Source organism: Indicator indicator, chromosome 19 (genome assembly GCF_027791375.1).
Source record: "Indicator indicator isolate 239-I01 chromosome 19, UM_Iind_1.1, whole genome shotgun sequence".
Lineage (NCBI taxonomy): Eukaryota > Metazoa > Chordata > Aves > Piciformes > Indicatoridae > Indicator > Indicator indicator.
Genome location: NC_072028.1, coordinates 8,967,019 through 9,255,376, shown reverse-complemented (window position 1 = coordinate 9,255,376; position 288,358 = coordinate 8,967,019). Strand labels below are relative to the sequence as shown.

At 42.6% G+C, this 288,358-nt stretch overlaps 1 protein-coding gene across 8 annotated transcripts; it reads right to left on the bottom strand.

Annotated features, from left to right (window-relative positions):
• Positions 1-123,888: 123,888 nt before the first annotated feature.
• Positions 123,889-267,485, bottom strand: BANP (BTG3 associated nuclear protein). 8 transcript variants are annotated; one of them, XM_054389510.1, is made up of 16 exons: positions 267,416-267,485; positions 265,934-266,028; positions 263,743-263,942; positions 247,307-247,429; positions 246,399-246,574; positions 233,199-233,438; positions 215,479-215,646; positions 206,555-206,601; positions 204,072-204,158; positions 198,548-198,610; positions 196,465-196,503; positions 190,699-190,718; positions 145,697-145,732; positions 140,639-140,648; positions 128,288-128,431; positions 123,889-124,214 (listed from the first exon to the last, which is right to left on the bottom strand). In XM_054389510.1, exons 1-16 carry the CDS (start codon positions 267,483-267,485, stop codon positions 124,143-124,145), a joined length of 1,590 nt encoding a protein of 529 aa, XP_054245485.1. In that variant the 3' UTR covers positions 123,889-124,142. The 8 variants fall into 8 exon arrangements, with proteins under 8 accessions (XP_054245485.1, XP_054245487.1, XP_054245490.1 ...); XM_054389512.1 differs by having other exon boundaries at positions 198,548-198,620; positions 204,073-204,158; XM_054389515.1 differs by having other exon boundaries at positions 263,743-263,918.
• Positions 267,486-288,358: the final 20,873 nt, after the last annotated feature.

Below are 288,358 nucleotides of genomic sequence, written 5' to 3'. Positions count from 1 at the left end.
ACTCAGGAATTACTTCCCCATGTCCCTTTGCTGGTTGATTCTTGGTGCTCTTAACCATGGAACAATAAAGCATGCATGCAAGGAAAAGAGATCCGAAGAAGGCAGCAGCAGCTTGCTTGAGTTTCTGCTGGACTGCAGCTGGATGTTGCTCAGAGGCAAAGATGATGGGACTTGATTTATTTCTTGGATGATGCACACAATTCAAAAATATGGCACTGAACCTAGAGCTCTGCAGAGCCTCTTTAAAGGTGAACATAAATCAAAACACATGGCAGAAAACCCAAAGTCCATGTGAGCTCTTACTGCTCCACCTCCACCTGACACTTTTTCATTCTGCCCAAACCCAAAAGATGCAGCTGCCCCACTTCACAAACTACTTCTGCCTTGAGCTGCTTGCTGGGGCTCAGTCCTATGTGTCCATTGCCACACACTGGTGGACTCCACCTCCTGCAGCACTTCTCAACACCATCTTCACACAACCCTGTGTGTGGAACTCAGCCTGACTCATTCCCCACAGCAATAGCAAACGTCAAGGAATCAGAGAATCCCAGCATGGTGAGGGTTGGAAGAGACCTCTGGAGATCATCTAGTCCAACTCCCCTGCTAGTACTGGATCTAGTACTTCAGATGTGGCTTCAGTAGGGCAGAGGTGGGGAGGGGGAGAAGAACTCTCTCAACCTGCTATCCACACTTTTCTTAACACACCCATTACGCTAGGGGAAATGGAGGCAATACTCTTAGTCTTTCAATTATTTTCTTTTCCCTATGGATAATTTCTCACACTGGCTTTTGGCTCCTGCAGATGGTGCAGGAGTAGTGAGATCTGCTTAGGCTCATCCTATCAGGTACATTAGACCAGGGGAAGGAAAAGCCACTTCAGAGGCTTTACTGCTGGCATCTATTTGTACTTTACATCAACAAATCTCTTCATTTTTAATAACATTGTCATCTCACCTATGTAAAATATGTATTAAAATTAAAAGCCATAAAGTTTGGACCTGTCTCTGTAGGTTAAGTAAACATCACTTCAATTTGCCATCAGTCATATAGCAACTGCTTGAATTGTTCCCATTATTCAGCCAACTCATTTTTTATTAAAGAAAAAAACCAAAACAAAACAAAAAACAAACAAACAAAAAAAAACCCAAACAAAAAAAACCCAAAAAGACAACCTACAGCAGAATAATACAATTCATACTCAGAATATGTTTCCTCACTCACAAGGGATGATGCAGAAATTCCATGGCTCTTCCAGCAAATCTGTGCCACAGAATTAAAAGCAACCTGGATACAGCTAACTTGCTGCCACAGGTCTTTGACCCAGAGAGGGGTGTCTTGGTTCTTGATATCTGCTGTTCCCAAGATACAAAAGCTATCCAGAGCCCAAAATGAAGTTTGTGCTAGCTGGTCATAAGACAGATGGCATTGTTCAGCCTCGAGAAAGTGAGGCTGAAGGGAGACCTTCTGTCTCTCTACAAGTCCCTGAAAGGAAGTTGGACCCAGGTGGGGGTCAGCCTCTATCTCAAGAACAAGCCATAGGACAAGAGGAAATGGCCTCAGGTTGCACCAGGGGAGGTTCAGGTTGGACACAAGGCAAAATTTCTTCACTGAAATGGTTGTCAAGGCCAGGACCAGGCCACCCAGGGCACTGGTGGAGTACATTTTCAGCCTAAACAATTCTATGCTTTTGTGAGTGGATCAGGGTCTGAAGCAGGTGAAGGATGTCCTAGAAGATACAGCTCGTTTTTTCTCTGGTCTGTGCAAACAGATCACCCCCTGATGTTTTTATTGGCCTCACAAGGTCATTAAGAAGAGGCCCATAAGAGCACCCTGCCACGTCACCACATCATTCCACCTGCACCATTTAGACTCAGCTGTCTCTGCATTCTGAAGCCATCATGACATTAGAGATGAGGGTCTGGGGGCATGATTATGGCAGCATTATGTGGAAAGGGCAGTAGGAAGATTATAGGATTAAACACCTTTGAAATGCAACATGAACATACAAGCAGGAGCCTTTCCAAGGCAAAGCACTTCCAACTTCTTATCTACAATGGAGGAAAGAGTCCCTCTCCTCTTGCCAAGACTGAAATTTAAGACTAATCATGGATTAAGCAACAGAAGGAAATTCTTTGTCCCTGCAATGTTTAAATTTGTGTGAACCTAAAGTGGTTCCACAACAGTATCAAAACAAGCCTCGTCCATCACCTCCTTCCAGAGAAAACCCAAAGCAGCAAGTCAAGTCTTGCTCCCCATAAATGTGCTGGAAACATAATAAATATTATTAAATTCCATTGGACGCTACAAACTTGGAAGTTTTGTCTGGGGGAGGGAGTAATTTCTGACACAAGCATGATTGATTTCCAGCAGAGTTAGGAATGTGATGCTTAAGAGAAGTAAAATTTATGTATTTAAGTCTTCCTCCTCACTAGGAAACCGTGACACACATGGCTGTATCTCAGTGTGATACCTGTGGTGACGGTGAGATACTGAACAAGGGCTCTTCAGTGGTAGGATAATGAGTAGGTCCCCACCTGCACTGCCTACACTGTTAAGTCCACATCATCACAACATGGTAGAGAAGCCCTGGCAACGGGACTTCTCCAACAGGTAGAGAAAAACGTACACAAAAACACACCACCTATAATAGAATCATGGAATGCTTTAGGTTGAAAGGGACCTTGCAAGGTCATCTAGTCCAACCTCCCTGCAGTCGGCAGGGACATCTGCAACTGGAGCAGGTTGCTCAGAGCCCCAGACGATCTGACCTGCAGTGGTTCGTGGGATGGGACATCTCCGTCACCTCTCTGGCTACCGGGGCTAGTGTCTCACCACCCTCAGCTTATAAAATTTCTTCATTATTTCCAGTCTGATCTCCTTCATTTTGTTCAAACTTGTCCTGTCACAACAGGCTCTGCTCAAAACTCTGTCCCTAGCTTTCTTATTGTCCCCTTAAATACTGAAAGGCCACAAGAAGATCTCCCTGAAGTCTTCTCTTTTCCAGGCTCAACAGCTGCAGCTCTCTCAACCTGTCTTCACAGAAGGCCATGCCAAAGGACCTTGTTTTGTATCATTCTCATGTTTGACTGTGCTGAAAAACATATCTGTGTGCATGCACAGAGGCAAGTTTTAATACCTGCTTGGATATCCTCCATTACTTCAGCACACTTGCCTGGATCCTCAGGCAGAGATCACTGGAAAAGCTCCACGGACAGCAAGAGATAATGTCAAGAGTGGAATGCCAAGTTATGCCTGAGGAGGAGGTGCTGGGGGATTGTGATCCCCCCTGTTCCTAGTGCCACGTACGCAGCTTGTTCTGTGTTCTCTGCTACGTGTTGTTCTTATCTCGCTCCTTATGGGCCTGTTCTCCCTAACAGCAGTGCCGAAAGCACAAATCCCTCCCTGAGGATGAAGCTGGTGAAGTTCCATAACTGAACATGACACCAGGACTCCCACACACTCTCCGGAGGCCAGTGGAGCCCAGCCCTTCCAGTCCAGCCACTTCCATGCACTGCTTCCACAAGTCTAAGGTTTCTGAGAACTAGCCCCAGATGCTCAGAAGCTCAGGATGCAGCTAAAACAGCTCATGTGGCCTTTAGTCTGAAAGGACTGAGAAGGGCAGGAGAAACCAAGCTGGGTCATTTAACATCAAGCCCACAAGCCTCCCACTTCAGATGAGCTTGGGGAACACAGCTGTGGGGAAGCAGGATGGGGGTTAACGCCCTGCTCTGCAACGAAGCTCTGGGAAGGGAGATGGAAACGTGGAAAGTCTAGTGGTGTGGGCTTCAAAAGCCAACCCCTGCAGCCAGAAGATAGAGCCAGGGACAAAGTTGCTAACTAAGGTGCTGTGTTCTGCTTGGCCAAGGATTTGCTGTGCATCCTTGATCAACAAAGTGCTCCATCTCATCTGAGGAACAGAAATAACAGAGATGAAAGATACTGCGTGCATGCAAAGAACTTATTTTTGGCTCAGTTCACAAGCTGGCAAGAAGAAATGCAGGTCCTACCCTGGGTAGGGCAGAGGGTAGGCACATAAAGTCTGCTCTGTGTATTTTTTTTCCGGTCTGTAATCATACTGTGCTGTCATTACCACTGTATATCCAATCTGAGGCTTTCCTGATGTTTGGAGCCCAGCCATAGCCTCCTTGTTGTGTACAGGAGGCTGTCCCTGCCTTTCTCCGTGGCTCAGCAAACCGAGCTGCCTCTGCTGGCAGCTTGTTATTGTCTGGGGAAAGAGATTCATCTGGTATTCAACTGCTAGCCAAAAACCTAGTCCTGTTTGCAGGTTTGCTTGTTGGGATGCTAAATAGAGACTGCTACAAGGACTTCTGGAGAGATGTCTATGAAGAAATGGAGAAAGGATGGGGCACTGAGGCAAGCAAGAGCCAGCTGGAGATGAGGTGCAACCCACATGCTCGTGACTTGGCTTTATAGCAGCTGGAAGCATCAGGTCTCAGAGAACACAGCAGGCATTATCTAAGTTAACATTAGGAGCTTTATATATTTCCTGGACTAAAAATGGCCAAACATGAGTGGCTACCATTGCTCCTGCCTTAAAGGTGGGCAACACATTTCACCATTTCAGAGCTCACTCACAGGAGCTCTTCACCAACACAGGAAACACCCACACCCATCAACACCATCTCTGCCTACATAAAAACGTCCACAAGTACCTGAGGAGAAAGGGCAAAACACTGTTGCAACTAGAAGAACTCTTAAAACACACACACAAAAGGTCCTTGCTGCAGCACATCCCTGGCAGCTCCATCATATGGACCTCTGGAGCAATTTTTCCCTTGGTTCAGCAGGATAAGCTTCTCCAAGAGCCTTGTTGCCCTTCACAGTTAGGTGATAGTTAGGGATGAAGCTTCCCCAAACACACATCAGCCAAGCTATTGATATTATTTTAATGGGCACCAGAAAAATCAGTTGGGTGAAGCTACCCAAGAGACAAACGCCTCTCATGTATCCTAAGCTGGGGGACATTTTCTTCACAGACAAAAAACACACCAAGGTTAAAGGCATCTTGAAAGCAACACAGAGCTTTGTGGAAGATCTGAGCATCTGTGGAGGAGGAGGTAGAGATGGAGAAAGAAAATAACCCAGAAAAAGAGGTTTTTCTGGGTTTTCTTCCAGGAACAAGGCTACATACATTTTATTATTGTTACTTCCCTCAGAAATGAATATATCTAGACTTTGATTTAACTAATCCCAAGTAATCACTGAATTTCAGCCATCCTCTCTCTCTCAGAAAGTGCAGCAATCTTTCTTCCTAGCTTTCTTCCACTGGCCCAGAAGCAGGTTGCTGTAAGCTTGTCCTGGACTACATCAGCAGAGGCTAAAAATAATTATCCATAAAGGAAATCCAAACACTGCAATCTCCTCTTTCACTCACTACCTAATTAATAGCTTCCAGGTCACTTTGGCTCTCTGAGAACATCTGTTTGTTTTCACTGTGTTGAGGGAAAGTCAAAGCTGGCCTGAGAGGGGACTATGAAAGTGAGTTTAATGTTTGCACAGTCTCCCTTCAACCAACCTATCCAGATGTTGGGGCCTTGGAGTAAAAAACATGCATCCAAAAAGGCAGATTCATGACTAAAAATCTGCAGCACGTGCATCTGGACTTCAGAGACACCTCTTGGTGTCTCTGTCACAGTCCCTCTGAACACAAGAGTCACAGAATGATAGGTGTTGGAAGGGACCTCTAGAGATCAGCTGGTCCAATTTCCCTTCCACAGCAGGTTGCCCAGGACAGCATCCAGGTGGGGCTGGAATGACTCATGACACAACAGAGAGATTATCCACAGGGGTTTTTTGGACTATCCTTGCAAAAAATAGAGAAATAGATGCAATCACATAAGAAGACACCAGTTAGCTCAGAGAATCGTGTAATGTTTTGGATGGGACCTTTAAAGGTCATCTAGCCCACCCCTCTTGCAGTCAGCAGGGACATCTGCAACCAGAGCAGGTTGCTCAGAGCCCCCAATAACCTGACCTGGAATGGCTTCAGGGAGCTACCACCTCTCTGGACAACTTGGGTCAATGTTTCTTCACCCTCAGAATAAACAATTTCTTCCTTCTATCTAGTCTGAAAGATGGTTTCAAACCATCACCCCTTGTCCTATCATAACAGGACCTGCTAAAAGGATTGTCTCCTGCTTTCTTAATTGTCCCTTTAAGTACTGAAAGTGATGAGTTACCTTAAAGTCTTTGGTGGCATCAGATGAGGAAGTTACACTCAGGCATGTTTTTAGCATTTGGTTTCTACACGTGGGTGAGACTTGAGTCAGCACAGACAGACACAGGAAAGGACCTTCCGCTTTAAGAGAGGTTTGCACATATCCAGCCTTCACATGGACAAGGTAGGTAGGACAAGGCATGTTCATCTTTGACCTTGACATAAGGCACAAAAGCAAGTAGCACAAAACAACAGGCAAAGCAAGGAGACACAACTGCAGCAAAAGCACTGGATTTACATGGCAAGAAAGACACTGGAACAGGACCATGCAGACAGCAAAGGCTGGAGAAGCAAGATAGAGTCAGCAGTGTGAGGATGAGCAGAAGGAAGCACATGGAGATACAGCACCCAAAGGGAGTTTCTAAATGAAGAGTAATGGGTAATAAAATGAATGGTGGCAGGGAAAGAGTTGGAAGATGGAGGAATAGGAATGTTCTGTCTTTCCATGTATCCATGGACAGAACCCGGACCAGGAACTCTCCTGGAGCCTGTCAGCACCTTCAACCCAGTCATCACTTCACAGCACATCCCTGATGCAACTCCCAAGCTGTAACACAAACAACACAGCTCCACGGCTCAGATCCCAGCTCATCCCCAAGCACAGCCAGGGATGTGCATTCCTGTGCACTGCCTGGGCTGGGAGGTGCTGACAGAAATGAAGCAATCACTCATTCTTCCTTGTCAGAGCACTGTTCCACCCAAGAACACCAAGTCCTTGGGCAACAGGCACTGGAAGGACCTTTAGCAGCTTCTCAGCTATGCAGACAAGCAGAAATGGCAGAGCTGTGCATGTCCAATGGCACCTTGCACATCCCATGGAGAATGGGTTTGCCCACATTCTTTCTGCATCAGGGTAAAGCCAGCACGACATTTCCTGGCACCCACTTGAGTTACATCATTCCTCCCTGCAGTAACTTCTTCAGCAAATAGGAGCAAACAGACAAAACTGACTGTGCAGCTTTGCCGTCTCACCAGAACTGTTGACCTCGGCTTGTAAGTCAACACGAGACATCCCATCTCTCCCCAACCCAAAGCTCTCCCTGCACTAGGATTGTAAGGGAGCTGCATGAACAGACCTGAGTTTGTAAAATAATCCTACTTAAGCTCCAAGGTCTTGAGATGTGATGCTATTACACAGAATCAGAGAATGATAAGGTTTGGAAGGGACTTCTGGAGATCATCTAGTCTAACCCCCCAGCTGGAGCAGTTTCACTTAGAGCAGGTTGCACAGGATGGCATCTAGGTGGTCTTTGAATGCCTCCAGAGATGGAAACTCTACCACCTCTCTGGGCAGCTTGTTCCAATGCTCTACCTCTCTCAAAGTAAAGAAGTTTCTCCCCATGTTCAGATGGAACTTCTTATGTTCAAATTTGTGCCTGTTACTTCTTGTCCAAGGAGTAGGTGCAGCTCAGGAGTAATTTAGCAGAGTACCCTCCACAGGGCTCAACATTATCTTCAATGTAATTCTTTTTACTTTATTAAGTAGGCAACACAACAAAGTCTGCTATTTAACCTCTTTTCTACTCCATCTTATGCTTTCACATATCCCCACAAACACCCAGTGCCTGGCTCTGCTCACTGCTCAAGACATAGAACAAGCTCAGTGTTACAGGTATTTGCTGCAGTTCAAGAGAAGCCAGAATCAAAAGCCAAACTCAGCTGTCATCCAGGCAGATGGAATAACACAAGGTGCCAGGAGCTGCCAAGGCTGAGGGACAGCATGAATGGTGGACACATTAAGGTTGGAAAAGACCTCTAAGATCATCAAGTCCAACTGGGAACCCAACACCACCATGCCCACTAAACCATGTCTACATGGATGCTGTGAGCTTGGACAGTAATTAGCTATGGAACCATGGACTTAGCTAGACTAGTTTTCCATAGATCTGTTCAACTATTGGATAACAACATTAATCAACAAGGCAGCAACCCACCAAAATCATGGAACCTTCATTTAACATTTTTCCCCAGCACTGGTGAAACCACAGCTGAGCCCTGTGTTTTCAATTCCAGAGCAGCACATACTGTAAGGATGAGTATCATGGAGCAAGAGCTCTTCCATCCTCACCACACTGTCCAACCCACAGAAGGGATCCTCTTCAAGCACCAGCACTACTTCATCTTGGAAAACAAGGCAATCTTGTGGACACACTCAGCCAGCTTAAACTGTTGTCTTAAAGTGCAATGAGTTGCATGATTCACAAAAACACATCCTGACCTTAATACACTCAACTGCTGACTTGAACTGCAGTTCACAGAATCACAGAATTTCAGGGGCTGGAAGGGACCCTGAAAGATCATCTAGTCCAACCCCCCTGCCGGAGCAGGATTACCTACACCAGGATTACACAGGAATGCATCCAGGCAAGTTTTGACTATCTCCAGAGAGGGAGACTCCACCACCTCCCTGGGCAGCCTGTTCCAGTGCTCCATCATCCTTACAGCAAAATATTTTTTCCTCATATTTACGTGAAACTTCCTATGCCTCAACTTCCACCCAGTGCCCCTTGTCCTGTCATTGGGCACCACAGAGAAGAGCCTGGCTCCATCCTCCTGGCACTCACCCTATACATATTTATAAACATTGATGAGGTCACCTCTCAATCTCCTCTTCTCTAAGCTAAAGAGCCCCAGCTCCCTCAGTCTCTCCTCAATTAACTGCAGTTAATTGAGGTCTGAATCTGCCCTTCTTCCATTTTAAGAGCATCTAACCAGTGTGGACTCAAGTCAAGAGCCAAGTGACCACGGACCTCAGCTTGGAAATGATAAAGTTTTGTCTGGGGGCGAACTGCTCTTGAGAACAGGCACAAGGGAACAAGCATCCAGGAAGTGCCACTTCCCAAGATCAAAGGATTAATTAAATACTAATTTATTCCCACAATGACAAACTATGGTTGAGAAAAGCACCCTTGATGTGGAGATTGTCACTGTGGCTCACCATCAGGCAAACAGTACACTGAGATTCACCGGCCTCCTCCAAGGATGAAAGAAGGTTGTGGCCTCATTAGGAGTAAACACCTTTCAATTTGTTTTCCCCCTTCCTCAGCAAAAGAAAAAAAGAACAAAAAGAAACCTTTAAGTTCAGGTTATTGCTTACCAAAATGCATGACCAATCTCTTTGCTTTGGTTTGGCAATTTGGATAATTTTTCCCCTCTTGCAGGAAGGATTACAACAGAGGCAGGTCACAAATCGAAACATTACTCCAAAATGGAAGAACAAGAATAGTTTGTTCCCAAAAGGCAGAAACAAAACATAGCTGCTCTTTAGAAAAAGATCAGCCCCTGGTGCCAGCTCAGTAAATAGTTTCAGTCAACCCCAAAATTGCATTTCTCAGCAAATAAATTATTCATCCTGGAAAAGGTTGCCCAGATCTACACAGACTCCAAAACCCAAGTGCTCCACTATATGAACTCACAGCAAGTCTTCATCACCACAACCATCCAAAGACTTGGATCCTCTCCGAATGTTCCCAAGCCATTACATGGAAACCTATTTCTAAGCACTTTCATCAAAGTGATTTCTTGGAGCTAAGTTTTGTTCTCAAGAGGAAAACAAGAGAAGAAAGGGTGAGTTTGCTTCTTTATTCAGGAAAAAAGGGAGGTGGGAGATGGGAATTTTCCACACCAGGCACTTTAGGTTTTCCTGCTCTGTGTGCAAGAATCATGCTGATGACTTAGCATCATAGAATGGTTTGGGTTGGAAGGGACCTCCAAAGGTCATCTAGTCCAGTGCCCCTCAGTGAGCAGGGATTTCCTCCACCAGATCAGGTTGCTCAGAGCCTTGTTGAGCCTGACCTCAAACATCTCCAGGGATGGAGCTTCAGCTATCTCCCTGGGCAACCTGTTGCAGCGTTCCACCACCCTCATAGTAAAGAGCATTTCCACACATGCCACACAAGAGACTGAGTGATCCATGTAAGCAGAGGTATCGGTGCTGAACATTCATGACTCCATTACTCAGTTTTCAATGGTTCTATGTTGTCTTCTGCTCTGCCAGTATGCTTTGTGGGCTTTCATAGTGGAAAAAAAAATGAGGGATTTTTATAGTTGTGGCTCCACAGAAACAAGCCCCAATAGATGTTAGTGGTAGAACAATAGTCCCACTTGGGTTTGCTTTGTTTTGGGCTTTTTAATAGTACTGAGAGCAAAATCCTTTCATCTTCTGGGAAAAGAGCAAACCCATGACCTTGCCAATTAAAGTCCTCCAGACCAGACATGTCAGCTCCCTGTAAGTCGAGACTTTCCCTCTGTTCCCAGACCTGCTTCTGCTCCAAGCAGAGTCAAGAAGAGAGGAAGCAGCATCCAAAATTCACTCACTAGGGAAATGATTGTCCCTCTGCCCTGGGCACTGGTGAGGCCATACCTCAACTGCTGGGTTCAGTTTTGGGCCCTTCAGAACAAGAAGGACATTGAGGGGCTGAAGTGAGTCCAGAGAAGGGCAAGAAATCTGCTGAAGGGTCTGGTGAACAAGTCTGGTAAGAAGCAGCTGAGGGAACTGGGATTGTTTGGTGTAAAGAAAAGAAGGCTGAGGTGAGACCTTCTGGCTGTCTACAACTCCTTGAAAGGAGGTTGAAGCCAGGTGGGGGTTGGTCTCTTCTCCCAAGGAACGAGCCATAGGACAAAAAGAAATGGCCTCAAGTTGCACCAGGGGAAGTTTAGGTTGGACACTATGAAAAGCTTCTTCACTGAAATAGTTGTTAAGCTCTGGAACAGGCTGCACAGGGAAGCAGTGGAACCACCATCCCTGGAAGTGTTCAAAAAATGTGCAGATATGGTACTTGGGGCCATGGTTTAGTGGTGAACTTGGTAGTGTTAGGTTTACATTTGGACTTCAGCTTCGAGGTCTTTTCCAGCCTGAACGATATGATGATTCTAGTCTATGAGTCTATGAAAATAAGCACACACATCCATACCTGGCAAAATCCTGCTTCTACACAAAGGTAAGTCTCAAGAGATAACACAGAGAGGCATCAGGAATAACAGGAACTAAATTTAAACCTTCAGGAGGAACAACATCCAAAAATAAAAGCCAGCAGAGGAAGCACAAGTTTAAGTTTATGGCACCTAAAGATAGACTTCACCTGTAGAGATTCAGCAAGATTTAAGAAAATATTGCCCAGAAGAAACATAAGGAACCAAATCCTGACCCCAAATCCCTAAGGTTTGAATAAAATAAAATAAAATAAAATAAAATAAAAAAAATTAAACAGAAGCCTAAGTTTATACCTGAGGCTTGGGTCTTCTGTCAAGGAAACCAGACTAAATATTGCTGTTCCAAATGACAATATCTGCAGAGTGAAACTTCAATCCCATGGACAGCCAGTTCTCAAGGGTCTGATACTGTTCTTGGCATTACAGAAAAGATCTTGTTGTGAAGGACATATCTCTACATGGCACTGCCCAAGCTGCCCAACCTTTCTATACATTCCTTTCTATACATTTTCCCCCCTCTTTTTCCCTTTCCTGAGGGTGGTGGTGCTGAGGGACATCTTTAATGGTGACTTGGCAGTGCTGGGTTAACAGTTGGATGTGCTGGGTTAACAGTTGGATGTGATGATCTTAAAGGTCTCTTCCAGCCAAAATGATTCCATGATTCTATTCTTCATCACTATTATCAGCTTTCCCAAGAAACTCAGGAGGGCTGAGGTTGGAACAAAAATAGCCATCACTGGACATCACATTCCCCAACAATGTGTCCTGGTAATCAGAACAGATTCAGTCTCAGCTTCTGGCAAAGCTCCTTCTGGAAGAAGATGACCTCTCAGAATAGGTCAGCATGAGATGGGAGTTTGCTTGTTCCTCAAAACAGAAATATAAAGAAAATTAAAGATACCTAGGGTCTCACTCTGCTCACATTTACAACTGGCTCCACGCTGGGGAAATCCAGCTGATCTTGGAGCTGCTCACAGTTTACATCACCATGAGCATGAGAAGAGTCAGGCCATTCACTGTGCGTGCTTCACAGTGCTGGCTCCAGACCATAATGATCTGATCTCAATCTCCATTTTCATTAAGCTTGTGGGTGGTTCAGAGAGGGTTTTATTGGGCTCCAGGACAATAGGGTGCAGCTGTGAAGTTTGCATCCGGATTTGAACTTGCAAAGAGTTCAAATCCAGGGTTTTTGGGTCAGATCCATCTCACGCATTAATTTTCTAGATATCAAAATACCACCCTTGGGACTTGCAAAAGCAAGGCCAGTTCTGGCTTACAATGGTGTGACAGCATTGCCCTCCATGGAGGCTGTCTTGATTTACGCTAGAGAGAGATCAAAATTCATGCCAGGGCAGCAGGGAGGTTGTGCTTTATGTTCATTGCCACGATTCCAGTGGACACAGTAACATCTGCTTGCTCCAAACCAGGAAAATATCCTAATGCTCTTCCCATCCATTGGTTATTATTGCCAGCAGAAGTCTTTAAGTGCCTCATGAGCTACTATTTTTGTTTTGGGAAGACATGCACAACTCTCTCTCTGCTTTCACATCCAAATGGTCTGGGTTTTTTTCACCCTCCTCCCTCCTTGCTGGCAGCTGCTCGTGCTGCATCTGCGCCGGTTGTGTGAACCGTGCAAGCGGTGTGTTTTTATAGCTGGGAACTGGCAGCCGGGCTCTGGGTACCTGCTGAGCTCTGGCTGCTGCTTCACCTTGGCTCCTTGTGGGTTTAACCAAAGTCTCACAGGGCTCCAACTCATTTCATGAAGGTTTGGGCTTCAGGGACTGTATTACAAAAGCTTCAGAGTCAGGGGTTGAAAATCGCTTACAAGGATTTTGGTTGGAAGAGACTAAGATCATCGAGCCCAACTCTACCCAGACTGGTGCTTAACCATGTTTCTCAGCACCACATCTCTGCATCTTTTCAACACTTCCAGAGCTGGGGATTCAACCACCTCCCTGAGCAGCCTGTTTCAGTGTTTGAGAACCCTTTCAGTGAAGAATTTCTCCTAATGTCCAACCTAAATCTTCCCTGTTACAGCTTGAAGCCATTTCCTCTTGTCCTATCACTTGTTACTAGGGAGAAGAGGTCAACCACCGTCTCATAAAGAAATGAAACCTAGACCTTAGAAACAACCTGCCAGTGAGCATGTCCTGGCCAAACAAAAGGGTGTAGGAGGTGGGGACTGCTTTCCAGCAACACCCCGTGGTGAAGCCACAGGGCCAATCAAAGGCCAGGGAAACTCATAAGGATCAGAGGAGCTTTGATCCAACTCTCAAGGTGATTGAGATTCAGTGTCATGAGCCTTTGGATTCAAAGGAGAGGGAGTGCATCCTCAGCCAGGTGGCAGATGACAGCCAAGCTGAGCCATGAGGCTGACACACCTGAAGGACAGGATAGAAAAGTGCACCTGTGTGAACCTCATGAGATTCAACAAGGCCAAGTATGAATCCCCACACCTCAGTCATGGCAATCCTCAGTATCAATCCAGGCTGGGGATGAAGGGCTGGAGAGCAGTCCTGTGAAGGAAGACTTGGGAGTTCTGGGGAGTAAAAAAGCTGGTCATAAGCTGGAAATGCACGCTCATAGCTCAGACTCAACCATACCCTGGGGGCTGATCCCCAGTAGCAAGGACAGCAGGGAAAGAGAGGGGATTCTGCCCCTTTGCTCTGCTCTGCTGGGTCCAGCTCTGGAGCCCTCAGCACTGGAGAGACATGGACCTGTTGGAGCAGGTCTGGACATGGCCACCAAAATCATCAGAAGTTTGGAAGCCCTCTGATGTAAACAGAGGCTGAGAGAGCTGGGGTTTGTCAGCCTGGAGAAGCGATGGCTCCAGGGACACCACCTTTCCAGCAATGATGTGTCTTAGGTGGAGTCAGGGAATCACCAGTGGGGCCATCAGCTGCTTTGGGAAAGGATTCCCCAGGTCATGCATCTGTGCCAGCAAGGAAAACTTTAGTATTTGCTGAGAAGTTTATTTCTAAATGAAAAACAGCTGCCACCTCCTCTTAATATAACGCCTCAAAAAATTGTCTGCTTCAGATTCAGACCCTTTGAGAACCTGACACCCTTACAACTAGGAGCATTCAGGTTTGGATTTCTGAAAAGCTGAAAAGTTAAAAGAACAATCTGAGATCAGAAGCTTGCCAGTTGGTCAATATTTGAGACAAAGCTATGAAAAGCAGCTGCAAAAGCTCCACTGAGATAAGTGAAACTGGTCTGATCTCAGGAATTTAAAAGTAAAACAAAAGTTTCTTTCCTTGAAGTCTACCAGCTTTAGAGGAGAGAGTCTCACTTAGCAGCAGAGGTAATGGATTCAGGCGTTTCCAAAGAAGAGCTGTGTTTGACCATGATTACACCAGGATTTTCACTTCCAGATACACCAGAGAATACCTAGAGAATACACAAGCCACTCTCATGAGCAAAATGGTGAGATTTTGGGAGAGAGGCTTAACAGCCTGTTTGGTTTTTTTCCCCAGACCTCTGTAGAGGCTGATGAATGCTACATGTGAACCTTTCCCCACGCAGCAGAAAAGGGAGCTTCAGCACACTGCCCCATGGACAACCAGACTTGAAAACTCCATTTTATTGAGTCCCAGAGGCGAGCAGAGGCTTCCAAGTGGTGCAGCCAGTTTGCCTCTTATCCTGAGAATGAAGAATCAAGAAGCATCAGTCATCAGCATCCTCATGTGGCTGGGATGCTGGAGCTTAAGAAACACTTAAAGAGAACAACTGCTTGTGCAAAGCTATTGTTTCATATTTCACAGAATCAGAGAATGGTGGTGGTTGGAAGGCAGCTCTGGAGATCATCTAGTCCAACTACCCTTGCCAGAGCAGGCTGCACAGGATGATGTCCAGGTGGGTTTTGAATGACTCCGGAGATGGAGTCTCCAGCACTTCCCTGGGCAGCCTGACCCAGTGCTCCATCACCTGTGGCAAAGCCTAACCCAGGGTTGACTGTTCCCAGGATGTCAAACTTAGCCCAACCTTGCTCTCCTCACTGCCTACTGCAAATTCAAGGGCTGTGCTTGCAAATCGGTACCTTGGGGTCAGCACCCACTGTCTCCTCCTCAGTTTGCAGCCCTGTAAACTCAGAGGACCTGCTGAAGCATTTGGAGCTTAGACTATAGTAGAACACAATTGATAGGGCATTCAACTTTCCTGTGTATGTTAGGGAACTGATCAGGTTAAACCTTGTTTAGTTCAGCTTGAATCTGTGATGGTGAAATTGAGTAGAAGAGAAAAGTACATGAGAGAAGGGCTGCACTGAAAACAGCATCCTTCCAGCTAACAGCTCTGGCCATAGATAAGGAACAATCAGCTGCCATGGTGACAGGGCTTGGAATATGAATCCCTGCTCTTGAAATATGAAAGAATCCAGCTCTGCTAGGAAAAAGATCAGTCCAGGCAGCTGAATCCTGGGCAGAGCATTGGTACCTGTGTTATAAGGACTGAGGGAGATGTGCAAGAGACTCTACCTGCCCAGCCAAACGCCAGTGTGAGAGCAGCCAGAGGACTGCATGGATCAAAGAGGAGAGCACATCTGAAATCTGGGCTTGCTTACTTGACTACTTGCAACTTTCAGGAGCACCCATTGTTGGGGTTTGTTGTCTTCTATTTGAATTCTGCTTCATGTAATTTTAATTAAAAATGAAGCAATCTTTCATTTATTTGATAACTACAGAACAGGTAAACAATGAGTAACCCAAACTTGCACTGACACCGGCAATTCCTCCCCAGGTGTAGGAGCCTACACTTTGCCCTCATTGAATATCATAAGGTTACTCTCTGCCCAACTCTCCAGCCTGTCTCCAGGTCATACTGAATGGCAGTGCAGCCTGAGGGAGTGTCAGCCACTCCTCCCAGTTTTGTCGTCAGCAAACTTGCTGAGGATCCACTCTATTCCTTCACCCAAGTCATTGCTGAATATATTGAACAGAACAGGACCCAATACTGAGCCCCAGGGAACACCACTTGTTATGGACCTCCAGCTAGACTGTGCCACTGACCACAAGCTGCTGAGCTCTGTCTTTCAGCCAGTTTGCAAGCAATTCAGCACCCTAGTGCTTCCATCTATTAAGTGCCTCTTAACAGTGCTGTGGTGAATAATGATGCTACCTGGGAAACTATTCAGTATACACTGAACAGCAAATCAGTAAATGAAATGCATTGTTTTGCTAAGCTAAACAGAAATACAAGCAAGGAACAGATTTTCTGTCTACTGTCAAAGCTGGTTAAGAGCAGCTCAGAAAAGACTGCACACATCATTTTGGGCTATATCCTGTGTCCTTCTTTGCTGTCACTGCTGTCAACTGCCTCTATTTAGCATCGAAGCATGTGCTATCTTTGAAAGGCATTCCCTAGAAGAAGCACAGAATGATTGCTGATGTTAACTGGGACAGAGTGACTGAAAAGCTGCATGACAGCCAGCTGAAGATGAGCCATTGTTTGTCCAGGTAGCAAAGGAGGCCAACAGCATCCTGGTTGGGATCAGCAATTGTGTGACCAGTGTGTAAAGAACGGATTGCTCCCCTTTAGTTGGCGCTGGCAAGCCCACACCTTGAAGCAATGAAGCTGATGAAGGGTCTAGAGCACAAGTCTTGTGAGGAGCAGCTGAAGGAACTGGGGTTGTTCAGCCTGGAGAAAAGGAGGGTGAGGGGAGACCTTCTGGCTGTCTACAACTTGCTGAAAGGAGATTGGAGCCAGGCAAAGTTGGTCTCTTCTCCCAAGGAGCAAGCAACAATACAAGAGGAAAGGGAAGTTGCTCAAGGGAAGGTGTGGGTTGGATATGAGGAACAATTTCTTCCTCCTGAGGGTTGTCAATACCTGGCTCAGGCTGCCCAGGGCAGTCGTAGAGTCCTCAATCCCTGGAGGTGTTTCGAAGCTATAGAGATGTGGTGCTAAGGGACTTGGCAGTGGTGACTTGGCAGTGCTGGGTTAATGGTTCGACTCAAAGGTCTGAATGGTCTCTTCCAGCCAAAATGATTCTATGATTCCAAGTTATCTTCTAGCCTGGTGCAATTAGCAACACTAACAACCACCTCTCAGCACATGTTGACTCTCACTGCATCCCAGCAGTGCCTTCTGGCTCAGGAAGACTCAGTGACACCCCAGGTGCTGGCAGGGAGCTCCAGCACCGTGGCTGTTAGGGGAATTCAGCCCAGCATGTTCAAGTACGTTCAGTTTAAAAGGTCAGGTTGAGAACTGCCTGCACGCTCTTTAAGTCTGGAAACAGGAGGTAAGCACAGCCACTAAGCAAGGCTAATATGCAAGAGATTCTTGGAAAGTCTCATAGTCTCAAGTGTCTTCACCTCTGGCCAAGAGCAAAGAAAGACTCACTCCCACTTAGTCCATCTCACTCGCAAACACAGGGCCTTCTACAGCTGCACAAAACTGACACTGGTGGGAACGAATGCACACAAAAAAAATCCTACAGAAAGCCAGTCCATCCCCTCCTTACTGCAGGGAAAACAGGGATTTTTAACCTTTTTTTAATTGCCAAGTACAGGTTCAAGAGTTGAGGAAGCAGTAGCATGGCCATTCCACCGAACAGGTAGTAGGGAACCAGAGACAGATCCTTTCCTACACCTCCAAATCCTCTCTCAGTCTGAGAAGTATGATCAGCTGGAACCAGCTCTTCCTCCCCATGATATGCTGCTGAGAACAGTGGCACAACAGCTGCCATAGGCATTTCTCTTGCTCCCTGATTAATCAGGTATCAGAAAAGTATAAACCTATGCCAGGTGTGATGATACACCTTGTCTACACCACACAATACCCCTGGGATTTCTAATCAAATTATTTGGGAACTCCAGATCTATGATCTATAGAAAATTGTTTGTTGGTTGTCCTGACAACTTAAAAGACCAAAAAAAGAGAAAAAGTACATTCACCAAAGAGATGATATCATTACAGCATATTTGGTTGCTAGCAAGGATAGCAAGGGGACACCTCAAATCAAAAAAACCTCCACAGAGCTCAGAGTAGGAGAATTCAAAGTATTCTCCACACATCTAACCATGAAAAAAAAAAAAAAAAAAAAGCAAACAAACACCTACAGCCCTCACTGCCACAGGACCTCATAGAGGCCAAGAGATAAGGTGGTTTGGTTAAAAAAGATTGTATATAAATACGTAAAGAGACAACACCAGCTGATCTAATATGAAATATTGAGGAAATAGTGAGAAAAACCCCAGAGTCTGAAAGAGCTGCACAACCCCTCTTGCTCCAGAACATGAGCCAACCCTAAATTCCTCTTGTAGCAGGTTAATTCACCACTGCTTTCCTTGGAGGAGATGGTTCCAGAGACAGAAGTGGTGTGGTGGGTTGATGGTCAGGAGTAAGATTAGGGCTCTGAAGGTTTTGATTGGAAAACCTTAGCTCCACCAATCCTGTAGGTTTGTCTTAAAGAAGAAAAACATGACAGAAATAAAAAGAGAAAAGTCACACAGATAGAAAAAGTGGAACTAAACCGGGCAGGAATTCCTTCTTGTCCATTCATCTTTAAGGAAGATCAATGGCAAGCCCAGCTGGCCCAAAGTTGCCCACTTCCACCCAGGTGACCATGACAAGCTCCCTTTCCAGCCGCAGACCCTAGATCTCATCGTGGTCATGCCAGCTTTAAGACTTGGAACAAGAAGGCTACAGAACAGCAGCATCTCCAGCAGACTTCCAGGTTGGTAGAAAGTTAAGAGCACACATCTGGAGCCCAGCCAGCCCAGCCAACATCTGGCTTTACTTTAAACTTTCTGTTGACACTACGCACAAGGACACAGAGCACCCACATCTTCCTTGGCATCTATCTCTTCCCAGGATCCTGACTGCAGCCCCTGGCTTTCAGCTGCTGGGTTTTATTTGTTTGCACTAAAAATTGTTCTTTAATTAAACAGACATTTTCCTAGGCATGTTTCTGATTGTATCATATTTAAACCAGACCCTCAGTCCAAAACACCATTTCTGACACAAACCAGAAAGCTCTCACTAGAACAGTTCCCCAAACCTTAATTACTTTTCTTTATGTTATTGCTTTTCTGCTTTAGAGGCCTATAGAGGGTCTTAGGACAGAGGGCTTGGAGCTTCAGTATTGAAATTGCCCACAAAGTGAGAACAATGTTAATACCAACTTCCTGCTCCACAATTTGGGCAGGTGCTAAGAAACCACAGGTATCTCATATTTATTTTGTTCCCTGACTCCTGAGCTAAGGTAACAGATAAGGCTGCTCAGATTTATTCATACTGTGGAGAAACACTTCAATCCTGGGATGTAACTTTCCAGAAAATCCTCTGTTCTTTCTCCCATGGAATCCCAGCATGGTGGGGGTTGGAAGGAATCTCTGAGAAATACCTAGTCCAACCTCCCTGCTAAAGCAGGGTCACCCACAGCAGGTTGCCCAGGATCACAATGTCCAGCTGGGTTTGAAATGTCTCCAGGCTCCTGCACCCTCACAGCAAAGAATTTTCTCCTTATCTTCAGATGGAACCTTCTTGATTCCAGTTTGTGTCTGTTGCCCCTTGCCCTGTCACCAGGCACCACTGAAAAGAGCCTGAGCCCATCCCTTGACACCTGCCCGGTGGCTCTTGCTGAGCATTGAGCAGATCCCCTCTCAGGCTGCTCTTCTCCAGGCTAAACAGCCCCTGGTCTCTCAGCCTTTCCTCCTCACAGAGATGGTCCACCAGTCTCCTCAGCCTCTGCTAGACTCCAGTAGCTCCTTGTCTGTCTTGACCATACACTTGCCTTTGAATTTCATGAGGCTCCTCTCCACTCTTCTTCAACAATCGTTCTGTGTTTTTATTGTCAGGTCACCACCTCCTCCCCTTGACTACCACAGAACTTTTCCAGGACAGGGAGCAGGTGCAGAGTTAGGGGATTTTACAGTCTGCTGTTTGGAAATCTCAGCTGCAAAACGCATCAGACCAGAGCACACTGGCCAGCTTGCTCAAGGTGTTTCCAGAATAAACCAGTCAGCAAAAGGTAAGGAGGCACCATGGGCTCCTTACAGCAGCTAGCAGCAGAAGCCAGCCCTACAGTGCAATTAAATAGCTGACCTTCCAAAGCCATCACTAATTGTCTGCAGGCAAAAGGAAGCACTGTCTGGTGAAGGAAGTTGGAAGGCTCAGTGAGAAGCTCAGGGAGTTCAGCAGGCTGCTGAGGAGCAGATTGTGTTACTGTTAGTTCTTAGACTTCCTTCCACAGGGACACTTACATATATTGAAGCCTGCAGGAAAAAGCCACGTGCTCTTCAGGCCAGCCAGCAGTGAAACCATAGATCTAAACTGGAGGATAATGGGCAGATATAAAGCCCCACTCAGCATCACCAAATATGGGCTAATAAATCCTTCCTGCAGCTTCCAGGAACCCAGTGCGTCTCAGTAACTGGGCAGAGAGAAACCTCAAGAAGTTCAACAAGGTCAAGTGTAGGGTCCTGCACCTGGGGAGAAATAACCCTCTGTACCAGTACAGGTGAGGGGCTGACCTCCTGGAAAGCAGCTCCACAGAGAAGGATCTGGGAGTGCTGGTGAGCAAGTTCTTCACAAGCCAGTAATGTGCCCTTGTGGCCAAGAACGCAAATGGTCTCCTGGGGTGCATGAAGAAGAGTGTGGCCAGCAGGTCAAGAGAGATTCTCCTCCCCCTCCATTCTGCCCTGGTGAGGTCACACCTGGAGTAGTGTGTCCAGTTGTGGACTTTCCAGTTCAAGAGGGACAGAGACCTACTGGAGAAGGTTCAGTGGAGGGCCACAAGGATGATTAGGGCACTGGAGCATCTCTGTGAGGAGGAAAGACTGAGAGATCTGAGGCTCTTTAGACTAGAAAAGAGCAGTCTGAGAGGGGAAACTTAAGGTTAACTAAAGGTTAGAGGTCATGAGGGATAGGGCTGGGGTATTTTCAGTGATGCCTAGTGATAGAATGAGGGGCAGTGAGCACAAACTGGAACCCAGGAGGTTTCACTTGAACTTGAGGGAAAATGTCATTACTTTGAGGGTGCTAGAGCCCTCAGGCAGGCTGCCCGGGGAGCTTATGAAGTTATCTTTTCTGGAGACTTTGAAAACCTGCCAGAAGTGTTCCTGTGCAACCTGACCTAAGTGTACTTGCTTTAGCAGGAGGGTTGGACTAGTTGATCTCCAGAGGTCCCTTTCCACCCCCCACCATGCTGGGATTCTGTGATTGCATACCTGTGCCGTTTCCAACACACTTTGTCAACACCACAACACAAGTTCGCACATGCATCCTGCTGCGTGCACCTCTTGTCCAAGCTCTTCACTTAACTCACCATAAACATGCAACTCCCTCTCTTTCAGCTGCCACTGTCATTAATCTTTGTTCCTGGGAATGTTTCAGTGATCAGTAAACCTACAGCAATGAGGTCATGCTCGTGGAGCTGTCAGGGGAACTGACTCAGAGGGGTAGTGACTCACTCATCTGAGATATCCATACGCTCATTTCTGGATCAAGCTGGTCCAGGGGGCAGTTTTAAGACACTGGCCACTAAAAGGTTTCAGAGATTTTAGCACAGATGCATCAGGAACACTGGAGAAATGAGTGTTGAAAGACCATGAATGTGGTGCATGTGAACCTGAAAGCACACATAGCTGAACACCCATCTCTACACTTGCAGCTCTCTGCCAAAGGGCCTCAAGGTGAGAGGTGGAGACATGAGTTGTGTCTTCACAGCAATGTGGGAAGACTTTGCTTTTGCTCCTATTCTGTGCTTCTAGCAAAAGTTAGGAGGAAACCTCAGCTACTGGAGGGAAGCTTCCAAAACTGCTGTTTGGCAGAGCTACCTGGGAGCAGAAGCATTGCAAGGACAGTTTTGTTTGGCAGCTTGTTGTAGGAAAAAAAATATATATACATATATATATACATATATATATAAACCTTTGGCAATTAAAGGATTGGAAAAAGTAAAGTTGGTTGGCCTGCCTGGCTATGCAAAGAACATACATTAGGTTAAAAAACAGACTCTGAGTTGAACAGGATGAAGAGGAAAGCCACATTTTATCTGCTTCTGAACCTGCCTTAAGTATTGCTGATGCTACAAATCAGCGTCAGGGTGATAGTACAGTACTCATGGAAAGCAACTGATCAGCAACACACAGGTGTGCCACACCTTTAGGGAAACATGTTAGAGACTAATATCTTTCCAATCAGTTCCAAAAAAAGCCGTATTTTTTAATTGGCTCTCATGATCTGGAATGAGTTTCACCCAGCGTAAATCACAAGGCTGACAATGCAAAGGAGGCAAAAGAGCAACCACATGTTTCACTGTGGAGTTGTTCTTCCCCTTTCCCTTTTAATTGCCTGACATTAATCCCAAATCCTGCAGACTTTCCTTTGTCTCCCAGATTCTCATTAGCCTTGAGATCATGTCAACGCCCTGACAGTGAATGTGAATTTCTTTCATATGGAGAAGGAGACTGCTCAATGCAGGTCTGCTCTGAAGCACTAAGACAACTCCTACCTTGCCTTAAAATGTTCGTGTTTTATGTGCATGTCTAAAAAGCCTGCTTCAGCACGATAGATGCATAAAATAAGTTACAGTCTGTTAAAATGGTGGCCCTTCTGTGTAAAATGCCCATAAAGGTAATTGGCCTGTCCCTTACATCATGTAAATCGCTTCAAAAGTGCTCCAGGAGGCCAGTGTTTGGCCAAAGCAAAATAGTCCAAGAAAGAAAAGCAACTTGGATGTGTAAAGGACGTTTATGAACAAGATCCTAACAGAAAAAAGACTCCAAGCACATGGTTATCTATGGGAACTGGGTGACACAAGTCATTGCATTATTTTTGTATGTGACTCTTGGACCCAACACTGCAAGTGGTCATTAAACTTCTGTGAGAAGAGGACTGGTGCTGCAGACCTGGTCCAAAGCATGCTGAGTTACTGGCAATGTATCCATTGATGACCCTGGGCACTACACCAGACACCATGTCGGATCTGGAAAGATACTTAGGGGAGTCCTATTCTTAGACATCCATGTGCTCCTTGGCATCTTTTGAGGGTCTACCTGTGGCTCTTCTCAGCTACAATACTTCAGAAATCTAGTTCTAAATACATAAATTACTAATGAAGGTATTAACTGGGAGAATTATGTCCTAATGATATTTTGCAGAGATCCCCCCAGAAGTTGCTAGAGTGTTATCATCAGTACTGACACTTATCTTACAAAATCATGCAGTGCTCCAGACTGGAAACTGCCCAGTGGAAAACAACCTGGGGATGTTGGTCAACAGCCAGCTGAAGATAAGCCAGCATGCCCAGGTGGCCAAGAAGGCCACCAGCATCCTGGCTTGGATCAGCAATAGTGTGGCCAGCAGGACCAGGGAAGGATTGTTCCCTTTTATTGGTGAGGCCATACTTCAAATACTGGGCTCAGTTTTGAGCTCCTTGCTCCAAGAAGAACATTGAGGTGCTGCAACATGTCCAGAGAAGAGCAATGAAGCTGGTGAAGGGTCTAGAGCACAAGTTTTGTTGTGAATCTTATTTGCAAGTCGTCAAATAGCCGTATTAAAATGATCAACATGAAGCATTTTTGCTTCCCCATCCTAACTACCAGCAGTACCACGATAAATAAATAACTGAATAAAGAAAATAATCCAAACCAGCAGAACTGTTTCCAGTGAACTACAAAAAATTTGCCAATTGCTTTCCTAATCTTTTTCCCAAGGTTGGGAAACCTACTGTATGAAACAGCATTGCCTTCTTCAGGTATGGTGAAGTACCTGCAGACCTTTTTTGGATTCCTGCATTGTGTGATGGTTTAGGGTTAGACGGTTTACACCTTGGGTTTGGTTTTCATGTTTTAATGGTCATAGGTGGGAGAGCTCTGTGTAGGCTACTCCCAGCTTTTCCCTGTCCCATCGTGCATCTTTGGACGCAGATCCAGTCCATGGGGAAATTTTGAGTGCTCACAACACCATCCCTGGAGCTACAAAAGCCTTGGTGTGGTGGGGTACAGTATGTGCTAAAGAGGCTTCTCAAGCCAGTTGTAATGCTTTCATGCATTAATACCTCTCGATCCAAGCCTCAAAACTACCACAAAAATGAGAAACAATGTCAAAAACCATGAGAAACCAAGCAGAAATCACAGCTGACCTTCTCCTCCAGGCATGCACACAAATGGCCAGTCTGCCACAGTGCTGTGTCAGTGCAAAACCTTTTGCTCTCCATTAGCTGACTCACAGGTTGGAATTCCACAAGCCATCACAAGAGCTGCTGGTCAGAACGTTACAGTCTGATAAACACAAAGCTAAGGGTTTCTAAATTATGCTTGAAAATGGCCACTGTCTTGGTCTTCCTTGTTTAAAGGAAAGCTCTACCATGAATCCAAGACCTCAAGATGCTTTTCAGGCCTGTCGATGACTCTTGCTTCCAGCACACAGCAAGAGCAGTGGGGTATTTTCACATCCTGCAGTGCCCTGATGGGAAGAGAGGTTTGAGCTACCTCTGGAACAGAATAAAACATCTAACTGGGCTTTTAACATTCAGTCCAGCATCTACACATACTCCACAACAGCTACCATGCAATAAGACGCTGCTCCAAGTGCCTCAGGAACACTGGCTTGATGCCCACACAGGGCAGGCATGTCCCTTCCAGCTAAATTCCAGATTCATAGAATGTTTTGAGTTGGAGGGAGCTGGTAAAGGTCATCTGCTCAGTCAGCAGGGACATCTTCAACTATATCAGGCTGATCAGAGCCACATCCACCTTGTCCTGGAACAGCTCCAGGGATGGGGCATCTTCCACCTCTCTGGGCAACCTGGACCAGGATCTCACCACCCTCAGGGTAAACAATCTTCTATCTAGTCTGAATCTCCCTCTTTTAGTTTCAAACCATCACCCCTTGCCCTATCACAACTGGCACAGCTTTCTTCTCATCCCCTTCAAGAAAGGCCACAAGAAGGTCTTCTGGATCCTTCTCTTCTCCAGTCTGAACCCCAGCTCTCTCAGCATCTCATAGAAGAGGGATTCCAGCCCTTGGATCATTGTTATGGCCTCCTCTGACCTTTCTCCAACAGGTCCATGTCTCACCTGTGCTGAGGACTCCAGAACTGGATACAGCACTGCAGGTGGGATCTGAACAGAGCAGAGAAGCAGAATCTACTTCCTACACATGCTGCCCACACTGCCAGAGGTCAGCCCAGGGCATGGTTGGTTGTGGGCTCCAAGCACACGTTACTGGCTTATATCCATCTTCTCATCTCTTTAGTCCTCTGTATACTTTTTGTGTGTGTGCATGTGCGTGTTAGGTAACGTGATAGAAAACCCAACTGAGAAGTTAGAGAAGGAAATCTGCTCTCAAATCAGGGTGTTGCCAAACTGGTTTCCACCTACAGCTGAACTTTCCCTGTTTTTAAGGTTGTCTGGTTCTCCTTTCAAGCACTGCCTTGAGCATTTGGAAGCCCAAATCTTACCAAAGCACCAAATCCAAACCCTATATATAGCTTTGCAAACTGGCTCCATAAACGTCATAAAGATACTCCTGGGAACTGGTTCTACCCGAAGACAAAGGCACATCCAGCAAGCAGAACCCAGCCCAAGCCATGGTGCTATAAAATAACATAAATTCTAAAAAGTAAAATCTCTTTCCTAGTCAACAGCTTTTCAAAACCAATTAAAATCCTCATAGGCTTGTGGATGTGACCTGAACTGGCAAGCCTGGCAATGCTCCAGTTGTCAGAATGAAACACCATGAGGACTGCTGTTGTTGGGAGTTTTGCCATGGAAAAACTCAGCCCTAAACCCCACCACTGAGAGCTTTGTCATCTCCCTGTCTGACAGAACTGTGATACTGGTTGTTTGCATATGCTCCTGACCCAGCTCTCCACAGTGTAAATACAGCCACAGAACATCAGGTCTTTCAGAAGCTGGTTGTTCTGAGTGTGTTAATGTGGCTTTTCAGGTGGTGGGAGAAGGAGAAAGACTATCTTCCAGCACCTAACAGCAGCCAAGTTGTCTCAGTTTCTGACTGAAATGTTTACCAATCTCATTGGAAACTCATCTCCTGATATTCTGACAACAGGGGTTGAAATTAGAGATGCTCAGGGTTTTCTGAGGAGGTTAGCAGAGATAGATTCTTAAAGCTAACTTCGTGGTGGTCCTCCAGAGGTTTGCCTGGCTGCTCTCCCGAACACCACATGCCTCTGAGCTATCACCAAACTGCAGTAACATTTCCAAGGAAGATGGGTCTAAACCAGAGGATCAGATCCAAACGTCCTCAAAGTGGATATAGAATCCAAACCAAATAATTCAGTGCAAACTTCAGACTTGCCCATCTTTTCACTTACAGGAAGCTCCACCTTCCACCACCTTCTGAACTGGAAGTACTTTAACATCTAGGTCTGTCTGCTGCAGGCATCCAAGCCAGTATGTTAGAGATTTAACATCTGAAGAGAATCAAACCTGCTGCTAAGGATCTGAAGTAGGACTCAGGAGGCTTGGAGTCAGTTCCATACAGCTCTCGCTCAACTTGCAAAAAATATTTGCCCACATCAAGCACAATTTTAGAACAAAGATATTCTTCTATCGCAAACAGCCCAATTCCAAACACCACCAAGTGGGTAAACAGAGAGTCCTATTCTTCAGCTGCAGTTGAGACAGGCTTGGAAACCTGACAGCTTTTTGTCATGTGTCAACAACTTTGGCTGATGTGTAAATCCTACCCAAAATTTGCAAGTGTGAGAGGCTGTTGTTGATCTCAGCTCTATTCAATCAAAGTGGCAGACTCTCACCCAACACAAGCGATCTCTCATGACTTGTCCATCAGTCCTTTTTAATGCTTCATAATAAGCAAGCTTAGCAGTTTTGAAGCCATTAGGCTTGCAGTGAAGGAATTTATCCCATTAAACCTGCCAAATGTTTCAGTCTGCAGAACAGGAGAAGCAGCCAGGTTACACCTGCAAACCTCTAACCAAAGAGCAAGCTCTAATCCTCCTGCAGCAGCACACTCGTGTCTGCCTGGGGACTGCCTGAGGAGCACAAGATGATTCTTGTGGTCCCTTCCAACCCTGACTAATTCTATGATTCTATAAGAGACAGGGGATGGTGATGCAGTTGTTGATGAAGGATGAAGCTGCCAGAAGAAAAACATGGCCACAGCAAAAAGTCCTGAAAGCGAGGGACAGATTCCTCCTTAAAATCAGTTTATAACTGCACACAAGTGTAGCTGGGCAAGAAAAAGCGTAGAAAAGGAATCCATGCAAAAGAAAACCCCAGGAATGCCAATGAACAGCATCTTCAGTGAGCTTGGAGGTGCAGAAACGGTGAGACTCCATATGGAAATTCAGGGAAGGCTTAAGGGTGGCAAATAAAGCATTTACTATGAAACAGGATAATGTGTGTTCTGGGGAGAGCGCCAGGGGGGAGTGAGGAGACCAAAGGAACAGGGAAGAAAAAGAGTTAGTGTTTTATGAGTTTTCCCTTGGAAAAAGCTCATGCAGAAAGGGCAGTGTGGGCTGGAAAGGGAGAGCATGGGGAGCCAGAGCAGCAGGATCTCAAAGCCCTGCCAGAAGCATTGTCATAGCCATGCTCAAAAGCATCCTGCAAACACTATGTAAAACACTCACCTCTGAGTTCACCTTTCTTGGGAAGAAAATCAAGAACCTTCACATGCTTCAAGCCCTGAAGCATCAAGGTCAATGTTAAACAACGGATTTTTCTTCCAACCATGTGGAGTCAGTATGGAAAAGCAGGTGGAGAGCAGTTTAAGATTGCAAGTTAGAAGAATTCTCATCTTGCCAGCTCTACAAAGGACATCATTTCTCAGCTGGCTGGCTGAATGCACAGACATGCCAGCTTGAGTCGTTCTGTATTTTGCAGTGTGTTCCAATTCAGATATAGGTGATGCTTCCAGCAACAGACACCACCAGGCTTCTCAGGAGGTCTAGCCTGCAGCAGGATCTCTCCCTAAAGTAAATTCTATTAATTCAATAAATCCATGATTCAGAGGGAGCTTGACAAGGTTCAAAAGCACAGGATTCAGCAAGAACTAACACAAAACCCCCTCTTAAATGTTAAGTTTTATGTTAAGCTTTTTCCATAAATATGTAAGACATTCACAAACTCTCAGAGCTTTCTGCTCTCCCTCCCTGGTATGGCAGGGATGAGCAAACTTCAGCCAGACAATAACTGCCTCTAAGTACCCAAGACCTAGTCACAAAGCTCCCTTCAAATTGAGATTGGCTGAGCCTCAGGCAAAACCAGGAAGTCACCAGAGACCTTGATACATTAAGGTTGTGTCACTGTGCTGGTCTCCAAACATGGGTCTCAAAAAGCCTGGAAAGGCTAATATATTTAGCCTGGAGAAAAGGAAGCTCAGAAGAGACCTTACCACTCTCTGCAACTACCTGAAAGAAGGTTGAAGCCAGAAGGGTTTGGTCTCTCTTCCAAGGAACAAGTGACAGGATAAGAGGAAACGGCCTCAAGTTGTGCTAGGGGACATGTAAGTTGGACATGAGGAATGCTTTCCTTCCCAGAAGGGTTGTCAAGGCCTGGAACAGGCTGCCCAGGACAGTGTGTGACAACAGAAAACACCCTGAGAAGAGCTTGTCCATCACACATGCTGCCATCAGGCTTCCCACACAACACAGTCCTGTGTCCACCCTGCTTTGCTCCAGGTGCTGCTGAGCTCTTCTCCAGACCTAGTCTGCAGCTAAGCCTTCACAGAATCCCAGGATCCCAGCATTGTGGAGGTTGGAAGGGACCTCTGGAGATCATGTAGTCCAACCCTACTGCCAAAGCAAGCTCACCTAGATAAGGTTGCCCACACAAAGTCCCACACCCCCCAGAATTTCTTGCTATTCCTCTTCTTTCCTAGGGAGCACATGAAGGCACCACCAAGAAAGCTGTGAGAAGCCCTGGCTGGAGTTGTGTTGGTTTATGGACCTGGTGGAATGACCCAGGCATCACTAAAACAAACTAAAAAATGAGTAGCCTTGTTTGAAAGAGCAAGAAACTCAAATAACTGCCTACAAATAATCCTGCTACTTTTATGGCACAGAAAAAAAAAAAACCATGTTTAAAGGTGCAGAGTCCTTCCATTTATGTGTCTACAGCAGAGATCAGATTTATGTTTCACTCACAACTATTAATACAAGCAACTAACTCAGCAGAAGCATCCAGGATCCTCACAGCATTTTAGAAACCCATAGTATTTATGATCAGGCCCTGAGCCTCTTAATATCCAAAAGGAGTATGGAGGGAACGACTGGAGAATGCACTTCAAAAGATTTACTACCCTCCCACTGGGAATTGAATGTCTGAATCAGGAACAGGTTCTCAAATGACATAATATTCCATAAAAGAAAAATATTGCACAAATATTTCGTTTGCACATAAAAATCATAGTTTTAATTAAAAGAAAGAAAACATATAGAGGTCTTATCAGGGGTTTTGGCAAGAAATAAGAGATACATCCAGTGTTATACAACCAAAAACTACCTGAATTTACTTCATTTTTATCTATCCAGAGACACATTTCACAAGCAGAGTCATTGGGAGGAACTTACTTAGGTTTGGCTTAAAGAATAAAATGGGTAATTGTATGCACTAATTTTAATCATGTCACCACAGATCAGTCCCCTCAAGGTCACTGTCCCCTGTCCCTTTTTGGAGGCAATTTACCCCACAGAAGAAATTCAAGCCCAGACTCCTCACAGCTTGGCTCATTCTTCAGTTTTTGGCATTTGCCTAGGACCTTCATCCAGTTTTGGTTTGCATTGATTGCAATTCCAACTAATTTCTCCTGGAACCAAACCAAATGACTCAAGCATATTGTGGTCCAAGGCATCAACTTCTGCCTGGTTTTTGGTGGAAATCATATGACATTTTCCCTTCTCTGGCCTTTCACATGATTCCCTCCCTGAGTGTGAAATGACCTGAGCTCCTTTAAAGCAACAGCTCACAGCAAGGGTCATGCTCCATTTAGATCCATGTTTGTTTGGGTGAAATCCTTTCTCAAGCTAAAGCAGCGCACACTCTGGGCACCACTGAACAAATGACCTAAGCTCTCAGAGGTGCCTCTTTGTGCCTCACTGAAAGCCATTGCAGCTCACAGAGAATACTGCATCCAACAAGTACAAGCATCCCTACCTTGTCCCATCACCGAATATTCTCATTATCGCCCAGTGGAGTTCAAGCCTCACTGGCCCATTGCACAATTCCCTCAAAACCATCATACTTCTGTTGTCCCACCCTGCTTTGACCATCCCAGTGGCCATCGTCACCACCAGCATCTCCTGAAAAAGTGGGAGGCTACACATGCTGTCCATGGCTACACAAGGCAGCTGCAAGAACCAACACTTAAAATCACCATGAGATGGGCAAGTCCTCTGAATTCTGTGCCAACATCTTGATAATACACTCCAATGCCCCAGCCAGCAAGTCAAAGCACATTCAACCAAGGCTGAGTTATTTTGGAGAAGTTATTTTGGAGCAGGATTTTCCATGCTCTACTGTGCCCCTTGCAGCAAAGCTCAGCAGGGATCTGCTGTCTGATCTCACAGAGCAGGACAGAGCTACAGAAGTCTGAAGATGACTCATGTCACACATCATTCTGTGCTTCTTGATTATATTTTTACTTCAGCAAAATATTCAGCTTGCCCTGGAGCAAACCTATTAGTTACACTCGCTTCTGGGAACAGTCAGAGTCCAAAAGGGATCAAGAGTTAAATGTGGTTTCCTCCTTTTTGGTTTGATTATTATTCATCAGCAGTGATATTTGTTCCTCTGCAGAGGCTCTATCTATCATGCAGCCCTCAGATGGAATAGAGGTCAGCTAATTTCACCCTGAACAAACAAACATTTACTGAGAAACTCTTTGGAGCAGAAGGAGCAGGGAGGTGGTGGAGTCACCATCCCTGGAGGTGTTAAAAAAATGTGTAGATGTGGCACTTTGGGACATGGTTTGACAGTCATGGTGGTGTTGGGTTGATGGTTGGACTCAATGACCTTAGAGGTCTTCTCCAACCAAACCAACCCTATGAACACTTGCTCCTCAGCTCCAAAATCTGACTCAGTCTCATTTTAAGTCAGAAATGCTTGAATAAAAGCCTGCAGCCTCCATCCCTTCAGAGGGAATATATCCAGGGAACACAAATTCTCCAAAACAGCAAGTCATATTAGCACAGAGGTAGAACAAGACCCAGACAATGATTAAGGGCTTTAGTAGCACCCTTGGGACGTTCCACATGCATGAATTATTTGTTGTGTTTATTACAATAGCTCTCTATGATTCACCAAAGATAAATCCATCTGCTATAACTTATAGCTATAACATGAATCTCAAAGCAAACACGTGCAGTCCTTGCATGTGGTGACTAATCACTCCAAGAGCAGACACTCCACAGCATCTCCCTGAGCAAGGGGTCTCCAAGTTTCCTCCCAAGCACAGAGAAGACCTCTACTCCTCCACACACACACACAACAGGCATTAAAACACTAGATGTAGTAAAAACTAGATGCTTTTCTTATCCTTTCATAGAACAACACAGCCTAGGGGAGAGGGGTGGGGTATTTTGGTTAATAAACAAAGTTAAAAGAAGATTAATCCAGCTCCAACCCACTTCCAGCCATGGGTGCTTATAGGGATCCGTTGTCCAAACTGCGTGCTGTGCTCATCCCTCTAAAGACCCTTCCCACTTCCTCTCCATCCAGGTGGGCAGTAAATCACTTGCCAGCAGAAGGTCAGCAGCGCCCACTTAACCATTTCCCAGCAGAGGCTGTGACTACAAACAGGACAGGATATGTCACACAAACACTGACAGCTTTTCAAGGTACTTGCCGGTGGAAAAATTGCCATTCAAGGGAAAGCCCTGTTAAACCCAGCAGTGTTTTACATGAATTGCTTTCCCTGGAATGTAAAGAATGTGAAAAGTTTTCACAGTTTTAGTTGGACTGCAAGTACCTTTGCATTAGAGATAGAAATAGCAACTTAATCCAAGCCAGACTTTTCCCAAAGAGACAGAATCCCTCAGACTTAGTCCAACCCATCCAGATTCTGACTTGTGATAATCCAGCTTCTCAGCTACCAGCAACCATGAGACACACAGAGAACCAAACCAAAACAACCCACAACCCACCAAGTCCTCCCCCCCCCCCAAAATATATCACTGTGGGAACAACAATTTGGTTTAAAGCCTCTCAACTCAGAGTCACTGTCATCAGACACAACATCCATTACCAAGACACATGGCATGGATCATTTCCAATGGACCTCCTCTTCAGGGGTAGCAGGGAAACACACCTTGTGAAATTGGAATTCACAGAACCCCAGCATAGGGTAGGAAAGGGACCTTTTGAGATTATTTAGTCCAAGCCCTGTGCTAAAGCAAGGTCACCCACAGCAGGTTGACCAGGATCATGATGTCCAGGTAGGTTTGGAATTTTTCTCTCAAAACTCTCTGGGCAGCCTGATATAGTGCTTCACCACCCTCACAGCAAAGAAGTTTTTCCTCCTGTTCAGATGGAAGCTCCTGGGTTCCAGTTTGTGCCCATTGGCCATTTGGCCAATGGTCTGTTGCTGGGCACCACTGAGAAGAGTCTGACGCCCATCCTCTTGCCCCCCACCCTTTAGCTCTGGCTGAGCATTGAGCAGATCCCCTCTCAGGCTGCTCTTCTCCAGGCTAAAAAGTCCCAGGTCTCTCAGCATTTCCACCTCATTAGGGCAGAGCAGAGTGGGGAGGACAACTTCCCTCTATCTGCTTAGTGACACTCTTCTTCATGCACTCCAAGATACTATTTGCCTTCTTGGTCACAAGGACACATTGCTGGCTCTTGGGCAACTTGTTTTCCACCAACACTTCCAGGTTCTTTGCAAAGTTGCTTTCCAGCAGGTCAGCCCCTGACCTGTACTGGTGCAGAGAGTTATTCCTCCCCACGTGCAGGAGCACACACTTGCCCCTGCTGAACTTCATGAGGTTTCTCTCCACCAGCAATGTGAATGTGCCTCTATGGGATTAAGCAGAGTCACATCTTTGCTGCATCTGCTTCTCAGAATCCCACAAGTTCCACTCAGAACAGGACATGCAGCTGGGCTTCCCATGGCTCACCTCAGGTTAAATCTGTTCCCTACTATTTTGCTTTGGGGTTTGAAACTCCCAGTTTCCCATTTCCAGCCAGTAAAGACCACATTTGTCTCCAATTTCAAGGCAATGTCTGAGCATACAAAGGCAAAGTAACTTCATAGAATCATAAGGGTTGGAGAAGACCTGTAAGATCAAGTCCAATGGACTTGCACAGATGCAGCATCTTGCAGGCTGATCACTTGATGAATTTGAGTTCCTGCCCTTACAATCATCTTATAGTCACACTGGGCTGCAATCATCATGGCTACAAAAGCAACTGGACTAGAGTATTCCCACCAGATTTACAGGTTTTATTGAGGCTCTGCTACTATAATGTTTTAAAACCTAGACAGGTGCAATAATATATCAATAGGCAAAATCCAGTTTATTTTCCCTAAACCAGAATGGACCTTAAAGCTCACTACAAAATACAGATCTTGGACTTGTGTTAGACTCTCCTACAGACACCTTTGAAGGAAGGAGCAATATGATACCAGTCAATAGAAAGGACATAAAAATGTAATTTGTCCACATCCAGAGAAGGACAATGGAGCTGGTGAAGGGTCTAGAGCACAAATCTTGTGAGGAGCAGCTGAAGGAACTGGGGTTGTTGTACCTGGGGAAAAGGAGGCTGAGGGGCCACTTTCCAGCTTTCTGTAACTCCCTGAAAGGTTGGAGCCAGGTGGGGGTTGGTCTTTTCTGCCAAGGAACAACCAACAAGACAAGAAATTATCTCAAGTTGTGCCAGGGAAGGTTTAGGTTGGACATTAGAAGATACTTCTTTGCCCAGGAGGTTGGCCAGCCCTAGAACAGTCTCCCCAGGAAGGTGGAAGGGTCACCATCCCTGGAAACATTCAAAGAATGCGTAGAAATGGGACCTAAGGACATGGTTTAGTGGACACGGTGGTATTAGATCAAATCAATGATCTTAGAGGTCTTTTCCAACTGAAATTAATCTATGGAAACAAGCCTATGATTCTATGAAAGAAAACAACCAAACAAAAAAACACCTCAACCAAGGAGTTTGAGTAGACTCAATGCTGAACACCTTATTACCAAAGCAGACATTCTGTAGTAAATGCAAAATTCCACAGCTTTCATCTTCAAAGACTCAGAGATTGCCATTCTCTGAGTGGCAATCAGTGTGGGACACAGGAAGAAACTAAGAAGGAAAACTCTAATGAATTCTGAGAGGAAAAGACTCATGTAACTTAGTGTCTTGATCCATTTTAAAGCACTTCCAGAAGTCTGCCTTTTCTTTTCCCATGTTGAACAATAAACATCTAATCAGAATGCACTTCCTAACAGCAGCAAATGACTAAAATAAAATAGCAAATCAGGCTTAAAATCCCCTAAAAGCCCCAGCTAGACTTGCAAAGCTTGCACACGTTTGCATTTCACAGCGAGGGTGATGAGCACAAACGTCCTTTGATTCCACAACTCCCCCAAAACACAAACACCCCTCCCTCCAGACCTCAGGGCAAGGCTCCAGCTGGAAGCAGAGAAAAACCATTAAGACCAAACAAACAAACAAAACCCCCAAACAACAGCAACAAAAAAAATCCAGAAAACTGCCCAAACCATTCCAACTCCCCCTCACTGCTGTTCCCTTCAGGAGCAAGCTTGCAGATCCTGCTGGCTGATAGGAAGAGGTTCAAGTCCCAGAGAGCTCTCCCTTCATCCATTTGGGAGGAATAGGTGTGATGTCAAGAGCACAGGACAGGGTAGACAGGCAGCCCAGGTGGCCCCATGGTGCACCATCCCAAAAGCATGGAGCTGATTCCAACCTTCCTCCTCAGGCTGTGGTCCTCTGACCATGGAGGCTTCCAGCTGCCATGTGGGTGGCAGAGCTTGGTGGTCTGCAGCAAAGCTGTGGAATACCCTCACCTTGAAGGTCAGTGCCTCAAGTTTCCCTGCATTTGCCTCTGGGTGATAGGATGCTATGGGATTCTCCTGGGTTATCTTTCCCAGATTCCTCTCCAGGAACTCAGCAGTGGTGCACCCTTGCTTTCAGCTGAAGTTCTCACATCTGGGTCCAAACTACATTCAGTATTCATTGCAGCATCTCTGCTGCTGGTTGCTCACTATTCACCAAGCAATGTCTACGCAGCCAGTTGACGCAAGTGGTGGGTGATCCGGAAGCCAGCTCCGGCCCCTGGGATCTCTCTGCCCTGCCTACTCATCCTTGCTTGCTGAGAAGTGGCCGTGGCCATTGGCAAGAGCTGGGACCTCCAGCTACATCTGCCAGTAGATACATCATTTCTGTGTGGTCCTCAGAGGGAGCCCAGTGCTGCTGACAACATCTCCACTCCCCCACTTTCCACCTCGGCCCAGCCTGCTCCAGTGTAGACCAGCGCTCCCTGGCAATTAAGAACTTCACTGTTAGGTACATTCCCAAAGTCTGTAAAGGAAGACCACAGCATGAAAAGATGCTGTCCACAGCCCCTTCTACTCCAGGAGAAAAAAGGAGAAGGAAAAGCAACCCAGGCTAACACAGCTTGCTGCTTCTCTTCTGGGCTCTTGTAGCACTGAGCTGCCGGAATGCTCAATGCCATTCTGGCAGCAACACCAGCCAGCAACACCTTAACACCAAATCAGAAGGTAGGTCAATAAATAGACACCAATAGGAACTTTAAAACAATGCCTTATACTGATCATACCATGAGACAGATTCTCTGGTTAGAGTTTGGAAGCCTACACACCACCACTCAAGTTATCCTGCCCCCTCCCACCCTAAAAAAAGCACCAGGTCCAATACCATCAGGAGAGGACGGGACATTGCCAGCCCTAGGGAACTGTACAAGGAAGGTCAAGGAGAGCAATTCCTGCCTGTGAAAGAAGATGATTAGAAGACAAGCCTCAGTTTCTTTATGACATCAGCCCCAGCCCCATCTCCATAAGTTGGCATTATTTCCAAAGTCCTCCTTGCTTGCTCAGATCCCACACCTGCATGCTCAGGGATGTAGTCTACATACTTACTGACAATGACCTGGCAGCGCCATGCTAACAGTTGGATTCAACAACCTTAAAGGTCTTTTCCAACCTAAATTATTCCATGATTCTCTGATTCCACCCTCTCATCCAGCTCTAGCCATCTGCCTCTCCTGCCTGGGGCTCCTAGAGAGCATGAGGACCTGCTACAGCTCCTCTGCTTCCACCTTACAAACTGGACAAGGTAAGGTGAGCCTGTGCCCCATGCCAACCTCCACCCAAGCATCTGGTTCTGTATGATGGGAGCTCACATCTCACTGCAGCCCTGCATGGGTTGTGAAGCCTTTGGTGGACACACAAGATGAACAGACAAGAGTGATTACACCCACTAAAGCTAAAAAAAGAAAGGTTGGGGATTTTTTCTTTTTTTCCCTCCCCTCTCTAAATTACTCCACAGATCAGTAACCACAAAGCAAACAATTGCCATCTGCAAAGGCAGTGTTCTCCTTGCAGGAAGGAGAGGGGGTGTGGAAGGTGTTCCCAGAGGAGAGGGCCTCAGCTGCTGAGCAGGATGTTCTGAGGAAAGACAATGAAATCAGAGTTGCTGGAAAGAAGGCAGGTGGTTTGTATCTCTTCCCCCCCCCCCCTTTTTTTTTTTCATTGCACACACCAGGATTTGTTACTGGGGACAGTCCCAGGTGCCTGTACATCTCACACTCCATCCTGCTGGCAAGAAGCTTCCACCTTGGGCTCTTCCTCTCCACTAGCAGCAGGGAAGTGCTTTGCTTTCAAAGCCAAGAGGTATTACCTGCATTTTGTGGGAGGCAGAACAGCTGATCTAGTGGAAGAGATCCATGGTAGAAAGGGTGGAACTAGATGATCTTTAAGGTCCCTTCTAACCCAAACCACTCTGTGACTCTAAGGGTGAAGAACATGCCCAGATCCACAGAGCAGGACTGAAAATAGAGTCCATAGGTCCACTTTCCACCTTCTGGCTATCAACACAAAAGGATGGATTCCTTCGGATGCAGCTTCCCCTTCCACTCTTCCCTTTATAGGATGAAGGCAAGGGAAACCTGTACAGCAGAGGAAGGATCCCCTGGTTTCTCTCCCAGCTCATTCTGCATTGCTCAGCTACTAAAAATCTGATGACAGCCCAGAACACACCAGGAAATACCTCATTTTCACAAGCATGTAGAAGACTCATCTGCTCACAGACAACCTGTAATCTTAGCTACTACATCATCATTATCTTAACTCTACCTTTCCCCCTACCAATTCAAATTAGCCTTAATGTTCTCCTACCAATAAAGAGCAGGAAATTGGAGGTTTCAGTGCGATTCTCAGACACATCCAATGCCCCAGGTCAAAAACTTACTTGCCCCTTGAGTGAGTTGAAGTTTGAAAACCTAACTAAAAGGATTTTTCTTTTTCACTTTAGCCAAATAACTGAAATCCTACGAGGCATTTAGCAGAAATTCACTTTAATTTCACATGTCCACGCCCCAGCAGAAATGCATTAAAGACATTAACATCACAATGAATTTAATCCAAATCTATATTATAATAGGGCCAGATGTTTACTCTGACAATGAGCTCAGAGGAACTTACACACTTATTTACACCAGCTGGAAATTTGGCAGAGAGCAGAAGGGGAACATCTGAGTTTCACAGAGTACTGTAAAGATGTGCATAGAAAGAGATCTGCAGTAGGGCAATGCTCTCGTTTCAGGTGTCACCTCCAACCCAGATGAAGAAAGTAATTTGCTCAGGGATTGCTGCCAAGGGACTGACTTGGTAACTTGCTCAATGGACAGCTGTCAGCTGTGCCTCTGAGATGTGATGGCGATCGTAAGATCCTCTGCTGCAATACCTAATGTGGGAGTGAGCCTAGTACCAGCAGACTGATTTCTTAGGCTATAAAGATGCTGGGGGGACAGCACATCTGTAAGATGTAAAGGCTGAGAGACCTGGGTCCATTTAGTTGAAGAGCAGCAGCCTGAGAGGGGAATCTTTTCAATGCTCAGCAAGACCTAATGGTAGGGACTGGGACAAAAAGATGGGGCCAGACTCTTTACACTGATGCCCAGCACCAGAACAAGGGACCGCCGGGCACAAACTGCAACCCAGGGAGTTCCATCTGACCACGAGGAGAAACCTTACCTGCTGTGAGTGTGCTGGAGCCCTGGAGCAGGCTGCCCAGAGAGGTTATAGAGTCTCCTTCTCTGGAAAGATTCCAAACACCTAGACAACCTGGCTCTGGGTGCCCCTGGTTTAGCTGGAGCCCTGGAGCAGACTGCCCAGAGAGGTTCTAGAGTCTCCTTCTCTGGAAAGATTCCAGACCCACCTAGACAACCTGGCTCTGGGTGACCCTGGTTTAGCTGGAGCCCTGGAGCAGACTGCCCAGAGAGGTTATAGAGTCTCCTTCTCTGGAAAGATTCCAGACCCACCTAGACAACCTGGCTCTGGGTGACCCTGGTTTAGCTGGAGCCCTGGAGCAGACTGCCCAGAGAGGTTATAGAGTCTCCTTCTCTGGAAAGATTCCAAACACCTAGACAACCTGGCTCTGGGTGACCCTGGTTTAGCAGGGCAGTCAGACTAGATGATCTCCAGAGGCCCCTTCCAGCCTCTATCGTTACCACCAGCATTTGCACCAACAGCCAAGGACCACTATGAAGAAATTACTAACCTACATTTTGTTTTCAGTTTCAAGCAAAGACAAATATAAAGATGAAAACCCAGACACATTTTTACTCCCCCACCTGCATACCATTCATTCTCCACTCAAAGGACTACACAATGTTTTCAAGAAATACTGAATTCTCCTGAAAAAAAGGGGACACCCTTGCACAAAGGAGATGACTGGCACCTGTGGAAACATATTTTTCAACTAATTCCAGTGGAGGGAAAAAAATAAAAACAACAACAAAAAGAAAAACAACCCTCATCCAAAGCAAATCTGGAGGTATCCCTAGAAGTGACAAATGAGAAGGATTTACTTTAGTCAGTGATTGGTAACTGTGTCCTGTTATTTGGTACCCAGTGTATTTCTATTATGCAAGATATCTAATAACACTCACACAGTCGGGTTCAGAGGTTCCTGCTTTGCTTGCAAGAGATCCCTACAGAGACAAAAACATATCATGTGAGGTGCAGGCTTTGTTTACCATATATTCACTCTCTATACCTCCCTGAAAGGAGGCTAGAGCCAGGTGAAAGTCTGTCTTCTCCTCAGGAACAAGCAACAGGACAAGACAAAATGGCCTCAGGTTGTACCAGGAGAGGTTTAGGTTGGACATTAGAAGAAAATTCTTCACTGAAAGGGTTCTCAAACACTGGAAGAGGCTCCCTGGGGAGGTGGTTGAATCCCCATTCCTGGAGGGGTTTAAAAGCCACAGATACATGGTGCTGAGGCACATAACTTAGCACCAGACTGGGCAGAGTTAGAGAATGGTTGAACTCATTGATGTTACAGGTCTCTTCCAACTGAAATGATCCTATCAATCTATGATGAAACCAAACTTGAGCATGAAGGACAGATTAATTTTTCTTCCCATTCTCATCCTACTCTCAATAACCCACCCTTGGACTCTGTTTGTAGGGAGTCTGTCCATAACAGGAGAAAGAAGAGTGATTTCAAACTATATTTAGGTACTGTGCCTCATGGTTTGGTCCACCAAGCTCCATCCTGCAGCTGAAACACCACACTGGGCACTATCACAGATCTTCTCAATGGCATCTGTCTGTGATTTTGAGCAACTTGGAAAACAAAATAAATTACATTTCTGTGCCCACAAATTGATCTCTGAGATAGCACTGAACAAATCAGTAAGAATAGGCAGAGCAAAACTTCATTTGTTCAAGTGCTCAGTTGTCACGAGACCTTCTGTGTTGTTATTCTTTAGGCATCCTTAGGAACTCAGCACAAACATTGGCTGGAAGAAGAGAGCAGCAACTCATCTCCCTGTTTGGTTCTCCACAAGATACTTTTCTCTCATTATTATTGCTCAAAACTACACAATTTTATTTGGACACAGCTCATTAGGATGAGCAGACAATGCATGAAAAGAAGTAGTCCACGCCCTGAAAAAAATCTTTTATCGCCTACATTTCAAACTGAAGACAGACAGACATTTTTTTGAGGTTAGAAAACCTATTTTACTTTGGATTTTGTAAATTTCTACTCCTCTCTGGGAATCCAGGAAATTAGAAAATACTCTCAGAAAGAGGCTTTCTGGGGAGCATTATCCAGTCTGGAAATAAAGAAGCTCCCACATCGCACAGATTTGGGACGCAGGTATTCCGTGGGCTTAGGATGTTCAAACATATTGACATCGACTCCAGCTCAAATCATCTCTAGCCCCTTTCTTGCTGATGGGATGCAGGGTTTGAAATCCCAGTCCCCTGGCACTCTGGCTCCAGGTTTATTTTAGTGTGTGCACACACATGCACATAAAACCAAGGGGGGGTCCAATGCAAGAAGCAAGAGGTGCCATCCAAAAGCACCTCAGAGACATGGTGTCCACATTTCAGTGCAGTGTAAATGTCTATACCAAGCAGTACCTATGTCAGCTTTTAGATTGAAGCTTTATGAGGACGTGCAAGTAAACACCAGCAAAGCATGGGAGGTCTGCATGGAGAGTATGAGCTCTCACTCAGCTGCTATCTGAGAGGTCTCGTGCTCAATAGCTTTATTTTCTGAAGGACTGGCCCAGCACTCCCTTTGAATTCATCTTTGAGTCGTTAGTACACACATGGTTGTAACCACAGAAGGTTGAGCAGCATAAAGCTTTACAAGAAGTCTTGAGAAAAGACAGAGCCCTGCCTGTGCAGAGGATTAAGCCAAAGCAGAGGAAAGTTTACAATTTACCATCAGTACCCTTTTTACCTTCAAATAACAGTTCATGTGTCCTATGGGCAAAAACCACTGTGACCACAAGACTTCTAAGTTTGAGTTATTGTAGGAAAAGGTCCTGTTACAAGCCATGGAGGTCTATCAGGGGGTTACAGTAGCAGACATTTTATAGCCTTGCCGTTGTTCAGGCAGTTGACTTCAGAGCAGAAAAGAGATCTCAGGGAAGTCTGCAAGAAAAAGATATTCTTATGTAGCCTATAAATACCATTGACCCAAACTGGGAGGTGCTTACCCTGGCATGTTTTCAAGATGCTCTGTAAAGAAACCAGATTCCTCTACCTACAATTGAATCCACTCTTGGTGGGGAACTTGCTAAACAAGACAAAACACGAGCCTGCTTCCAACTTTAGGCAGCCCAACCTAAAAGATGAATTATTAGGTCATTAGTCATGAGAAGACAAAGTATTAAATGAAAAAAGTCCACATGGGTGACAGCATCCAGGTCATAGACCAGACGAAGCAAAGGGTGAAGAAATGAAGTATCAGTAGCAGGAAGAAGAAGTTTTCCTACACCATAAAGCGACTTGATAACATTTTCCTGGAAAGGTTTATGGACAGCCTTAGAAGAAGCAAACTGGACACTCTTAAAGAATATTCCCATTGAAAAGCTATAGGTTTTGTGGAAACACCTCAATATTAATCACAAGTTCATTGGAGGAAGTTCATAGCAGCTAGAAGTTTTGTTGCACCCTTTCTTCACTGTTATTATACAGTAAAATTCAGTATTTAATATTCTAGATGAACACCACTCCACATAAATTTACTTTAATTCACTGCTATTCACCCCAGACAAGAGCTTTTTCAGTAAGTTATAGGAACTTTCCAAGGAGAATTTTGGTTTTCAGCTCTTTGCAGTCACTATCCCATCATCACAGAGCATCTGGCTCACAAGAACCACAAACTCACCTAGAATCGTTTTCACAAGGCTTTTCTTTTTATGCTCAGAGGATGCATACAGCATTATTAAAAGCGACAAATACGATTTGAAAAAGGTCCTGCTTCTAATCAAAGATAGAGAGGAAAAAGGATGCAATTCTGAGAGGATGCAGCTGAACCAAGAGGGGGGAAAAAAGCTGAAGAAAAAAAAATAAATCAGTGGCAGTGACCTTCTTCTTTTATCACTTTCCAATCTGTTTTCACACTTTGCTCATTCTGAAAAATGGACAAAGATCCTGTGCAAAGAGGAGAAGGTTTCTTTCTGTAAAGTCAGATTGAATTTCTGCAGTGGGAAGGCAGGGTGGGATGATGTCATCCCACCTCCTGCTTTCCATCAATTAGATGCATTGAATGCGTATCACTAGTTAGAGGGGAAAACCCAGAGTAGCCATGGATCAGAGCTAGGTTAAAGGAAAGGAAATAAGCTAATTTCCTCTTCAAATACAAAGCATTACTATGGTCTTTCATTCAGCTACCAGGTTGCTAGTCCTCACCACCCTCATGAAAATGGTGATGCATCATCAAATCAGTATTTTCCAGGCAAGGAACGTTAAGTCAAATCGAAAGTCAAAGCTTAAATTAATCCTCAAAGCTTCCTTGATGCCTCATCCCACAGAATGTATTCTCCCAGACCTGGATCTGTGCTCAAATACACTCTGGATCTGAGAGTTAACTTCCTTAAGGAAACATGGTTTTTTTTCTGGTTGCAGTTGGGCTGGGTGGATTGAGAGGCTGGAGCACAATGAAGTAGTCTTTGAAGACATCAAGTATACGACGACATTTGTTGCTAGCGGTTAATATCCTGGAGCATCTGTCGGAAGCATCCTCAGATTAATTTCAGGAAACAAATACAGGAGTATTAAAATGATTTTTCCTGCATAAACACAGGGCAAGCCCTGGACTCAAGGTAGCACCACTCTGCAAGGTGACTCACCATAGAAAGAATTTGGTGTTTTTCCAGGCTCTGGAAACATTTAATGGTATATGGAGCTAAAAGCCCATTCAAACCCAGCCCACATCAATACAGCCTAAAGAGGCTATATTTTGAGGGGTTACCAGAAACTAGCTAGAGAGATTTCGGGCAGTGTGTTTGGCAAGTGCCCATCCCAAGAAAAGGCCACCAACACTGGCATCCCTTCTCAGCCCTTTTTAGAAGCCAGGAGGAATGATCTCTCTAGCTGCAAGACCACCCAAGAGAATGGGAAGCGTTTCAGCAAACGTGACATCTGCACTGCAGTCATTTTGGTGGACACCTGTGCTCAGGAGAAAGATGCCACCAAACGCCAACCACAGAGCCACCAGTGGTCCTGGATCCAGCTGCTCCCACACTGCTGAGCACATCTGGGAGGCAAGCCACTAGGAATAAAACAACTAAAACCATCTGGATCAGGAAATTAAAAGGGGAGTGAGGATCAAAATGCCACACTGGAGCAGGCTCCGTCAGGCTCGGTTCTCAGAATGAAAATAAAACACAAAATCATTCTGTTTGCTGCAATCCAGAGACAAAACACAGCTAACCTTATCTGCAAGGATCGTGACAAACACAAAGCAAGAGGCTGTGCCTTCCCAAGCAGACACAGACTAGACCAAGAAAACAGAACCAGAGACAGTTCATCTTGGTGTTAGCTCCTCACAATTAAATCCGCGTGTGTTTGCGCAGAGAAGCTTGCCGAAACTTAAGCAAATAGAAGCAAACCTCAAAAGAAGAGAGAAATCTCACTGCATCCTCAAAGTATGCAGCCGTGGAGATGTTGCAAAGATGCCAACTGGCAGGAAATGAGGAGGGAACACAACATTCTGAAGAAACCTCCTCATTTTTCCCATTGAGAAGCTGAGCCAATCCAAAGGAGCAAGGGGGGAGCTCAAACCTTCCCCCTAAATCAGGGGAAGAGGGAAAGAAAACACTGTAATTTCAAAATGAGGAGACCACACAGTAAAAGGAGAAATAAAAATAGCAACAGTGAAAGTAAGCTACTTCTCTTTCTGCCCTTCCTTATTTAACCATTTCTTCAGGACCAACCATACAAGATATATTGCATTTGAAGCCTTTATCAGTTTTCTGCCCGTGGTCCATCTGTGAGGGCTGTGGTCATCAGGGTACACTCCAAGTTAGCTCACACAAAAGCTTTCACAGAAGATATGAGGCCCTCGAAGCCTTTGAAGTCAAAACCAAGCAACAGTAGGAAGTTGAGATGTATAGGGATGCAAAGGACATCAATGAAACTGCAATGACAGACTGCAATGAAACCTCACCTTTTAAAGAACAGCTTTGAGGAGAATCTGAAAATGCAAGAGGGTGTTCTGCTTCTTGGTGCAGAGAGAGTAGCCACCATGGTGTATCATAAATCTATAACACCTATAAAGTATGGAAAATACCTTTAAGATGATCAAGTCCAATCATTAACCCAGCTCTGCCAGGTCACCACTAAACCATGTCCCTCTCTTTTTCCACCTCAACCGGTGTCTTTACTGTAAGGGTAAAGGAACACTGGACCAGGCTGCACAGAGAGGTTTTGGAGTCTCTCTAAAGATTTTTTTCAAGACCTGGCTGGATATGCTCCTGTATGACCAGCCCTAGGCGATCCTGCTTTGGCAAGTAGGGTTGGACTTGATTTCCAGAGGTCCTTTCCAAACCCTACCATCCTGTGATTGTAAGGATATGTCCTTCGACAGCTCCAGTAGTTGTGGGACACCCAAGCTATAAGAAAAGTCCTGCAGACTGAAGAAACATGGTGTTGGATACCTTGAACCATTGAGCCATGCAGTGCTGTCTTCTGTGATTTCACCTGCTCTTCCCCTGCCCTTGTCTCCCTTCCCATCCCATGGCTTTCCTTCACCTCGTTTGCACTTTGCTTACATTCTGTTTCTTGTTCTGCCTGGACACCACACTCAGCATGACAGATCCCAGCCATATCCTCCAGGCACTTCCGTGATAACACTAAATAACGCTTCTAATAACGTCGAGATCCTCCAAAGACCCTTCACAGGAAGTTTTAGCACTCCATCTCCTCAGCAGTTTTTCCTTCCAGTATCTAACTCATACAGTGCTGAAGTTCCATGAAATTGTCTTACCAAGATTCAGAGTTAAAGATGAAAGACAGTTTTCTTCTTAAGCTTCTAATGTTCACATGGAAAGCCCTTTTTTGGCTAAAAAAACATTGAGCTTATTCTTAGGTCATAAGGATTTGTGGAAAGTCTGGAGAAAGTTGGACAAGCTTGCCTCAGGAGCAGATCAAAACCAGAACCATCTTCCCAGAGACCCTGGGGCACAGTGCTGTGTGTCACCCTTGCACACGGGACAGCAGAGCTGTCAAACTGGACACAGGAATGGACACAACTCTGGTGCTTATTCAATAAGCACAGGGACTTCATGGTGAAAAATGAACCCTCAGCAATTCCCCACTGTGAGAAATTCAGCTGGACACTGAGACCTTTCTCTGACACAAAATACTCTGCAAGCCCAACACTCAGCACTCCCACAGACAAGGTGCAATACCTTTTTCCTCTCTCCTCCTGAGGATCTGGCTGTTTATTCTGGCTTTCATTGCAACACCTTTATTGTCCCAACATCCTTTCCCAGACAGCAGCACTTCACCATGTCACAGCTCAGATCACAGGATGTTAACGTGATGGAATGGTTTGCAAAGGTCAACATGATTATTTGAAGCTCTCTGAACGTCTGGATTCCTTCAGGATTTCCCTGGACTTTTAACATACACACACATCAAAAAAAAAAAAAGTATGGAATGAATGAAGGGGGGCAGCCAGCCCCAGCTCCAGGTGCAGCCCACCCTAAAACCTTCCCAGCCAGCTGAGCTCCCCTATGGGCATCTGCTCAAACCCCTAACATAAGCAGGAGTGATCAGGTGGTCATGAGACATCCAACTGCTGTCAGGAAATTTCTCCACCGTGGTTTGAGGTTATGTCTTTCAATATTATTTGCCTCAATCTCCCTTTTCTTCTCCTGAAAATAATCAGGTTGCTCAGATTCTTGTGGTGAAAAGCTTCCAGTAAGTTCCAGTGTGGAATCTAGGCAGGACGACAGATTATCTGCTTGCAGTAGGACACCTCACTTAGAGCAGGCCTAATAACATTAAAATGATATATTTTAAGTCCTGCTCCCTCAATAATACCTTTTAATGTACTCAACTTATTTTAACATTACAAATAAAAGTGCTGGCACAGACAGAAGTTTCTTTTGGAAGGGGGGAGCGGTGTGCTCTCCAGCTCCTTAGCCTCTCTGAGGTTTGGTTGCCAACCTCAGAGCTGGAATTCCAAGTTACTTTAATAAGCAAAATATTCCATTTTCCATGTATTGTTGCTCTTCAGAATGGATCCAGTTCTTGGGAGCAATGATGAAAAGCTGCAGATTCCTTCAGAGCAAAAGGCAAACCTCATCAAAACCATTTTACAGATCATCATGCTGGGGCTCCAACTGTCACCTGGACACTTGGCTTCATTCTTCTCCAGAAGAGGACCAGCTGCCATTTGCTATGCTGGTGTCTCATCTCCATCAGCTCCCAGGTCTCCCCTACTGCTGATGGTTTGGTTGCTCTTACCATGCTCGTCTGTTCAACAGAAGGCAAAAAGATCAAGCCCACACCCCTCTGTTACTCCCAAAAATATGGAAAACTGCAAACCCAGACCCAAAACTTGGTACTTTTAAGACCATCCTGTGGGAGGTTGGAAATAGCCCTGAAAAGATCTTATCAGAGGTGATTTCCATAGCTGCATGAACAAAACTTTCTCTCCTTTTTGTTTTCAATAATTCCAGTGTAAATTGGAAGCACCAGGGGATTTTTCCACATGTGCTAACACATTGCCTACATCCCCTTGGATGCGGGTCTGTTCCTGCAGGGATGGTTCATGTGCTGCTGACAGCACTAAGCATCTCATTCTCCAAGAAAGAAGAGCTGAAAGCTTTTAGCTGAGGGGAAAAAAAAAAATAAAGAAAAAAAGAAAAAAAGAGAGAGAAAAGAAACTTGGCAACGAGGCAGTATCACCAGCACCCGTCTTCACAGATGGCCAAAGATACAAATACCTACTTATATCATGGCCCCAGAGGTACTAGAAACTCAGTGTTGCCTTCAGACCTTCTGGAGACAGGTTGCCTTCCTGGATAAATGACTGTGTTGCTTCTGACGACTTCACGGTGAAGAAGGGTAGCCACTAAGCTTGTGGGGGATTGCTGGCAGCCGCGCAGAGCTGGCTCTATCAGCTCCCCAGCACCATTCTCTCCGGTTGTGCACGGAGCTCATCTCGCGGCTCAGCGGAGATTCCCCAGGCACCGGCTTCCATACGATAGGCTTCTCTTGTGCCAGAAAACACTGCGCAGCATTGACCTCCACCTTCTGGCATCGCCGCCTCTCGTGGAACACGCATCTGCTTTCGCATCCAACTAGGATAACTGAGGTTGTTTTCCTTGTAATTCTGATACAGCTGCATGACTGAAGAGTTATAGATGGAGCTGTTATGGAGTAATTGACCTGGTCTGCTGAGCCCCAGAACGATGATCGCAAGCAGACCGGTTGAAGAGTGGGTGTGGAACTGGCGCAGCTAAACCAAGGGTCCCCACCCCATCAACTTCTCTTTTCCCCAAAGGTCTCATAATTAATAAAAAAGGGTGTGTCGACATCACGCCAAGAAACCAGAGAGGGATTTCACTTGCATAAAGCGGGCGAGCTGCTCTCAGCCTTGCAAAGGCTCAGGGTCTGATCCCAGTGAGAACAATGGAAACATGCCCTAGGATGAGTTCTTCCAGTATCTGTCCAGCAACACCATTTTAAACAAGCCTGTTCAGGTATGCCCACTCACACTACACATTATCAAACTCATACCTTTGCTTTCTCCAACTAGGATCCAAAAGGGTCTCACAGTGTTTGGACTCAGGCCCAAACATCACAGAATGGTTTGGGTTGGAAGGGACCTTAAAGGTCATCTAGTTCCCTATCTCCCCATCAAGGGAAGGGTTGCTCCTCCTACCTGGCCAGGTTGCTCAAGGTCCCATCCAACCCGGCTAGTCTCTAATGTAAATCCAGCTTCTTCCAGTCTGAAGCCATCACCCCTCATCCTCTCACTCCATGCCTTTGTAAGAAGTCACTCTCCAGCTCTCCTGTAGCCCTCTCGAAATACTGGAAGGCTGCAATAAGGTCTCTCCAGGTCCTTCTCTTTTTCCAGGCTGAACAATCCCATCTCTCTCAGCCTGTCTTCATAGGAGAGGTGCTACAGCCCTCTGGTCATCTTCAAGGCCTCCTCTCGTTCTGCTCTAGCAGTTCTTTCTTGTCTTTCTTGAGTTGGGAGCTTCAGAGTTGGAGTTCTCAGATGCTGAGATACATACAGCAACCCCATCATGGAAGGAGCTGAGCTCACAATCAACATTCCTTGGTGTAACCATAATACAAAAGCTACTCATCATTGTAGTGTCCATCCCTGGAGTTAAAACCAAAGACTTTTGGAACAGACTCAGTGCAGCCATCTGCATAGGTGCAGCTGCAAACTCTCCTCAGCTTCCCATCAGCACCAGTGACAGCCAACTGTGGGCTGGTCTGCTGGAGCTGGATCCAAGCAGAAGATCAGCATTGCATAGAAGATAAGGCCTGTCTCAGAAGACACTGAGATTTTGAACTATGTTTTTTCCTGGTCTGGAATAAAAACAATCAACCCACCAAACAAACAAACAAGAGCAAAACAAACAAACAAATAAAAAAACGCAACAAAACCCACAAGTGAAAACCTTGAGCTTTCTGAAAAGGAGGAGCAAAGTCCAGGAGGTCAAAAATAAATAAATAGATCTTCAGGTCAAATTAAATGTTCCATTTCACTTTACATATATAAGTTTGATATGGTCTTCTAATTAAGGCTAAAATAAGGTAGCATACTATCACAGAATCCCAGAATGCTGGGGGGGAGGTTGGAAGGGACTTCTGAAGGTCATCTAGTCCAACCCCCTTGCTAAAGCAGGGTCACATAGATTACAAAGGATCACAATGTCCAGGCAGGCTTAGAATACCTCCAGAGATGGAGACTCTACAACCTCTCTAGGCAGCCTCCTCCAGGGCTCTGCCATGCTCAAAGAGAAGAATTTTTTCCTTTTATTTACACAGAACCTGTGTTCCAGTTTGTGTCCATTGTCCCTTATCATGTCCACCATCTGGCCCCATCTTCTTGCCCCACACCCTTTAGTTATTGCTGAGCATTGAAAAGATCTCCTCTTAGGCTGCTCTTTAAGCTAAACAGCCCCAGGTCTCTCAGTTTTCCCTCATAAGGTAGATTAGTGCATCCCAAATCTGTGACCCAAAACCCATCACTCTGAAAATATATCTCAAACCAAAAAGTCTCACCTCATTTTTCAGTTCTTCTTCCCTCACAGAAAGAATTAGGTTCAATTTCCCACTTCACATGGAGGGCAAGTTACAACAGCTCAATCTCAGCCAGCCCTCCCTGCTAACAAATACATCCTGATCCTATCAATCCTCCCAACACTTCTGGAATAGCTTTTATTTATAAAGGCAAGACCTACAGCAGGACATTCAAAATATTTCACATTATGCTATGCTACAGTGCCTTCTTGACTGGCATGTCCAAAAAACACTTGGAATAGATAAGGTTGGGATCAGAGCTCCCAAGCCTTTTCCTGTTAGCCCGGAATTCATACGCAAAGCCAATAGTGCTAAGAAAAAGGGAGGCAGGATGGTGAAAAGAAGATAATGTCATGAAAGGCATTGGAATTGTCCAGAAACATGATGAGCTCCCTGTGGGAGCCATATCCTGTTTCATACACACATCTGCATTTAACACTTCACTGAAATCTCTTTGCAGAAGCTCTATGGTAGAATAACCATAAACATCAAAGGCCAACCCCAAGTGTCCTGGAAAAAACAACAGCATCAGGCTTTCTCTCAAATTCTGCTCTTGATTCATCCCCACAGGAAAAACCAAATATCCTTTGATGGCACAAGTGCCTTGCCTGACAACAGAAATCTGGAAAAAAGGAGGGTGAGGGCAGGCTTTCTGGCTCTCTGCAACTCCCTGAAAGGAGGTTGGAGGCAGGTGGTGGTCAGTCTCTTCTCCTAAGGAACAAGTGACAGGACAAGAGAAGTGGCCTCTGGTTGTGCTAGGGGAGGTTTAGGATGGACATGACAAACACCTTCTTTACTGAAAGAGTGGTCACGTATTGAAACAGGTTGCCCAGGTACGTGGAGTCACCATCACTGGAGGTGTTCAAAAAATGGCAGATGTGGCACTCCAGGACATGGTTTATTGGGAACGGTGGTGTTGAGCTGACAGTTGGACTTGCTGGTGATCTTAGAGGTCTTTTCCAACCTTAATGATTCTATGAGAAAACCAAGGAGGGAAATATTAATGGTTGTCCTATGAAAGCCCTTCACGGTACTTACAGCAGGTCCAAGACTCAAAAATAAAGGCAACAGTGCCCAAATCTACCGAGCAGAGGAGGTGTGGGGCTTGCTGGCTACCTACCAGCCAACTGTGTTGCAATGAAACATAAGAAAAGCAACCTTGGAGATACCCATCTCACAAGCATGCTACTGTTGATTTGATAGAATATCCTGCACTACATGTACTAAGAAACAACTTTATTCAAACTACTAATGCACATCGCAAACTTCTAATCTGTAGAAGAATCCAGAGTAATTTTGAGAGTCAAGCTTGTGTCAGTCCATTTAGCAGAAAATGCCAAAGCAGCACTGTCCCCATCTCCACTTGTCCTCTTCAACAACTTCCCCAAGCCTTTCAATTCCAGATCAGGCTCAGAGGATAAAAATCTTGCTCAACTTCAGGATCCTAAAACACAGCTTCAGTCTTTGAGCAGCTGCTGAACCTTAGTTTTTCATAAAGCAAAGATTCTGTGGAAATAAAACCCCAGATATTTAACAAAGATATGGAATAATCTTCCATATAGAAGCATTTTTGTTTGCCGTGAATCTTAGTTCCTGAAAAGCTCCAAGTTGCAGGTGAACTGAAAAAAGCAATGCAGAACTTCCTCATTTAGCACATCTTAGAGAACCATAGAATGGTTTGGAAGGGACCTTTAAAAGTCATTCAGTCCAACCCCACTGCAGTCAGCAGGAGGATCTGCAACTACAGCAAGTTGCTCAGAGCCCCTAACAACCTGACCTGGAATGGTTCCAGGCATGGAGCATCTCCCACCTCTCTGGGTAAATGGCCATAGTGGTGGATAAATAGTCTACACTAGCTTCCTCCCTTCTTCTTTAGGGTGGGAAAATGCCCAATTTCAGGGCTGGATGATGTGGCCCTGGCTCCAGTTTTAATCTAACAAGCTTCCAGGCTGGCAGGAAGAATGGCATAAATGAACTAGACAAAACTCAATTACAGAAGTGATGGAAAAAGCATATAAAGTAAAACTCAAGAACTATAATTCAACAGCCTGTGTTACAAGGGAGCCATAAAAAAAAAAAATATATTGGTAGTCTCTGAGCCCAAAATTTGATGAATTTATGAACCATCAACAGTGCAGCAGGTTGGAAGCCCTGACTTCACAAGTGATCAGCACCAGACTTTTAAGGGAAATGAAACCCTCCCCAGAATGTGCCCCGGCTTGGAGATCAGCACCACCAGGGACTTCTTCCTTGGCTGAGCAGAAGAGTACGATAAGGAAAGACTTGCTCACGTGCACGTTTTTGAGAGATCTCAGCATGTTCAAACTTGGCTACCCTTCGGCACTTAAATACACTCCAGACCTGGATGGCTCCGAGGGACAGCCTTGTCTGCAATCTCCAGACCTCCAGGAAATCAATGGAAAACTTTTATAGTTAGCATGAAACCGGGGTCAAGGGCAGAGTATGTGTACAGTGCGTGAGTGTCGAGATGTGCGTTAAGGAAAACAGATTTGTGCATTGAAGTTGGAAGGGTCATGGACCATCTAATCACTGGGGGACCGTCTCCTCCACCCCCATCACATCACAGGGAGGGAAATGGAGAGGCTGTTATCTTCCATGTGTGGGCCAGGAAAACCAAAGTCATACATCCACCCTTTCCAATGCAAGATGATGGATGTGAGGCGATGCCTAAAGCCAACACAGGAGACATTACTCCTCACAAGGATGGGGAAAGGGGGAAGTTGAGTGACTCACAAATGTGCAGCCTGCTCTGCCATGTGCTCCTGGAACAGTCAGATTCTACACTGGCCATTCCACAAGGCTTGTGGAAAAGTCACAATCTTGTGCCAATCCTCACTGGTTGGAGCTTCTCAGGACTATATTTAGTTCTTTTGGGGGAGGAAAGGAGTGTTATTGGTTGTTACTAGCACAAAAACATGTGATTCAATCAGCAATAACATTTGATTCCACTGGACCACAGTATCATGTGAGTCCTTCTAACAGCCATGGTTCCCTGTTCCCAACTTCCCAAGCATTTTGGAGCATGATTTTCCTTGTTTATTACATGCTACACAACACACTGAACAAAAAGAGAGACTTATTGCATGCTGAAATTTAGACCCACTGTGTCCCATCCAGATCACAGCAAAACAGCTTGGGACTGGGAAACATAATCTGCTGCACAATATGATTTAACCCATAAATCTGTGATTTAACCCATAAATCTCTGGTTTCACTGGCACAGCTGCTCTTCTCTAACATCAGACCAGACATCAATGAGGAAAGAGTTTGCTGGCACAGTGAATGCCTATCATGCAGCTTAGCTAATTAAAAACTGCCCTGATCCATGATCAGCAAATGTTGTAATCTCATGCCTGCAAGTGATTAGGTGAAGAAACAGACACTCCTCTCCTCATTCCCATGGATCAGCAGTACAATAAAAGTCTAACTAAGAGCCTTGATGCTCAATCCTTTTTACAGACACAAGGGCTTCGCTTTTGTCAGAAATCATAGAATCATATAGAATAGTTTTGGTTGGAAAAGACCTTTAAGATCATCACATCCAGCCATCAACCCAACACCACCATGGTCATTAAAGCATGCCCCAAAGTGCTATGTCTAAACATTTTTTTAACACCTGCAGGGATCATCATTCACCTCCCTGGGCAGCCTATTCCAATGTCTGGCTTCTCTCGTGGATGGGGACTGCAGAGTTCTGACTATTCATTGGTACTTCCACAACCATCTGGTTTAGGTTGGATATTAGCAACAATTTCCTTCCCAAAAGTGTTGTCAAGACCTGGAAAAGGTTGTCAAAGGAAGTGGGTGAGCCACCACCACTGGAAGGGTTTCAAAGCTATGGAGGTGTGGTGCTGAGGGACATGGTTTAGTGGTGACCTGGCAGTGTTGAGTTAACCGTTGAACTTGATGATCCCAAAAGTCCTTTCCAACCTTAACAATTCTATGTTGTTACATTTTTGCCAGACATGGAGGAGACAACATCTGCTTCAGCCCCTTTGCTCTCATAGACAGACACCACTCCCCTATTCCACCATACACTCTGTACTTGAACTGCATTGCTTCCAGGGTGCTAAGGCTAATACATCTTAAGCAGTACTAGGAAGGTGATTTAGGTGGAGGTGATACCATCAGCTATGGGAGGACAAATTCCAGCCTGGGCACTCAATCCTTGACAGGTGCATGAAGACAGAGAAATTGATTTTCAATTCTCTTGAAACTCTGCACTCCCTCCCATGTTAATCTCAGGAGTATGTACACTCAGCAGAATAGGAAAAGTTAATTAAGGGCAGATGAAAGATGATGGAAGGAGAAGAACGGATAAGAGGGGACAGATAAGAGCAGCATGTTCCTTGGAGGATGGAGAGGACATTGTATCAAGAGCCCATGTCTTATGGGGTTCTTCACCCCAAAAGCCCTAAGTCTGCCCTGCACTCAAAACTCTGGTTCACAGAAGATATTGCAAAGGTAAAAAAACCATCTTTTCCTGAAAAAAAAAAATGAGAATCATAGACTGGTTTGGGTTGAAATGGAGAGATGCAACCCTCCTTCAGTGAGCAGGAACATCTTCAACATCTTCTCTCTGGGTAACCTGGACTAGTATGCCACCACCCTCTGTCAAAAATGTCTTCCTTAAATCTAGTCTGTATCTCCTATCTAAACTGCTGTAATATGTCAGAGTTCCCACCAGCTCTCTTGTAGTGGCTTCACCTACACACAAGAGGCATCTCAGCCTCTGTTACACCACATGAAGAGGAAGAAACTCCTCCAAATGGTGACAGCAAACAAACCCAAGCCATACGCGTTAATTTATAACACCCCATTTGTCTTGACTCTTTAGATTCCAATCACCTTAATGTTTTAACTCCTGGATATCTGGGTATGGGTTTAGTTGTGGGGGTTTGGTTTTGTCTGGGTTTTGGGGTGGGGTTTTTTGAGTCTTAACTCATCTCAGTAGCAACCTACGGAGCTCGTGGTCACAGTGCGATTCTGTGAGGTACACAACATCTAACAATCCACGTTGCTGATTTCTCCATTTAAGCAACTCTTTTGTTACACATTCTTAGAAAGAAGGCTTAAATCAGTTTCTCTCTTTGCTTTCTACTCCTTCCAATGACTTGAAATCTACTATGGGAAACCAAATCATCAAAAGTCAATCCTTTCGTTTCTCCTGCCCCTAAATTCCTTCTTATTTTGCTACCTCCTTCATGAGATTAATGGACTAGAATGGAAGACAATACTTGAGGCACAGGCATTCAGCCTATTTATATAATGGCAAGATTTTTCCATGTGTTTTCTATGCCTCTTAACGCTTCTGTTTGCTTTTTTTGACCACTGCTGTGTACTTTGCCAAAGGCTACATTGAGCAACCACAAAGAAGTTTAAGTACTTCTTCCTGATTAATATAATAAACTTAGAACAGAAAAAAAAAAAAAAAAATCGAGAAGCAGCTCCAATTTCTTCTACTGTGCCTTACTTGGTGTTTGTCAGTAAAGAATTCATCTGATTAGCTTTGTTCAGCTTCCTCCTAGAACCCAAGCAGTGATCACTTCCAGTGCCATGTCTAAGACGACAATAAGCCAACACTGAAACCAGATGGCCAAAAGACTTCTACATTCTCCAGTCCTGCTGGTCTACTGGTTGGAGGCAGAACCAAGAAGGAAATCAACAGCCCAGTGTATTTCCATCATAAAACAGTATCCTAGTGCACTTCCCTGGGATTTGCTGGGTGTGAAAGGGAGAGGGAGTAAACATGGCAGGAAGGAGACTCTGTGCACTCAGTACTTCTGCATCAGTGTTCTGCAAGTGGGGCTTTGAACTACACATCAGCACATTCACCAGCAAGATGTTATGAATGGAGATATACAGGAACCATTTGACATTGTCCCTTCCTTATAAGAAGGAACTCAATATCTATCAAGTATTTAATGAAATCAAAGATCTGAACTCTCTGGACCAGCTCATAAGGAGGTCATTAATCAGCTAATAGAAAGCCCAGTATGGTGAGGGGTTGGAAGGGACCTCTAGAGATCATCTAGTTTAGTCTCCCTGATAAAGCAGGGTCACCTACAGCAGGTTACCCAGGATCACAATGTCTACATGGGTTAGGAATCTCTCCAGAGAAGGAGACTCCACAACCTGTCTGGGCAGCCTGCTCTAGGGCTCCAGCACTCTCACAGAAAAGAAGTTTTTCCAGGTTCAGATCACATACAAGAAGGCCAACCCTTACAAAATTACAGCACAACAGGAAAATAGGTAGTGTTCAATCATTTATACAAAAAGGAGCATCAAGAAAGGCAGCAGCTGGCTATTTGCATGTGTTGTGTAACAAAGTCTGCTACAAATACAAAGAGGTTTGCCTTAACAAAGCCGTATCTTCCATTCCATGAACTGTGTTACTGCAACGTTTCCCACCGAAATTGTGCCAGGGAAGGTTTAGGTTTGACATGAGGAACAATTTCACTCCCAAAAGGGTTGTCAAACTCTGGCCCAGGCTGACCAGGGCAGTGGTGGAGTCCCCATTCTGCAGAGGTTTCAAAGCTGTGAAGATGTGGTGCTGAGGGACATAGTTTAGTGGTAGCCTGGCAGTGCTGTGTTAACAGTTGGACTTGGTGATCTTGAAGGTCTCTTCCAACCCAAACAACTCCATGATTCTACAATTCTTAGATATACAGTTTAACATCACACTTGTGTTTTTCTCTGGAGAGCCTGTTAAAGGCTGCAGCTCTCAGTGCCAACCTGAATGACTTTCTTGGAAGGCCTCACACACAGACTGCCATGAAGTCAATCATTAGCCTAGATCACAAGCACTCTGTGTCAAGTTTTCAATGTGTCACTCAAAAGCAGTTCACAAAACTCCCAAAACTTCTACTGAAAGACCTGTCATCTTCATGCCAAGACGCTGCTTTCTGCCCTACTGTGTGCCAATCACAGCTGAGAAACAGGGGTTGGAGGGTCATGTTTCCTACCCAACTCTTGGATTATTTCCCTTCCAGTCTCTCTGGACCATTCTGTCATTACTGTCTTGGCCATCTTCCCCTCTTTTTGCCCTTTATCCAGCTGACAGTGCTTCCCTTTTTCTTTTTTTTCAACCCCTTGCAATGCTCTCTCCTGGAAAGTGCTTCACCTCTACTCCTCTTCCACATCAAAAAGAATTTCGGGTTCCTTCACCTGACTGGTTAGTCACAGGTCTTCAAAGCTTGCTAGAATGCCTCTCTCAAATCTCACCCAAACAGAGCCTTTTAAGTTGCTCTTTTGTGACATTTCCTTGCACCAGAATAGACCTTCATTATCATTGAGTCTAACTGTTAACCAAACACTGCCAATCCCAATGCTATGCCACGTCCCTCAGCACCACACAAAATATAAGATACCTTATAGTTCCTGTACACTTCTTTTTGCTCTGAACTGCAGTTCTTCCATCATTCATAAAGCAGAAAATTCCAGCTCCCAAGAGGCTGTTGGATTTACTGAGCACTGACAGGGCCTTTGGTACTTTGCTAACACAGAAAAGGATGAGGAGCTCCCTCTCTGATCTAAACTAGAGATGACAGGATTATGGCTGTGTTAAGCAGTGATCTGGCTCTGTACAACCTCCAGAAGATGACATGCTCCCAACCCTTATGACACTTAGAGGCCAAAGAGCTGCACAGATTCAAACAAGCTCTGGAAGAAAGGTTTCTTGGAGAATATTTTTCCCTTCAGTATTTAGGCTGCAGTTCAGCATGAGACTAGTTTCACTGGACACAGCAAGGTTAGTCCCATGCCTTAACCAAGGAATGTGCTTAGCTATACTGCTCAACTGTGACCTTTTGGATTGACACTGGGGACAAAACCGTAGGTCAAAACCAGTGAATCAGAGATACAGGATGAACCAAAATCCAATATCCTAGCTGTGCTGGGATTCTGTCATCATTTTACAGTCTAGCATCTCATCACTGTGTGATGTCATACAAGAGCTGCGTGCATATATTAAGCAGGCTCAATTCAGCTTGGAAGCATTAAAAGGTCCAAGGTTGATGTTACTTGATTATGGAGAGATTCTCCTGTGTGCAATCCCACCTCACTGCAATGGTCAGTGCTCCATAGACTGTGCATTAGATACTGACCCCACTAGCATTTCATCGAAGAGTAAAGGTTGCGTTAGAAAAGATTCAGCCCATCTAAACCAAGACACAGAGTCAAGAAGAAAGATTTATGCAGCCTTTTCATACTCACTTAGCCTCTAATACCAGCAGCTGTACACCAGCCCAGTGACACTTCTTAAGGCTTTTAACTCCAGATCCAGAACTATGACATAGCTCAGGTGTTCCCTAGTGAAATAATCTAGACCATGCCCTGCATGCTCCAAAGGCAGAGTAACTTCCTGAGGACATGGCAATACATAATAGAATGGTTTTGGCTGGAAAAGACCTTTAGGATCATCAAGTCCAAATGCTAACCCAGCACTGCCAGGTCACCACTAAACCATGTCCCTCAGCACCACAGCTTTGAAATCCCTCCAGGGATGGGGATTCCACCACTGACCTGGGCAGCCTGGGCCAGGTCTTGACAAACCCTCAAGGGGAAGAACTTGTTCTTCATGTGCAGCTGAAACCTCTCCTGGTACGACTTGAGGCCACTTCCTCTCATCCTGTTGCTTGTTCCTTGGGAGAAGAGACCAACCCTCACCTGGCTCCAGCCTTCTTTCTGGGAGTTGTAGAGAGCCAGGTGGCCTCCCCTCAGCCTTTTTTTCTCCAGGCTGAACAACCCCAGTTCCCTCAGATGCTTCTCACAAAAGTTGTGCTCTGAACCCTTCATCAGCTCCCCTGCCCTTTTCTGAGCATTATACAGGTCTAGCAATGGGTCCAGTCCTTCAGCATCCTTGATAACCAGGCTGTGAATGAGGTTTTCCAAGTTTAACACAGCCTCTACATTAAGATTTGCAAGAGTTTGGTCCCTTGGGACTCCAACTAAGCTGCACTAAAACTTTCCCTGTTGAAAGAGCAGAATCCTCCATTCCGGTCCATTTCCAGTAGTTCCTGGCACAAGTCAGAGTTTCTGATTTAAGAACCAACCCTTGTTTGTGATATTTCAATCAATTATGTACCCACACAAGGCTAATGGAAACACACCCAGAATCCATACTGCTTCTGGGATCAAGAGACTAGGAAGAGGCATCCAGCAATCCTTGCAGAGGATAACTTTCCCCAGTTAAGTTCTTCTCATGTTCTTCTAGCTCAGCAAACAGCAATGCTGCTACACAACACACAAAATAAAGGGTGCTTAGAGACTTTTATCCTCAAAAGGAATAAATGCTTTGCTTCGTGATAACATCAGAAATCTACAGAATGGGAAAACTTGAGGAAAAAAAAAACCACACAAAACTAAATACTATAAAATCTTGGAAAAATAATTAATAGATTTTTCTGTGTTTTTATAATAGCATTCACTCAGGTAACCATAAAAACTGATTATTATGGTAATAAAAGAGGATGAATAATTTATGATAAATCACAGACAAACTGTTCTCTTCCAGAATTCTAAGATGACTGCATGCACAAGAGAATAACCTCAGACCTGTATCCTTGCTGTAGCCATTGGCTACAACCTTCTTTAAAAGGTGATCTTTTAAGAGAGAGTCTTTTCTTTCAGGCCATATCAAGGCCCCAAGAGATGTTTGCATAAGAAATTGTCGCCTTCTGTTAAGTATCAAGTAGTCTCCACTGCTTTCACCAGAGGAGATGGATCCCATCTACCTTCTCAGCTAAGCAATGCTGTCACATCTCATCCCAAGCACACTGGCAAAAGGCAATTTTCACCTTGGAAGTTCTTCAGGGACTTCCAATATAAAAACAAACAGCAAAGAGTAGGAAAAAAACTCTGGGCTTAAAAATTGGCTTTTTGTGGGTTACTCAATAGACTTGTGATCTCCAGGACAAGGCATAAGCTATACAGAGGAAGATAATAGAGTTGCTGCTCATCAAGAGAACATGACAAGGACCATTAATAAGCTAAGCCCTGAAGGGAAAGTGCAATAACTCAGTGGTTCCTAGTTTAGGGTGGATGTTCATCATGACCAAAGCCATCCTCTTGCCATACCTACCTGTGGCAGCAGGCTCCACAGAAGCCCTGAGTGATCATAACACCAAAACTTCCAATAGGTACAGTCCAGAAAAAAAAAAAAAAAGCAAGCTTCTTCCAAACCCTAACACCATAATTGAATATCTGAGACTTGACAAATTACCTGCTGAAAACAGGAGAAGCTAGATCTTAACAAAGCATAACTGCTTGGTTTGGATTTCACAGATGTTAAAAAAAAAAAAAAAAAGTGGTCACAACTTGGAATTAAGCTATTCTAATCTAAACCATAAATATGAACCATCATTTGGACCGTGCCTGTAACCCTCTGGTTCAATTCACAGATCACTCTTCCAGACAAATAAACCTTAGAGAAGGAAAGAGAATTTTGTTACTGTCTTGTGTAATTTACCATTTACTATTAAATAATTCCTCACACAAACCATAATAAAATTCAATTTATTGTAGTTTGTAAAATGTGAGTCCCCATCTTGATAATTAAAAAGATATCGTAATAAAAGTCCTCAGCCCTCGTGTGTACACATTTGTTAAGATCTGATTTTTATCTGGGCAGAAGGATTACAAGAACATGGAATTGCTGTTATAGCCTCTGCATGCAAACATAGCATCAGAGGAGACAACTCTGGTGTTACGTCAGGCAGTTTAGAGCTCCAGGCCCTCAGCAACTACCTGCATGTTGCTGGACCAGCCCAGACCACCAGTCCTGCTCTCAGTGGCATGAGCATGGCATCCCAGCAAGGACAATGGGACATCTCAACTACATGGTTTCTATCTGAAGATCTAGGATCACAGATTTCTATGCATCCCTGCACTGCTTCCAGCATATGCATACTCTTGGTCTGAACAGTGGTCTTCTGCTCTTCTGCTTTGGATTTCGTGGCAAGCTTAGAGCAAAGGCTCTGATAGTCAAGGAAAAGACAGAAGACTCAGAGGTACAGCCTGCATGGTTGCTAATACCCAGGGTCTTCCTGTCTGGTTGCAAGAGGAAGAGTCAAGTAGTTTCCCAGTTAACTGAGCAGCGCACCCACAAAGTAGTATTTCCTAGATGGAGTAGAAACAAAGGAATAATTCTTTCGCATATATTTTCAAGCTTACCTTCATAGTCAATACTGCCAGAGAAACCTCTTGTTCTCTTGACATCTTCTTGGCCACAGCACCATCACTTCCATGGATTTTTCCTGATCCGTTTGCCACATCTAACATATACGGACTCACACACTCACAAGCCAGTCAGGGTTCCCAGCTCTGTTCCAGATGTACTCTGGGAAAACCCTTCAAATTACCCCATGTCAGTTTGGATTCAGGCTTTCTACTTCCTATTGTTCCAATTTTCTTGTCCAAAAAGAATAAAGTCATAGAATTGCCTCAGCTGGAAAAGACCTTAAAGGTCATTGAGTACAACCGTCAACCCAACACCACCATGGCTACTAAACCATGTCCCACAGTGCCATGTCTACATATTTTTTGAACACTTCCAGGGATGGTGATTCCACCACCTCTCTGGGAAGCCTGTTCCAATGCCTGACCACATTTTCAGTAATTTTTTTTCCTAATACCCAATCTAAATCTGCCCTGGCACAACTTCAACTTGGACTGCTTCTCACACCAAGCTAATAGTAGAAATGGAGGAGCTACCAACCACTGATCAAGAGATCCATGCTCTGAAAGCTGCACTTCATACACAGTGCCTGATGCAAGAAGTCTGCTGGAAGCAAAAATGAAACCAAGCATAGAGAAACACCATCAACTACAACTCACAGCTCAGCAATGAGATCCTAAAGGGCAGATGCTGCTCTTCACATACAGCCCTGCTCAACAGGACCCTGTGCTCCAGAGACTCATCCATGTGGCCAACATCTCTGGCTTATGCAATTCCACTCCCCTGATGACTTCCCTTGGCTGAATGCAGCATCCTGGATCCACACATCAAAGCTCAGCCATTGGAGTTAGCGCAAAGGAAACCCGACTGCAGAATATAAATCTTTTGTCCAAAGACATTCCCCTTCCTAAAAGTCAGGCAAACACAGCCAGTAAACCTAATGTTTATTTAACATGCATTCCTTCAGCTCACAAGAGATTACATACATCTCATTAGACAAACACTCCCATAACTCAGTCATAAAAGGACACTCAACTCCCTTCTAGAGCAGCAGTCTAGAGGCACCAGAAAAGCAGGGTTGCAATCCTCATGGAAGGTTTAAATCATACCCCTGAATTAATTAGCTCTTAATATGTTCAGATAGCATCACCCTAAGCTTAACCCCACCACAAGTCTTTTCCCACCTTATTGATTCTATGATTCCATGAGTCTATAGGTTGTCCCATGACAGCATTCTGCCCATTGCAGCATGATGTAGCCAAAAGACAAGTCACACACAGAGCCATCTCTGATCCATTGGGTCCAAAGGAAATTAGTTCTTAGGTGTCTATCACAGCACTAGTCAAAAAGCACTACAGCATTTCTAACCCACATGCCAGTACCATGTACACTGGTCTGTAATTAAGTTTATTTCTTCATATATATATATATATATTTCTTCATATATAGTCTATCTCTTTCTACAACTTCCTGAAAGATGGTTTGAGCCAGGTGGGGTGGGTCAGTTTCTCCTACCAAGAGACGAGCCATAGGACAAAAGGAAATGGCCTCAAGTTGTACCAGGGGAGGTTTAGTTTGGACATTAGAAGAAAGCTGTGGAGATGTGATGCTGAGGGACATGGTTTAGTGGTGACCTGGCAGTGCTGGGTTAATGGTTGGACTAAAAGATCTTAAAGGTCTTTTCCAACCTTAGTGATTTTATATAGAAATAAAGTATTTAGGCTGGATAACTTCACTCAGATGTGTCACTGTAGAAAGCAATAGCAAGACTTAGCTAATTTGAAGAGTAGCTAAGGGTATAACACAACAATAGTTGGAGACAGAAGAACCCAAGGACCATTGCCATCATATGGAGACCAGGATTTATTATACAGAGCCCAGCCAGAAAAATTATTGGGGGTTTTGCATAGCAGCAGGTCAGTACTGGAAGGAAGATCCTGATAGAAGAGCAGCATGAGGGAGGGCACACAGGTTTCCTTAATTCATGGCATCTGTATCAAACAAGGACTCCAACCTCACACTACACTGTTGATGATGGAAAAGCACCTAGCAGGTAATACAGGTATCAATGTTGAATCTTCTATTTTGGGACTGTTTAAAATTGCATTCTACACCTTAATCTCTGATTTCTGGCAGGTGACCCCAGTTGTGGCCATCTCCAAGCAAACCACTAGAAGCTACAGTGGTTACAGCAGGAGGGTCAGGAAGACAGGCAAAACCTAGTAGGAGAAAAAAAAAAGCCTAAAGAATAAAGAAATTAATTCAGTGCATTGAGCTATGAAGTCTAAAAAGTGCTCACTATTCACATGTCGTGAAATACCTATGCTCAAGCTTCTGCAGCCATCACAGCACACAGAACGTAGGGAGGAAAAGAAGAGCACAGCAACCTATGGTTACAGCTCAGTCCCAGTTTCTTACTGACACTCCCAAACCCGTGTCCTGTTTGGGAAAGGGTTGATCCTGCCCAGCTCATCTCAGGGCTGCACACGAGAGGGCACTGTTCTGTAGGCTCCGGGGATAGAGCAGCACAAATCCATCATGAGCCGCAGATGAACATCGTTGTACTAGGGCCAAGCAATTAGACCTTCTCTGGAGAATTAACTGTGTAGCCAGAAGCAAACCTGCCAATTAAATCAGCATCTTCAAACACCTTCGGTAACTCCCTGCTTCAGTGACTGTTTCTTCGCAGAAAACACAGGAAATCACCCCATTTATCTTACCACAATTATCAGTATTATTATTCTTCAGGCATTATGAGATCACAGCTGACTCCACAAAGCACAACAGCTTTTAGCTGTGGGCATCTCCACCGTGGAAACTGGGGGTGACAGAGGCTACACATGGCATAGAGACCTTCAAAGATTCACACGTCTAAGCCAGGCTGGACTGGCAATTCAAACTGAGCTGAGTATTTCAGGCTTAAACAAAAAGATCAAAAAACTTTGATTAAATCTGATGGTGAAGTACCTGGTTAGGAATTGAAGTGACACTATAGTCCTTCCAAGTTGTACATCAGGCAGAAAAACGGCGCCAGATATCTTGGAATAATTGGATGCAGAAGAAGCAGAAGCAGGGTTGTAGCCAAAAAAGCAAACCAGCAGACAGGTGTAATGAAGGTCAGAAAGCACCCAAAGTTGTGCTTGCTCCATATTAAACACTCCTGAATTTTAGTAATATCACTCCAGATTTACCTTGCTGTGGGCATTTTGCTCTTCTCCCTGGACTAACACCCTTTCATTCCCTGCTGTGTTTCAGATGTGTTCTCTGCCCTCCCAGCACAAAAGCAGGACATTCACCCAGTCTTCCTCCTCTCCTCCTGTAACCCACCCAAAAAAAAATTAATAGCAAAGGGTATTTCAGTCTTCAAAATACAATCAGCCACCTCCAGTTAAGTCCTGGTTTTCGGCTTCTGTATTTCTCTCGCAGCATGTGTTGACAGATGCTGCATTCCTCAAGCTACCGTGAATTTCTGCAACAGGAGAAGACAGAGGAAGGCAGACTGTGGCCTTGAAACATAAGTGAGGCAGGAAATTGCTATCTGTTTGTTTGGTATAAAAGGAAACGTATGCACAGGCAATAACGTTCCTACTGAGGAGCTGGGACCGGGACTTCTGTATTGGATTACCTGCACCCCAGAGCATTTTATTTCCCTCCCTTTCACATTGCAGCTTTCAAAATCTTATAGTTAAGTCGCCAAAAAACATCAGTCTAGTCATCTTGTCTGGTTCTTGTGTGCTTTTCCTCTCTTCCTGTGCTGAAAGCTCAAGCAAGCACCACATCATGCAAACAGTCACTTGGAACCAGGTATTCTCAACACCACAGCTGCCCACAGGACACAGCCTGGCACTGTCAGCTCTCTGGTGATCACAGCTCTGCCAGCCACTCCTCTTTGCTATCCTGGTGGTCATAGCCAGCTCAGCACATCCCTTCAACCGCCTTACCACCTAAGGGACTTCCCAGCAGAATGAGTTGTATAAAGCCTTTGGCTGAGAGGCATCCTGCGAGTGCCAAGTTTGATTGTCCAGTGGAGTCTTCTCTTAAAATTAAATAACCTGAAGATGTCCTTGGTCCAGCAGTGCTGTGCGTTACCAAGGACAGAGTGCACGCCTGGAACAACAATCCTTTGTCCTTAGGTAGCCTGTGAACTTCATGAACTCATACAGGCCTATGAGCAAGGAGCTCATCTCTACATGCCACACTGAGGGATATTCATCTCTCCCTTGCCAATGCTCTCTCTTACTATGGAGTCATTATATCATCATCTGTATCTCAGAAAGACGTTTCAAACATCTGGTTAGCTTTAAAAATGCACAAAACCACATGCCTGCACCAGTATTTTCCACGTTAATCTGCTTCTCCTGTGGTTATGAGCAAATGCAAGAGGAGATGAACCTCAATGACTCCTGCTTGATGATGGACATTCTGTTTACATTTCAGATGACAACACCAAGGCATTTCCTCTCCAGCTGCAGCCACACAACAGAAAAAAAAAACAAACCAAAACAAAGCAAAAAAAAAAAACCAAAAACACCAAAACCCCTAATCAAGACTCAAGGACTCTGAGCCTGCTGTCTGCAGGCCTGCAGGAGCTACATAGGTAGTAACATCATAGCAACACACATAGCATCCTTCATCTGAATCCCAAAGGGATGCAGATGGATAACATTTTATCTACTGCTTAGAGACACCTCCAATCTGAAAATCATTTAACACTGTAGAGATAATTAAACTTGCTCAATTCTAGTGTAATAGAAGCAAAATGGACTTTGGCTGAAAGGCACGATGGGCACAGTGCAGCCTGTAAGAGAAGATCCTCTGCTCTTTCCAGAGACTTCAAAGAGCATCACTGGGATCCATCCCCAACTTCATTGCAACACAACATAGCACTGGATTAGAACAAAAAATCATCAAAAAATATATAAAGAAATATATCTGACCTGAAATATTTTTTCCCCCTGGTTTTGCTACAAAAAGACCAATAATACTTGTTTTCTCCAAAATAAAATATTGAAGTGACTAAATGGGTTTGGTGGGTGATTTATTATCACCCTGTGCTTCATCAGACCTCTCCCTTCTGATGGAACACTGGAAATGTGGCAAACAGTTCTAAAAAGCATGGAAACCGTACCTACAAATATGAAAGGAAGGAAAAATTGCTCCGAGTTACCTCTGCCTTGGCAAAACCAGTTTGCCTGCTCAGAACTCCTGGAACAAAGCATAAAACCGTCCTCAATTCCCAAAATGCATTCTGTCAAGACACCTCAAGGTATCTAATAACTGACTCTTTCACTTGGCCAGTCTTTCATCTGAATATTACTGTGATCTCCAATGAGAGAAAACTCCAACACTGCAGAGCTGGTTATGAGCATAAGCCCCAAGCGCTTCAGCTCTTTTGATGACCTTACTGGGAGGAGGAGACAAGGTAGGCTGAGCCACCACTGCCAGCTGCACCAAACCAGCCAACAAGCACTTGGTTGCAAGTCTCAATCTCTCCTTTCAAGGAACGCCAGTGCTTTCCACCGGGATATAACAGGATTTTCAAATGCATTTATTCATAAAGATATGAGTCCTGAAGGGACCATGTTATCATCTGTTCTGACCTCCTGCATCACCCCAACCATTACATTTCACCCACTCACAGGGCTGTGTAAAGCCCAACAGCTAAAGCCTTACAATTAAAGCTTCATTTGGGTCCTGGCAGAAGCACCCCTCCCGTGCAGGCAGCCTTACTTTGAGAAGCACCAAGAGACAGTAAATCCTCTGTGGCATTCCTCCTCAGAAACACATGCTTTGGATCTATAGCTGAATGCGTTGGGGTTTAGCTTCCAGCTAGGATTCTCACCATATCTTTTTCTTTTGCTTCCAAACTTTTCTCAAAATGATCCCAGTGCATAAATACCAACTTTTTTTTTTCTTTTTTTTTTTTTTTTTTTTAAGATCTTGCTGTACCCCCAGCTCTCAAATCTTTTCTAGCCCTTTTCCACTTTGACTTTTATTTACTGACATCCTTTGGAAAACAAAGGCGGAAACCCACACAGTTTGGCAGGGGAAGACAAGGTTGTCTTGTACACACATCCCAGCATCACCCTGGTGGTTATTGTGGTTTGTTGTTGGTTTTTGTTTTGTTGTTTTACCAGCTTGGTGGACTGGCCTTCGTGGTCATTTTTTCATGTGGCAGTGCCATCAGTACTGGTCATCTGCCTTGATCCTGGATGTAGAATCATAAAAATCACAGAATTGCTTTGGTTGAAAAAGACCTTTAAGATCAAGTCCAACCATCAAACCAGCACTGCCAGGTCACCACAAAACCATGGCCATCAGCACCACACAGCCATGGCTTTGAACCTCTCCAGGGATGGGGACTTCACCACTGCCCCAGGTAGCCATGACAACCCTTTTAGTGAAGAAACTATTCCTTACGTCCAAACTAAATCTCCGCTGGGGTAACTTGAGGCTATTTCCTCTCACCCTATCACTTGTTCCTTAGGAGAACAGACTGACCCCTACCTGGCTCTAACCTCCTTTCAAGGAGTTGTAGAGAGCCAGGTCTCCCCTAAGCCTCCTTTTCTCCAGGCTGAACAAACACAGGTCCCTCAGCTGCTCGTCACAAGATTTGTTCTCCAAACCCTTCACCAGTTTTGCTGCCCTTCTCTAGACCTGCTCCAGCACAAAAACGCCTTTCTTGTAGTGAGAAGACCAAAAAGGAACCCAGATGTGGCCTCAACAAGCCTTCCAAGGCTACACAGTATCACTTCTTCAGTCACCACTATGTGCTTCCAAGCCAAAGTGTGAACTGTACAAAAACTTTGTCGGCAGGAATTTTATCATGACTTTAGGTCACTGATGAGATGATGGAATAACAGAGTGCCAAGCTCCATGGAACCCAACAAGCAACCTCTCTTATTTCAGGAGGGCTTCCCAGTGGTGACTACTCTTTCTGATGCAGCAGCCAAATCATAATCCACTTGGTGGATGTGCTTTGTGCTGCAAAACGCTAATTGCTTTCTTCAGACGTACATCCAGCACTTCAGAAGAACATCCAATTTTTTTCAGCTACCTTGGTCAACCAAATCCTTAAAGAATGAGAAAACTATTGTTTGACAGCTGACCTCCATTTAAAACGTGTCCACCAAAACTCACAACTGTATACAGAACCACAACTGGAACAGTTTATTAGTGACTTCTCCTCTGCTACAGGGAAACAGAGTGAGCAATCAGGCAGTGATATTTACTTAGATTGGGCTTCACAAAAGGACTATCAAAGGCAACAAACAGCTGCTTTTCCCAGCAGTTTGCAAAGAGATAAGCAGAAAACCTGTATCCATTAGTGAAGGGCACTAAGAACAGAGAAAGTGGGACTCCCATGAGATTATCATCATTCAGCAACAGCTCTCCAAAAGCACAGGCATTAACTGTAATTGCTTCAAGAATACTCAAAACCAAGAGGTAAATAGAATCTTCCCATTTCCCTAATGCTGGTCAAATAATGCTCTGCTCATTTATCCACTAAATCCAGCTCTTAGTTTAAGTCATATCAATCCATAAACAGACCATGACTCTTCCACAGATTTCTCCAGCCTTTAGCTCTGATGAATAGCCTGAGCAGATACACTGGAGTTACTACAAAGAGAAACCAGTCGCTATGAGTCTGGGCTACCAGTGCCACTCAATTAGTCAACCCAAGCCAGATGCTTTCATTTCTATCCCAGACTTGGTGACCAAAGGCTTAGGCAAACCACAAACCATCCCTATCTTGATTGCCCACCAAACAGCTATAAGGATTCAAGAAGCCTCTTTGGTGAGTAATGGGAAGGGAACTCACAAGCGGCCGCGCGAGCGCTCTCGACGTGGATTCTCTTGTGAATATTTACTCGCACGAGTATGCAACGTGATGCTGCTTTCCCACAAATGTTCCTGCCAGTGCAATTTTTGCTCATCCAAAGTGGTTGGGGAATAAACAAAGAAGTGTGGTCAAAAAAAAAAAACACATTAAAAAAAAATTAGAAAAAAAAACCAGCAAAGCGGATCAGTGAATTCTAGATGGAAAAAAAATATTCATGGAGGATGATCCCAACCGCGTGACAAGGAATGGCTCCGTGCCTGTGCACTACATCATCTTCCCTGTGTGGGGAAAGAGGGCAAGTTGGACTCGCTTTCTCCTCCCCTCTCTTACTTTTGCAGCCACATGCTCGTTTTTAAGTGGAAATAGAGGTAATGTAGTAAACACCAAGAAGGAAACATATGAAAACTATCACGCAATGGGCAAAGTGCTTCACACAGTTTAACGCTACAGCCAGGACTGAGTCTTGCCTCGGGCTCTGTGGTCAGAGCGTGCCATAACTTCAACGCGATGAAAAGATGATGGAGATCAGTTTGACAAAGAGTATTAAAGTATTTCAGACACTTCAGAAATGCAGGATGTCTCAGGTCACACATGGGGCTCTTCCTCCTGACAGGCTCCATCTGTGATAAGAAACAGCTGGGAAGGCAATTGCTTTTCGCTGGCACAGGACTGATGGTTGTGAGTGCAACCAAAAATCAGCAGGGACACCAAGGTCCTTCATCCAGCCCTAACCACATGCTCCTCAAGTAACTAGAAATAAAGATTCCAGTTTTGCAAGGCCTCCATGTACCATTCCGTTACTCTGAACAACAAAATCCAGTCTGTATTTCCCCATCAACACCCCAGTTTCCATGATCAAAAGCATCTTCTTGCAATTAGAAAAATACTTGGGATGCCAGCAGGAAGGGGGCAAAATATGGAGGCCCAGTTTCTTAAAAGCAAGATTAAACTCCAAACCCAATATTCATAGAGCATAAAGTCCTCTCTGAAGTGGGCTGAAATGGAAAGACAACACAAGCATGCCATGAAAGAAAGGAAGTACCTGGTCCAGATGTTCAGGAGTTGAATTCACATGGGACAGGATCAGTGTGTTGAATCAATAGCCCTGCCTGGAAGGAGAGAGGAAAAAAAATTACTACTTTTTCAGAATTTATAAGGATCTTCCATAACTGAACAAAATAACGATCAACTCATTAAAAGTTTCTTTCCACACATAAAGAAGTAGACACCTTAGGTTTGTTCACCATGAACTTTTTCCTGTCCTATAAAGGAACAGCTCCTAAGGTTTAAAATAATAATATTCAGCCACCTTTTATATTCTCCAAAAATATTTTGTTCTAATAAATAAAATGTTTGGAAGAAAAACATGAAATAATTTTTTAAAGTTCTATCGTGTTAAAGTGTCAAGGATAGGCTTTTTCAGCAGATAGTTTCTTCCTGTCAGTATGAAGACTATTGAGGCATTTCTTGGTAGTACAAGCATTAGCAATGACCACACAACCCATTCACCCCATAGAACTTTGCAAAAATCTCCATGAAAGACCATTGCTATTTTGTTTTAATCATTAAAAAGCATCCCTCCAACCCAAAAAGAAAAAAAAAGAAATCAACAGAACAACGACAAAAAAAAAAACCACACAACCAACCCCAAACTTTTAAACCGTTTAAACATCTACAACTTCAAGGACATAATTAGGATTGCCATTAATGGTGTCCTCCATAAGTATTAAAGTGGCTTAAAAACAAGGTTCAAAAATTCAAATTCCACTAAAAAAAAAAAAAAAAAGTCTTTATCCATTAGAGATTCTTGCCTGTGAAGTGAGCACATGCAAGACAGTTACCAGTCTCTGGGAATCCCCCAGCATGGTAATGGTTGGAAGGGACTTCTGGAGATCACCCAGTCCAACCCCCCTGCTAAAGCAGGGTCACCCACAGCAGCTTGCTCAGGATCACAATGTGCAGGTGGGTTTGGAATTTCTCCAGAGAAGGAGATTCCACAGCCTCTCTGGGCAGCCTGCTCCAGGGCTCCAGCACCCTCACAGCAAAGAAGTTTCTCTTCAGGTTCAGATGGAACCTCCTGGTTCCAGTTTGTACCTGTTGCCCCTTGTCCTGTCACTGGGCAGCACTGAAGAGAGTTTTATCCACAAATATTTGATTCATCTTTGAAAAGTCTCAACACCCAAAGTCTCCTGTGTCAGTGAATATTCCCACTGCCATCACAGAACAAATCCTGACTGACTGCAGAGAAATCCAGTATCAACTTCACCCAGAACCAGAGCCACCAGCAAGCAAACTGAAAATTCCCTCCACTTTTTTATTTCTTAGAGATCTCACACGTTTTAGCAACCCACTGATGATTTCTAAGCACTCAGGGTTGGCAGAGCTGCAAATTCTCTTGACTCAGAGCACTGGAGGGGGAATCCCCAGCTGGATTCCACTCCCCACCCATTTGGGGAGTGCTGATGCAAAGGCAGCTTTTAGCAGGTTCATAAACACATGGAGAAGGGAACATGCTGCCCTACTCATTATGGCCAACATAGATTTCTTTGTCAGTGTATCTATGGCAAAGCCAACAGACAATAAACAAGATGAAGCATCCCATTAAAACATGGCCAGTGTCTTGAAATCTTACAAAGAATGCTGAAAAGAAATATTTATGAGGGTTGATGAACTGCAGCACTGAGGTAATGCAGTCAAGACTTCAACAACGTTCTTAGATTGTCCTTTGCCCAAAATTAGTAAGGCTTCCTTATGTGTATGGTGATTCAGAGAAGCAATTTCTACTGTCTCAGAGAGATTACCCATTGCAGATCAAAAGTGGAGCATGGCATCTACTAACTGAGCTGCAGTGAGAAACACTAAATAAACCATGGCAACCATCTCCTCCTCCTGAGCATCACCTGGCCAGCAGCAACATAGTGTGTTGCTATCATCAGCATAGATGAATACTTGAACTGTGGCTAATCCCAATGAGCAAAGCTTTCATTCCAACTCTGTTTCCACTGTTTTGGATATTGCCCAAGATGTAGATACAGAGGAGAAGCCTTTTGAGAAAGTGTGACAATGGCCATGAGATTCCATGACCTGACCTCAAAAAATCATCCTTCATTCAGCAGTCAGGGATCATAGAATACTAGGGGTTGGAAGGGACCTCCAGAAACCATCTAGTCTAACCAGGATCACCTAGGGCAGGCCACACAGGAACGCATCCAGGAGGGTTTTGAAAGTCACCAGATAAGGAGACTCCAACTCTGTTCAAATCCACAAGACCACAATAACTTGCATGCCAGATTTTTAATCTCAGTGTAAGGATGGAGAGGCCAAGACTTTTAGAGAGCTAGCTCCTCTAATGCTCTGACAGCACTTGGAAAGGACAAGCAGTGAGGGTTTTAAATTGGAAGAGGGATGATTTAGGTGTTCTTCACTGTGAGGGTGTTAAGGCACAGGAACAAGTTGCTCAGTGAAGTTGCAGATGCGCTATTCCTGGAAACACTCCAGGTGAGGTTGTTTGGGGCTCTGAGCAACCTGATCTAGCTGAAGATGCCCCTGCTGACTACAGAACGGGTTGGACTAGATGACCTTGAATGGTCCCTTCCAAGCCAAACCAGCCTGTGATTCTGCAGTGCAAGAGTTACAGCTGTGTGCAGCACCAAGCCTCAGCTCCTTCCCAGTGAGCCCCCTCTGCGAATTCACAGGCTGAACTCCTTTGCAGACATCCTGTTTTTCCCACCCTGAAAAACTGTATTCCAGAAATTCCATATAAACGCCTTTCACATTACATTACATTCCCCCAGCAGAAAAGCAGCCAGATAAGCAATGCCTGCCTACAAGTGTTATGATCACACTTCTACCAGAGATGAACTTCAAAGAGAAAATCTGCTCATCCCAGCAAATACTCACTCCAGCCCCTACCTCTTCTGGCTTTCAGGTGTCTGATAATCAAGTTAAGCCATGAAACGTGCAAATTAATGGATTCCCCAACCATTTTTAGGTGGCTGATAAGTTTAACACCACTGACCCTCTAAACCCCAAAAGGATCAGCGATCAAAAAAACCAAACCAAACACATATGGTAGCAGGTTGGAACATGATGGTTTTAAAAGGAAATCAAAGCTCTCTGCAGACTCCACATTGTCTAAATCTGTTCTGCCAAGAGATAAAAGCCACATTGTCAACGAGTCTCCACCTAAACAGCTACAGCAAAATCTAGGTCAGAGTGCTCTCAGAGGAACTGATGTATTAATCAGAGGCGCTTTCAAAGGGGAAGGTTGACTAATGCAGTGCTTTTATATAGGAACTGGCAGCCACCACCTTCAGTCCCCTCATCAACTTCATGGCCCTCCATTGGGCTCTCTCTAATAGTTCCTTGTCTCTCTTGAACTGGGGAGTCCAGAACTGGACCCAGTACTGCAGATGTGGCCTCACCAGGGCAAAGCAGACGGGAAGGAGAACCTCCCTTGACCTGCTAGCCACACTCTTCTTAATGCACCCCAGAATATCGTTGTCCTTCTTGGCCATGAGGGCACATTGCTTGCTCTCACCATAAGTAGCTGCAGATCCAGAAGTGCAGCCAGCAAACCAGGACTCCCATCTCTGCTGTAAGCTGCAGGCATCCTGAGTTCACACCACAGCTATTTAAAATGGCAACCAGTCACAAGAGTTTTCTGTGGCACTTGATTTAAAGCAAGACCATCTTTCCTGGCTGGAAGTGATGTTTCTCATCACAATTCTTTGAGATGAGGACTTGGGACATGGTTCCTCTTGGCTGCATTGAAGGAACTGAACATTTTCTACTCCAAACAGTCCTCAGATGTGTATTAGTTCTGACAATATTTGGTGGAAAAGAATCCAAGGTCCAGCATGAGCCATTTGCTGTCTCCAGAGAGGAAGGGAGGCAAAGTGGTGGGAGGGGGAGCCTTTTCTATCCAAAACCAAATGTTTTGTCTCCGTTCCATTCAGAAGATTAAAAAAAAAAAAAAAAGGCACAAAAAGAAACTCCCCTTATACCCAAAGGTCTTGTTTTCATTCCTTTGTGGAACTCAACTACATTTTAAACTTCTCTGTTTGTACAAAGCAGATATTTATTTTCTGGTCATTTTTGACTTTCACTCTACCACCAGCTCCCAGTGCTGAGGAGCAGGTGATACCACAGGATAGGACACCACGGGGAAGCCACTGCAAAGGAGCTCAGAGCCAGGAAGGCTTTTAATCTCTGGACCTCCAGCCAAAGGGATGAGTTACCCAATTTCCACAAGGACATAAAAAGCTCTGACTATAAAGACAACTCCCAAATTTTGTTTAGCCTCTATAAAAAGAAAACAAAAAAAAAGGTAAGGCTAACCTTTGTTCTCTCCCCACAGCCTCACCTTACAAAACTAGGATCCAGCTCCATCCCATGTGAGCTTTCCACCCCTTTCCCTCTCCCTTAAATCCAGTTTCAAAACCTTATGGCCCTGCAAGACCCAGGTTTTGATCCAAGCTGAGCTCCTGCATAGCACAGCAGATCCAAGACCTAGGTCATAGAAGGCCTTGAGGAGGAACAAGAATGAACAATCATTATCCAGTTTCACCAATTCTACAGCAGTTGGGTGTGTAGATGTGGGTGCCAGTTCTGCATTCCCAGGACTGGAAGGGACCATCCTTCCACACCATCCTTCACATGGGCATTTTGATTCTGATTAGGCAATGCCAACATCTTTCTTCACAGAAAAGAACTATTTCTTTCCCTTGAGGGTTGTCAAGGCCTGGACCAGGCTGCCCAGGGCAGTGGTAGGATCCCCACACCTGGAGAGGTTTCAAAGCCATAGGGATGTGGTGCTGAGGGACATGGTTTAGTGGTGACCTGAAAGTGCTGGGTTAATGGTTGAACTGGATGGTCTTAAAGGTCTGCTCCAACCAAAATGATTGTATCATTCTAATTTCAGGGGTTTCCTTGGTCACCACTTGCTTTGTCAGATGTCAAGAGACAGCTAAAATATGCTTTTTGTGCACTGAAGGAAACCTCAGCTCAGTTGTGCTTTTCTGATTATAGCCAATTAAGATAACATTTTAGAATCTGCCTGATATTCTTTCAGCTCCTGCTGAAGGATACAGGTGCTCTGCTACCCTCAGAAGGGGGTGGAAAGTCACAACTACTCATGATCTGCTACCTCATGAGGAAGAAAAATAGTCCTAGAGTTACATCCTCCAGCCAGCCAGTCTGCCTACCAAAAGCAATGATGGACTGGTTGCATCCAACTTCCCATTTGAGTTTAACAAAAGGTTTGCCCCTTTTTCCCATTTGCACCAGCTATATGCCCATGTTTCTGGTTTTACTATGTACATCCCCCTCATTCCTCTGACTTGCTATCCTCTCCAGAGTCTGTAATCCCCCTGTATGAGCCATTTATCTCCAAACACAAACAAAGAACATTTTTTTGGGTGTGCCATTGCATGGGAAAGATGCACTTTATGTTAACAGCTTGAATTAACAAGCCAGTAAAACTTCAAATGACCTTCTTTATATTTGTTGGCATTAGGGGAAGCATCAGGACTTCCCTTTTTCTTTTCTTTGTTAGCATGGCAAAAGCTGGGTGAATCGAGCAGTGCTTATGGTATCAAATGTTCCTTTTCATTTTTGCTCCCTTAAACAGGTGGAAAGAAATAATAATCCTCATTTCCTAAAAGGTCTCCTCTCAGAGATAGGCTTTTCCTGAATGATAAAATAGTATAATTATATTTTAACTAAAGAAGCAGCATTCAAACTATCGACCACATCCTCCACAGCTGAAAAGGCTTTGCAGGCAGATCATGGGGGAAAATGAAGAAACTATTAAAATCACATTTCAACACAATCCTAATGTTTCTCAGTGCAAGTCCATTACAGAGATATACTGATACCTCCATCTCCCCTCGAGATTGTGTTCCTCTACTTACAGAAAATGGGATGCTAATTGACTGGGACTGTGCTGCAATCTAATTCCAAACCAGACAGCACATTTCCTCCACCCCAAGAACTTAAACCAAGGCCCCTCATGACTACGAGGTGCTGAGATGGCAGATGTGCTGCAGATACATGCTGTTCCCATATTCCTGTGGTGGGAAGCCAGGCAAGTGTCTACCCTCCCATCACAGAACCACTAAGGTCAGAAAAGACCTCTAAGATCATAGAGTCCAACCACCAACCCAACACCACCATGCCCACTAAACCATGTCCACAGAGTTTTTGAACACCTCTAGGGACAGAGACTCCACCACTTCCCTAGGTGGCTTGTTTAAATGCCTGACCAGCTTCCCCAAAGGGGCAGTCTGGATGTTTTGGTGAATGCTCCTGCACATCCTATGGACAATTTGATCACAGCATGAAGACAGAGATCTCAACATCCATTTTTAGAGGCTGCCAGGACTTAGCACCACACAGGGTTGGGCACACAGTTACAGCCTGGTTCCTGATCCATCCCCACTTCCTTTCCTGCTGTCAATACAGAGTTTCTGGTTTTCACTCAAAGGTCTCCAAGAAGTTCAAGTGTTAACATATCAAGTTCTCAGGTGCCAGACCATGATTTTTCACACAGCTAAAAAGAACATTAAAGCCTGGACCCACAATGATGTTTCACTAACTCTGAATCAAGTGATTCTGGCTGCCCAGAGAGGTTGAGGAGTTTCCCTCTCTGGAAGCATTCAAAAACCTGCCTGGATATGTTCCTGGGTGATTTATTCTAGGTTGATACCAATATTGTATAGAAAAAGCACAAAGAATTCTTGAAGAAATACCTAACTAAGGAGGTTTCTAGGGATGCTTGCTAGGCTGAACAGATAAGGACTGCTAGCTTGACAAGATAAAAGCAACTTGTGCAATCAAGTATGCAGAGAAGGAAGATAAAGGGGGCCCAAAAGGGAGCCTGTGCTACCAAGAATGTAAGGACAGAAAGATAAGGGGAAGCAAATTGGTCAAGGCTGGCCTTGGGGCTGATGAGGCATTATGAGAATCATGCCAAACAACCTAAGGAATATGTGCAAGGTGTCAGTTGCATACATTAATGAGTCCTAGGAAAATGCATGAACGTGTTAATTAGTTCTCAGAAAATTAGCAAATAAGCATAGAATGTCAACATAAATCCTCTGTAGAATGCACTGGAGCGGAGTGATCCCTTAGTGTGTCTGGCTGTCAGTAAAGGAATGCCTGCTGCCTAACACCATCATTGGTCCTAAGGAAATTTCTGTTGTATTTGGTAACAATTTTGGCAACCCAGATGGGATGATGCTTTTGAGCCTCAACAGATCCTGCAGTCATGGACTAAGACTGGCCAGCACCAAGGATTCCCAATAAGGACCCCAGTCCCCAGACTGAAGAGGCCTGGAGCAAAGCCCGCTGGCTTGTGAGTACAAGGCACTCCGTTTTGGATACTCGCTCCTCAGTTGCAGGGAAAGCTGCTCAGGGTTGGGTTAATTCCTGGGTATGAGGGGTTAGAGTCCCCGTTTTGTTTTGGAACATATATTGAATGTTACCATGGTATTGGTAGTTGTTGGTGTCTTTGTTGTAGTTCTTGTTGCCTTCTTTTGCTGTTGTGCTAAGTCTGCACCTATTTGTACCGATACTTTGCTGCAGTTAATTTCCCCCCACCCTGGGATGGACTAAGTTAAAATCCTTTAGTGGGGGAAGACACTGCAGCTGCTGTCAGTCAAGTGTTTAGAAGAACTTGAGGAAAAAAACCCCTAATGCCTATGAATATGCACACATAATACTATTAAAATGGTAACGATTTACAGTCCTAACTGAGAAGATCTACAAACTCTGTCGGAATTTGTTTGTGAGATAAGGTAGCAGAGAGAGGCTCAGGAGTGTTAAAACTATATCTCCCCAGGGAGGATATGAATTAAAAGCTTGACAAAGTCCACAAACTGGAGAATCTAACTAAAATATCAAATCTCACCTTTATATGAAATTTCAATTGGCTAGAAAATAAAATAAAAAAGGCTGCCTTCAAATTAGTAAAAGAGGCTATTCAAAGGGCTTTAGATTCATGCCCCAGGTAAAAAGGAGAAAGCAACCATGCTGACACATCTGCCCATGGAGGGCCAGCCTCCATCCCATTCCAGTTTGCTTGGGGTGGAGGGAGAGGGATTTAAAGTTTCACCCACAGTAAGATTGGGACACAGATAAGGTTGTCCAATAGGTGAGTATTATTAAAAGAAATTAGAAATATAAAAGGAGGAGCAATAAGAAAGACATGGAAATATCAAAAGAGAAAGAGATCTATGACCATGGATCAGTTCCACTAGCCTGTTGATCCAGTGGGGTAGGGTTCCTCTCCCATCAATGAATCCCATCTCTCCATCATGTCATCTTGTCCTCATGCCTCCTGTCCCATCTCTCTCCACTCCATTTGGTTCTCTGTCTCTCTGTTCCTTACAGCATAGTCTGTTAAACCTGGCAGGCTGTCACTGGGCTCTGCTGCTCAGGTGCCAACACTCCAGAGCCTTCACCCCTGCCTGAAACAGTCTGGCCAGGCTGTACCACAGCTGGTCCTCACCAGCTGCCTGGCCTCAGGGTCCTACAATCCACCTCTCCTCTGAAGGTAAACTTTGTTCATCATCTTTCCCCATGGTGATGATACGAATAACAGAGAGAGTCAAGAGGTTTTAACCACAGATAAACAATAACTGGGCAACCACAATGGTTTTAAACTATTAACAGTGTCCAACTAATATAATGAACAACAAATACAACTGTTGCAATCTATTAACAATATCTAACTAGTATAACTACAACACCCATCTTGAACTATTAAGAATCATCTTAATTGATAATTAGTTAATAAACTATAATGGTTCTGGGGGATCAGGAGAAGCAGCAGCAGCTGGGAGGGTCAGAAGAGGATCAATTACAGGGACAACTATAATTACAAGGGTGACAAGCAGCTGTTACAGAAAGGGTTGCCACCAGAACTAATGCAGTTGAAGCCCCAGCATAAGCCATCACAATCAAATATATTAGCTCCATCACTTGGTTGGGGTTTTTTTGTGATACCCACAGCAATGATGCAAAGCTGGCTGCAGCTGTTGATGGTGGCCCTCACAATTGGTTCTGGAACTGGCAGCTGCATGATCTGTGGTTTGACCAGCAAGAAAATCAGCTTCCTTGCCCCCACCCCACATCTCTCACCTTAAAGAACCTGGATGAATACCAGATTCAACAGTGGGGCATAAATATAGGCCAAACAACTCATTGGCCTTCCCAAACTGGCTGAAGTGATAGCCATGGGAAAAGATAGTAGGCCTGGGCAAGAAAAGTGGGAAAACATCCCTGCCACTAAATGATACTTATGAAAATAACTAGAGGGTATCAAATTTTGTTTTATAGGTCCCTGCATGACTAGATTTACCTGTCTACCACAAATGCCTATTTGGAAAAGGTATTCTCATCTTTGCATAAGTTTGTCTTTTTAGCTTCTCCAGCAACCTCAGACATTCCTACACATGCCTATCATCGAAAAGACTCAGACCTGGAGCAACAAACCTTTCAAAGAAAAGTAGAAAGAACCATACACCCACCTCCCTGGAAGGACACCAGTATGGAAATTACATACTAAAGAAAACCAGTGTTTAAACAGCTTAATCCAAAATTTAGCCAGATACGAATATTAAACGTATTCAGTAAAAATACTGCTCTAGCAGAGGGTTTGGACTAGATCTTCAGAAGTCCCTTCCAACCCTACCATGCTGGGATTCTGTCAAGTAATAAAACTAGCACTAGTGACGTTACTACAAGTCCTCCCGTTCCGTCAGAGACAGGATGGGTACCAAGATGCTTCTGCATCCAGCCACACTCATTAACCAAGCCTATCCACTCCCCAGAGCCAGCATCAATGATTTTGACCAAACATGCAGTATTTATTCTGCCAATTGTTTTATTTTTACCTAGAGGTGTGAAGAAAACACAAAAAGTAGAATAGGCTCAGCAGTATCTTCCAGTTAAACAGACAAAAACCCCAACACAATCAGGCACACCTGTCTTCAAAAAGCCCTTTCAGAAGACAACCACAGCACAGAGAGCTCAAATGGGTTGCAACAGAGTTCACGCTTCTCTTTCCCATGGCTCCCATGAAAACCAGCAACTCCCTACCACAGATTTCTGCTGTTTCAGTGCTGTCCAACTGCTAACCCTCAAAGGAATCACACCCACCTGCTTCCTGCTTCTCGAAACAATGCCTGAAGGAACAGGAAACAACTTCTACAGGAAATAGCTTCTTTCTAGCAAAACGTACCCAAATATGGATACAAGCACTTGCTGCTGAGGTTCAAGAGTGCAACCCTAAATATCAGGAACCCTAATCATGCTTTCAAAGCTCCTCAATACCTAACAGCAAGCCCTACAAGCTAAATCTCCAGAGGGGCTCTCAAAACTCACAGCTCAGCTGCATTCAGGCCTTACAGACCCAGAAAGTAACTCTGAAGATTTCCAAGTATCCAGCATTCTGCTTCTAACCAGGCAGGATGAATTATGCTTGGGAGAACTCTGCAATTCAACACTTATTTCCAGGCTTAATTAAGTCATAATGATCAATGCTTTATAGCAGATATCCAGTGAATGAGGACTGGGGTATCACACATCTGCAAAACCCTATGTCCTCTTTCCATGGATTAAACATAGACAAACATTCTTCCCTGTCTGGGTGGTGAGACACTGGCCAAGGATGCCCAGAGAAGTGGGAGATGCCCCATCCCTGGAACCATTCAACAGGTGGGTTGGGGCTCTGAACAACCTGCTCTAGTTGCACATGTCCCTACTGACTGCCAGGGGGTTGGATTAGATGACTTGGAAAGGTCCCTTGCAGCCCAAATAATTTGATGATAAAACATGGTTTGACGCTTTCTGTCCCTGCTTCCTTGTCCTCTTCTTTTTATAAAGCACTGGAAATACTCATTTTGCAACAGAAAGTCAAGATTCAGGACATTCTGATAACAGCCCATGTGAAAAGGCATGTGGCAATTTTTGCTTTAATTAGCCCCAAAAAAATAAGTGAAGGCATCTGGTTAGCACACACCCAAGGGAGTTAATCACTCCGTTGGCTATGAGGTGTTTGGAGGTGATGCTCTCAAGTGATTGCAGCTGCAACAAGAAAACAGCTGAGTAGGGAAGGCAAGAAAGACTTTGAAACAAAGTGAAGCAAACATCACAACATCTAGTCCAAAGACCATTAAATCCATGGAAGTCTCTCAGACATCTTCCAAAGATTTTGGATCAGACCCAGTAGCTGTGTTTTATCCACCATTCACAATAATTTCACTAGAGAGAGAACAAAAAGCCTTTTTATTCCCATTTTGCAGATGTGGAGACTGAGGAACAGTCAGAGCAGATCATGGAGGCAGAGCCTGGGACAGGGTCACTCCAGCTCCCCACAAAATACACAGCATCAAACAAAACTCACCCATCAGAAAGGGCAGAAAGGGTTTCCCCTTGTTGTCTTATTGCAGCACACAAAAGACAATTTCTAGTGCTGTCCAAGTCAGAGCAGAGAAGCAGAAGGTAACATGGTGCATATCAAAGACATCACATAACTAAAGATTACAGGAGGATGGTTGCCTCCAGTTCACATGTCCACCAGGAGAGGAACAACATCAACATCTAGCACAATAAAAGCAGGCTGCCAACATTTAAAAAGCTATAAAGAAAGGGGTTGGTGAGAAACAACACACAGACATACCTTTGGATGACAGAGAAGAGCACAGGACCAAGAGGGATGCAGCTTTGGGAGAAATAAAGAAAACTGAGAGCTGTTTTGCTACTAGAGAATATCCCTCCGAAACCAGAACAGTTTCTATATTCTGAGACTCCACAGCTCCAGGGCTGAAAGACTGGCACCAATTATTGCTTCAAACAAGAGGGGGAAGGAACAAGTTGAGCTCTGCATCAGAGACAGCCATAATCTCTCCTAACTCAGAGCAGGCAGCACAGTAGCATGATTGAACCATGAGGCAGCTAAACCAAACCACAGCTCATATCCTCCACACACACATACCAGTAAATCACAAACCATTAAAATCAAACAAAGGCAATTCAGGGACACAGAGGAGACACCTCACTAACCTGCTGAGCTCAGAGGCTGCTGATCAGGAAGGAAAGGAGAGTCATGGAAGATGTCCAGGGCTCCAGCCAGGTTACAGAAGAGGTTGCAAAATTTCTAAGGTCAGCATGAGCCCAAACATAGCATCTTGCAACCCAAAATCTGGAAGATCTGGGCGGCCTCCCAGGAAGAGGAGATTCACCACCTGTCCTTCAACCCCTTACTGTCCCTAGCAATCTATTAAATTAGAAAGAAAACTTCATCTCCATGCCTATGAAGACAGAGTCTTACCTGTCATTTAGAATCACAGACTGGTTTGGGTTGGAAAGGACTTTTAAAGGTCACCTAGTCCAACCACCCTGCAGACAGCAGGGACACCTGCAACTAGAGCAGGTTATTCAGCACCCCAAACAACCTGACCTATAGTAGTTCCCAGGATGAGGCATCTACCACCTCTCTGGCCAACCCCAGCCAGCGTCTCACTACTTTCAGCATAAAAACTTCTTTCTTAGGTCTAGTCTGAGCCTCCCTCTTTAATCCCATCAGCCCCTGTCCTGTTACAACAGGCCCTGCTAAAATGTTTGTCCCCAGCTTTCTTTGACTCCACCCCTAATTACAGCAACAAGCAGCACCTTGGGAGGGTGGAAGAGGTTGTCCAACAGAGAAAGAAAACTCTGCTCCTACTCCCACCACCACCCCCATTAATCTGCCATCTGACCAGGGGCTGGTTTGGGGGATGGAGAGGGTAAGGAGAGTGCAGACTTTCAAGAACGTGGCAGTGTCTCAACACTGAAAAAGCCTGCAGAGCTGAGAAGGTGAAGGTTAACTTTCCACTGGAAAAGGAAGAGAAAAGCTCAAGACATGGGAATGTAAGAAAGGCAGCACTGGCAGCTCTTGCTGTATATCCTGTGTTATCAGTGCTGCTCCCTAAATCCAAGTGCTTCGAATCACAGGGATACACAGTATACACAGTAATTAACATCTAGTAATTACTGCTGACAATCCAGGACTTCAGTTTAAGATGTATAGGCTTGGAGACAGAACTTCAAAACGACAGCAAAGTGCTCAAAAAAAAAAAAAAACAAACCAAAACCCAGGAAGAGGTGGGGGGAACGAATCCCAAATTTATTAGCCATATGAGACCTCATAATCCTGAAACCAGCCTTGTAAGGTTGGAAGCCAGGACACAACTTTTTAAAAGCTGTGAGCATGAGCAAATGAGAGGTGGTACAGAAACACAGAATTTAGTGGTTGGAATGCACCTCTTGAGATCATCTATCCAACCCCTCTGCTAACGCAGGGTCACTCACAGCAGGTTGCCTGGGATCACGGTGTCCAGCTGGGTTTGGAATCTCACCAGAGAAGGAAACTGCACAACCTCTCTGGGTAGCCTGCTCCAGGACTCCAGCACCTTCACAACAATTAAGATTCTCCTTAAGTTCAAATGGAACCTCATGGGTTCCAGTTTGTGCTCACTGCCCCTTGTCCTATCCTTGGCCAGCACTGCAAGGAGCCCAGCGGCATCCTCCTGTAGCTCCTATGGAGAAACCTTCCACCACACAGTAACAGCGTCGACTTGACTCTTGGAAGAGCAACAGAAGGCAGAATTGCCAAGATTCCAGGTTCCCCAGCAAAATATGGCTGAGGGAAAGCCAGCTGTGACACCCCTACAAGTATGCTGTAGATGAGTGCTGGAGGGCAGTATGGAAACTGGAGAGCTCACCTCTGGTATTTGCAGTGCATGCACTTTTTTCCGAGACCGAAGCCCATTTTCATAGGGTTATAAATTAGCTAGAATAAAATTTAATTCCCAGCACAAAATACTGCCCAATAGTACATTTGAAAAACTATTTAATGCACATATTCTTTTGAGGTCATGTTTCTACAGGTTCTAGTCATGAAATGTTGTCTGACACCTATCTGATCACACAGAGCCAGACTGTACTCTGAATTTCCTTTGAAATTGTGCAAAAAAAATGGCCTCAGATTCAACTGCCTGGACTCATTCTATAGGAAAAGAGCAAAGGGAAGGACTGCCCTTGGCAGGTCAGCTGGAATCAGACTGCTAAACCCTACAGAGTGTTTACATACCACTGAGATAGGTGCAGTGTGTAAATGCTTAGCAAGAGCTATCTGTGCCAGTGTTAACTGAATTTCCCAACCCTTTCAGGCTCAGTCCTTGTGGAGAGCAGGTTTCCAAACTCCTCTGGGGAACTGGGAGGATAAATTCCTGCAGGTTGGTAGAATCCACGTTCCTCACCCTTCAGACAGGTTAAAATGACAGGTTTGGGAATCAGCATGACATCCCATTTTCCTTTTCTCTGCCCAAAGAAGGCCAAAAGGGTCCCAGACATTTTTTCTTGTGAAAGATGATGGGTTTGCATCCATACAGGAGAGCTTGTAACACAGTGACCCCCTCTACTCTGCAGGACATGAATCATTTAATGTCACCCCAGCCTAAGCAAGTTGTTCTGTTCCTGTGGAGGGGCAGATCTTTCATGCTGCACTTCTCTTCTGAAGACTGTGCCTTTCGTGAGGATAAACTTCAGTGGTGACATCTGACCCAACGTACAGAATCCCAGCATGGTAGGTGTTGAAAGGGACCTCTGGAAATCATCCAGTCCAAATCCTCTGCTAAAGCAGGGTCACCCACAACAGGGTGCCCAGGATCGTGTCCAGGAATATCTGGAATCTCTCCAGCGGAAACTCCACATGCCAGGCAAATCCCCAGGCATAGCATGCTGAAGATGATAAGTCAACCCATGGCAAAGATCAGCCATGGGCAACTTTCAACCCTGAAGATCTATGAATATACCTACTGACAAATGACAGGCAACCTCAAATTCCTGCTTTTCATCTGTCAAATCACCTTTTTGGTTTCCACCACAGGTGCTATCCTTTGCTTGCAGACAATGACTTTCTCCTCAGCTTTGTTGTGTCCTTGCCACCTTTCCAAACACAGTCAGATTTTTTCCATTTCAGATTTATTTTTAGCTATCACATTCCTCTCATCAAAGCAGGCAGCAAACATTTTTAAAGATATTTATCTGCTTTTATTGGCCTGACTCTGACCTCATATACCATAGAATAAAGTGGGAGTAAACTCCCTTCAGTCCAAGAATTATTTGAATGGGTGTAGAAGCATTCTCTCAACAGGAAACATTGCTAGAAATTGCCCCAGTTTCAGTATTAACCTTACAAAGAACCTAAGCTCATTTAACATCTGCCGAAACTGAAGGAAACATCATTTACAGTCAGCCATAGAATCATGCAATCATAGAATAGTTTCAGTTGTAAAAGATCTTTCAAGATCATCAAGCCCAAGCATTAACCCGGCACTACCAGGTCACCAATAAACCATGTCACTCAGCACTACATCTCCATGGCTTTGAAACCTTTCCAGGGATGGAGGCTCCACCACTGCCCTGGACAACCTCTTCTAGGCCTTGACAACCCACAAGAGGAAGAAATTGTTCTTTATGTCTAGTTTAAACCTCCCCTGACACAACTTGAAGCCATTTCCTCTTGTCCTATTTCACTTGTTCCTTGGGAAAAAAGCCTGATTCCCACCTGGCTCCAACCTCCTTCTAGAGAGTTATGAGATCCAGAAGGTCTACCCTGAGCTTCCTTTTCTCCAGGCTGAAACAACCCCAGTTTCCTCAGTTGCTCTGCACACAACCTGTGCTCTAGACACTTCACCGGCTTCATCGCCCTTCTTTGGACACACTCCAGCAAAGTCTGACTGTCATTTAGAATCAGCAAGGTCTGATTTTACCTTAAGAAAATTGCTGGATATAGTTTAAAATGCAGCTTATTCTAGAGCTGTAGATTGGAGAAAATGCTTCAGACACAGGAAACAGAACATTTTTGTCTCTGGTCGGAGAACAGCTTCATCTTGCATGGAGAGTGCCACAGTTTTGTGCAATGGCGTGACAAGAATCCAAGGTGAATTCCACACAAAAAAACAAAGGAAGGTTTGCAGCATCCAAAACTGCTCTGAAAGGGTGAGATGCTGCTCTCTGCAAGACCCTCATCTGCAACAGGATCAGGAACAGATGTGAAAGCAGCAGCTCCTGTTCAGTTCAACAGCAGCAGCGAGCACCTGAGGTGGGGTGGATTTCCATGGAGAGCAAATATCCATCAGCTTGCTGAGAAGTGAGCCAAGAAACAGTGGGGGAAAGGTTGAAATTCAAATAAAACTCAATACCCAGAAAATGGGAAAGGTCAAACAGTGCCACTGCAGTGTTGTATTTCATTTAGGTTTGGACACGGTGCAAGCCAGCCTTTATGGCACAAACATAATGCTGGTGTCATCAGATTTTTCTTACACCACAGTTTTGCAACTAGCAATGGAAAACAGGTCGGCCCAGCTGCAGGGACCCTCCACCAAAGCCCAGCAATTCTAAGCTCTCAAGGCCAGGGACTTTGGAGCTCTCACAACTTAAGCAGTGCCATGAGTTTCCCAGCTCCAGCTGTCTCCCCTGGACATTTCTTCTCCCAGAAGAAGCAATCCCAGCACCTGTCTGACATGTCTCACACACTAGTAAGAGTCTTTCTTATGGTTAAGCTGTGGCAAAATTGAAAGAACAAGAAGAGAAAGTCAAGCAGGAAGATGAGAAAAGCCTTTTTCAGTCACCTGCCCAGGGCAGTTTCACAGCCTCATGTCTGTGCCTGCACTGATGCTCTGCCCATCTACAACCCAGCATCTTACTGCAGGCAGATTGGACTAAACAAACTTCAAAGATCCCTTCCAAACCAGTGCATTCTATGACCTTCCACTCACCCACCCCACTACCAGTTTAAATGGCCCGGAAGATGCCCTGGATGTTCTGCCTCTTTTGCCTCTGCTTTCCAGCTGAGATTGGCTTTGTGGCATTAGAAAAACACTGGCACCGGTCCACCTCTCTCTCCCTGGTCCATGACAGAGCCTGTAGCCTTGGGGACAGCCTCCAGAGCTGGCAGCAGTGGCAGCCAGGAGATAAAGCTACATCACTTGAGATGCGGGAGGTTTGCTGAGGTGGAGAAGGGTTTGGAGGGGGTCAGTAATTGATGTGGATTTCTTCTAACTCTGGTGCCTGCAAAGGTGAGGGAATGGACCAGACAAACAAGCAGCACAGAAAGGATCTCTGTGATCTAAGAATAAAATTAAGCTGGAGAAGATTTTGAATTTCAGGGTTTGAATCATCCCTCTCTCATCTGCCCTTGAACAAAGACAGATAGTGAAATACCTTTGAAATAAGACCAAAATATTTAAAACTTGATCTAAACGCTGCTAGAATGGGGCAGCAGCACAAGATCCTCTATCTCACTCACCAGGACAAAAAGGTTCATTAATCATCTTGCACTATTTTATGCCCCGTATCTTATCTTCCGATTGCTCCCTAGACTCTGCTGCAGGACATCTGTGAGCAAAAGTGACAGCAGGAAAATATCGATTAATATTATTTTATACCAATACTCTTCACTTCATTGCTGAGGAAGATGTGAACACAGGCATTGCTTAGCCCCAAAACACAGCCATCTCCTAGGCTGGATCTGGGATCTGCCCACCAGCAGAGCATTTTGGACAAAAAATAAGAGAATCTTCTAACAATAAGGAAAAAAATCTAAGGCTTTAAGGAAGGTGGAATGTAAGAGAAGAAGCAGGAATTAAGACAGATAGAACTGATTTTCAAGAGTCATAAGAGGGGAAAACCCCAATTTCTACTTCTCACAAAATGACCAGCAGCAGCAGGGCTCGATCTAGCAGCAGAAGCCCAGGTGACACCAGCTGAGTGCTACACAAAGCCTGAAATTGAAGGAGGAGACACTGGACTCAGCTTTAATCTCTGTAACACCATCCTGTTAACAACGCTTTAAACAACTTCCCGACTGGAAAGCCGATCCCACAACATGTGGGAATCGTTGCTTCCCGAGGAGCTTAACTGTATTCTCCAGCTGATGAGCACCACTGCATGTGGCCCTTCCTGGGGAAGCAGGACCACGTGGCAGGGTCACCTCCATGCGAAGCTTGTGAACAGCAGCTGTGGGTTGCAGTGGAGTTGTACTGATGGAGGAACATGCCCCAGCAGGGCAGGCACATGCTGCAGGGAAATGATGGAAAACACCCACGGGATAAAGAGAATAAGAAAAACCCTTTGCAGTGCTCAGGCTAAGGTTTCACAGAAAAAGACAATGGTGTGGGTTGGAAGGGACATCTGGAGATCATCTAGTTCGTTCCCAGGGTCACCCAGAGCAGGTTGTCAGGATCCAGGTTGTCCAGCCAGGTTTGGAATCTCTCCAGAGGAGGAGACTCCACAACCTCTCTGGGGAGTCTGCTCCAAGGCTCCAGCACACTCACAGTTAAGAAGTTTCTACTTATGTCCAGATGGAACCTCCCAGCTTCCAGTTTGTGCCCATTTTCCCTTGTCCCATTCACTGGGCACCACTGGAAAGAGTCTAACCCCATCCTCTTGCCTTTAGCTCTTGCAGAGCATTGAGAAGATCCCCTCTCAAGCTGCTCTTCTCCAGGCTAAACAGCCCCAGGTCTCTCAGCCTTTCCTTCTCACAGAGATGCTCCAGGCCCCTCAGCATCCTTGTAGTCTCCACTGAACTCTGTCTTGAACTGGGGAGCCCAGTACTAGATACAGTACCTCAGATGTGGCCTCACCAGGGCAGAGTAGAGGGGAAGGAGAACTTCACCCACTGGACACACTCTTCTTCATGCACCCCAGGAGCCCACTGACCTTCTTGGCCTTGAAAGCACATTGCTGGCTCAGGGGCAATTTGTTGTTCATGAGCATTCCCAGCTCCTCCTCCACAGAGCTGCTTTCTAGCAGGTCACCCTCTCACCTGTACTGGGGCAAGGGCTTATTCCTCCCTGGGGGCAGGACTTCATTAAAGCCTACTGAACTTCATTAGAGTTAATTAATGTTTCATTAAGATTTCATTTTGGCTTTATTAAGGTTTAATTAATTACTCTTGGCAACACAAGCAAATGGATGAGAATGAGCTGAACAGGGCCATGGGTGAGCAGGTAGCAGGGCTGGGAGATGACGATCAGAGCTGTCAGGTGTCAGGAGGTGTCCAAAGCATTGCTTTGAAGCACTGGGGAGAAGCAGGGGAGAGCAGTGGTGGACTGGCTGGGCACTGCACCCACGAGAGGGCAGTGGCACCATGCACACGTCACAGGTCTGATGGGAACAGGGCAGAGCTGTCTGTGGATGACAGGAACCATTTGAATAATGCAAAATAGGAGCTTGCTGGAAGGAGAAACAGCTTGGTCATGAAGTAATGACCTTCACAGAGGTGGAGACTTGAGTTATGAACCCATTGCTGCACACACACTCCCCTCCACTCTCCTAGCTTATGCATAAACTTCAGCAGTGATTTATTTGCATCCTGCATGAAAACAAATGGATGTTTTACATATTTATATCATAAGATAAAGTGATATTTAAGCTGATCAAAGACAGCAGCAGATCTGGAGGCGATTATTGCCAGTGTTTTGTTAACTGAGGTCACCCTGCACTTTGTGCGGGTGAGGCCAGGGATCTGCTCCACACATGTCAGTGCACAAAGAAGGGCAGCAGATAGAGGAGCACACTTGGAAGCCCTGGCTTGCCAAGAGCACTGACAGCTCAAGCACAACTGAACCTGCTCCCTGCATCAGGCCTAGCTAATTACAAATATTGATCAAGGGCAGAAACTTGGTACTGTTCACAAAATAAAACAATTGAGTCCTTCTGGAGTCTGCAGCCTTGTGTCTCTGATGGAAAGGGGGTGACAGGGTGGTCCAGCCACTTCTGAAACCTGTCTCAGGAGGTGCAAGGATTACCAATGTCCTAACTGACCCAAACTGACTGCATCATTCTCATCCATCATGGTCAAGAGAGGAGAATCTGCACCTCTACTACACTCTGGTAAAACCCCACCTCCAGTGCTGGGTCCAGCTCTAGAGCACAGAAAAGACATGGACCTGTTGGAGTGGGGCCAGACAAGGTCACAGCAACGATCCGAGGGCTGGAACCCCTCTGGGGTAAGATGCTGAGAGAATTGCGATTGTTCAGCCTGGAGAAGTCTTCAGAGAGGCCTCCTTGTGGCTCTTCAGTACTTAAAGGGCCAAGAAGAAAGCTAGGGACACATTTTTTAGCAGGGCCAGTTGTGACAGGACAAGGGGTGATGGGTTTGAACTAAAAGGAGAAGATTTAAACTGGATAGAAAGGGAGAAGTTTTCTACACTGAGGGTGGTGAGATATTGGCCCAGATCAGCAAATGGAGGAGATCAGAGAAGTGGAAGGCACCCCATCCCTAGAACCATCCCACGTCAGGTTGGGGCTCTGGGGCTCTGGTCAACCTGCTCTAGTTGTAGATATCCCTGCTGACTGCAGGGGGTGTTGAACTAGGCGACCTTGAAAGGTCCCTTCCAACCCAAACCAGCCTAGGATTTTATCAGCCGAGCTGTGGTAACAGGCTACACATCCTCCAGTGCCACTGCAAGCCAAAAAAGCACTGTGCACCATCACAGCAGTGGTCTACAACCCACTACTTGCTGACCTGTTGGGCTTTGGTTGCTCACAATCAGCTAGCAAGCCTGAGAGATCTGAAGGGTGGAAAAAGGAATTGCCCAGTTCAGAAATTACTTCTTCTGGTACGGGATAATGCTTCTGCAGTTTTTCCAGATGCATGTTCAAAGACCTCTGCAGCCAGGGCTCTGATTTGAAAAGCTGCAAGCTGTCTGCAGCAGAGACAGATGCTCAGCCCTGCAGAGCAGACCTGGCACATCAAGAACTGGCCTTGCAGGGATTTTCCTCTTCAGCATCTGAGGTTACTCACTTAACCACAGTGTTGGTCAGGTGCCCCCGTGGAAACAGGCAAAGAATGAAATGGATGCAAAGTTCTGCAGAGACTGTGACTGGGCAGAAGCTACAAGATCTAGGGATGACCAGCTCACTCCAGCCTGGCAATGTGGAAATACCATTCCCCCACCCCACAAGCTGTGTGTTTCCCGAGGGGATACAGGCAAGAAGACTTTTGCAACAGCCACCTCCATGAGAAACTCAGAGCAACGCCAACACAGAGATGTCAGTGCTGCATTCCTTGCCACTTAACTAAATGTCATCACTGAGTGTTTTATTTCTGTCTACTCCCTTTGAAAGAGCAACTTCCCACTCTCACACTGGAGCCTGTGGGCCAGCAAACCCACAGCTTCTCAGAGTCCAAGGGTGGAGGAGCCAAGCTGTCCCTGTAACAAGCAGTCAGGAATCACAGATTAGTAGAATGCATTGGGTTGGAAGGGACCTTTAAAGGCCACCTAGTCCAACCTTCCTGCAGTCAGCAGGGACATCCCCAACTAGATCAGGTTGCTCAGAGCCCCATCAAGCCTCACCTTGAATGTCTCCAGGGATGTGGCCTCCACGACCTCCGTGGACAACCTGCCCCAGTGTTCTGCCTCCCTCACAGTAAAGAACTTCTTCCTAATGTCCGATCTAAACCTACCCTTCTCTAGTTTGATCCTTGCTCTACTGCTACATGAACTTACCTTCTCCTGATTTCCCAGCTTTCCATGTTGTGACTTGTCACTTTTTCTGCCCAGCATAAATGACCATGCAGGCCCAGGAGACGAAGCCAGCTGGGATTTGAAGTCCCTCAAAGTGGCAGAACTGCTCTGGGATTTCACATTCTGGAGACATCTGGCTTCCTGCTGGCCTCTGCACAACCTCACGGCAACGGCACGATGCAGAACTGTGAACAAGCCGCCGGGATGGGAACATTTCTCCTTCCGTTTAAAGTGATGTTGAAATTAAAAGCTTATTGCTATCTTCCACCCCTTGTCATCCCCTTTCCCTGGAAATAATTCCCTTTGCCCTTGCTCCTTTTGGCACCTTGGCAGCTGCAGGGAGGACAGGATCAGCAGCCTGTGGCTGTCTGCTTGGGGCATGCCACATTCCCCAAGCTGCAGCATCCCACCAAGCACATCCCTAATCAAGCCCGCGTGTCCCGCACCAAGGACATGGAGCTCACCCTCCCTCCAGCAGCCTGAGCATTCATCGCTCCCATGTCAGCGAGCGATGATAAGACACTGAGCTGGTTATCAGCCTGTCTTGGGTGGGATGGGAAAATCAGCAGCTGCTGGCTCTGAAGGGTTTAACCACTGCTGATGTGAGGTCTGGTGGTAAGCATGAAGCAGACAGACTCGCTGCAGGTGGAAAACTCCCAGAGAGGAGGTCAGAAACCACAGGAATTTTCATAGAATCATAAAGGTTGGAAAGGACCTCTGAGATCATCATGTCAAATTTTCTGCAAGTCTTTTCCTTTACTGCCAACAAAGGTGACTACAGGGACAGGGTCTAGGTGTCTGACTGCTGGACACCTCGGTGGTGCTCTGGGTTGGATGAAGCCAGTGTGCGAGGCAGCAAGCTGAGAGCTTTGCTAAGAGCTGTCTCCTCTCCTCTAGAAAACATCCCTGAAAAATGGAAGAAGCCTGAAAATTTAACAGAGAAACTATAGCCTTGTCTTTTCAGCAGCATGAACAGGTTGGAGCAATTTGTCTCAGTGTATGGCTCAGAGTCTCTCTACCAAGGAAAAGTGATTATTTGGTCTACAAAGGGATCTTGATACAAAATACGTGAAAGAACAAAGACTTCCTGTACCAAATTCCTGCATAATACATAAAAAGGCAGAGACTTCAAACAGCATCCTCCAGACCTTTCCAGCAGATAAATGAAGAGCTCTGCTTTTAAAGGAACCAAGGAACTGTGGTGCCACTTGGCATTTTGTGGCTTTTTGGTGGGGGGAGAAATTCATGTTTCATACAAAATAGAGTGAAACACTTTGGCTCCTGAAGAGTTTCGAGCAAATTTATTGCTGGTGAACCTTCCAGGCTGGGTGCAGTCAGGATTGAGGTACTGAGTTGTCACAGCCTCCACCCTACTTGACACTGAGCATGTTTTCAATGTGGGGCAGCAAAGAAGGGAGCTACAGCCTCACAGGGCAGCATAATGCTTTTCCCCCTGCATCCTAACAGTGCAGGAAATAAAGGTCTGTGTCTTCAGAGAAGATACGGCACTGGAAAAAGCAAGGCACCTTCCTCTACTTGTAGCACAATCCCAGTGTGGACTCTGCTATGTCCATCTGTCCATCCTGACCCTAAACCTTGTTTCTGGGGGGAAATCTCACTCTTGGGAAGTCCACAGGTCAGATGTCATCACTTGGATATACCTTGACCTCTTTTCTGTGTCTTTCAGTGAGGCTGTGCTGGCGCTGACAGTTTTGGTGGCATTTCCTGAGACGGACACTAATCCTAACTGTACTGGATGGGGGCCAGCACATGCAGCTTGCTGTTAGCCAGGGAAAAAGACCTTTGCAGGATCTGCACTTGCATCTCAAAGACCTGATCACCTGAATAGATCAGCACAGGCTGCATTTAAGTGATGACACAGAAACACTGTTCGACCACAATCAAACTGGGATGGAAATAAACAAATGACCTAGAAATAAAGGGTTCCAAACCCATTTTCCCCAATCAATATGACCCCCTTTAATGTGAACTTGATCAGTCTTGGAAAGTCTACGTCCTGCCTTTCCATCTGCATCCCCCAGACCTCTGCAAAGCCCTTGGAAAAGGACAGATTTCATCATTCCTATCTGAGCTTTGTCAACCACATTTGTCTTCTCTGACAGAAATCAACTTGGTTTGTGAGCAAGAAGGCAAATTAAAAGGCCACGAGACCCAGGAGGGCCTGGATTGTTAGGGCTGATGCATTCGGGGAGGGTGATTTTGTCCCTTTTGCTTGTGGTTGCACTGGGACTGGACTGCACATCAGTGCTTGCAGGAGACAAAGTAGGACCAAGCCATAGACGTGGACAGCAGAACACAGGGGCTGCAACCATGAGGTTTGTGAGACAGGAGCTGCAAACTTGCCCATCCCAGCAGAACCTCAGCCCTCACCACTCTGCTGTGCCTGTCCCACAGCCACATTTCTGTTGGCTCTGTGCTGGCTGGGCTGTGGTACAGTGATGAAATAATGTTTGGCCAGGCTAATCACTATCAGCAAGGGTCTGCTTGCAGTAGCGTTGTGTGCTGGCAGGTCTCACAGGGGCTTAGGAAGGAGATGAAAGGCCAGCTGACCTGCTTCATGGGTGGAGAAATGCTTCCCAAGCCAATATTTGACCTGGTGAATCAGATTGTTCTGGATAGGATCCTTTTCCACAGAATGCCCTACTCAAGATGAGGAAATGCCACCAGAATGGTGCAGCATGTCAGAATCACAGAATCTCAGCATGGTGGGCTTTGGAACAGACCTCTGGAGTTAAAATCCCCAGCTAAGGCAGGGCCATCCAGAGCAACATCCAGGTGGGTTTGGAGTCTCTCCAGAGCATGAGACTCCACAACCTCTCTGGGCAGCCTGATCCAGGGCTCCAGCACCCTCAGAGCAAAGAAGTTTCTCCTTAAAGAAGTTTCTCCTTAAATTCAGGTGAAACCTCTTGTGCTCTCATTTGTACCCATTGACATTTGTCCTATCACTGGCTACTACTGAAAAGAGCACAGCCCCATCCTCATGGCATTGACCCTTTAGATACTTACATGCACTGAGAAGATCCCATCTCAGTCTTCCCTTTTCCAGGCTAAACAGAGCCAAGTCTCTCAGCCCCTCCCTGTAAGACAGATGCTCCAGTCTCCTCAACATCCTCATAGCCCTCCATCCTCCCATGTCCTGGGTTCTGAGCAAAGAGGGAGGAAACACTGGTCTAGAAAGATGAGAGACTTCTGATGCATTGGTTAACAGCTGTGTTAGAATGAATCAAACACCTCTTCTTGGTTTGCCCAGAGTCCAAGCTGCTTCCTGCAGAGCGAACAAACTCACAACCCAGCTCAACGAAGGAGTCCACTGCAAACTTTGTGATGTGCCAGAGATCTCCAGCCAGGCAAAGCAGCCCAGTCTCAAAAAACACAGTGTCCTGCCATGGAGAGGGTGTCTCCACTGACCTTACTCTATCAAAGCCTCCAGTTTTGTTTGCCTGAACTCTTAAGGTCCTTCTTTATGGTTCCCCTGAGCTGACATACTCATCACTACGCTCCAGCATTGACCCACTGCACTGAGATCAAACAGCCAGACAGACTCTGCGAAGCCAAGACATGGAGCAGCCCAGCCAGCATTCTACAAAACAGGTCCTAGGAGATGGTTAAACCAATTCGCAAGAAAAGAACTGAGAAGGCTGCTCTGGTTGTAAAAAGCCCCTCAGGAGAAGTTTCCAAGCACATAATTTCATGTTGAACAGAGCCAGCTGAGCAGTAGAGGAGCCTGGAGCTGGGTTTATCCCAATGGCAGGTGCAGCGACATGGATCACAAGTCCCACCAGCCAGATCTGCCTGCATCAAGCATGGAGAGGCACCTGGAGATTTGGCACGTGTAGCCCAGCAGCACCAATGTGTTTCTGCTTTTGGCTGAGTTCAGGCTCCAAATCCAGTCATCCATGGGGCCTTCCAGCAAGACGGCTGCTCCCTGCCTAGCAAAGAAAGCTTTTATTTTAATCTGCAATTAAAGGAACATGTGTAGAACTGATCCAAGAGATGAATTCACCCCGTGGGGTTGTTCTTAGCACACTCATCACCATGGTACACCAGCTGTACTTCAAGTGGCACATGGATTTTGAAAATTTTGAAAATTCAGTTGGTGGCTTTTGGCAGCAGTTTTGCAAAGATGTGACAAGGAGCAGGCACCAAGTGCTCTTCAGTCACGAGAGTTAAGTGCACAAACAACTCAAGCTCCATGGAAAATCTCAGCTGTTATTAGGAAGAGATTGCTGGGAGATGCTGTTCCTCCCTGGTGAGAGTTCCTACACAGCTTCCACCGAGCTCAAGTCCAGTAATGCTCCAAAGAGTCCAGTCTCCGAGGAGAAGCAATCAGGGTGTTGTATCAGCATAGCCTGTCCTTTCCTAACCATTTTCTCCCCATGGATCACCTCTTGGTTCCAATCTCACTGCCTGTGATTTCCTATGCTTCCTAAGCTTGGTACTGAATCAAGATATCAGCTTCTAACTACTTGTTGAAGGATTAATTCCTCTAACTGCCTTGCTTTAGAAACGTTTTTGCCCCTCGGTCATGGTTAGACTGAGTCACTTTCTGGCCAGAGACAAGCAAAACACTGCTGCATGGACAAGCAAAGCCAAAAGGACCAGCTTGGTGCTTGGTTTGACTACAAACAAATCATTCACCCACTGGGAATGAAGCAGAGTGAGGGGAAGAGGTTCAGGGTAGAGCCTTCACCCACTGAAAAGTGTGCTTCCCACCAGTGTGACCACTGATGGTTGTTCCTTCTGTGATGATGGTGGAACTGAAACTCTCCTTTAGCATCTTTAGTATCATTTTCCCAAGGATGGAGGGAAAGAGGATGGAGGAGGTTGCATCAGCTCTTTGTGCCTTTGTTCAGAGTCAGTGAACCACTTGCACAACTCCCTCCATCAACAGATTTCTGGGTTCTGGGCAAAGTGGGTGAAAGCTGTACACCTCAAAACCAAGGGCATACTCACAAGGGTGAAAGCACATATAAAAGCACTGCAGCCACAGAACCGGAGTGACTCTTCACGCGCAGTCCAGTGAAAGAATACTAACCTGGCTTCATTTTAACCACCACTTCTGGAGAAACAGAGCATCTGGGTACACCAGAGTTATCACAGGAAGAGAGTTCAGTCATAAATAGCAGCAGAAGCAGAAAGAAACTGAAAAGTGCAGGTGAAGAAGAACAGGCATGCCTTCAACAGAGGTCTATAAGTAGACACAGATAACGGCAGATGCTGCACCAGATGGCAAGAACAGCAAAGAAGAAACACTGGCACATGTTGTCACCTGATATCTACCTCTTCCTGGGGCTGGGTTTCCTTTTGCAAGAAATTAACAGGACAAAAGTAGAACCCACGTGATCAGACCAGTGTAGTGGCACTTTGTACCCAAAGTAGAAAGATGACAGAGCTGAGGCACCTTCCTGCAGCCCTAAAGCAAAAAACCCCACAGGGCTGTAAAGCAGCCCCATCTTGTCCCAGCCCTCCTGTACTCAACACCACTGTCACAACACACCCCATGTATCACTCAGGCTGATCAGCAGCGAGGTAATTCATGGTTAATGCTCTGTTTGAGAGCAGGGTTGGATTATGGTAAGGTATGGTGTGACTGGCAGCTGTCATCACTGTGGCCAAGCTCCTCTCTGACCCTGCAGCTCCTGACTAAAGAGATGAATGATTGATCCATCCCAAACTCATGCAATGCCTGCTCAGCAAGCCCTGGGTGTTTGGGGTTTTTTCCCTCCAAGAAGTTCCTGGCAGAATGTCGGCAAACACTTAGAGGCAATAGCAGTGGGTGGAAGCCAGGCTGGGCTCTAGGTGTTTCTGAGACCATTTTTCATGAGTTTCCCAGGGTGTTGAAAGAAACCCTTCATTCTCCATGGCTCTAGGAACTCAAGAAATACAACAGGGTGCTGCTGGATCTCTGGAGCTAATTAAATCCAAGAACTGAGCCTCAGCAGTGGGAGGAAGCTTGCTGAGCTTTCCTGATGATGTCAGCGTTGCATAAGTGTCTGCTCAGCAGTCTTTCCTGGGTTCACACCAAGTGCTGCAACACCTCCAGAAGGTCTGGCTTTGATATGGAAAAGTCCAGGGCAGAAATGCAATGGTATTTCCACACCACCAATACCTCAATGCTGTGCCCAGGCTCCAATCCCCACTGTGCTGTCACTGTAAGGGTGGTGAGTGAGATACTGGGCTGGCAATTGAGTAGTGTGCTTGCATCAGGGGAACAGAGCCATGTGCATCATGGGCATGGCCCAGAGCTTGCAAGAGGCAGAAAGACCTATGAGAGGTTAGCACCGGCCAAAACTGTAGAATCATTAAGGTTGGAAAAGACCTCTAAGATCATGAAGTCCAACCATTAACTCAACTAAACCCATGTCCCATGCCCCCTAAACCATGCCCCAAAGTGCCATGAGGTTTTCATCAGAGCCTGGGTTCAACCCTTTGTCTTCTGAGCCCCAGTTCTTTCCCAGGCAACTGTCCTGGCTCACACACAAGAGGAGCATGTGTGAAGCACAAAGCTGTTTGGCAAACTCAACCCATCTGTCCCAGCACACCCCGTTTTGTCAGACAAACCCTACCCACATTTCCACTCACATGGAGCAAATGGTTTTCCAGACAGCACCAAAGAAGGAGGAAGGAACACTGGCTGGATGCAGTGAAGGAGCTGTGGGCTTCCAATACCTTAAGGGTGAAGGTCGTGAGGATGGGCCTGAGCTCTTTTCAGTGGTGCCCAGTGGCAGGGCACAAGGAAATGGGCACAAACGAACCCATGAAATTCCATCTGAACAGGAAAAGAAAAATCTTTGCTGTGAGGATGCTGGAGCCCTAGAGCAGGCTGCCCAGAGACATTGTGAAGTCTCCTTCTTTGGAGAGATTCCAAACCTGGACAGGTTCCTGTGCAACCTGATCTAGGCAAACCTGCTTTAGTGGGGGAACTGGACCCCCATCATTCTGTGACTCTCTTGACTTGCTCCTCTAACTTCCTGGCCTGCCAAACAGTTGAGCGCTTTTGGACATCAATGGGGACAACCATACCAGGACCTCTGAGCTTGTGTAACCAAGAGCAAGTGAGTTAAAGAGGGGAAAATAAAACTAATAACCCCCTATTTTGTTCTGCTTAGATCACTTAGGAGAGTGAGATTGATACAAAAAGCATGGAAAGCTGAAAGCAGAGAAGGCTGACTCTCCTGCCAGTTGTGTTGTTCAAATCCAGCTCACTCGTCGTAAGAAAACAAAGTCCAAAGCCAAGACCATCCCTGTGCAGAGTTCCATGCTCCCATTTCCATTTTTCCCTAGGAGTGCTTGCTTCATGATTTTAGATTACAGCACTTGAAAGCTGCAAGATCCACATGTGCTCACATCCACCCACAGGAATCATTCTGACTTGATGCTAGCTGTCACTTGCCTGCCCTGGCCACCACCAAGAGCTTGTGCCCACCTCAGCCTTTGGTGAGCAAGGCAGCAGCTCACCAGCAGCCTCCATGGCTTCTTGTTGATTGATATTAATGATTTTTAATGTGATGCTGAAGAAATGAGGCTGACAGTGTTGTGGGTAGCAGCTGTCTCCCATTAACTCTCCACCACAGAGCCCTTTTCATTTTGAAGCCCACAGCCAACTCTAAACTCCTTTTGGAAGGCCTTGGTACCACTGTGTGAAAGGAAATAAAACAACAAAGAAAGGGGGAAAACTAAAGGAAAAGTCTTAGAGGATGATTAATTTATCACCTGCTTCTTGTTAACGTCTGTACAGAGGATGAAACCCTGTCACAAAATGGGAAAAAACAGCCTCTGTAAAAGCCAGTGTGGAGACTTCCTCAATCCTTAAGGACAATAACTATCTCAGCTAATCTCAGCTAATCTCATAGTCTCTGGGCCAAAGCTGAATATCCATTAAACTGGGGTCAAAGTCAAAAGTCCTGCTCCAGTCCCCTGCTTTCACTTTTTGTGTTGGTTCTTTGTTTTTTAGCAAACAGGTGAACATGGCGACTCTGCAGGACCAAGTGTGAGTCTCACCAGCGTTCCCAGGCAGGCAAGCCAGCTCTCCACCATAGCAACATGGCATGGGCTTCTCTGTGGCACCACAGAGGAGGTGTGGCAATTAATGATGATGGTCTCTGCTGGTTCCTCTGCAGGAGGACCTCTGCCCATGAGAAGATGCACATCTGCTGCTGCATAGTATGGTAATCCCTGTGCGTATAACACAGGACAACATGGACGAGGAGGACTCAACACAGAGCTGCACGTGCTTAGGGGCTTGACTCACAAGCTCTGCTGGTGCTCAGACATGGCACTTGCATCGTGAAAATTCTGTGCTCATCCTGATGCTCCAAATCTGACCCCACAAAGCAAGGTGGAGCTGGCCAAGCTCAACCTTCCCCCTGTCCTGGGCTCCTGAGCTGCACCTCTACATGGACAGAGACACATCAAAAAGTCATGGGGCTTGGTCTGAATTTTAACAAAGGTCTTCAGAAGAGAGCAGCTGGTAATTAACCCCTCCAACACATCCTCCTCAGACTTCTGAGAGATGTGGAGATCTTCCAAACCAATAATTTCCCAGTGGAGCAGACCACACAGATATAATCAGCTGGAAGAGAGGACTTTAAGTTTGGAGTTGTATTTTTATGGTGTTGTTTTAACCTGTAGGGCAGTAATTCTAGGAGGGACAGCTCATCCCCATACATTTCCTTCTGCCCATTCTTAAATGACATTCACAGATATAAAGAAAATATTACAGCAAGGACATCACCAGGAGTAAATCCCAAATCTTCAAGCCTACCTCCCAGGTATGAAGAAAAAAAAAAACAAACCAAACAAACTAGAGATTTACTTCTCCAAAGCCACAGTTTGGAGAGGAAACCCTCAGGCATGGGAATCATACAAAACTCCTGGAATTTAAAAAATCCATAAGGAAACAGCAAAGGATGACATAATGAGCAAGACCCCTCTTCTCTTCTGATGTCCATTACACAGGAGCCAGATCCACATCACCTTCTTCAGACCAAATTTGCCACCAATTTGACATCACTTTGCTAAAACCCCAGAAGAGTTTCCTCTAACTCGGTAAGGGAAGGTGGGCAACCACAATGGGGGCTGCTGCTCCCTCATGCCACCATCATGAACCATGGAATCAAAGGTGTGAAAAACACAAACATATCAGCTCCAGCATCCTCATCAGGAGACCACTCTGATAACCTCATCTGCTCATCACACGTGTCACAAAACTGTCCTCTACATGTTGTTAGTTGTAAAATCTGGCCCAAGGTTTCCTTCAACATGGCTGAAGTGTTATTTTAGGGGGGAAGAAAGGGTGTGTGCACTGGAAAACACCTACACAAACCACAAATGAGTCTTTTTTTTAGTCCTGCAGACTACAATTATTGGAGTTTAAATCACTGGTGGGTTTTGGAATTGCATCTGGGAGGAACTTTCACCCCCTGAACAAGCATTAATTTAGAAAGAAATTTATTAGTTCTGTTCTCCAGAGGATTGTAACTCCTGTACCATTAACAGCATCAGTGATTATTTAAAAATGATGTGAAAGCAAATTAAAATCTAATTCTGTCCTCACCATTTCCTGACCTTTTTCCTATACTGGAAGGTGAGATGTTGCAACAGACTGGAAGGATGGATGAGGTGTATGATGGGAAAGGATCTCCACACAGGGTGGGGAACATGCCATCAAGGAATCTGGACAAGGGACTCATCTTCCATTTCTGCTTTGTTTCCCTCCTTGTATACACAGACTGGGGAGGGAAACAATGGGAGTTCCCAGAGCCACAGCAAAATGGTTTGGATTTTTAACCCCTTCACCTCCTAAGTTGCAAATGAATTAACTACAGTTCTCCTGTTTTTGTACTGCATTTTATAAAATAGTTTCCATAAAATAGAAAATGAAAACTCAAACTCTTATCGGAATATAGCCCTTTCCTTATGGAAAACCAAACATGGTGAGGAGACTCAGCAAATTAATTCATTCCTGTTGGAGCAGAAACCTTCCTTATTAGATGCAGGATCATTAACCACAGGAAGCCTAATGTCGACTTTAGCAGGAGAATAATTAACACTCAGCTCCTTCACTGTTGCTTCTGTTTCACTCTTTCCTTTATAATAAAGCAAACTCATGCAAATTTCAACAACCATTTGTAAAGCACCCATCTATGATGCAAAGCATCATAGAACCAGAGACCTGTTTAGGCTGTAAAAGACCTTTCAGATCAACAAGTCCAACTGTTAACCCACCACTGCCAGGTCACCACTAAACCATGTCCCTCAGCACCACATCTACATATCTTTAAAACCCCTCCAGGGATGGGGACTCCATCATTGCCTTAGACAACCTCTTCCAGGGCTTGACAAGCCTTTCAGGGAAGAAATTGTTTTTCATATCCAACCTAAACTTTCCCTGGGCCAACTTGAGGCCATTTCCTCTCATTTTGTCACTTGTTACTTGGGAGAAGAAACCAACCCACGCCTGGCTCAAATCTCATTTCAGGGAGTTGCAGAGAGCCAGAAGTTCTCCCCTCAGCCTCCTTTTCTCCAGGCTGAACAACCCCAGTTCCCTCAGCTGCTCAGCACAGGATTTGTTCTCCAGACCCTTCACCAGCTTTTTTGCCCCGTAAGTAGCAAGATGCAAACAAATACTCATCATCTTCCATCCAGAATGGTGGAAAGGCAGGAAAGAAATCATCTGCTCACCTTGTGTTTTTTTTAAACACCTCTGTGAACACAAATTTGCAAGCAATATTTATTCTCCTGGTGGTGATTTCATCTGAAGTTGCAGTTCCAAAGGATGTGACATAAAATCAACTAACCTTGAACTATGACGGGCTGAGAGCACAGGTCACTCTGCAGATCTCTCATTCATGAAGGAATCCTTTCTTTTTTTCCAGGGAAAGAACAAGACTGCCTGGTGAGAAGGATCAGAATCAGTTTATGTGTTAGCATGTTGTTTTTTCTGGGATAACTCCACCTCAGACATGAAAACTAAACAAATAATGGGGGTTAAGAAACAATTTGGAACAGCTGATTTCTATTAAACTCTACAGGATTTTTCCTCTGCTGTTGTTTTCAAGATGTGCCCAAAGTTATGAGATTGAACATGCAGGTGCTTCAAGTTTGGTGAGCTCACAAAGCTCCTCTAATAAATGAGACATGCAAACCCTCTCTCATCTACACATGCTAGTTTGCCATGTCTTTGCGTTTCTCAAAACAAGAAGGTTTTCCAGGGAAGACACCGTTCCTTTGAGAAACATCCCACCTTTGAATTGCTGCAGAGCACACGAGAGGTTGCTTTTCTCAGGTACTTTCACAGACCTCGTGACAGCAACCCATAAACACCCAAAAGTCTGCTGCTGGCAGGTGGATCTACAGCTAGGTAGAGAAAACCTACACAAGTGTCAGGTATCTCCAGAATATAGAGCACGAGGAGATGCAAACCTCATGCTCTAATGGATGTGTCTGAGCAGCCTTTGGGTCATCCAGGGAGTGACAGGGAGGACTCTGTCTAGGTGTCTATGAAGGTATTTGGCATTTCTTTGGACTCTCAGGTTAGATTCCTAAGGAAATCACTCTGTATAAGACAGAAAAGTTCTCCTGTCCTGGAATATTTGCAGACCAAGATGCCACAGATAAAGAATTGGAGCTTATGGCTCAGTTAACCCTACAGAAAACCATAAAACCTGGTGGAAATTAATCTGTACCCTAAGTTACAGATGAAATTTTAAAGTACAAATAATCTTTATAAAGAAAAAGGAATATTTTCCAAACAGTCCTTTTTCTAATCTACCACTGATGTCTCACCTAGGTGAAGAGCCACTTCCTATCCTAAATTATTCCCAGTCTCACACCTTCTGTTTTATTTATAAAATCCAGGCATTCTCTGATGAGCAAAAATGATTGCAGGCACTTTGCTGCTGTCTGGAATAGGATGCTGTGTGGCTTTCCCTTTTTCCTGTTGGGAAGAAAGGGAAGGATTTGCTTTGTGTCCAGCCAACAGCTAAGCAGAAGGCCCCTGTGTCATCTGGAAATGTTGATTAACAAAGAAACCTTTTGAGGCAGGGCATAAGGAGAGCAAACCTCATGTTTGTCATGTGTTGTCACCACAGAGACAGGATGAAATGCCAAACCAGAGTGACTCTCCCAGCCTTGCTTTCTGGCCTGGGCTCTTTCCACTGGTGCCCAGTGAGAGGAAAAGGGGCAACAGACACAAAATGGAACCCAGAAGGTTCCATCTAGGCAGGAGGAGAAACTTGTGTGCTGCAAGGATGTTGGAGCCCTGGAGCAGGCTGCCCAGAGATGTTGCAGAGTCTCCTTCTCCGGAGAATTTTTGGAAACCCATATGGACATTGCTGTCCTAGGCAAGCTGCTATGGGTGACTCTGCTTTAACAGGAGAGGTGACTAGATGATCATAAGAGGTCCCTTCCAACCTCCACCATTCTGGGGTTCTGTGAAGGTGTTTATTTACCAGGATGATTCTGCCTCTGGGAAAGGTAAAAAGGGACAAGGCAAGAAGCCCAGCCTGCAGCAAAGCCCTAAGCTGTCACAGGACCGCAATACAGGGAGCTGGCAGCTGCCACAAGGAGGATCTCCTGCCAAAGCAGCCCCCACAACAAAAGCTATACAAAGCAAAACATACAGTGCAATGAAGGTGCACTGTGGGAAAACAGAAAGCTCTGCTGGGGGGCACTGAGAGCAGCCAGAAAAAGCCAGAGCTGGAGCTGCAGGGGACTGATAGGACAAAAATAAGCATTAGTTAGTAGCCAAGAGGTATTTTCCTTTCTTTTCTATGAAAAGCAGAGCCTGCAGAATGCTGTGGAGATTAAAGAGTTAATCCAGGTCTTCCTCTTATACAACACAACTTTTTGTATGAAGTATGGTGAAGCTCCCTTGCCGTGTCCCTCGGGGCAGATGAGGAGCAGTGTCACAACACCCCACGTTTTGAGGGTATGGACAGAAGGGCAAGAAACCACCATGTCCATAGCCCCTGTTGTTCAACCAAGTCAAGGTACTAGAATCACAAAATGATTTGAATTGCAAGGGACCTTAAAGATCATCTAGTTCCAACACCTGTGTCACTGGGATCTGAAGCTGAGGGCTCATTCTGAAGTACACCAGTGTGAGTTAAAAATTAACTGGTTTCCATCTTACTATGAGCCCCAGAAACCTGGAGAAGAGCTTGACAAAAGGTACCCCTCGACTCTGGTAATTGCAAGCAGTTACTCTTAACTCTTCCTGAAAGAAATGTTACTCAGAAAGAGGTGTGACTATTACCAGGGACAAACTGGGGGAATAAAATGGCAAAACTGGTGTGGAGCCTCTATCTCCTGACTCTCCCACCCATTTTCCTTCTCTTTCAGCACCCACATCACTGTGTGGTATCTGCTTTGATAAATTTATTTTACTGTGTAATCATCAATAATAATTTCTGTGCACTAGGACTATTAAAAGCATGCTTGTAAAGTGATTTCCTACCCCCAAGAGAGTGTGCAATTGGATACCTCATGTGCTAACCCATGAATTTTATCTACTTCAACATATACAGGGACCTAAGCCTTGAGGAAATTAACAATCCAAACAAATTCTGCTGAGGTTTAAAAGATGAATTATTTTAATAACACTGAACTTAGAGTGGATTCTGGTTTGGAGACAGCTCTCTGAAAAATCAGGCAAAAGGTCTCAAACAAAGAGGGATTTGACCAAACTTCAGCTCAGTCGTCACATAGTTTTCTGTCTCTTTTCCTTGCATTGCTGATTAACCAGATTATTTATGTCTAAGCACAAGTTCAGTGTCTTTTCCTTATCCAGAAGCTTGTTCTTTCCATGAGTTCCAGAGAAAAATGAAAGTTAGTGGATTAAAAATAGAAGGGGGAAAAAAAAAATCAAAACGCTATCTCAAATGACTTTTGCTTCTGGCACTTCAAGAGCTGTTCCTTGTTTTGTTTGCTTTGCTTTACTTCTTGCCTTTTTGTCTCCTTCTTCTCAACAGCAAACTGCAAAGGTCAGACACTACCACGCCACATTTGCCTTCTGCAGCAAGAGCTGCTCTGCAGTACTTGGCAGACAGCAAAACCAGACAGTTCCTTAAGCGAGGTCACAATCCAGCCTGGGGAAGATCATGCTGAGCACCGCAGCGTAAACAAGGCATGGGAACCCTGAGTCATAGTCTGAGTGCAAGAGAGCAGATGTCTGTCCCATACGGGTATCAAATGCAGAGCAGCAACAAAAGGTGCACAAAAAAGAAAGTGAAAAAGAAAAGAAATAAACAAACAACAAAACACCAGGTAATTGAGAAAAAAAGAATGGATTTTATACCTGGCTTCTGTGCAGAAGGAAGTCATCAAAGCATCTGGGTGAAGAAGACCCCAGCTGTTTCACAGAGTTTCAGAAAGGAAGCCAAATAATCTTGCTCCCAGGCAAGAAAGAAGTTTCTGAACTAAGAATAACCTGCCCCAAGTCATTCTGTGGAAGGTGAGGTTCAGCCATCATTGCTGGAGTCCTTTATAGTTTCCTGTGTGCTTTATTCTAAATCATTACAGTTGGAAAAGACCATCAAAAAAAATTTTTTTAAATCCTCAAGTCCAATGAATAGATCACAACTATTGTCCAGATGATGCTGCAGCTATAGAATACAGTGGCAGAGGACAACAACCAGCTGATCCAGAAGACAACACACTGTGGAACAGCAAAGAGTGTTTTTAGAGGTAATGATTTTACCCTCCATAAGCTTTACCAGATCCACTATGAAACAAGAAGTCCTTCAGAACTATGTGGCAAACATCATGGGTACAAACATGGTTTGATCTGGAAGATGCTGCAAGACATTTGGTGGCCAGTATAGCAGTATCCCTTTGTACAAAGGGCCTGCTGTGCTGTGAACCTGCAGCTTCTCAGATGGCTAAAAGCACTGAAGACCTGCTGCTTACCATGCCTGCTAATTCACTCCCATCTAACATCACATTTTTTGCCAGGTATAGCTATGGTGCAGTTGTTAAGAGACTCAGCAGCTCTCCCATGTTCATCCCAAAGACTGTGCAATATAGACAGAAATGTGTTATTTTCTTCTGTTCTTCTCTGCTACAGGTTCCACAGCTGACAGCCTCCCCTGCAAGACCTCCCAGATGACTTCTCCTTTTGAGATGCCTACCCACCGTGCGCTCAGGCTTGCAGGCAAGCTGCTGTGAGTCCTGCAACCAAATCTATGGAGCAACAGACCTGAAGTTGTAACACAAACAGGAGAGAAAGCTTCTCTCTGTTGCTGTTGGCCAGACTTGGTGACCTCCATAATTTCTGTGATCTCAGAGAAGTCAGGATATGGTGAAAGCCAGTGTTCATGCAGGAACAACCCATCAGTTAAAGCTCAGCTACAGCAGCAGCAGAAAATCCCCTGGCTCAGAATTGCTTTAATAGCTTCCAAAGGTAAATACACCAGAAAGCAACACTGGGGATGAGAGGGCAAGACTCCAGCATGGAGGAAGAAAGGCAGTACCATGGACTTAAATGGCTGTGGGGCAATGAGTCTTTCATAGCAGAAGTTGATTTTAATTCTAGCAATTCACCAGGGCCAGAGAGTTACTTAATAATTCAAACCTTGGGACACAGTGTATAACTTTCAATCAGTGTCACAATCCCACAGCTTGAGCCCCTTTCCCTGACCACTTGCTCAACCAGTACAGGTTTGGTTCCAGTCAGCTGCAGTGGAATGAGGGAAGCACAGCTCCAACCTGGTCCCTAAAATGGAAGCAGATGGACACTCCAGGCTGCCAGGCCACCCTGCTTCTCTGCTGAAGGCTACTGAAGGTTTTACCCAAAAGCACTTCCCTCCTCTGCAGGGCTCCCAAACAAAGCTCCAAAATCTAAAAGAAACCAGCTCCCCCTGCCCTGGGCATTCTGCTTTGATCTCAGCCTGGCATGGTTGCTGCAGTAGCAGTTAGGCTTCTTCTAGGAAAAGAAAAAGCTATCCCTGGCAGAGACAGCTCCTTCCAAGTTCTATTGTGGTGAAGTGGTACACGCCTACACATCTGAGCTCCTCACTATTGCGCCCTGCAGTCTATCCCCAAGCTGCTACTCTGCCCACCAGTCTTTTCAGGTGTGAATGAGATAGCCTTGGCACAGTCCCATCTGGCTTGCCTGAATTTCAGCTTTTCTGGGTAGGGGAAAAAAAAAAAAAAAAAAGGAAGCTTGTTTCAAAGCCCCCACACTGAAAAGTACAACTGGGACGGACTAGCATGAGACTGGACTCTGAGCTGTGGCCAGTCTGCAGAGGACAGGAATGGGATCTTTTACATCGCAAGGTTCCAGGTCTGAATCTGCACAGCAGTTCAGGATCTTAGCTGTCCACATCTGTCATTCAGTTCTCCTACCTACCAGCCAAGGTAAGTGCTACCCTCATGGCACAGAGGCCAAATTTGGTGCCTCCATCATTGTTTTTTCTAGGATGACAGCCAAGCCTCAACTGGAACTGATGACAGATGACTTACCCTTGAGGATGCCAATATTCGTGTCTGTGAACACCACATCTTCATATGGCCAAGTGTCTTACTGGGTACATCACACATGTTGAAGAGAAGAAAGAAGACAGAAGCTCTGGAAACCACAAGGGACAACACTTTCAGTGGATCTTGGGCCCCGGCATGCAACAGGGCAGACCTGGGGGAAATTCTGTGCTTTGTGAAGGTGATGAATGCAGACATGAGCTTTGTGAGCTCTGGAAGGACATATCTCCACAGGACAGCTCTCTGTGTGTGATGTCCTGCCAAAGGCGGCTTGGCCCTCGTGATGGAAAAGAATCTTCAGCAGAAGCTGAGATCCAAACTGTGGCGTTGATGAATTGCAACAACATATATCTGAAATATTCTCTATTTTATTAATGAATAAACCAGGATCATGGGATGAAGATAAAAAGGGGATTCAGATGAATTTCAGCTAGATTGTTAATTGAGTGGAAGCCTTCACAGCTTGAAGTGAAAGACTCATTTCTGGGAAATACATGAAACTAAACCAAAAAGGAAAAAAAGAAATTGGAAGTGGAATTTCCAATTGGAAATGGGAGAAAATGGACTAGATTTGACCTAGAAGGGCTTAGGTATATATTAACAAAGAGAAGAGACAAGCAAAGAAGCTGCTAGACACTAAATTAGGAGACCTGCACTTAGTCCCTTGTCCTGTTGAAGAGTGTACATGGTGAGACATTGCTTTCAGTAGCTAAAGGATTAAGCTTAAAGTACTGGGAGGAGTTGAGTGAGTGTAGCTGGTCTTGGCTTCATCTCCCTGCCATAAAAACAAGTGAATTTAAGACACAGAATAAAAAGAGGCAGCAACAAGTGCAAAAGAAATAGAAAGTTTATGTACATTAGCTGTTTATAGCAGGAGAATGAGTCAGTCTGTCCCAGCAGCTTTCATTACAACCCAGATCAGCAAATCCCCACCTTGAAACTGGAAAAAGCCTCTGTAGGTTATATATAAATAGACATTTTCCAGACACATGAGGACAAGAGCTCAGACTAACTGGACAGACATCACCCCACAATATAAAACTACCATCAGGTTTTATTATTATTACTTAGAAACTGACCTTATTTACGGCAAACGTTAAGAAGTAAAATAATAGGAAGAAAAGGAAAACCCAGGCATGGTCAGATGCTACAGGATTCTTTATTCCACATGCTATGAGGGGGTGCTGGTTACCAAAGACTGCCTGTTCCCTTTCCCAGGAAGCACGTAGCTGTATAAATTGAGAGTTCATCCATCACAGGGGCAGAGTCTGCTTGCTGTAGAGCCCAACAGAATTAATAACCCAGGCAAGGATAAAAGCCAGGACAGGTTGACTGGCTGCCCAGTGACAGTGATCACACTTACTCTGAGTCCAGACTTCTCCCACACGAGCTTTCTTGGGCACTGCCATCTACCACTGCCTTTTATTCCAAGACTTGTGTCCCTTCCACAGCCAATACTGTGACAATCTGCTACTTCCAGTTTCCTCTAGTCCATATGGGACTATGGCTGACTTACCTAGAGGATTAATTCTTCCCTGGATCCAAGAAAACATCAGTCATAACAAGAAAAGACAGCTGCTATTGCACACCAAAAATGAGCCAAGCATGGAGATACTTCTCAAACTCACAAGGAACCCCTTGGCTACAGCCTGCTTGCAAAGGGACTCATTATCCATAAAACTAAACCTTATAAAAGGCAGCTAAGGGAGCTCTGGGCTTTCCCTACAAAACATCCATGGGATTCCTGGGGTGTTTGCGATCTCAAGCAAAGCCCAGCAGCTGTCTACAGCTGCTCCCTGTGTAAGCCGTGCTTTAAGAAGTTCATGTACGGACTATTTGGAACAAGCTGGTGTGCTAGAAGGAGGCCTTATGCTAAACAACTCCAAAGAGCTGGAAGCAGAGTTACAGGAGCACTAACTACAAGTGCAACAAATGCAAGACTGCGTGGCCTGGGTGGCTACTTGACCAAGAGTAAAAGGCTATCCTGAGGAAAGCCAAGAAGCCAAAAGCCTCTCCAGAGCTGGAATCCACTAGAAATGAACCAAATCCAAAGCAGATGAGCATTAGTTCAGGAAAGGCTTCATAGAAACAAGGGAAGGTGCTGCAGGAGAAGCAGATGTTGAAGCAGAGGTGCACATAGCAGAACAGAGCCAGCAACAGGAGCACTGACCATGAAGTTAACAAGGCACAACTCAAGGTTTGGTGCAGAGAGCTTGGTCTTATGAATGACACTTAGAGCTGGAAATGATGCAATTATTATGAACCACAGAATGAAGAAAGAATCAACACATCTGTCATACGCAGGTCACTGCAAGAAAAGAAAACGTGCATAGACAAAATAATTGTAAGAATACAGTGAAAAGAAACAAGTTCCATTACCTACAAAAAGAGACGTTTTTAGTGAGATGTCTAGTGCTGAATGTATTTCTGTGCTTGATGCATCAGCAGTGTTCTGGCAGGTGCCATTAGAAAAATAAAATGCATATTTGTGGGCATTCAACCCTCTTCGAGACACCTTCCTCAGCCTGTCACTTGGGCTGGGTTCAGCACCAGAGGTGTTTCACTGGAAAACACAACATATTTTTATTGGTGTATCCAGGAGGGTTCCAAAGTCTACAAAGCTGATGCTTACATCTGGGGAAAATCTGCAGAAAAGGCAGGGCTGAAAGCTTCAAGCTCACTCTGGAAAGAGCTGGAGCTGCTAAGTTAAAGCTGAATTCCACAAACTGGAAAGAAAGGAAAGATATCAGGCAGAGAAGGGTTTGGCAAGAGGTACCCAGTTCCCAGAGCAGATGAGGAGATTCAAGGATTTCCTGGAATGATGATGTGCAAATAAAGCTGCCCTACTTCAGCTCCTCAAATTAGCATCCCCAGAGAGCTGCCGTACAAAAAGCTGCCGCAGGGCACAAAGGATGCAGCAAGGCTTGGGACACTGTAACAGACGCCTAGAGAGGATATTTGGACAGTCTTCATCACCAGCATGGTCAAAATCAAGACCTGTGCCATGCATATCAACTAATATACTCAAATATGATGGAAGTTTTGGCTATAGTTAGTGGTAATGTGTTTAAAAACAGAAGTCTCTCCTTGAAGACAGACAGGTGTTATCTGCAATCAACCACAAACCATGGAGATGGATTTGGATCCATGAACATGACCTTCTCTGCTGCCAAAATGCTGCTGGCAAGACACTGCTTGAGAACACAGCTCTGCTTGAGCTACAAACATACGATCTGCAAAGCAGATAAAGATGTCTGGTCGTTGCAGACACACTCTACACTCCCTCATTTGTTGGTCTGGTGATGCCAACAACAGCTTTGCATATTGTGTTAGCAGCACCACCACACCCTGTGCTCTGAGACCTGCTGATTGAAGAGATGGATTCTTATCTCATCTTGCCCCAGGTAGGAGCCTTCAGCAACACTCTGTCTCAGCTCACCCCAGGAGAACCTGCCCAGCCAGCACCCACATTATACCAGGAACAGACCTGCCACATTTGAGGATCTCCTGCTCTACAAAATTTGTCAAAATTAAGTGGATAAGCCTCATAACCCAAATATTTACAAAATACAAACCAAGCTGTGTATATTCTTAGAAAAAAAAAAAAAAAACAGATTGTGGATGCCAGGTCTACAGAGAAGACAAGATCTCAGAGGTAGACACTGGATCAAGCTAGTACACTCCTAACATCTTTCATCTCAATAGGATCTCTTGGTGTCATGATAGGATTTTGTTTGAAAGCAGGAAGATAACAGGGAGAAATGTTTTACCCCAGCAGAAATAAAGTTCCATGGAGATGGAAGCTCAGGACTGTCACATATGGCAAAACCAAACAGGAGGACAAAAATCAGAGGTCTAAAAAAAATTCTCACCAGAACGATGCAGGATATTTTCAGTAAGGAAAGAGAAGGTGATCTGGATTACTAAATCTCTGCTACTGAATGCAGCAACTAACAGAATCAAGTTGATTTTTGCTAAATATGGCACCTGAAATAATAGTCCTTGTCATGGAATCATGGAATCATTTTGGTTGGAGGATAACTTTAAGACCATCAAGTCCAACTGTTAACCCAGCACTGGCAGGTCACCACTAAACCATGGTCCCTCAGCACCACAGCTTTGAAACCCATCCAGGGATGGGGACCCCACCACTGCCCTGGGCAGCCTGTTCCAGGCCTTGACAACCCTCAAGAGGAATAAATTGTTCCTCATGTCCACCCTAAACCTTTCCTGGTGCAACTTGCTGATGGGCTTAGCCACCTGGAGTTTCCTTCCAGATGTGCTTCTATTGTCACCAGTGCAATGGGTTGGTGTAAAATGCCAAAACAGTGAAGAACCTACTAAGAAAAGCTCCAGAGTCAGCCTCCAATCTACGTGTTTCTGTTTTGTTACTACTATTGTTGTGCTTGGCAAGTGAAGGAGAATGTGAGCAGGGACACCTTGCTGAGGCAGTTTGAAGAAACAGTTGAACATGCCCACAGTGCTGCCCAGATGCTCCTGTTACAACCACACAGAATGAAGAATTGAATAGAGCAGGTCTCTGCTAAAAGTTGTGGATCCAAGCCATTACTGAACGGCTCAGCTCCTGATTCTGCTGAAGCCTCTTAAAGTCACAGGCTAGATAACAGCAGCCCTAGGAAAGATCAGTTAGGAACAGGTTTTGGAAGATTCAACCCAACGCCAATATGTTGTGTGTGGTGTCACAGACAAACACCCATGCCAGAAAATCTGCAGGGAAATAATTACAGTGATGATTCTGTGTGACATTCCAAATATTTCATTGATAAGGAATCAGCAGACTGAAGGTGCAAGAAAGTCTTTTTCCAGTGCTGCCTACTAACGGGACAGGGGCAATAGGAACAAACCAGAACCCAGGAGGTTCCAGCTAAACAGGAGAAGATAATTCTTTGGTGTGAGGGTGCTGGAGCCCTGGAGCAGGCTGCCCATAGAGGCTCTGGAGTCTTCTTCTCTGGAGAGATTCCAAACCCACCTTGACATTGTGATCCTGGGCAACCTGCTGTGTGACCCCGCTTTAGTAGGGGGTTTGGACTAGATGATCTTCAGAGGTCCCTTCCAAGCTCCACCATGCTGGGGTTCTGCAATAGATTTTAATCCAACAGTTCAGAGGTGTTGAGCTGCTCTTCAGGGCACAGTAAAGATTTTAGAGCAGACTAAAATCCAGACCAAGATTTCTGATGTGCAACCTCGAGTCTTGGTTTTACTAATGACCTAAGCCACTGGACTGGTGAGAAGCAAAACTCATGAACGGATCACTATTAGTATCCTACAGGTAAGTGATAGGTGCTACAGAAGGTCCAAGCCTCAATGAGACAAAAAGCCCATAAAGACAGGGAATACAGAGCAGGAAAATAACATAATGTTTAAGAATAATATTAGCATGAAGACCTAATACAAAGTAGTTTTAGCATCACAGAATCATAAAGATTGTAAAAGACCCCTAAGATCATCAAGTCCAACCATCAAACCAACACCACCATTCCCACTGAACCATGACCTGAAGTGCGATGTCTACACATTTTTTGAACACTTCCAGGGATGGTGACTCTACCAGGGAGGTCCCTGGGCAGCCTCTTCCAATGCCTGCCCACTCTTTCAGAAACTTCTCCTAATATCCAATCTAAACTTCCCCATATTTTCCATGCCAGCAATTGAAACAGTCAAGATTTTTATGGCAGGCACAGAAAACACTACAGCAGAGGGGAAGGGACTTAAGGGCAAAAGGTAATGGCTGTTTACATGTGGAATTTTGTTCCTGTCAAGTGCAAGGGGCAGCACAGGGGAAGGAATGGATCTTAAATGAAAAGCAGGATATAAGATGAGGACTGGCCAAGAAGGACCAGAAAAGTACAGACAAGTATTTGATGTGATAGAGAAGAAAAAGGCAAACAAGAGGAAGTTTCAGAGTGGATATGATTTGGGCAGAAGTTAGTGTTGATGAAGGCCAAGAGAAAAGGATGTTGCACTAATCGAGGCATGATAACAACTTGGACAAGAGCTTTAGCTGTGAGGACAAGAAGGTTGAATCCTTATGGCTGAAAACACATAGTGCAGGAAGAAGAACACAGGGAGATGTTTATTGGCCAGAAATAGAAGGAAAATCTCTATCCACCACTTGAATTGTATCATCTGAGACAAGTCCTCCCAGGAGACTTCCCTTCTCCTCCCACATTGTACAGCTTCCTCCTCTAACTCTGCTTCCCGTCCCAGCTTTCTGTTATCATCTGGATGTCTATCTTTGCTTCTGCAAAGGACTTGACCAAGGAAAACAGAGGGCTTGTAAATCCATCTGCCCAAATGTGGCTTTTTTGATGTCTGGAGCATGCAGACACACTGCTGAAATTTATGATTTCCAAAGGAGGATGGAGAAAGGGAGAGATTTATGTTAGGAAAATGTGACCATCATCTTCATTTATCTCCTGGTTTTGTAATGGAAAACAGGCATTTTGCAAACACATTCTCACAAAGCCCAGCATGAAATGGTTTATGAACTCAAGTGCATTGACCAAGAGCTGTTCCATAAAGGCTGGTAATAATAATATCAATAATGCAATAAATCACACCCCATCTGCACCATCACATCAGTAGCCACCTGGCAAGGAGAAAACGCCCTGTTGAGAAGCAAGGCAGCAGCAGCTCCTTCCTCTTCCATCTTTCATTCTGTCCGTATCAATCCAAAGGCTTTGGATCCTACAGACCAGCAGACTGACCACAGACACCCCACAGAGAAGCTGCTGTACATTACACAGGCAAAAACCAAAATGTTCAGCTGCATTTTAGAGCTACCCCAGATTTCCTGAGGATGCTACAAAGAGACAGCTTCAGGAAAGCCCACCCTGAAGATGTGGATTACCTGAGAAGGTTCAGCTCATCCCACTGCAGCAGGCAGGTAACTAGAGCAGCTCGAACAATTAGCCGCAAGGAGTTAAGCCATAAAAACAGCAACGGTTCAGATTTGTATATTAAAGACCAGAGACAAATTTGCATTCCCAGTAAATGAGTGTGCTTTTCAGTCCTTGGCAGCTCCCTTGGAGTCCTAGATTTACAGCAGGAAACAATACAGATCCTGCTCCAGACAACCACGGTTTATTTCTTGAGACTATTTGCAAGGAAAACCTGAAACTGGAGTTAAAAGAGCATCGGTTTGATCTGGTACCCAACAACCTGAATCTAAAGCCACCTCAATTTCTGAAGTTTATACCCAACCACCTCCAAGTATTTAAACCATTTTGCAAGCGTTTAGACAGGAAGCTTTTCTATACTCACCCTGGAGGAAGTGGTGGCATTACTGATCTATGTCCTGCACTACATTAAATGTGGCTGTGGAGTTATTTATGTGCTTTTCCTGACTTCGTTTGACACAGGAGTTGATTGCAGTGCTGTATGATTACGTCTGCATCTCTGAATCTTTCCTTCTCAGCTGGAAAGTCTCAAGTTCCAAGCTGGGATTCCCTCTCCACCCCCTTCTCATGTGCTTAACCCTCCTTCTGCTGGAAGCGTCCAGTAAACACCCAAAAAAAAACCCTCTTAGGTACAAAAGGCTGCAGAGAAGCAGGAAGTGGGAAAGGAGCATTTTAAGAGGAAAAAAAGAGCATTTTCATAGATGCTGCCTCTTCATTAACCCTGTGCTGAAAGAACTCTCTTTAATGATGGTATTTTTAACTATGGACACTTATAAACCAACCAGTCCCAAAGAACCGGGGATTTCAAGTCTTTCTTTCCAAATTGTTTCTGTTTTGAATGTTTTCTTCTTATGTTCTTTATCAACCCACCCCTCCTCAAGGTTCAAGGAGAGGCTCAGGGGAGACTTCCTGGCTCTCTACAACTTCAAGCCATAGGATAAAAGGAAACAGCCTCAAGTTGCACCAGGGGAGGTTTTAGGTTGGACATGAGGAACAATTCCTTCCACTTGAGACCTGGAAGTGGTTGTTCAGGGCTGTGGTGGAGTCTCTATCCCTGGAGATGTGATGATGAGGGACATGATTTAGTGGTGACTTGGAAGTGCTGGGTTAAGGCTTGGATTTGATGACGTTCAAGGTCTCTTGCAACCAAAATGATTCTGTGATTCTACGAAACATTCATTGGCCAACCAGTTTCACATGGAGATCCAGTGGATCCTGGTCTAGTGGAAGATGCCCCTAGCCATAGCAGGGCACTGGAACTAGATGATCTTTAAGGTCCCTTCCAACCCAAACCATTCAATGATTCTGTGATGCCTGTTGGGGCTACTCGTGTTAGTGCAGATGCACAGACAGAAATTAGACCACACACATCGGTGAGTTGCTGCTCACATTTTATCTCTGCCCAAGCTAATGCAGGCAATTGTTGTGTGAAAAGACTGGGGATCACTCTGGGCTTTTTTTCAGCATGGTAACAAGATCTAGGTAACAATTTCTTCCACTGGCAGCTGAACCTTTTCAGTAAATCCAGCACAGGGATAACACACTAGTGATGGGGTCAATGGCAGCCAATTAAGAGCAGAAGGTGAGTAAAGATGAGGAATCCACCTCTTGACAGTTTGTTCATTCATTAATCTTCCTTCACACAGTCAGACACTCAAAATGTTTCCCACCTGAATTTGACTGGCTTATGCCTCTTGCAATTCCCTCCCTGCCCAAATTTTGAAGAGCTCTTCACTCATCACAGTGTTTTCTTCCAAAGAGCAACAGTCCAGTCAAGGGTTTTTAAACCCTACCCTCTATTTGCCCAAATTTGCATGTTGATTAAAGCTGCAAAGATTTAGAGGGAGTCAGAGCCAGAAGCTTGTAGCCACAAGAGAGCTCCAGCCCAAGCACAAGGGTAATTTCTGTCCAGCTCAGAGACCTCCACAGCACTAATTGCATCAGTGCAATCACGCAGGTTAAGAAAAAATAAAAATAAAAGCAAAACCATACACACAAATCCTTCCTCAAAACATTCAGCCACTTATTATCCATGAAACTGTATTAGCCCTAAATGTGCTGCATTTGCTCAAAGAAAGGAATTGGGGTGGGAAACTCTCAATCTGTGCAAAGACATTCACGGAGGTTGAAGTTTCTTATGGGAATATTCCTACACAAGTTTGATTTTCTGGCAGAAAACATCAATACCTTATAAAAAAAGTAAAACAAAAGGGAACAAAACTATTTTCACTAACACTCTGGTGCCTTCAAACTTTTGCCACACCACAAAACTTCCATGAAAACGTAGGAACATGCCAGGGGTGGAAAGCAGGAAGATGAACTATTGTTTTTACATTCTGAGAACGTGCCAGAGGAGCTCCTAGTTTCTTATAATGGTCAATTTAACACAACTCAAAGGAATTTCAGGCAGAACCCAAACCAGATGTAATCTCCCCCTTCCCCCCAGATGCCTACAAACTATTTCAAAACATAATAAGGTATAAACAAAAATAAAATTAAAGAAGATCAAAGTGAAAAGCCAAACCTCTACCTTCCACCTTGCCCCTGCCTACCTCCAAAGCTGCTCATCCTTAGATAAAAGAAGGATATTTTGGCCACTACTTTATTACACATAATGAAGAGCTTTTCTACTTGAACCACCTCTCTGGGCTGCCCATTTAACTGCAGAAAAGAGCAAAAGGCAACCTGGATGAACTGAAAGGGATAAAGGGATTCAAAAGCAATCAACAAACTGTTCTTATAGAATGGCAGGGGTGAGAAGGGACCATCTCCTTGATTCCTTCCACCTCCTCTTTTATGAACACTGGCTTTTTCAGTTCTCCTCTGGTTTTGCTGAAGAGAGCACAGAGCCCATTAGAGCAAGGGGATTAAGAGAGTTGAAGTAGGATTGAGTAATAAAATTGCTGTTAAATAACAGCAATTACGCAAGGCAGATGGCCCCAGTGAGAGCCTGGCGTTCACACGTGCTGGGACGGGGAGCAGGACTCAGCCTGCTCTGCTTCAGGAACAGCACATCATTTGTGTCTCATTAAATCACACCAAACTGGGAGTACTGGAGAAGGGTCGGGTTGTGACACCGAGAAGATAGAAGCAGGCAATGTGGGGAGGAAAGGCATCAAATGACAATTTAGCTGCTGCTTAACTGGAAGTCAGGGGAGTTCTCAGCGCATTTCACCAGCTACTTGTGCAGTCACCTGGAGATTGTTTAATTTTGCTATCACCTGAGCAGAGGAAAATCCAGTCATTAGACTGAAAATGTTACTAATTAATGACAGACAAAATTTCCAACCATGGCAATTTTTGTAACTCAAATAAAACAAGTAAAAGAGATTCTTCATTGTGCACTGGTGTTATTTTCCTGCTAAATGCAATTCAGAATCCAGCAAGCCAAAGGTGTCAGGGAAGCTCAAACCAGCAAATCAAATCTAGGTTTTTCCTAAGAATAAAAATAAATACTATAGAAATGGAAGAGTCCTAATATCCAACCTAAACCTCCCCTGGAGAAACCGAGGCCATTTCCTCTTGTCCTATCACCAGTTACTTGATAGAAGAGACAAACACCCATCTCACCACAACCTCCTTCTAGGGAGCTATAGAGAGCAATAAGGTCTCCCTTCAGCCTTCTCTTCTCCTGACTAAACAATCCCAGCTACCTCAGCTGCTCACTTATCACTCTAAAGTACAATATTTGATTAAAAAAACTCTGGTACCTTCTGCAAGAGGAGTGTTAACCCCTCGTCCTGGCCAAACTGCTCAAAGGGTGGTCATGTCCCATGGCCTTCAGCTCTGGATGACTCTTCATGATTCCACTTGCTGCACATTCAGTTGTGGGGCATAAAACAACCTCTAAATATGTCAAACCTTGTTTAGCAGAGAAATCCAGTATGTCCATTTGTCCCAGCCCGTTAAAAAAAAAAAGCAATCTCAGTTTACTCCAAACACCACTCCAACTGAATGACTTCCTTATTCCCAGCTTCATTCAAGGAAATGAGGTTTGACTGTTGGGAACTCATCTAAATCAGCAGAGCTTATAGAAGTGCTTTGGGATTGCAGCGAATGAAAGGAACATTCTTATTTCTGATAATGGGAAACAGTTTGTGTTGAATTACAGCTGCAGCTCTGAATTTTCAGTACTTAGATAATTAGGAGTTCAGAAGGAACACTGATTGCCAGCAGGAGTTTGTGCAGAGCGAGATCCTATGGCAATTTTGGGTTGTTTTATTTTAGCTATTGGTTTTCTCGTCGTATTTTCTAACCCAAAACCCCACAGCAGTTCTGTGAAATGGATAATGAAGTACAGGGTCATCAGAATGGACCCATAGCCATGCCAGGATCTCCACGATGGAGCCAAGCAGTAGACCAAGAGTTTGGCCAGCATTCCTTGCTTTATAGGAGAACTGTCACTACTGAAATGCCTAAAAATGTGGCTAATGAAGGCATTCCAGTTCATTTGGGTCACAGAAGGGTGCTGGGTTTTATAGTTTTGTTTTGCAAGACTGAATATGGAAAACTGAAAAGGACTGAAAGAAAGAAAAGGAAAATTAGAAGAGAAATAACCCACATCCTCCACTTATTTTTTCGACCAAATTCTAGATGTACAATCCATCAAACCATAACATTTTGATTAGTTTTTACACCAGGGCCACAGACGGCCTTAAGAATTCATGAGATGGATGCTCTTTCAGGTGGGATTCATGATTAAATGATCTGAAAGGTCATCAATAATGGTACTGTACTGCTTTGTGCAGCCATAACTACATGTCAAGAACTTTAGTACAACATCAAGACAAATGGTGAGGTCCTGGCTATAGCGAATTTAATATCAAAAATCACGAATGGGGCCAAGCAGGGTAACCAAAGGCTCTCCTCTCCCAAAGCCTAAACATAATTACACAAAACAAAAATCAAACCCAGAAAAACAGCATTCTGCAGGTCACAACATGAATTACAAATAAAATATGCAGCTGATCCTAGTCTAACCTTACAAGTAAATGTCTCCCTGAAGATTCTTGGTCATATGTTCTCTATCTCTGCCTCTTGGAGAAAAGCAGCATGAGGAGAAAAGGGTTTAAAATGGGATGTTAGAAGGCTTGCTGAGGGAAAAGAACATTCTTATTAAAAGGGCAAAGGCTGTGAACAACAGAAGGAGACATGAGAATTTATTTCTGACTTACTGAAAACGGTCCAATGGTCTTCAAGAGCAAAACCACATCCACGGTGAAACAACATCAACCTGCCTGAACACTCAGGCAAATCCCTCAGTATCCCGGCAAGACTTTAATTTCTTATTTTATAATCCATGATTTCTTCTTATTATAGTGATCTGCTTTCATTACAATAACCCCTGTATGACACACTCTTCACACTTAGAATCATGGAATCACAGGATATTTTTGGTTGGAAAAGACCTGCAAGATTATTGAGTGCCATTAAACCATATCCCTCAGCACCACATCTCCAAAATCCCTCCAGGGGTTGGGATGGGGACTCCCCTACTGCCGTGGGACATCCTGTTGCAGGCCTTGACAACACTTTTGGGGAAGAAATTGTTCCTCATGTCCAGCCTAAACCTCCTCTGGTGCTACTTGAGTCCTCTTCCTGTTGTCCTGTCACTTGTTCATCGGGAGAAGAGACTGACCCCCATCCAGCTCCAACATCCTTTCAGGGAGTTGTAGAGAGCACAAAGATTTCACCTCAGCCTCCTTTTCTCCAGGTTTAACCCTGGTTCCCTCAGCCACTCTCTGCACAGACTCTTCAAACTCAAAGCATTTCCAAGAAGGAAATTCATTCCTAAACTGCTCTACAGAATAACTTATTTGTCTGTGACACACCCTGTGATGTCTAGAAAACACATAAAACATTTTTGAAGAGAAGACATTTCCTTCCTGCTCAGGGACATAAATCTTCCAAGAACATAAAATCTACAGATGGCAAACAGGGACAGGGATTACTAATAGGAATACCTGGCTCAATGTTGAAGTCTCTTTTCTCTGAAGCACAAACATCGTGTGACACAGCTTAGACTAATGTAAACATTGCCACAACACTGAGAAAAATTCACATTTGAAGAACATGCAATCTAAACACCTGAATGCAGTGCAGGATCTTGTTAAGCTGCTCTCCTTACCTATTTTAATGTCCTTGTACTGTCCATTCCACACTGTGAAGCATATTTCATTCTCTTGAAACCTAGTGAGTGCTACTTCACTGCTTGATACACCTTCACCACCACTTTCAGCAGAAGAGACTTGAGCATGCAGCAGTCTAGTGACTAAAGGAAACCTCTCCTGAACTCAATTCCTTCTTGTACCTGAGCTAAAAAATGCAAACAGAGCAGAATTCTTCATTGCACCATAAAGCAGAGACAGATACTCTACAGTTTATACCCATCTGTGTTCCCCTTGAAAGCAGAAAATGCCCAGGATGCAGAAGGGAAGCTGGGTAAGAGTAAAACCTTCTGAAGAAAGACAAGAAAGCCACTGTGCCCCATATGAATCATAGAATTTTTTGGGCTGAAAAAGACCTCCAAGTTCGAATCCAGCCAACAACCCAAGACCACACCATGGCCATTAAACCATGTCCCAAAGTGCCATGCCCACACGTCTCTTGAACACCTCCAGGGATGGTAAGTCCACCCCCTCTCTGGGCAAACATGTTGCAATGCCTGCCCACTCTTTGCAAAAGAGCAAATTTCTAAGTTTTAGGGGGCTTGTCAATCTCAGAGTCATGGAGTGGTGGGGGTTGAAAGGGACCTCCCTCTATGCACCCACCTGGATATGTTCCTGTGTGGCCTGCCCTAGGTGATCCTGCTTTGGCAGGGGGGTTGGAGGTCCCTTCCAAGCCCTGGCATTCTGTGATTCTCCTGCTGTCACTCTGTGAGAGGAGATCTCAGAAGGGAAATTTAAGTGGAAAGAGAAGGGAATTGGTCATGATATTTATTGCCATGGTCTAGTTGATTAGTTAGGGTTGGGCGATTGGTTGGACTTGATAATCTTGGAGGCCTCTCCTAACCTGGCTGATTCTGTGAAATTTATCACAAAGAAAGCAGCAACGCCAGAAATGTTACCAAATGATGGAGGTGAGAGGTTGACCCTGCACTTCAGCTGTAGACAGAATTTTTACTTACACATACAAAGGCTTCTTGTTTGACATCAGCTGCCTTGCCCTCCTGAAGTCCTAGAAATCCAGGAGAGGGGTCCCACAGGGTAAAACCCCAAATTCACCTCACCCCTGTGGAAACCAGCACAGCTCTGCTCAACATGGCACAGAACAGGGGGAAAAACCCTTCACTCTTCCCTTTTAAAACACTAGAAGCACGAAAGTTCATGAGTAGAAGGAGCTTGCCCGGTTTCCATGAAGAGAAACCCATACCGTGAGGTGCAGGGCAGCTCTGTGAGGAGAGGCAGGCAGGTGCTGCCCCCCCGGACACAACCGGCTCCAGTCGGATCCTGCTGCCCCACTGAGGGCACTGAGGGCACAGCTGCACACAGGCCTGGCTGGTGGTGCCTCAGGGGAAGCCTTTTACGAAAGGGCGAAGAACTCAGGGAAGCGGCAAGTGGGTGCCAAGGCACTCAAGCTGCCAGCCCAGACGGGCAGTGAGGAAGACCTGGTGAAAAAAACCCGAAGCGTTCTTTTCTGTTTCAGCAGCACAAGGTCTGCCATCTGCTTTGCCAGCCACCCCTGAACCGGCAGAGGAGCAGGACACCAGCAGCCAGGGAGGTGTTCCCATAGGCGCTGCTGCCCCGGAGCCTCCAGCACCCCAGCGAGAGCCCAGTGGGAGGTTATGTGGTAGCAGGCAGTGGCTTTGCCACCCCAGCTTTCTCACTGTCATTTCCAAGTGATGAGTTACTATTATTAAACATCCACGGTAAAACGTACAGGCCTTGATTTATTTTTAGGCTTCTCTTTGGATGCCAAGCTCTTCAAATATCACCCAGAAACTGAAGAGGAGCCAAATTCCTGGCTTGCTGCAAACACTGCATTCAATAAGCTGTGGTTCGGTTTGCATTGTACTTGTGTGTCAAGAAATAGCCTAAAGTAGGAATTTACATGAAGTTTAATACTTACCAGGGATAACATTCCTAGAAATTGGGTGTGCTTAACCCTTCCTTCGATAAAATAAACGTTATCCTGAATTCACCCATGTGCAATGTGTGGTTATGTTTCATTCATTAATACATTAAATGCATTATGAGCCATACATTGATGATAACCATGCAGCATGTCAGCTGGAAAACAAAGCAATACCCTTCCCATTAAACTCATAGAATCGTTCAGTTGGAAGATACCTTTAAGATCACTAAGTCCAACCATTCTCTACCTCTACCAAGTCTGCTGCTAAACCACATCCCACAGCACCACATCTATGCTTCCTCTAAACACCTCCAGGGATGTGGATTCAACCACCTCCCTGGGGATCCTGTTCCAATACTCTATTCCATCTAAAAAACATGTACCATTAAGACAATCAGGTTATAGCAAACATGAATCCTTTCCACTCAAGCTCAGCAAATATGAAAATGCAGCTTTCTTGTATCAGATTTCGTCTAAGTGTCAATGGAGAGAAGATTTTTGCCTTGCTGCTGCAGGTTAGGTAACAAGATAGGTATCAGCTTTTGCAGACCAGCTTTCCATGGATGAATCCCAAACTGAGATATTGCTACAAATGGCTGGACAAAGGTGGTAGGATGAACTGCAAGGGAAAGAGCTCAGAAGAGCTGTTCACATTAAAAAATTGATTTCATAAACTCATTGTATGAAATAGGATCTGCAGACTCAACAGCTTAACTATCCCATTTTTCTTGCATTGGCAATTTAGATAATAACATGATCTAAGATGGATATCTTCCTTATAGACTTAATCTTACTTCTCAGTATGACAGCAGAGCTTGCTAGATAGCATCTGTTTTCAGATACTCCAGAACTACACTCTCAGGGCACAGTCCAGTCAAACTGTATCGATTCCTAAGGCAGAGAGCGACTTAAGAGCTGCACTAGTCATAAATACACATTTATTTCTCATTAGAAATGCATAATTACAGCATTTTAAAGCATTTTCCCCTAGAAAAGTAGTTAAGCAACAGTACAAACAAAATTGTTAGTCTTCTGCAAATACAGTTCTCATTACACCGAACAGAAAACACCAGCAAAAGGCTAATACTTGCAGTTATGGGATCTCTCTCCTTTTTTTCATATTTTCTGGTTTTGTTATAAACATCATAGCAAATGGGAAAAAAAAAAAAGAGAGAGAAAAGCTGTGGAACCAATGAAAAATATTTGAGCTCTTGATCTTCTATACGTGGTAAAGCAAGTATTGCAAAGCAGCAATACACCTCCTAAGATACCTGCAGACATTCAAATGGCATATTTCACAGAAGAAATGAATGGGGTGAAACAGGAATTTAGTCTCATTAGATTTCTTTCTCTCATTTCTGAAAGATCTTTTATTCCTCTTCAAGTGTACCTAAGGGCAGGACATTTTTTTAATTTTTTTTTTTTCTGAAGGCCAGATCCTCAACTGATGTAGTGGTGCAGCTCCAACTTCAGAAAATGGCTCTGATTTATGCCAGGTGAGGACAACCAGATCATGAGAACTCTGCTCCTTGCAGGAGATGTTTGAAGTGTGACCAGGAGTCTAATTGGCATTTCCATTCTCCTGTCGTTGCACGAAGACTACAGCACTTAACTTCTGACAGTGGTTCACTGACATGTCAGTTGACACAGCTTTTCACAATTCTCTTACTGGATTTGGATTGCTCCATGTTCTATCTGCATTTCTGGCTGGATTGCTGATTGAAGGGTGTCAGTGCCCTGCAAAAGGAAAGATGGGATCAGGAAATCAATACCGAAGTGGTTTCCACTGGTGTGGCCAAGGGAATAGGAACATACTATACTAATACATAGTTCTTGTATATACCAGTGCAAAATCTGCATGGATATCAGCCTTATGGGAAGAGCTGAAATGGTAATACAGTTACAAAGGCACCAAAAATAACATAAAGAGCTCACACGAAGACTAAGTAGACTCATGCCCTTCAGGCTGGAACGAGAAGGCTAAAATAATGAAACCACGATAAAGATCTATAAAGTTAGGAGTGGCATGAAGAGAGCAAATAGAAAACAATTACTTCCTTTCTCTTCCAAAAAAAGAACCAGCTATAAAAGGGGAACAAATCAAACCCCATGTCTGGCACAACACGTATGGAAGCTGCGGAATGACTTGTCCCATCACGCTGTACATACTGACAGCTCGGGCTGCAGAGCTCAATGGTGCTGTGGAAGGAAAGACCAACAGGAGTGATCACAGAAAACACAGTAGGAAGTCCCAGAGTGACAGAACTACTGGAGCTGAGGAGAGTGAAAATTACCTGTTTGCTTAGAGTTTCCCCATCTGGTGCTGGATATGGTTTGAAACTGCTGACTTTACCCTATTTTGTGTAAAATGAGAATAGTGCTACTATAGTCGATTCTTTTCTCAAATGAAATTCTTCCTACAGGCCTGATTCTATGCTATTGCCAAGCAAAAACAGTCTGTCGTGAGAGACTTTAAAGCAAACACAATTGACTTCAACTTTCAAAAGAAGTCTGCTTAAAAATTCAATTACAGACCAGTAGTCTGACCATGTTGTGAGAGGATAATCCCACAGTGACTGGCTTTTTAGCCAAGTTAGCTGGAGTAAGCAAAACTAGATTATGAAACAAACTCCATCTTTAGAGCCATATAAGATGAATAACGTTTAAGGACAGCTGTATTGGCTTGGATAAAGTCCATCACACCCAATAAGCCTTCCCCTGACAGCAGCCAATATCACAAACATAGATAAGCTACAAGAAAAAGGCACGCATTTAATGATGTTTTCCTGTACACTCCCCAAAATTCCAGAGATCTGCCCTTGATGGATTTTCCCTCCATAAATACATCTAATAGAAGCTTTATGTAACACCCTGGATACAGGATTAGTTCTGGGGCAGGACTTCTGTTAGGAAAGTCTCACTTGAAGCTCTGCTTTATGCTCTCAGATTAGATGATCCCCAAAGACCCAAGGGTGGAAATTCAACTAGATTTCCCGTCCTTTAAACTCTATTATAGAGTCGCCACTTACTTAAGCAAATGAAAACACTGGAAGTTTAAAATCATAAAATATTGCTCCTAAATTGAGGGTTTGTTGTCAAAATTATTTCTCTTCATCTCTCTGCCTTGCTGCCAGTAATAGCACACAGCTACAGGACTTTTTTCTGTCCAACTTCACAGGTAATTTGATGTTCACTTAAATTTTCAAGAAGTTAGCAGCAAAGTGATGAATAATTCTATAATAAATATTTCTGTAAGACTGCTAAATCTAACAGCAGGTAAGTTTTCAAGTGATCATCAAAGTTTTCTTTCCCATTAAAGGGAAACTGTACTGAAATAATATGATTACCAAATGATAGTGACAATGGCAGTATTGAATATTCATCCAGCATCCAGGCCAGAAGCAGAAGACTGCCCAAAAGGATTAGAAGCACCCTTTAGATATGGAATAATGTTTTTATCCAAGTCTAACAAAGTTTACCACCAGCACATGAATGTAAGAACAGAACTGACCCAAATCTTTTTTGTCATCATACCACATTTTGTATTTCTAGACTTTCCAAGCTGCTATTGACCTATGAAACTAAACCTAACTCCCCCAAATGCATCTGATTTCAATATATGCTTCTCTCCATACATGAATTTTGCAATTTTATGCCAGTGAAACCAGTTTATTTAACAGTTTGTGTTTACAGACGTGCTTTATTGCTGTCTGCTTCAGCTGAAGTCAGAGATTCATTTCAGGGCTTGTAGTGATATGATTAGAGCAGGGTAGATTTAGAGTGGACATTAGAAAGAAGTTTTTTACTGTGAGAGTGGTGGAACACAGGAACAGGTTGTCCAGAGAGGTGGAACCATTCCAGGGCAGGTTGTCTGGGGCTCTGAGAACCTGCTCTAGTTGCAGATGTCCCTGCTGACTTCAGGGCAGTTGGACTAGATGACCTTGAAAGGTCCCTTCCAACCCAATGCATTCTCTATGGTTCTATGATTTTAATTTGCATAAACTGAGGAAATATTTATGGCAAACTTATTTTTAGTCTTGTCCTTTTTTTTCTTTCATGCTCTTCTTATTTCACATTCCTTTTCTGTTTCTCTTTAGCTTTGTATAAACCTCCATGGTTAACCACATTATTAAAAACTTAACAGGGTGCAAAGTGTCCCTGAAGAGAAAAATAACTCCTCCAGTAGCTGCCAGTCATGTGGGAGTTGGATGCTCCTGTTTATAACAGAGCTCCAGGACCTAGAGGTGCTAGCTGAAAAGGGGGGACAGGCATGAGAAACAGACCCAGAAGAAGGTCTGTAGGAGGTAAATGTGAGAATTTCCGAGGCCTGGAGTGAGGACAGCAGCACAAGAAACACCTCTCATGACCTGCTACCTACAGCTTTATTAACTGCATGAAGCCAGCAGTACTGGAGGACTTGTAAGAAATAAGACAAGATCCCTGCAGCAACTCTTGTTGTCCTCTGTACTCTCACAGGTGACAATTGATGAAATCCTGAGAAGGTTTAGTGCAGAGAAAAATCTAGCAAAGAGGAGAAAATTACTATTAAGGGCTCATCTACATGGGAAGATCAGTGAAAACTTGAATGTGATCTTCACACAGGACAAGGGACAACGGGCACAAACTAGAACCCAGGAAGTTCCATCTGAACAGGAGGTGAAAATTCTTTGTTGTGAGGGTGCTGGAGCCCTGGAGCAGGCTGCCCAGAGAGGTTGTGGAATCTCCTTCTGAAGAGATTCCAAACCCACCTGGACATTGTGATCCTGGGCAACCTGCTGTGGGTGACCCTGCTTTAGCAAGGCAGTTGGACTAGATGATCCCCAGAGGTCCCTACCAAGCTCCACCACGCTGGAAGTCTGTGCTCTAACTTCCCATATTGAATCTGCAGATTGCCTTGGAAGAAGCACTAAGCAGTTAAGCTTTGTCCACACGAAGCCTGGACAAGATCCCCTCGACTCCTTATTCTTTGTTTTTGGTTTTTTTTTTTTTCCCCTCAAGAGACTCGATATCCAAATGTTTGCAACCAGATCAGGATTCCCTATAAAACTGAGTATGTATGAGACACAATTCCACTCTAACACTGGCTGATAAGGATGCCATTCCATTTTGAGAGCAACAGCTTATTTTTCACAAGCACTTGGCATTCTCTAGCAAAGAAGCCCATGGCAATGGGGCTCTTGGAAGAACATGCGACCACCTTCAGAAAAACTTCTGACCAATGCTTTAAGTCAATATTTTTGTGTTCTCACCAGTCACAGCTTCAGCCTGAGGAGAAACACTTTCTAGACTCAGGCCCATGACTTTTGGCTTTAAAAAGAAAAAAAAAAAAAAGGTAATTCTTCCACCTTAAGCGTTCACTTATAATTGCTAACATTGTGAATCCAGAGGGAAATCCAGGCTGCTGATCGAAAGATCTGGAAAACTGCTGTCAGAGGAAAACTGCTGTCAGAAAGAGAATAAATTTTTAAGAGAGAACACAGTCTGAAAAATACTTTTTGGATAGCTTCCAAGCAAGTTTTTGCCCTGTCCTTTAACATGGCTCTCATCCTTCAAGGATGCAGAAAACCAGTAATGACCAAAATAACTCTTCTCCAGAGGCACGGAGCAAGAACGTAGCAGCAGGAACAGTCAAAGACCATTGATACCTTTACCAAAATGATGTTTCTTACTATAAACTATTTTTTTAGATGCTCTCTTAAAGAGGACCATGAACTCACTGAGCATGCAGTACTTGTGGATAGATACACAGTTCATCTGACAGATATTTCAATCAAGTCAAGCACATTCAAGTGACAACAACGTACACATACTTGATTAGTGGCAGAGTGGTCTGTCACTGGGGTCAGCTGCACATACTGGACTTGGATATCACTCCCTTGGAGTGGGGATCCATCGACGCCCCCCGACGCAGGCTCCGCAGACGCGACAGCGATTAGCTGAGCTCCCTGCAGCACCTGCAGAGCAAGAGAGGGAAGAAAACAACCCCAATCAAAAATGGATTAGGAACCACCTAACTTAATCCAGATGCGAAACTAAAGAGCATTAAACAGAAGAAAATTCCCCTATCAGTAACAGTTGCTTTAAATCTTGTGGGTTTCCAAGAGGACTTGGTACACATCTGGAAGGATTCCCAGATGAAATGCTCATCATGGTTTGCCTGATGAGATTCACAATTCTGTTACTGATTATTGCAAAGACTATTTGGAACAGACTGAGCAGGTTACATTGAGGGAGGGATCATGTCAATAGCACACCATGATATCACTGAGTAACACTTTCACTGTCACACAGACACAGATCCAAGATACTCCTCCTCACAGCCACAGGCACTCAACTTCTGACAGTTTGCTGTAGTGATGTTTATATTCCTGTTGTATTAGTAAGGTGCAGAATTAAGAATGACTGCTAATTAATGCTTCCTTTAAACACATCTGCATTAAACTGGTGAAGAGTAAGTCCCTATAGGCTTCAAAAACAGCTGCTCAATCTAAAAGTGCTTGCTTAAAAATATTGTTGTGATTAGTCTAATTCTAATTTGCTACTTAAAACACAAATCGTAATAAAACAGAGATATGTAAACAAGCCCCCAATTTCAATTTTCAATTCAGCTGAAATACACATATTCTGTTTAAAATTTCTATATGCTGTAAATGATGTATTTTTAAATTATATTTGAACCTCAGTGAACAAAAGACATCTTTCAAAGGAAGGAAAGAGAACAAAGAACAAAAATAACATTCTTAACAAAGGTTTTTCTTAACTAAGTCTGATTTCTCAGCTGATCTGCAGGTGGGTGGCCATGCAGGAGTGGGTAGACCAGAAGTTCTCCAGGGAGTGTGGGAGGCAAAAGGTGACCTCTATAATTGACTTTCATGGGTGTTGTCAGGATTTTATAGAGATCTTGGGTGTTCTGAGATACAGTCAGCATCAAACTGCAAGAGGATGCTACAGTTCTGGTTTTACAGGAGTAAGCAAAACTCGTTCATCCTATGGGACTTGCTCTGGAATGATATGATACACACTGTCCAAACCACATCACAGTCTGTCCTATCCATTACCTGCAGGTCTTCAATGTAATTTGTCTCATTCATTACTGAACCACAAACTTCAGAACATCTGTGAGCGACTGAACAAGCCCAACATCCTCGTCTACAAATGTTTTATAACAAAGAAGGAAAAATTTAGCACAGTACCAACAGCCCTGATTTACTCTTGACTTCAAACCTTTCAGAGCACTCCAAGAGAACTCCCTGTAACCAAAGTCACTCTGGAGAAGAACAAAGAACTCAGTTATCTGTTATACCGAACCTATTAGATTCATAGTGAAAATCTCCCTTTACCATCCTGCCTACAAAAACACTACCCCAGCCAATACTTCAATATTTTTTGCTGTCACATTACACTTCCCTACTCATAGAATCATGGATTGATTTGGATTGGATGGCACCTCAAGATCATCAACCCTCCTGCCATGGACAGGGACACCTCTTTTTGGACCAGGTTGCCCAAGGCCCCATCCCACCCGGTTTTGAACAGTTCCAGGCTTGGAGCCTTCAGAACTTCCCTGGGTAACCTGTTCCAGTGCCTCACCACCCTTCTGGGGAAGAATTTCTTCCTAATGTCTAATCTAAATCCAGCTTCTTCCTGTTTGAATCCATTACCCTTCATCCTATCACTCCATGCCTTTGTAACAAGTCCCTCTCCAGTTCTCCTGTAGCTCCCTTCAAATACTGGAAGGCTGCTCTAAGGTCTCTCTCTTGGTTTCACGCACGTGGTTATGTACTTTTCCTATTCCATCTTCCTGCTGGTAAATTATTCACAATCAAGCTTTCATACACAAAGAAACAGGAAGTATTTTATAGGTGTTATGAAGAAGCTGAGCTAGTTTTTAGAGGGTAAGATGGACAACATACCAACATCAGCAGAGGCTTACAAACCCAGGTATTGATGAATTCCACTGACTAGGTCATGGATTGATTGCTGCTGCCCTATTGCCCCCAAGCACCCAGATTAAAACCAGCCCAGTTAATCTTAAATGTTCTCCAATCCCAATTCAAGACTTAACACATATTCAATCACTTTATTAAAAAAAAAAAAAATCTGAACTTTGAAAACTAAAAGAAGAACAACCAATGCTGAAAAAGTTACCTTCGTGTTTTCCACTTAATGCATGCTAACATTAATAGCAGAGATATCATTAAATAGTGCCTAGCTCGTTGTGGTGTAAGTGGCAATATAATCAGTCATTAAACAGATGAGAATAAAAGCAAGAGCAGGGAAAAGATCCCAGCCTTAAATTAAACTATCTGACTGTACTTTAAATGGAGGAATGAGCAAGCAGCTCTTCTTAGTAGCAGCAGAGTTTATAGAGAGCACTCTGAATAAAATCCTTTATTTGCAGTTTTGATTTGAATTACTGCAGAACTATATATGGCTGAGAGCAGAAGGAGGGAACTGCCATCTTTACCCATTTATTATTTTATTTTGAAGGGATTTGGAAATGCAGATGTTTCTGCAGTCTCATTGGCATGGTACCTTGTGTTTAATCCATTGACCCAACAAGAGGATCAACCCAATCTCAGGCTCAGCCTGGAACAACTGAACAACTCTGTCCAATGTTACAGGATGACAACCTGCAGCTTACTAGAGACATCCCTTAACTAATCACACTGTGTTCATAACACAATTCATCCATGAATCTTGGGCACATCCAGATAAGAAAATCCAACTGAACTGACATCAAAACCAGCAATAAATTGCATTTTCTCTAGGCATTACTGGAGATCATGATCAATTGATTCTGTCTCAGCTTAAAATTCCGCTAAATATTTCTCATACTGATGAGCTCTGACTGCCATCACCCTTTCTACTTTTCACAGACAGCAGCACTGATATATGTTTTGTTCAGAAAAAGCCAAGCTTAGGCAAATAAAGTGGCAAGTTTGGTTATAGTCCTTGGATTCTGCTTGCAGTTGCAAACCCCTTTTCTTCCACGGTGCCTTATAAAACCAGACATCCCCATTTCCTTTAACAGAAGAGAAAGGTCTCAGAGGAAGAAATTATCTCAAAAATATTTGTCACTAGACAGACAGACAGACACAAACAAAGAGAGTAAGAGCACAAGAGAGAGAAGAACAGAATGCACAGAGTGGATTCAAGAACAGCCTCTCATCGGTACGTCCATGCTTCCCCAGATAAAAACAGGATTTAATTTCAGCCCTGCAACTTCAATCAGCTTCACCTATTAGTTTTGTTCTGTTCCTGTCACAAGTTTTCTATGAAACTACAGCAGGGCTGCAAAATATGAATGACATAAAGGGATTAATGGCTTTACATAATATGGACTTTGTGGAGGAGCTGGAGAACAGAACCTTCCACAAAGGGGGCAGGAGCAAATATAGGGATTTTCTTTGGCTGCTCACTTAACTTCCAAACCAGCATTTTAACTTTGTCATTTTTACCTACCCTTGACCTTAAAACAGAGGAATTGTACCAAAAAAAAAAATAATCCTCTCTGAAAATGAACTTCTCTTCCCAATTCCACTGGGCTTCTCTAACATCCTGCCTAACTGGTCCAAAACAGGTAACAGAATATGGTTAAACTGTGAAATAATAAACTTACTTCTAACAAAATGGATTAATTTATGCTTTTAATACAGAGAACAGGCAGTTTGAAGTTGCCCTTCCCTTTCACTTAGGCACAAAGGCATGCAAGTATCCAATGCGGGGTGCTGCTCAAATTAACTCTAGCTACTGAGAGTTCAGATTAAGGCTGAAAATGATCCTAAAAATTCCCTCTGTTCTTTCAGCTTGCAGTTACAGACATGGATAGTGAAAAACATTTTAAGATGAAACAGAACACTTTGGGAAATGCTTGTAAGATATTTAACAATCATTTTGAGATCTACGGCTTGGAGAATGTTTGAAAGCTATCAGTGCTCTCGAGACCATTTTGTGACCTAAACCTTATTGCCTCAAAGATGACCACTCTGCATGGTGGCCCTGGTGAAGATAACTTGCCTAAGTCAAAAAGTAAGGATTAAAGAGCCTCTTCTTTCACTATTCTCATCACCTTTCAAAGAAAATTCTCCCTAACCTCTTCAGGCAGAAATACGAATGCATTTCTATTAGTTTTGATTTTAAATAGTCCTAGAAATACTAGAAAGGACATTATTTTGTTCAGATGTTGAAAATAAGTGTGAACTCCTGGCACTGCTTGTGAGTATAGGACCACAGCCTCTCTGACCAAACATTTATTTGCCTTAAAGCTCTGCAAGCTCTCACAGAGGTGCAAGAGCTGATAGATGTGATAGAATGAGCTGAGGCACAGACAGCTCCCTCTTACCCACTCAATGCAACTTCTGCCCATATGGACCATCTCTGTCCTTCTTCCAGCAACATGAACACAAATCCAGGATTCATGATCAGAACTGGAGCAGAAGCACAAATCTGTGCAGTGGTATCCTGCATATTTGCTTTTTCATTTGGATTTTTTTCCTCTTCCCCACTGTTTTTCCCCTCTATCATTCTCTCTTCAAAGTCTCGATGACTTGAGACATGCAAGTTATTGAGCCCCAATGTCCTGGGCTTCTATTTTTTGTCCCTTCCTCAGTGAGATGTTTGCATATAAACCAAAATAATAAAATCAAGTATTAATAATGAAAACCAGCTCCCTTCCTTTCCGTTTAAAGGCTATTTTAGCTCATAACTAATAGTTGCCATTTAGCATTCAACTGCCAGGGCAGGAAATATTATTTTTTTAAGATTAAAATATACTAAGTTTTCCTTCAGTTTCTTCCAAAGTTATTCAAACAGAGTTTCCAGCATGGTTCAACTTCTATCAAGTCTTCTACTGATTTTACTTATCACTGACAATTATGAAGCCTGTAACTTAAACTATTTCTCTAGACCTCAAACCTTCAAAAATAGGTAATTGTGTGGGCACAGCCCATCCTTAGTCTGCTCCTTGCCACACCAAGCTTTCTAAAACACATTCTTGCTACTGTTGGTGTGAGCTTTTTTATTAATCTAGGCAAGCACCTATGTTTGCCTACCTACAAAAAGCTCCAAGAAAAGGCACACTGGGACTTTGGTGTCTTTTTCCATAATTTCTTCCCATTTCTACTGCAGGAATGCAATAAAAGATGATTTTAAAAAAAAATAGGGTTTGAGTAACCAAGAGTGGTTGTTTATAGAAGGTTCACATCTGAAAATCCAGCAAGGAACCATCTCAGCCAAGGTGCACAGAAGAAGAGTTGTGCATAGGAAAAAGGCAAGACTGCAGTCAGGTGCTGTGGCTAAAACACTGACAAAAGGACAGTGTGGGCCCTGAAGGGTCAGTATGGCTGTGAGTTTTGATGATTCCTGGAACAATATGTGTCAGCACTTGATGAAGTAAAGCATGACCCAGCACTGGGAAACAAGTCCAGTATGGAGGCCACTAAAGTATAAAAGAAACTCAAGTAACATGAATAGAAAGACAGCAAAGCTGTTGAGAGGTGTGGAGAACAGGTCTTGTGATGGTTGGCTGAGGGAGCTGGGATGGTTTAGTTTGGAGAAAAGAAAGCTGAGGGGAGATTTTCTATAACTACCTGAAAGGAGGCTGGAGTAATATGGGTGCTGGTCCTTTCTCCCAAGTAACTAGTGACAGGATGAGAGGAAATGCCTCAAGCTGCACCAGGGGAGGTTAGGTTGGACATGAGGAAAAAAAATTCTTTACTGAAGAAGTGGCCAAGCATTGTAACAGGCTGTCCAGGGTAACAGCGGAGTCACCACTGAGAGGTCAAAAAATGTGTAGACATGGCCCTTTAGGATATAGTTTAGGGGCCACGGGAGTGTTGGGTTGATGATTGGACTTGATCGGAGAGGTTTTTTCCAGCCTCGAAGATCCTGTGATTCTATGATGTAGTTTACATCCTGTTTTCTTCAAGCCAGCAGTTCAGTTTAACTGAGGTCAAGTGTTTTGAAAAGCTCCCATGTGATGGTGGCTGATGCAAAGTTAGCCTGGTGATTTCACAGACCAGTTCCAATAAAACGGAAGTATTTACATGACAAAAAGGAGCAGCAGCAAGGGACGGACTGACCTAAGTGTTCTTCATGCTAAGATGGAAGCAGTATTGATGGAAAACCACTACAACCCTTGTGCTGCATTTATCTATCCTATATGTATTTGAAGTAAGAACTGACATACCCTGATGATGTGTTATCTTTCTGGAGAAACACTCAGATTCAACCTGCAATCCTTCAGAACTGACAATATGGACCAGGGATCACCACATACTGCTGCACACTTCCTGTGCTCTACTTAGAAATTGAACAAGAATTATTTTGACAGAATTACAAGACAGTTTTAAGGACCTAAAGTTTTATCTTCCAAACTTTTTGAAATACTAACAGCAATAAGAAACTGAAAGTTCCTCTTCCAAAGAGATAAGGAAGACAGATGGTCCACAGAGAGCATCTGCAGCTTTCCTTTCTCATTAACTAGTGATGGGAAGCATACAGAGGTGCAAGTAAGCACATGGAAGATGTAACCTGACCTTGAGATCATTTATTGGCAAGCCTCATTTAAAGCAGAAACCTCCAAAATACAAGGCTGCTCTTTCTTTAAAGGTGCATTTTTATGGCTGCTTTTTTCTATTTCAAACTACTAAGATGACACTAAAGGAAAACACCAAAATGTCTACCAGTCATGATTTTTCCTAAGTCATTACAGACATTGATTTCTTAGTTTTCAAGCTGAACTTGTTCTATCATTTCACTATTACCAGCATCACCACAAGAGAACCCCTCCAAGCTGTGTTGTGTACTCCAATAATGTGCTCCATATCCACCCACCAGTTTCCACAAATCAATGGATTTTTCTGGTTTACTGTTACAAAGGGCTGACCATTACCTAGTTTGTCTTAAATGGCATAGAGACACTTGCACAAAGCAATTTCCATGAAAACCATGGCTGCTTTTTGAAGCAGAACATCTCTTTTAGAGGCCACCCCATCTTTATTTTAATTGCTTCCATTGACAGAATTTCTTGGAGCATCTTAACACACTGCCCCATCATCTGTGTCTTCTGCAGGAAAAGGTTTAGGTGATGAGAGACAGGATTGTATCCTATCAGGCAGAGCACTAAACGTTCACCAGTACAAAAGAAAAATAGTTCTGGAATATTTGTTTCTTAGAGAAATACATTGTTTTACATCTAGCTTTATTAGAAGGCAAGTTGAGTCAATCATATCAAGTAATCTAGGCCAGAGCACAAACCCAGCTGTTATTTTCATTACTTAGCATTTAATTATACTGCCAGTTACATATCACTAATTACTCCTTTTCTTTCCTATCTTTGATTAAAATACTGAACAGCTTTAGTCCAAGATATTTGCAGGAAAACATCAAAAAAATACAACTTGGAAGGCTGAAGATTGCTTTTTGCAACATAGCAACTAAATTCTGAATACATTTAATGTGGGCTTCAGTCATTTACTACAGGGCTACAGCCATCAAGCCACTGAGCAGATCAGGTGTGTGGAAACAAAACCCAAATCATTCAACTGTCAGTCAAGCTGACCAACCCAACCCATTGTTTCACATGAAGTATGCTAATGTGTTTTAAATCTTCATTAATTACCTCAAAACACTTCCTCTAAGCTGGGCATACTGAATTAAAAGCACACTGTTCAATGTCTGTGCCCAGACAACTGATGCCAAATATTCAGCTATGATGCCCTCTCTCCACTTGAGCAAGATACCAGGTTACATACTGGGCTATGCAGGACCTGGGAAGTGATTGACCCCCTGCATTGGGTACTGGTGAGACTGCACCTCAAATACTTTTGGGGTTCAGTCTTGGGCCCCTCACTGCAAGAAGGACATTGACAGGTTGGAACAGGTCCAGAGAAGGGCAGTGAAGCTGGTAAAGGGTCTAGAGCACAAGTCTTGTGAGGAGCAGCTCAAGGAACTGGAGTTGTTCAGCCTGCAGCAAAGGAGGCTGGGGAAGACCTTCTGAAAGGAGGTTGGAGCCATGTGAGGATTGGTCTCTTCTCTTTAGTGGCAAGTGATAGGACAAGAGAGAATGGCCTTAAGTTGCATCAGTGGAGGTTTAGGTTGCATATTAGAAAAAATGTCTATACTGAAAGAGTGCTCAGGCCTTGGAAGAGGCTGCCCAGGGAGGTGGTGCAGTCATCCCTTGAGGCATTCAGAAAACATGAAGACATGGCACTTGGGGACATGGTTTAATGGCCATGGTGGTGTTAGGTCAACCATTGGACTCAATGATCTTAGAACTTTTTGAACCTTAATGATTCTATGAAAAGAGGGAGAGGAAGCAGAGTTCTGAGAGACCCAGTGGTAATGAAGTGACTACCAAAGTTGGAGTCCCCAGATCACCTGGCACCTTCCATCACTTAAAATCAAACTGCTCTACTCAGCTGTCCTCAAATATTGTGGTGGTGTATGATCAGGGTTCTGCAGAAAATGACACTGTGAGAGCCTTGGTAAGGTTAAGATAATACATCCCCATTAACATCCCAGTGTGTTTCCTACAAAATAGAAGTATTTTTTATCTAGTAACTAGAAACTATATAAAAAGGATCCAATGCTCTTAAAGATTAGGCTATCACTCTGAAGTTAATGATCTAGTTCATAAAGCTTTACATGCAGTCATTCCTTACTCCAACACGCAACCTGCACCAAAATTTGCTATTTATTTCCTACATAAAATGTGCCAATAGAAAAATAAATTCAGCTTACATGCAAGTCTAATATATGGGCAGTTCATAGAGAGAGGAACGCTCCCTGCTGTGCAGTTCTAAGTGTGCTGAATTGAACCATGCAAAATGTGATCTTAAATCTGTCAAAACTTCATTAACTAACACCCCTATAGAGCCATATAACCCAGAGCACCTCCTTTAAATTCCCCAAACTAAGAAGCATGAAAAGTGAACCTGATTTCAGCTCTACCAAGTGTGGAAAAATGAATAATTCCAGACTACATTTTTATCAGCAGTATTATTTCCTTGCATAACAAACAATAAACCATCTCATCTGCTTCTACTCGGAGCATTTACCACAGCACAGCTCTTCTCAGGAATCACAGAATCATTAAGGCTGGAAAAGACCTCTAAGATCATCACCTCCAGCCATCAGCCCAACACCATCATCCCCACTAAACCATATCCCAAAGTGCCCATGTCTACACAATTTTTTAACACCTCCAGGGATGGTGACTCCTTAACAATCCTATCATTCTAAAAACTCATGAGGGTTTTCACATCTCTCCAGGCTTCACATCTCTCTCCAGGTTAAGTGCATCCTGCCTTGATGGCCGTGAACACCTAAAGACAAAGGTGTACTTGTTCCAAGTAGTTCACACTTTACTGGGTCCACAAGCAAACTCTCACATGGCAAGCTGGAGGTCCCTCAACAGCTCCTTTGAGAAGCAGTTGAACACAAAAGGGGCATCAGTGTAACTAAAACTTAATCTGTGCACTGTCACCCTGGTTGAGAGGGATGTAAAGTTAATTACTAAGAAACAAAAGCTGCCATCAAGGTTTGTATCATGTGCTGTGAACACAATGAGATCATATGGAATCCTATATGTAAGCAGCCCACATTTACATCAGCAGTGTTTTATTTTAACTCAGTGTCACAGGTAGATGAACACTGATGTATCTGCCAGTATCAATGGGGAACAAAGCAGAGTTATTGTCTCAACACACTTTGTGGTCACATCCCATGGAAGCCAAGTGGTGTCCTTCCTTAGAGTTCAAGTCAAGATGGGCTCAAGCCCTATAAAATGATGTAAAATATACCAAAACTAAGCTCAAACTTCCACTGAAAATACTCTTTAAACTAGCAGATGTGCAAAACTTAATTATAATTAATTGGCAGATGAAGTGCAGATGTAATTTCAGTAAAAATTACTTGGTTTTGGAAAGAGGAGTTACCTCATCTAAATTCACTGTATCCAATTAAAGAGGCTGTTTGGAAGTAGGAGGCTGGTAAGGGAATCGTACCTCTGACTCATCTCTTTCATGGAGATACTCTTAGGAAAGCACTCACCATGGGAAACATCTCCAAACAACTTTGTGGTTAACTCTTTTTTTCAGATGTTGCACTTCCCAAGCCACTGCCTACAGTTTAGTTTCAGTTGTTCCACAAAAGGTGGTTTGATTGTGGAATCATAGAGTGCTTTGGATTGGAAGGGACCTTTAAATGTTCCTGATCTACCTGCAGCTTCCAGAGCTCCACAAACTTCTTTACTTTGAGGGTGACAGAGCACTGGAGCAGACTGTCCAGAGAGGTTGTGGACTCTCCTCTGGAGACTTTCAAACCCCACCTGGACACGTTCCTGTGCAAACTGATGTAGGCACACCCATGTTAGCAGGGGTGTTGGACTAGATGATTTCCAGAGGTCCCTTCCAACACCTACCATTCTGTGATTCTGTGATAAATTAGGTACTTTGGGCATTTCCTGCCCACCTCCTCTGAAGGCAAGGCTCTAAGTTAATCAGTCTCCTCTCTATTTCATCTGGTGAGCCAATGCTTTACATCATGCACACACAGGAAGATGGGACTGCCAGGTAAGCAACCCATCTCAAATTCTTTCATACATCCCAATCACCTTTAGGCAGGAAAGGAAGACCAAAAAAGACACAAATCCATAACTAATCATTTCAGCTCAGCTCAGCTTTTGACACTGTTACAGCTCGCAAAATCTTGAGTTAAATCACTGTAAGAACAGTAAATACAATCCAAATCCATGCAATTGCAACATGTTGTGATGGAACAGCTTAACATGAGCAGTAAATACGGTAAAATGGATGGAATGACTTTCAAAAGGAAGATTTATCAAGAGCAGACTATTAAACCTCTCTGATAATTCACTATTTTGAGCAATGCTCAAGAAGCCTTTGGCTTCAATGTTTTTTTTCCCCAGCAGAATGTTATTTTTGGGTTTTATTCAACGTACAACTGAGTGCTATTAAGAAATGGCTGGATAATTCAGTGACAAATACTACAGTGTCAAAGAAATCTTACTAAGCTGGAGCTGCCGAGTGCAAAAGCTCAAGAAACAAGTCAGACACGAGTGACCCAGACTCCTCTGACTGACCAGCACTGATAAAAGTTCTTCCAGTGAACAATAAATAAATGATGATTCACACAGCATCTGCCTGGTGGGAAATTTTGTGTTGCGACATAACCTAGCCAAGAGGGAGAGGATAACTCAGTCCTAAGGGGTTGTCTTCCTTTACATTTTGATGTGATGAGTCCCTGCTAGTCTCAAAAATGTAAACAAGGCTTTTAAGAGTCACTGTGCTGGTCCTCATCCTCCAGTCTCAAATTCCTTTTGGGATTAGTTATGCTTAAAACAAAAGATGCAGAGAGATGTTGAAGCACTTTCAGTATTTACTATGAAATTCTGCTAAAGTCTTCAGGCAATTTCAGCAGAAATAGCATTCAGTCATTTCATAAATAACTGAAAACTCAAATTTGGACTCTCAGGGCTGCTGAGAGGGTGCATCTCCTCCAATGAAGCTAGCAGTAAATATGCCACATACAAACAGTAACAAGCAGATCATCGAGGATCTACCAGAATCACACACATCTGGTATTCTGCTTACAAGGGTCAAAACCAATTTATCAGCTTCCCCTCAGAACGGTGAGTTTACTTTGATTCCAGAAAGAAGATATATTTTGGTGGGGGGGCAGGGGTGTTACTGCAAATGTTTGCATCATAACTGGCAGTGGTTGGTTTTCAGTTCGTTTTTTTTTTAATACAAGCAAAATAACATCTGAAAGTTTGGCTTTTGTTGCCTGGGTTACAAAACATTATTCCTACCATACTCTGCAGGAGCTGATTAGGCTGGAGAAATATGGATGGGAAAAACATCCCATATGTGGCAATGCCATGAGCTTGTTATACTCAGAGGGACAGAGAAGTTCTAGTATTGCAATGTGCAGGAAAGAGTCCTAGGGAAAAGAAAATTAATATATACCACTTGCATTTTAATTATGAAATGATGTAATGGGCTTGGTTTATATCAATCAGTATCAGAAGGAACAGGCTCAATTTATATCAATCAGTATCAGAAGTACACAATGGATCTGAAGGAACAGCAGAAGAAGAATGGTAGGAACAACCACAGTGAGGAGTGAGCTGTAACCTTGCCTGAGCTATAAATCAGAGCTTGAGGAAAGTTATAAGCCAGCACTTGTCAATTAAGAAAGACTTAAATAAGAAAGCAACTCTCCTGAGAATTACCTGAATTACATTAATAAGTTTCTTACTAAAACTTGCACACACAAAAAAAGAGAACCCTGCAGACGTAATTCAAGGCAAAGGACAAGAAAAAGTGCAAACTTGACAGAAGTTAACAGATTCAACTGCTCTGGGCTTTTTCCCTTTTACAAGCCAAACACCTAAGGAAGACCTGCACAGCCAGGAAAGGAATCCTGAATATCAAATCACAGAATGTTTTTTGGTTGTAAAAGACCTTTCAGATCATGAAGTCCAACCAGTCTCTAACTTTACTAAGTCTGGTGTAAACTACGTCCCCCACCACCGCATCTCTGTGTCTTTTAAACTTCACCGGGGATGATGATTCCACCACTGCCCTGGGCAGCCTTGACAATCCTCAAAGAAAAGAAATTGTTCCTCATGTCCAACCAAAACTTCCCCTGGGGCCACTTAAGACCATTTCCTCTTGTCCTATTATTTGTTCCTTGGGAAAAGAGATGGACCCCCACCTGGCTCCAACCTCCTTTCAGGGAGCTGTAGAGAGCCTCCTTTGCTGCAGGCTGAACAAGCCCAGTTCCCTTAGCTGTTCCTCACAAGATCTGTTCTCCAGACCCTTTACCAGCTTCATTGCCCTTTTCTGGACATGCTCCAGCACTCAATATCCTTTGTGGAGTGAGGGTGCCTGTTCATCATGGTTTTGCTCTTCCACCTGGATATCAGGATAGATAGGCAGAACAGACAGCTGTAAGACACACAAAGACAAGGAGTTCCAGTCATACTATGGGGGAGGATACACATTTGTAAGGGGAATATGCACTCCAGAATTTAGACTAGGAATAAACATCTGAAATGGCTGGATTGAGAATGAAAACCACCTGACAAGAACACCTGGACTTCTCCAACACCCAAAGAAGAGGTTACAGGGTATCAGTAGGAAGAGAATGAAAATACCCAACTACATCTCTAAACTTGATTTCTGTCTCCTAGTGAAGTTCATATAAAAAGAATCCAAAATCATAGAAGCTTTATCTACTTCATGTAAATAATTTGCATTGAAAAAGACAGCACTGCTGTAAACTGCTGTGCTCCTGTGATGACCAAAACTAGAAGGAGATGTAACGCGGGTGAGAAGCTCTGCATCATGTTCCACCTCAGGAAATCACATGCCGCACGTCAAAAACATCTTTAGACAATATTCTCAAACAAAAGTAATTAGGAAAACTGATTGATTTCTTTCATTTAAATGAATGATCCTACACCTATCTCCTGTCATTTTAAACCCCATCATCTTTATCATAGAATCATTAAGGTTGGAGATGTCCCACAAGATCAATTCCAACCATCAACCCAGCACTGCCAGGTCACCACTAAATCATGTTCCTCAGCACCAGAACAACACAGTTTTGAAACTCCTCCATGGATGGGGACTCCATCACTGCCCTGGGCAGTCTGGCCCAGGCCTCGACAACCCTTATGGGGAAGAAACTGTTCCTCATCTCCAGCCTAAACTTTTCCTGGCACAACTTGAGGCGATTCCCTATTATTTGTTTCTTGGGAGAAGAGATCAACCCCACTTAGCTCCAACCTCCTTTCAGGGAGTTGCAGAGACTCAGAAGCTCTCCCTTCATCCTCCTTTTCTCCAAACTGAACAACCCCAGTTCCTTCAGCTGCTCCTCATAAGATTTGTGCTCTAGATCCTTGCCAGCTTCATTGTCCTTTGGACCTATTCTAATACCTCAATGTCCTTGTAGTGAGGGGCTCAAAATTGAACCCAGTGTTTGAGGTGTGAATTTGACAAATTTTAATAATGTTAGGCTAACACAGATGACTTTCCTTGGATTTCCACCAACACTCACAGATAAAACATCAGTTATGCAAATGTATGTATTTTATGTATATATATGCACACATGTATCTCTCCATACAAAGCCATGCCATTTCTGCCTATCTTCTCCATCAGAAGACTGCTCAATAATGGAACTGCACAATTGATTTTCCTCTAGTCAAGGCACTTAGTGTTTCTAATACCCTGGAAAAGAGCTGGGGTGAATTGGTGCTGCCTTCACGCCAGCCATTGCAATGATGCAAGCGTGCTTTTTCTAATTGAATGTCACAAAATCAAAATGAATCCCAAGCAAGAAGGAAAAACTTCTTTGCTGTGAGGGTGCTGGGAACCCTGGAGCAGGCTGCCCAGAGAGGTTGTTGAGTCTCCTTCTCTGGAGACTTTCAGAACCTGCCTAGACATTGTGATCCTGGGCAAGCTGCTGTGGGTGACCCTGCTTTAGCAGGGAGGTTGGACTAGGTGTTCTCCAGAGGTCCCTTCCAGCCCACCATGCTGGGATTCTGTGAGTGGCAGTTTGACTAAGTCATGTTCTACATTTTATGTTACTGCAGATGATACTTCCCCAATTTTGCGAACAAATTCCTGCTTACTGCATTAATTTCCTCCTTCATTTATTTTTCGCAAGCTGAAGCCAGTAACCTGACATTTAGCAATTACCCAAATCCTCTAAGAATGCGAATTGCCAGTTACATTCCACATTGAGAACACCAGGAAAATAATTTCTTTTCATGGTAGCAGTTTTCAAAATATATTTTTCACTTGCCTGTATCAGCCCACGGCATGAAGTTCTGCAGGAGAAAGGATTTTCAGAGAGACTAATATTACAGGAGATAACCAAACCCTTGCTGTTTTACTTCTGAACACAGAAGAGCAAGGAGTGATTGTCTGTCCACTTCCCACATCGCTCCGAAGATTCTACCGAGTCGTTCTAAAGATTTTAGGTAACAACATACAGCCTATTCTGCTATAAATCACTCACATCTCTTTGCTTTGGGGGTGGAAAACAATTGGCACAGTAGTTGAGTGCCTGTTTTCCCCCATGAATTAAACTTCAACCATATGTCTACTGTTGGGGCAGTTTTACCCTTCAGGAGGCACCAGCCTTGGTGGCTCTCCAAGGGTTTGTGTGCTTATCTGTGTGCACCGTCATTTATCCCCTTGGTTGGGTTCAGTTTCTAGTTCAGTGAAATCCACAGCACAGGATTACTTTGGGATGCAATTTCAGGCACCCTTCATCAGGAACACAGCTTCCCAATCTTCTATTACTTTGCTGTAGAGCTGAAAGCTTCACCTATGAATGGCCTGTGGTTGAACTTAAATCAGGGTGTCCCATACGGCAGGAGATGTTGCTACCAGCTGAGCCTCCGGGCCAGCCAAAGGTCTTTACTTTCTGCAGCAGCATCCAGACAGCATTTGCATACATCTGAAACTTTCCAATCAGGAGTTGGATTTTTCTAAAATGCATTTTTGAACAGCTTTCAATTTATTTTATTTTATATATATATATAAAATATATTTTTTTTTTAGTTTTTTTTTTTTTGTGAGAAAAGGGAGAGGAATATGGAGTGTGAATTTGAAGCAGACTTCAATGAAAGCTCTGGACCCAAAACTATTGTTTTCTTCGAGTACACATCTGGTTTTCCCCAACATACTGCCAGCTCTGTAACTCACTTTAATACCCAGCTGGGATAATGTAAAACTAGCATATAACTGAAAATAAATGTTGGAAGCACATATTTTTCTTCAGTAATACTTGTATGCATTTAAATTCAACTTGACTAACGTTCTACCCACATACCGAAACGTTTGTCTCAGTGAAGGGGGAAGAGGAGGGGAGAGAGGAAAGAAAAAAACCCACCCTCTCCAAATCAGGCACTGTGCGTGTGTGTGGTCACACAATTGCAAAGTCCAATGAAAGCTCACTGCAGCAGCACAAAATCTTGCTTTTAGAAGGTTAAAAGTACTTATTTTTTTACAATCAAGACACAAGTTTTTAAAGCAAAGACATTTAAACCGTGGTTTTCTCACCACATCAGCAAGGAATTAGCAAAGTGTCTAAAGCTTGCATGTTGCAGGGTTGTTCCCCAGGCTGCCGGCAGCCTTCTCCCTGATCAATTCAAACCTTTCTTTTTTCCAGTCCAGGGGAAGTACCAATGTCTGGTACCAAAATTTTCTAATTCCCAGGAAACTAAAACTATTGGAATGCATAGAGGAAACTGCTGAATAAAACAAGCTGAATCCACAGAATACTCTCATATAGAAAAAGCAACTTGTTTTGGCAGCTTTAATGGCCAAAACATAATGGTTGGACTCAATGATCTTAGAAGTCTTTTCCAACTGATTCTGTGATAAATCTGAAGTTGTGTGACAATAAAAGTGACAACCTGAGAATGTTGTCATGATGGCTGCTAAGAAGTAAGCATAAAGCAAGGACCACAGTGAGCTCAGTCTGAAAGCCATTCCTAAAAAGTTCTTAGAAGAGTTTACAGAAGTGTCAGTAAAAGTTATTCCTTCTCCCAGCCCATAATGTGTGAATTGTTTTGATTTAGATTACCAGATCTTTAGTCACACAATAACTTTACATCCTACAGTCTGACTTTATGTGGTGGGTTGCTCTTATCCAGACGAAAAAAGACTTAAAATGGATTCAGCATTTTAGAACAACCAAAAAAAAAAACTAACCCAAAAAACCCCACATTTGGACTTGATCAGATCTGGTCCTGATACAAATTACAGTGCTTACAAAGATTTGCAACTCTCACATGGTTTCTGAGACTGCCTTGGGAGTGTAAAATGCCAAGATGCTATTAATATAAAGATTCCATATAACATGTGCTCATAAAAAACATTTCTTTCATAGCAAATACAGAACATGCAACTTCCCCCCCCCTCTTAAAAATCAACGTATTAGACTTCAGCAAAACATGATCCTTAAGACAGACACCCTGAGTGACCTTTCTGCAGTGTATCAACCAGTCAAACCACTCACCCTGAACTACTCCAGCCCAGTAACTCTGAATTCACAGTTAATAAGGGAATTCTGGAAATAGTTCCTCTTACATTTATAATTTCTTTCCAAATACCAAGGCGTTCTTAGAAGTCTATTCTTCTCCTGGCCCCAACATTTTCCTCTAGAAAAACCTCTGCTTGTATCTTGCTGGAATCACAATGCAAGGACTCCAAACTGCACAGCACAGAAGTTATTTCATGGTCTGCACTAAATCCAAGTTTCACCCTTATGGGTGCTTTTTGGGAAGAAGGGGGAAAATGGGATTTAATGAAGAGGAGGAGGTAACAAATCATACTTAAGAACATAAAAGCATCAGAAAGAAAAAAGGGGAAAAACAGACTCCCTGGTGGTGTTGGAGATTTGTAGCTGACCAAGTATTACCTCTGATATTTTGCTTTTACTTACTCACTGATCTGCAGACTGCTTTTTTCCTTCAGATATCACTTAGAAATTAGATCACACAAAGCACAAAGAAATTCACTGTATAGGAAATAAGCCACAGAAGAGATAAGTAATGAAATAGCACTAGAAAAGATTCACTTAAAAATTTCTTTCCCTTTCAACCACATTGATTAAAACTCCTTAGTAATTATCCATCCTGGTGCTTGAGATAAATAATAAAGCACTGCACAGCATAGGGTATGATGAGCCAGGGTTATAAAACACAGCAATAATAGCTAATATTTAGATTTTAAATCTTAAATGATGGTAGATGAAATGTAGCAGGCAGCAAACAGGTAAACGTTTTCTAACAGGCTGGAGAGTCTGCACTTGGTGAAAAATTTCATCTTCAAAACACACGGAAAAGGACATTTCTGGCCACTTTCACAATAATAACATCCTGTAAGCAACTGACTGGGGGTTAATTTCATTGCCTGAGTGTCCAGATAGGCAGATGGAAACAATGAGATGAAGAAGACTATGAAATCCTGTCCCACCCTCCTCGAGTGTGTGAACTATGCACGGCGAAGGAGCAGCAGCTCAAGCCTGCACGTTTGCCGCGCGCAGCTCACACTCAAGGCTGGCTCATCGGTAGTTTTAGAGGTGCAAACTTTTGCATTGCCCAGGGATGATCCCTCTCTGCCTGCAACTGTAACATTTTTAGTATCAGGGCTCAACAACCTAAGGGTCTGCTGGGGAGTAAACCTGACCTTAACAGTGGCTTCAGCTGGAGTGTTTGTCACTTCAAGATAAACCTGCTCCTGGTTTGCCCCTTCAAGCTGCATCTGATGTGCAGATTTTTCCACTCTTCTCCCTTCCTGAAATCCTGTGAGTCTTCTGAACAGTGGTGGCAAATAGCAGCATTGTTCTGGATTGCTGGGTTCACAGCAGAGCTTTTTTGCTGAATATTGTATTAAGATGATGCAAAATGTCAAGAGGCAATTCTAGGGGGAAAAAAAAAAACCTTGACTTTTTTTGGGTGAGATAAGGCTAATCATAAGTAACTTTACAATAGAAACACTGGAATTTGAACCTTTGACAACCTTTGGTATTTCTTCACTTGGTTCAAAATTTGTTACAGGGCTAATTTCTACTGCTGTAAAAAATGTACTGTCATTTGGATCCAAATTACTGGTGACATTTACTGTGCTCCCTTCAGAGACCCACACAGGCCAGTCCTAGACCTAGTACAGCTTTATTTACAAAGAGCTCCTTTGAGAGCTCCATACAGACCAATGCACATCTTTAAACCCTCCAGATCTCAATTACATAAACCATAGCTGCAGTTGCTGACATTCACAAATGAATTTTTAAGGCATTAGGGCACAGGGAAATGGTTATGTTATATGCTTCCCTTTGGACTTTTCAGGGCCTTTAATGGGGAAGAACAGAGCAGCTACCTACAGACACAGAGCAGCACTGTCCCTTTGCTTCTGCAGTACGTGGTGCTGCATTGGGAAAGAACAAGTCTGCATGTGAGGTTGTGAAGCCCTCTGTGTTTTTCAGTAATGAGCAAAACTACAGGGCTTAGTAGCATTGCTTACAAAGGGCTTAGGAAGACTGCTACTGATAAACGTTACTTCAGACAAGAAATGAGTGATGATTTTCACAAAGGCAAAGATTAAATTAAAAACAATTCAGTTAATACTGGAAAAACCTCTCTGAAATTTCTGGAGGTATTAATAAAAAGGAAAGCTTCTAATTACTTGACACTGCAAACAAAACAGCTCTGTACTGAAAGGGATAAAGTGCATGTGAAAATAATGTGGATAAAATGATAACAATGGCACAAGAATGAATCTGAAAACAGTCACAAATACTGTGCAGGAAAAGTGTATCTCAGTGTTCACACATCTTACATGAATCTGAGAGTGAAGATTCAAGGAGAAGCAGAAATCCCACAAAATATGAATAGAGAAAAGTGCAAAGTTCAAAGCATCTCCACCTATCTGACTCTCAACAGATTTTTTTCTTCCGGATAAAAATCATGCTGGAATATTAACAGCACTTGGGAAAAATAAAAGCAAAACACCCCGCTGCCAAGCACTGCTGTTAAAACAGTTACACAAAAGAGGGTAAAAATGTCTGTTAAGATAAATGCAGGGCACATTGGACAGGATTTAGATTTTCATTAATAGCTAAGAAAATGTCTAGTCCTTATGTAGATGAAATGTTAGATTCTAGGATAATTTAGCAATAGGTAGAATTCCAGTTTGGTTTGGGAGTGCCAGATTCCTTAACCATTAACTATTTCTCAAGGGGAAAATTTCTGTATGGAGAAATTATTTGAAACAGTTAAAATTGAAGTAATTACACCTAGTTCTAAATGCAAGCTGCAAAGTTTTTCCTCACTCAATGGCAACGAAAGTGAATGTACTTACTCTAAACAATAAAAATTTCTATTCACCCAGTTTAAAGCACTTGAGGAGGAGCCAGCTGTGCAGTAAAAGCAATGCTATCTTTCAAAAGCTTCCATGGAATATTTTAGATATGCAGATAAAATTCAAAATACATCATATTTATCACTGGAGGGGAAAAAAAAGGGGGAGGGGGGGCAGCAAGCATCAGTTTTACCATTTTTATTGTGGCTGGAAATTACATTTCAGATTGAAAGGGAAGGAGAAACAATACTCAAGTCTTATGTCTAAATATGTTTGTTCAGTGGTTGATAACTGGGCAAGGTTTTCATCCAAGGAAAATAAAGTAACAAACCCGACCTAACAAAGCAAAGGGTGAGGGAGGATTCAGTCTGTGTGATACTAGGAACACAAATCATGTTAAATTACGTGCTAATAAAGAGACAGCTCTGAGGAGCTTTACAGACCAAAAAATTCTCACGCTTATCCAATACTCTCAATGTTTCTGGCCTTGGATCTTTCTCTGGGTGCAGCTGCTTCATGCTGAAATACTCATGAATTTTGGCCACCGAGCAGCACAGCCAGGTCCAGAAAAGCAGGGTGGATGCAGGGCTGCAGGTTTGCTGTTGTCCCCTTTCCACTCGTGACACACACACCACGCAACCCCATCTCCCTCTGGCATTTCACGTCTCAACAAACACCTAAAGCTGTAAACCACCATCATCCCTGGGGCATAACACAGAAGCTGTACAAGTACTGAGCACACCTGCCACAGACTGGGACAGAAAAGATCAAGAAGAAAAACGTCCACTGTTTCTAAATCAAAATGTGATAAAACCTCCACAAAGTTGATTTACTAAACACACCAGAAAACGTGGAAAGCTAACTCAGCTTTAATACCATGATGATGAAGTACATTTCAAAGGAAAGGAAAAAGGAGGATGATTTCCTTTAAAATGTAATGAGATAAAAACTATCATAGACTTTAAAAGCAGAAATTAATAATTAGCAGCTAATTTTCCACATATTTCCATGTTTTTCCTTACTCAATGGTTACAAAAGCAAACAGTCCCAAAAAATCTTTAATAGGTTATAGCTTCTATTGGTCACTAACAGCATCAGACAAATTTTCCTGACTTGGAAAGTTCTGCTTTCAATCCCTTCTACTGTCTATTTTTACAAACAGCCAAAACTTCCAGTGAGGAATATTTATGGGGGTTTATTTGCCATCGAGCTTGTTACTTTTCTGATTTACAGGGCAGCACTAAGACCAAACGTTTCTCTGGGAAACTGAAGGATTTTGAAATATCTGGCTAATGAGCAAATAATTATCAAGTAACTCGATGACTTAGGTCACTGGTGTCCCAGGTAAATAGGAACTGCCCAGATACAGAATGTTCTCAGCAAAGTGGCCAAGACTTTGGAAACTGGCTCAAGAGGAGCTGCGTGTTTTTGGAAAGCGCACTGCCGAGGAAGGACTTGAAGAAGAACTCCTGTGGGACAAGTTGAGCTGAAGGAATGCTCAAAGGCTCTGAAAGATTTGTTATATAATGGAACCACCTGAATTTTTCTATGTAAAACACATCACTTCCAATTTAAAGAAATAGCTAAATGGCATTAACATCTTTGCTTCTAGAATGCATCAGTCAAAGTAAAGAATGTTGTGGTAAGCTGGACAAGAATGACAGCCACAACAGTGATAAACGCTAAACAAATACAATGAGAGCTCAATATAAAAGCCTTGACCAGATATTCTGAAGGACAGACCACTGAACCCCATTCCTAGAACTACTTAAAGGCAAAAGTCACTTTTGCTTCAGTAAGCAGGGAAAAATCTTCAGCACACAGCAATGCATGAAACACGTCTGTGTTACACAACATCCCCAGCTACAGGACTGAGGTTTGCCTCTATCTTCACGACTGAAGAAAACAACTTATTATTCCTTGCATAAATGTGGTGCTGAGGGACATCGTTTTGCACCAGAGTGGGTAGATAATGGTTGGACTTAATGACCTTAAAAGATCTTTTCCAACCAAAATAACTCTGTGAAATCTAACACTTCACTAAACTGCATACTCCACCTGCAAAGCACCGAGGTGCAGTTCGCTGTCAAGAAGCAAAAACTGTTTCACCCAGATCTAGCAATTTCAGTTTACTTAAAATGGGCACACAGAGACTGGCTTAACATAGACCTCTGGGGACCTGAAGCTTAACCTCCAGGTCAGTCTCCTGTTCTTATCCCCTTTTATTTTTTTCAGGATAGAATCCAATGTTATCGTCCCCAGTATCTAATGATACCCTGCCAAGTGTTTTTCTTGGCTTAGTGATTTATTGCTCTGTGTCGGTTTATTGTGATTATAACCTCCTCATTAGCTGGTAAATTAATGATGTGAAAGAATGAATAGAAAACAAGGATGCAGATATTCCAAAGCTGTCATGGATAGTTTTTAACAAAAACACACTGAAAGCAAGTATTTATTTTAGCTGAAACTAAATGCCTCTAAGTTCCTTTCACTTGTTTCCTATGCAGCTGTAGGCAACTGCTGGATGAATGAAACATTCTGCAGCTACCTAATAAGAATCAAATATTTCTAGTTCATATATGAAGATTAAAACATACTGCATTAAAAGACACCAACAGCTGACCTCAGGCTATTTCTGCTAACATTTGGTTAACCCTTCAGAAGGGATGCGAAGAATCTAGGAAGCACTTCTGAAGCCTTTGGACTTCAGTTGATTACAAACAGGTTTTTCACAAGGAGGCTCAAATTTGCTGTACGGAGACATGATCCTGAGCTAGAGTCTACTTTTTTTAAGGTGTAAGCACATCCAAAAACAATATTAGAAACCCATATAATAAATGAAACACAAAGGCACACACAGGAGATTGTTTGGATTGTAAATCAAACACGCTGAGGTCGCAGAGTCCCAAATTTACCACCACTAATCACAGTTCAAATCCTGCCCTTGTGGATGGTCATTCTACTAAAGGAATGAGACAGAGACTATGTGGGATGAAGGTTCTGCATCCCTGCTCCACAGCCACACTGATCCTGTAGCCCAGAGCTCGAAGAAGCAAAGCCAGGACAATTCTGAATTAATGGAGAAAAGGAGAAAATTGTCACTTCCCAAACGTTCAATCCTTGATTCTTACTTCTGTTTCTTAAGATGTATGTGTGTGTGTGTAATTTAAAATACACCAGTCACTTCAGTTTGTCGACTAAAAGTTTCCTGAAACAATTCCATTTGCAACATAAAGGAGAAATCATTTCTCTGAAATGTAACAAAGAAATAAAATCCATCCAGGATTTTAGAGGGAAATCTGTCACAAATAGTTCAAGGTTCTCTGTGCACTCAGAATCCCAAAGTGTTTGCACAGAGTTGTTAACTGGGAGCAGAACCTGCACCATTTATCAGAGAGCGCTGTGAATAGAGGTGAAAATCCAGTGAGTTTTAGATCACTGGTTCGATCTGACAGGGACTGGACTTTGAAAGAGTTTTCCTTTGTAATTCTGCACATAGGAAAATACATTCTGCTAATGCACAGAAGAAAACTCAGAGGAGTTTTCTGTTATTAGTCATAAGCTCTCAGCAAGGCAAAAGAGCTGAGACGTGACCCCAAGCAAAGCAGACAGCAATTAAACCATTTTCCTCCAAAAGCAGGAAAGCTGCTTTAGTTTCTTCTCAGTAAAAACAGGACAAAATCTATCATGAATCAGGGAAAGTGCTCAGAAATCAAGAAAAGAAATCCAGAATTTATAATTTTTTTCTCTTAGTTCTCTAAGTGATTGTGAGCAAGTCACTGTTTCTACCTCTTCACCTACACAATGAGCTTGTTGCTATGTCCTGAAAGGGATGTTTGAAAATTAACAAGACAGAAAAGCTTGAGAGATTAAAACCAAGGGTATGAGCTGCTTCTAGCAGCTACAGATCTCCAGCAGCAACTCCACTGTCAGAGCTGCAGTTAAACAGAGATTTAAAATGGGAAATAAATCCCTATTCCACCTCCCCTCCCCCAAACTCTGGAAGCAGAAAACAAATTAGAATAGGAAATTTTATAAAAATTTTACATCCCAGAATTTCCTCTGCCTTTTTTTTAATCTGAATTTTTACAGGATCCTATGAATTCAGTTGATATTGTCTGTGCCTATTTTCTTTTCCATTGCCAGAAATATTCACACACCCACAGTCTGGGATTTTTCTTTGGTATTAACCACACTGGTAATTAGTGCTTCACCAGTTAAAATTTTACGGCTAAATGGTAGGTGCACAGAAATTTGGATGATTTTTTTTTTTTTTTACAATTACTCAGCCATTAAAGAGACTTACTGCAAAGAACTGAATGTGGAAGAAACTTACTTTAAAGACACCATCCTTATTAATTAATACACTTCTGAAGTCGTAGTATTAGTGCCCCGTGACAATGCAGAATATTTGTGATCAACCCCTAAAGCTTCTTCCTGGGCTCTGTTAAAATGCAAAAGGTGGAGTGACACAAACCATCTTGAACGAGACACTCTGTGATTGCTGTTGAATTATGGATTTATGGGTTTAAAATCATCAAGCAAAAATAGTTCTGCTTTAAAATAGGCAATATTATATTCCTCACACTGCATCTCAAATGGTGTTTGTGATCCAATTAAAGGGGAAAATTTTGCAGAACGCAAATGTTGGATTCAGCTGAAGGCAGGCAAATCCTAACATGCTAATTCTGATTATTTGGGCAGCATTTAATTTGCAGTTGAAATGAAAAAAAAAAACCAACCCCCCCCCCCCAAATCTGTGTGTGGTGAACAACAAGAAGTTGACAAACAGAAATAAGCCAGAAGATGCTCCTTCTTACATCTATTATATATGTTAAGTATTATGTGGTACCCCGGTGTGCAGAGACAGTTGTTAAAGATTACATCTAGAAAGTTCATTAAAAGTACAACTTTTACCGCAGTCATTCAGCCCACAGAAAGAATCCATGTTTTGAAAGAAAAGGGGGGAGGGGGGGAGGGGGATCTATTTTTGCTTAATTTAGCATATCTTATGGTCTAAAACTTTCCCCTTTTTATCCTCAAAACACCTGGTCTCAAAAAATCATCGTTTTACAATTTTGTTTTTAAATCTTTTCCATCATTTTCCCATGGCCTTCATAACTCTTCTCCCATAATATCTCTCCGTGAGCAAATACATCAAGCTTTCTAAAGCTTTTTTCTAGCCAACAGCCATTCTTACACGTTCTCCAGCATTATGAGTAAAAAAACCTTTGAGGAATAAAAGCCTTTTATCTTCTGCTTGATTTATCTCATGGATATTACTTTCTTTTTTATAGGTGGCTTGTAAGAACAGCAAGAAGAAGAGCAAAAAAATCCAGTCAGAGATGATCTTTTCGTGAAAATAAAACCCATTCCTCTCCCCTATCCCTTGACTCTTCCAGCCTCAGGAGCACTGCTCAGCACAGTTAAAGCTATGAAATACGAGGAACAAATGGTTACATTTGTCACAGAGTGAAAATATTTCCCATACTCAGTTGTTTTTTTTTTTCTATGGCACATGTACATATATGCATACAGATATATTTCACTAGCTTGGTCAACTAGGGAAAGTGGTTCAATGTGCTCTTAATTTCTCTTTTTTGAGGGAAAAAAAAAAAAAAAAGACAGATTTTTAAATCCTTGTGTTGTCAGACGTGCACATTTTGCCAATTTGAACCAATTTCTACCTCCTCCCAAAACCCAGGAGGCACTTCACACATATTTCATTCCTGGACTTCAGATCCTGTGAGGACATTCAAGGGACAGCAAATGGTTTTTCAGAGAATATTTGGGAATGCTTCAATTTGGAACTGATAAGGCAGAAAGAATGCTGCCAGGAGCGTGACTGCAGGATGTTGTCAAGTGCAGAGGAAAAGTGGAAAAGGTAAATCGACTTCTAAGCTCAATAAAACAAGATTTGTTTTGCTCCAAGTGCAGCAGAGACTGTTCAGTGACACACAACACAGTAATACAGATCTTGGTGAAATGCAGCCCTGAGCTGACATATCCCACACAAGGACAAGCAGTAACCAAATGCTGGATTCAATATTAGCAACCCCTGAGCCTGCAAAGTACAAAATACCAAACAACTAAAAGAATGAGATTTTTCGAGCTGGAGCTGCAAACTTCAAGGTCTGATCAGGTCCTATCAAATAAACAGCAAAATTCCCAAATAGCTTGAAAGGGGACAGCATGAAATAAAAAGCCGAAAGAGTTTAAATAACCAAAATTCACCCAGAAAAAAAAAATAATTCGGTTAAGAATAGGAGTAAGAGACATGAGTCGAGACACTTCAAACAAGCTGGGGAAAACCAAGATATATACCTAGAAGCTGTGGTAAGATGATGTAACCCCCAGAATTAAGGTAAACACAGAAAGTTGTGTCCTGGCCAAAGGCAGAACAGCTTTCTCTGCAAGTGTGTAACTATATACTCCTCCTTTACTACCTCCACTCTGCCTCCCGATGCTTCGTCTTTAGATAACGCTATTAGGAAAGCTGCAGCCACAGACCAGTTTAGACAAAAGCTATATCCAAGCACACACAAAATCATGGATTTCCCCTTTTTCAGCTGCAGTGCGACACGTCCTGCAAATAGTGAGTATATGTTGAATGTTTTTTGCTCTTACATTGACTAAGCAGGCTAAGAAAATCGCGTGGTGCTTCTGATCAGTGGGAGTTCTGTAATTACAGCTCAAAGAAATCCCCTTTCTTTATCACACAGAGTGGGGCTGTCCTGCTACACGTTAAAGTAAACACTTCAGAGTGCTTCTAACAGGGCAGAGAAAAAATATTTTAAGTGGATAAGCTAAACTACATTAAAATCCCTCAGCACTCTTGCTCAGAATTCAAGTGACTTGCATTAAATGCAATCTAATTAGACACCAAAGTGAATTAAGATATATGAATTAAAGCTGCTGGGATTCTGTAAAAGAGCGTCCACACAGGGGCTTATTATGGTTTAAAAATAATCCAATAAATGTGTATCTTTGGTTCATTTAGATAAGCTTTTTGAAGTATTCTTGTAGAGCCCAAAAGAACACAGGTTCTCTCTACAGGATGAGTTCAGTTGAACTATCAAAGGTATTCTCATACAGGAATCTACAATTTGGGGATTATGCTTTAAAAATAGCATACAGAAATTAATCTGTTCACCTTTTTGATGCAGACTGGTGCACACAACAATCCCCTGCCAGGGCTTTTCTGCTTACTGCTGCAATGTTTAGCAAATGCTTGTTGCAGACACCCCTGGGTGTAACCTCCAGACCTGAGCAGTCCTCACTGAACACAACAAATCTCACACTTGTCCTGCTAATTTTCAGCCTCCCAAGTCAGCAAAGGAGTGAGAACATTGGTCAAAATTACATTTCTGGCAATAAATCTGACCTTCTGCAATACAATCTTTATTATTATAATCAACATATACAACAGACATTTTTTCTCTGATGCAATTACAGTTCCCTTTTTATTAGCAAGCTTTATTTACTCTATATAGTAACTCCATGTCTGGTGATTCTAATCCTTGACTCTCACTCTGCCCTGCTGCAAGACTGCCCTAGAAAAGGCTGCCTCCCGTCACCAGCCTTCTGTAACAATGCCTGGACCATGTTATGCTTTGATATTTTGGAGGCCAGCCAGTTCCAGCTATAACTCTATTAGTCCTGTATATTACCTCCATCCAAACAGATCTCTCTGGGTATTCCCCTCACTCCAGGAGGCAAATGTTCCTGGAATGTGGGAACTGATGCCAAAAACCCAAGCTCTGGAGTGAGAACCAGCACCCTTTCCTTTATGAGAAATAAGATTGAAAACGCTCATGAGATCCCACTGCAGGTGTATGATCCCCCAGAACCTGCAGGGATATATCACTTTCTTCCTCCATCCGCCTCACATCCAACATGTGAGATTCAATAAGAGAGAGAAGGAAAAGCCTCAAAGCATTCTGGAAAGATTAACATTCAGATGAAAACTTTATCGTCTTGATGATATCCCTTAATTACTGCACAGTTCGGCCACGTCCCGCATCGTTCCTGACCGCAAATAAACAGCCCACTGCTCAATAAATCATCCCATGACTGGAGTGTACAAATAGAGTAACACAATATCAGCACACAGATCACAAATCTACTATTCAATTACTCCCTCCTAAAGCACAAAGCAGCTTTTCATGTGTTCAAAGCCAAGAGCACTTACAGCTCGCATACGAGGGTAACCTAAACGCGCGTCCCACGAACGCTGCTCGTGTTTCCCATTTAGCCACTTCCAATCCCTTCTGAAATGCTGCCAAAGCAAAACCTCTCCAACCTCCTGCTTACCTAGCAGCCTCCTGCAGGGAACATCCCAACGCATCCATCAAGCACATCTACACATTTTCACCAGTCTGAGCAATCGCTGAGAATTTAATTAATAGAGACACTCAATGTTTAACGTTTCCTTCTCCCTGAGGAAGTTGATGCCTGTCCCTGATGAAGAATTATTTTCTAGGAGATTCCAAGGCTCTGCTTCTAGTTTCATACACTTGTAGCTAATGGCAATAGGAAAAAACTCCATGACAAATCTTCACAAGGCAAGCTTCATTCCAATACGTTATGGTTTCATTTCAGTGCCCAGCTAACATAGAAACTGAAACAGAATCTGCTACAATTTGAATGCATTAATTCAGACAAACACACACCAGTTGAAGTCATATCAGGAGCAAGTTACATATTGCTGATAGCTGTGGCTGAGGGATTTGAACTAAATGTAAGAGAGGTAAAGCCAAGCCCCTTGAAGCATGGAGACCTGAAAACTGAGGCTCTCAGGCGTATCTCTCTTGTGAGCATTTGCACTATAGCTGTGACAAGGTCACTTGCCTTTTCAGGCTCCACCTTAAAACTGGAGTTAAATTTCACTTTTCAACAAATTTCAATCTAATAATTTTAATATTTTGTAATTTTTTTTTAAATGAGATATTTTAAATATCGAAGGATTATGACTACAAAAGCGATGAGGAAAATTCCACATCCAGTACTGAGGAAAGAAAACAGGACAGACAAAGCAGAGTTGCCTGCTGAGATCGTTCTGGAGGATATTTGTCCTGCTCTTGCTGTCCTGGGCCTCTTTTGGCCACGCTTCACCTTTGCCAGACTCACACTTGATGTACAGTTGTTTTTGAGACTTTATTAGGGTGTTTCTTGGAACTAGTAAACACCAAACCCACTTTCTTGACTCATTATGGCTTAAATTTTATTTTCCACTAATTCTAGTAGGGATGGGTTTCCCATAAGGGATTAATTCCCTGTGCTACCTAGGCTCTCCAAGATTTCTGTTTCTGTTTTTGCACGCAAGACATTTTTGCCTGAAAGGAACACTGTATTTACAAGAGAAATAACAAATCACTCTGTATATCGAGTCAGTGTCATTCTGCTTTGTATGGCAAACTATTGCTGATAGTCAAATACTTCTGCAAGTTGCTACACAAAATGGTTTTTGTTGCAGGATTTTTTTTTTCACTCATGCAAAATTAAAATTGAATGCTGAGTTTCTCCTAGTCCTTTGTTATCTGAGTTTTCCAAAGAATCCCTTCACGGAAAAGATGGAAGTTCCTAGAATTTTTTTTTTCTTTCTTTCTTTTCTTTTTCTTTGCTAAATTTTGAAGAACACAAGGTTAAAGTTGAAAGATGCCACTGCTATTGTTGGCTGGCTGCTTGTGAGTTGTCTGAAAATATACACAGAGAAGTCTTGCTGTAAAAATGGCCTTTTGTTTGGATAACTAATAGAGATTTGCTTGGCAAGGGTTTTTCACAGGAAAAAGCTTCACAAATGCCTTTTTTCCCTGCTTTTTATTTTCCATTAAAAGACAAACTGAAAACAGAGATAACAGTAAACAAGTCTACACAGAGGAAAAAATACTCAATAATTTGAAAACAGACAATTAAAATTATTTTGCCAGAGATGAATTCAAGTCCCCTTAGCTCCTCTGCAGCCACTTTTAACAAGTACCTTTGAGGACATAGTTGGATTTAAGCTTCTCCAAAGGCTGAACCCAGTGACTTTGGTGACTCTGGATATGGGCCAAAGCTCATCCTTTCATTTCATGCCAAGTTTTGAGCTGTCAGTTCAGCAGAGCAGACACGCAATGCCAAAAAAATTCTTTAGCAGTTCTTTAGCACCCTGCTACTGTTCTTTTGCCCTTCTAAACCCATCTGGAAGCAGAGGATCTTAAAACCCCTGCAGACTTTTCTTAATTAAGACCCTAAAATCTGGACATAAACCCACAATGGTCTGGGATCAGTTTTCACTGCATTTCTGCAGTGCTGTTTCAGGCAAACAGCGATTTACTTGGTAAATAATTTCATTTGAGTTCAAATTGTCTTGTGTGGAAAATGCAGAATTTTTCAAAGGCAAAGACTCACAGGGTGGGGATTCAGACAAAGGGAACCTTTAACTCTCAAAATCCCCACCTCTTGTCAGCACTTAACTACAGCTCAAGGGATTTAGCAAAATGAAAAATGATCCAAGTGTTGTTCCTAAGGAAACATTGATGGGTTAAAGGTATGGTCCCAACCCTCTTAGTATCCCCTTTGCCCACCTGTAAATCCACAACTGTGCACCCATGGCACAGACACACATTTTGTGCACACAGACCAGAAAGCAGTGTTCTAGCAGGGTTTGTTGTGACCAGGGCGAGGGGTGACGGTTTGAAACTAAAGAGAGAAATTTAGACTGGATAGAAGGAAAAAAATGTCTTTATGTTGAGGATGGTGAGACCCTGGCCCAGGTTTCCCAGAAAGGTAGTTCATGCACAATCCCTATAACCATTCCAGGTCAGGTTGTTCAGGGCTCTAAGCAACCTGCTCTAGTTGCAGATGTCCCTGCTGACTGCAGGGAGGTGAGACTAGGTGATCCTGAAAGGCCCCTTCCAACCCAAACTAGCCTGTGATTCTATGATCTGCATGGGCAGCAAGATTTCAATGTGGGATTGCTGGAGAAAGCCTGGGGAGCTTTGCCTGTGTGCAAGATCAGAGCAGCGTCATTAGAGCCCAAGATAATCACCAACTGAACTGTCGTGGTAGGAAAAAAAAAAAAACACAACCCTGCTAGCATTTGCAGCATGTAGTGCCACAGTGGTACTGCTCTACAGATCAAACTGGTGAAAGTGGTCCTGTACCAGAAAGATCTTGTGCAAAGGCTAGAGAGAGAGAGAGATTGTTTTGAGCAGGCTCACTATTTTGAACAAGCAATACAAAGTATTTTGAAGGGATTCAGTCCTAGGACTCTAGCAACAAACCCTTCACGTTCAGCTGTTGCTCAAGAAACTGAATTTTGCTTCAACCCTGTGTTCTATATAAATTGGATTAAGCAAGTAGGGTCTGTATTTTTCATTCCTGTTTCAGTAAGAGTAAGGAAATTATTACAGACACAAGCAAGCAGAATTTAGGTCTCCTTACTCTGAATTCTGTTATTAGCTTGTACATCATCCACAGATAATTGCATTCCTATCCACAGATAACTGAAAGCATGTTGATAACCTATTTCTATCTGCAGAGAGATAAAAACAATTACAAAAACAATCCTCCTCCTCCAAACTCTCCCAGCTAGTGCCACGAAAATACACACCACCACCATGCAGAACAAGCATCTCCTCATTTAAAACAATGCCTTTTTCTTTTCCCTTGGATGTGATAGAGGAGAAGGGGAGTTTACAGTCTGAGCTCTCTTTTGGTTCAAATCTACCTCTAGTTTGCAAATTCAAGTCTGGCTACTCACAGGCTTGATCACAAGCTCATTATTGTCTGCCTGAGATCTGTGACAACACATGTAGCATCAAAGGAAGATGAGAGCACAAAGCTACTACGTGCTGTTAGTAAATTAAATTGTGACACAAAATGTTACCACCCAAAATCTACAGAGAGCTTGGATGACTGCGTAAAAACACAGAGCTTTACCTTCCACATCCTGCTCAAGGCAGCTGGATGCTGACTGTTACTTGTCTAAAAGTGTTTAATACAATGTAGAGAGACTGAACTATCTAAGCAGATGTATCTAATTCTCCCCAAACGATTTGACAAAATTAATTTCATTCCTCTTGAGTGTTTTGAACGAATTCCCACTCCGCAACCTCCCCCATAAAGAAACAGAAATGCCAGAAATCTAGAACTTACAGATGACTGAGCAGGAACAGATTGGATCTCTAAACTACTTAAAGGGGGAGAACAGTACTCCAGCAATTTCCAGTCACATTTACTAGTGAAAAAAGAATATTTTTAAGTAGTTCACAACACTCTTACTCGAAATATACTGTTTAAGGAATGATTTGCTTCTTAAATGTACTTTAACAACAGTAAAAAGACAACTTTTGGCCAGAGCAGTAATCAGTTTACCTGTGCAAGACAAATCTTTAGCCAAGAATTCTGTATCAATTCCCTAACTTTGGGGGAAACACTACAGGATCTGGAAATTGTCAGGAATTGTTTTTTAACCTTAATGTTCAGAAAGGTGGACAACAGAGCAATGTGCACATCCTGGGAGATCCTAAAGAACTTTCCGCAAGAGAACCCAAACCAACTTCACACCTAAAAGCAGCACAGCTGCAGGTGAAATTCACCTCCATCTTTCCTGTATCAAATAACATTATTTCCAGTTACCAAAGATTAATTTGAACCATGCTGAGCAGCACAATGAACGCTCTAAGCAGGTCTCCTATGCTCTTTAGCTCATGGCTACTGCGCTGACACGCTGCTGAGTCCTCTCGCTGTGCGAACAGCGCTAGAAACGCTGCTGTAACACCTCAGCACAGCAGGGTGAGCTGAGGATAAAGGAGGAAAAAAAACCAACAACCAACCAACAACTTCTTTGGATAAAAAGAGTGGAATATTCTTTTAAATGAAGCCATATTTGAAAGGGATACAAAAAGCTTCCAAACCAGTCAACTTTTTTCCTTCGCTGCTGTTGAAAATTAAGAAAAATTCCAAACTGAATTTGAGCTGCAGGAAGTTTATTAATTTTTTTTTCCTAAATGAAAGATTTAATCACAGAATTGAAAACCACATCTAAGTGCTGCAACTTAAAGTTTTATTTATATGTGACACAACTACTGAAAGTGATACTACAGAGCACCCCAGATCCTTAGCAAAAGGATGTGTGATGACAGCTGAAGCGAGCAACCACAGCATTTTAGTTTTGGGCAATACTGAAGCTTTATTAAAACCTGTTAACAGATTTCACAGCCTCCTCCATGAATTGACTGCACCCTCCACCAAAAAAAAAAAAAAGAGAGAGAAAATTAAGAGACTAAAAGATTATCATTAGGTAATAGACAAGTATGCAATTTCTTACCAATCTCAAGCTCTTCACTATCTCGAGATGCAATGCAGAATCCAAACTAAGTGTGAGGGTGAATTCCTCACGCTAAAATGGCTCATCTTGAGCATTCCTCCTGAAATGTGAGCACCCTCTTTACTGCAATCCACTATCCGCTCGCTACAACCTTCAGGATGTTCATTCCAAGGACATATTTCTTACTACTTTTGCTTAAAACATTGTCAAGTGAAATAAAGCAGATGCAGCTGGAAATGCAGCTCAAACGGGGGGGGGGGGGGGGGGGGGGGGGGAGAGAGAGAATAAAGACACTATATATTCAACTTTTTTACTTGTACAGTTAATAAGGCTCTCCTATTATATGTTTTTGCTATATTTTAGAATAATAGAATCAGTCAGGGTTGGAAGGGACCACAAGGATCATCTGGTTCCAACCCCCCTGCCAAGGGCAGGGACACCTCACGCTAGATCCTTATTCTATGTCCATACTAGTCCTTATTCTATGTACTTATTCTAAGTTCCTGTTAAATTCTATGTCCTTATTATAATTTATGTCCCTATTGTATGTTCTTACTAAATTTTGTCCCTATTATACGTTCTTATTACATCTTATGTCCTTATTTTATCTTCTTATTATATGTTATACCCTTATTACATGCCCTTCCATGTTCTTATACTATGTTATGTCCTCGTTATGTTACTAGATTTTATGTCATTATTGTATGGTCGTATTACATTTTATGCCCTTATTATGTGGGGTTTTTTTTCCCTTATTATATGTTCTTGTTACAAAAGTATAGGAGAAAATACTATTTTCCCAACCACTCTCTAAAATAAATTAAAAAAAAAAAGGTTTATTAAAGTTTCCTCTTTAAGCTTAATAAAAACAAGTATCTTGATCTCATTTTTCCTATATATAAAATATGAATTTTTACACAAACATCTAAATAACATTTTTTTCCAACACTCCCCCCTCTCCATGACCCTGCATACTCTACCAGTATCAATATCAGATAAAATCACTAGGTTAGCCCATGGGGAAATTAAAAACATTAATAAAACATTTCCCTTCTATCAGTAAAATCTGTAGAAAATAAAAAAAATTTTTGGTACACATCTGTTTGACATCAAGAAAATAAAATTTATTTCTTAAAATCCTTCAGCCCAGACACAGCAGTAAAACCAGTGGTAGTACATTAAGGAGTATTTTTATGTAAGCCTATGTATTTTACCAATAGAGTAAAATCCCTCTCCCTCCACCCATCTGGGTTGAAAAAAACATTTGTACAGGACAGTCATAAATAGCAAAACACTAACAGAAAGCAGGACTTCAGTAGGATATTTATTTTAATCCAATCTCTTCTGGTCAGCTTGTGGAGCATTCTTCCAAAGAAACAAAACAAACCAACCAAACAAAATAAAAGCAGGTTATCAATGAATAATGCTACCCAGGGAATAAATTACTTAAGGGATCAGGAAAACATTTATTATACCCTTTCTTAGCAATAAAAAAAAAAAAAAAGCATTCAACTGTCCTCTTTTTTGGCAGTAATGTGCTACAGATTTGCAACACTCAGCTTTGATAAAGGTCTTACCAAGTCATCCTTTTTTCCTCCTAGCCTGTAGAATATTTTTTTCCCTGACATGATGGATCATTAATATGGAAAAATAAACTTTTTCTTCCATTTCCTATCTAATTGTGTACTAAGTACCAGTGATGTCTTTTCCCAGGATACTTCTCTAACACCAGACTCTTCCCCACAAGAGGAATTCAACATACCGCACCTTACATGCGTTTATCTGTGCACGTGCACCCTGCGAGCTCTCTGCTGGGTTCCGTAAGCACCATATGCACCATGTCACTGGGGAGAGGCAGAGATCATGATGAGTGAGGAATTTCATCACCCCCCAAACCTCCAAGCAAGCCAAGTTCTGAAAGAACAGGCTCTGGAATAGGCACACCACCAGTGTAGGCCAAATTAGTCTAATTATTACAAGCTGAAGTTCTCTCTCTTCAGAGATGGTGCAAATAGTGACAACATCAGTGACATCTGGACTTCAACTCTTGATTTATTTTTTTTTTTTAACAAAATCAATTCCAGCTGATTTTAATTATTTGCCTTTATTATTTGTAGTATTTATTAATTTCCTCAATATAGCCTTAGATGTGTTGAGCTGGATGAGCTTTTCAGTACTGCAGATGCTTTGAACTGACAGAACAGCCCGTTGTTAGTATAGACATTACTTTAGAAAGTCACTGAACAACTTCACCAGACCATGAAGAGCTTTGCCAACAAGTCACCTAAAGGTCTTCCAGGGTTACAAACCATGGCAGGGCAGCTCTAGAGCTGGACACCCTTGCCAGGAGGATCACAATGCTCAGTTTTTGCTAGATAAGCTTGACACAAGCTCTTGGCCGTGATGTGACCACCACAGGGAACACAGGCAGGCCCATGTGTAAGTTGACCCAAGAGCAGGAAAACAGCTCCTCCCCACCATCAGGGAATCACTTCCCCATAAAGAAAATGAGCTGCTTGCAAGTCTGCTACATATCTTAGAGGGCTTGGTCATTATTGACCTCAAAGCCCTGACACAAAATCATGTGCTTATTACCTAAGTGTTCTGGGTTTGAAGTTTGTGTGATCAACTTGTTCAAGAGAAGAGCTGAAAGGACTGACTCTTTCATTTAAAGTCAAGAGGACACGTGAACTATCCATACTTTGCTCCTGCAGAATATCTTGGAACTCTGACAGCTCTGGGATGTGCAGAGCAGCTCCTACTTTCGCCAACTCATTGGGGAAAAACAAGAGAGAGAAGGTAAAAATATTTGAGTATTTCTTTATCTGCACAGCTGCATATTGTGAATCTTGGGCTTGTCCTGGGACAGTCACCAAGCACAAGCTGCTAAGGGCTGCTAGCACTCTTGGAACATACATTGACACTGAACTGCTCATGTTGTACAATTCACTTTCATCATTACAACTGTTAGTAAGATCCAAGGCCAGCACAATACCAATGCAGCTCACATCCAAGTGTGTCCCTTGGGGTGAAATTGTTTTTGCCTTGGAAAAACAACAGAGAAGAAGCCCAGGAATCCATGCAATGATCTAAGCATTATTAAAAGATATTCATCACTGAAGAGGAAGGTGAAGCACATCATAAACACGAACAGTAACAAACAATGCAGACAACAGGATTGATTGGAAAACTTTTGCAAAGAAGCTGAGATTTCAGGGCTTTCAGCAGCCATGGCCAACCAGGTTCACATAGCACAAACCCATACCTTCTGTAAACCTGCTGCAAACTCTTTGCTGCTTCACTCTGCCCTACCATCATTATGTCACAGAATAGTTAAGGTTGGAAATGACCTTCAAGATCACCAAGTTCAACCATAAACCAAACACATTCATGCCCACTAAACCATGTCCCCAAGTGCCATGCCTACATGGTTTTTTAACACCTCCAGGGATGGCGGCTCCACCACTTCCCTGGCAGCCTGTTCCAGTGCCTAACTATTCTTGTAGTAAACAGATTTTTCCTAATCTCCAATCTAAATATGGTCAAGAATGAATGACTCCTTAGAGGAGAATTTCCTTGGTACTCTTGAATTGGCAAGAGACGGATAAAAACATGAGAGAAAACAGGTGGGGTTTGCAGTCTTATGCAGCAGTTTCCTGACAGTGTTTTGCTGCTATCTTACTGCAGCCCTGCCAATACTTAATAGTAAGAAGAGGATTATGTGAGTGGAAAGAAAAGTAAATCTACCTCCTGAGCATGCGTACTCCTTTATCTCATTGAACAGCATTTCCTTATTTAGCACTGAACTGCATGAAGGAAGAACCTAAGAGTTCCTGGGCTTCTCAGAGTCTTCTGGGGATGCCCTTGGCATTTCAGTTTGAATTTAGCATCATCAGCTTGCTCAAGAAAGATTTGCCAGTCTATCATCTTCTCTCTGCAGGTTTGTCAAGTGAAGTATCTGCAGACACAGGCCTTGCTGGGATACAAGGCTCCCTCCAGATGTGTAAAGGTACTCAGAGTCTTTCCTCTATTGCCTGGCTTTTGTCACATTCAGAACAGTAACCTGAATCCAGAAGATAACAGGGAAGCTAGTGGAGGCACAAGAAATATTTCCCCCAGCTTTAAAAGAATCTTAGAGATTGTCAGTGACAACTGAGAACCTAATTTAATCGACCTATATCAGCAAGTGATGCAAACTGCAGAAAAATCTCAGTCTACTCTAGCTTCATATGAGGGTTGAAAAGAAGCAGACATTGCCCTCTAAGTCCCCACTGTGTGGCACATGAAATGACAGAAACCATAAGAAACACAACTGCCAGTTCAGGAGTAAGAGGTATATGAAGCACCACAGAGGAATGTACATATGGCTGGATTTTCATGCCAATTGAGAAGAACTTTTTTTTAACAAGGGAAATGAAAACCAAAACTGTTGTACATCAGCACAAACCAAATTAAGGAGAAATTTCAGATCCATGTCTGGGCACAAAATAAGAGGGACTAATTATTTTTCAGAAACTAAAAGAAGACTGTTTTTTTCTAACACCATCAGACACTTCTCCATACAAATTATATTCAAGTTCTAGAGGAAAAACTTTCACAGAACATTAAGCAAATTATTTAGATTTAAATCAGGTCCAGAGAAGAGCAATAAAGCTGCTGAAGGATCTGGAGAACAGGTCTTGTGAGAAGCAGCCAAGGGAACGGGGGTTGTTCAGCCTGGAAAAAGAAGGCTGAGGGGAGAACTTCTCTAGCTCCCTACAACTCCTTGAAAGCAGGTTGGAGGCAGGTTGTGGTCAGTCTCTTCTCCATAGGAACAGGATGAGAGGAAACGGTCTCAAGTTGCTCAGGGGAGGTTTAGATTGGACATCAAAAGAAACTTCTTTACTAAAAGGGTTTTCAAACACTGGGAAAAGGCTCCCCTGGGAGCTGACTGAATCCCCATCCCTGGGGGAGGTTTAAAGGATGCAGAGATGTGGCACTGAGAGACATGGTTTAGCACCAGACTTGGTAGAGTCAGAGAATGGTTGGACTTGATATAAAAGGACTTTCCCAACCAAAACAATTCTATGATTCTACGACTTGTGATATGAATTTAAGCACAGAAAGTTACTAATTTATAAAAAGCAGCTCTTCTACAGCCCTAAGAATTCTTTATTCTTTCCCCCCCCCCCGCTTTCAGTATCTTCCCTGGTGCACCTGGCATGCAACCAGGTCTGTAATAGTGACTAATTGAGAAGCAGGGGCAGAAGGATGAGAGCTGGAATGTGCTTGGGTCATATGAACTTCCTAACCCCAATGTGGATGGCTATGGTTTGCTGACTTTGTTTGGTCTATCTCACCGGATGCTTTCCTTGGCATTGGTGCAGGTGAGAGGGTTTCTGCAGTCAACAAGATCAGTCTTCAAAGGTGAAATTCTAAGCAGGCATTTTGATGTTAAAGAGGAGAGCTCTGACTAAAGCTTTGGCTGGGATATTAAAATCTAAACCATAAGAACCTAATAAAAGACAAAAATAGTCTTATAAATATTTATAATTTATCCTTATTACATTCTGTTTATTACTGGAGAAAATATGAAGCATGGAAAATGACACTGAAGCTCAGCATATTCTATGTGAAAGGCCAGTTTTCACATGCTGGAAACAGATAAACAGAAAGGCTTCTAAATAAATCCTGTAAAGCTCCTAATCCAAGACAAACACAATGATTATGATTGTAGAATGCTCCTGCTGAGCATTTCTCGGGTACTTTAATTGTTTCATGAGGTAGAAATAACCCTTCTGCTGATAGGAGAGCAGCTGTGAAAAGCTACAGCACATCTGGTTATTTTACACAGACTAAAAAGAGCTTCTTGGTTAGTTGTGCAATGACCACTGGAAAGACGTTCTGGAGAAGAGGAGGCTGAGGGGAGGTCTTATTGCTCTCTGCAACTCTTTGGAAGGAGGTTGTAGTGAGGTGGGTATTGGTCTCTTCTCCCTACTATCAAGTGATAGAAAAAGAAAATGGCCTCAAGCTGCACCAGGAAAGGATTAGGCTGGATATGAGGAAAAAATTCTTTGCTGAAAGAGCGGTCAGGCACTGAAACAGGCTGCCCAGGGAGGTGGTGGAGGCACCATCCTTGGAGGTGTTCAAAAAAACATGTAGACATGGCACCTGGGGCCATGGTTTAGTGAGGACGGTGGATGAGGTTTGGATGTGATGATGTAGAGGGCTTTTCCAACCTTAATGATTCTATTAAAAAAATATATAATAGTGTGAAAACAACTATTTTTCCTGTTAAAATATTTTTACAATATTCTTGCTGGAACTCTTGAGCTGTGCCATTAATTTTTACAGTGGAAGTAATGGTTTCTATTGGCCTAAATTTCTACTACACCCCATAGAAGGATGGAATTTGCTAGGTCTCCATCTACGCCAGCAGCTCTCCAAAGCTTCTGTGAGCTGCCTTTAGTGCAAAGGGTACAACTGACAACTGAGATGTCACATCAGGATATTCTTTGCATTACTGTCCCTCACTTGTAATGTAGAAACTCGACTGAAATCCATGGAAGATGCACCTCACAGTACAGATAAACATCCCCTAAAATTGCTGTGAAATTTGAATCATAGCCAAAAATTGTCCTTCTTGCATGGCAAGTAGAAACTGCTTTAGGCTTGTCTTCTTAGACTGGAGAAGGAAATTTGGATCATGATGCTGTGTAGTAAGACAGGGACCTGCTGGAGAGCCCAGTGGAGGCTGCCATGGTGCTGAGGAGACTGAAGCATCTCTGTGAAGAGGAAAGGCTGCGAGACCTGAGGCTGTTTAGCCTGGAGAAGAGCAGCCTGAGAGGGGATCTGATCAATTCTCAGCAAGAGCTAAAGCTGGGGGGCAAGAGGATGGGGCCAGACTCTTTTTAGTGGTGTCCAGTGACAGCACAAGAGGCAATAAACACGAAATGGAACCCAGGAGGTACCATCTGAACAAGAAAAGCATCTTTGCTGTGAGGGTGACAGAGCCCTGGAGAAAACCGCTCAGAAAAGTTGTGGAGTCTCCTTCTCTGGAGAAATTCCAAAGCCACCTGGACATTGTGATCCTGGGCAACCTGCTGTGGGTGACCCTGCTTTAGCAGGGGGGTTGGAGTAGATGATCTCCAGAGGTTGCTTCCAACCGTACCATGCTGAGATTCTGCAAAATACCCTTTTGATTTAAGTCAGGAGACTTCCGTTTTTTAAACTACCTGGAGATCTTTGCCTATAAGCAGCATTACCATCCAAAAATTAAGTTGATTTGAAGCTGCTTCAATAAACCAAGAATGGCTACTAAATGAAACAGCAATGAAAATCAAGTAAAGCTTCAGCAAGCTTAGACTTATCCTCTTAGTTCATTCATTTAACCTACATACTTCAGGAAGGAAGAGGCTGGATTACAAATTGATTGCCTTTCTTGTGAATCACCTTCACTCTGAGTTTTTTCATCTTGGCCTCCTCATGACCTTAAAATACAATAATGATAAAATTCCAGAGATATTCTGGACAAGTGTTACAGATAGGACATTTAGAATCAGGCTTGCAGTTGGCCGGACAGATTCTCTAATATCACAAAAAGAGCTGGTTTTTTTCTTTCCCACATTTTACTATCTGTCTTTGTTTATTCAACCATTCAGCAAACCCAGCTGGATCACAGACATTGTCATCAAAGAAACATTTTAGGTCAGCCAGAAGTGGATGCCAATTGTCTAAAAATAAATAGAGGCTTTGTCACTGGAGTGTAATTTCAAGGCCCCAGTAATGAATAATGGAGTAGCAAATCTTTCCAAGCAAGTGGGATGCATTGATTTCAAGCAGAAAGATTTCACAGTTAATCTGAAATTCACAGTTATTCCAAGCTCCAGATAACCTAATTTGTGTTCTACTTCAATAAAAAAGATACATAGAGGAGCTTATTAAAAGGTTTGGTGTTGCTTTTAAATACTTAAAGAGCTGCAGAATGCCTGGGAAGACAGATGAGGTTAGCATTTACCTTACAGACAAGAGAACTGAAAGGATGTGGTGAACCAATTTCCTACAGGTCACCAAGTGGCAGAACTGGGATCAGATTTCACACTTTCTAGCTCTTATCCCTGATATAATGCACAAATTATTTCCTCTAAGCTAAGGGAAGAGACAAGATAAGAACACATAGCGTTATCAGTAGAGCCTAATTGCTAAAGATCTTCAAGGAGTTTAAATAAGCAGCAGAGCACCTACAGAAGTCAAAGATGTTCTAACTACTAGAGCCTGGCTCTGTAAACATATTAATTTACTTCACAGAAAATACTTATCTAAAAATAAATTCCTTCACAAGGGTTGTTAAAAGCTACTTCCTCAATGGATAAATAGAAGAGTTTTCCAACTGACATTTATCCAAGTCTCATCAGCAAGATGAGATTTTTGTCTCAAGTGGCTGTCACTGAGGAGTAAAAGCTGACGTGGAAACTCATTGTAAATCTGTAAATCAAACTGAATTTTTGTTCCATTTCATTTGCTCTTCATTAATTCCTACAATGAAACATTTTCAGAAAAATCATAGAAATGTTTGAGTTGGAAAATAACCTTTAAGATCATCAAGTCCAACTGTTAACCCATTGTGGCAGTGGGTTCTGCACTGGGCAACTTGAAATGCCAAATAAATCACAGTAAATGTGAGAGTTATGTACCAGGGGTAACGCTCACAGTCACAACAAGAGTGACAATGACAGTTGTGCAAACTAAGCTGGCACTGGATAACCTCCAGCTACCTTTTCACTGCTGAATCAAAACCACTGGATAATACTACAGAGGTAGAAAGTGGTGCTGGACAATCAATGATTAAAAACACCCTCAAAAATAGGTGACTTTCAGATGAATAATTTCCTGATTATTGTCAACCTGTCCAATTCCCCTAAGGTAGAAGTACCAAGGAACAGCAAAGATTTGGGGTAGAGCAGCAGGAAGGTCACTCAGACTGAGCTACAAACATGTTCATTTCAAGCATTTAGAGATGAGCCATTTTGCCCCAAATTTCTACAACTTTAGAATTAATCTCACCTGACAAAAACTCAAATTCTGTTAAGAACACAGGAATCATTTCTACGGCTGTAATTCCAGACTCGTTAAGCCACATTCAAGGAACCTCTGTTATCTCCTTTTTTACATACAATGGAGAGGGAACAGGAAGGGAAACACAGCTATATGCCCAGAGTGCAGGTTCTGATGACCCCTGGCTCTGTGCTGGGATGGACTACGTGGGGTGGGATTTCATAATTTACATGTAAAGTTCTGGACTGCCTCAGTTTTTATGGTAGTAAAACAAAACACATTAAGAAGCTTTGTAATGCAGCAACAGCCTCACATTTTCCTTCCCCTCTTTAAGTGGCTGAACTCCTTCATACCAAGAGTGAAGGTACTTCTAAAGTTACCCTTTGCAACAGCAGGCACAGGATTTGAGTAGTTCTGGCTTTCTCTTCAGCACTCAGATTCTATGATGTGAAGGAAAGGGACTACAGCCCCCAAAACCATGAAATTCAAGTCCTAATCCAACAAAATACGTCAGTATTTCTTTTAGGAATGGGAGTCACTAAGCTGATCTTCACTGACCTTGTTCTGTGTTTTGATTGAAATCATCAAGATAAAATGTCCAGAGAATGACATCGTAACTGAGTGAGAAGTGAGGGAATATAACCCACTGCTCCTTGTAAAACCAGGGCACTGCTGAGCACATCACTGTGCTTTTGGCATTGCTCTTGTGAGATAAAAGTTCTCCTATGCTTTTGTCATCTGATGTTACCATAAAATGTATCAGAAATTACGTAGTACCTCTTCAGAAGGAAATCTAACCAATCTCTAACTTTCACTGAGCTGCAAAAAGTGTTTAAAATCTAAACCAAACAATCCCAAACGATTCATTCTCTTTTCTAATTGGCTGGAACTCTCTCCTACTCCTTAAATAAAAACCTCTCACAAAATACTTTACAGTGCTCTAATTCTGTAAGTGTTACAACTCGAAGTAACTTAGTCCTTTAGTTGCTTAGACTCAAAGTTGTGATAAAAATAGCCTCCAAAAAAACCCCCAACAGGTTTAAGCAGGGTTAAAATAAAGAAGAAGAAGAAGAAAAGGTTTTGCACGTTTTTCTCATCAGGTTGGATTCCGGTTTTCTATTCAAATTATTCCAAGAGAGAAATGATTCACACTGCCCAAGTTTGAATGATGAGAAATTAATGGTATCTTCCATCCTCACCCTGCCTACCCCAATGAGCCTGCAAGCAATGGGAATGAAAAGCCACAGCAATGACAAGAACGTGAAGGCAATGCTTCCCAGCCTCTCTGGGAGAACATGTCGGATGCCTTTGTTTACCCTGTTGTGAAATACTTCATATTCTGATCAGTTCTGTGGCTGAAAAAGGCTTAATGAATAAAATCTGCTTTAGAGATAATGCACAGACTGTCGTGAAGACAATTCCCTGTAAACACTGATACACAAACACAACCCTAAGATAGAGGAGATAAAGGCTGTCTGAAGTTCCTCTGTGGACAGTCTCCCAGCATTAATTGACACAAAACAAGCCAACACATTTATCACCAGATTTATCTCTTCAGAAGGAAGGACTGAAAAGCTGCAAGGAGTCAATAATCATCATTTTCTCCTGCTGCTGAGATACAGGTAGCACTCAAAGGGAAAGGTGACAAGATAAGACAGGTTGTGCTGCACAGCTGGAAGAGTTTATTTCTCCTCAATTAAAAGATCAGCTCAAGAGGAAAACTTAAGGAGCTGGAACCATCTGGCCTCGTGTGATGGTTTTGTGCTTGCCCAGTGCTGAAACACTTGCTGGAGCATGGCTTTGCTGGGATGTTCTTTCCAACTGGCTGTGGCCAGGCAGAAAGTGTTTCACAACACCTTGCCCAGACTCCAGGCCAAGGAAGCCCAGCTGTTCAAAAGTCCCTAATATCACGTTCCTCCTTCCAAGTCAGAGCTTAGAAGCACATTAAAAGATTTAAAGACCAACATTATGATAACATGACATATTTACAGTCAATCTTGTGGTAAGGTTATTCATTGTTCAGTTAGGAGAATCTCTCTGGGTCACTCTTTGAGCCTTCTGGGCTCCCTTGAAGGACGGCTACTGCCAAAGGTACTGGGGGGCTTGCTCACCGGTTCCTTGCCTTGCCATTCATTGCCACACCCTATGGTCTCATCCTGTTAGAAATGTTTGGTTTTTTTTAAATCACCTTCTTTCCTCCTTCAATTTGTGCATTTATCTTCCACTGCTGTATACTGTGCCCATCTGGGCCAACTCCCTAGATTCAAATAACTACTGGAAAAGATTTCAACACAGGGCCACAAAGATGCTGAGGGGATTGGAGCATCTCTGTGAGGAGGAAAAGCTGAGAGACCTGGGGCTGTTCAGCCTGAAGAAGAGCAGCCTGAGAGGGGATCTGATCAACGCCCAGCAAGAGCTAAAAGCTGAGGGGCAAGAGGATGGGGCCAGACTCATTTCAGTGGTGCCCAGCAACAGGACAAGAGACAACAGGCAAAAACTGGAACCCAGAAGGTTACGTCTGAACAGGAGGAGAAAATTCTTTGCTGTGAGCATGCTGGAGTCCTGGAGCAGGCTGCCCAGAGAGGCTGTGGAGTCTCCCTCTCTGGAGGGATTGCAAACCTGCCTGGACATTGTGTTCCTGGGCAACCTCCTGTGGGTGACCTTGCTTTCACAGGGAGGTTGGACTAGATGGTCTCTAGAGGTCCCTTCCAACCCCTACCATACTGTGATTCTGTGGCTTTCACACACAACCACAGGGCAAACTCATGAGACATGATTGTAACCATCCTGTCCCATTGCAGACCCATACTGTGTCATTCTCACAAGATAAACCCAAAAAGACTCATAAAACATTGGTCTCAGGAGACCTTTCAGTCCAAGTCCTTCAGACCCCACTCTCTCCACAGTGCAGGCGTTCCTGCTTTCATTCTTCTGCTGGATAAAATGTCAAGCAGTGATGCTCAATGTTTCATTGCTGCTATTCTACAATTTAACAGTACCCAGTTTGTGAAGGGTTTAACAGATCTGAGGCTACTGTACACTTTTGGATTAAAAAGTAAAAAAGACTGAATAGTCACAGTGTATCTTTTCAAGCACTCATTTTTAACAGAGCAATGAAAACCCTGATTTGCTATCTTCAATAAAATCTCCTGCTGAACTCACACACTGACACTGGAGATATTCTGCCTCAAGCTTTTTGCTGTAGGAGTTTTAAGTGTTTTCTGCAACATCCCATCCTCTGTGGTAGCTCTGGCAACTACAGGCCACATTGTCTGAGTCTGGAACAGGCTTTGTTTGTGTAGAGTTGGGTTTGATCAGGTTGAAATGTACTAAATTTAACTCTGCTTTTGGCACAAGCTCTAGAAACAATGTCTGCAAACATAAAATGTCCAACAGCTTTCTCTTTCATTGCTTAATTGTATTTCTGCAGTCAGAAGAGCAATCTTTATATTCCACTGGGATATCACCCATTTGCTCTATTTGGCAAATACCAGTTGGTGGCTGATGGTCAGCTGGCTTCTCCAACCTGAATCACAGCAAATTTCCACACAGCTGTACCGAAGCCAAAACCTCCTCCTCTTTCTGACTGCACTGGTGCATAATATTTTTTTTTTAGCATGTTCCAGTTCCTGAGCTTTGGTTCTGATTCACAGATATCAAAAAAGTGTAAAATAGGAAAGTTGAAGTGGTTTTGGTACCATCACAGTCCTGGAGTTTTCTATGTTTTGGTCATTTTGGGGCTGTGAGGGGAGTGGAGTGAAGAATTCAGAGAATCACGGAATGACTTTGGTTGGAAAAGACCTTTAAGATTATTGAGTCCAACCAGTCTCTAACTCTACTGAGTCTGCTGCTAAACCATGTCCCTCAGCATCACATCTCTGCATCTTCTCAACACCTCTGGAGTTAGGGATTCAGCCACCTACCTAAGGAGGCTGTTCAAGTGTTTGAGAACCCTTTCAGTGAAGAAGTTTCTTCTAATGTCCAACCTAACCCCCCACTGAGGTAAGCTGAGGCCATTTCCTCTCATCCTGTCACTTGTTACTAAGCAGAAGAAACCGACCCTCACTTTGCTACAACCAGCATTTGTGGATTTAGAGTCCAGCTCACAAGTTATCTTCACCCATCAGCATTCTTAAGCTGCTCATTTGGACCATTTCTCACAGAGGAATCTCTTCCTAGTTGATCTCAGACAGCACAGTAGTAAACTTTAGCATGATCTTTCCTGTGCTCCTCCAAAGGTGTGACTGACATTGTATGGATCTGACACTCAGTTACTTTCTCTTCTCTTCGTTAAACTTTAAGCTCAGCTACACTACCTTCTCTGAAATCCACCACTCCAGACATTCAAATGCAGCTCTGATCCTCCCTGGATCTGTTCAACCCAACACAAGCTGCACACTGAGAAATCACAGCATTTGATTCCTTCACCCTGCCTTCACTCTTCCTCCTGCCCCCAGGCTCACCCTGCCTTCAGACATCCCCCACTCCTCTTCTGCTCCCAATCCACCTCCAGTGCACAAACTGACCCCACATCTGAGCTTCAAGCCACATGCCATCTTCTGCCTTCTCCATGGGGCCCTTTCCAGCACACAAGCTCTACAGACCAGAAGTCAGACTAACTCCAGCACATTATTTATCACCTTCCCTCCCAGCAGAGTACATCCCCAAATAGAGTGACAGTGCTGCTGAGACTCAAAAGAGAGATTTCCAGCATGTGAACACAGACAAGACTGCTGCAATGACCATGCATCCAGTCAATAAATACTTCTGGCAGGCCAAACTGTTGCCCTGGGCTGTCCATTGGCCATCACCCTTGGTGCCATCAAAACCATGCTGTAATTTTCAACAGAGCATCTCTGGTGTTGAACTGAACTCAAACAATAATCTGAGAAAAATGCCTCTTTCAAAAAGATTGAAATGCAAATAAAAATCTGATTATGCTTTTTATGGGCTGTTGTTATGACCCTTCTGTCCCCATGAGGAGGCACAAAGCTGCTGGCTTACAGACAAATAAGGTATTTAACACATCTGTCTGCTGGACTCCAGCTCTGTGGTTTGTGCTGCAGGTCTCTTTCCCTGTAGTGTTTCACATTCCTCCTCATGCCCCAGCAGCAGAGCTGTATCCAGTTTTGACCACAAACTGAGGGGTTTGATGGACACATTCTACTGCTTAAAGGAGCATTTTGCTTCTGAGGGCCTTCCATGAGATTACTATCACAATCTCAGAAACAAACAACAACAACAACAACAAAAATCACAGAAACAGAAAATTCTTCCAAATGGAAAAAAAGATAAAAACAAACAAAAACCTATTGCTGAGACTGACCAGGCACAGGGCTTTTGATGATTTCAACCACTTCCAGCACTTTCTGTCTCAGAAGACGAAAATGCATCTCCCCTCTGTAGTTCAAATCTTACTGGAAAGAAGCACTGCTCCAACATCTTTCATACTATTTCACAGCTATCTTTTTCTTTCAGAGTTAAAAGAAATTCACATGTCGCAAGTATGACAAAAGCAGCTATTACAGTCCAACCTTACTCCTTGTTGCTGTGCTCAGACCTTCCTTCTTTAAGTTTTCCTCTTTAAGTTTTCCTGTACACCTAGCAAAGTTCAACTCCAATCCATGTTCTACAGCTGCCACTGAGGATATCTTCTCTTTGTGTGCCTTCTACCACATGGAATTCAGCCATCACAGGAGATGTTTGAAAGATTCCATTTGTGTTAGGCTTTCTCAGTGAGATATCCTGTTCCAAGTTGGCCACACAAAATAACAACACAACCTTCACAGCCCTCTACATGCATTTTTTTTCTCAACAACTTGGATTTTAAAGGAGCTGTCCCTAACACTGCACCTCACTAGGGAGAGCCTGGCAACTTGGCATGATCATTTTTTTCTTCTTGAAATAAGTATTTTAGAACTCTCATGTTGCTACCAAGAAAGACTTTGGAAAAAGGATTGGCAGGATTTGTGTCCAAGGCGGCCATCTCCTGGATTGCATGAAGAAAAGTGTGACAAGCAGATCAAGGGAGGTTCTGGGGTGCCCAGTTCAAGAGAGACAAGGAACTACTGGAGAGAGTCCAGTGGAGGCTGCAACAATGCTGAGGGGCCTGGAGTATCTCTGTGAGGAGGAAAGGCTGAGAGATTTGGAGCTGCTTAGCCTGGAGAAGAGCAGCCTGAAAGGGGATCTGATCAATGCTCAGCAAGAACCAAAGGCTGGGGGGCAAGAGGATGAGGCCAGACTCTTTTCAGTGGTGCCCAGCAAGAGGACAAGGGACAACAGGCACAAACTGAAACCCAGGAAGTTCCACCTGAACATCTGATCTTGATGAGGAAAGCAGTCTCCAGCAACTTGATTAAAATAACACTAATACAAGAATATTAAACCACCACTCAGTACAAGCAAAGGGAAAAAAAAAGTGGCACTCCCTTCTCTTTTCTGATCTCAGTCACCACTCACATGTGATTTTTACATGAAGTCATCATTTGAGATCACATTTATGGTGCTGTGCCAGAAACTTTGTGCTCCTGCCCACACTGGGATAAAAGAGCTGGAAGCCTGACAGTGATCAAGCTGCTGAAGCCTTACCTGGCAGTCACTACAGAACCCAAGGGACTGAGCTACCCAAAAGCTGTTAGGCCTTTGAAGCCAGTCAGACAAAAGTGGCACAAGCATACTTCAAAGGCACTGGAGCAAGACATTCATGGAGTTTCAGCAAAAAGCACAACCAAGAAGGAATGTCAGGACAGCAAGGAGCCAGAGAGGCAGCCTTTGATGGGACTATGAGAACAGAGACCAGGGGAAAGCAAAGCACAGCCAAAAGAAGAAGATTCTTGAGAAGCCAAACTTTTCCTGGAGCAACTAAAGAAAAAAATGCCAAGGTCTATCCTGAGGGAGAAACAAGCCTCTGATTAGACATATGGATGACTATTGTAAATAAAATGTAGGAGAGTAGAAAAAGTCCACTTTTTGACCTAAAAAAAAGCAGCTCAAAAAGGTGTCATGGAACAGGAGAAAACTGGCATTTATATTTCAGTTCATTTTGAAGACTATCCTATATAATCCTGAGATCAGAAGAGCCATGCCTGGTTTTCCATGGGAAAAAAACTCCAAAACCAAAATAATTGTAAAGAAACTTTAAATGTAAATCTTACCTTGATTACCAGATCAGTCTGGGCAAAAACTGTGCAAGTCCAAGAGTTGGCTTTTGGCAACCCATACTCTCAAACAGAGTTTCCCTGCTACCTATCAACATTGATACCAAAAGAGAAAAAAATAAGGTCTGTGCTTTTTTTATGGGGATGAATCTACTCCAACCCTGTTTCAAAAGGCATCTGGGTCCTCCAACTCATTGCACTCTCTGGTCAAGTCATATCTTTGAGGCTACAAGGGCACATTAGAGCTCAAAATGGAAGTCACATCCCTTCCACAATTCAAACCAGACATTTTGGATGAAATATTCTCTAGTGTCTACCAGCACATATGAAGATGAAGGAAATAATTAACACTGAAAAGTCTCAGTAACTCAAGTACTGCCCGTATTTAGCATCCAAACAGACTCTCCAACACTGCAAACTTCTACATGACAACAAAGGTCTTTGCTCTCCAGATGACATAGGTGCAAACCCATATGAGCAAATTCTCTCATACCCACCTATATTTAGGATGAGAGGAAATGGTCTTAAGTTGCACCAGGTTTAGGTTGGACATTAGAAGAAACTTCTTCACTGAAAGGGTTTCCAAACACTGAAACAGGCTCCTCAGGAAGGTGATTGAATCCTCATCCCTGGAGATGTTTGAAAGCAGCAGAGATGTGGTGCTGAGGGACATGGTTTAGCACCAGACTTGGTAGAGTTAGAGAATGGTTTGAGTCAATCATAAAGGTCTTTTCTAGACAAAATATAGAACTAGGGAGAGCACAATTTCTTTTGATCAGCAGAAAGGGTTGGTCTCGGTTGTGATGCCTTCACTTCAGGTGAAGGTTTCACAACAAGGCTTAGGAATCATGGTTTATGTGGGTGCAGAAAACTCCTAGTCAGAATCATGGATGTTGCTGAGGAATGCAAATGTCTAGGGATGCTCCAGAATTCCACTCTGATGTTAACCCTGCCCTGTAGCTCTTCTTTTTTATTACTAGATTGTAAAACTTTGTTGACTGAAACATTTGTTCAACAGTAGATTTCCCTTACAGCCTTCCTGAGCAATCCCCCAGCTACCGAATGATGCCTTTAAAACAGTTATTTAATTCCTTGCATCATTGACTAGTCAGAGAAAATAATGTTGAAGTTTGTGTGCCATAGTAACCACTGCACTGCTTGTCACACCAGCACCCCCCAACAAACAGGATTCACTGAGGGACACATATGGGAACTGTTCCTCCAAATTCCTTCCTTTTTCAAGTAGCTGTTCTCAAAACATTTCTCCTCTTAGCTACACACTTACATCTCTGCACTTCCCATAATTACAGAAACGAAGGGGGAAAAAAAGCCAAAATTTAAAGCCATTTCCTCTAAATGTGCATCACAAACTCAATGTCCCAGCACCACGCTGAGCATGCTCACAACTCTGTCAGTGCTGCTACCTTCTGGGACTTGTAATCCAACTTCCACAGCACTTGCAACACAGCTCCAGAAGCTGCACAGCTGAGAAAACTCACCTAGGCACCTCTTAATTCCACCAGAGTAAGGGCCACAGTGCCAGTACAAATTTAGCACAGATGACTCTTTTTAAACAGGAGCTTTTGCTGCTCACAGAGCCTGGCACGAACCAGTCCTTCCAGGAAGATGCTATCACCACCAGAGCAGATAGTGTCCTACCAACCATAAAACTTAATGGACTATAAAGCTAAATCCACCAGAGCCTCACAGGAGGCAGCTATCATTATTAGTGCTGAGCAAGTTCATTCTCTTTAAAAAGATGATTCTAAAGCAGACTGCAATTTTCAAATTGTTATTAGTATTTAACACTGAAAACTGGTCTTACTTTTATTTTTCCCCTCACAAAACCATGCTGTTTTGATGGAGTTTGGTTCCAATGCCACAAAATTAAGTCCTTTGTGTGTCTGTGTGGTTTTATCCTCATATTTCCCTACTTTTACTGCTTGTTATATTGCAGTTTTTCTCACTGAGGCAAATACAAAAAGAACTTTCCTAATCAGGAAAGAGGAAGTCTGGGGTTTTCTTAGTTTTTGATTTTTGCACTCAGCTGGGTTGAAGGGAAAACAAAACCAAAAAAAAGGAAGGATTTTTCCTTCATTCAAACAGTTTTTCACCAATTTCTGCTTTAATAATAATTACAGTAAAAAGTCAAGCGGATGACAAATCAATTTATCATTTTAATAAAATGTTTCACTTGAAATGAAAAAAGGAATTCCCCACAAATTCAACATTTGGGATTAATATGGCATTGTTAGGAATTTAAGAGAAGAAAAATCCCAAATAAATGTCAGTTCTTGTACTGACATCAAGGTCTGGCTAATAAAAACCAAACCAATTAACCACAGTGGCTGAAGTCTGTGACTTTTAAGTTTGTTTCTTGATCATTAGTGCTTGCAAATGCTGGGAAGAAGAGCTGCTGGCTGCCATGTGCCATTAAGAGAGCTGGGGAAAATCACTGACTTGTCAGTTGTGTTTTCCTGGTCTAAGTAGAACAGATTTAAAGAAACACCATTCCATTTTAGGAGATAATTTCAGTAGCATTGATTTGCTTTACGAACTCTACTTCACTTTTTCCACAGTGATGCCCTAATCTGCAGTTAAAAGGATGTGAGTTATTCGTTACAGGAAATTCTGAAGGGAAAGAAATGCAGATTTGCCTGGAAATGTCAATTATTTAAGGAGAGAAACAAGGAGGAAGGTCAAAATCTCTCTCACTATTGATGAAGTCTGAGAAATAGGATTTCATTAGAGTAATTTTATAGATTTCTGACAGAGGCTGAAAGGAAAAGCCTTTCTACTCAATGTTTCAGGTAGGGAAAAATTATAAGGCAGGTACTTATAGAATCACAAAATGATAGAACTGTTTTGGTTGGAAAAGACCTTTAAGATCATGAAGTCCAACCATTCTCTAACTCTCCTGAGCCTGGTATTAAACCATCTCCCTCAGCACCACATCTCTGCATCTTTCCAACACCTCAAGAAACAATCTGGCTTAGTCTGATGTAACGGAACAGGAAACAAGATTAAAACTATGTCAAGAAGAGGGGATGGTGTCACATTGCTCTGGAAGATGCTGCTTCCAACATGCCAGAAGTCCTCAGCCTTGCCCAAAGCTAACAAAGCTCTGATGTTGCTAACGGCTATAGCGTGATTGAAAAGTGCTACAGGAAACAAGAGGCTGATATTAATGCACAAGTGTTGCTGGCAATGAGATCAAGAGCAGCAATAGTGTCCATTTGGTTGGCCATTTTGCAGCATTCTAGGAATTCTTTTATCCCTCTGACTCTCTCAGCTTTGCTGTCATTTTTCATCAGAGCTCTCCAGAAAATAAACTGATACAGAATTACTTTAGGAAGGCGGTAGAAGCCTCATCCCTGGAGGTTTTTAAGGCCAGGTGGATGTGGCTCTGAGTAACCTGATCTAGTGTGAGGTGTCCCTGCCCATGGCAGGGGGGTTGGAACTGGATGATCCTTGAGGTCCCTTCCAACCCTAACAATTCTATGATTCTATGGTGAGGATGACAACTAAAATTCAGGGATACTTAACTGAAGCTTCTAGCAGTGCTGTAAGCTATTAAATCTGTTTTGTTACTATTAAAAAAAAAAAAAAACAGAGGACAAAAAGGGCCCAATTCCTACTTCAGATGTTGTAACTTTGTAAGGGTGTCATTCTTTTTTCATTAATCAAGTCAGTCTTGATCTACACTATCATCAGTGACACAAAATTCTGCTATTTTATATGTCAGTGACAGATTGTTCAAGTTTGACAGCAGTCTCCAAATACATTCCACTATCTTCCCTTAATAATGAAAAAGACACTGTTCAATCCATGGAAAACTAAAGCAATCTGTGTGTCTTCAACAAAGTAACTCCAGAAATCCCAGATATTGGTATGCCAAGACTTGCATTCTTCAAAGCAAGTGATCTAAACTAGGTTTTCTCCAAGGAAAGGAGCATTTCTGAGGAAGACAATTACAACTGATGGACCCACTAAATGTTCTTGAATAATGACATTTTCTAAAGGAAGAGAAGAAAGTACCACCTGATCATTTTATCTACCCATTTCTAGGTCAATCATTCAGAATCCTGGATTTCCTCAACTTCTATTTATCTACTCCAGATAACAGACATAAACACAAATGGGAATCATTTTCCCTTGGAAAATCTCCAAAGAAGAAGGAGCATCTGCTCAGCTTTGAAGTACATACTGGCACGCATGGTCATGTAATACAATCATGGAACTCGTGAGTGATTTTTGTTGTTGTTGTTAGTTCAGTGTTGGCCTAAATGGACTCCAAATAATGGTAAAACTGTTAGCATCACTTGGAAAAGAATTAGCCCAGTGACAAATGTTTCTGACAGCTCTGTTCCCATTACGCAAGTCCAAGCCACATTTCGGTTAACTCGGACCAGATGATTCCCTGATCACTCCTTTCTTCAGGTTTCAGATCGTGCCCCTCTCATGTATCACCATGGACAATGAAAACTACTCGCCAACAAGTGAAATAATGTTACCACCTGCCTTTCAAGATCAGTGTCCTGTTCTCTGGCAGTGCAGATACAGAGATAGAAGAGTCACTTCTTCATGGGGGTTTTGGTGGGTTCACGCCAAAACAAACCCGTCAGCACATGGCAAAAAGTTTATCTGCACTACTGCCTTCTGGCATACCTGTGTATGTATACACTAGGACATGTTCTCTTTCCTGTATGCTTACAGCCCATTTCTGCCATCTGACAAGGTCTTTTTGTATGGGTTGACCTACTGTAAAACCTACCGTAAAGGAAAACATGATCCCACCAAAGCCAACAACAAAAGCTACTATGCCACAGTTGAAACATTGTCACTCATTTCCCAGGCTATTTCATGGTCTCTGGTTTGGTCTTTCTTAGAGCTTTCTCCTCTCTACACAGACATCTCCTTTGTTCATATTTACAGCAGAGCAGATGTCCTACCTTTGAACTGCACACTGTTGTCTTCCCGCCACAAAATGTTCTAATTCTCACCTTCTGCTAAAAAGTAAGCTCAGAACCCAGAAACCTCACAGCAGAGCTCTGGAATTTAGAAGAGGTACTGATCACTATTTCTCCATTGCTAGCTGTTACATCTACTTAGTCACTGTCACATCCAACATTTTGCCTCTGACTGAATTTGACAGCAACCCTCAGCACTTTCATCAGTGAAACCCATGAACTAACACTGCAGTACCAACTCAGCTGAAAAACAGCAAGTCTTGGAAACCATACTGAAACTGAGTGCAAGATGGGCTGGATATGAAGATGGCCCCTTCTGTGTCATCACTTTGGGACTGCTGAGACCACACATTGTGTTTGGTTTTGGGCCCCGCACTACAAGAAGGATATTGTGGTGCTGGAGTACATCCAGAGAAGGGCAACAACGCTGGTGAAGAGTCTAGAGCACAAGTCCTGTGACGAGCAGGTGAGGGAACTGGAGTTGTTCAGCCTGGAGGAAAGGAAGCTGTGGGGAGACCTTCTGGCCCTCTACAAATCCCTGAAAGGAGGTTGGAGCCAGGCGGAAGTCAGTCAAGTAATAAGACCAGACAAAACAGCTCAAGTTGTGCCAGGGGGGGTTTAGGTTGGACATGAGAAACAAGTTCTTCCCCAAAAGGGTTGTCAAGGCCTGGCCCAGGCTGCCCAGGGCAGTGGTGGAGTTTCCATCCCTGGAGGAGTTTCAAAGCTGTGGAGATGTGCTGCTGAGGGACATGGTTTAGTGGTGACCTGGCAGTGTTGGATTAACAGTTGGACTTGATGATCTGAAAGGTCTTTTCCAGCCTAACCAAGTCTGTGGTTCTGTGACTGAAATTCCCCATTTTCAGTGTCATCACAAGTCACCTCCAACTAAACAGTTAACTACAAAATCACACTAATGTGATAAATAACTTAATTCCAATGCTTCCTCCTGGTGAACTTTGCAACACTTCTGTTTAACACAAATATTTAGTAACATTCCAGAAGCATGGAATGACACCTTTCAGGAATAAAAAATAGCTGGTTTAAAAAAAAAAAAAAAAGGCAGCAGCAATTCATGAAACAAATTCATTCATAGCTCAATCCTGGTTGGAGCCCAGAGTTTCTATCAAAAAAAAAGCCTATCTGCATGTAAAGCTTCCAGAGCAGTCAAGAACTGATAGCTCTAGCTGAATTATTGATGGAGCCAGCATACAACAATTAATCCCAGTAGACTAGATAGAATATAAATGAAGCAAGTTTATAATGTAAAGTACTCACTCCACAAAGAAAAACTTTGTTCACATAACACTAAAGCAACAGCTAAGGCAAGCTACAGAGAGGATGGTTTTCCAAACACTCTTTCCAAATGGTCTTCACAGCAATACATAAATGTACTTTGAAGAAAGTAGATATATCTCAGCTACTTAAAAGAGGATTTGGGATCAGAAATTAAAAGTGTGCTGTTGATGTGGGATTTTGGTGTTTAAACTAAGAAACAAAGTGGTGACCTTGTAGTTCGGTTTTTTGCTATACGCAATTGAAATGCACAATAACTATTTTTAAAAGCACTGAATTATAAGGAATCCTAAATGGGTTGTTCCAGTCAACATGCAAATCACAAAATTAAGGCTCTTCAATCATCCTGCCTCGATTTATTAGATAGTTTGAAATACTTTTAAGGATTCTGGAAAATCAGATTGAAAATATAACCGTGGGAAGGATTCTACAGACACAGAAGTCAATCAGCTGGGCAAACATCCCTATGTTTAACACTGTCTCATTCAAACCCTGAAAAATCAGTGTAAATCACAGTTTTTCTTCTAAAAGCTGAGCTCATTTTTCATTTGCAATCAAGCCACTGTGGTTTAAGTTTTAAAGGGAAAGCTTTTGTGACCAAACTTGGCAAAAAGCAGTTCTTCTTTAAAAGATAGGAAACAAAAAAACATACTGAAATTGGTCAAATAGTTCTGAAGTCATGAGCACTGTCTGTGAAATACCACAAAGCCCCACTGATCATTCAGCGTAGGCAGACAACACAGAAACCTGGAAACAGATTTAAGTCATCAAGATTTACTGTGGTACTTAATGTAGTGGAAAGATTAATTATGTTAATGGCCTGAGCCCTCTACTTGCCACTTAATAACCTGACAACACATGCACACTCTGATTTTGTTTTCATCAGGATGAAACAAGATCTCGACGCAATTATCAGGAAGCTAGCAGGTAGGAAGTAGCTGGTACCCAGCCAAGGATATTAGCACAATGATGTAGGCAGTGTCAACCCATCATGGGCATTGACAGTTCAATTGTACCAACCTTTCCCCAAATCCTTCCTGGGTTAGAATTCGGAAGGTGGAGCAGTGATTTCTGCGCATGCACACGACGCTAGAGGCACCTCTAATATTTAAAATAACTGAGGGAAGGAATTATCAGAGTAGACAAAGTGGAGCAGTGATGGGATAAGGACAAATCTGCAGCATAAAGAGAGGGGTCATATCACATGATGAGAAAAATCATAACTGAAGAGCACTAAAAAAAATAAACAAAACAAAAAAGAAATGATTTCTCTAGATTCACAGAGCAAGATAGCTTTGTGATGACTGCTATTCTACAAGCAGAGATTTTTATTACCTAAATCTCTAATAAGAGACAGCTTAGACCTATGCCTTCTATGAAGGTGGAGAAAATTATTTTTCCTTATATTTAAAAGATTATCACTTCGTATCTCATCTCTTCTTATTAAGTTTACAGCAATATTAAAACAAGATTTAGGTGAATAAAGAACATAATATACTCCAAAATAGAGAAGATATTCTTTGGAGTATTATAAACGCTCCTGTCTGCTTGAATGGAATTTTAATGGAACAACCCACCCTCTTAGGAGAAAAATAAAAAAAGATGACAGAAAATATTATCCTTTTCCAAAGCTTTCATTAAACTGTCTTGTTTTACAACCTGCACAGACCACTCTCTGGACTCCATCACTCAGGGACTGTATCAAAGAAAGTACCTATAAGAGATTAGCAAATAATCTTTATTGATTCTTTCCTCCAGTCAGAACATTTTTACCAATGGAAACAAGTAATTTGGAAATTAAAAAACCCTAATTCATATCAATAATAAAAGAATGGTGATTTTAACATATCTCTCAGACCTATAGAGATGCTGAGGGGCCTGGAGCATCTCTGTGAGGAGGAAAGGCTGAGAGACCTGGGGATATCTAGCCTAGAAAAGGGCAGCCTGAGAGGGGATCTGGTCAATGCTCAGCAAGAGCTTAAGGGTAGGGGCAAGAGAATAGGGCCAGGCTCTTTTCAGTGGTGCCCAGCAACAGGATAAGGAGCAACAGGCACAAACTGGTACCCAAGAGTTTCCAACTAAATGCCAGGAGAAATTTCTTTGCTGTGAGCCAGAGCCCTGAAGCAGGATGCCCAGAGAGGTAGTGGAGTCTCCTTCTCTGGAGAGATTCCAAACCCACCTGGACATTGTGATCCTGGGCAACCTGCTGCGGGTGACCCTGCTTGAGCAGAGTGGCTGGACTAGATGATATCCAGAAGTCCCTTCCAACCCTACCATGCTGGGATTCTGGAATTGTGTCCATTTTACTACTTTTGATCAGGAAGCCAAATGCAAAACCCAAGTTTGTGATGTGAGAAAGGTAACAGTGTACAGCTCCACAGGTCATTAAGGGAGACGTTGTTCTGGGAGCTGGGACTTCTGAGCAGAAGACAGAAATAGTTGTGTGACATAATGTCTAAACTTTGAGAAGCGTTGGGGAAAAGCTCTGTGTTTCAAAAACAGACATTATATTATGTGCTTACAGCCAAGTATCTGCTGGAATTTACTCTCTGCTCCCAAAACAAATCTTTACCTGCGTCACTGAAATGAAGCATGAAAGCAGGGTCAGATTTGAATCTGTTATTAATGGGCAGCTATTTCATTATTGTCACACTTTGCCAAAAAGCTGGAGTGACCAGAAAAAAGCCATAAATAAGGGATTCAGCTGCTGGAGACTTTGTTTTCTTTACATTCAGCAGAGATTTCTTTCTTTCTTTCTTTTTCTTTTCTTTTTTTGAGCATATAAAAGTAAGCTGGGTCCCAAATTAGAAAAGACAAAAAAAAAAAAAAAGACAAAGCACTGCAGGGTTGTTGAGTCTGGCAATTAATGATAATTAGTAGATGGGGGAAAACTTCTTAAACAAGTTGATTTGAAAGGAAACAGCACACTTTCTTACATGTTATCCCCTAGGTGCTGTACTCACATCCTGGATGAGACAAAGTATTACCACAATAAAATTCAAGGCATCACAATTACAGCTGCCCACAAGGCAAGATCAAGGAGTTCACATCAAAAACGCAGAGCAAACTCTAGCAAATAACGATCACAAGGGGGCTGATGGGGAGTTCAGAAGAAAGTTGATCATTTTTCAAGAGGACTATGGACCGAAAATGTTTGTCCTTTTACCAAATGGTAAAACAAAAATGGCTTTAGAAGTGTCAGACCAGTTCTATGCACCTGCAGAGCATTAGTGAACTTCAGTGGAGACAGAACAGTGCCCATGATTTCCTCAACTCACATTTTAAACCAAGGTCTGAACTGCAGATTAACTATTAATAATTCATGACTTCTCACAGAATTAGAGAATTGTTTTGTTTGGAAAAGACCTTTAAGATCATTGAGTCCAACCATTCTCTAACTCTACCACAACTGATGCTAAACCATGTCTCTCAGGACCACATCTCTGCCTCTTTTAAACATCTTCAGGGATGGGGATTCAAAACTCTCTCTAGGGATCTTCTTCCAGTGTTCAAGAACCCTTTCAGGGAAGAACTTTTTCTGATAGACCACAACACAAACATCTACACAACAAATCTTAAATACACTAAAACAACTTCACATTTGCACTATCTCCAAAGTAGGAAATCCTTTCTTCCACTCCTGATAAACTTAGATAAGCCTGTTTCTTTCTTCCCTGTCTCCTTCCTTTCCCACCTGGAATACTTTTATCTGAAAAGCACCAGAAACTATTCTTTCCACCCTCTAGTACACACAGATGAAAACTTCACCACATGTCAGATCAGTTCATTTGAGCATTAAGGGCAGGAACACAGAATAGTTACTGCCTGTGCCAGCCACACAGCGCTGTTGCCTTTTATTTCATCCTCATATAAAAGCTGCTTTAAAATTGAGAGAAGAAAAAGCAAAAATATTTGCTAATTTTGCAGAGTCTTTTAATCAGTCCCTGCTTAAGGTAGATTAAAAGAAACCAAGATAACTCAGCACTCTGGGTCAGCAACTCGCCACTGGAAAATTCTTTTCTATAGCTGGAGTCAATTTACCTCAGCTATATATTTTTTTCTCAGCAGCATGGCATTTAGACAGTTAATCTGAGTTAAGTATTAAAAAGGCTGGGAAATGTTGCCACTACTATTTGAGTCCAAACAAACAAACCCTCCTCTAAAGCAGAGTTGTACATTCTCTGCATACACCAGAGCAAGGACTCACTTTTAATTCTCTGTTCTTTCATCAATTTCATATAAATTTAAGTAACATATGGAAAAGAGGCAGAGGCTCTTCAAGACCCTGCTAAGCACTCTGAAAACAGGGAAATAGTTACCCTTTGCGATGAATGGAATAAAATCCAGTTTCAAGAGGAATGAACTACTTGAAGGGAATGCCAATGTATACCTGTTAAATCTTGGAAGAGAAAATGTAGTCATAAATACATCCTAGAGTGGAAAATGTTGAAGTACTGGTGGCAGTCAGGTGTAACAGTTACTGCATCCGAGAATAGGCCATGCTGCTGGAAAAAGCTTTTCCTCTTGCCCCAGTTCAGGACACTGTTCTTGGTGATATATTAGACATGGACATAGCTGGGTTTCTCCATCAAATCACAGAATAGTTTTGGTTGGAAAAGACCTTTAAGATCAAGCCAAATCATTAACCTAGCACTGCCCAGGTCACTACTGAAGCATGTCGCTCAGCTTCCCACACCTACCTCAGTCCCTACACCTCCACAGCTTTTAAATACACAAAATAATGCAGAAAGAAAACTAAATGCATCTAGTTTGTAAATGAAATTTCTGACACAATAATGCCTGCAGGGATCTGATACTACTGACTCTCTGATACAAAAGCAGGCTTTTTGATTCAGAAGATGGAGACAGCACAATGGAAAGAGAAATAACTTAAATTTCCACAAGGTAAAGGAGAGGACTTGTATAAATAGGAGCAGTTAGGTATCTTATTTTGTACACTGCCCAAAATTTGCTCCCTTTTAAACAAATCTTAGTTTAAGAAGAGAATTACACCTTAAAGCAATAAAAGATGTGATAAAAATTACTGGATGTGGTCAAATTAATGCAGCAAAACTCTCAGAGAATCACCCAAGCAATAAATAAAGTTAAAAGACTCGTGCCTTTTTTCTTTACCTTAAATCTAAAAAGAATAAACCAACTATTAATTACTTAAGTAACAGAAGATTTTTTTTTTAAGTGCTAACAAAATACTTAGGTTTTACAATCTTTACAGCAAAATAAATGATTTTGTCTCTCTTGAAATTTAAATTTGGAGGGATAAAAATTGAAAGTACTTTCTCATCATGCTGGCTTTTTGTATCTGCTACAGCTTTCTGTAGAGATTAGGGAACTGAAGCCATCCAATAAGTCATTTCTGAAATGTTACATGGTTAACAGAAGGACAACCAGACACAAAGAACCGGTACATATTGTTACAGAAAAGGGCACTCCCTTTCAGCCTCTCCAAGACAGCCCAAAGGCAAAAGGATGCCCCAAAACTCAGTAGCACAGACATGGAAGGAACTGGTCTTGTCACCAGAACTGCATTAGAATCTAAATCTGAACTGAACAGCACAGACCCCCTGAAATTGAAACATGGGTGTTCTCCACAATGTTACAGAGCAAGGCTTGCTGGCTTTCAGTGAGCCTCTACATCACACAATTGCCCTGAAAGGAGATCAATTACATTAAGTAGCAAAAAACATGTAACATTTTCAATTAAATATCTGCATAAAGTTTGATTCTGCAACTCCAGAGAACATGGTTTCCCATCAATAGCTCTTAAGTAGCAGTTCCCCTTCTGTTTTGCTGTTTGTTGGGGGTTTTTTTCCCCTATTTCATTTTTTTTGCCTGCCATTGAAGGGCTGCATTTCCCCAAACACTGTCTCCTTACACTGGGGGAGAAGAATTCTGTTGTTCTATCATCAAATATAATAACCTGGAGTAAACAATTTGCACAGGTTTGTTTTGGGAATCTTAAGCAGAATGAAGACCTCAAGAACCACTGGAGACCAGATGTATCTGACCAGACATCATCTCACCCTGCTTCATACCTAAAATTAGGTGCAAATCTTGTACAAACACATTGAATTCTGCAGGTCAACTACATCTAACAGTTTATTACAGCTACTTGTTTAGTTGTCTGTATTTAACACAATTATGCTACTGGTTTACATCTAATATCAATTTTTCTGGAGATATTTTGTATGTTACTACTCACCCATGGAGTAAGGGTTTTCCCCAAGCTTTTACATTTTCATCCATACAACTTTCTAAGTTTTAATACACTCAAGTGCTTGAAAATTAAATTTCTCCATTTTAATTTGCTAAAACACTATTCTGTCTAGCAAATTAAGTTTTCAGAATTAAAAATTAGGGTGAGTGCTGTTTAGGAACAAAGCAGAGAACACCTCTCCTATGGAATGCCAAAATGAAACAGGTATGTATATTAAGGAAGCAAAAAAATAAAATAAATAGAAAAATCCTGTAATTAAGATGCTCATATTTAAGTATTTTATGGAATCTTACTTTATGCATAATTACATTCTGGTTCTATGTGGAATCTGCACAACACACATTTTGTTTCAGTACTATTCTTGCTCCTAAAAAACACAGCAGACCTGCACAACTTTAGTTCAGCTTAGAAACAGAGATATGGTGCTGAGGGATGGGGTTTAGCACCAGGCTTTGCAGAGGTAGACAGCGGTTGGACTTCATCTTCTTAAAGGTCTTTTCCCATTAAAACAATTCTATGATTCTAAGTATCAGGTAGAAATAATAATTATTCTTATTTTTGGGAATCATATGAGCAAGTTTTAAGTTCCAGCTGAACTATATGGGGTGTTTTAATTTGTTCGGTTTCTTCTGTCACTCCTGTTGGTTCCTCCGTGCCTATTATTCATAAGAGAGAGGCTGAAAGAAGAAAAAAAGCCTTTTCACTCCCCTGCGGCAGCCGGTGCAGGCGTTCCGGCTGGCTTGCTTTCGTCTGCACCCAAGCAGGCAGCCGTGCAGACACAGCCGTGCAGACACAGCCTCCGCGGCAGCAATGCTCGCACAAAGACTCAGCGCTGCGAGGGAGCCTCTGTCCCCAGGGCACGACACTACAAGGGTGATATCGGAGCAGCACATTTGGGGCACTTCGCATTTCCTCCTCATTTCTTCAAGCTTTCGGCGAGAAGGTCGCCGACGATCATCTTAATGCTACTGCCCTCTACTGCTAAAGAAAACAGGGACAAGGGGGAAAAAAAAAACCTCCTACACTTCATTAATTCTTGACCGAGGAACCTGAATCAAGGCTTTTAGCATTTTTAAATCTAGACCTTTGTAATTAGCATAGAATCACTGAATGCACTGGGTAGGAAGGGACCTCTAGAGGTCTTCTAGTCCAAGCCCCCTGCAGTAAAAGCAGGGACATCCCCAATTAGATCAGGTTGCTCAATGCTCCAATTGCACCATGTGAAAATTAAGACCTGTGAAAGGTGGCTCTTCACTCCGTTTTCTATAGCATATTATTATTATTGTTAATATTATAGTTTTACTTTAGTTCTATATTAGTTAATAGCACAGTGGTTAATACTGTTAGAAACTGCAGTCTGTTCTGCAGGCTTAGGAAGGGCAGTTAAAATATATATTCATAAAATATGTTCAACAGCTTCTTTCCCAATAAAAATGACATCTGCAAAATGCATTAAAGTGAGCAGAAGCTGGGTTAATGCCTCAACACATTTTTGTTTTGTCTCAAGCTCAAGTTAGGGATTCAGCTGGATCTTAAAAAGCTGTGGTGCCCTCACTGCAAGGCAAGGTGTGAATGTCTCAGTAATGATCAGGGGGGTGAACACAGACACAAAAAGTAGTTGTTAAGAGCTGGTTTAAGCCTGCCCCGTAGGTTTGGAAATCATTTCCTCCACAAACAATCCTATTTCCATTTCAGTCTGACCCAGTCACAAATTAGATTCACTGGGTATTATGTGGAATTACCAGAATAGGGTGGGTTTTCGCCCCCCTTGAACGTTTGGAACCATTTCTCCCCCTTTTCCATTTCTCTAAGTTTTAACAGCTTGCCTTTGCTTCAGACTACAGCAGAGCAGAGAAACAGGACAGATGTTTCAAACAGAGGTGATGAGGTCATAGTTCCTTCTGAGCTGTATCACACGGTGTGCTACGTGTACTGAAACCAGATCAGAACAAGACATCACATTCATACTCCTCCTGAGGACATTAAAGACAAACTCTCCCTGCTCTGTTTCTCACCCACGTCTCCACTCTAACCTTCCAGGCTCTGACAGCAGCTAGCTGCTGCTTCACACCACTGAAGCTTTTCTAAAGCTTCCTTGGTGAGCTACCTCCGCAGCCCCATACCTGAACTCTCCCAGACCTCCTAGATGCCAGAGAGGTCAGAGTAAAAGTTCAGAAAAATCACTGCTCCATACAAATACCTCATTAAGCAGCAGAAAAATGTATTATTAATGTGACCCCATTCTCTCCCTACATATATGTAACTCAACAGTTATGAATGGGTCTCAGCCCACCACTGATTACAAACTTCTCTGGAAGACACTGTGACTACAGCTGTGGCAGATGCCAAATTTCTTTGTGAGAAATGTAATGCAGCAAAAGAAATTCTGCATTTTTATGTCATGTACACACAATAAGAAAGATGAGACTATAAAAACAATCTATACTGGCTAGGTTGTTTTTTTTTTTTTTTCCTGCTAAACCTTTCATACATGCTGTTCATTCTGGATTCCCCTACTTCCAACTTCCCTACAGATATCAAGTGAAGTAAATGCTGCTACTCTTCATTAACTTTTCTTTCATTGAGCAGAACAAATTGTCAGCTCTCCAGGAATACATATGATCATATTTTAGATTTTAAAGTGCATTAACTTTTTAATTTAAGAACTAAGGCTATTAGTTGAAGACCATTTGCCTGGTGTCAGTTTAATTAATTTCTAAACTGAAGAAACACTGGCTGTGGGGATGTTACAAAATGGAATGCAGAGCCCAGGACTGTCAAACTACTCAAACTGTCTTGTTCTACCTTTTTATACCCCATTTATATTCCTGAATGCTGTGGCACTACATCACCTTGTGCAGGACACACGTGGGACACCTCCTGGGATGCAGAACACTGCAGCTCAAAGGAAGGAAAAGATAGAGGTAGGGGAAAAGGAAGGCAGGCAATCATAGCAAAGAGAAAGAAAAATTAGAAAACTTCTGGTAATTCACAAGTATAAAATGCAAAGTCCAAAATAATTCCCACTGGCCCAAGGCTTCAAGTGTTAGTTAATATGAAGTCTAATTATTTTTGCAGTTTGGTATTTTTATTAAACTTGCACTGAAACATGAAACTTCCAGCTAATAGAATACATGTGTAGGTAGACAGCTTTCTTTTTGGCATGATTTCAGCAGTTCCACAAATGATGATGCCAGAAAAACAAAATCTAAATTCAGTGCAACTACCAGGACAGACAATTCAAGGAGGGGTGGTGGAGTTGAACTCAACAACTGGTAGCACTCTGCAGAGCAGCTTTAAACATATCAGTAAAATTTCTGAGGTGATAGATAAGATTTCACAGTAGATTTAAGCCGTTTCATGCTTTAGCTCATACAAAGCTAACAACTTCATGCTTTGCAGTCCCAGCTTCTTGTAAACCTTTTACTTGTGATTCAGAGTGACAGCCTGCATCAGGCAGCAGCACTAAACCTCACCTGAATAAAGGAGAGGACCAAACATCTGTTAAATGTACAACACCATGTGCAAATCAGCAGCACGAGACGAATTTTCAAAGGGAATATTCAGTAGCCAAGCTAAGATCTAGTACCGTCAATAAGTATACATTAGCTAAAAATAGCCAAGAACTGAAGTGCCCATTATTCACTTCCCTTGTTATTATCAATATTCTTCAGTGTCCCTTGGCAGCATGCAGCAGAATTCAAAACATGCAAGAAAAAGTTAATCTCCTGACAAGTAATGGACAGGTGGGAAAACAACCAAAGTCTCTGATCAGAGGTCATGCACAGATGATCACGAGCTACCGGACTGTTATGACTTGCATTCCCACTGAACCAGATCGTATGACAGGGCTTTGTGCTCTTATCCCTCTACAAGAGCCAAGGAAAATCTATCAGCTTGAACTTCCATTCTTAAACCACAAACACTGCTTGGTTTAACTCATTTTCCTTTGCAATTTTTATGAGCTAATAGCTCAAAAAAAAAGGGGGGTCATATAACACAGATCAGCTGATGAGCGGCACCATGTGAGTGCTACTCATCCACTTCAAAATGAGCCCACGCGGCTTAAACTGCTGATGAAGAGTTCAATATCTGGTGCAGAATGGAGATAAAAATCCCCTAAATATTTGCTTGCTCCTGAGTTTTTTTGGTACACTGAAAAAGAGCTGAGTGAAAAGTACTTTTGGAAGAGCTTGAGGGTTCCTGTGAGCATGCAGAGATGTCAGGTGAAGTGTGACAGCTCTTGATGCTCAAGAGACAGCAGTTATTTCTTTGCATCACAAGGCAGCTGAGTGCATGAAGAGAAATCCCCAGCACTTCACAAACTGTTTTCAATGACAGTTTGAAAGCAGGACCCAGTGCACAGTTAGTTAAAAAAAAGCCCTAAAGTGGATGTTAAACTGATTTCCTACTCACATGGACTGTCACAACCACATAGGTGGAACCAAAATTATCCCAAATACGATATGCTATGTAGTAATACAGATGCCTTCATATAGGTAATAAAAGTGATTTTCTTCCCTATTTTGTGTGTGCTCTCCCACTAACATCACATAGCCAGGCACAGGCAGACAAACATTCACAAGCACTTTTAGAACATCTTTCTTCCAGCACAGTCTTATTCTGCACATACCAATGGAACTGCTCAGGTGACCAGTAAGACTCCACTTGTAAGAATCTAGTGTTGGGAAGGTTTTTACTAAGCAGGAGTTCACAGTGGTTTTTTCCTCCATGTCTTTTTCAACATCAGGCATGGCTGAATGTGTTGTATGAAAAACACACCCCCACCACTGCCTAATATAAGCAGCTTCAGGGAAATTTGGTCATCTCAGCATTTACCTTAACAGCTTTCACTCACAGAAATGCTTTAAACTACACACTTTGGTTCTATTTAACAAACAAACACAATTAATAGAGCACTTGTTATGAACAGATGTTTCAAGGGCAAAAATAATGGGGCTAGGCTATAATTAAAACTAATATAATCTACAGGTCACTCCTGGAGAGACATAACACCACTCAGTTTTTTAAGATGATGTAATTTGGACAACAGTATTTCACAAAGGAGGAAAAAAGAACAGGAGGCAGTAACAAAGGTTCTGACTTGTCCCCAGGAAATCACCTTGCCCAGTCTCAATTCTGCTAAAGTACTTCTAATTAAAGTCTCAGGAAAGAACACCAAGTGAGGGGGTTTATTTCTGTATTTTAAACACAAGTCATGCTTTTTTTCCCCACACAAAACAACTGCATGTGGTCAAAAGTTCAGAGTACCGGTAGCTTCTCAAGGCCTTTGAGTTCAAGAAGCTTCCTGATGTGAGCCTTTTCAATTCAGGGCAGTACCCAAGCTCTAGCCATATGTTTCACAACTTATTAATATTCAACAGGAACAAAAAAAATAAAGAAAAATAATGCAGAACACATTTATCCAAGCAACCTAGCTAGAAAGTTTCTCCCAGGAGTGGTTTTGTGCTGTGGGTATTTAAATATAGCTCAGCATTTAGTAAAGTGTTGTCTGAGATCAAATGCTGACACCTGCTAACTTATTGACTCATCACTCAAAGTAAAAGCTTCTTTTTTCTTACTTCGTGTATGCATAAGCACCTAATAAAGGCATTCTTATCAAGAAGAACAAAAGCAGATGTGAAAGATCTGTTTCTCCCAAGACAGCCATATAATGAAAAAATAGCTGCTTAAACCTCAGCAATAAATGTTTTTAGGTTTGCATGGAGCACAGTCCACATCTGGCTGCAGCGACAGTTGATAACAGAGAAAAGAACACACTGTACACAATACCATCAATCCAGTTAGCAAATGTAAGAGTGAAGAGGCCAAAGACAAGGTATAAAACACAGTGATAAAGTGTCTTGCAGGAGTAATGAAATAAGCTTGCTCAAATACTTTTGAGTCCACAGACAAAATACTTAGCTTAGGGTTTATCATTATGCAAGTTGTTTATTTAAAACAGAGAGACCAGAACAGATTTTTCTCTTTAAATAAAGTGAGATCATTCCAACTGCAACATTTGTTTTAAAGATCCAAGGAAAATGCTGCTTAAAATGCAGTTCTGTTCCTACCTGCCCATCCTGACCCACATGATGTATCTGCAGGTTTCCCTGTAAAACAAGAGCATTGATAATAAACATGACTTTGGAACTGAAAACATTGCTGTGTCCTGAAGAAGGCCTGTTTCTCATCTCCTTATTAAACAGCCTCAGGATTAAGGAAATCTATTAATTGAGGAAATTCTGCTGAGGGTTATCTTGGCAATCCTGCTACAATTCAATGGTCAGCACTAACCACAGAGGATAAACAGACTCTTTTTAAAAAGCAAGGAGAGTTTTTAAGCACCACCATATTTTGCTTTTTGGAAGTTACTATAGAAAGCCCAGTATTTTTAGGCAAAGTTTGGCTGGTTTTTGAGCTAAGATTTTTGGGTTTCTTTATTTATATAAAACTGATATTTTAAGTCAAACCTTTGCTGAGCTAAAAGTTTTACATGTATGGAGTTCCATTGACTATCATTTTTTATGAAGTTGTCACTACTGTTAATTATTAGAATTTCTGTATAAAAAATACAATACTAAAGACTAACACAGGAAATACATCTACAGCAAAATAATTCACAACAATATAAAGTATTTTAAGGGCAACTGTAGCTGCAAAGTCTAGAAAGGAAAGCAGTATCTCTGTGACATGAAGTTGTATTCATCTGCTCTGAGATGTCTTTTCGAAAGTACATTTAGATTAAATAAAAAAAAAAACCAGCTTCCCAAACACAGAGACCTGCAGTGAAACAGCACATTTCTATGAAGAAAAAAATACCAACTCCTTGATTTGCATTTTCTGCTTTTTGTCTCACTGGCAGCGTTTCTTCTTATTTGAAGCTGTGTACATTGTAATAAATTTCAAACCAGATGTTTTTATCTGTCACGGACAAACGCAGTCCTTAAAAGCCTTCCATACAGAAAGTTCAGATGAAGCCAAGGGACAAGGAGTGTGCTTGAATCTCAGGATCAGTCACAACCAGTATTTGCTGAATCATATTTTTTTCAGTGGCTCTTTACCCAAGGGCTGCTTCAGTTTTATTGCAGCACACTGTGAGTTCTTTTAGAGCCAGAATGTTTTGATCCTTTCTTATTTCTCTCTAGGTCTGACAAGCTCTTCAAAGGAAACTGTCTCTAACTATAATATTTATGAAATATTTGTGATAATATTTACTCTAAAATAGCTCCCTGTGTTAACAGTATTCCTCTGCACCAAAAGTGGTTTTATGAGATATGATTTAGGGAGCTTTGGAAATGGATCAAACTAACCTACAAGCACAAATCCTTGATGTTGAGTAAAAAAAAAAGAAAGAAAACTCAACAGGTAAATCATACAGATCTAAATGGTAGTCTGCATTCATGTTTAAGCTTATTTTGCTATTGCTTCTTTGTGCAAACAAAGTTAGTGCACAAGAAATCTAACAGCAGTCTTAGCACTTAGGAGTCTGTACATTCTTAAATAACCAACAATAGGACTCTCAGGTACATTCAGTTTTAATATCTGCTTTGCCTGAGGTGGAGGGGAGAAAGAAGTTGAGAATGCAGTGTTCAGTACTGGATTAACCCATTTCCACTCTGCTGCACTGCTTTTAGGGAGAAAAATCATGAAATGCAAATACTGTAGTGCCAGATTCCTTGATCAATAATGCAGAACTTGCCTTCTGGTGTCTAAAGACCTCTCCAATTCCTGTTCAAGTTCCCACAATTAAAGACACTGAGTATTCTGAACACATTTAGTTAATAAACTTAACAAAAATAACTTCATTTCTTAATGGCAGTGCAAACACCAAAGAGGGTTTCCTCTGTAAGTGCTTATTTTCAGTGAAGACCATCAGCCATATACAGTGATTGTTAGTGTAACACACAGAGAGCTGTCTTGGCTGGTCAAGGAAGGAAAAGAAAAAAAACACCAAGCCAAAAAGAAACAAACAAAATGAAACCCCAAACCCTTCAGAGACAGAAAGTGCATATTGCATTTACTGCCATAAAGCACATTTCATCCCTTGCCAGTCTCTGTAGCTTATTGCAGCAGACCTCAGAGTTCTGGTCTTAGAACCAGGGCCCCAAGTTCTGGCCAACATCTGCTCCCCAGGCACATCAACATTTGGCTCACCTCACTGTCCTGCGTGATCTGCACTTGCTCGCCTTGAGGCACCTGGGCTATGTGGAGATGGCCCTGTGGGATCCGCAACAAAAGAAAACACCAAGGAGCATCAGAAGAAAATCGTGACTCCAGGAAGAAGCTACTGCCTTGGATTCGAGGCATTTTAACTTATGGAAGCACAATGCATATTCAATGAATACATTGAAGATGTATCATAGAATCAACAAGGTTGGAAAAGACCTCAGAGGTCATCCAGTCCAACCTATCACCCAGCACCTCATGACTCACTAAACCATGGCTTCAAGTGCCACGTCCAATCCTTGTTTGAACACCTCCAGGGACAGTGACTCCGCCACCTCCCTGGGCAGCCCATTCCAATGGCAGATCACTCTTTCTGTGAAGAACTTTCTCCTCACCTCCAGCCTAAACTTCCCCTGGTGCAGCTTGAGACTGTGTCTTCTTGTTCTGGTGCTGGTTGCCTGGGAGAAGAGACCAACCCCCTCCTGGCTACAACCTCCCTTCAGGTAGTTGTAGACAGCAATAAGGTCTCCCCTGAGCCTCCTCTTCTCCAAGCTAAACAACCCCAGCTCCCTCAGCCTCTCCTCATAGGGCTTGTGCTTGAGACCTCTCACCAGCCTCATTGCCCTTCTCTGGACACGTTCAAGCGTTTCAATATCCTTCTTCAGTTGAGGAGCCCAGAAATGGACACAGTACTCAAGGTGTGGCTAACTAGAGCTGAGTACAGGTGCAGAATGACTTCCCTGTTCCTGCTGGCCACACTGTATCTGTATTTCCCCATCTTTTTATGCAATGTATAGGCAGAGTGACTTTGAAGAATGCTTCATTTTCACGTCAGAGGAAAGAAAATGGTCATTTATAATAGTAAATAACATTTAGCATTATTTTTTTGTACTCTATAGACAAAGTAACTGCATTTTTGACTGGCACACAAAGCATGGGACTAGCTTCCTGTGGTACATCAGCATTGTGCCTGAAAGATTAATCCCCTGTAAAGACCTTGAAAATTCAGTTCTTAAAACAGATATGCCAAGACTAACTAAAGAGCAAGGTTTTAAAAGGTATCTGAAAGTATCCATTTACCCCTGTACAGTCACACAGTTATGGTGAAGTACAGCATCACAGACTCAGAGAAGAGTGGGGGTTGGAAGGGACCTCTGGAGATCACCCAAGTCGGACCCCCCTCACTGTTGCAGGGTGTCCCCCCGCTTCCCTCTGTGTGCAACAGTCACCCACAGCAGGTTGCCCAGGAACACAATGTCCAGGCAGATCTTAAAAGTCTCCTGAGAAGGAGAGTCCACAATCTCTCTGAGCAGCCTGCTCCAGGGCTCCAGCACCCTCACAGGAAAGAAGTTTCTCCTTAAGTCCAAGTGAAACCTCCTAGGTTCTAGTTTATACCTGCTGCCTCCTGGCCTACCACTGGGCACCACTGAAAAGGGCCCAGCCCCATCCTCATGACCTCAACTCTTCAGCTACTGCTGAGCATTGAGAAGATCCCCTTTCAGGTTGCTCTTTTCCAGGCTAACAGCCCCATGTCTCTCAGCCTCTCCTCATAAAAGAAACACTCCAGTCTCCTAATCATCCTCATGGCCCTTCATTGTACTCTTTCCAGTCCTTACCTGTTCCTCTTCAACTGGGGAGCCCAGAACTGATCCTGCTAAAGACTCTCTCTCAAGCTGCTATAAACTGACATGAAGTCATTAATTTGAATGCAGTTACACCAGTTTTTGGCAGTGGAGAATCTGCCCTAGCAGGTTTAATAACATTAATAGTTTGTATTGCTGACCATACCCCCCACCTCAGAATGGTATCAATCCTACCATCTGATCAAAACAGGGATAAGGGTGGGCAGAATTCCTTGTGCATTCTGACCAGCCCAGCAAAATTTTTGCTACTGTGATTTACCTGAAGGGAGATTGGATTCTAAATAACCTACTTCAGAGTTTATAAGGCTTTGTGTTCATTTTAATATGCCTGCATGAGACTGAGATTAAAGATAATCATTTGGAATTCTGTCAAAGGCTCTTCTTATTTTATAACACAAGAACAATTGCATGTGATTTTCAAAGAAACACAGATCCCTCTATTTCAAACAGTTTCATTTCCTTTGGAAGGAAACTGTCTATTTATAGGGGAAAAAAACATACTGAAAGTATCACTCTGACAATAGGGGCTGTATATAAAATTACAGCACAGCACAGTCCACATCAAGATTAGAATCACTTTCCCTCCTTAACATCCAGCTCTCAGGGCTCCCAGGAAAAAGCACCGAGCATTTAAAAGATCCATTTATAGTGTTTTCAAATAGAAGCAATCCTTTCCGACTGAAGGAAAGGGAGGGGAAGGTGACTTTATTCACCTTTGTGTCATGCAGCATTCCAAAAAAAGAACTGCTCACTCATCTTTTGCAGATAGACAGCTGGCCTTCAGGGACAGCCCTTTCACTTTGTTCACAAATTCAATTCAATACTCACTTCTTTCAGACATTTGTAGTGTAAATAATTACTACCTTACTGATGAGTCTTAGCCTGGTCTACATGTATCATTCCCTAGACTAAAAAAAGCAACACCATTTTCATCTGCTTCAGCCTAGGACACCTCTACATGTTTGACAAATTATGACATTTAGATAGTGGTTGTGAGTTGTCATGGCTTGTTCCCAGATTCCACAATCAGTTTAAAGGGCAGCTGACAGATCCAGAACTTTTAACAAGGCGACCTTTCATCACTTACATCTATAAACATAAACATTTTGCCTATCATATCCAGCTATTTCTTAGAATTTTCCCTTCTATTTGTCTTTTGATACTTGAAAAATACTTCTCAGCCATCAATTAAATCTCATCCAAAAATTCCACAAAGCAGTTAAGAAGGGATGTTCCTCAAAATGCACAGAGAACCCAAGAGACAAAGAAATCCACATGGGAATACTGCAAAGTTATGGCAAAAGCCAAGTGAAAATGGAACCCCTGCATCCAGGTCCTGCAGAAAGAGCTGGGGATGATCTCAGCTGGCAGGACAGAAACAACTTTGCATGTAAATCTATTGAATTTCTCTTTAGTTCTCTTCCAAGTTTGAGGAAAGTAACTCAAAGCATTTAGCATCTAGTTCCATAAAGCCAGAATTAGCTCCACAACTTCTACTGAAGTCCCATATGGTATCCAGGTACATAACAGAAAGGAGCAAGGCAAAATGAAAGAGGTGGCCTGGACTTTCCAACCCTATCTGAATCTCACAGCTAAATGCTTCCTAGCATCCCTTCCACCAAGCCCTTTCTTTGCTCTTACTTTGTAACTGTTCTTTTCACTTTGGAACAATGTGCTCTCTACTGCAGTTTCCTTTCCACAACTCTTGCTGTCTGGAGTTCCTCTCAATCACTTTCACCTCAAACCCCTTCCACTTCCATGTACTCCTTCAAAATTCTTCTGGCTAATTAAGTTTTCCTTTCAAGCAATGCTTAGAGCTCTGTCATCTGTCTTCAACACTGTGCTGCCCAACCTGAAATTACTCCCCGATTTCCATCACGCTCTTCTCCTCCAAGTCTTCTACTGCTACTCTGGTGAACCCTCAGCAGGGTCTTTCAGATGTGCCTATTTTTATATCATTCCCAAAGCTTCTGTCTGCCTGTCCCTCAGACCCCTTTTTTCTTCATTGTATTTCTAGGCAACTTCAACAGATGGAACAGGCTGCCCAGGGAGGTGGTGGAGGGACCATCCCTGGAGGTGTTCAAAAACCATGTAAACATGGTGCTGAAGAACACGGTTTAGTGTGCACAGTGGTGTTGGGTTGACAGTTGGACTTGATGATCTTAGAGGGCTTTTCCAACCGAAACTATTCTATGATTATTCTACTTCAGGCTCTTCTTTGTAACAGCACTGAGTAAAATCTTTGCAGGAGACAGACCACTGGCTCCTACATCTTATATTGTTGATTATTCTCTCTCAAGAATTCTTCTTTATTTGCCCCTTTCCACCTGCCTGGTGTCCAAGGAAAATGGGGTGATGTGCAGAAGAGGTACATCTGTGTCCATGTGTCTTTCTGCTCTGTGCTGGGACACTGCCTGACACAGCTGAGTGCTGGCCCATGCTCAGGCTTCTGGGGTCTTTCAAAACACTAATACCAGCAGTAGAAAAGTTTTAATGTCACATGACTGTGCATAAATGCTGCAAACTGCAAAGCCTGAAGTTTTTGAAAACTAATAGCAGGCAGATTTTAATGATTAAATTCTCCAGTTTCTACCCCAAAAGAATGAGTGTGCAGGTAAAATTCACTATTTCTGAATACAGCACATCAGAAATGCCACGCAATCCCCAATTTCATTATTTTCTTCTGCTTTTTAATGAAATTTGGTTTTATAACAATCCTTGTAGTCAAACAAGAATGAAAGCTAAGGTGAAAATCCATTAAAATAATCATGGCCTGTGTCTCAGGCTTCAAGTCACTATTTGTAGGTTTCACATACATACATGTATCTAAATGAACACACATGTCAAGTACTCAGCTAACAGATGTTCACAAATAACTGGGAATGCAGAGGGTTTTTTTTAATGAAAACAAATAAATACATGCATTCTTGTCTTGAAAGTCACTGCTGGAACTACCTCCACAGTGTAAATCACAGAATCGTAGGGGTTGGAAGAGATCATTGAGTCCAAGCCCCCTGCTAAAGCAGATGACCTAGGGCAGGCTGCACAAGAACACATCCAAGAGGGTTTTGAAAGTCTCCAGAGAAGGAGACTCTACAACCTCTCTGGGCAGCCTGTTCCAAAGCTCTGTCACCCTCACTGTAAAGAAGTGTCTCCTTGTATTGAGGTAGAACCTCTTGTGTTCCAGCTTGTTCTCATTGTTCCTCGTCCTATCACTAGGCACCACTACAAAGAGACTGGCACCTTCACCTTGACACCCACCCCACATTTATAGATGTTGATAAGGTCCCCTCTCAGCCTTCTCCTCTCAAGACTAAACAGGCCCAGTTCTCTCAAGTCTTTCTTCATAGTAATCATCCTTATAGCTCTCTGTTGGACTCTCTCCAGTTGATCTCTTTCTCTCTTGAATTGGGGAACCCAAAACTGGACACAGCAGTCCAGGTGTGGTCTCACCAGGGCAGAGCAGAGGGAGAGAACCTCCCTAGACCTGCTGGACACACTTTCCTTAATGCACCCCAGGATGCCATTGGCCTGCTTGGCCACAGGGGCACATTGCTGACCCTGTCATACTATTATATTACTGTCATGGAATGTGCAAGCAGTCAGGTAGAGACTCGTTAATCCTACACACAGTAACGAATATGCATTTATTTGTAATGATTGTGTGAGCAAATCCTGCAAGGAGATCTTTTCCAAATACCTCTAAACATCTTTCCATAAGCTTTCAATGTTTATGTTCTGAAAATCATCCCTAAGCAGTGATGATAGGTCCCTTCTTGAAAAATCAAAAACTCCTTTTCAACCCAAGCAAAGCCTGCAATAATCTCAATTGCTTAAATGGAATGATTTAGAAAAAGCTGAGTACATACTACTTGGACTTGTCCATCTTCTCCTATTTGGTGGATCTGAACTTGCTGAGCGTTGGCTAGTGCATAGTGAAGTGCCTGTGGTTGGTTCTGCTGGATCTCATTAGAAGCTGACACTGAACTCTGTGAGCCCTCTGCAAAAGAGAGAAAAATCCAGCTTTATTACAGGAGTAAATCTAATGCCAGCAGCCATGCAATGAGCTGTACTTAAACACCCTGGAAAACCATGCAGTCAGTAACCAGATGCAGATAATTTACATATTAACATCCTTACACATTGCTCACCTGTAGCTTTATTCCCAACTCCAAAGCTGTTCCAGAGGCTATTTTGTCTCTGAGAAAGCACACACTTAAATTTTTTTAATCTAGATTAGAGACACTGCAGCTGTAAAAGTCACATCACAGCAAAACCACATCCATTTCCTAAGAGCTTCAACACTTTCTTTGTGCATGTGTGTACCTGAGAACTGCCACCACCACCAGGATGTATTTGAAACCCCACCCTGGAAACTGAAGCTCTCACATAAAGAACTAACCTCTCTCCATCGTTTTTCAAGATCCATCATCTCTAATTCAGGCTAACACAGGAGCCTGGAATTACCTTTTATTTCTTTTTCCCCAACCTCAAAACAATGAGCAGATTGCTTGATTTAGATGAATTGAAACAGCACCTCACACCCCAAAGTCAGGCTTCCTGAAAATGCCCCTAACAGAAAGGAAAACACTAAAACACTTGGGGGTTATCTCCAGATTACAGTGACAGACACCAGGTAAACCACTGGATGGTCTCAAGAGGGCAACTTGCATTAGGAGACATATCAGAAATTAATTTCTAGGCTTCATAGCTGCAGGGAAAAGATTACTACAAATTTAAAAGGCAAAAGGCAAGCAAAAATAAGTCTTTTTTTTTTTTTTTTTAGTGTAAGTACATTCTGTTGGGATTTTTTTTGTGAAACATGACATTTTTGAGCATTCCAGGTCAGAGACTAACCATAGGTTGGAAAAGACCTCTAAGATAATGAAGTCCAACTGTCAGCCCAACAATACCGTGCTCACTAAACCATGTCTAAAACCACGACTAAACTAAGTCTGTACTGAAATCGATGTCATGTATGGGAGCCCTGGAGCAGCCTGCCCAGAGGGGTTGTGGAGTCTCCTGAGGAGACTTTCAAAACCCACCTGAATGTGTTCCTGTGCAGCATGCCCTAGGTGATCCTGCTTTGGCAGGGAGATTGGACTGAGAGATCTCTAGAGGTCAGGCTCAACAAGGCTCTGAGCAACCTGATCTAGTGGAGGATGTCCCTGCTTACTGCAGGGGCAGTTGAACTAGATGAGCTTTGGAGGTCCCTTCCAACCCAACCCATTCTATGATTCTATGAAACTATAATGAAAATATTTAATGGTGTCTATTGTAGATATTGTAAATATTTTATAGGAAATTATCTCATTTCCTCATAAGATTTTCTGTATTGCTTAAAAGAAGCACTTGATAAGCTTCATCTTGCTCAGAAATAACTGATGGCTCAGATATTTTGGGGTTTAAAATGATTGTTGAGGGTTTTTTTTGAACCAACACAGCAGGAAGCCATGTTTCATAAAAGCTCAATACTTCTAGTTAATACTCTTCAGATTTATACTGAAAAGAGAATGTTAGTTTTGCAAGAATTAACTTTATCCACTCACACAAATATTTTAATGGAAATGGTCTTTAATAAAATGAGCCATGTGGGAGTTTTTTTATCCTGCCTGCAAATGTTTGTGTAAGAAGATAATTTTGAGGTTTACATCTAAACATGGGAACTGGAAACGAACTCAAAACCACCAAGCCAGTATTTACTTATTTGCTGAACAGTTCAGTTGCTTAACATCCAACTAGGCAGCTCTAACGATGCTAACAATCTGCAAATACAGAACTACAACCAGCACACTTGTGTGGAAACTGAGCAAAACAAAAGGCTGTGTTCTACAACTGTAGTGTCACAGAATGCACTGGGTTGAAAGGACCTGTAGTCCAACCCCCTTCAGTAAGCAAGGGCATCCCCAGCTACAGATTCCTTTTCAACCTAAATGATTCTATGATTCAGATGTGTATGTGTATGCTCAGAGGTGCACACATAGATAATTTTATAGACTCAAGCATGAATAGAGTGAATGTAAACACCAAACAGCAGAACTGGAGTTGGGATACAAGCGAGCTAAGACCTGTTTTTCACTTACACAACTAACAACAAAGAGCAGGACTCTTCCTCTAGGGAAAACTTCCCATTACACAATCTACAGTGCCAGGATCTTCTCAGAAATGCCCAATGATATGACAAGGGGCAATGGGTACAAGCTGGAGCACAGAAGGTTCCATGTGAACATAAGGTAAAACTTTTTCACTGTGAGGGTGACAAAACACAGGAATGGGCTGCTCAGGGAGGCTGTGGAGTCTCCTTCTCTGGAGAGATTCCAAACCCACCTGGACAGGTTCCTTTGTGACCTACTCTAGGTAATCCTGCTCTGCTGGGGGGAGGGGTTGAGACTTGATGATCTTTTGAGGTCCCTTCCAACACCTAATGTTCTGTGTGGTTCTTTGATCCTGTGTGAAACACAACATGCTTTTATAATGAGTATTAATTTCCCAAGTTATGCAATAAAAGAGTATCATATACATATATATATACACACACCCCCCTCTAATATGCACAGACTGAAATACATTTCTAACTATGGAGCCCCAAACCCTTTATTTGTAAAGCACCTTCAGCTTCACAGATCATTCACCAGAATTCAGAATTTCAACAGAATTTATGACACTTCTCAGATGTGGGAACAGGACTCACAGACTGAACACAATCATACTGTACATCTCACATGCTCACTTATAAATAGATCTCAGTTTGGCTGCACTGCAACAACCACAGTTGGGTTTTGGGGTTTTTTTTATGGTTGGATTTTAGTGCCTTTTTTTTTTCCTTATGAAGAAAGAAGAGAGAAGATTCAACAGTGTCTAAAAACAAAACATCCTTTATAAGTATTGTTTCCCCCTCTCTAAATCTCTGACCAGACAAAAGTAATATTTATCCATTTTTAAACATGCCCCATTAAAAACAAACACAAACATGAATAGCACACAGCTTGACTAGAGGATATGTCAGCAGTTATAAATCACTATCATGTAAACTATCAAGCCTCACATTTACTACTTTGATATATTAGAGAATCCCTGGCAGCTGAGCTCTGCTCTGAAATTTTCCACTGCACTGCTTACAAAGAGGTACTTTGAACAGGAACTGAGCAGCTCATGCAGGGATATTACAGAGCACCTACAGTGCATTCCCAAAGCACCCTCTACTCGATGGAATACCTTTGGAGTCACCCACAGAATAGAAGATGCTGCACAGACCATTATAGTTGTGATACAGGGGGAAAAAAAACCCTGACTGCTGAAAAATCCCTTCCTCCCATGTTGAGATTGGATCTTTTAGATTTTGTTTACTGCACGAGTCAAAGGAAATGTAGCTCATGCGAGTTTGTCTTCTCAGATGAACGTTCAAGAGCTGGCAGAATCACCCCTACTGAAGCAGTTCTGTCACACTTCTGAGAGCTAATCTTCCTCAGATATTGCCAAGCAAGATTAGATTTGTCAGACAAATGCAATTTGTGACTGTTTCAAGAATGTGTCATTAATTCTCAGCTGAGATCAGTTTTTAAACTCCTCACTTCAAAGGCAAAACCTTTGGCATTTTCTAATTCTTTCGTAAAGTAGAATTACTTTAGATTTATCAGTCAAGCATCTGGATTCTTGTTTTGGAAGGAAATGTAGAGGGTGCAGATTCTGTAGCAGAGAGGATTCCTGTTTACTTTCTTTATGGGGTGTGATTCAGAATTGTTTTCTTAGTCTATGGCTCTCCCAGCTCACACCTCTGCTTACAAACCAGGACATATTTTCATGCTTCCCCCACGTGTAGTCCTAGCAAGGAAAGGTTAATGGGCAGATGGAGCAAAGCAGTTCCCAAAAAACAAAAAAGCAGGAAAAACAGCATGACTGAACAATTACTAGAAATAAAACTGTAAACCATTATCTCAACCTGACTCATCCACTGCTCACTGCCTCCCGTTTTGCAGAGCAGCTTTGAAGATTTGGCTGCACGACCATTTCTATATGTGACATCTGAGGCTGAGCACTTCAGCCTAAATCTACACAGAAATCCCAGAGTCATAGAACTAATTAAAAATTCCAACATGGAAAAATGTGATAACAGCTTTAACAATCTTAAGAGAAATTAAAAGAAAAGGAGATGGCACTCTTCAATTAATCCTCCTGCCCAAAACCTCATTTCCTCCTGCCTGTCCTCTGCAGACTGCTAACGTCTTTAAAAAGAATCTCTAGCTGAATTATCATGGCAGCCATGTGTGCAACCCTTGTCAGAAAAAGAGACAAACACACATCCAGGGCCAAACTCTTGGCTCTGAGAAGAGCAGAGCAAACCACTGCAATTAATACCTCAGTTCCAACAAAAACCAAACAAAAGAGAGAGAGAAAATCATAGGATCACGGAAGCACTTTGGTTAGAAAAAGCCTTTCAGATCATCATGTGCAACAGCTACCTAACTCTACCAACTCTGGTGTTAAACCATGACCTTCAGGTCTTTTAAACACCTCCAGGGATGGGGATTCAACCACCCCCCTGGGCAACTTGTTCCAGCGTTTGAGAACCCTTTCAGTGAAGAAGTTTCTTCTAACGTCCAGCCCAAACCTCCCCTGGTGCAACTTGTGACCATTTTCTCTTGTCTTTATCACTTGTTCCTTAGGAGAAGAGACCAACCCCCACCTGGCTCCAACCTCCTTTCTGGGAGTTGTAGAGAGCCAGAAGGTCTCCCCTCAGCCTCCTTTCCTCCAGGTGGAACAACCCCAGGTCCCTCAGCTGCTCCTCATGACACTTGTGATCTGGACCATTCACCAACTTTGTTGCCCTTCTCTGGACCTGCTCCAGCACCTCTATGTCCTTCTTGGAGTGAGAGGCCTGAAACTGAAACCAGTATCTGAGGTGTGGCCTCACCAGTGCTGAGTACTGGTTGACAATCACTGCCCTAGTTCTGCTGGCCATGTTATTCCTCATCCAAGCCAGGATGCCTTTGGTGGTCTTGGTCACCTGGGCACACACTGGCTCATATTCCACTGAGCCACTGTCACTCAACACCTCCAGGTCTTTCTCTGCTGGGGAGCTATATGGAAATATAGGAAATAAGAAACACCAACTTCTGCCTCAATACAGCAGTCTGCCACAACAACTTTATGCAGCCCATAAATCTTATGGCTATTGTATACCCACCTAAACTAGAACAATCTCAATTAATATCTTTGGGAGTGAAAGACAGAGAAGAGATATTCTTTCATACTCTCCTACCACCTTCCTTAGACATGTTTTTGTCTGCAGATTAGTTCCTCTTGAGCTCTTACCACTTTAACACTACCACAGAATTTCAACACCAAACCCTTGTAAGGCTATGTAAGGACAATGGGCTCAGCCTCCTGCTTTTCTGCATCTCTGCTTTGCTAATTTTTCCATATGATAAACACAGCAGAGATGAAATCTGTTCTCTGTTTATGCTACATAAACTTGTAGGCACAACAAGCAGAAAAAACTTCAAAGTTTTGAGATGTCCAACAAGTACATAAGAATGAGGCTCAGGAACAGCAATCTGCTGCAGATGTAAATAATTCAGAATTGTGTGTGCAGTAACCCAGAAAAAAAATCACAAAATCACAGAATATGTGAGGTTGGAAGTGACCTCTTGAGGTTATCTAGTTAAGTGTCCTTCATCAAAACATGGGAAAACACAACTAGATACTTCAGACTTGTGTCCACATGGATTTTGACTGTCTCCAAGGATGGAGACATGGCACTTTAAGACATGGTTTAGTGGCCATGGTGGTGTAAGGTTGATGGCTGGACTCAATGATCTTAGAGGTCTTTTCCAACCAAAACAATTCTATGATTCTATGATTGTGTCTCCACAGCTTCTCCAGGCAACCTATTACTGTGTCCAACCACCCTCAAGATTCCTCAGAGCCAGAGAAATCAGTCAAGTCACAGACGGCCAAGTTTCAGGCTGTTTATTTATTTTTAAATGAAGAAAATTAATTGCTCCTAAAAAGCAGCTCTGGAAAAGTAAGTCCTGTAATGCACAGGGGAGGATGGCCAGCAGGGCAGTCACCATGCTGACATTATTTCAGCACTAACAAAAATATGACTTTTAATGATCATAGAATCACAGAATGGCTTAGGTTGGAGGGGACCTCAGAAATCATCTACTCCAACCTCCCCACCATGGGCAGGGACACCTCTCAACTAGACTCATCTCTCAAGGCCTCATCCAACCTGGCCTTGAACACTCCCAGGGAGGAGGCATCCACAACCTCCATGGGCAGCCCATTCCAGAGTCTCACAACCCTTGTACTGAAGAACTTCTTCCGAAGATCCAGTCTAAACCTACTCTCCCTCAGCTTGAGATCATTGCCTCTTGTCCTACAGCTAGACACCTTGATGAAAAGTCCCTCTCCAGCCTTCCTGTAGAATCCCTTCAGGTATCGGAAGGCACTTATAGGGTCTCTCCTAGATGTCTTTTCCTCTCCAGACTGAACAAAGGTATTCCAGCCCTTGGATCATCTTTGTGGCCCTCCTCTGTACTCGCTGTAGCAACCCTGTGTCCACAGGGATACTTTTAATATCTAATAATGGTGCTCCTGCTGTGCCACATTTCCAGAAAGTGCCAATAAATTTGTGCTGATTATTATGCTACACCGTAACAAAGCTATCTTGCTGGTATCAGCCCCTAGAGATAGCTGTTGAACAGTATTACTTCAAGCCAATCAAACACAGTACTTTGGGATTTGAGCCTTTTGTTGTTGTTGTTGTTATACCTCTTGGTCACAGTTTTCCTAGGAAATACTACAAATCACAAGCTCAGAAGTGGAAAAAGCCTTACCAGACTCCAGGAAAAGTTCCTACAGAGAACGTGGTGTTCGTTCACTCACGTTCAGGACATTGAAATCATATTTCAACCTCTTAATGGTGTTTTCAGAGCAGCTCAGCTGCACAGCAGACGTTGGGATGCTATGTGTCTAATCAAGGCATCTGATGATGGCAACAGTGCATCTTAAAGAGAAGAGCCTCCTGAAAGCTACAGGAATACAGAACAGAATCACAGAATTGTTTTGGTTGGAAAAGATCTCTAAGATCATCAAGTCCAACCATCAACCCAACACCAGCATGCCCCCAAGTACTATGTCTACATGGTTCCCGAATACCCCCCACAGGGATGGCAACTCCACTGCTTCCCTGGGCAGCCTGTTCCAATGCCTGACCACTCTTTCAGTAAAGAAATTGTTCCCTCATATCCAATCTAAGCCTCCCCTGGTACAACCAGTTCTGGAGCCCTTATTACAAGAAGGATCTGGAGGTGCTGGAACGTGTCCAGAGAAGGGCCATGAGGATGATCAGAGGGCTGGAGCACCTCTCCTATGAGGACAGACTGAAAGAGTTGGGGCTGTTCAGTCTGGAGAAGAGAAGGCTCTGAGGAGACCTTATTGTGGCATTCCAGTATCTTAAGGGGGCCTATGAGAAAGCTGGGGAGGGACTTTTTAGGATGTCAGGTAAAGATAGAGCTAGGGGGAATGGAGCAAAACCAGCAGTGGGTAGATTCAGATTGGATGTTAGGAAGAAGTTTTACACCATGAGGGTGGTGAGACACTGGAACAGGTTGCCCAGGGAGGTGGTGGAAGCCTCATCCCTGGAGGTTTTTGCAGCCAGGCTGGATGTGGGTCTGAGCAACCTGCTCTAGTGTGATGTGTCCCTGCCCATGGAAGGGGGGTTGGAACTGGTTGATCCTTGAGGTCCCTTCCAACCCTAACAATTCTATGATTCTAACCTGAGGCCATTTCTTCTCATCTTATTGCTAGCTACTTGGGAGAAGAGACCAATACACACCTCGAATATCTTCTAGGGCAAGCCCTAAAACATCCTTAGGAAATGATCATCCTTGAGGTCAGAGTCAGTGGGTTTAGGCACTTCCACAAACTGCTTAGGTTTCTAATATTTAACCTGCTAGAAGCCCTGAGTGTGTGTAGAAAATTTTTACCCTCATGCAAAATCTCCCCTCATACTTGTTTAGAAGAGGTGAAATGAAACATGTGACACCTATGTTTTATCTAAACCTTCACCTCCCTTAAGGTGTTCAGTGACCTCACCACTCTCACAACCATGCTCTACTGAATTCCCTAATCAAATTGAATAACTACAGCTTCTTGGAAGACAATTCTTGCAGCCTCATGCTGAGCAAGTGGTGCCAAAGGCAGAGCTCAGGACAGTCCAGAGGACCTTCTACAAGGACCTGATCTGCTTCTCCCTGCAACTTTCACAGCACAGACGCCACAGTAGCCATTCACAACCTTCTTGGGGGCTTTTCTTTCTCTCTTTTGTAAGCAGCAGATATTCCACCCAACAATTAAACAACTTGAATGCCTGTTGTATGTGAACTGACACAGAGCAACACATGACACCAAGGCCAGGTACTCTCCTGAAAAGAGCTAGGTGGAGAGCTGACAGAAAGCACCCAGAAGCTGACCTTACCAGCCATAACTAACAATAGTGGAAAAGACAGTTCCTGAGGTAGCTGAATTTCAGCCCATTCAGGGCTCACCTTAAATTGCCCCCCTGCAACAAATGCTACCATAAAAACAGTCTGGGTTCATATGTAACACTTTACAGAGCCATATTTGACAGCTCTGTTGTCATAACTGTGAAATACAGACCTCCTTTACTTCAGAGCTGTGAAATATTACTTCTCTTTCCTGCTAGCTGGCAGCAGGGATCCCACTATATCCACTATACAGTGTGTATAATAAGGAACAGATGCCTGTGAATTATGATGCTGTAATTCCACTGAGGGCTTCCAGAGATGTCAAACCACAAAGGCAAAGTCTGAGCACTTCATGAAGTTACCTGAAGAGAGCTGTGGAATTACAGCCCCACCATGCAAAAGTTACCTTTTTAAACATGTCTGCATCTAGTTTTTTTTTATTCCTAGCATCTTTTCTTCTCTTTCTTTTCCCTATATGGTCCATCAGCCTTTCAACCCACTCTCAACGTTTTGCCTCATACTTCCTCTTCTCTTTCTAGGTAAAGTATCATTCCCACCTGAATTTGGGATGGAAATTAGTTTTTCAAAGGACCACCTGATTCAGAAAAGTGGTCTGGTTTCCTAAGAGCTTTTTCACAGTGGGTGTGAACGTAGCAGTGAATTTGTCTGACATCTTTACAGCCTCCCAGAAAATGATGCCAACGACATCCTGAGCAAAAGCAGTATTTTGGAGAAAATTAACAAAAGGTTCTGAATCCATGGGAACATTTTCATATACTGTTACCAAAAGCAGCTGTCAACATTACTGCTGGTTGTCTATGCTTTTGGCTGCACAGTCTATACAGCCCTGCCAACAACATGCCAAGATGCCTCAGCTGACCTTCACTGTCTTCAGGACCAAAGAAAACTTTATAAGGACATGTGGCAACCTCAGCTGTCTAGAGGACTTGGGAGATGAGATGATCTGTACAGCGGGAGACCCAGGTGGAATAAAAACTCCTGAAATTTGGATGCTGATGTACCAAAAGCTGCTAGCTCAGCTAACTGTGCTACCCTGGGTGCGCAACCCAAAACACCAAGGCGGCTCTTGCAGAACCAGCTCTTGAGTGTCTGCAGCATGCTACTTCCACCTGCTCAGCCAGTACATTGCTGAAACCCCAGGAGTAAATTCAGGGGGTTTTGTACCCAGGGAACAATTTACTCTCAAATCAGGTTAGTGAGGGAGAGAGAGTGGAAATAATTGAGTTTTCAGCTTAACCACAACAAAAATCCCCACTAAAACTTGTCATCTTCTGGCCTTCTGAAGTCAAGAATTCATTGGTCTCCTCAAATCCCCAAACTGGGAGATTAAAAATTAGTGTTTTAAAATAATAATTCTCAACAACAGTCAAGGAGCATGGTCTAATGAGCATAGGCCCATAATATCCACTTACTCTTGCCTCTTTATTCTAAAATACTGATTGCTAAGAGACTGAAAATAAAAATGCCATCAACATCTATGGCTTATGGTTATCATTACATTGATTAGTTGTTTTAATTTGAGAATTTTGGATAGGATTCCCAGTTCCAGCACATAAAATTTTCCATTGAAAGCAGGTTTTGGCCTTCATTGCATGAGATACAGTGGTTAGTGTTAACATGCAACCAAAAATTTTATGCAGGCACATAAACTCACTTCCTTTTCTTTGGGCTCACTTCCAAAACCCTGGTTTTAATATATGATGTACAAATGTCCCGTAACACTGCTTTATATTAAAAACCTGGGCCAGAAACGTCCTTGGAGAACACTTCTTAGGTCAGTATTTTTCATTTGTTATTATTATTCACGCCTACATACCTATATGGAAATATAGAATCACCTACAACTATTTCATTTCTTCAGAGGAAAATACTTCAGGAACAAAATTTAGCACATCCTGCTAAATGGTGTGAACACGCTGAGAAAGATTTATCCACTTCACTCCCCTTACCAACATCAGTTTCAGAAACATTGTGACCTTCTACTCAAAAAGTGGAACAGGGTAAATAAAACCATATGATAGCACAAGGTTGCACATGTTGAATTTCTTCAGTTAGCACATGGGGATGGATGTTCTTGAGCATCCCAGTGAAGTCAGACAGCATTCAACAAAGCCAATCTCTCTCGCAATGGAATATTCTACACTTTCGTTTTTGGCAAATCTGGATTTTACTACTGGTTTAGAGATGCATTCCCTTTCCCCTCTTCAGTTTGTGAGCAAACACACATGTCTCACCTTATTGGAGTATTGTTCATGCACTGCAACCAGGAACATGACTGCAGTTTGTAGATGATCCCACCTGGGATCTACTTTGGTGCAAGCCCCACGGGGCTGTGAAGGATTCTGAATGTACCAGAAGGTGGTTGGCTTGCACTAACCTGGTTGATTCTGTGATACTGTGAAGGCCCATGATGGTTTAGCTACAAAAAGTTGGCTTCACTTACTACAGGCATACACAGCTTGAGGAGCACTGCAGACATCCATACACTGTAACAGAGGGACCTCTTTGCCAAAGGACAAATGGTACTTCAGAAAAAATACACAAGAACAATCCACTCCAAAAATTCACTTGTGAGAGGTGTGGGTTTCTGTTTACTTTTGTTACACAAAAATACTCACACTTGGGGGTACTATATGCACCTGTTGTAAATATAACTGAAGATCAAAATAACTTACAAGTATACCAAAACAGAAATGACATTATTCCTGTCGGTTTTCATTTCTCTTGGGTCTGGGGGGATTGTTTGTTTTTTTTTTTTTACCTGAACCACTGTAAGAGGATGAGGAAGGTGTTCGCCGTGAGAAGCTCTTCACGGCAAGACTCTGCCCTCGCTGTTTCCGCCTCCAGGCTGTCCTGCATTTGGAGTCTATGCTCTGCTTGATGCGGTACCAGTCGGATTCTGTGATTCCAAATTTGTAAAACAGGTGACCTGTAATTAGAAAAATAAAGGGGTGGTGAAAAAAAATCAGCATAAATCCATATTTTCAGCAAAATGCTGACATGACATGTGCTGTCACACACACAGGGAGAACAAAACAGCTCTGAACGTTTTAGAAGTGCCAACAGAGGCTGTGGAGTTTCCTTCTCTGGAGTCACTTCAAACCTGCCTGGACACTGCAATCCTGGGCAACCTGCTGTGGGTGACCCTGCTTTAAGCAGGTGGTTGGCCTAGATAATCTCCAGAGGTCCTTTCTAACCCCACTAGGCTGGGATTCTGTGAAGCTACATAATGCAACCTGTCAAAAAAACAGAAAAAAACAAAGAACACCAAACAAACAAAAAAACCCTCCAAACCAAACCAAAATAAACCCACAAAAACAAAACACAAACCACCAACAACTCTTTTGTTAATCTCAGTTCAAAATTCATCAGAACCCAGTAAAAAAGCAATACAGAACTCAGAACTAGAATCTTCTGAAAACATTACTACTGGTATTAAGTCAATTCAAGAGCTACATTCTGCACTTTCCAGCACTTGGTGGTAAATTGCCAAACTGTTACACAAACACAATGCTGCATCCAAAGCTGAGCTAGGTATTTTGAAACAAAGCTTCTACAGATTGAGTCCTGCTGCCAGCTCAAACCAGGTTCGTTATCTTGTGCAACCTCTGCTCCCAAAGGGGAAGCCCAGTTACACAAGCAACAGAAGCAAAAAGACTATTTCAGGTATGATAAGAAATACTTGTTTCAATATCTGGACTGATAGCTTTAAAATGAGGAAGGAAACTTGTTGTGCATTGTCAGCTGTTTCCGAACACCTCCTCATTTTGCCATGTCCTTCTAGCATTTCACTGCAAGTTTCAGAGTGGTTTATGTTTTGCTTAAAGCATCAATAGTTGAGAACATTTTACTGTATGTTGAGAGAAATTTATTATCTTTGTGGCTGAAGAAAAAAAATACTTGAAAAATTAAACCTAAAGCTTCAAACCATGTGAATTAAAACAGAACATTTAACATTCTCTAAAACCTCAGCACTTCTCAACCTTCCAGATTTAGATATGCAATACTGCAGTCAAAAAAACAATCCAAAGCTGTAAATGCTTCCTCTCAACATGACTATGCTTTAAGGATCTCTTTAAGATTGTTATTTTCCTTTTGGGATCAGTTGCTTTCCATATCCTGCAAAGTAAAACAATCTTTTCAACCTACTAGGCTTTCAATCTTGCTCTCAAATAGGATCCTGTGAAGCACTTGCTTAAGCTGTTGTGCAGTCCTACCAAAAGGATGCAGTCTGCTCCTGGAAGACAAATGATTTGAAGCCTACAGCAGCAAAATTCCTGGTTTGCAGAAACTGAGAGCTTTGTACTTCTCTTTGCATCACAAATGAGCCCAGAGCGCTCAGAAACTGCAATCTGCAGGCTACTGATCCACAAGAGTCAAGTGGAGTACTGTATCTCTTCAGTCATCATCATTCTTTAAACGTTCACCTTCCAATGCTCTGAGTAATTCTTTATAGATCTGTTCAAAAAGCTACTTGAAATGAAGCAGAGAACATATAGGAGGAAAACACTGGCATCAAAAAAAGTTAATTCGAAAGCACTTTCAAGACCCTGAGATTTCTCAGTGGCAAGTGACAGCTTTACAAGCCTGACATTATCTCTCCAAAATTGGGGGGGGGGGGAGGGAGCAGTAGGAAAGGAGGAAAATCAAATGAAACTACCATCTGCTGCTGTACAACAGCTTCCTTTCCATGGGTGTCAGCAAAAGGAAAGCACATTCTGTATTGTAAATACGGAGACCACAGTTCTCGGTGTAATCTGTTACTAACAGGCACTACACAGAGAAATGGGTTTATAAATGTTTGCAGCAATGTCCAATAAAAATAGTTGTGCCTTAACTCTTTGTAGAGCTTCATCTGTCAGGATGTAGGGAAGTACTTATGCAGTCCGACATGTGCTCTGTGGTTATTGTGGAGAAAAGCCTCCATTTCATTCACAACTACATTTTAATGACTTGCATGTTGTATGCTGCTGTGTTTGGAGAAGTGACTGAACCAAGTCTAGGTAAGAGAAAACTCTCAGAGAAAAGCAGTTAACCGTTGCATTGTAATCCATGAGATATTCCAGGATGCCACTTAATCCAAAGAGAAATCTAAAGCCATATGAATTCCCTGGGACAAGACAGTCCCAGGTGCAGTGAGCAGCTTGTACCAGGAGACCCAAGAGGTGTAGGTCGTGAGCTCAAGAAAAATGAGTGCCAGGGCTGTAACATAAAACATCCCACAAATTGCTCTGTTGAGGGAAGACAGGGAAAGACCTTTTACTGACTGACAAATGAACCTATTGTTCAATCAACGGGATAAGGAATGACCATGAAACACTGGAGAGAGAGGCCATTAACTTCATGGGGAGAACATCACTACAGAGGAACTTGTGAAAAACAGGCAACCTAAACTGTGCAATCCGAGATTTTAGGCTAGAGACACCCAAGACATCAGGCCCAGATGTTCAGCCAGATGTGCTTATTTCTTCTCCCTTATCCACAAAGCTCCTTCTTAGCATTTACGGCGACCGAAGGGGTAAAATGGGCACAGATGAACCTCGTGCTGCTTGCAGAGATTGTTGCTGTGACTGCAGACGCAGCCACAGTAACTGCATGTGCAAATTAAGCATGGAAAATTAGCCCCTTAAGTACAAAGATAGTTGATATAAAAGCTAAATGAATTTCAGATGTAGAAGTCTATCCAGTTAGTGTTACAATCTAAAATGTTATTCCACGATCAGGTCTTTAGCAACCACATTTCATAATAGTTCACTGACGACTGAAAAAAAATCTAATGTTAATGACAGGGGAGTGGTTTTTAAGTAGATAAAAAGTTCACTGTAACATTAAAATACAATTTACCTGTAGCAGAGTGAGAGACAGCCCAAAAACATGTGCAAGCAATATCAGAAACCTGAAGTGTGCTGACTGTCTATTCATAAATGATCCCATGCAGAAAAGCTTTCAGCTGTCTCATTCTGAGTATGTCAAACAGTAAAAGAAGTCAGAAAAGCAGCACTGAAGATGGTGCAAATGAAACATGTGATTTGGGAAAGTCCATGTTGGAGAAGGCAGCAATACTTCAGCAAGAAGGGATTTGGTTTTCTCAGAGCGCTTGCTAGTCAAAAGCAGCATGACGCGGTGTAATTTGTGAGCAGCACAGGATCTATGAACCACATAAAGCATGTTAAAAAATACATTCAGCCATATAATTCAGCACTTTGGCAACAAGACAGCAGGATTTTGGAAGGCAGATGCACTTCTAGGAGAAGAGTGGAGGAAAGGATTTAGGTCCTCTAAGGATGGCTGATTGCTTTTAGCGATCTCATTACTTAGGACAAGGGATGGTTGTCGGTGAGGTTCAAAACAAAGGATGTGCTTGTTTTTAAACACCAAGGGTCCACAGTCTGCTTTCTTTGGGAACCTCACTTCCTCAACAAAGCTTTCTATGAAAACACACCAGAGATTTAAAATAGTTCAGTTATTTAATAAATTGCAAGAGCTTGAGTGGTTTTATAGACCAGACATGTCCTAGCAGCGGCTTGGGAGACGATATGGTCTGCAGAAAGAATTCAGAGAGAAACAAGGTCATTCTGAAATCACTTGGATTTGCCACCAAGAACTAACTCACATCTTATCACACAAAAACTTAAGAGGAAGGTGTGAGCACATCAGGAAAACAAAAAGACCTGGATTTAAAAGCCAGCAGGTGCATCACACCAAGTTTTTCCTTCCAAATCCTAGGTGAGAATCACAGCACCTTCCTGCCACCCCCCCCCCCCCCCAGCCCAGTTCCCATAAAACTAAAAAGACACAACAAGTTCTGGAGTGCTTCATGTGCACTAGAGAATAAAGCTTGCTGTGGTTCAAAATTAAAAACCAAAAAGTGAAAAAAAAACCCACAGGGAGGATGATGTGGTACAAACACAAGGACCATCAGCAATGCTGTCTCGAGATAACCATAACTCCCACCAAATTTCTGGGGCATCTAATTGTACAAAACAGGAGAAAGGTTGGGGCTTTTTTAAAAGTCAAAGAGAAAAATAAAGCCCCACGAAAACAATGTTCCTGAGATGACCAGCTCCTTCTTACAAGTCAGAAGTCAGCCAGCACACTGAGTAATTCACATAAAGCATTAGATTCTTAAAAAAATTAATTAAGAACAAATTGAGGAGGAAGAGAAAGCATTTGTAATATCAAATGCAGGAAAAATACACAGTCCTGATACTGCACTCCCAATCAGCCTCTTAAAACCCAAACTTCATCTCAATAGTCTGCCTTTGGTTGTGCTGCTTCCCATTCTCCACAAACACCAGATTCCTTTAGAAAATGAAGAGGTAAATCATTGTTTTCCTGGACCCTGCAGTGTTCCTTTTGCTGCCCTTTACACTGCAACGGCCCCAGCTTGCCCTTTGTTGCTGTTACATTTTGAAAGATTAGGGAAAGAATTACCAGCAGGGCCTGGAACAGGCAGATGTATAAAATAAAGACATATTTACATTAAACGTGTCATCCAAACAGATCTGGTGAACTGCTCCTTCCACTTTCCAATTCAACGGAATGTTTAAAGTCTAGAGGAGAAGCGACAGGATGCCACATTCAGAATCCAAATGCTTCAACTGATGAGCAGAATCTTGTTTTAATTGACAAGAATATGATGGACAGCAATGAAAAACAAGGGCTTTGGGTTGTGCCTGCACAGAATCATGAAGAGGGGCGATTATTTGGGGCTTTGGCTAACAAAATGCATTTTTTCACGTAAGGGTCATAGATTTGGAGTTCTTTTTATTAAACGAATAGCATATGACAACCAAATCTGCTGCACTAAACATTGGAACAGCAGAGGAAAAGAAAATTAAGCACCTCTGAAGCTACTTCTTGCGCCTTCAGGCTTCGACTCTTCAAAGGTAATTACGGTCAGGCAGTGACCATATTGAAACCATTTTAAAAGGAGTAATTGTTTACCCAATTTGACAGCTGGAGGGCCTGATCTTGCACAGCTGGGAGGAGATGTCACCCTCCAGAATTCAGATGTGTTTAGGCTTGGGCAAAGGGATGCAGGAGGGGAGGACATCATCCCCGTTCAAGGAAAACTGTCCTTGTTAGAGCTGGGGGAATGGCAGGAGCTTGGCAGCTTCTCCAACATCATATGCTTGTGGACATCAATCATGTCACCTGATAATCACCACTCTCATCCACAGGCTAAACAGGGTCCAAAAAGACATGGGGAGAGCTGTGAAAAGCTTGGAGAGAGGGAAGAAAAATCCAGCTACCAAGCAAGGTTTCCATTTTATTTTTACAGTCCCTTTGTTTAACTATTACATTCAAACCTTTCAAACAACTATAAATATATAGACTGCTCAGGACTCGGGTGCACACGCTAGAGCACAAACTACATTCAAGGGGTACTTATGAACAGCCTCAAATACAACTGAAATCCTGTTCTGCCACACATGGCTGGTAGAAGGATTCAGGCAGAATCCTGAAGAAGGATTTTCTAAACCAGAATGTTTTAAGTAGTGAAATATAAAACTAACACTGTAAAACATTCACAAGTTCTGAGTATTTCAGAAAACTTTATCAGCTTTCAAAGAACAGAAATGTTTTTGTTTTCCTAGGTACAGAAGATGTGGTTAATGAGGATTTCTGTAAATATGATTCCATAGAAAACAGATAATTTTATTCTACTCTTAAACTATGTTATAACAATATAGAAACCTCAAAATTCCATGTTAACCAAATCCCTTCGTACTTGGACCAGAGATCACAAAAAATCTTATCTTAGTCAACTATATAATAGCTAATTTTACCACAACTGCTTTACAATACATACCCAAAAGCTGTTTACCTATGGTAAGAATACTAAATCTGTCAGGACAAAAGTAAGAACATTCATAGACATACCTAAGAAAATTCATAAATACCACTAAGAAAACTCATAAATATCACTAAGAAGACAACTGAAAAAGCCAGGCACCTTGAGAAAACATTCCTGTGACACCAGTGAAGTCAGCAGTCAGAACAGTGAGCATGCGACAGACAATTTAGAGAATAAAGACAAACTTTAGGGACACTAGAAACATGGGGTGGGGGTGGTGTTTTCCCCTCCCCTCAGGAGTGCATTGCCTATATTGCATAACTCTCCAGGCTTCCAGATGCCATCATGATGAGGGTGTTATATAAACACACATGTCAGCACATTAAAGAACTGAACTCTAAACACTGTATTTTCACATCTTTCACAGATGTGAGACTGCAGACGTAGCGTCCCATTCCCGCTCCCCAAAATCCCAGTAACACAGGGCTTACAATGGCCAAGGCACCATTTGTCCCAAACTATAACAACTATAAACTCCCCAAGTTCAAGAATAGGATAGAGTAACATGCCATCACTCACTGCTTCCCTTTTGGAGCAAAAATCTCCTTTCTAATCTATATGAAAGCAGCAGGGTTTGACTATTGCAAGAAACCCAACAAGTTAAAGCAATTTTTTCTCAGCTCCTAAAATAAAGCCAAGTTCAAACTAAGTACCTGTCTGGTAAGACTACTGTCTGGGATGAACAGGATGTGTTTTGACCTACCAGCATCAAAGAAAGCCAGAAGTGTTCAACTACAAATCAGCAGCCATTTATAAAAAGCTAATTACATGGTTTAGACAATCTGCTGATTAATTCTTTTCTATGCAAACAGAACAGAACTTTGGAAGAAGAGGCAAGAAAGTTTTCCTCAAGTAATGCCAAATTACTCTAGGATGAAGAAACATTTCAGAAATGAGCTTGTTTTAAGTACCCAGGGAACAGCACAAAACCCATTTGCACAGGCAGCCTTGTGTCTCGAATAACACATTAAAGTGAAACCAAATTATTCACTGCTTCAGTCCTTAGAACTTTCTGTCAGTTTGAAGCTGCAGATCTGATGAGCTGGTGGATGCAGACAGATGTCTGGAACCACATATATTATTTACATCTATCTCAGGTGTACCAGATCAAAGGCTGACTGCAGGAGACCCTTCCCCTTTCACAAGTGACTGCTAGAAGTCTTTACTTCAGATAAAAGATGTGGTCTCCAATACCCAGAATGTTGGTTGGTTGTTTTTTTTTTTTAATTGGTTGGGTTTGGTTTTTGAAGTTGTGAGAAATCAGCACAACACACAGGCACAAAGCACCTCTTTTTCTGTGCTTGCTCTCTCTAAAACACAGCTAGAGTATCTTGTATTTTAAAAGATGTAAAGCATTTTTAAACCAAATTTTGCACAGTAAAGTAAAAGCCTTCTTGATGCTGATGTGCAGCTTTTCATCTGGCACTCTACCGGTCCCTTAAAGAAATAATAACTAAGTTTCAACTATCAGATACTTACCTAATTTTATTTTAGTCCAAGTTAATTTGCCCCAATATTTCACTTCTATTTCTTTAGAGTATTTGTCTGAATATTTCATTTGTAACAAATCTTAGAACCAGAGGAAACATGAAAATAAAAATTACTTTAAATGGTCTTGTTCTACAAATTTAAAGGTCTCATGTGGGTCTTACAGGACCCTACCAGAAGTTTCAAAACCAAAAAATAAAATCACTTAGCATCTAAGAACTCCAAATGCCACCAATATATCCTCTTCTAAATTAGAAAACGTACTTTCAGACACATTTTCTAGAAATCCATCCAGGCTATTCATATTTATTTTACCAAGAGCTGAACCTGGTTTATTTTGACTCCTCAAGAGAGAGCCATAAGCATGCAAATAATGCCATCCAGTGGAGAGTCAAACTGACCATTCCAGCCTGAAACGACAGCGTTTCTACCCCTGCAAGTGCAGGTCTGCTCAGTCTCCCACTCCTCTTGCAGCTCGTGCCAAAAGTGGTACAAAAGGTCAGCAGAACTGCAGACCCAGAGATATGCTGGGGAATGGAAGTGAGCAAACGAATCACTCCAGAAATAGTCTTTTGGATGTTCCTGGCTGCACACTGATTGAAGTGAGTTCCACGCGGCGCGTTACAGTAGTGGCCGTGAGCCATTCCCGTGGAGATCTTTTGGTCATGGTTGTCTGATGGTGACAGAATATCAACAGCTGCATGAATGTAACTGTTTAATAACCAGAGTGTAATCAGCAAAACCAGGAAGCTTTTAGCTCCCTAAATGAAGCAATCAACCCCACAAGAAACTAATTCTAGATGAAATCGGAGGGGTTTAATCCTGAAAAGAGAAAAGTCTTCATGTCACCTACTACAGACCTGCTACAGTTTTGAAGTTACACAAGAGCTGCTCCACTATGGTGACACTGGACAGATATTTCCTTCTATTTTATCCCCCATTTTTAAAAGAAAACTGATTGCTTGTCCCCCATTTTTAAAAGAAAACTGATTGCTAGCACTAAAAAAACACCATGAAAATATCTGAGGATATAGTACATAAAACAAGATACCTTGAAAAATAAAAACTGCTTTATTTCCTTCCTATATATATATATATATATCTCCATGCAACATTTAGGTCTCAGTTTGAGGGCAAAATGGTGTATTTCATATAGCTATAGTTGTACAGCTAAAAAGTGCAGTGGCAGCACTCCACAGAGGCTGCAGAAATGTTTTCATCTGAAATGGCTTTTCACAAAGATTAGGACCCAACGACTTCAAGGCTTGTTGACTTACCCAGCCACTAACAATCTCCTTCCAAATAAAACACCTAAATGTGCTCATCATTACTATTACCTCCTTTTTGCATAATAAAGAAACCACTTACAGGGTATCTTGCTTTGAAGTCTTCGGTTAAATCTGCCTTTTAGCTTTGCACATTCAAAATGTCAGAGCATTCATTTGTGATCATAGACAGCAAGCAAAAAGCTTGCTATTAATTTTATTCACTGGGAGACACAATCCCAGCAGGTTTATCAGCCACCACTCTCTTCTGGAGTGGAACATACTTAAATATACGATGTGTTTATTGCCAAAAGTTCAGCTTACTGTTTAAAACCAACGTCTGATGCTCAAAACAAATGGAATCACCTAAACTTTAATAATAAACCTAAACAGTAATAGCTGATCAAAATAAATGCTTCTGATTTTAAAGAGCTGCTTGCCAACAACCACACACGGGAGGCACTTCTGATAGCCACAGAAGTTGATTAAAGAGCTTTTCCACAGCAGCACAACGTGGCCTGATGGAAAAAGGAGAGTTGTTGCTTTAAGCACCCCCTTCCTGCGACACCCCGTTACATAAGCCCTCGCCGCAGCGCCTCGGGAGCCCATCTGGATGGCAAACGCCGCCGCACGTGCCGCCAAGAAAAACTCACTCACCAATCAACAAGGAAAACGTCTCCCCTTCCGAAGGAGCTTGTGGCTTTGGAAAGCCCTGGCATGACAGAAACCTGAACGCTGCGGCAATTTATTTACATTTGACTTGCAGTCAGCTTGAAGCATCTCCTCGCTTCGCTTTTTAACCCTTGTGAAATGGAGACAAGCAAGTTCAAAGCCAGGAAAGGGAAAGCTCTGCGAGGCTCTGGAATTCCGTTCACGGCAGTTTGTGGAATCCTTGCATGCAGGGATGCGTTTTCCAGATGAATGCACATGGGTTTTGCATTGATCTCCCTGCGTTTGGTGGCTGAGCTGCTTTTCCTCTCAAAATGTCAGGGATCAAATACTTTCATATCTTCTGAAACCACACCATAAAAGCATTTTGTCATTTACAGGCCTTTGAGAGCAAAGAAAATATTTCTTGTCTAGAGTCCATTGAAAGTTCATTAGGATACTTATGCAGGGACTGTGCTTGAGTGATGCTGGGTGACGACCAGCATCCTCTGCAGATGGTCTGTATCCTTCTGAATTAGACCCTAAAGGGACATCGCCACTGCACAGTGGAGTAACTATCTTGCAGACAGTCAAAACACTGGAGAAGTTCCACAGATGCAGGAATTAACTCAAGAAAAGCAGTGATTAGTACAGCTGTTCTACAAAGAGTCCTCTATCAGCTTGGACGGATCTTCAGTATTAAGAGGATTCTTGGACATCACACTCAAGACATTGATTATAAATGGTCCAATATTTCTTGGCAGCGATGGGTTAATGGTTGGACTCAATGATTTTAAAGGTCTTTTCCAACTTAAACAATTCTATGATTCTTGCTGGCACCAGGGTTTGGGGCTTGTTATTACAAGAATATGTAATAACTTCTGAAATCCATGCAAGACTTGATTTTCATTAGGAGAAAAAACAGCATTTGATCAACTAAGTTATCGTATTTGCAGCAGTTAACTTCCACAGTGGCACATCTTAGAAATCACACAACTTGTCCCTTTTTCATTATACACTCCTGAAGCAACATCTGAACTCACTGAGAAAACTGCTCTTACTATCACATTCTCAGCTGCTTCTCAAGCAGTGAAGACTTCGAAACAGGTCTTGCTAAAACAGAAGAGTATTGACAGGATGGAGTGGCTGGAAAGAGATAGTCTAAGAGGCTTAATACATTTCTGCAGAGCCTATGAACTCACAAAATGCTTAAGAGCACCTCATGCCCAGTCAATTTACATGCAACCACAGTTACAAATTAAATTCATTGCTGGTATCATGCAAGAATGACAAGAGAAGCGTGGGAAGGGAGAGAGAAAACACACAGCCAACGATTTATTTCATTTCCCCAAATTGCTGCCTTTATTTCAGTTTATTAAACAGTAACTGACCAGGAAAGTAATTGAAATAAACATAAGTGCCCAGAAAAGAAGACAACAGCCAGCATTAGAGTGCTTGCATCAAGTCAGTAAGCAAGTGCCAGCACTGATGCCATTTATGAGAACTGCGAAGCTGAGATAAACTCAATGGGTTCTCCTATTATCTTCTTGCCTCCAAAGAGGTTATCACTTCCCTCCATGTGGCAGCATCGAATTGATTCACAAAGAAGGAACTATTTAGAACTGAAGCCAGACTTCTGCAGCTCTGAGGAAGACAACATGTTTGAAAAGCAACACTGCTGCATCACAAGGCTTGTCTCAAGGGTGCTGTATAAAATAATGGTTTTTTTTTCTGTAGGAAAAAAAGCACAACAGAAATGTTTTGACTTCTTTCCATTTAAGGATGTGCTGAACTCTCCGATTTTGCTCTCACTATTCTTAAGACATAGCTCAACACCTCTGCAGACTCCCTCCTCTCTTCCCATGTTCTTCCCTTAACAAGTCACCACTCTCAGAGACTTGGGAACGAACAACGATGCAGCCCTCCTGAAACTGTCAGGTGGAGGTGGTGCACTTTGTAAGATTCAGAAAAGAGGTTCTGAGTAGCACACAGCTGAAGAAAACCTGCTTGAACTCCTCCGTCTGCCACAGACATGATGCTGCAGAATTGGACAAATTCTTGTCTGCTTACACTCAACCTTTCAAATTGCAGAATGAAGTTTATCCTACCTCTAAGCCATGATCTGGCAGCTGAGAACTGCACAACAGCATCTGGGAACATCACAATCCTCCAAAGAACAGCCTTAAACCCACTTTTTTTTTTTTTTTTCCAAAGAGCTACAGTCCACAGTGTTTAATAGTAGAAGAAGAAAATGTTGGCAAAAAGTATTTCCAGGGACCACAAGATTAGCTCATCAATGCAAACACAAACCATGCTACTTCTTTTCAGACTACCAGAACTTGAAAATTAGTTAATGTCCTATGTAACAGATAAACAGAAGCAGGGGTTAAACAGAAAATATCAGAGACTCTCCACAAATTACTAGCTTGAGCACCACCAATAACTCATTCCTCTTCCCCCAAGCCCCCCAGAGTATCCAGAGCGTGACTGATTCTTGAGTTAGTTGGTCTGCAGACTGACATGACAATTAGCAATGCAGTCACAAAAAGCCAAGTTACAGAAACTCATCATTTTCTAGAGCTGATGAAACATTAACGAGAGGACAAAATGCCAATCGGAAAAACTCTGAATGTTGGGGGAAGTTTTCCAACAGTTTCCTGATGGAATCCAAGGTCTAGATGCAATTGCTGATAAGCAAGACTTGCAGTGATCCCTGCTGCACCTAAGTGTGACAAAGTTTTAATCTATTATATATATATACTTTGCAGTCTGATAGTGACTAGTATGATATTCAGAAGTGAGACAGAAAGCTCAGAATTATAAACAGTAAATAAAAAGATGACAAATTTAAAAAAAAAAACAACAGTGTAGGGAGGAGAAAAGGATCTAAAAGGAAATATGGGTATGGTTTATAATAACACAGCAATAAAAAAGGCTTTTTTAAATGGGAAAATGGAGGGGGAGAAGAAGAAAATACTAGAGTATAAATACAAAATGTAATTTCAGTAACTGCAATGTTGATGCGTATAAAGCATTCTATATAGTAGCAATAGCCTGCAGAGGCTCATAAAACAGAGCCACTAGTGAGAAACAGTAGAGCTAATCCTTTTTCCAGTATGTAAAAGCTGGATAATGCTTAAGACAGACAGCATTGTGGAGTGTTTGTTGTTTATCCTGCATTGCTGCAAGATAACAATCATGAAAAGCAAATGAGAAGCTAAAACAACGTAGTGACCTCTGGTGATCCAAAGATTTTAGATGCTACAAGTGGCTTCAACCAGCCCAACCTGCACTGTGTTTGTGTTATGCACATGAATATACTCCTACATCTATACATACACTGACCTAACTGACACATTACATAATTAAACAGGAGTCCAATGTGTTTCCTATTAAAGCCATGAGGGTGGTCTGCTTCTCCAGCAGTGTTGTGTCAGGGCATTTTCTGACCAATATCCTTAATTCCCTCTGAAGTGGATACAGCTCTGTTTCGTTCTTCTCTCAATCATCATTAACATCTCTTTAAACTGGTGCAGCAGAAAAGTGGCCCCACCTTTACTAGAAGCAGAGTTATGACACAACAGAAACATGAAGCTTTGGTTACCTATTTCTCTCTAGTCTACATTTTTATTTGCATCTTAAAAAGGAAAAGTTCCATGCCATGTGAAACAGAATTTTCTTATTTGATTTACTACAGTTAAAAATCAGACTTTATCAGAAGGTGTTTCCAGATAACACTTTTTTTCCTATGTTATTTAAATAATGAAACATTTCTAGATTAAATAAATGTTAACTTATATATGGAAATAGGCAAAAATTCATTCTACAAACTAGTCTTGGAAGCAGATAAGAAAATTCAGCAGGGTAGTACTAGGCTGGCTATAACAGTACTCATGCATCTTCCACCATGCTGCCCTCCACTCTTCAGCTACTGGGGGATTTTGGCTTTTATTTTTTTGTTGTTCTTGTGTTGTTTTTTTAACCAACAACCATGTTTCTAATGTAAGAGTTATTTCAATATGGTTAAATAGTTTCCTGAGCATCAGATGACCTTATGGAGCTGAAAGAGGATTTATGGTGTCCAATGATACCAGTCAACTAACTAACTAACTAACAACAACAGGTTCCCCTTCACACAGCAAGAAGTGAATTTGCATCTCCTTTCTCCACCCAACCACTCACTCTGCATTTAATTTGTAGGTACTGATCACAGAATCCAAGCATGGTGAGGGTTGGAAGGGACCTCTGGAGATTATCTAATCCAGTTCCCCTGCTAAAGGAGGGTCACCCATAGCAGTTTGCCCAGGATCACAATGTCCAGGTGGTTTTCGAATCTCCCCAGAGAAGGAGACTCCATAACCTCTCTGGGCAGCCTGCTCCAGGGCTCCAGCACCCTCATAGCAAAGAAGTTTTTCCAACTGATCTTTTACCCTCCTGTCATAATTAGCCAAATATGTTAAAAAAATAATTAGCAAGCCTGAAAAAAAACATGTGCAGGTGCAAAAGATGTGGCACACTATGAGTTGCACATGTAGAAAATAATCAATATTACTTTGTTTTCATTTACTTAGTTTATTTTAAAGAGTAAAAACTATTGATAGATCTTTTATTAACATCAGAAATCCCCTCTTAGTTTTTTTTTTTCAGGATGGCATGGGAAAAAAAAAATCAGTCTTTGTTTTCTGAAGTTTCTCATGAATGCAAAATTCTGAATTTGGAGATACGGTTTTTCAAACTCATTTGTGGAAATTGCAATAAAACCTTAAAAGAGCTAAATCTCTATTTTCTGCCACACAAAGAAAATTATAACTGTGGATGCTCTTATATCATGTTTCACCAGAAAATGTCTATATTTTTAGTAGGGCTGAAGTAATGAGCTACTTAATGACACACAGTGTGTTTAAGTCATTTTGGTTTCTTGCCCAACAACTTTCTTCAATACCACTGCCACCCCACAAGCAAATGTATTCCACAAGCGAAAATTTATACTTCCAAAGACAAACTTTCATCTCTTTTGCGGTAAACCTAACACAACACATCAGGAATTCTTAATAAACATACAGCTTTTCATATGCTACAGTTTCTGCATATTACATAAAATATTCCCTCTATTAAATGCAGATTTGGTTGGTGTTTTTTTCTTCTAGAAGAACTTTCCACTAACCAGAAATGAAGCAAAAGGAAAAATGAAATCCTTTCTACTGCCCTGAGCTTTTCTAGCTCTGACTGGCAAATGTGACGCTGATGACATCTGATTGTTTCATTTAAGTTTCAACTGATGCACCACAGCATTGCTGCACAGAGCAGAAGCAAACCACAGTGTTAGCACAACAACCTAACTCAGTTCCCACGTGAGTGCTCTGCTCAGTGTTTGGTAGGTTTTATGGAACAACACTTCAATAAAAAGCATCTGGGCTGTGGACTGGCAAAGCCAAGTAGGTATGAGATGGCAGGGCTCTTCCCAGTGTCTCCCTGACAAAGCAGGTGGCACAGCTGAACTCAACAGGAATTGGGTGAACCGAACATGGCCTGAATTTTATCCTCCAAAATTATGAGGCAGCATCCATATGCTAACCCACATCACAGCAAATTCATATGCAGGCCTCCGAAATCAAATCTCATTTCAACTTAATTATTCACAGTGATGGCATATTAGATTATTACATTAAATCATTTCTGGGCCAATGTTGTTATTATTAGATTTGCTGCTTCATCAAGTTTACATCCTCATCTCTTGCCACGGGTTTCTTTGTCACTACTGACATCAAATACCTCAGTAACTCGTAACATTTAGGTACCTAGGTACCCAACAAAGTAAACTCTGATCAGATTCACAAAGAGTGTGTTTTATTCTAGAGGGCTTACAAAACCCCTGGTTATGGATTGGTTCCAAAAAGAAAGCAATACACTGTCAACATGGATTAAAAATAAGGAGATGGTTTCAGGTACCTGGATCTCAGACCTCCTGAACCATGCTATGACATCAAAGGCACACACAGTGGTTTCTGTGCCCATCCTTCAGAATGCTGCTGCTTCTAATCCACTATTGGTATGTCTGTGCCATTGCGGACCTTTGCCAACTGCAGGGATCAGTTCTGCAATCCCATTTCTTCACGGTCAGAATGCCTCACAGAAATGACATAATCCCTAGCTTGAGCATTCAGGCACATGAACACATTCTTTCCCCATGCTCACATTTTCAAAGAGCTGTTCTTGCTACACAAATCACAGATTTAAGCAACAGGGGAAAGGGCTGCTACTGACTTGCTTCAATATTGGAGCAGGATTCCTATCAGCGACAAAAATCTATTGAAGTTTCAAAACCACAATGGAACAGGGCCATTTACACTGATAACAGATAAAAAGGGTTTGGAGATCAAAATTACTTGGAATCATAACCATAGAATGGCTTAGGTTGGAAGGGACCCTAGAGATCATCTACTCCAACCTTTCTGCCATGGGCAGGGACACCTCTCAACTAGACTTGGCTGCTCAAAGCCTCATCCAGCCTGGCCTGCATCATCCCCAGGGAGGAGGCATCCACAACCTCCCTGGGCACTACCCTTATACTGAACAACTTATTCCTAAGATGCAGACTAATCCTCAGTTCAGTGTAAAGCTCAGCAGTGTTAGCATTAAATATTTGTCAGGTTTTCTTCCATGGAACCCTTAAACTTTTTGCCCTAACCAAGCATAAAACCAAACCATCCACTCCTTCAAACACCGCTCAAAATCAGCTCTCTCTGGCTGTGTTCTTAAGCCTTAATTGGCATTTCAAATTGGCATCACAAACAAAACACTTCAGCACAACAAATTATTCCCCCTCTGCTAATCCATGGGTGACCTACATAAGATGTGACTGTAAAGAACCTTTTAGCAATGAGATCTACTGGTATATTAAAATCCAGTTCCATTAGTAAAGATGGTTGTTTTGAGTCTCTAATAATTCCACGCTGACACTTAAATCTGTTTCCTCCTTACATTCACACAAGAGCTGTAACAGTTCTGTCAGATGTTTGGCTGTTTGAGAGGTCTTCACAACTCATTTACTGGAAAATATTTGCACCATAACACACGAAACAAACTGGACTGTCCTCAATGTATTCCCTGAGCAATACTCTGAAAGAAGTCACCACATCAGAACAAGATCATAGAATGCACTAGGTTGGAAGGGACCTCTAAAAGTCATCTAGTCCAACTCCTCTGCCGTCAGCTGGGGCATTCCCAACTAGACCAAGTTGCACAGAGCCCCATCAAGCCTGACTTGGAATGTCTCCAGGGACAGGGCCTACATCATGTCTCTGGGCAACCTGTTCCAGCGTTCCACCTCCCTCAGAGTAAAGAATTTCCTAATGCCCAAAGAACTTCTTCCTAACGACCAAGATTCCTATGTCCAAATTCTTCTCCACTTTAGATAAAAAATACATTTGATTCCTCCTAAACTGACAGAAATTGCATCTGCAGTGTAAGTAACATCTGTTTGTTACTGCAGAATGGGTTTAATAACCAAAAGAATCACAGAATCGTTTAGGCTGAAAAAGATCTTCAAGGTCATTGAGTCCAACAATTACTAACTCAACACTACCAAGTCTGCTGCTCAATCATGTCCCTCAGCACCACATCTATGCAGGTTTTAAATACCTCTAGGGATGATGACTTCCGTGGGCAGTCTAAGCATGCACCCTAGAACAGACATTAGCATCATATGTATTCTCATTATGAATCCTCAGACTTTGTGACACAATGTCTCCTTTAGGAGAGATTGCAAAACTCTTTCATCCCAACATCAGCAAATCTTTTGAATTAACAGACATATGGAAGCAAAAGACTGATGGTCAAGACCACACTGTTTTGAACATTTGAAGAGTACTTAAATCTGTATAACTTGTTTTATTATTTGCTCCACAGTCCAAGAAAGGAATATTTCTCCAATATTTACTACACTTGGCACACTCACAGCTGGTAGTTACAAAGAGACCTGAATTCAGATTTCAAGATGGAAGAATTTCTGGTGAACGCCCACAATGAACTAAATCAAAGCAGATCATTAGGATTCTTTCATTTAAAAAAACAATAAATAAATTATAATCTAACAAACCAGCTGTCTGGCAACACCAGTGCATACCCCATTCTTACAAAACACAGCTTAACTGCAAGTAGCAGATGCTTTCTGCCTTCTCTGCACAGCATGAACTCAAAAGTTTTTGACTTCATACTCACAGCGGATTCCATAAATCATGAGAGGATCCAGTTGCTTCTTCCCGTGCTTCCCCTGGCCTGAAAGGTTGGAGATGGCCTGAATTTCCCGATGGAAGAGGTAATCAAGCAAGGTCAGAGCCATCTTCTCGGCTGTGCGGCAGTTGGTGCTGATGTGCAGCATGTCAGCAGGGGTGATGGGGCAACGCACCCGCATCTCGGGGTTGTTTTCATCGCCCAGCCACGTCCCATTGGGGTAATCCTCTGCAAAGAGAGATTAGGGAAAGTCGAGTTGTGCCCCAGGAGACAGAAACAGTCAGGTTCAACTTACAGTCAACATTTCTTAAATGTATAGATTCGTAGAATGGTTTAGGTTGGAAGGCACCTCGAAGGTCATCCTGCCACGGGCACGGACACCTTCCACGAGACCAGGTTGCTCAAGGCAAGATGCAAGACCCAGTCCAGTTTTCAAAACAACTACTTTTACAGCTTGGCTTTCAAATAACCTCCTTTCCCATTGCATCTTCCAAACTCAGGTAGAATTTCATTATTATTTCTAAAGTTGAAGAGTGTCAAGAATCACAAAACAGTTTGAGTTGGAAGGAACCTTAAGGATCGCCTAACTCCAAACCCCCTGCCATGGGCAAGGACACCTCCTACTAGACCAGGTTTTCTTCATAGTCTCCAGAATTAGCTGGAGAATTTTAGAATTTTAGCATGACTTCAGAATTTAGCATGACTAATGGCTCACAAGATTTGCTACAAAGTTATTCTCAAATCCACACCAATGGTGACCAAAGGTTATTGCCATTATGTTCTGGTCTACACAAGGAACTGGTGCAGTTAATCCAGATGTCTAACTTGCTCTCAGATATCTTTTTGAAGTGCCTCATACCAGAGGCCAGAGCTGAGAGCGAGCACACCATATTCACAGTGTCCTCATTCATCAAGTGAGTCATCTCCTAAAAATGAAGATTACTACAACTTTGTAACATCCTTAAAGTACAGCTCATTTCAAGAAGCTTTGAACCCCATTTTTTCGCCGAAGCATCGCATCAAAATCAGCCTAAGCAAGATGATAAATCTGAGAAATTACAATAAATAGTGAGCAGTACCTTACTGAATCACTTTTTAAAAGAGTATTTTAAACAACGACAATCATTCCAAATGTAGCAGAACATCTGAAGTCAAAATTCTGCTCTTTCTTCAGATTTACTGGCCAGAAGTCTACAGGATTTCCTAAACACAGTTTAGCAAGAAACAGGCCCAGCATACAGATAATGAATCAACCATTAATCACCTTCCCTTCTATCCAAGCACAAGGTCATTTACAGCAGAACTATACCTAACTCCCCTTGTGTACACAAACATTTTATACAGAAAGAAGTTTTTTTATTTCTGTCCCAGCCTTTCATTTTGACAGGGAAAAAACTAAAAGGCATTTATTTTACAGGGACTACTAAGCCCTCACTGCAAATTAATCTTCGCAGGCAATGCCAGAAGTTAGTGGATTCAAGGCTAACCAGAAACTTGAACACAGCTCATAAGGATGATCAATCCCTGATGAAGTGGAGGATGCAACACAGGACCTCAAATGAGACTCATGCCAGGTAAAAACAATTTCCAGTGCAGATCTTGGAGATGCTAATTGGAACTGGCTAGAACAATGTTCCACTACCACTTCTTTGTTCACTGACACAGCCCATTTGGATTTGATTTCTGTGTTTGCTCAACTTTGAGGAGTAAAACAAAGCTTCCTGACTTCGAAGTCACTTAGCCCTTCCGTAATAGAGCCTTGAAATATTTCATTATTGCTTCACACACCTTCAGAACAGTAAAATGTGAACAAGTCATTCAATGACATGATTTATCTTTCATTAACTGCCTTTAGAATTTCATGGTACATACCAAGTCACTAAAATTCCTGATTTCCATAACCCTTCTAGTTCCAAAACAGAGTGACAGAGTTCAGACAGATGAGCATAACCTTTTCACATGGAACAGCACCCCTGGAGCAAGCAGCATCTTTATTTCCAAGTGCTGCCATAGGTTAAGCAGCCTGCATTTTACTAGACTACAAGCCAAAAGTATGCAATAAAACCTAACATAAAAGCAACCCAAAATGCTAAAAACCACTTTTCCAACATGACCTTTGGGTTGAGTCATACTACATGTCAGATGCAAGTTTATTGCAATGAATAATGACAGCGTGAAGCAAATGTTAGCTTATGCAATCCCGAGATATCATTAGAAACATCAGATTATCAACTGCAATCATTCATAAGGAAAAATATTTAATGCTGATGTATGTAGCAGCTGGTCCCTCAAACCTTTTTCTGTTGAAACCAAAATGCTCTATTTTTATACACCATTTTTTTAATATATATATATTTATCTGAACCTTACTTTTTTACCCTGAACTGTGTAATAGGACACACTGGCTGCTTTCTGCTCACCATACCAAGTGCCATCTGAAAACTAATGTGGTTCAAATTAATTACAGCTTGTTTTGAATGCCACTGTGTCTGGCTTCCCCACAAGTCTGGTTAGCATTATCATGGAAAACAACAGTCTGTTCCCAAAGATAAATTGACTGCTTAATAAAAATTTGGGCAGAGCCGGAAAAGCAAAACCATCTCTGGATAAAGGTGTTGGGTTCTTCACAGAGGTTCTAGGAAAGATTCTACACCCTACTGCCTTACCAGCTCACAGACCTACTGTTAGTTATTACGACTTATGGGACACCTCTCACCTGCAGACTTGTTTAATAAATGCAACCAATCTACAAGAACCAGAGATTCCCCCCCCCCCCCAAATCTGCAAAATAATCTTCTCTTCTTTTTTTCCTCTCTTTTTTACTGGCAGAGAGTCCAGAACATACCGTTTTTACCACATGCAACTGCTCTTTTATTGCGTTAGCCTGGAAAAAAAGACACTCTCTTGTTATTCTGACCTATGAATACAGGCCCCACATTAAATTATCTCTTGCATTTTCCTTCTGCCTTTGAAAAAAAGCTTCAACAGAAAGGGAATTTTGCTTCATAATCATTTTGCGCTGAGTGGAACTCGCATGGCTAAAGTTAACCATGACTCTGCTGTCTCACTGCGGCAACTTGAGGGCATGTTAAGCTGAACTATTCCTAACCAAATGTAATTTCTACCAGCCTGCCAACACATCTGCCACTTCACATAGAGCAAATACAATGAGACTGGCACAAAAAACCTGGTGAAAAGAGGAAGTGCAGTGCCACTCATGAGGGAAGCAGAACTGCTCTGAACAAGTGGTGTGAGATGGGAGAGGGCAGGCTGAGTAAGGAAAGGGGGAAGAGTCAGTCTGATGGAAGTTCTCCCTGAGCAATTAAGTACATACATACCATTGATTTAAGCTGCATCATCTGAATTTCCTAGCACTCAAACACTTCTTTATGGTTACCAAAATGGTTCTTCACCCAGGCATTCTTGCAGTATCTAGATAGAATCTAGATGAGTCAGGTTGTTTAGCACCTACACTGCAATAAGAATCATAAAATGGTTTGGACTGGAAGGGATCTTAAAGATCACCTAATTCAAACCTCCCCCAACACCATGGGCAGGGATTTTCCACTAGACCAGGATGCTCAAGGCATCATCCAACCTGGCTTTGAACACTTCCAGGGAGGGGGCATCCACAACCCCCCTGGGCAACCTGTTTCAGTGTCTCACCACCCTCCCTGAAAAGAATTTCTTCCTAATATCCAGTCTAAACCTATCCTCTTCCAGCCTGAAGCCATGATTTCTTTCATCTTAAAGGCAAATTTCTTCAGTATTTTCTCACAGCCTGCAAACTATCATCTTTGTCTGCAAAATTTCATCTGGGAATCCTGGATTTAATCTCCCTCCAGCAATGAAACCAGGAGTTCTGGCTTAATGTAGCCAACAACCAGATACCAAGTCAGGACTCCACTAAGCACTGTAGAACCACACATAGCTTCTGTTCCTTAAAGGAACAGAAGTAATGTGAAGGGTTGTAGAGGGATAACACAGTCAAAGCACACACTTCTCCAAAATACTGAGGCATAAATGCACACACTCATCTGTAACTCAGCTAATCAATGCACCTCTGTTTTGCCCTGGAGTATTTTTCTTTTGTAAGTTCTCCTACTGGCATTGCTGCATTTTGAATGCTTTTTGAATGCTGTGTGGAAAGGTACTTCCTTGCATTTCTTGAAGTCAAATATTCAATCATCAGAGAAGTGGCTCTTGATCATTTCTACTTACAGTGTTAAAAGTCCTGACATGTTTATCTGATTTCCTCTCTGTACTCAGCAGCTCATTTCAATGACAGACAGCCTAATTTCTATCTCTCTTCAATGTTTAGTGTTTTTTTTTTTTTAAGAGATCAGAAAATTTGCCTTTATCTCCATTCTACCGAATCCAGAACTAGTTTGCTTTTCAATGCTGTTTTTCAAATCTTTTTTTGTCCTATTTTAAGTCCATTTCTTTTATCTCCCAAGGCAGCTGACCGTTCCACTGTTTCTGCAGGGACATGAGGGAAGATGGGAGGCAGCTGGGGCTGCTGCACAAACAAGGATTTCTATGGAAACAGGGCGAGCAAGCTTTGGGGCCAGGATCAAGAAAACCCAAGTCAAGTGAACAAAAACCAGACAGGAGCTGCTGCAGCTTTCAGACTCCCCCTCGACATATGGCTGTGTTCTCCCACCCAGGGAGATGACAGACATTTAACTGTTCCTCACCTCTTCCCATCGGGATAGCTCCCCTGGTTTGATGTGTGAGCATTAGCAGTAGGACTAGAGGCTAAGCCAGGCTCTGCTCTCACAAGATGCTGCCAGTCACTCCTTTTACACCAGGAAAAACAAAAGGAAACACCTGCCCACTTGAATTAACACCTTCCACTACTCTGAGGAGTTGTGTTTATTTTGCTAATTAAGGCTGGGTGCAAATCTGGCATTTGCAGCAGAGAAAAACAACTGGGAGCTGCAGTGTAAAGGCAGAAAGATGAATCAATCTTAAAAAGCAACACCCAAAATGCTAACCTACAAAAATAAGCCCTCCTATCTAGTGAAATTAAATAGTGTTCTGGCCCCTGTGCAGAAGATTCGACATCATCATTTCAAATAAACTCCTGTCAATTAGCACAAGTCCTTTGCCCCTGCAGGAGTTCACAGGAGTAGTGATTTACTGACAGACTTTAATAAACATCAATCATTACATACAAGGAACAGAGTGACAATCAGGCTATATGTTAACCTACACATCCAGCAACATGATTTAAAGCTTATGCTAAAAGGAGGATTAAGATCTGGCTTTAAAGCTAAATACACCAAAACCTCCTCCCACCACAGCAGTTAAGAAGCTGGGAGTTTTGGCAAAAGGAAGTATCCACCACACACACACACACACACACATGTCCATGAAGATCAGAAACCCAGGACAGAGAACTGGAGTTTTACACTTGACTATTCTTGTAGAGAAGAATAACTTAATTTCCATGTACATTTAAAAGAAAGGTGGCCAGAAGAATCCTGTGCTCCAGCTACTGGGTCTGTACAGCACACAGGATTTGGCTAATGGAGAAAAAGCTCCAGTTAGCTTCTAAGCAGTTCTAAGTTAGTTCTAAGAACTTAGATCTTAGTTCTAAGAGCTTCTAAGTTAGAGGACTGGAAGAATATATAAGATATTCTAACAATATATCTGAAGTACCTCATGGTTTCTTCAGTTGCCTGCTAGACAACACACAGCATGAAAGAACATAGATAGGCAGCACCAAGGCATTCCTGTCTCACCAAATATCATAGGGTGCACAGAAGTCTCAGAATAACATCAGTGAAATGACTTGCTAAAAATAAAGCCTCGTTTTTAGTTCATGGTTAGATACATGAGAGAGAGGAGATTCACTTGCTTGATGACTCAGGGAAGGCCAGGGATTTTATTCAAAAGGTGTAAGAAGTAAGGACTAAGTGATCACTTGCAATTTAAAATGGTTGGCTAAAAAAAAAAAAAAAAATCCAGGTAAAATTGAGAAAATTAAAATCCATGGACTTAGAGGGCTCTTTAAATGTGGCTCCTGTCAGAAAACTGGATTTCCAATTTAGATTTTGCCCACTTTCTTGTTTATTACCTTTGTTATATTTAACTTTACACAGGGGCCCAGGCTGTTAAATCCAAACATGACTGTGACACATGCCTGAAAGAAACCATTGCTCACTTGTGTGCTCCCAGTAATAATCAAATCAAAACCAAAGAACTCCCAATTCCTGTAGTTTTCTATGGGTTTAACAAGTGACTGAAGCTTTTGAAGTCCCACCTGTGTCTTCACATCAGCTAGTTACAGCATTGTTTAAGGTACAAAAAGGTTGCTCTTGGTAAGATCATTCTTGCTGTCTGTATCTGGTCATAATGAGGTTGGCAGGACAAGCAAAGTGATGCAAATGATCATGTAACATCTGAGAGTGGACCTTACAGTGAACTGGGCAATCCTGTGGGCAGGTAAGGGTAGGCCACCTACAAAGAGCAGCTTGGATATCACATTTGGAAAGCAAATTCTGAGGACTAGTTTATAGTACTACTGTAAGATGACTGCTTCAGATGCAAAGTTGAACAGATGAGAGGAAACTGCCTCAAGCTGCACCAGGGGAGGCTTAGGTTGGACATGGGGAACAAATTCTTCCTTTTGAGTGCTGTGAAGACCTGAAACAGGCTGCCCAGAAGGATAGTGGCGTCCCCATCCCTGGAGGGGTTTCAAAGCTGTGTTCATGTGGTGCTGAGGGACATGGTTTAGTAACCATCTGGCACCACTGGGTTAGTTAACAGTTGGACTTGATGTTAAAGGTCTCATCCAACTGAAACAATTCTGTGATTCTAAGATTTTATAGCTGACTAAAAAGTTTTCTTTGGAAAACTGTTATTCATCCTTTAATTCATACCTTCTGAAGACCGATTTCCCCTTCTTAAAAAATGCACCTTTACACATCTCATTCTAGATTTTTGATGGTCTTAACATGCAGTAAAAGGAACGCAGAGCAAGTAGCTATGACACAAAACTATCACATATGGTGCCAAACACCACACACCAGTGCATCAAGGGTAAAGTTCACTGAACCAAATTGTAAATCAACAGATCCTGATATTTTATTTGTGTCACTTAAGATCAGCTTTTGTGGTGCTCTGTTTAATAGCATTTCCCATGCTTAGGAGATACTAAGGACAGTGTGTTTCTTTCTCTGCAATTTCAAAGTCTTGGCTTTAGTAGAGACGTTTTCAAACATATCTGCTTTTAAAGCAATGCTGAATGGGGCATTCTTATGGGACAGAGATGAGAGGTCCTGCTTTTTTCCCTTCCTTATTAAAAATAGGACAGTGACTCTATTGTGGAAGATCTAGAAGGGTAACATAACCTGCATTAATATTTTAGCAACAGACACTCCTCTTGCTTATACAGTAAATCACAGATTAAATATTTTAAGTGTTACCAGATATCAAATATGTGTAAGAAGAGTATTATTATAACATCCTTTACGTCTTGAAGTCTCTTGTATCTTGAAAATAGTATCTAGTATTAAGCAAAATAATGCTCAGGTATCTCCTAGACAAGTGTGCAAGTATCAAACACTCAGTGTCTTTAGACAGCTCAGTCTTCAGTTGAACAGGAAATACTCAAAACTTGAGCTTTGTGGAGCTAAATTGAAGCAGCTGCTGAAGTTAATGCCCTTCTATGTACAGAAGATGCATTTGAAACAAAAAGCAAAATTCTGTTTTTCCTGGTGTTCTAATGTGAACTTTTGAAGAGTAAAAGCTTGTAAAGTTTTTCAAAATACATTTCACCACCTTTGGTGATCGCACTGAACTGCCTGATCACAGCAAAACTATTACCCAAATTAATGAGAAAATCTATTTGGATATGATCTGTTCTTTTGCCTTCTGCTGTTTGCACACTTTTCTTGTCAAAATAATATAAAACTCTGACACTGCTCTTCAGTGCAAGCTCAAGACTTACCAGAAAGAGTTCTTTATTAATTGTGACCTTTTATAGACTAATTCCAAACAGTTTGCCCAACAAACTGCAGACAACAGCCACAATTTTTGACTATTTCCTACAAATCTAAGACAGTAATACTCTTAAATCAGAATGGAGTGTTGCAGAAGATACCACTTAAGTACAGAACAAACACAATATCCTTACCCAGCTATTTTACAACCCAAGAATAAGGCAGAAGACAAATAAATAGATCACCTACAGGTAGGAGATGACCACTCAACACTGAGATGGTTGGCATCACCAAAAAAAAGGAATAGGTTAAAAGAAAGTGTCTTAGAAGTATCTTAACTATGGCTAAGTTTTAAGTAAACCCCACGAAAAAAGACAACTTTATGAGCAAGTATTATGGACAACGATGCATAAATAGTTATGAGGATCTCCTCTGAAGGAAGCAGAAAGCATAAAAGTCTCTGTGAAAACATTACAAGCAAGAAACCTGTGGCTGAGGAATGCAGAGTGACTCAAAACGGTGAGGGAGATGGCAAAGTACAAGATCTTCCTTCAGAACAAGAGTGCAAGGGAGTAGGCAAAGGTATGCAAGATGATGAAGGGGTTAAAAATGACACTTTTGGAAAATCCTCTTTGTAATTCTTTCTGACTACAAGGCCAAAGAAGAGTCCTTACAGTAAGAAGATGGGAAGTAACTGGAACCTAGCCAAAAGTGTGTTATTTTCATCTCAGATGTTACCTATTAGGAACATTAAGGACTGCTTTTAAGTGTTGAAAATAGTTGAAAATCTACTCACCATTCTCACCAGAACTCATTTGCTCATAGTTACTGCGACTTGCTTTTCTTTGTCTAATGCTGAAACTCCTCAGTTAAAAAAAGTTTAGACAAATACATTTGAGAATGTTGGAATATTTTTGCAACAGCTTTGTGGTGAGCATGAAAGTTCATACGATTGCCAGGTTATAGCTTAGGCAATTGAAAACCAACCCTTGACAGGATTACAGCCACATACCAGCATGAGAGAATTCATTAAAGCCAGAAAAGAGTATAGGTACTTAATAACATAGGTTTAAATCTTCTGTAATTTAAAACTAACATGGATCTAATGTTCTTCATGGTATTACTTTGTGAGGCGGAAGGCAAAATCCAAAAGAACTCAGGAATGTTAGGATGAAAGTTGTCATGAACTGAGACTACATGAGGCCTTACCATGCAATCAGTTAGCACTGGTATCTTCAGAGATGTGAAGGCCTAAAGAATTGATTCACCAGTAAGTTTTGTGCAACGAGGACACCACATGTCAGCTGCAGCATTTTAGGTTGCTGAAACCCAATTCAGAGTCTGCAGACCTTCATAAATATGTAAGAATTTGAAAGCACGGAGAAATAGTCTCAAAATAACTTCACAATCTAAACTTTTCCTTTCATTACCACCCTGAAAGTGTAAGAGGAAAGCAGAGAGGAAAGCAGAATAGTGCCATCATTTCATTTAGCACACAAACTCCCATGCCACTATTAAAAACAAAAGAACAATTTCAGCAAGTTTAGTATGTGAAACTTAATGGCTCTCTGACTCCCAAACCCTGTCTGCTCTTGTGAGACTCCTCCTTGAATATTGCACCCAGTTCTCATCCCCCCATCATAAGAAGGACACAGAGCTGCTGGAGTGAGTCCAGAGGAGGCCACAAAGATGACCCAAGGGCTACAACACCTCTGGTATGAGGACAGGATGAGGAAGCTGGGGTTGTTCAGAAAAGAGAAGGCTCTGGGGGGACCTTAGAGCTGCCTTCCAATACCTGAATGGAACCTACAGGAAGGCTGGAGAACTTTTCATAAGGGTAGACATCTACTGATAGGACAACACTGAGGGAGAGTAGGTTCAGACTGGATCTTAGGAAGAAGTTCTTCAGCACATTTTAGCATTGTTGGAGTAGTTTAAATTACCAGAATAGAGCAACTCGGACAGCTTGATTTGGTAGGGTTTATGTTTCTTAAGATCGTCCGCTTTTTTATTTCTACTCAAATTGTGAGTTCTGTAGTGGGTCACACACCTGGGCTTCTTCACACCTGTACTTGTTCAGTAAAGGAAAAAAAAAATTCTTTTTTTACTTAGGATTTAAATGAAAGCTCCAATCCAGATCCCTAGAAACCAAAGATTCCCAGCTGATGAGTTTTAAGTCCATGTCCCATCTCCATTTAAACTGAGAGGCTCAGCAGCCTTTGATTCTTTCAAACAGTGTTTCTGGAGGAAGGTAACTTCTTAAAGAGTAAGTTTGGTAAAAGAAGGCTTTGAACTTTGATCTTAGTACTAAATTGTCCTCCCATTTGTAGGAAAGCAATTCTATACCTACAGAATGAGGTTATAAACTTCCACTGCTGTTTATACATCCTTACTAACACTTCCCCAGAAGATCCACTTGGGCTGCAACAAAGCTAGAGCAGAAAAACCACAGTAATGTGCACTCAAAACAACAAACTAATCACTTCTGACAGTTATTAATATCTGTGGGGTAAAATTATATGTTAAATGAAAAAAACTCACTATTTCCAAGTTGGCTGGCTGAGGATACAATTGGTATTTTCTATGCCAAAAACATTACATTAATAAAAAAAAAGTAAATCACTTGCTAGTAAGCTTCTAGGCTATTTTAATTTTATTTTACACTGATAATTTGATACTGAACAATTCTATTCTTGCTACGTTTTATCTTCAGTTGTGCAACTCTGCTTCATGAACACCACTGTCAGGACTGCAATCCAATGAATACGTCAAGTGTTGATATTTCTAGTATCATCCCTGTGTGAAGGAATATTAATTATTCCAAAGTCACATTTGGGAAAAATGTACAAAATTGCACCAAAATGAGACACTCAGTAGCTCTAGGTGCTTTTGGGTCATAAGTGTTGCATCTTAAAAATCAATGCTTTGCAGACCATTAGCTGCAGCTGTAAAATGGGTGAGCATCTCCAATTTTCTGAGAGAATAAAGGAACTGTTGCTCAAACAAAAGGGAGAACACACTTTTACTGCACAAGTAAAAAGAGCAAATCACGTCACGGTGTCCAGTCAGCAAAACAAACCACACCCTTATTCTAGACCATTATTGGAACTGAGCTCCAGACTTCTGTGCAACTATTTTTCAGGAACAGAAAGGCAATAATACTAATATTTTTTTAAACTACATGGGGTGATTAAATGCTCTCTGAAAACAGCCATCTGAGAGCAAATACCTTCATATAAATCTGTTAACTAAATGCTGAAAATATCCACAGGTCAATGCCGTATCTAAAGTCAGCTAAAGCCCAACTATAAACATGGGTTAGTTTTGCTTTCCAGACACATTAAGACAGATGGGAGTCATACTGAAAACTTGTTGTTTAGTCTCAGGCCATGAAGGCTGAAGTACACCATGCCCAGGCCCTCCTATTTTACCATCAAGATTCCTTTGAGCAACTCGGAGTCACTCAGAATTCTTTCACAGACAATGAAAGCAAGCTGATGGCTGCTGTCACTTATACCTTTTACTGCTGAAGAAAACGAGTCTGCACAACAGACCTATTATTCTTTATCACTTCTTTTATTAATAATTTAATTTTGGTGACATCCTGCAGGCTACTTCACTTAGCATTCCTTCTGTGCAAGCGGTCTGCTCTCATCTTCGTGAGGGCAAGGTGGTGTAGGTGTGGGGGGTTACTAATCTGATTCTCAGAGCATTCATCAGTCTTGCAGAGATTTTTAATGGATGAGTCTCCTAGAGGTCTGAAGAAAGTCAGATCTGAAGGCATTAATGGATTAGCTCTTTCTTCAACATTTACATATACAACAATGGCATAAAAGGCCAACATCACATCTGTCTGTGTGCATGGGTGCCAAACAATCAAGTCAAAAAGGGCATTATGCAGCAAACACCCTCCTTGTGTTAGCAGCTTTGATCCTGGCATAGCTGACACCAAGATGTATGAAATATTAACAGGCTCCACAAAAAGCACATTTTATATGCATCTGCACACCCACTATCAGCCCTATCTGCAATCTAATCTTTTTTTGCTGTTTTTGAGACAAACTCCTCAGGCAGTCTCAGTCTCCTTCAATTCCCCACTGACCCAAAACAAACTACTCTTTAGCAGCAACTCTGTCTCACAACACAGAAACAGGACAGAACCTAAAAGCTCTTTAGAATGTGCACACTGTGTGAACATCCATACAAGCCAAAAAATTCCAGGTTCAGGCACCCTAGAACAATCTTTGGTGCATGAGACTTTCAGCAGACTGACTTCTGAAGTCTTCTAAGTATCAAAAGTTTAAAGCAACTTGTTCCATTGTTAGTTCTGAAATCTTTCAATTTTAAAATACTCAATTTCAGGCCATCTTTAATTAATCCTTCCCATTAATTGATCCTAACCTGTTCACACTCAACGTGCTGCTTTTTACCAATGGCTGGAGACGATGCAGAAGAAACAGAATCATTCCTAAATTAGAGTCCTTCATTTCAATGTTAGAGATCAAAAAGATAACACATTTGCTTCTTAAGTACAAAAGTCACCTCCTAAGAGCATTCTGCTGAAATAATTTCCTGAGGCAACTTATTCTTCTCTGGTACATGAATGTAAATATAAATGACCACAACCCTTAGCTAAATATTCAATAAATATGCTTTTAAAAGTAGTTAAAAAATTAAATTGAAGTCTAGGATTCAAATTATAGGTGTGTATAGGAAATAATAATCACTGATTCTCTAAAACTGATCATATAATATAATTTATCATGTTGTTATCACCTAAAACTCAGTGTCCTTTATACACAGAAAGGCTGGAGAGGGACTTTTTCCTCAGGGTGTCAACCAACAGAACAAGAGGAAATGGTTTTAAGCTGAGGGACAATAGGTTTAGACTGGATCTAAGGAAGAAGGTCTTCGATACAAGGGTGTTAGGACTCTGGAATAAGTTGTCCAGGAAGGTTATGGATGCCTCCTCCCTGGGGGTGTTCAAGACCAGGTTGGATGAGGCCTTGGGCAGATGAGTATAGTTGAGAGGTGTCCCTGCCTGTGGCAGGAAGGTTGGAGTAGATGATCTCTAAGGTCCCTTCCAGCCTAAGCCATCTATGATTCCATGAAGTCATTCCTCCAGATTTATTCCCTCCTACATGATGCCTAACAATTCAACGATCCTTGAAGCTTCCAGCTGAATCTTATTTCATTCTACCACCACATTTACTTGGCTCAAGTAGTTAGGTCAGCATACCTTCAGAGTTCAGTGTAATAAGTGTGACATTGTTCCCAATGCTTTGGCTTCCTAATTGTCCACTGTTGGAAACTGAGTCACTGGCCTCAGAGCCACTCTCTCCATCTTCATTGTGGCTGTCATCATGCCCTGGAACTTTCACCACTATGGTGTTCTGCCTACGGCCAGGAACAGCACTGCAGAGAGAAAAAAAGGACATGACTCTGGGGAAACACAGTCCTTAATCAGGACTAGCATTGTTATAAGACCATTAAAATCACTAATTGACAAAATTAAATGATCATCCTGTAAACAAGCCTACTCCCAATCATAACTTGGAGCTATCCAGCAAAACAGAAGGAAAACAGCAAGAGGAGAAAACTTTTAAGGTACAAACTTTCTAAGATGCCACTTTCTAGTGGCAAATTAAAAAAAAATATTTACATAATTTATATAATTTTTAATTCTTTAAATGCATTTTCTACCCAGAATCTCGAGTTCAACTTAAAATTTGCTTTAAATAGTACAAATTCTAACAAGCCTCTCTGGGTTACTGCATATTCCTTCTTCAGCAGGTTTAATGCAGGATCTTGGCCAGTTCCCAAGTGATTGTACACCACGTGAAAAATATGTAGCTATGGGCACTCTACTCTTCAACTGTCAGCTGTCAAGTAACAATGAACTAATCCCAGATCCTCCAAGATGTTCTCTCCCCAAGAGTGAAGTATTGCTGTGTACCTTTACTGCTGATCTGAGGTTTCCTTAAGCAGAACTATAAGCCTAATAGAATATTCAAGTGTCAGTTCAATGTTTCTCCCCCATTGTTACCTAGAACATTCCTCATTTTGCACTTCCAATTGCTGCAGAGATTGATATTGATCTGCCAAAGGAGGGGGTGAAAGGGGAGAATTCCTGTAACTACTACTAACTTGCTAAGGATATTTTCCAGAGAATCTGCTGCTCTGCTGAGTGGCTCTTCCTGCCCAACCATCTTAGCAACGATTGAGTTCTGCCGGTCGTTGTTCAGGATTACTGTGGTCTGAGGGACAACACTACAAGACAAAAATCAGAGAGGAAAATGGAATGTAAAAGAGCAAACCTTACAAACAAAATATTAACACAGGCTTATGGTTTAAAGAGCCAATTTAAAACCAGAGGCTGCCTCCAAGCCTTGCTCTCCCAGCATTGTGTTGATGTAACGAAGGCTGAAGTAGGTAATGCATCGAATTTGACATCTGGACCGTTTCAAGCACTCAAGTTCTTTCATATGACAGATGGCTTCAATGGAATTAAGTCCATGACCCCTGGCAAAGTGATAAAGAATTCATCAACTCAGGATACGCAGGAAGAAGTCTGCAAATCACAGCTCCAAAGAGTCACCAAATTCTTGTTTTGGAAAGTCTGAGAGCGAGCATTTTCATAGATACTGCAGCCAACCAACATGGTCACAGACCACTTTCAGCAGGGTGATCCCTGGAGAAGAAATGTAAAAGCATTTATTGCAAAATGAGCATAGTTCAAGAACCTGTATTGTCTTCAAGGGCTGGGGGCTTGTGGAGGGCAGGGAGATGAGGGTGGTTCTATGGGCTTCAGAGCAGAACAGGGCAGACTGTATCTTTAAATAATGAAAAGAATAAACCATTCTTGTGTGCTTTTCACATACTGAAAAAAATAAAATTAAAGCAGGAGCATTTACCATGTGAGAAACCAGAAAGTCTTCTCTGTCACTTCTTACTCACAACAACCCCCTGTAATGCTACAGGCAAGGGGTAGTGTGGCTGGAAAGCTGCCCAGCAGAGAAACACCTGGGAGTGCTGGTTGATGAGCCAGTGGATGCCCAGGTGGCCAATAAAGCCAACAGCATCTTGGTTTGGATCGGCTACAGTGTGGCCAGTAGGATTTTGGCAAGGATTGCCACCCTGTACTCAGCACTTGTGATGCCACACCTTGAGTCCTGGGTTCGGCTTTGGGGCCCTCACTACAAAAGAGACATTGAGGAGCTGGAGCAGGTCCAGAGAAGGGCAGCAAAGCTGAAGAAGGGTCAGATGAACAAGTGAAGGGTCTGGAGAACAGGTCCTGTGAGGAGCAGTTAAGGCAACTGAGGTTGTTCAGACTGAAGAAAAGAAGGCTCACAGGAAACCTCCTCACCCACTACAACTCCCTGAAAGGAGATTGGAGCCAGGTGGGGGTTGGTTTCTTCTCAGAAGGAACAGAGATAGAACAAGAGGAAATGGCCACAAGTTGCAGCAGGTGAGGTTCAGGTTGGACATTAGAAGATACTTCTTCACTGAAAGAGTTCTCAAACACTGGAACAGGCTCCCCGGGAAGGTAGTTGAATCCCCATCCTTGGTGGTGTTTAAAAGATTCAGAGGTGTGGAGCTGAGGAACATGGCTTAGCACCAGACTTGGTGGAGTTAGGGAATGGTTGGACTCAATGATCTTAAAGGTCTTTTCCAACGTAAGTGAGTCTCTGAGTTACAGTGATAATGTAGAAGGAAATAACTAGGGGTCTTGGACAGAAAAATCACACTAAGTCCGTGCTATAATGCAAAAGTAAAACCAAAGTAAACAATGACTTCAGCACACAACTTATCATTTCAATTTGCTTTCAGAAATTATTAACATTATTCCCACAACATTACTCAATATTTCAAGGCATGGTTTTGATATTTAAGACTGTTTCTGCTGTGCTCATGGTAAACTTCAGGAGAGAGCTTTGAAGGAAATTCATGGTGTAGTGACAGAGAAGGCTTTCTTCTTTCTCTTTTCTTCCCATAGTAAATAGTCTGCTATTGTGCTTACTGGTCCAACATCTCCAACGTGACTGATGGTCATTTTTTTTTCCTAACTGTATTCCTTGGCTAATTGTTGAAACACAAATTAAACAGCATCTGATGACAGCTGTTTATTTCAGCTGTAATGAAATGCCCACTTGCTTGAATATTCATCTGTCTACTGAAGACCTTAAGTGCTACAACATCCATTGTCAGACTTATAAGAAACTGTCATAAGAGCAAATAATAAATGGATCTCCAGTTTGGAACAGATAAAACAAGGGGTTTGGATGCAAAGAGCCCCAGAGCCTAAAGCCCTGCCTTCTTCTTACAGTAACGACATCTGTTGCTAGCAACAAACGGGATTCCTCGTGGATTGCCAATTCTCTGTTGGATTGCAAACCTCGAGAAGCTCTGGAAGATGTTTGTCTAATCCTAGACAAGCACAGACTGTACTATAGCTTTCCATGTGTATGTGAAGTTTGAACTGCATTAAGCAACAAATGGGGGTTTGCTGCTGGTCTTCTTAGCTGCTATCCAGAATCCTGGGGTTTGTGCTGCCTTCTTAGTCACCTTTACCAAATTTCCTCCGTTATCAAGAGGAGAAAAACCTACACCATTTTGGTGGGGGATTTGTTGGGTTTTTAGTGGGGTTCTTTGTGGTGTTTTATTTGTTTGTTTTGTTTCAATTTATTTTTAATGGCAAATTTCTGTTTATTTTCTCAATGGCAGCACTGAACATTTTCAAAACCCACACCAAATGCTTACAACGTGGCAATGCTGGCAGCCCCCTCAGTCCAGCAGCAATATGTGGTCTCATTTCCCAAACTGTCCAAACAGCTACATTTGGAGTTTTTACAGGCCAGTTTAAACTGTTCAAGAATTTTACACTTCCTTTTAGACCTTGTTCTTTATCACCATCTTTCTTGCAATCACTTCTGAACGCCTGTTTAAAATGTCACTTACTAAAGCTTATTTTTAATGAGCACTCTGAATAATTAATTTCGGCTGCAGAGATAAATGTAATAAAAATTACATTTATAAAGTCCTTAGGATTTTGTTCATATTGAGTTATATTTGAAGAAGAGGCTTAGCACTAAAATATGGCACAAAATAAGGAAGAAGTTGGGTGGGAGAGAGGTGCCCTTTTAGGTTGGCGAGTTTTTAATGAATATTGATTTTTTTTTTTTAAGGAAGAAAATATAGAGAGTGAGCTGCATGGCATGGAGCTAATTTAAACAAACAGAGTTAGGAAACAGTTTTATACAACCCACCAGCAGAGATGTAGGTTCCACCACCATGCATCAATGTAGGTTCAAGCTTCCTTACTTCAATACATAAACCAAGCACCCACAAAAACAGTGGCTTCTTGAGAAGAATTCACTTTCTCCAGCTAGTAGAGTGGATTGTTGACAGGATAAATCCACCTGAGATGAGCCACTAACTGAATATACTAATTTAGTGACATGGATTTTGCTGGCTAAACAGCACAAAGGCAAAACCAGGCAACACATACACAGGGAAAACCTCTGTAACAAGCCACAACCACCACTGAAGCGTCCACCAATCGTTTTGCATTTGGAGATGAACTGTTAGCAGGTTGCAAGGACCCAAAGAATCTACAAAGCAGTTTGGAGAGAACAGGAGTCACACAGAAAACACAGTGGCAGAAAACAGCTAAAATAAGCATTTGGAAATATTCAAGACAGCACAACAAAGCTACAACTACCAAATAACCTTTCTCTGATGAACTTGAGCAGGAACTCTGCATCTAGTTTGAAAATAACTGAGGTTTTTAGTTTATTACCAGGAAGCATTAGTCTTGGATAAAAGATTATTTCTGTGTTCTGTATCTACTAACACAAAGACTCCAGTAAAACTCATTCAATTCTCTTTCAGTCATACAGGAGAAGGAATTTCTGATGTTTAGCGTTCAACTCCTGAAGAAAGATGCTTTCAGAAACAGACTGCATGAGGAGGATTTCCACTCAAAATGTCATAAATCAAAACCAAGAAACTAAATTCTGGACCATGTTCTACACAGGACAAGAATGGCTACAGAATGCTGGCAAATTCTGACCATGAGGCATCACAAGGAAGAAATTTTTCAGACCTGATGCTGTGGAACTTGAGTAGTTACTTACTTGGAAGAAAAAGAAACTAACAAATGGGACCAATACAGAAAGGTACCATTGTGCTTTCAAAAAAAAAAGATTCACAGGATTGTCTTTGACTCCAATTTGTGAAGAGGAGAAAGAGATATCCACAAGTTCCCTGCAGATATGGGAATGTGCTTCCCAGTAGCTTTGCTGTAAGATGTTCTATTCTCTGTTTTCAGATTTATTTATTCTAAAGAGACAACAAAAAGAAATTTGCTGAATACACAAAATTAAACAAGGGATTCTATGGAAAGGCAAAATATTGGGCAAACTCAACAAAAATCCATCAGAGGAAAGCATTAAAACTTACTACAGATCACTGCATCCTCAGACTGCATTGTTCCAATTTCTTTTCTTCAACCTGTGCATTTCATACTGAAGATGAACCCATTTTATTTGTTACTTATATACTAAAACACAGGAATCGACAATCATGAAGAAGGAAGAGGAAAGCTTTCACTATTCAGTCAGATCCCAAACGAAGCAATTCTTTCTATGTGTGCTGCCAGTACTATACTCATAGAGAAGATGGAAAGAAAACATTAAGTGGGGTCAGGGGGAGTGCTTCAGACACCCAGTGCTGTTGCATAGGTTTCAGTACTTTCCATCTGTGTTCACGTATTCCTTTCCCCACAAGCATTAGAACTTGGGAGAGGCTGGTTCTGCAATTTGCCTTTTCTTGGACACAGCTAAGTGAAGGAAAAAAAATGTAAAATGCATGCACCCTACAGATATTATTATACTTGGGGACATTTATTATGCCATTTACCACAAATCATCTGTTAAATCACAGGTGAAAATATTCCTAAATAAATAAACACACCAGATTGTGATTTCTAAAGGTGCAGATTTAGCCTCTGCTGTTTATTTTAAATATAAAAGGATGTTCTGTATTTTGCATAAGAAAACTGCTGCCAAAGGCAATTTTCAGAATGGAAAACGTGTGAGTCACAGATATGGTCATTAGTCTTAACTGTTGGCTTTTCATTGCCAATAACCTGTCAATCACATAGAACGCAGCCAATGGCATAAAAGAATTTTTGGCAATGCTGGGACCATCATTCTCCTCCTCTTCCCAGATGAGGTTTTCAATTAGAAAGAGGAAAAAAATAAAGAAACTGGCATTTCTCTCATCTGCAAGGTACAAGATCAAAAGAGTTTCTCCAAATGAATGAAAATTAGTTGTGAAAAAAACTCAAGACTAAAATTTTCAGACAAGTTATTCTACTCATTTTCACAGACACAGCAATACAGACCAGTTAATGGAGTATTTGTAGCACTGCTCAAATAGTTCAAGAAAAGAAAGAGGAGAGGTCCTCTTAGGGCCTTAGAGCATTTCTGAGTCTCCTTTGCACATGTGAACATCTGTAAATAGGTAAATAAGGGCTCAGAGTTCAACTTAGAGACATTCAACAAGTCACCCTGCCCATGACCTGCTGTTTCCTGTTAGGATACCCTGTGGTCACTGCAACTCCCACCCAGTGTGTGCTGCTTATCTGGAAGGCTGGGCTCCTGAGGATATCCTTCTCATCTTCTGCTAATGCACACAGTAGAAAGAGATGAAGAGAGAGAAAGGCAGGAGCTGGAGTTACTGCTGGCAGACTGCTTGTCTCCAGCCAAAGATAGCCTTAAGGAAAGCAAGTCTGGGAAAGAGACCTTGAACTCAGTATTTTCTAGTTTGTTGCTGGGGATAAGCATGAAGACTTGAATGTATAGCTCATAGATGTGTGGGGGCTGTGGAATAATGCTACAGTTAGCCCTACCATGAAAAGTACATAGAAAAATCCCATTTTTGAAGTGTGGTCTTTTCCTTACTGGTTTTTCTTTTTTTATCTGTCACTAACACTTGTCTTCATCTCCAACAACAGCCACTCTTTGGATCTTTTTATCACTATTTAGGAAGATAATGTTAAAATGCTCCTTCCTCTTGATGACCACATGCTTCCTTTGCCTTCTGGACATACAGTTAAGATTCCCTATCCAAACAGGAATGAGAAAACTGACTTGTGAATTTACACTACGGTATGACATGAACAAAACCACAAACCAGCAAAGCTTTCACATTGAATATATGCCAAAAAACCCAAACCAACCAACCAAACAAAAAAAACGCAGCTCCTCATCTCCCTGGAGAGATCAAACTAGCCAACAACCAAACCATTCACAGAGATGAAGACCAGTGAGACACTTGCTGCCTTCAGCTCTATGGGCACTTGAGCAGTTACAGTTCTCATGTTCCTAAACCCTGCACTCGCCTAGTCACAGCCAATTGCCAGAAAAGCAGCAGCATTATCCATCATTTTCAGTGAGAGTTCAGTCATCAAAAATTATCTTTGGATTCTTTGCATCTGGAATATCACAGAAGAGCAGACATTATAAAGACAGCACTAATGATTAGGTCCTGTAAAAAGACAAGCCAAAGTACACCAGCCATCACTGGAGAGAGATTCATGGATCTGAAAGCTGAGAAAGCTGTAATCGATTTATAATAAAAGATAAAGGAAATGCAGCATTTATCAAAACATACTGTTAACAGTTTAAGAACAAGTAACACCACATTTTCAGTTCAAATAAATAAGAGCCAGACATTTTCCAAGTTACAAAAAAATCTATGGACTACTCAGCTTTACCTACAGAGAGAGCCTCTGATTTGGCTGACAGGAAGCCAAGAATTCCTAGCTTTAAGACCAATTTTATCGACCACTTTTAAAAGCTGTTAAAATCTGTTGTGGATTATTCTGCTCTGAGAGCAGCTCAACATACCTGTGCAGCTAAGTGTAACCATTCAGAAGTGGCAATACCCATCTTCAACTAGTTCACCAGTGAGCCAATAGCCTGATAATGCTACAAGTGACCTAAAGAATCTACCTCTTCAGAAGTCCAGCTTGTTACCTCAGGGATTTGACACCACCTGTGATGGCTACATGAGCCACTTCAATTTAGAATCATAACAAATATTTTGGTAGGAAAAGACCTTTCAGATCACTGAGTCCAACCATCATCTAACCCTATCAAGTCTAGTGCTAAACCATGTCCCTCTCAGCACCACATCTCCACACTTCAAGCAATTCAAATTCAGAACACAACTGAAACTCTTTCAAAATTAAACACACAGTGAAACACAATCTCTAAAGAGTCTTTTGGCCAAAGCAGTTGCACAAAAGCAGCAAAACCCCCAGTCCACCCAGGTCATCTGCAAGTGACATAACTAGGAGAGAAAAATACAACAGAAATGCCATTCATTATCAGCCTTCTACTTTTGATTATGGACAAGAAAAGGACAGGTCATGACTTAAAATTAGCAGGTTAATATAAGCCTCTTTAAAGATAAACGTACTCATAAAAATGCAACAGCAAAGATAATCTTTTCTTTTCACACAGCCTAAAGAAATTTACAGTTGTTATCCTTTTAGCCCTAACTTCCTGAACTAGATAAGTAGAAGTACTGCAGCCTACTGGAGATGGTATTAAACATGAAATGAGAAAGACTGATCTATGAGAGAAAGGCAATCATCTTCCACAACAAAATCCATGGGCTTGACTGGACTTGAACACAGCTACCAGGAATGAAATGATCTTTTGCAGCCTTAATACTGAAGCTGAAACTGCTGTATGTTTAGAAAACACTACATGAAACCAAAGTCAAGCCATGGAATCCTTCATTACACAATTAAGTGCTGCTAGATTTATTTTCCATCTTCCCTTTCAAATTCTAACTCATGAGGCAGATGAAGACTCTAGAAGGTCTGGGGTGAAGGCAGCAGTGTTATAAACTGTCTTTCAAGACACTAGTGACATTAACTGAAGCTGTGATGATCACCAGATAACAGACAGCAAATAAATCCAACATGAGGTTTCTGCAAACAGAGCTCAAACACACAGCTCTCACAGAGCCACTTCATAAATCATTTCCATCACGTAGCTCTGGTTTTCCTGCTTTTCCTAACTACCCAACCAGCTCTGTATACTTGCCACCACACACACATTTTTATAGGAGGGACAAGGATGCTGCTACTCTGAGAGCTGGTGCTGAATCTTTAATTTCCACAGACCCTGAAGGGATGTTAAAGAAACACCACTCTTCACTTTTTACCAGGAATACAAATCTAAAAGTTATTAGGAGCAGATTTCCTGCCTCATACTCCACCCTTCAATATGGAACAAAGACACTGAGCTGAAGATATGCAAAAATGTACAGTTCCATTAAAAGGAAAAGTTCTCTTTGGAAAGACATTTGGATTCCAACGAGAGTGTTTTTCACGTTTGGAAATGTATCAGTTAAATAACATCTGCTGCCAGATGAAGCAGATGGAAGACTGGCTCTTTGCCATCTCACCAACCTTGCTGAGATGTCAGGCTGCTTCATCCTTTTCAACCTCTGAATCCACCCACAGCTCTTTTCCACCTTGCTTAAAGTAAAATTAGGGCTCTCCAAAAACACTGTAGATGGCTATATTGCCATCCATTATTTTCCATAAACAGTAAGACCAGCAGGTTTTGCATCTTTTAAAAACAGTATTCCTGCTACTTCAATCTGGTGTAAACTGGTATGTGAATGATGCAGGAACACCATTTACATTCCTGCCCTATCCAAACGAAGACAGAAACTTGTCCCTTTAATCACAAACTGATTAACTGCTCTCCTCTTCATTCATTCATTTTGTTGTACTTGCAGAATTTAACACTCAACTTATAGGAAAAGTTTCCAGGGAATGTTCTCACTGCTGGATTTTCAAATTCCAATGGCTCCAGAGACTGTAAAGTTAACAACATTTAAACTCTCAAAACTGAAATCCAAATGCATACATAAGGCTTTTCTGCCCCCTTCTGTTTAACATATGCTTGATAAATTACTTCTTGAAACACACAGCATGTAACATATGCTTCCACTATCTGCTGCACTGCTTCAAGTGTAGGCAGATGTTTAGAGTTTTGCTACAATATAATCCTAATAATCATTTTCATCCACTTTACAACATTCATGAGGTAAAAACTGACCACTTTCATTACACACAATAACTCTTTTCAGTTGTTTGCTCAGGCAAAAGGAAAAGCAGGAGCCATATGAAGGCATTTGTCCTGACCCAAATTTCAAGTCACAGAATCCCAGCATGGTGGGAGTTGAAAGGGACTTCTAGGGATCATCTAATCCAACCCCCTTGCTAAAGAAGGGTCACCCACAGCAGGTTGCCCAGAATCACAATGTCCAGCAGGGTTGTTTTAAGCCTGGCAGGCACATTTTCAATATTACCACCACAATTAAAAAGATCCAAGCCACACATTTTGTATCCAAGTATTTCTCAGCTGCCACTTGCTAGGCTCATGGAATCATCTGGCTATTAGAAAGGACATTCCATCAGAATCAATCAACATAGTTCAAATCTTGGTCAATTTGAAGACTTCTCTGGATTAAGCTCCATGTAAGAATTACTGAACTCTCCAAACTACAGATGAAACTGGTATTAAATTGTTATTTTAATTCCATAACTAATCTTGCACTCTCAGTTCTATCTGGAGCTACAAATCTCAACAACAAATTGCTAAACATTTGGCTCCTCAGTATCTTAATGCAACTATAATGGAATGTGAAATTCCAGTGAGAACACTGCTGCACAGGCTTCTGCAATCCAAGATGCCATTTCCCCTTAGTCCTGTGGGAATTGACTCCCAACAGTGATGGGAAGAAATGTAAAATCCTCACAAACTCATCATTTGTAACAAGAATCTTCGCTCTCTCTGTAACAAAAACTCCAGACAGACAATTAAGAGGGCAAGCTTAATTTCCAAGTATCTACATCAACAGCACCAATGTCCAAAGCAAGAATTACCACTTTGCAGCACTGCTGCTGTAGGTCTTAAAGGATAGATCAGATAACAACAAAAATCAGACATAGGAGTTCTTAAACTCTTTTCCACATAAAGTTGTGTTGAGCCTAAATATAACATATCCCCTAAATCAACCTAATTCATAGCAGGTACCTGGACATGAAATACAGGTTTCAATGCAGGTAAAATAAAAAGATGTGTATCTGTAGATTAGACATTTAGAATAGACTTTAAGAAGAAATTCTTCCCTGTGAGGGTGGTGAGGCACTGGAACAGGTTGCCCAAAGAAGTTGTGGAGGCTCCAAGGCTAGAAGAGCTCAAAGACAGGCTGGGTGAGACTTGGAGCAAATCTAGTGTCCCTGGGGTTAGACCTAGATGATCTTTAAGGTCCCTTCCAAACCAAACCATTCTACAGCAGTTAATTATAATCATCTTCATTATAAAAACACAACAACAAAAGTTATTCAATACCTGGCAACATGAAATCAGCTTGGTCAAGGGTTTTGTAACACACAGGAAAAGTACACACACACACAAACAAAATGCTAGCTATTTTGGGGGTTATACCAATACCTTGATTATTTTTTCAGGTTTGTTTAATTTTTTTCTAAAGGCTTTATGCAGGAGCACCAATAGTTCTGATAAATCTAGAAGGACTGTCATCCTACAGTTCTTTTCACCCTGCATCCCTCTGCTTTACAAACTCACTTCTAATCATCTCAGTTTTTAATTTTGCATTATTTATCCACAAAACCCCTTGTAAACAATGAAACAATCACACACCAGAAACAGATCTGAACTTGGGTAATCTGGAGCCAGAAGGCTTGCCAACTGGCACACTGCAAACAAAGTGGATGAACAAATTCTGCTCTTCCAAACCCATTACACCCTGCTGATTGCACTTAATGGTAAAACAAACATGTTAATGAGCTACACCTACAAAAATAAAGCAAGTTCATACTTCCCATCTGGTAAACAACTGCATCAAGCTGCCTCTTTCCAATAAGAAAGGAAAAAAAAAAAGGAAAAAAAAAAACAACAACAACAAAAAACCACTTGGTCTAGTGCATAAGTCTTGTGAGAAGCAGCTCAGTGAACCTGGGTTGTTCAGCCTGGAGAGAAGGAGTCTGCAGGCAGACCTTCTGGCTCTCCACAACTCTCTGAAAGGAAACTGGAGCCAGGTGGCAGTTGGTCTCTTCTTCCAAAGAACAAATGACAGGACAAGAGGAAAGAGCCTCATGTTGTATCAGGGGAGGTTAGGGTTAGCCATAAGGAATAATTTCTTCCCCTTTTAAGGAACAGGATGCCCAGGGATGTGGTGGAATCATCATCTCTGGAAGGACTGAAAAACCATGTAGATGTGGTGCTGAGGGACATGGTTTAGCAAGGGATTTGGTAGTGTTAGGTCAATGATGGGACTCAATGATATTAAAGATCTTTTCCAGCCTAAACAATTCAATGATTTGTAGAAAATAACCATACAAACAAATGATAGGGATTCTGTGAAACCAAAGCAAATTCCTATGTTGTCTGAAGCAATCACCCTTAACCCTTTATACTTGGGCTCACCCACTCAGAACAATGATTAATGGGAAGATGCTGACAAAAATAACACTGTTCCTGGACTGAAATCTTTCACATGAATTATTTTCTTCAAAAGATGGATGCAAGATTTTAGTCACACTGTCAAGCTTTGTGTTTACCAATTTATAAATCTCCAGACCTGGGTACATGCTAAATTTCAGCCTTATCACTTGAGGCTGCCATACTGACAGGCCATCAGGCATTACACCAATTCTCCTATCCAAGAAGCTTTCAGCAGCTACTGGGGTTTCTGACCAGCAAAAAGACATGAGAGGGGTCTAATAGCCATACTGCCAGGAAATGCTGCAGACAGAGGAAGAGAGACAATCACTTCCTGGATGGAAAAGCAGGGCTGGACAAAGCTCAGAACACCAGGACAGTACACGTACTCCCATTATTAATTTACTACATTATTTTGCTACTGCTCCTGGCTCTTTTCAAGCTCCTTATAGTTCAACCTAACTCTGCAATCTGAGAGATCTTGCCATCCATTTTCCTATTTCTGAAACCTTTTAACAGCCTTTATTCCAAGAAAAGAATTTTAAAGTGCTGTTAACACCGTGTCCTTGTAGGCAATCCTGACAACTATGTGTTCTCAAGCAGCAGCCAATAAACATTAAGAAAATCCTTTCTAAAACTTCTTCCCCCTCCACAATAAAATTTCACATCTTGCTGTTTCTCCAATCCCAGGGAGTACTTCGTGCTATTAAGACCACATCTGACCAAAAGAAAGAGGTCTGAGAGATACTAACCACCTCTTAAAATGTGAGGCTGAGGTAAGGGCAAAGCTCAAGGCCATAATACCCCACTGACAGAACATCAGAAGGGTCCCACCCATTACCCCACAGCAGCTAGCTCCAGCACTCACATCACTCACATATGCTACTGTCATGGGAACAGCATGGTAGATTTCAAACTGCCACAAGCAGGATCATAATGAAAACATGAGGCTGGTCCAGTGAAAAGGTAGAGCACAACAGACTAAAAACTGTATGAAACTAAACTTGCTGGTTTCTGCTTTTCATGGGATGACTTATTCAAGTACAACAGCCACAACTTCTTCCACTTTTTAATGGCCTGTTGTTGTTTCCCCACAAACAGCTGATACCTCACAAATTCAGAGTGATTCCCTTCCCAAGAAGCGTTAACTGTGAGCCAGCAGTGTGCTCCTGAGGCCAAAAACAATGGCATCCTGGGGTGCATTGGGAAGAGTGTGACCAGTAGGTCAAAAGAGGTTCTGCACCCCCTCTACTCTGCCCTATTGAGGCCACACCTGGAGAACTGGGTCTAGTTCTGGGCTCCCCAGTTCAAGAGAGACAGGGAGATATTAGTGAGAGTCCAGCAGAGGCTATGAAGACACTGAGGGGCCTGGAACATCTCTGTGAGGAGGAAAGGCTGAGAGACCTGGGGCTGTTTAGCCTGCAAAAGAGCAGCCTAAGAGAGTGGGGAACAAGAGGATGGGGCCAGACTCTTCTCAATGAAAGGACAAGGGGCAACGAGCACAAACTGGAACCCAGGAGGCTCCAGTAGAAACATCTTTGCTGTAAGGGTGCTGGAACCCTGGCGCAGGCTGCCCAGAGAGGCTGAGTCTCCTTCTCTGGAGAGATTCCAAGCCCACCTGGACATTGTAATTCCGGGCAACCTGCTCTGGGTTACCTTTCTTTACGGACTAGATCATCTCCAGAAATCCCTTCCAACCCCTTCACACTGGGATTGTGACATGCTGTGATGTTTTCTCCTGTTAGCTTTTGCAGTTGGCTTAAGCTTCTTACTTGGAGATCTCAAAGTTAGCCTATTGTTCTCTGTATCTCAACTGTTCATACAAATGACTCATTACACAGCTCCACGTATCCTTCATTTTCCTCCTTATCTGCACTGCAATTAGCCAGTATATAATGAAGTGTCGTAACAGCAGATCAGAGTAAACAACATGAACAAAAGAACTGAGAACACAAGCCAGCTTTCATGAAGATGTACTTACATAAATTATCAAGAGCAGCAGAAAGGGCTGTAATTTTTGAATTCAATGTTTTGTAGTTTTCCAAGAAATCTCAGCAAGCCTTCAGAAATCACATATAGCCAGGAAAGGATGTTGGAAGAATTCCACACATATCATTCCTTGTGTGGTTAATAACCAGACAAAGTAGAGTGAGACTCTAAAATCCACTACATTTCTGTCCTGGGAGCTAGTAACATGGGGTGGTTCCTGATTTATTGCAAGTCTCCTTGAAAACTTCTGCTTCATTTCCCTAATAAGAATTAAAAGTTGGAAACAACAGTTTGGCACACACAAAAAAAGGGGTATCAGTTATCCCAATAAATCAGTGTGTTAAGTTTACTAGAAAAGACAACTCATCACTGAACCCAAATCTGACTGCCCCTGAAGGGAGACTCCTGCCTCCCTAATGTAGCTATATGGAGAGATTGTCACTCTCTCTTATGAGCAGCCAGTGTACAGTGCTGCATACAGCATCCAATTCCACATTTCAGTCAAGGCAGGCCACAGTGGTTTGCTAGAACTACACAATTCCACCACAAGATGACATGAAACCTCCTCTGTCCAAGTTCTTACTTTCATCCCATGATGACCTAAGCATATCTCAAACTGACAAGCCTTAGGAAATTCATTTCATTTAAATAGCACCAAGCAATCAAACTGTGTGAATTTATATTGCAGAGTTCATACACTCGACCGTGTGCACTGCTGCAAAACAAATTGTGATTATATCAAATCTGCACCAAATTAAGGCAAGTAACTGAATTACCAGAAAAAACGTAAACAAAATTCACTGTAGAGTGGAATAGAAAAGATCACAGACCCTAAGGTATTTATTGAAAAAAGAATCAGAGTCTGCTTTCCTGGCAGACATTCTTTTCACAGAAGCCAAGCATGGTGGGGGCTGGAGCCGACCTCTGGATATCATCTAGCCTAAACCCCTTGCTAAAAGCAGAGTCACCCACAGCAGGTTGCCCAAGATCAAAAACGTCAAGGCAGGTTTGGAACCTCTCCCCAGAAGGAGACTCCACAACCTCTTTGGGCAGCCTGCTCCAGGGCTCCAGCACCCTCACAGCAAAGAATTTTCTTCCCCTGTTCTGAGGGGTTCCAGTGCTGCCTCTTGTCCTATCACTGAGTACCACTGACCCTATCGTCTTGTCCTCTCACCCTTTAGCTCTTGTTGAGCATTGAGAAGATCCCCTCTCAGTCTGCTCTTCCACAAGCTAAACAGCCCCAGCTCTCTCAGTCTCTCCTAGTTTTGCTGGCTATGGCAATCCCCGTATAACTATGGTGACAGAAGGAGGAGAAGGAGGTTGGAGCATCTCACTCAGATACAGAACCTGAAAAATCGCTATCCAAAATACTAACTGTTGTTGGCAGCACTCCACTGCCATCTGCAATGCGAGGGGAAGAGGGAATGGCACAGCCAGTTGAAGCAACAGAACAGCCTATGGAGGTGTTAATTAGAAATAATCAACAAGTGATAAAGGTTTTATGAATGAGAGACAGGGAATTCAATGAAACATTCTATCACCGTGAAATTGGAGTGTTACTCAGGCCAAGTCAAACACAAACACCCCTAACTGTTTTCTTTTTAGTCACAGAGGCCACTGACTGCTAAAAGAACAAAAAGCCCTCAGTCCTTTATTGGCAAGATGCATTTGATAATGTGCAGCTTCATACCAACACTAACAAATATTTGGGGCAGAGAATCTTACAGTCTTCAAGACTTCTTTCTAATTTATGTTCACACTGAGAAGCCATCAGCATAAATCTGTATGCCTAAAACAGAAGATTAAACCCCAAGCTCACCACTGACACACAGGACAGATCTCCCATGGTTAAAGAGATTAAAAAACAAACCAACTTCAGGTCTGACAAATCCCACAAGAAACTCAAAATAGCACAATTTACAGAGGAAAGCATTCACTGAACATGAATTAATTGAGTCCCAAAGGGGCCATGTATTTCTGACCTTGTTTTTGAAGCCTTTTGTGCACCAATTGCAGTAAAGAAATTCAGCTTGTGCACAAGAACTTGAGCATTTCTAATATAATGACAAAAAAAAGACTCCTTGAGAAGTCACAGAATCATAGAATAGTTTGGCCTGGAAGAAACCTTAAGAATCATCTAATCCAACTCTCCTGCCATGGGCAGGGACACCTCCTACTAGACCAGATTGCTCAAGGCCCCATCCAGCCTGGCCTTCAAACCCTAACCATTCTGTGAAGTTCAGAGGGAGTGATAATGGAAGATGAAAAAACAGACTGACAAGTGATGAACTAAGTTGATACATCTTGACTTGTATAACATGACCTGTGAAAGTTGCCTGGACACCTTTGTAATGGGGAATAAGAAGTAATTGCTTAGAGAGGTATTGTATTTTTCCTAGATATAAAAATTCGAGTGAGGAAAAAGTTGTTTGACAAAAGAATCTTTTGATAAGCACATTCCTGTGGCTGGAATCATCTCCATGGTAAAATGACAGACACATGAAGATTTCTTTAAAAAACCATATTAGGTGACTCATTAGGTACCACAGCTCAAACCTGCTCCTTCCTCAAAGTGGATCAGATTATTTAAGAGATTAAGCACTGATATGATTTCAGAAGAGTCTTCAGAAAACCAGGACAAAACCAAACTCTATTGTGTCACTGGTGAATAAAGCTGAAAAGAGAAGCAATTAGAATGATGAACTCATTAACTCAAACCAGCCACATAAATAGAAGTAAAGCCAGTCTAAAAAGCCTGTCTAAAATAGCTGATGAGTCTTTTGCCAGAGGATGGATGAATCGTTCTGCTTTAAGTCAAAATGAAATGTGGAAACAGTTGCAAGCTGTCCACGGACCAGCATCTTGTTCTAAGTAACATTGTGAAACTGGTACAAGAATTAGCTTCAGGATAAATTACTTGTAGGTTGATAAACAGCATACCAAGCTCTGGACAGCTAGGGAGAAAGCTTGAGGCCAAAGAAATGCATTTAGGTCCTTTTGAAAAGCACATTGAGTGATCTGTTCTTTTCTTACCATCGGACTTTATTGCACGTCTGCGTAGCGCCAAGAGGAGAACCTGCCACCATGGGGACTTGGATGGGGCTGTGCTGTTTGTTCATCACAAGATCCAACTTCTCTTCCAGTGATTTACAGGTAGCCTCTAGTGCCAGCAGCTTTGCCTCAATGCTGTCCAACCGCAGGCATATTGTCTGATTAATGGAATACAGGAACGACTAGAAAGGGGAGAATGCAAAAGAAAGCAGTTTTAAAGCCTAAGTACTTCTCTTCAGCAACGTACACACAAGGAAGCTCCAGATAAAACGGGACTGGAAAACGATTCTAAAGGAACTAGCAGCATGCCTGGTGACAAAAACCAGTCACGTACCAAACTGGTGACATCCAGGAGCATTTCAGCATTCCCAGATTCTTCCAGATCTTTGTTTAGGAGCCCAAAGCATCCAAGCCAAACACATTTTCACCTAAGCACTTTGTTACTGTGATTTCATAAGCCACAAAATCATCTCAAATGACATGCCAAAGCCTTTCACCTGATACAGGGGAAAACAAAAGGACTATAAACCTAGGAACGCATCTTCCTGGAGAAAGTTCAATAGGTTGTTTTTTTTTTTTGCTGCCCAAACAGATAAATTCAGATGATTACAGTGGAAATTATATCAACACAAATAACCTCAGAAACGATTAACGTTGCTCACTTTAGTTTTCTCCTGACAGCAAATCAAGAAAAGCAAATAAATCAAATTTGGTTTTCTAAAGTAGTTTGGTTCAAAAGAAAGCATATTCCCCTGGGCTTCCCTGGGGAAAACCAGGCAGTTCCAAGAGTACTGTTACAAACGTTCCCCTTTGCAAACAGCAACTATGCCATCTTGTGGCCTCCCATCACAATTTACACACCAAATCGACCTGGTTTATGGTGCTCTTGCCATACAGAGCTTCAATTTCCATGACCGTTTAAAAACTACAGAATTAAATATCAGAACTATATTACCCTAATGGCAGTAAAATATTACTCATGTACTTATGCTCCAAAACAATAAAAAATACCCTAAAGCACCCTAATGGGAAAAGCAGGGGAAGTATGGAACAGCCTGAGCTACTGAGCCTGAACCAAATATGGTTTAATTGTGAGGAGAATGTTGCTAGCTTAAAATACCAACTTCAAACACACTGAAAGGATCTATGAAATGTAAAACAAATCCATATTCAGCTTTATCTTTTAGGCCAAGTTTATTCACTTTATCAAAAAACTGTATCAATGGGGATGTGTGAGTCACTGGAATTAATTCTGATAACACAGAATTGTTTTGGTTGGGAAAGACCAAGTCCAACCATTATCTAACTCTCCAAATGTCTGGTGCTAAACCATGTCCCTCAAGACCACATCTCTGCAGCATTTAAACACCTCCAGGGATGGGCATTCAACCACTGCCCTAGGAGCCTGTTCCAGTGTTTGAGAACTCTTTCAGTGAAGAAGTTTGTCCTTATGTCCAACCTGAACCTCCCCTGGCGCAACTTGTGGCCATCTCCTCTTGTCCAATCACTTGATATTAGGGAGAAGAGAACAACCCTCACCTGGCTTCAACCTCAGAGAACTACTGAGAGGGAGGCTGAGGGGAGACCTTTTTCATTCTCAAGACTAATCAACCCAACTTCCCTCAGCTGCTCCTCACAAGACTTTCTCCAGACCCTTCACTATGCTTCCTGCCCTTCTCCAGCCCCTCAATATCTCTTTTGCAGTGAGGGCTAAAACTGAACACAGTAGCCAAGGTATGGCCTCACCAGTGCCCAGTACAGGGGAACAATTCCTGGTCCTGCCGGTCACACTGTTCCTGATACAATCCAGGATGCTGGGGGCCTTCTTGGCCACCTGGGCACATGCTGGCTCATGTACTGCTGGCTATCAATTAACACCCCAAAGTCTTTCTCTGCTGGTCAGTTTCTAGCCACTCACCTTCAAGCCTGAGGTGTTGCAGCAAGGGGTTGTTGGGACATTTTATATAGCACACAAAATTCCTGCTACCAACTTACAGCCAATACTCCGGATTTTAAAATTTATGTACAAAAAATGTCCAACCATTTACAAGAAGGTTTTGAATAATTACATATCTTATTAAACAGTTTATTTTACATTCTTTTAACATCTTTCCCTAAGAAAGCTGATTTAATTGGTGTTGCAAATAAACCCAGAAAAAGGCATTACCACAACCTTAATGGAGGGATCCTGGCAGTTAATTTCTATACGCTGACGTTTCAGAGCAGGCTCTACATCGTCATCTGTCACTTCATGATTCTCCAAGACAGCTGTAAAGAAAAATAAGCATTGCCATAGTTCATAAAACAAGAAGACAAGGCTCAAATTAAAAATATACTAAATGTAGAAGGCATTTAATTAACCTATTTTATGTGTTCTTTTACACTTACTTGGGTTTCTTCTAAACACATGACAACAAATTGCTGCTGCTCCAAAACCATGGATCCAAATCTAAGACTCTGCTCCAAATGAACCAAGGATGTAACACTCCAACACTATCTTGGATTTTGTCAGTGGGAACTAATCAGGAGGTAGCAGAGTTGACTCATTAGCTGTTCTGCTCTGACAGATTCTGCAGGCTTCTGAACCCTCGTGTTTACACAAACCCATAAAAATACTAAGTTCTGCACAAAGACAGAACTGCACCCACTACTCAGTGCAGTGGTGGCTTATTCTTTCCCATTATAGGTGAACAAAATCCTGCAAGCTTGCCAAATACCTGCACATGCAGACCTGTAGGTTCTAACAACCTATCATCTCAAGGTAAACATTTTGAAGAAAACAGTAGCAAGAGAGAACTGGAAGGTCTGGCTGGTCAGTCCAGAGGCAGAGGCCTCAACAGCCTCACAGTCAGAGCACTGCCTGAGATGGAACCAATTTGGAGTTTCTTTCCCAGGCTGAGCAAATGAGATTTAAGGATGACCATGCCATAGCTGACAATCCTGAACACCAAGTCTCCAGCTAGGCTAGGACAGGTCCTAGCTTCTCCTCCAACTCTTTAAGAATGTTTCTGAAGTATTGTTTTTGGTTTGTATCAGAAAAAAATAGGGGGTTGGTATGTTTTTGTTTTCCATAACTGTGGTTACAGTTCTTTCAATCACTTAGATGTTACAACAGCACAGGATGAATGTCTATAGCTGATCTTAACACATTTTCCCTTAGCAGGTCAATTTCTAAGCATGAGGTATCCCAGTACTTACTTTCAGAAGTCTTTTTCAATTTGACTGTCATTTTGTTATACATAGAAAGAACTTTAATATTGTATTAAAGAAATTATTTTACAAATAAAAGTGCTGGGTGACAGTTTCTACTCAAGGAAAAGCCTATCACTCCTGTTTTGGTCTGATTGCAGGACACTATATTTCATCCAAAGTTTTCAGCACTAACCCCTGCATTAAAAAAGGCCCAGGTAATAAAGACTATAAAAGAACAGTAAAATAAGAAAGCAGTCTGATTTAAAGGCTATTGTACATACACAAGTTAAGCTATTGAAAACCTAGCATGCAATCCTTAAAACCAGGAGTTTTTAGGAAAAAACAAAAAAAGCCTGCAGCACTGCTTTATATTTTTAAGAGAAACTCCAGAGTGATGGAACCTTGTTAGTGGGGAATGCTACAAATGATCTTTCTGATGCCACCACTACCACACCTACTGTACCTGGGTGGTCTGGAGTCAAGTCTTCAACAGCGATCTGAACAACATCTGCCAAATCTTGTTCTGACATCATTCAGAACCAGGCAGCAATCTCCAATCAAACACCACTGCAGGTCCTCAAATGAGTACCTTTCCAAGTCATGCAATCCTGAAAAACAGCAGTGAGAGCAGTGTTAGTACAGATAACTTGGTGTATCAATATTGATTTGTTATTTCATTCTGCCTCTATACAAGGAGATGAAGTTCCTAATGGGAGTGACCAATCCCCCAAGTGACTATCCCAGTGGTATCAACTGCTACCTTACTCAGTAGCCTCATCAAAGAGCAAAGGACTGAACCATTTGCAATAGCTCTGAGTAAATCTTTCAATACTAGGTCTGAGACAAGAGCTCAAGCTTCCCTTGCTGATCCACCTTTTTGTATTTTCCCAATAGATACAGAGAGCATTTAGTTCCAGAGATTTGGCAGCTCATCAGCATAAAATACAAAATAATCTGGTTTGTTGTTTTGTTTGGGTTGTTGGGGTTTTTTTCCCAATTTGGTATTTTTGGTTGAGAAGTTTTAAGAGCATATGAGACCATTCCTAATTTGCAGGGGTTTCATTTACACCTTGTTACATAGCTCTTGGAACTGATCAGACTTCAGTATTTATTCTTGATGTCACAGAGCACATGAAGCTCCCAAGCCACACCACCATCTGCCACCACTGCATTCTGTACAGATCTGTTTGCACACAAGATCCTCAGATGTCTGAAACTTAACAGGCCCCTCTAATCTTCATAAACATTCAGTGAGAACAGGGAGCTGCCTCACACCTAATTACGACTAGGTTTTAAACAAAACTTACGTTTTTTTTCTCAGCTATGACACTTGCTGAGTTTTTCCTACAGCTCAGTTCTGATCAGCTATTTTCAGAATATGGTCCTGATTTTAAAGCCAAAATATTTCTCAGCTCTGCTGCCTTGGAATTCTCCACCAAGGTTATTTGTGGTTTAAGAATGTTCTCAGTCTGTAAAATTGAATAAAAATCACTCCTCTCTGTGCTTTCCCACAGGTTACCGAGGGATGGACAATGAACACCAAAAGATCAGCTGGTGGTGTCCTTATTAACCTGAAGCAAAATGCACTAGGGAGAGAATTTGAGGTTTACTAGTGGGAATGGTAATTCCCTCTTTCACGCTGACACCAAATCAGATCCAACCACGCAGGAAGATTTTCCTTTTCCACTTGAGCACAGGAAAGCCATTAGGCCAGACAGGTGGAGTCTGAAGACAGCAACACAACCTACAGAAGAATTTTGGAGTGGCCACTGTAGAAGTCCACCTCTAAAGCAGGTCTCCCTAGACATCAAAATTGTTTATTCAAAATCCCAGCACTGCCAACACTGAGTCATGTGAAATTCTGATCCTGGTGAAAAACTGTTGGGACAGCACAAGACTGTGGCCAGAGGCCCGAAAAAAGCTGGCAACAGATTAGTGCATATGGATGCCATTTTGGCACACTCTGTTTGCCATTTCTGAGAAATCCTGGCCACCAGCCAGGCTGAACATAACAAACCAGCTGTGCTACGGGGACAGTCTCATAATGTTACAGACTGCTAGTAAGCTGAAGAACCCTGCCCTCACCTTGAAGGAAGAGATCCCCCACTCCAAAAACTACAAAAGGGGCAAATTAGAGCAAAACCCAGCTTTTAAAGCTTTGTCTATTTACACAGTTCACCAAGACTTCATGTGCTGTATTTAAACCAGTTATAGCTACAAATGCATCTATGAATCTATGAATCATCTACATGATTGAACATTTTATAGAATCACTGAATGGATTGGATTGGAAGGGACCTTGAAGATCATCTAGTTCCAACCCCCTGCCATGGACAGGGATACCTCCTACCAGACCAGGTTGCTCAAGGCCCCATCCAACCTGGCTTTGAGCACTTTCAAGGCCTGGAACCTCCACAATTTCTCTGGGCAACCTGTTCCAGTGCCTCACCATCCTCATGGGGAAGAGTTTCTTCCTCATGTCTAAATCTAGCTGCTTCCAGTTTGAAGCCATTACCCTTCATCCTGTCACTCCATGCCTTTGTAACAAGTCCCTCTCCTGTAGCCCCCTTCAAAGCCTGGAAGGCTGCTCCAAGGTCTCCCTGGAGCCTTCTTTTTGTAGGGGAGAACAACCCCAACTCTCTCAGCCTGTCTTCATAGGAGAGGTGCTCCAGGCCCCTGTTCATCCTCACGGCCTTCTCTGGATCCACTTTAAGTTAATGTCATAAACCACTTTGCAATGTTTTTGTTTAAATCCCCTTTAATACATCACATGATGCACATGTTTAGCCATTCAAAATTCATTATAAAACACATCCCTGAGATGAATTAAACCTTTCTTCAGCATGAACAAAATTAATTTCACATTTCTTACATCTGTTTTCCACCTCTCACGGGTCACAGCCTGAAAGCATTCAACCTCACGGCAGAAAAGTACCAAAATACGCTGTCACAGAGCCTCAAAACAAGGGCATAAGAACCAAACTATGACTGGCAGAACAGCTACTGCACAGACCCAGCAATGTGTCCTCCCAGCATTAGTACTTATTTCCATTTCAACCACTTTTATGACAACTTCAGTAAGTCAGACACAACTGACAGGCAATTAGCCAACATGCTGACTGAACACATTTTTGCCTTCTCGACAGGCAGAACAGAATAGACTTCTGCTGGCACCAGCTGCAGAGAGCTCCTGTATCAAAACATAAAGGAAAAACAAATAAATTATTAGCACTTGATGTGTGGATTAGGAAAGCAAGGCCCAAGAAAGCTGCACTAGGTGCTGCAATCACAGCAGCTATCACAACTTGAATAAGACACCCCTCTTCCAAATTAAGAATTTCAGTTTATAACAGGAAATTTTAGCAGTGGTCTGACTCTGCTTTCAGAACCAAGGGTAAAACCCTGATAAAATTTAACAGGATTAGAGTTGGAGTCAGATTAGTTTATCAGCTTTAAAAAGCCTCAGTCAACAAATTCAGAATAACTTGGGCAATATAATTTCCACATATTTTACTTAGGGAAGGATTTTCCAGCACTTCCTCAGGTTAAAAACTTCTTTTCTTGAAATTTGCTCTATGTTCCCAGCCTTCTTTTCTTTCCTCCTTTCCTTCTTCTGGCTGCTGTTCTAGCCTGCATTAATTCTAAATTAAGAGTGTGTACATTGGCATTAAGAAGCCAATGCTGAAATACTACCTGGAACAAAGAGTGAGCTAGAAGAAACATTAACAGAAAGCCAGGAAGTGGAGGATAAACCACAACAGGAACATGAAATGCTCCCACTTCTTCTCCCTCACCCAGCATGTGGCAGCTGGATGAATAGAGCAATATTTCATAGTCAATTCACCATTATCTGAGGGAAGGGGATAGGAAGACAGCTTACACTAGTAAATGGAAAATGGCTCATTAACACATCCACTACAGGAGGCCTTGGCCAGCCAAACTCAAACTGACTCCAGCTGAGTTGTTTAGGTGGATCTACACAGCACTCATCACTTATCCTGGAGGGCTTTTCTGGGGGTTGGAAGAGGCTGCTTCAACTCTTACCCACTGTAAAATTGAAAACAGGTTACAGTGTGTATCAGAAGGATTTCTTCCTGATTTCATTCCCATTTCAGCCTTGGGCACCTGCAAATCTCAAAGGACTCTAACCTTTCAGGCCTCTTACCTCAAGCAGCAAGCTGTTAGTTTGCTCTCCCAAGGAGCAAGTGACAAGAGGAAAAAGCCTCAAATTGTGCCAGGGGAGGTTTAGGTTGGACCTGAGGAACAATTTCTTCCCTAAAAGGGTTGTCAAGCCCTGAACAAGCTGGCCAGGGAAATAGTGAAGTCCCCATCCCTGAAGGGATTTAAAAGAAGTATAGATGTGGTCCTGAGGGACGTGGCTTACTAGCAGACTTGGCAGTGTTGGGACTTGATCTTAAAGGTCTTTTCCAGGCAACATGATTCTACAATTCTATGTAGTCAGTTCCTAGATCAGCTCCTTCACTGTCCACTTTTCTCCCAAGCCAGATCTGACATGGCTTTTTCTTAATCCTTCCCCAACAAACCCACCCCAAACCCATTTCTGTCCTATAAAGCAGCACAAACTAAAAAGTGTCTGATGTTTTAATCACAGTAATGGGAATAATCACACACAGCATACACACTGCACTGGGTCGTCCTTACCTCCCCCAAAAAACAGTCCCAAGCTTCCAAGACAGAACAAGCACCAGCAGGAGTAACCTAACTAAATCTTCTCATAATAAATCCAGGCTATTTCATCAGCCATCAAAACTTCAAAATATCAATTTCCCCATTTCTGTATTAACAGAGTAAAGACAAACACTGCTCCCTGTTCTTGCCTTTTCATACTCAGAAACAAAGCCAGAAAAGGAAGCAAAAAGCCTAGAGTCATTCCTAGAGACACACAGAAAAACTAATCAGAGACCAACTAACGGCATAAATTTCAGCAGATTAGATAAAGTGCACTCAATATCTCTGCCAATACTCTTATTCAGCATTGATATACTCAACACAGAATTAAAGTAGCCTTTAATTAAGCAAATTGGTATTTGTAAGCAACTAAATCACATTCACCTGCATTCCAGATTAGTTTTTCCACACACATTTAATGCAATTTAATTCATCTATTCTAAAACAGGAATTCAGAGTAATTCTTCTGAGCAATCCCTCATGAACAAACTTTACTTAAGCATCTGATGGCTTTATGAAGTCACAGGGCATCATTCCAAGGTGTCTAATCAAAAAACAATCAAAGCCTTGTTAACACATAAAACCATGCACAATAGATAATCTCTCTTATACTAATTAGTCAGGGTAAATACTATATTGTAAAAAAAAACACTTTCCAAAGCTCTAGTCTACTTGTGAGTGTTTAATTGAAATTCTGTTATTTGAGCAGCTAATCAAAGCCCTGGTTAATACCTCTCAGTGTTATAGATAAATGAAAAATCTCTCGCATTTTGACTTGCTACAACAAAATTCTACTTCAGATTGTGTGGAAAAAGCTGACCAATGTTCATTTTACTTTGCCCAACATAAAAGTCCCCTTTAAATCACAGAATTCCAGAATCCCAGCACGGTGGGGTTAGAAGGCTGACCAGGATCACAATGTCCAGGCAGGTTTTTAATTATTCCACAGGAGGCTCCACAACCTCTCTGAGCAGCCTCCTCCAGGGCTCCAGCACCCTCACAGCAAAGAAGTTTCTCCTCATCTTCAGATGGAACCTCCTGGGTTCCAGTTTGTGCCTGTTGCCCCGTCACTGGGCACCCCTGAAAAGAGTCTGGCCCCATCCTCTTGCCCCCCAACCTTTAGCTCTTGCTGAGCACTGATCAGATCCCCTCTCAGGCTGCTCTTCTCCAGGCTAAACAGCCCCAGGTCTCTCAGCCTTTCCTCCTCACAGAGATGCTCCAGGCCCCTTAGCATCTTTGTAGCTTCTACTGGACTCTCTCCAGTATTTCCTTGTCTCTCGTAATGAATTAAGGCCAGTTTTCAAGTATGTCATTTCTTCTACAAAGACACTCTTCTCTATACAACCACTATATGTCTATCAGCCCGTTTTTCTGAGCCTAATAGCTACCACAGATGGGACAAACAAAGGTCCTTATCTTGCAAACAGCTATGATTTGCTAACACATAGAAGTTTTCTGAAGCAGCAAACCAGCCAGACTACAAAGGCAAGCCTAGTGATAAGAATGGATTTGATAAGGGCATGCAAGTATCTTAATCCTCTGTGAGGACAACTTTGTGCCCAAGTAAAATGACCTTATGCTGTAAAGGGATTAGAGTATAAAGATCATCCACCCTCTGAAAGTGAAGATCCATAGAGGACATAATACTCATTAACTCCACTGCTGTAGTTAAGTCACTTCAACTTCCCTGAGTTCTTGTCCCTTCAGGGACACAGCCCAGATGGGCCACTGAGCTTTAAGTCTCTGTGCAAAGAATAAATCCACTCTAAGAATGTCTTTGTGCAGCTCAGTTAAATCCACTCTGCAAGAAATTATGCAAAACCAACAAAAAGGCACTCCAAATACAAACCAGACTTTTTCACATGATAATTTTAATGCAGAATAACCACTGTGTTCAGGTTAGAGCCCTGGCAGCAGATCTCCTGTCCTGGAAGACTGTTGTGTCTTCACAGAAATAGTCTCCACCAGTAGTCCCATGGGAAGAACTGGGAAATGTTTGCATTGTTTGATAGGTGAAGCTATGCACAGCTATTAAAGGTTCTGAAGTTGACAATGCTCCTTCAGTCTTGCTCTGTGACCTGTACAATTTTTATAATCCCAAAGTTTGGCTTTTTGTCTAGATAAAGTCACTTCAGCTGGAAGAGAGCCTTCCTACATCGATTCATAATTCCCCAAGAAACCCCATAGGTGCAAATGTCAACACACTGGAACAGATGAGGAATAACATAACAAAAGGCAGCAATTAAAAGCATGCAGGGTAAATGCCCTCTAAATACAAGAGCTACCAGCCTCCCTTATGCTCCAGCTCTCAGATCATAGAATCAAAGAATGGTCTGGGTTGGAAGGGATCTCCAAAAGTCATCTTGTCAAACCCACTCTGCAGTAAGCAGGGACATCCTCTACTAGATCAGGTTGCCCAGAGCCCTCTCAAGCCTCACCCTGAATATCTCCAGGGACGGGGCCAGATGTTGCAGTCTATCAGAATATGAAGTTGAAAATCATATCCAGGGGAAGGTGAGGAAAGAAAAGAGATGTGAATTTACACTTCTTTATTACCATTAAATGCTGCAAAGGGGAATCACAGAATCACTTTGTTTGGAAAAAAAAGTGAGATGACCAAGTCCAACCATTCTCTACTTCTGCCAAAGCTGGTGCTAAACCATGCCTCTCAGCACCACATCTCTGCTTCTTTTAAACATCTCCAGGGATGAGGATTTAACCACCTCCCTGGGGAGCCTGCTCCAGTGTATGACAGCAACACTGAATATTCTAATCATTCTTAGCAGCTGTTTAGCTGTCATCTTTACTCTCAATCTACCTTAAAAGGCAAGTAAACACATGGTGTTTAAATCAGTTTTGTTGTAAAGCTATACAAGCATGTCTGTTTAACCATTTAGATAATTAGTGTAACAGCAATCAGGCATCTTTCGTTCAGGCAAAGATCAGGGAAAAGAGTTTATCCTCCCAAAACATGACAGAAATGTTCCCTATCTGTGAAATCACAGATGGCAGCCATAACATTCTGGAGACAGATCTAGAAAAAAAACATCACTCACTGAGATGTTAAGCTGATGGACTCCAGTGCAAGTCCTTAAAATACAGAAAGCAACAGAAAAAAAGGAAACAGCTGCTCCAAGAATCAAGGAGCTCGGTATTTCCTTGAAGTACAGAATTTTGCAGGGAGGCAGAAATTCTCAAATAACATCTTCAAAAGCTCACATTAGCATTATTGTTTTATTGGTTTGCTTCTAGAAGTATTCTCCTTTGTTGGTTTTTTTTGGGGTGGTTTTTTTGGGGTTTGTTTTTTTTGTTCTGTTTTGTTTTTGTTTTGTTTTTGTTTTTTTGCATTCCACCTGGTACAAGCCACTGTTTTGCTTGGATGTCTTTTTCTAAGTCTTCCATCTCACTGCCATTGGCCACAATCCTAACACAACACACAACAAACTGAAACAGAAATACCACTGTCCCGCTTTCCAGGACACATTCTGGCACAAGGAACCACAGCACTGTGTGGCCACACACACCAGCAACTCCAGCACGAAGCCTCTGTGGACCTTGTCTAAACATTCTCGGGGCTGCAATGTGCCAACACCCTCTCTGCCACATCTTTGCTATGAATATTCCCCAGTGAGCTATGTGAGGATATGTTAACACCTCTTACAACCACCTTTTAGGTGCTTAAATATGCAAAAAAGTCTGAGTTTCATTTTACAGACATATAAACCCCTTGAACTTAACAAGACTGCCCATATGGAGTGGACATACCTAAGTGTTTGCAGCTGCAGGGCCTTAAGGCAGAGGACAGCTTCTGCATCCTGGTATCATTATTCAGGACACAGGTCAGTAGTGCTGGGCACAATTTGTACCTATGGCTGAAAACCAGCAAGCACAAAACAAAAACTGTCTAGATGGCATGCAGAACCAGATGTAGCCAGGCTGCCTTATTGTTTTCATCCACAAGATGGGGAATTGTTATTGATGACAGCTCCAAAGAACCCAAAAGTATTTAAATTCAAAGAACAAACTTCCAGAATTAGTTTCATATTATGTACATAAAAATGTCTCTGAGTTGAAAAAAAGTTATACCCATGATTAGAGTTGTTCTGAGACAGGTAGTCCAGATGCCCTCTGAACCTTGGGTAACTGTACCTTCACTTGAAGTTAGAAATTACCTGTTTGTTTTTTTTTTTTTTAATATAACCTCTTCATCTATTTTTCTGTGACTTTTCTTCTGTTGTAGGAAATTCAAGCCACTGCGTGGCACAAACAGAATTAGCTGGGGTAGATCTAAGATCTTCATAAACCTGTAGTACTTAAAAACCTCTTTCTTTTCACAGAATCCCAGCATGGTAGGGGTATGTGTCGGTGTGAGCTGAAATTCCCCCCCCACTGACAATAACCAGGCTAGCCCAGTCTGGAAGCAAATGAAGGCTGTATTTACAAGCAGAGAAATGCAACGAATATGTACAAAAATACAAAATTCACAACATTTACAAACATATACAATCAACAGAAAAAGCACAACCAATCTCCCTTTGCTTCCCCCCAAGGGGACCCTCCCAAAGGGGCCTCCCTCTCCCAGGAGCTTCCCCCCAGACCCCCCTGAACAGAAAGCAGAGTTAGTTAAGCAGAAAGTTGTTAACTTAGCTGCCAAGGTCAGTACATGTTATCTTCAGCCAGAAGAGAAGAAGAAACAGCAGCCAGACAGCCCAGCAACTGCCCCCACTGCCGAACGCAGAATGTGCAGAGTGCCTACTTTGTTTTGGGTAATTGTTCTTAAACATTTCTATCTATCCAATGGAAGTGTTTAGAACAATCAGTGTTCTGCTTTCTTACACCCAATAGTGACTTATTTATACTCTTTCACTTTCTCTGTTCTGAACTTTGCAAGGAAAAATTAAAAAGACAGTTTCAAACCATCACAGGGTAGGAAGGGACCTCTGGAGATCCCCATGTTAAATCAGGGTCACCCACAGCAGGTTGCCCAGGATCACAGTGTCCAGGTGGGTTTGGAATCTCTCTAGAGAAGGAAACTACAACCTCTCTGGGCAGCCAGCTCCAGAAAACTCAAAAAACTCCCAAACATCCTGCAGACACAGGGAAGGGACGTACCTTTGGTGAGGTTATCAGCACACTTTGAATGCCTCAGAGTGTACCCCAGTTAACGAAGGCAGCTGCACAACATCAGATTCTAAAACATCACACCTAACTTGCTCTGGCTATGTCTTCACAGAGAGATGGTTGTACCCCATGACCTTTCTACACCAGAAACTATTCTCAAGAAGGACATGGAATTGTTAGGAGGCCATGAAGATGATCCAAGGGCTGCAGTACCTCTGCTGTGAGGACAGGCTGACAGAACTGGGGCTGCTCAGCCTGGAGAAGCGAAGGCTCCTGGGAGACCTTGTGGGCTCTCAGTATGTGACAGGGCACTCCCAGCATAGCTGGAGGGGGACTTGTTACAAAGACAGGTAAATCCAATCTAGGTAAGACTGCTGTCCCAAGGATCCATAAACTGCATCTTGCTTTACTAACTCTGCCAGAGCAAATACTGCTTCACTCCACAGCCCAAACACTGCAATTTAGGTAAACAGAAAACAGTTACTTTTAAATACCTTGCCAAAGCACGTATGATAATTGGGGAAGAAGGGAAGGGGTGTCAAGTTAAGTTTCTTCTTTATTAGAAATCATCAAAAATATGGACAAATCCCCAAAACCATGACAACACAATCTCATATTTTCTAAGGAGAACACATTAAAAATGATAGAAATTACTTATCTACATTATGACAGACAGAAGTGGACTTTTTACTTAATAAAAATAGTCAACTATTCACTTTCATAAGCATCAGATTAAGGCTGGAGAATATTATTTGTTCTGAGGAGTTAAAGAGATCACTGAATTCAAAGTACCTTTCAAACTGAAATCCCAGCAGGAGGCAGGTATCAGCAGGTACACCTTTGACCCAACTCAAAACTGGCTGTCACAGATCTCACTAAGTTTAACAACATCCATCACTTTCAAAAGTAAAGAATCAGAAACTTCTCTACTTAAAGCCAAGCAAAAGATCATTTAGAAACTTCAGTTTGTGTAGGAAACTGCCTGCAGTTTCTGGAAGCAGACACACTGCAGAAATGACCTTTCACTACATAAGTAGCAGTAACCAAGCCCTGCATCTGGGAGCTGTACTCCTGAGCCACGCACAGGCTGAGAAACATGAGCAGAGCTCCAGCGTCACACTTACATCACATTACCAACACCACCGTACACTAGAGAGCAACTCAGTGATGAAAATGCCTCTCAGTGAAATTCCAACCAGAAAAGGCTGCTGAGGAAAACATCTTGCCCCGCACTGGTCTGCAGTGACAGCACTGCTGAGAAGCCACTTCCCTCTGGCTCAACTATTCTACACCCAAAGCTGCTGTTCCTTTCATCTCCAAGACACTGTGTGCATGGCATGGGGTGCTGCCCCACAACTTATCAGGTCCATCATTTATCAGGGAGCCCATGCTCCCTTACAGCAGAATCTGTTTTCCTCTGACCATCGTATTCCTTCACCACGTTAAAATGAGCTCTTCAGCAGAAGCAAACAATAAACACAGTGGCAGGATGTGGGAAGTAAGCCCTACACCTGAGCCTGACCTCCTCCAGCATGCTCCGTAGGACCCTTGGCACATGGGTTACTCACTAGCAGAAAGGATTAAGACCTTCTAATACCATAACTTCCCAGTTAAACCACCTCTTCACAGGAAAGAGGCTTTGCTCTTATCATTTAGAGGCTTTGCTGTGAAAAGTTGGTCAGTCTAAAGCCAGTAGACAGCCCAGGACCCCTATGCATTGTGACGAGCTCCTGGCTGAAGTTGTGCAAAATGCTTTATTCTTTATGTGTTCAGCTCACCTAAAACAGAATCTGACTCCAAAAGCAAGTAACACCTTTTTTTTTTAAAAAAAAGTAATATTTTCTATACTTCCTACTATGTGCACTGCTACGCTTCCAGATACTGGAAAATCTTCTAATCTAGCAAGCCCTGGGGGGACAAGAATAAACCTCAATGCTGTACAGGCTTCTACTATCAAAAAGCATGATGGCCAAAATAAAATACACTACAAGTAATCTGCCACCTGTAGCTATGTAGAGGAAGAAAACATTCAAACTGATGAAAACAGACCTTAGCATTGTTTAAAAACACAGGGATAGCATCAACATTTTTAAATTCTGACCACAAATACTTATGAAAATGAACTGGAAATCATCAGTTCTGTAGAAGAACACAGAGTGAGTAGTTCTTCACATTCAGAAGTACTTTCATTAGTACAGACTGATCCTGGTTTGTTATTCCCTCTCCCTCTATTAAAATAAAGTCACTCCAGCTTCAAATTTGCAAGACAATATATTCATAGGCTGTTAAAGAGAGGTGTGTCCAAGGAGCAGGGAAGGAAGGAAAGGGTGTTTAATCTTACAGTTGCTATGAATTCACTCCATAGGTAAGAAATGCACATTCTTTTTTCCCCCCTCATAAGAACCAGGTGCTCCAACTTTCAGGGATGTAAGTCCAGGGCTCGCAAACAGAAAGAAAGATCAAATGATTTTGTTCAACAGACAGCAAAACAAATTATTTTATTTAAAGTCCCAAATGCAAAGGATTTTATGAGGCTAATCCTTTTGTGCACTGTCGCTTAACGACTTAACATGCAGTCTAACAAGTGGTAGGAAAAACTGAGTGCTTAATAGCAGCTTTAAAACCTAAACCTGCATGAAAACAAGTGTTGGATGTGACTTTAAAGGTATTTTATTTTTTTTACTTGGAAATTAAAGAAGTATTTAGCCTTTTAATGAATAAGTGAAAAAAAAAGGCAAGATTACTTCAGTAGTTAACTACTCAAATTTCAAGCTAAAGGAAATCAAATCTGTGACAACAATTTTATTGGCAAAATTTAGTGTACAGAGACATTGTGTTGCTCTAATTCTACTCATCAGCTTTGCTTTGCCTCCTCCTGCAGCAGCTCTTGCTAATTCTGCTCAATTCACAGAACGTTTCTGTAGATCTCTGGGACAAAAGCTTCTGTGCAAAACCACCCATCTCCTCCTTTCAAAATGAATGTACTGAGAGTCTTTGCTTCCTAAGGAGCATCACAGCAACTTCCAGGCATTCTTCAATGAAAAGTATGAAGACATTCAAGTTCTGACAACATATATTCTTCCTGCACAAAAGATGCTTCACAAGCTTAGGGAAAAGCCCAAGTTAAAGAGCAGAGACAATCTCAACTCCTTGCACATGTGAGCGTATTACTGTCATTAACATGGGTCTGAATCCCTCACCAAAGCACCACTCCCTACAAAATCAAAGTGAACCCATACATAGCACTTTTGGTTGGATGGAGCTATGACTAGCAGCTCACCTTTCTTCACCTAATCAGTCAAAAAAATATAGAAAAAATATCTTGTACTCTGTTAAAACAGCACAGGCAGGAAACAAGCCTTTGACAAACATCTTTAGCAGAACAGGTGCTGATGGAACCCTTTCAACTGTGAGCATTGATAATCATCACTTGCTCTTTTTACTACCATACCTTAATATTATTACTCAATTACTCCAAATGTTATTAATCAATTACTCCTTTAGAAGAACCTAAAATTTAAAACCTGTGCTGTAACTACACAATAACTTAAACACAGCTGGATAATTAAGGCAGTAAGGCCAGTTACTGTTATTGTAAAACAGATTATGAATTACACAACAGAAGAAAAAAGTTACTAAATATTTTCATCCTCTGAAGGAGAGGGAATGTTTCCCAAGTCCAAACATAAATCTTTTTACTCTCTTCAATAAATTAACTAGTTTTTCTTCAGAACATCTTTCCATGTATTACTGAAAACTGAACTGCTGCCAAGATGTAATGTAGAAAGTAAGGGTTTCAGAAACAAATTCTTGTTATTCTGCTTGATTTCTATGGGCATCCATTTTAAGCACATTTAATAATTTCTAACAGAGCAAATCCATTGTTTCAAGAGACACTGCTATGAAATTACTAAGACAAAGCCATTTTTTGTTTTTGTTTCTTAAGATCTTCTGGAGTACTCCAAACTGCGCAAATTTTGTTTCATGACAGCCTGCCATCCACAGGGTATTACACTTACGGTAAATTTCACACAGAGGGCAAAAAAGTAACAAAAATAAAAATGGTTCCAAACTATCATTTTGAATCTATTTGAAAGCTGCTTCCATTGAAGGGATCACTCAGTTGCTAATACCCCTCCACGTTTTTTTACTGGGGAAAAAAAAAAATCTTCCCTTGAGAGCTCTAAAAATAAACTGATGCATAAACTATAGGTCCCATAGCAGGCTACAAAGGCTGTATTTGGTTAAGCACACAACTTCCCACTGTACAAGGATTTAAAATATGTATCTTAAAAAAAGCAACCCTTGGAATTGCAAATAAGGAGAAAGGATGACTCCGTGTGTTGTCAAAGAGATCACGAATATGAAGAGCTGGAAAATACCGACTCCAATATGGGTGTGAAAAACCACTACTATAACTAACTGACCACACGAGCAAAACATCACCTCAGGAGACTTTTTCACCTCCCCCCGCCTCCACTAGCAGGCATGTCAAAGCAGCCCCTTTCCACTACTGCTACCGGCAAGCAGAGGAGAGAAAAGGAAGAGGCAGTACCAATGTCATCAGGCATTTACACTCTACTACGACAGGAAAGGAGGGAGGAGTGTACTCAAAAGGAAGAGGGATCTCTTCCTACCCAAAATCCTGCCTGCAGTGCAGCTTGTGCGCGACCCGAAAGGAGGGGAGGCTTCGACCTGCCCCCTCCTTCCAATCGAGCAAACACAAGCCTCGGGGAAGTGGAGAGGGCACGGTCTTCGGGGACACTGCCGGGGAAGGCACAGAGCAGCCCCTGTGTCTCAAACGCCGCACGGCCCACAGGGACGACCAGCGGTCCCCTGCAGACAAGGGGCCAGCAGCACCGAGAAGCCCCGGCAAGGGGCTGACAGCACCCCGCCGGGCCTGAGCGCGGAGAAGGCAGGGGGGGAGCCGGGCGAGAAGGTGCAGCCCCCCGCGGAGGGCCCAGCTTCGGCGTCCCGCGACGGGAGGAGGCGAGTCCCTGGTCGCCCCTCTCCCGCCGGCCTGTCCGGGTGAGGGGGCGGGGGCCTGCGGCCCCCCCTCCGCCTCGGTGCCTCCCCGGAGCCGCCGCCTGTAGGGCCGGGGTGCTCAGACAGCGCTGTGAGCAGCAGGAAGGTTGTGAGGGCCGGGGCTACACGCCCGGCGTCAGGCCCCCCGGGAGCTCAGCCCCAGCCGTCCGGCCGCGGGGCGCCGCGGTTACCGTGTGCGGTGCCGAATTCTCGTGGTGTTTGTCGAGCGGCTGCGATAATGGCGTCCTTCCTCGCGAGAGATCTTCTTCTCCCCAGCGCGCAGGCGCCGCCGTGCTGCGCCCATCGGCCCCCGCCCACCCCGGCTACCCGCGCAGGCGCAGTGGGGACGCGGCCCCGCAGCCGCCCTTCACCGCCGCGCCGCAGGGACAGACTACAATTCCCAGAGGGCAGAGCGCCGCCACAGCGTGCCCGCCCCCGCCGAGCACGCCGGGACCTGTAGTACCTGCGTCTGGAGCGATGCATGCCGGGAATTGTAGTCTGCACCTCGCACAGTAACCCCGCACACACCCATCATAGCCATCGACATCCGCATAGTGTCTCTCCTCTCTCCTCTCATCACCCTGTAGCGCACCTCGGCCCTGCTACAGCCCTGAGTGAGGGCGCCACAGCAGCGGTGCGATGGTGGAACCCCTCTGTTGTGGGGACAGGCTGAGAGCTGGGGCTGTGCAGCCTGGAGAAGACTCCACAAGACATTATTGTGGCCTTTCAGTACTTAAAGAGACCGGTAAGGAAGCTGAGGACAGACTTTTTAGCAGGGCCTGTTGTGACAGGACAAGGGGTGTTTGGTTTAAACTAAAAAAGGGAGATTTAAACGAGAAGAGAAGGAAATAATTTGTTATCTGAAGGTTATGAGACCCTGGCCCAGGTTGCCCAGAGAGGTGGGAGATGCCCCATCCCTGGAACCATTCCAGGTCAGGTTCTTGGGGGCTCTGAGCAAGCAGGGATGTTTGGACTAGATGACCTTGAAAGGTCCCTTTAAATCCAAACCTGTGTGATTCTATAAAAACCCTTTTTCTTGGACCTAGGCACCACAGCAGGGTCTTTCCCTGTGCCCAAAGACAATGAAGGAGATGCCAGCATTTCAGATAACACAGCCATGTGGTTTGTGTTCTATAGCTTGCTGTGCACATTCCTTCTGTGACAGCATCTCAGAGCTACTGCAGACTCTACTGTCATATTTATTTTTTTATGAAGCATTTCTTTACCTGCCAGGCCACAGGATTTGGCCAGCAGAGTTGTCACCAAACAGATTAAAGGTATATCTGCACCTCAAGATCCACCTGCACTGAGCCACATTTTCCTTTTCCTACTCCTCTCTCTAGTTCTTCCATCAAATTTCTCCCTGCTCAAATGGCTCCTGAGCACTTGCATCGCTGAAATGGGAGGATCTGAATATGAGCTGTCATGTTAAGGAGAAAAATGTCACCATGCTCAGAACACAGCTGCAGAACAGGCAGAAAGTGGGAATTTGCTAAATTAGCTCATCAGACTGATTCTTCTTGGTGTGAGAACAGAATGACTGGGAGAAGGTGGAAAACCTTCTGTTAACCTTCTGGGAAGGACAAAAATATGCAAAAGCACAAGAAGGAATTAGGGAGTAAGTATGCAAGTAGCTCTGAAAGATTTAAAAACATTAGGTTATTTTACTATGTCCTTTTATATCATGGTGTTGCTCAAACAAGACCATCATCATACTTCATTTTTCAGTGGTGCCTTTCAGGCATTACAACTTTCCTTAAGTGAGGTGCTTAATTCAGCTCTGCAGTGCCATGACATGCAACTGAAGCCACTCTGGTACAGCTGCAATTGGTCACCATGACACCTACAGACCTGTGGCTAAATGGAGCTGTTGCCATGGCTGTTGGGCAAGTGGTTTGAAATGCTGTTTTCAGGTGCCGCAGCTTTGTCACATTCACAAACTGTCCACAGCAGGACATTTGTACCTGTATGCAATTAAAACATGTGTCTCACTAAAGCTCCATTTCCTAAAGTGTTTCAGACCCCAGGGGATCAGTTCTTCCTGTTCATCTGTCTGAAGTTACTGAGTTGGAGAACAGGGCTTGAGGGGTTTCATGTTCCAGGCAGAGAAGCTTACACTGACAGAGGCACGTGGACTGTGCCTTTCTTCAACAGGGCTCATAGTGACTTCTCAAGCTGCTGTTTTCAGTATTAAAGAGCTGTCATGAGCCTGGGAATTAACAACCAGTGCATTAGGAAAACCCTTGCTTCTGCTTCCAGACTGGTAACTGTTCAGCTGAATCTGTTGATTTATTTATTGTGTTCTCTTCCTTCACAAGCAGATTAGAAGTTCAAAGGTTAAACTACTTATAAACTGACTTTTCACACAGGGTTGTTTCACACTTTGCTGCACTGATTTGCCCCACAACAGATTGGCCAAACAGTTTCTGCTGCACTCAAGCAACTGACAGGTCCCAGCTAGAACAACAATGATATAAATGCTAGTGTTCTACCTCCTGTAGAAAGTAGCTAGTAAAAGCCTTTGCCATCAAACCAAACCTGTGTAAAAGCTGTTCTATTTTCTCATCAGTACATTCCCTCCTAGAGATTACTAACTCACATCCTGCTGAGGGCATGAGATTCTGTTCCTCTCTGTATGGCCAGTAAATCATCTCTCAGCTAAAACAACAAAAACTTTCACTGTCAGAAACCAAATCTACAACTCATCTGTACTCATCTAACTGCAGGAAATACTGACAGGATCCAACTGATGTTGACACCTTTGATCAGAGATAGCAACAAAATGAAAAGATAATGTAGCAATTTATCACCAAGAAAGACTGAAGCACTACCTTCTGCTGGCAATCCAGTCCACCCTGATCATCACAGCAATTTGGAATATACAATTAACTTACCTCTCCTAAAGGATTTTACCAGAAATATGATTTATAATCTTTTTTCCCCCCCTGTAATTTCTTCCAAAGCAAAGGGTGCTTCCTTCACTTAAAATTTGACTTAGACCAACAAATCACAAAGAGATTCTTTTATTGCAGCCCGTCACTTGTTCTCCTTGAGACTGACACAGCCAGGTATGACATACTCTCCATCACAAAAAATATTGGCCAACTGCAGAAGAAAGAAAATCTTTCTGTTCACAACCTAACAGTGGTGACCTCCTTTGTGTTTGAATCAGCAGCCTCAAATTTGGCTTCTTGTCTTTAATTTACAGTACCAGCACACAAATGAAGAAAATACACCTTGTTGTCCTGTTAGCTTGTTTGTCCCAAATAAAAACAAGAAGATATTTCTTTGCTGTTTTATTTCCTCACCTTTCTCACCCTCTTTTTGTAGTTTTTCTTCCTCTCTTTTGCCTTTTCTGTATGTACTAACTTTTCTCTTTCCTGTTATGAAGAATCATTTGGTTCCAGGAAGTATCTAGCTTATTTTACCCTTGTATCAGCATTCATTTACTATTGTTTCCTAAGGAAGTTGCTGCTTTCACATGTTTTGTCTGGATTAGGAGAGATTGGTATCTCATTCATTGGTTTCCCTTTCTTTTTTTGTTAGGAAAAAAAACTTACCAGAGCATCAAAGGTAAAAAATTAACACACTGTGCACACAATTTTGCAGCTGCAGCAGCAGCAGGAAAACAAAGGTTGCCAAACAAAGCATTTGTTTAAACAAGTGATGAGCATTCATAATTATACTCACTGCTGAGCATGAGAATATAGAAACAAAGGCCTGAAGAACACAGAAGATGTGATCAGGGCACAGAAGTAACTCTGGAGTATTTGTCATAAGAACTCTGTAGGACTCATTTTCTTTCTTATGGATAAAATCCCTGATCACATCCCACACTATTAAAAACAAAACGAGTGCTTGAAGTTTCCCTCTTTATTCAGTTTCTATCACAGAATCATTTTGGTTGATAAAGACCTTAAAGATCATCAAGTCCAACCATTTCTGCTTCAGTTACTTTATTAATTTTCTCTATATATTAACTCTCATAACTGGAGAGGGACACAAATACATCGTTGTGAACACAGCATGTGCTGGGCTCTGCTCTGGTAGACCTCAGCACAGGAGAAACCTAATCTAGGTGGGGATATCCCTGCTGACTGCAAGAGGGACTGCACTAGATGACCTTTAAAGGTCCCTTCCAACACAAACCATTCTGGAATTCTATCTTGTGACATAGTGATACTTAATTAAAAGTTACATAAATACATTTGTTAAACACAGGTAATGTTAATGTTATTTGTAAATTTGCTGTAGCATTTCTCCTTTTATCAACAGGAAACTTGTCATCATATGAAAATTGTCGAAATCTGTGGTTAGATTTTCCTCCTCAAGACCATTCTTCCTCATCACTAACCTTTTAGACACCACCTCCATTTTCAGGTCTCTCAGAAACTCTTATTACACAAAACAAGCCAGGATATGGTGAGGTTTGCTCCTGTACCTACTTCAATCAGCTCTACAACGTAGGGCAAGACAAAGGCATTTTCTGTCCTATCTCTGATCTCAGCTCTGGTTTGTGCTGATCAACCCCATGCAATCAATTAAGATACTCCTAATTTTCATGACTCAGGATGAAAGAAAAGGCCTCGAATCCCCACAGCAGACAGAAAAAGATCATCACACATTTGGTCATCCTGCTGGGCAAAGTTCCTGGTCTTGTAAGGTCATTTTTACCAGTTTGCAAAATAAGGTGAGAAGAGTCAGGCATGAGCTCAACGTTCTTTATTTATGTACTGTTCCATCTCCTGGTATTCATCACAGAAAAAAAAAATCCTGTGGCCCTTCTCAGAAGCCTGTCCATCTGATGAGCTCTCTATCTGCACTTTGCCTGGCTCTGATCATCCCAGGAGCATGCTCACAGCTGCCTCTGCTGCCCTTTTACCTCTGGTACACAGCTGATATCTTTGCCAGTGTTTGCAGTTTGCCCAGCTCTGCTCAGGTTTGCCACAATGTTTACTTGGTCAGGTGGCTTTATCATCAGGCTTTTTTTAATCCACTGGGATTATCAAAGGCCTGAAGGGGAGCTCATCACATCTACTGATTTTAGGTTTGATCCTATTTTTCAAACTACAAGTTGTCTGAGAACAGCTTTTTCACTCAGTGGATAGTCCCTATCTTCACAGATTTAATTTTTTCATACCTTTTATTACATTGCATCAATTTATCATTAATGTTGTTATTGTAAGCATTGGGGGAAAAAAAAGAACATTGATCCTCTTTGTCCAGAGAGGCATCTAGAGCAAAAGTCAGATGGGTAGTTAGAGTGAGAAGCTTCTAGATTTTCACTTCTCTAGTTTCTGTAAAGACAAAATTTCCATTTTGGCATTTCCATTGTCTAGCCACACTCTGCATATGGAATTACCCACAACTATGAACAACAACAGAAGTTTGATTTTGCAGCTCTTGGGCAGAACTGCTGGCTGACAAGGGCTTGGTCTTAGACACTCTGAAGCAGGCAGCTGGGGTAATAAATGACAAGCATTAAGAAGGACTCTTCTAAATAGTAGGGGTTGGAATAGTACATAGCACAGATAAGCTTGCCACTTTAGGATGCTAAAGAGGATTCCCTGAGGCTGAGCCTTGCACTTTACACCCGGTGTGATAAGAGATGACAGATAGATGTGTTTAATGAAAATATCAACAAGAAGTTTGTTATTCAAAACATCACAATTTGTTAACTAAAAAAAAAAAAAAAATCAACAAAACCCCAAACCAACTATTAAAAATATTTCAGAGGCAATTTTATGATTAAGGAGTGAGTTTAAATAGAAAAATTTTAACGGCAGAATGTTAACATTCTTATCATTTCTGCTTGCTCTGTCCTTGATTCTGTAGCTTTCAAAATATGCCCTCTGAGGTACTTAATGGGGGAAATAATCACATGGATTATGTAAGTAGAATGAGAGTTATTAAAGGTTCCACAATACATTTGTACCACCATGACTCTAAGGCCACCACCAAGTTGTAATGGCCCTTAGAAACCTCACCTGCAGCCTCCACCCCCAGGCCAGGAGTCTAAGAGCAGTCCTGGCCCCTTAAGCTCTGTTTTAGGATGCTTTCCTTCAGGTTTATCTTTGGCCCTTTCTCTAGGAAGGACTTTGAACCCTTGCTGCTTGTCTTTGGCTTTGTCTCCACTTGCTGTGCTCTGGTTGGACTTTGGACCTAGTTTGTCACTCGTGGCATTTTGGGCCTGTCAGTGGCTGCTTGTACTGGTAGCCAGCTCTGCCTGCTGTGCTCAGCCTCTGGGGGGTGGCATCTTGCTGGAATGGGTATTGCCTGTGCTGGGGTGATCTGGCTCCCCACTGCCCTGTCCTTGAAGAGGAGCTGGCCCTTGCTGCCACTGACATGCCCAGGCACCCTTTGCATCTTCATTCCCATTTGGCCTATGATAATCTGTAACACTAGTAAGAAGTCTTTAGAGGATGAATTGCTTGTCTGTTTTTCTGTGCTTGGCCTGAGGAGCTACAACTCCAGAGGCTACTTATGTCTGTGCCATTTACAGCTATGGGTGGAAGAGCAAACATTCCAAAGACAACAAAAGGATGGGATTTTTATACCGGTCTTTCACACA

Excerpts from the sequence above, each read along its gene's own strand:
- BANP (XM_054389512.1), bottom strand. The coding sequence starts at position 267,485 with ATGATGTCAGAACAAGATTTGGCAGATGTTGTTCAGATCGCTGTTGAA. Across the intron at positions 263,943-265,933 it reads GCCAGGATCCCTCCATTAAG|TCGTTCCTGTATTCCATTAA; the intron begins GTTGTGGTAATG and ends TCCCCTTTCTAG. Across the intron at positions 246,575-247,306 it reads CTGGAAAATATCCTTAGCAA|TGCTGTTCCTGGCCGTAGGC; the intron begins GTTAGTAGTAGT and ends TTCTCTCTGCAG.